Consider the following 288358-nt stretch of genomic DNA (forward strand, 5'->3'; position numbering starts at 1 on the left):
CGGGGCAGTTGGAGCAATTTTTCATTGCATGAAAGGTAGCCATTTCAACTGACCGTCTCAGCATACACGACAAAACCTCCACACATAATATAGATAAGTACGGCGATAAGGGATCACCTTGTCTTAGGCCTCTGGTTGGCATAAAAGAAGTCGACCTCATAAAATTCACCAACACAAATATCGAACCGTTCGTACACACCTCATAACCGCATCTATCCATCGTTCATTAAAACCCATCCTAACCAATACTGCCTTTAATAAATTTCACTCAACACGATCAGATGCTTTCGCCATATCGAGCTCCCCCCCCACCACCACTACTTGTATTTTTCATATGATGAAAGAGCTCATAAGCAACCAGAATATTATCACTAATAAGTCTTCCAGGGGTGAAAGCCCATTGGTTTTCTGACACATTATTACCCAGAAATCTCTTCAACCTATTAGCAAGTACTTTAGAAACCAACTTATAAATCACATTACATAAACTAATAGGTCTAAATTATAACATCTTATCATGCACGTTTTTCTTTGGGAATAATACAATATTGGTCTCATTCAAGCTGGGCGGGAACGAATCCCCATTAAGAATATTCAACACTAACCTGACCACCGATTGACAAACAATATGCCACTAAGTCTAATAAAAGAGACCATCCATACAGTCAGGTCTAGGCGCCTTTAGCGGATGCATCAGGTTTAACGCAAATACCACTTCTTCACCTGTATAGTCCTCAGCCAGCCTCTCATTCATCTCCCCGTTGACCCTTTCCTAAACCACCTCGAAATATGTCATCAAACCCAGTCGGAGAATCCGACTCAAATAGACCACCAAAGTATCCAACAGCACATTGCGATATAGCCTCAGTTCCCTCATACACACGTCCCCACTTATCCACCACTTTAGCAATGAAGTTCCTTTGTTTCCGTCTTTCAACCTGCTTATGAAAAAAATTAGAATTCCGATCACCATCACGTAACCAAATAGCTGAAGAACGTTGACGCCAAAACTACTCTTCTTGCCGTAAAAGAGACGCAATTTCGGCCACCACTTGCATCCGTTCCCGAACCCGCTCCGCACTTCTACCCCCCTTATTAAGAGCCTTCAGACGGTCCCTCTTATTCACAAGACGTTTTATAATTTTTTCAATACTTACACCTTTCCATGCTTGCAATTCCTTTGCACAACGCGTAATACTATCCGTCAGCTCTGCATCCCCACTACCCCATCCACGTCGAACTAGCTCCTCACACCCATCCTCACCCACCCATATTTGTTCAAAACGAAAACACCTTCCTCCTCGACCATCCTGCCCACCACGGCCATCCCCCACAACCTTAATGGGGCAATGGTCCGACAATTCCCTATTAAGATTATAAAGTTTAGAATACGGAAAAAGATCGAACCATGCTTCATTGGCCATGGCCCAATCAATTCGGGATTGCCTATTATTATCCCCATCATGTCCATTATCAAACGTAAATTCATATCCCTCTAATGGAAGATCTTGAAGCCCAACCGCATCCACTGCATCTCGGAAATTATTCAATTTACCACTCGATCTCGAACCCCCCTTCATCTCAGTAGAGTATAAAATTTCATTAAAATCCTCCAAGCACAACCACGCCTCCTCCCCATCTTCCGCCAACAACCTAAGTAACTGCAACGATAAATGACTATCTTGTACTGCCAGCCACCCATAGAAACCAATAAATCTCCATGTTATACCCCCACCTCAACATCAAAGTCCATATAATGGACGGAAGCAGCCCTCAAAACACACCTCACCTATTGTCTCCACAAAAAAGCAAGCCCACCAGAACGACCCACAATATCAACAGAAAGACCAGTATAACCATCTAACCTACGTATAATTGAACACATATCATGACTACTCAACTTCGTTTACAAATAAAAATCATAGTCGAGGCCTCCCGTCGGATAAGGTTCTGAAGACCGTCTATTGCATCGGGGTTGCCCAGCCCCCTGCAGTTAAGGCTCAAGCAATTCATTGGGCCTGGCGGGGTAGAATCAAGCTCCGCCTCAGATATCATCACATCCTTGTGAATAGCAGCCTTATTATGTAACAAAGAACAACCCTGGTCAACCTCACCGTGTCCCCTTTTCTGATTCTCATTAAGTAGACTAGCATCTCGAACAAGAGTATTATCCAATCCCCCCACTCCCATTCCTACTTCACGAGCTAAACGCTTCCAAGACTTATTCACACTCCTCTCCTGCCCCGCAATACTTTTCACTACCCCCCACCAACTCACTACCCTCCACACCACCAGCCACACTCCTCTGCCCGTCTTCGAAACCTCGAGAACAGCACCCCATATTTCCATCATCTCACCACCACCCACACTAACCGTCTGTTAGTTATTTAGACCATATTAATACTCATCTTATGATATTAAAATTACAAATTAATTTAAAATATTCTAAATCTACATGCATGCAACTAAAATTATAAAAGATGGTATTAAACCATCTTAAGACAAAAGTTCCTTACATTGTATGAGGCAAGTTTTGGGCACAACTCAAGGACTCCTTCCTTGATGTTGTTCTTGAGCTATGAAATTGGATGATCCTCCAAGACAACAAACCACCAAAATAGATGGTCTCCTAAGGAAGCACCCAAGAATCAACCCAAAATACTACTATAATACTAACTAGATATATGTAGTAGTAAACCTTATATTATGTAATATTATTACACTAATAATATTATATAATGAATATTATTATTTGTGAATTAAATTTGATTTTTATGATCAACAAATTGATCAAGCTATGATGAAGAAGATGAAGAAAACGGACACCTTTTTCTATTCAAAGTAAACCAACCAAAAGAGGATAATTAGAGGTTTTTATTTTTCACCAAATTTTTCATCACATGCAAATGTATAAATAAGGGGTATATATAGACCTCTCAAATGTATACAATTGAGAGGATCATCACATGTGATTTTCCACCAAATGTTGACAAAAGTGATCTCTAATGACCTCATATATTTCGGTCCAAATGGACCTTATTTAATCCATTTTGATTTTTGACATTTGTCCCACAAATTCTTATAAGTCTTATATTTAATTATCTTACATAATAAAATATTAATTTAATTATTTAACAGTAAAATAATACAAATTAACCACTAATGATTACTTAACTATAAAGTAATCATGAGACCATTTTATCAACATATATTGTGTCAATACTACCCCATTTAGCTAATTTTACAACCTCTTGTAAATTAAAATAGCTAATTATCTTTACCTCAAAACTTATACATATATCGTATAAATTTAATTAATTAACTATTAATTAATAAATTTATTAATTAATTATCAAATAACTAAATAATAAATCCCCTTGGCCCGAGTTCATAACTCGTCATCAAATAATATATTCACATGACTTGTTAAAAGTCAATTAATACAAGGATTTAGTTAATTTGTATCTCATACAAATAATTAGTTTTTCCATTTGGGCATCATCTTATAGGTGTGCCTAAAGGGATTAGCTGATCACCGCCGTCACACGACAGTAATGTCAAACTCTAGTCAGCCAATCATTACCGATTAACGATGACCAGCTGACAAATAAAAAGATAAATCCTTGATATTCCTTTTACGAGATTTATTATGTAAACACACTTATTGTGGAGGACACTACTCCAACACCGTCCCCACTGCTGATTCCCGCAATCCATCACCACCATCCAGCCTCCGCTCCACCATACTTGTCGAACCTAGCCTAACTTCTTCATTAATTCCCCGGCCTTCATCCTCCAACACACTACTAACCCCCATAGCGCCTGTCCCCTTATTTCGTTTCATTTTGCTAGATAGGGCAATTTTCTGCAATTTCTCAGTCATCTACTGCTCACTCCGCAAATACTACTCCTCAAATTATGGTTTCAAATCCGTGTCCACCCTACTCCCTTCTACCACACCCACCTTACCCCCTGCCTCGGCGAAGCTCGTAACCCATCACCATATCTAAGCTCATCTTCATCATATGGACCGTTTTCACAGTCCTTCTCCCCATGACCCAACACCCTACACCCATAAGATAACAATGGCAGCCTCTCGTACTTCACCTCAAACACATTCACCTTCCCATTCGGCATTCGAATTTCAGTAGATGGCTGAAGGGGTTTCTGAATATCATGCAAAATACGTAAACGAACCACCCTCTCCAACTCCGGAATTTGGGCCTTGTCTCTCGACACAAACTTACCCAGGTGAGCCCCTAATTTACGTAAATTATCCTCATTCGTGCGCCCGTTAAGAGGAAGGTCATAGATACGTGCCCAAATCGGAAGATAATAAGCCATAGTATCCGTCATCTTCCCCTCAGCGTTCGGCACATTAAAGCACCAAACAAACTAATCAAAGTGTCATGGCTCCCCCTCCAAGAACTTCATTGTAACACCCCCTTCTTATCCGACCAAGGTAATTGGGAGATGTTACCATCCCGGTTTTCCGAGGCGGTAAATCGGAGATACAATCAAGAAACATTTATTATAAATAACAAGTTTAGCGATTACATAAATGTAAACAAATGAATAAATGTGAACTATACAAGTTACAAGTCGACTACCATCTATGTCATCTATGCTATGCTACTCGAATCCGAGTCCAAGGCGCGGCACAAATCCTAATCACGTCAACAAGCAAAACCTGTACTTAACCTGCTCCCCATATAATCGGAAATATCATATGGATCGACACAGGCCACCCCGGAAATAGGTGACAATTACACAGACACAACAAACGTCGGTTTTAATAAATAAAGTGTGACACAACTCAAAGTGTGTGAGTATGCAACATGACTATGATATGAATGAGACACCCTCCATAACTCAAGCCATTAATGTGCACATCCCTCTTGGAGTGGGAAGCTCCAAGTGGGGACTTAAGTGTAAGACGGTCTCCCAACCGCCTTACGTCTCTATATCAACAAGTAATCCACGAAACAATCACAACCGTCATATTCTCCAATATACATGACAAATACGATAATGCAAGATACCACACAATATGCCAATTACCGACTCATCAAGTCCTCTTAACCAATATCATGTTATAATGCAATCCAACCAACATACTTATCTCCTTAATGATACTATTAACCACTAAACAAGTTATAATGTAATTACTCTAATTATGTGCCACTAATTACAGCATTAACCACAACATATGCAATAACCACATTATTTAAACTGAGTAGGATTATTTTACCTTTTAGCAGTCTTTATAAGAAATCCGAAACCACCAAGAATCCATATCATAAAGCCGTCTAATCCTACATAATTCCATAATAACTATCACAACACATTCTACAACAACTAATACTACTAATTAACCATTTATTACTGTCGTGTAATTACTCCTAACACTAACTAAAACACTAATTAACAATACCCATACAAATCCCCCACATTTTAGGGTTAGTCTTAAAACGAATTATCCAAATTAAAGGAAAAAAGGTAGTATACTACTCACCAACTGATAAGGAACAAGAATATGAGAATTAATCTTCCAAATTCTTCACCCATAGTTGTAGATCTAGGATTTAGAGAATGAGAGATTGTAGAGAGAGGTAGGAGGGTTAAATGAGAAGAAATTAGGGTTTGGAAATGGGAAAAATCATAAACAAATAGGGTATATATATGTCAAGGCCCATCAATAGAAAAGCCCACGCGTAAAAACTGAGCGGTTCCCGTAGCACTCGATCGAGTGCTCAGTTTACTCGATCGAGTGACGGCTCCACTCGGTCAAGTGAACCTCCACTCGATCGAGCGACCTACGAATCAGGGGCTTTAACAACTTTGCAGGCTCACTCAGTCCCTCACTCGGTCGAGTAAGGTTTACTCGGTCGAGTACTCGGCCACTCGACCGAGTACTAGGTTAGAATTTACGAGGTATTACATTCATTTTATCTCGTACATCCTCAAATTTAAAGACAAAAATCTTCTCCCTCGCCTCCACCATATTACCCATCACTTTGCCCTTCGAATTCCACAATTTTAGCATCATATCAATCGCAACACGTCTATTAATTTCTTTTAACGCCCAAAGCTTTCCCACTATAAGCAGTTTCGTCGTTATCCCCTGTCCCTCATCTCCCTTCATATCCCAGTCGAACACAGTACTCCCCCCATCCGGTAACTCACCCATTACCCCCTTCCCCTTACTACAGTTTGCGTACTCCATAACCCACCCACGCAAACAATCACGGAACACGCAATCCTACCGAACAATAAAAAACAACCAAACTTTAAAAGAGGCCAAACCCTACAACAAATAGGAAAGTCGACAACAACAGAGATAAATAAATAAAAGGAAAAATCACCAACCTACGCACAACCAACGTGGATATAGGCCTTGAACAGGAAGGAAGAGGCAAAGATTAAACTTAGACGAAAACTCCCATAGAAACCCTAGGGAGACTTGTAATCATCACTATATATTTGAAGTATTCTTATTAAGGTCCTTTATAAATATTTCAAGTTTCAATTGTAGTCTTTTACTTATTGCGCAATAAATTTCATCTACTAAAATAGACCTAAACTAGATGTTGAAGTCGAAAGTCACACCATGTAAATAGCATACAAGATAAGTTTGTACACATCACAGTTCTACTATCAAGCTTTCGAGCGCCTCTACAACCAATATTGATTACAAGAGCATAATTATTGATTAGATACTCTAGAATCGGAAAGTACGACAATACGAAATACCTACCACATACGCAAGTCCACATATATTTGTGCATAACGTACACATCTATTAGATAAAGTGATTTTGATTAGTCTTGAAGATGGTTGTTTGAGCCGGGTTTTGGAAGCTATGATTTATGCGAGTAAAGTGGAGGTATATATTGATCTTTGAAGCTAAGGAGAAATAAGCTAGACGCAACCTACACGCAACCAATGGGGGCCGAACGTAGGTCGAAATGAAAGAAGGAATGTTTTAGAAGCTTTACATTAGCGCAACATTCACCCTAAATTCGAGCTTAACATGCATGTACGTCATATTGTTTTTGCCGCATTCGCCCAACATTCGAGCTACACGCGAGGTCTCTAGTTACATTCGGCCTCAGTGTAGCTCACCTTATTATGTCTTGTTTTATTATTTCACTCGTTTTGTTCCGAGATTTGATATTTGACTATTATTTTTAGTTGACTTTTTAGAGAAAATATTTAAACTTAATGTTTAATTTTTAAGAAAGACTTTTTTACTTTTGCAATTCTTTCAGAAAACCTAATTACTCTAGATCTAGTATGACGAATTAATTCCTCTCTTCTTCTTGGTTCAACGTTTGAAGCTACCAATTAATTGATTGTGAGATTGTCTTTGCCTTCTATCTTTCAAGCATTGTTCTAATCTCTTGTTCTTTATTCTTTTTATTATTATTTACATTCATTATATGATCAATAGTGTTAGTATTTATTAATCTTTTGCTAGTTTAGATTATCAACTTAGTTTGCTTGGTATCTAAATTAAAGTAGCAACTTTTAGGCCCTGTTCTTTTGGACTGAAACGGATCTGATCTGAACTGAACTGAACTTATAGGATCTGAACTGAACTGAAATGAACCTATAGGATCTGAACTGAACTTATAGGATTCGAACTGAACTGAACTTATAGGATCTGAACTGAACTGAACTTATTGGATCTGAACTGAACTTATTGTTGTTGTTATTTTATTGTTATTTGTTATTGTTATTGTTAATTTGTTATTGTTATTATTATTATTATTATTGTTCTTGTTCTTGTTCTTGTTTTTGTTCTTGTTCTTGTTCTTGTTCTTGTTCTTGTTCTTGTTCTTGTTCTTGTTCTTGTTCTTGTTCTTGTTATTATTATTATTATTATTTTTTTTTTTTTTTTTTATTATAAAGTGCGCGCAGCTTTCATTATAATAAAAATAAAGGGTTTACATGAAATTGGTGGGGAGCCGAGAGACAATCTGGGCTCCCACACCCTTAGCAATAGTAAAGCTAATACGAGTATTATTATTATTATTATTATTATTATTATTATTATTATTATTATTATTATTATTATTATTATTATTATTATTATTATTATTATTATTATTATTATTATCGCAAGTTTTATTTTTATTATTATAATTATTATTATTATAAAAAACGCAATATTTTATTGAGATTAAAAAAATTTTACAAGAAATTAGTGGGCAGCCAAGAGAGAACACTGATAAAAAAATATAGTCTAAAACACAAGGTAAGATAATCACATTTTTCCGCTTTATATACATTTTTTTGTTAATACATTATACTACGGTTACATTACGATAAAAAATAATTCGAAGAGGGATAATTTTGCTTTAAAAATAATAATGTATATATGTATCGAATAATTAATAATGTCAAATATTTTTGCATCGGTTTTTAAAAATAATACTCTGTATATAACTTTTCTAAACAGAATTTATAGGATCTGAACTTATAGGATCTAAACTGAACTGAACTTATAAAATCTGAATTGAACTGAACTGAACTTATAGGATTTGAACTGAACTTAATTTATAGGATCTGAACTGAACTAAACTTATAGGATCTGATCTGAACTTAACTGAACTTATAGGATCATAAATGAACTTAAATTAAGTGACCTTAAGTCCAAAAGAACATGGCCTTATCCTTCTAATTGATTCATTTTACCATTATTTGGGTTTGGGAAGAGATTAAACATACAATTGAATTACGACTGCATAGTTGTAGTTATTGTTTCTATCTGTTCCTTTAATCACTAAATACGATAGTGATAGGGATACTTTACGGTTTTGTCGTGTTTCTAGGTTTTTGATTATTTGGTTCAGACAGCTGCCTATAATCAAACTAGAGAAAGTATCAGTGAATTTAAGTAGAAATCTAAACAGCTCAATCTAGCAAAAGTTGATGTCATTAACATCGGACCTACTGATCCTGTAGAAGCATCTTCAGTAAGTACTTAGGTCCTGTTCTTTCTGGCTTATTTTCGATTTACTTGATTCGATTCACTCTATTCGATTCGATTCACTCGATTCACCAACTTCATTCGATTCGATTCAAATCGGCTTCATTTCGATTCAGATTCACTCAACTCAACTCAGCTTCATTCAGTTCAATTCAGCCCCACTAAGTTCAGCACATTTCATTTCTACTTATCTTAAACTTATAGATTTTATTAATATTTTAATATTTATTTATTTATTATTATTATTATATTAAAATTGTTATATCAATATTATTAATATTTTTATTATTGTTATTAATTAACTCATCATCACAATTATTATTATTATAATGAATATTGTGATTACTACAATTTATAATATCGATATTAATATAAATAATATAATTACTAATACTCTTATTAATATGAATATGAATATGAATATTAATTAATTACTTCCTCCATTCAACTCCAATCTATCTATTTCCATTTTCTACACTATTCACAAGTACACATTCATTCTCGATTTTCTCTCAATACATAAGTGAAAATATATTCATGTGGGATTTTGTTTGATTCGTCTTTACGAGTACATTAAAAATATCTAACTTTTATAATTTTTTCAAATAAGTAGCTAACGATATTTACCGCATAAAACACGCGTTGGCGAACATGAAAAAGCAAAGTGGTAGAGTGGAGTTGAATGGAGGAAGTATAATATTATTAATAACATTGCTGCTATTAATTTTAATAAACTAATATTATTATTAAAAATATTACTATTATTACTTTTATTATAAATACGTTTTTTTTCAAATACGAACTTTATTTTTTCACATACATTTTTTCTTAAACATTCTATTTAGTACCCTTTTTCACTTAAAAACCAACCAAATGAACTCTTAAATCATCATTTTTCCTAAAACTTATTCTAATTGCTTAAATGACTCAAAAGATTGATTCCAATTTAACAATTAATAAAGTATTTTACTTCTTTATCAATTATTAATATTATTTGTTTATTTTTAATTAATCATTCAAAATTTATTTGTTTGTAAAAGATAAAATTAGGATTTGTTAACTTTTATTTATTTAATTAATTAAATTAGCATTGATAGTGGTTCTTGGTGGCTACCGAATCACTCAAATTAGTATAATGCTTACACGAGCTAGGTTTTGAACAACAATTTGGCAAATTGGTGCTCCATTATTCCATCTAATTAGGATGGAATGTGGTTTGTGGTGGCTACATAAACACTCAAATTAGTATAATTATTAGTATATATATTATTATTAGTAATCTTCTTCATCATCATCATCATCATCATCATCTTCTTCTTCTTCTTCTTCTTCTTCTTCTTCTTCTTCTTATAATAGTAGTAGTAGAATTCTTCTTCTTCTTCTTCTTCTTCTTCTTCTTATAATAGTAGTAGTAGAAGTAGTAGGAGTAGTAGTAGTAGTAGTAGTAGTAGTAGTAATATAAAAATAGTAATAATTATGTAATAGTATTATTATTATTATTATTATTATTATTATTATTAATAATAATAATAATAATAATAATAATAATAATAATAATAATAATAATAATAATAATAATAATAATAATAATAATAATAATAATAATAATAATAATAATAATAATAATAATAATAATAATAATAATAATAATAATAATAATAATAATAAGAATAATAATAATAATAAGAATAATAATAATAAGAATAAGAATTATAATTATAATTATAATTATAATAAGATTTTGGATCATATGAGAATCGCACGAAGCGTGAGAACAGTGAGAACGCGCGTCAGTCGTTAGATCTTGTCTGACGCGGCTAATATAAGGGCATATAATGCGCGCTCGTTTACCAAAACTTGGGGGCTTTGTCTTTCTTTTTTCCTGAAATTTACCTCGCGCTTCTTCGTTATGCTTTCAACCATGGATTCCGAACTTCTTTGTTAAGCTTTCAACTATTTCTCTCTCCTTATTCTCTGTAGAGTTGCATTTGTTGGAATATGTGTCCTCCGACAATAATGCGATCACAATTGTCGATCATGATGATCACATGTTGAAATCTCATTTTAAGAATACATGTGGGAAGTAATATTTTACTGTCAAGTGGTCCACATATATCGGTAATGATTGGCTGACTAGAGTTTGACATTACTGTCGTGCGACGGTGGTGATCAGTTGACCCCCTTAGGTCATACCTAAAGGGTAACACTCTTAATTGAATATTTAATTGATCTTATGACGATACGAGTCAATTAAATTACTTAAAATTGACGGACAATTTTGGAAGTAATATTTACGTGTCTCATTGTAATTTGATTAAATTAGATACGGTCTAAGTAATCGAATTGTTTTATTACTTGGATGAAATTATTGTTTACGGAAACAATTGAAACGGAATGAATATATTATTATAAATACAGAATGTTGTAATTTATGACTCGGGAACCCATTACGGTACAAGTAATTATGAATTACTAGGTTAACTTTATAAGTGACATATTTTATTAATATGTTGATTTTTAATTGTTAAAAATACATTTTATACACATAATGTCATGGAACATGTTACATGTGACAAATTGACAAAATAATGTGTAAAATGGACTTTCCATTTTACACAATATGTACCGAAATAATAGGGTGGGTTAGGGTATTAAGTGTGTTTTATATTTTATTTAAAAGCATAATCATTAACCTAATTGATAGCCATGCACACCTAGTTGCTCTTGTGAAGAGCATATTGGTCATGCATTAGCCCTAGCCCCTTCCCCATACCCGGTTTCCCAACCTAGCAAGCTAAGGGTTTTTACCCTTTATAATCTCTATTATGCAAATAGATCATTACTTGTGTTGGGCATTATTATTCATTCATTCATAAAATAACTTATAGAAGTTTAGAAAGAGAAATAAAAACTCCAAAATTCATCCTATCTTGGCCGAAATTTCAAGAGGACAAAATCAATATTTTCGGTCAATTTTAGTAAGATTTATATTGTTCTAGTTCAAATAATATATTTATCTTTTAAGAGGTTATCTTGGGTATACATCTTTGGGAGGGATTCTATCTTTGAATCCTTGTTCTTCCATTTGTAAGGAAAGCCCAAGAACAAGTGAGAAGGAGAACTCACTTGTGCCCTAAATCCGAAATTACTATAGTAAGAATGACGATTTCTTCTCTATATTTATTTATGTTTGCATGCATAAGATCAAGATTTAATTTATGACTAAATTAAATATCCAAGATTTAATTTATGACTAAATTAAATATCACATATATGAATATGTCAATATAATGAGATTAATAATTTCTAACAGCATTTTCGTCTTTCTGTTGGATTTTCTCTTACCTATTTCGTCATGAAGGTATATACTGTTTAGCTTCAAGCTTTTTTCGATTTCGTCCTTAATTTATTTAGTCCGTTTTATGTAACTCTACTCTAACCTAAATTAATGTTTCTTATGTTCATTTTGCCGGATTATTCATTTATTGATGAATTTTGAGTTCAGTATTGTTGTTAAAATCGAAATTTGCGTTTTCATTTGCATGCTATCGGAATTTGTATTTTTCGCATTGTTTGTTGATTTCGTAACTTGCTTATACATTTCGATTTGTTTGTTGTTTTTTAGTTTGATCTAATTTGTGCTTTTTTGGATTTTTTTTGAATTTTAAGTACTTTTAACGTAAGTAGCATCAATTTAAGACCACATGCAAAAGGTCATAATTGCGTGCACATTATTGTTGTAGATCATGCACATTTCAATAAAACTGATAGGACATTTCTTTGTGAAACGTGTACAACACAACACAACTCATTAATATTACATGCAAAACTACTTTCGGTTATTGAAGCGCAAAGGCGATCCTGGAACTGTTACACGCCGTATTTCTCCGAGGTAGAACAACCTCAGTCCTACTGTTGATGATCCTACTCCAACGTTTTTCCGTATTACCACCCGGATGTCACCTAAAAGTTATGTTGATGTCCTTCGACACCTTGATTACAATCAATGGTGTGCTCTGGAAGAGATTGGTTTTTCTTCATTGTTCTGGCTAAGGGTTACAAGGCTTCCTTTAGGCCTTGGTTATTGGTTAATTGAGAACTACAACCCGTATTCGGATTTCATCATTCTACCTGATAAACAGCGCTTTCGTGTTTCTACTTCTTGTATTCATGATGCTGTTCGCCTCCCAATTGGAGGAAAACCTATTTTACTTTCATGCTGTAGTGACGAAGATGCAGAATATGATGCATTTTATGCGCATTGGAAAGCTCAATTTCATGTTGATGGTCAATTGGATATCAAGACCCTTGCAGGACATATTATTTGTCATGATGATTACAGTGATCAATTTAAGATTAATTTTGTTGTGCTTGCTGTCTCTTTGTTAATGTGCAACAATCAGAAGCCGTTCGTCAATCACCATGTACTAAAATCGCTGAGGAATGTGTCTGCCATTGGTCAGCTTGATTGGTGTCAATTTGTCATGGAGAGTTTGCGGTATAACACAAAGTATTGGGTCAAGAAGGGGAAGAAGAATCACTTTGGTGGACCTCTCCTGTTTCTAATGGTACAAATCTTCTGAGTTACATCAATTGTTAGTTATTATGGTTTTAAAACCTGTCATTTCCAGTCATAATCCTGTTTTTACTTGCAGCTTGTTTATGTTGACCGTGTTGTCCATGCAAAATGATTCGTAGAAAGAGATTACTATACTCTTCTGAATTAGACATCTGCTGCACTTTTCTCAAGGGAAAAGCAGGAGATGGAAGCTGGTCGGTTTGGTCTTGGTCGTGTAAAAGGTCGGCCGATGGAAAGAATTAGATTTTCTCATCCATGTAGACAAGTGGTTGAAAAAGTGTGTAGATACCCAGTATCTGCTGAGACTCCAACAAACACTCGATGATTATCGGACTACAACATGTTTTGGAATCGCGGCGTTTGATCGACAGTTTGTGTACAACTTTACGTCGGAAAACATAAAACGATTTCGAAAATAAAACATTTCAAAACATTTCAAAAATACCTGGAGTGTTTAATGCACGACGACGGGATCGCAATGACACTAACTAGAGTCAAAACCGACACCGGACCAAAAACCGACTCAAAAATTCAAATCCCGACTCCAACAACGAGTCAAACCGAGTCAACCACAAAAAACCAAACATTTCAAACCTTCTATCTTAAGTTTTCCCGGATTCATGTTGTTCAAGTACCAAACATGTGACTACAAAACCTAGGATAGAACAAATCATGATTGCGTTTGTTGTGAAAGTGACAATACAACTCGAAGACCTGCGACGTGGCTCGCGCCTCTTTGAGCAGTCCAAGTGGCCACGTCACTCAAAACTCACACAGCCACTCATTCTCCTATAAATACCCCTCAAATGCCACCCATTTGAGACATACATGAGTGTCCGCCCCCTCTTTTCTCCCTTAAAAATCTTGACTCGACTTCTTAAGTCACAATCCGACGTGTATTTATAACCTACCGAACGTAAACACGAGCCTTACACATTGTTTGGTACCGTCATCGTGCATTAAACCACTTGACCGACCATTTCGACCACTACACCATCACTAAAGCTTAAAACACTCTTTTTACTTACCAAAACGGTTTTAAACCGAGTTTTTTCCGATCAAACGAGTTATTACACTTACGTCGGTCACTCGCCATAACCAAACATGTAAGTATGAGGGTGTAAAAATCCTCTTTTATTATGTTTTCATTCGTTTCATGACTATAACATGCTAAAACATGCATAACATGAACCAAAACATGAAATAAACGAGCCAAAACTGATTTTTGGTCTGAGGCAGAAGCCCCTTAGGTCGCCAACTAGCCTGCGCCTAAATGGGGTATTCAGACCAGAGATCAACCGTGTTTGTTCTCGTTATTTCCCTTGATCCATTTTTCATATTTGTAATCGGTTTTCACCATTTCAAGTATTTTCGAACCATTGTTATTTTATTTCACATGTTTTAACCATAAAGCATTTTTCACCCTTGGTTCCTCATACCATGACGGTTAAATCCGTGTTTCGGTGATAATATTTGGTTAATGACATTTAAAAGGTATTTTAAAGCCTTTTATTTCATTTCTTTACATTTTCAAACAAACATATTAGTCACCAACACAAAGTCATCCTTGGTTCTAAATACCATGCCGGATTTTAACCCGGGTACGATGATGAGTATCGACTAATAACATTCAAATGGACTTAAAACAATTAGTCCATAATCATTTTCAAAACTATTCATGTCAAGTTTGTCAAATCGAACCCGCCACCGAATATTATCAAAATAATGATGATTATTCGAGTCTAGTTCTTCAAATCAACAAATGCTGTCTAAACGACCCCTTCAAACCAAACCGGGTTCAAATACCCATTTTCAACACATTTTATAACGTTTTCTAAAAGGTCAGAACACGGCACATAAACCGTGGGCTAACCCGCGCCTAAACAGGCTCTCCATTTCTCATTTTCAAAACCAGAGGGAGGCCCCTTATACCGCCGGCTGGCTCGCGCCTCATATAGCCGTCCGGTACAGGGTCTGTTCCCTTCCAGCATTAGTCTAGGACGATCCCGACTCCGGTTAACCCGGATATAGGACGGATCAGATGACTATTTGATTATCCAAAACCATATTTGCAAAATGTCTTACTAAGACAAATGGATCATGTTATGCACCCTAAACCTAATACGGTAAATGGATGTTTAATTTCCGTCTTGCATGCAAATCAACCATTAATCTAACTCGACATCTTATACATGATACTTGGATTAAATCAACTGAGTTAGAAAGCTCTCACATGTTAGGTTTAAATTATTGGATGCGCATTCATGCATTTAAACCGTTTTATCAACTTTTCCATTCAACCAACCAAGATCGATCAGTAGAGGCCGCTAAACGCGGGCGGGATTGGGTGTCTGATTAAAGGGCTTCCCAATACGTACCTTCACCTCTTACTCAGAAACTTTGGATAGTGGACGACCTTATCCAGGGCGTACGAGAGTCATTCTAGAGATAGGATGCTAAAGAGGGGCGATTTCCTTATCTTTAGTACCTATGCCAAACGCTGCTTTGCGCTTCGATTTGACCGAGGTATAAAGTGGAATTCGAACGGGTTCCAGGCATCCCGCAAATGCTTGGTGGCGACTCTGAATATCTCTAATCGTTTCGAGACCCTTACCGAGACGAAACCGACCGATCTAAAACGATCCGGTCGAAAGCATTTTTACGCCGCCGAGCGTGGCTTTCAAAAAGTTCGCTATACGTCCACAGATTGACCTGGCGTGTAGGTGGCTATGTCCACAGCTTGGCGACTCTGCTGTGGAGAACTAGGACACTTACGTATTTGTGATCCCTAGATGGTGAGACTAGAACGAGGTCTTGGTTGGAATGCATTAATTGATATTACGGTCACGGTCGGGTTCCTTGTCCGGGTCCACAACCTAACCCTTTTCGACCAATTGGCTCGTTTCGTCGGCGTGAGTTTTCTCATCCCCGCGTTTCGAATCCCGATTGAGTCAAACATACCGTTGACGTTACACATTTCTGTTTCGTCAAAGAGCTTTCATCACTTTCGAGCACGAGGCTAGGGCACCCTCCTTACACATTTTGTTTGGATTGGTATCCCTCTCGCAAATCGAGGTTTGATTGCTTGGTGTGTAACCCACCCTTTTAAGCCAAAACCCGTGTCAGCATAATGCATAATATAATGAAACTGTGAGTGCCTATGTGCTACTTGATCATAAGTCCTTCCGTGTCATTTTCAAACTTTCAAAAACACCCTTTTCACGCCGTTATAATGGCCATTTCAAACCTCGGTCTTTCGCCGACCGTTACACGCCTTTCTAGGCCGTCGTAATGACGATTTTCAAACCCGGTTTTGTATAACCATTTCAGCACGCCTTTCTAGGCCGTCATAATGACGATTTTCAAACCCGATTTTGTATAACCATTTCAGCACGCCTTTCTAGGCCGTCGTAATGACGATTTTCAAACCCGGTTTTGTATAACCATTTCAACACGCCTTTTTAGGCCGTCGTAATGACGATTTTTTAAACCCGGTTTTGTATAACCATTTCTAATCACCTTTTCACGCCATTATAATCGCCGCGTCTAGACACGGATTATAACCCGTTTCGCATCGACAATGGCTCTTTCAAAATCCGAGAAACGCACACACCCTTTTCTCGAGACACTTTCGAGATCCCGAGGACCATACACCGTCCCCGAGACCTCTTCAAACCTTTCAAACTCGATTTTCAAAACATACAATTTTGAATTGCAAAAACCGTCTTAGGAAACAATGCACTGTTTTCCGAGCCGACTCAAACTCAAACCGTCTTTTGCAAATAAACTTAAGACAACCCTTTTCAACTGATCGACTTGCGGAGATTTCTATCTTCGGAAACCTCCCATTAAAGCGACAAATGAATCTTTTTGAAAATTTCTATTTTTGAAAACTTCGGTCCACCATTCCAATTCCGCCTCGTGTCTATCGAGTCAAATCAAACGTATTTATGGGTCTTTACTTATGAGTCGTCTCACCACGAGACCCGTCCAACGGGGTCACACCGTCATGTTGGACTCGTGTCAAAGCTTCGGTCAAACACCGTCACGTCATAAATCGTCTCAGCACCGAGGGACCACACACGGTCGCCCCCGTCTTGTTGAGTCTGATCTTTGTCTCGTCCTTTGCGTTGTCTGCGTTCAGTCTTGGAACCATGTCCGATTGAGTTATAATGTGAGCCGTTTTTCTGCCCCGGAGCCATGGCCTCGTCTTCATCTTCGTCCAACAACAATGATAACAACAGAGATGTCACAATTGATCAGCTAGCCAGCCTTCTTACTCTTAGAGTCACCCTGGATCGCGTCGAGACCCGTATCGACGCTCTGGAGAACAAAGAAATTGGGGAACATAATACCCCACCTCTGACTGAAACTCTGAGAAGAGACTGAAACACTTAGAAGAACCTGTTGGGGACCAGTTACCTAAAAACTTCACCCTGGCCGGTGTGCCTAAGTTCAAGGGAGTGGAGGACCCACTCAACCATATCCGTGCTTTCAAAGACTACATGGCCATTAAGGAGGTCAAGCAGGAGCTTTTTACCCGGTTCTTCCCATCCTCTTTAGAGCCGATTCCTCGCCAATGGTACTACTCCTTGGATCCGAAAAATCTTACTACTTGGGATAAGATCGCAGTTGAGTTTGCCAAACAGTATGCCGACAATGTCGAGATCCAGGCCAACACCCGTACTCTCGAAGTGTTAACCCAAAACGACAAGGAGGGGTTCACTGAGTTCCTAACCCGTTGGAGGAAGGAGAGTACTCAATTGGTCAGTAAGCCGAGTGAATCAACTCTGGTGGAAACGTTTGTCAACAATCTTCGCCCGGTTTATGCCAACCTACTGAGGTATCAGAATATCAAAACTTTTCAAGATCTGCAGATTCTGGGGAAGCGTATTGAGGACGACCTCCGAAAGGGTGTCTTAGCCAAGACCACTGGCAGAGGTTACCAGGGATCCACCTCAACCGGATCTCGCCCTTACGGTCAGACAAACAAGATTGATGAGGTTAACCTCGTCGAACCATCTGCTAAGAAAACTGAGCGCCCCCAAAGAGTGTTCACCAACATAGGGTCGACTTATGCAAGTGTCTTGAAAAGGCTCATGGACCAAGGGAAGCTACAACCTATCGGACCCACCCCGGATCCGACCGACGCCAAGAAGTACCGATTTTGGAACCCCAATGCCTACTGTCAATATCATCGAGGGAAAGGGCATGATACCGAAAATTGCTTCAAACTCAAGCACCTCATTCAAGACATGATTGAGAAAGGAGATTTGCCACTACCCCCACCAACTAAACCGAACAACAAGACGAATCCTTTGGGAATTCACGCCATTTCTGCTGATGAGCCGACCCTAGACCCCTCTCACCTCATCCTGCCAATTGACGACGAGGTGAATCCTTTGGAAAAGGATCCTTCAGATGGAGTGTTTGTCTTTAGTGCTGCCACTATGCTCACTATGTTCCAGGAAGTTGAAGAGGCCATAGCCAGCCTCTCTGAAAGAATCACCCGACTCGACGACGCCTACCGTCGACTCATCTTCAATCCCCCAACACCACGCCCAAGGGAGAATTCCCCAAGCATTCAAAACTACCCACCCCAGGATGGATTGCTCCCGCGACCATTCTGGCATAGACCTCACGAAAATCACCCTCAAAATAACTACCCTCAAAATAACTACCCCCGTAAAAATCGCCCTCACAAAAATATTCCCCACAAGAACTACCCACCGAGGAATACCCCTCCAAGGTATCCTCGAGACTCCGAAATTAACGGCATATGGAGAGATGATGTTGAGGATGTCTATATACTCCCAGGGAAGGAGAAGCGGGCGAAAGAAATCGGACATCTCCCGGTCCGGACGTCCCTATCAAAATCCGAACAATCCAACGGTCGTTCCAACAACGAATGACCAGATCGTCCCAGAGGTGGACACTCAACCAAAGGCCCCCGAGAACTCAATCCTGAAATAGCTCCAGAAAGCAAAAGCCGAAATCTCAATTTGGCAACTGCGCAACGTCTTTTGAGCATCGACAGGCCTTGCTGCAGGCCTTGGGAAAATTAACCGTGCTCACCACCTCTTCCCTAGAAGAAATAGTGGCGCACATGACGAGGGACACCCCTGATCTAAATAACCCGGTCGTCTTCTCCGACGAGGACATCCCTCCGTTCGGAGCCAATCATAACCTGGCCCTGTACATCACCGTACAATGCCTCCAGAAAAATATACCCATGGTCCTCGTGGATGACGGTTCCGCCGTGAATGTCATTCCTCTCAAAACTGCCCACAGGCTGGGTATCAAGGAATCTGATTTGATCCCAACAAATCAAGGAGTACGCGCCTACGACGGCACTCCTCGCAAGGTCGCTGGGCTAGTCACTTTAACTGTCGCAACCGGACCACTAGAAAGACAAACCAGTTTTCAAGTGGTCGACATCGATGCGTCCTTCAACATGCTCCTGGGGCGTCCCTGGATTCACGCCGTCAAGGCGGTCACATCAACTCTCCACCAGAAGATCAGGGTCCCCTTCAACGGGAAAACGATCACGATTCCTGCTTCCCCAATCAAAGTAGTTATGAGAAGGGGGATAGCCTCCCAAGTCATTGAGGAGGACGACAATGAAATGTGGGGTTTCCAAGCCGTAAACGCCATAATTGATGAATTGACGCCCTCTGAATGTGACCCGTTCACCAACCTCACGATCAACCGTATCATGATGCGTCAGGGTTACTTCCCGGGTTTGCCGCTCAATCCACTAAAGAACCTATTTCCTCCCTTGAAGCAGGCTAAGGTCCCCAACATTCCCTTTGGGCTGGGATACGAACCTACTGACGAAGATATCCGGGAGATGAACCTCCTAGTCCGAAAACGCAAGAAGCACGGGGTTATCCTCCGTCCCTACCACCTGACTCTCAACGTTTATTTTGTCCCCGAGGGAGAGTCCGAGCTCTACCACGGTTTTCCGGAACCAATCTATGACTCTGTGGCGAAAGCTAGGTACCCGGGAGTGGAAGTCTTCCAGGACTGCTACTTTATCCCCGACAACATCGAAGCTGCATCAACTGAGTCCAAGCCGTCACCATGCCTTGACGGACAAGCTGTCACACTCCTATTTGGGGAAGATAACGTCAAACACCTCGACTATGAGGACATCATCAACATCGCCTTGAAAGACAATCAATTTGATTCAACCGCCTTGATCGCCGATACTGACCCGAAGAAAGCCACCCAGGGCTGGAGGAAAACCATCGAGTGGATCGATCGCCAGGGCCGCATTCTCAAGATAACAACTGGAGAAGGCCCTATGTTCAAGGAGGGAAGTGAAGAAGGATCTGAGTCTGAGTCTGAGTCTGAGTCTGAGTCTGAGTCAGAGTCAGAGTCTATCATAGCTCCTAACACTCCTGATGTCCCAGTCAAGGTCCCCTTCCCACTATTTTATCACAAAGTTGTGGCTGATTCAGAGGCTGAGTCTACTAGGGTCACCCCTACTCCCATGAAAGGTGACAACCTGGAGCCTGTTCCAGGGGCCACTTCCTCTGTTGGGTCGCCTCTGACTGACCACGAGATGTCTGTCCATTCCGAGCTTTCGCTCGTGTCAACTTAATGAACGCTAAGTTTGCTTATGACTCGTCTCAATTTAACTACAATGCAATTCTGAATGACTATGAGGAATTTGACTTGAGTGACTACCCACCTCACTTAGCCAAAGAACTTGACAAACGGGAAACCAGAACCCCCATCATTGAGGAAACCGAGCCTATTAACATAGGAACCGATAACACACCTCAAGAACTTAGGATAGGGACACCCCTGGACCCCTCGGAAAGACAGCGGTTCATTGACCTCCTCCACGAATACAAGGACGCGTTCGCCTGGTCTTACAAAGACATGCCTGGGATTGACAGGGAAATTGCAGAGCACCGAATACCCATTAAACCTGGGGCTAAACCTGTGAAACAGAAGCTACGGCGGATGCGTCCTGAGTGGGCCCTAAAAATCAAGGAAGAAGTGGACAAACAGTTTAAGGCTGGGTTCATCAAGGTGTCTGAATTCTCGGATTGGGTGGCCAACATAGTGCCCGTACCAAAGAAAGAAGGAAGAATTCGGGTTTGCGTCGACTTCAGGGATCTGAACAAGGCGAGTCCTAAAGACGACTTCCCCTTGCCACATGTTGACATTCTAGTGGACAACACTGCCGAGCATGCTCTTCTATCCTCCATGGATAGGTATGTTGGGTACAACCAGATTAAAATGGCTGAGGAAGACATGCACAAGACTGTGTTCACTACACAGTGGGGTACGTATTGCTACACGGTCATGCCTTTCGGTCTCATCAATGCCGGAGCAACTTATCAGAGAACCGCTACCACTCTCCTACATGATATGATGCACAAGGAGGTAGAGGTATATGTCGATGACATGATTGTCAAATCAAAAAAACGGGACGGCCACATCAGCGCCCTCCGAAAATTCTTCGCTCGTCTGCGGAAATATAACATGAGACTAAATCCTCCGAAGTGTGCATTCGGGGTCACCTCCGGAAAACTCTTGGGATATGTCGTCAGCAAGAGAGGCATTGAGATTGATCCAACCAAAATCAAAGCCCTTCAACAAATGCCTCGGCCTAGGAACGAGAAGGAGATTCGGGGATTTCTCGGTCAGGTCCAATACATCAGCCGATTCATTGCCAAGCTCACTATGATTTGTGAACCAATATTCAAAAAGCTTCAAGCCTCCGATCACACCGATTGGGACGACGCCTGTCAGAAAGCCTTCGACAGGATAAAGGAAATCCTATCCAAATCTCTTATCCTCATGCCACCTCAACCGGGGATTCCTCTATCCATATACCTGACTGTTACCAACACAGCCATGGGAGCAATGCTAGCACAAACAGTTGGCAGCGAAGAACGGGCCATCTATTACATCAGCAAAAAGTTCATTGAGTACGAGACGAGGTATACCCAACTGGAAAAGACATGCATTGCCCTAGTATGGTCAACAAAGAAGCTGCGGCATTACATGCTCAGCTACACGGTCCACATCTACTCCAAGATGAACCCGGTAAAATACATCTTCGAGAAACCCGTACTAAACGGAAGGCTGTCTTGATGGACACTGATGCTATCCGAGTTTGATCTCAAGTTCGTACCCCTCAAGGTTATCAAGGGAAGAGCAGTCGCTGATTTCCTGGCAGAAAATCCCGTCAACGAGGACCCAACGACCGACACATGGTCACTTCCTGACGAAGACATCCTTTGTGCCGATTCCGACGCATGGGACCTATACTTTGATGGTGCATCTAATCTGAGAGGCTTCGGGATAGGAATCCTTCTAATATCACCAGAGGGAGAACATGTTCCGATCTCGGTCAAGCTAGACTTCGTCGTCACCAACAATGCCGCTGAATATGAAGCATGTCTCATCGGCCTACAAGCAGCCATCACACTTGGCATCAAGAGATTGAGGGTCCATGGCGATTCCTCGCTCATCATCAATCAGGTGTCCGGATCATGTAAAATCCGATCTGACAGCTTAGCTCCCTACCGAGCAAGGATCTATCAAGAGGCCGAGTTCTTCGACCAAGTCGACTACTTCCACTTGCCACGAGAGGAAAATCAATTTGCTGATGCCCTGGCAAAACTTGTCGCGCTCGTCAACATACCTGACGACATGATGTCAATGCCCCTATGTGTCGAAAGACGGAGCGAGCCAGCTCACATTTGTGCCATTATCAACGACGAGGAAAGCCATGATGAACCTTGGTACCAAGCCATCCTCAATTACAAAACCAAAAACGAATTTCCTCCCAACTCTGATCAAAGAGGACAAAGAGCCATCTGTTTACTTGCATCACAATTCGTGATAAACCAAAATCAACTCTACAAAAGAACACCCCAAGGAATTCTCCTCCTTTGCATCGACCATCACAAAGCCAAGAAAGTCATGGGAGAGGTTCACGACGGAGAATGTGGCCCTCACATGAGCGCAATGATGCTTACACGGAAAATCATGCGGCTAGGTTACTACTGGACCACCATGGAAACCGATTGCCGTAACTACGTCAAACATTGCCACAATTGCCAAATCTTCGCCAACATACAACACATACCACCATCCCTTTTGTACACCATGACGTCACCCTGGCCTTTCTCAACCTGGGGCATCGACATCATCTGGAAAGTCAACCCGATAGGCACCAAGGGGCATTGCTTCGTCCTTGTCGCCATCGACTACTTTACCAAATGGGTAGAAGCACAGTCATATGCAGTCTTGACCGCCAAACAAGTGGCCAAGTTTATTCAAAACAACATCATCTGCCGATATGGGGTACCCCATGAAATCATCAGCGATCAAGGCTCTCACTTTCGGGCGGAAACTCAATCTTTGCTGGACAAATAGAAGATCAAATGACATCGATCATCCCCCTACCGTCCCCAAACTAACGGAGCGGTGGAGGCAGCGAAAAAAATTCGTGTCACCATTATCAAGAAAATGCAAGACAACTACCACGATTGGCTGAGAAAAATCCCATTCGCACTCTGGGGATACCGAACCTCCATTCGAACACCGACAGGCGCCACACCCTTCTACCTCGCATACGGTATGGAGGCGGTTCAACCGGTGGAGTTAGAGGTCCCATCTCTACGCATCCTACTGGAGAGTCAAGTCCCTGAGGCGGAATGGACCCGTCTAAGGTACGAACAACTCACTCTTCTAGACGAACGGCAACTCAACGCCTTGCACAACGTCCAGTTATACCAACGACGTATACAACGGGCATTCAACAAGTAGGTTAAACCCAGAAACATCCAGGAGGGCGACTTGGTCCTCAAATCAGTTCGAGCACCATTACCCGTCGATCCGAGGGGAAAATTCAAACCCAACTGGGCCGGGCCATACCTGGTCAAGAAAATACTTTCGGGGGGCGCAGTGAGACTGAGCGACCTAGACGGGGAGGACTTTACAAACCCGACCAACCTAGACCAAATCAAGAAATACTACCCTTGAACCCTAGCAACGAATGACCTAGCCTAGTTTTACAACTAGCAACGACCTCAACCCTTTTCAAGTCAAGTTCCTTAATGCGTTCTGATTTGAAATTACATGTTTTATCGAGTCTAAGCTACGGCACCTTGCCCGTTTCGAATATCCTTTGATCCGTCAAAGGCAACGTCCATTTGCACTAAAACAAAACAAACCCCCTGAACTACGAGCATGGTTTGATTTCACCTCTTCAGGTGGATACGTAGGCAGTCCCTCTTATGCCTGAGGGATACAACCACAAAACCCAATTCAAATTCACAAAACATATTGAACTACGATCATGGTTTGATTTCACCTCTTCGGGTGAATACGTAGGCAGTCCTTTCTTTCACAAGAAGGATACAACCATTCCCACAATCAAAAAAAACATTACCCACATACAAAAAACATCCCAAAAAAGGAAGAAAGGGAAAACCATTCCCTTTCCCACCAACATACAAAAATGAGCCTTTCTCCCTTTCCACAAAGTACCACTTTCCCAAGTGCAATTGTTTAGGACGGTTCAAATCGAATTGCCTTCACCAAATGGATGGAAGAAACAAGCGTTCACAATTTGCGACATGGGCAATCCTCTTATTTAATTAATAATGGGAGGGATTACAATTTCAACAACAAATAAAGCTCGACGAGTCTACAACTTGTCAAAGCTAAGGTATCAACTAACACACCTCACATAATAAAACTAGCACAAAACACACAACAACTAGCTAGTACAACATAATAAAAACTCACAACAATAATACAACATAATAATAAAGTGGGTAATGGAGGTCTTCACTCTTCCATTCTACCCTTGCCTTTTCCTTCGGGGTACATCTTCCCCTTGCTCTTCTTGTTGGCCCGCCTAGCATGGATTTCCTCCTCGGAGCAGATCCTCAATGGATCGAAGACGGCGATGGCCTCCGGGCTAGCACAAGACCCTATATTCGACCCAAGACGAGCCAATGCACGGCCCACCATATTCTTGGGGCCGGAACTCCTCCTTTTCGGTGGTCTCATCACATCGGAAGTAACACCATCAACATACTCCTCAAAGAAGGCGCGGTTGGACTTGCCAACCGCTCGATACTTCAAATCGACAACCTCGTCCTTACGAAATTTGGATCTCTCTTCTAAGGACATAGCTTGTGACCATTTGACATAAGCGGGAGTCACCCATGTCGTGGCAACGGGGTTTGGTATCTCCCAAAGCGGCCGAGTGGCCCACCACCTTTCAAAGAACTCCACAAGCTCGGAGTTCCGGAAAACATTCTCTTGGACAAGAGTATCTTGAGCGGGCACCTTTTGTTGATGCCCCATTTGCCTCATGAGCCTTTCGTGATATATGAAGGAAACAACCTTCAAGCCCACCACCATCAAAGAGCGAGGACTAGAACCCAAAGCGGGCAACCCCGTAAAGGACCTCAAGTGCCACCACGGCACCACCCAACGGATATGAGGACCACCCTCCTCCGCCAATCTTGCGGCCCAATATGCCTCGGTGGAAGAAAAACTATCCGAGTACAACTTCTTCCTCATAGTAAGGTGACGGAAGGAGTAAGAAGAAGGATTAACCGGAGGCTCTACATAGCTTAGCCTCTCCAATAGCAACACTTGAAGGATCCTCGGGGATCCAAAAGAGGGAGCTTCTCCACAAGAGCCTTCCTTGTCCAAAGCTTGGATAATCTCCACAAGCACCAACCATGATGGATCTCTACCATGCTCCATTTGCTCAATCACATGGATAAGGGTCATGCTACCATGGCATCTCGGCCCCTCCTTCTTCAAGACATCAATAAAGAGGTACACATGGACAAGGCAAAATGCAAGAGCCCTTCTCCTAGCCACCTCCGAGACATTAACATCTAATCGGTTTGAAAAGATGTTGATAAGAGCCAATATATCTACACCATGTGGAGCAAGAAGAAAGTTGATTTTGCTTGTTGATAAGCCCAACATGGAACGGAATTTCTCCTTGTAGCACAACCGAGTCGGAGGAAGCACCGGAGCACAACCCGGCCACCCACCAATGGCTCCAACTTCTTCGGCAAGAGGACAAAGCTCACCTTTCGGGAAAACGAAAATATGGTGTTTCGAATCCTAAAACCGAGAACATGCTTCAAGAAACGAAGGTTGCACCTTAACTTGACGAAGCACCAACAATTGACCAACTCCCATGCAAGAAAGTTGATACTTTTCGGGAGGCGATAAATCCCGGCACCATTGTTGCAATGCGTTCTCAAATGCATCCATGAAATATTTTTGTGGAAGAAGAAGAGGTTTTGTAGAGATGATTTTGTGTTTCGGATGATGAAACAATGAAGTACGAACGTCCCTATTTATACAAAATGATCAGCGCATTTTTCAAAAAAAGGGGAGAGCCGGCTTCCATCGCCAGGCCGCTCGCGCCTCTTTGAGGCTTCTCCAGGATTCCCGCTGTTGACTTGTCTCTTTCAACATGTGTTTTCTCCTGACACCTCAAACCTCCCGCCAGGAAGCTCGCGCCTCTTCGGGATGATTCAGGGCATTTTGTGTTTCCTCACACTCACATTTCCTTGTTTTCGCGTTTTACGAAATCCGACACGGTTTCCATGACGCAGATTTAAACATACGGATTTTTCTTTCTTTTTTTAAGGGGGGAAGGGCTAGTCGCCCCGATCCGCGATGGATCGTTTCCATGTCAGTCGAAATTCCGGAAATTTTTCGCTTTTTTCGCAATTCAAAAATCAAGATCGAAGATTGATAACACGACATCAATTTTCCTCAAAAATTCAAGCACTCACAAATTCGAGTCTTGACCTCAAAAATCAAAAATATTGACCTCAAAAATCAAAAATCAAATATACTCGCAAAAATCCTTTTCTAAAATTCTTTCCTGGCGGTTTGAGTTTGAATTTTTCGAGTCAACTTCAATAATTTCGACGCAATTTAATTCACGACACGAGTTAATTGCTCAAATTTTCAAATCATTCCCTATGAATTCCGAACGTGACGGCTTGTCACGGAATTTCAAAATTCGTTTCAAAATTTCAATTTTAACTTCAAGTCATCTTGGTTAATTTTGGTTTTCAATCAAATGCTTCTACGTGTTTGCGTTTATGTATATATGCTATCTATTGCCTGTTTTCTACACTAACGATGCAGGAACTGGTGCAAACATCAGAAGGAGAATCGACAGCCGACAGCGCTCCTCCGAAACACAACACAAAAAAGCCAAAAATCACAAAATAAACCACAATCCAACAACACATATATACAAACCGCCTTACGCAAAATACATCGACAAACGTCTATCATAACGACACTGGCCTAAAACAAACGTCTATCATACAAACACTGGCCTAAGACAACGAACTGGGGGCTATCCACCACCTACCGAACTAAGCACTCCCTACCCTTCCAATAAGAAAAGAAAGGGAGCAACATAGGGAACAAGGGAGCAACAACGGAAGCAGAGGTGATTACCATTATGGTAATACCCCGTTCCTACTCCACGACAAAAAAGAAGACAGTGCCTTGCAGACTTTGGATGATGAGGAGGCCAAGAACCATGATGCGATGCACCACTCCGATCATCGAACCCCACTCATCGCCCACCCCCGTCTATGAGCCACAACGAAAAGGACAAGCCGGCCATATCAGCCGCCTCTCCTCCTCTACGGAAGCATCCTCCACCACCGCCTCGAATACGACAGCCTCCTCGGCCGCTACAGCCCCTCCAGGATCGACTTCCTCCTCCAAAGCCTCAATGACGGACCCCACAGGTCCCAGACGATACCCTGCGATCAAAAAATAACAGCAAACAAAAAAAGTCAGCCGGAATTTCGGCATTACGACGGCATGAAATGGATAAATACAAAAAAAACACAACCTGAAATGCAAAACAAGGGCAATCCCGCCCAAAGTCCAACCAAACAAAACAATTCACAAAAAACAAACACAAAAATGACTCGCCCCTCTTTTCAAGCAAAAGACGAGTCAAAATCACAAAAACGGCATTTCAAGACCCATAAAAGGTCCGCCTACAAACCAAAATACATTCCCGACACAATGGGGTATTTTTCTACGGTTCAAAAAGGCAATTCATACGCTAATTTGAGCCCAAACCGGTCAAAATTCAAAAACGACCGCAAAAAGGCAAACGTGATTTTATCACGCCTCAAAAAGACCTAAATTACCAATAAGGTCCATTTCAAGGCAAACTGACTCAATTCAAGCCCAAACAGGCGCTTATTTGGTCAGACGTAAGACCGTCACAAAGGGCAAAAATCCAATTTTGCCCACAAATATCCAATGAAGGTCCATAAATGGCGAATACGGGTTTTCCCCAACTACAATGCAACCTAGTGGGACCCACGACCCAAGCAAATAAACTTGGCATTGCGAAATGAGACGGTGTCTCACCTCACTCGCGTTTTTCGAGCATAGGGAGCGGGAACGGGGACCAAAATGCAAACTAAAAGCACCCCTATACTCCTAAACAGGTTTCTAACCTAATGCAAGCATCAATTGCACTCGAAATAGGCTCAATTAAAAACGCCCAATTTGATTTTTTAGGGTAAAATCCGCCCTAATTCAATCAAGCTAAAGATCAACAAATTTGAATGGATTCAAGAGGAAATACTTACCTTGAGATGACATTGTTGATGATGGCACGAGTAGAAGCTAGCAAAGGTCCTTCAAATGGCGATTTTTGCGGGTTTTTGTGTCGAAAGGAAGAAGATGAAGTGAGGTTGATATGCGGACCAACCTCGCGTCTTTTACAGAAAAATAGGGAAGCCCTTTTGGTTCGCCAGGTGGCTCGCGCCTAAACCAGGCCTCCCCTTTCCTCTTTCAGCGGATTTTGGGCTTTAGCCCAATTTCCCGTGATAAACTTCAAGTTTTCATTCGACAATATATAAGGTCGTCATTTTTATCGAAAACAAATAGTGAAAACTTAAATTCACTATTTTCGAAGGCTTTAAACGACGGCACATAAACCGTCCCTCCAATCGAATAGTGAATATTTAAATTCACTATTTTCGAAAATTTTCAAGCAAACTGCGATCAAAACCGCCAATTTCAAAAATAATGGTGAAATCAAAATTCACCATTTCCCTTCAAAATTTCAAAAAAATTAATAGCGAAAATTCAAAAACCGCTATTTCTCCAAATTGTAAGCAACGGCAATTAAAACCGTCATTTTCAAGATAATAGTTGGGCATTGAATTCCACTATTCTCATCAAATGTCAACGGCGGCACATAAACCGTCGCTTCAATTAATAGTGGAGATTCCAAATTCACTATTTCCATCAAATGTCAACGGCGGCACATAAACCGTCAATTCAATTAATAGTGAAGATTCCAAATTCACTATTTCCATCAAATGTCAACGGCGGCACAAAAACCGTCACTTTAATTAATAGTGAAGATTCCAAATTCACTATTTCCATCAAATGTCAACGGCGGCACATAAACCGTCACATCAATTAATAGTGAAGATTCCAAATTCACTATTTCTTACAAATGTCAACGGCGGCATATAAACCGTCACTTTAAAACGCAATAGCCAACTCAAATTTGCTATTTTCCTTCAAAATTAAAACAAACGGCGATCAAAACCGCCACTTCAAGTTCAAAGAAGAACGACGAATGGTGAAGATGTCAAATTCACTATTCTTTCAAATACCAGCAGGGGGCTTCCTCGCGGAACCCGCTCATTCCAAAAACAGTGATAGTGAAAATCCATACTCACTATTCCCGCAGCGGCATCACGAGTTCGCTACTTTCAAAACAAGCCCATTCGACGCGGCTACTCCCATGGTCCATTAACCGACCGTACCCATGGTTGGTGAGCCTTTGTCCGCAACCTTTCAAGGACAGATCCCAAAGATGCCTCGGGTACATTTCCTTGTCGTGGCTAGCGAGCCTTTCTCTGCAACCGTTCAAGAACAGATCCCGAAGATGCCTCGGGTACATTTCCTTACAATGGCTGGCGAGCCTTTATCCGCAACCTTTCAAGGACACATCCCGAAGATGCCTCGTGTACATTTCCTTATCATGGCTGGCGAGCCTTTATCCGCAACCTTCCAAGGACACATCCTGAAGATGCCTCGGGTACATTTCCTTGTCGTGGCTGGCGAGCCTTTGTCCGCAATCCTCCAAGGACAGATCCCGAAGATGCCTCGGGTACATTTCCTTACCTCAGCTGGCGAGCCTTTGTCCACAAACGTGCGAAGACATATCCGAAGATGATTCGGGTACATTTCCTTATAATGGCTGGCGAGCCTTTATCCGCAATCCTTCAAGGACAGATCCCGAAGATGCCTCGGGTACATTTCCTTGTCTCAGCTGGCGAGCCTTTGTCCGCAACCTTCCAAGGACACATCCCGAAGATGCCTCGGGTACATTTTCTTATCATGGGCTGGCGAGCCTTTGTCCGCAAGCATTCAAGGACACATCCCGAAGATGCCTCGGATACATTTCCTTACCATTGGCTGGCGAGCCTTTGTCCGCAACCTTCCAAGGGCAGATCCCGAAGATGCCTCGGGTACATTTCCTTGTCGTGGCTGGCGAGCCTTTGTCCGCAATCCTCCAAGGACAGATCCCGAAGATACCTCGGGTACATTTCCTTACCATCAGCTGGTGAGCCTTTGTCCGCCAACGTGCGAAGACATATCCGAAGATGCCTCAAGTATGACTCCTTCTTATGGCTGACGTGCCTTTATACGTAGTCTAACGAACTTTAAACGACCCGCACGGACAGTCGACAGACTCTAAACAGTTCCTGACGATAGGTCTTTGGCTCGTACCCTCGAGTCACCTTGGCGTCGCCCTTCCCGACGGCAGGTCCTTGGCCCGAATCCTTTCGAGCCGCCTCGACGTCGCTTGGGTCTCCAGGTTGTAATCTTCGATTGACCTGGGGGCTCTACTTTGACTTTCGCCCTGTCCAAGCCTCAGTCAAAGTGGGGGCTCAGAGATACCCGATCTGCTGAGACTCCAACAAACACCTGATGATTATCGGACTACATCATGTTTTGGAATCGCGGCGTTTGATCGACAGTTTGTGTACAACTTTACGTCGGAAAACTTAAAACAATTTCGAAAATAAAACATTTCAAAACATTTCAAAAATACCTGGAGTGTTTAATGCACGATGACGGGGTCGCAAAGAAAATAACTAGAGTCAAAACCGACACCGGACCAAAAACCGACTCAAAAATTCAAATCCCGACTCCAACAACGAGTCAAACCAAGTCAACCACAAACATTTCAAACCTTCTACCTTAAGTTTTCCCGGATTCATGTTGGTCAAGTACCAAACATGTGACTACAAAACCTAGGATAGAACAAATCATGATTGCGTTTGTTGTGAAAGTGACAACACAACTCGAAGACCCGCGACGTGGCTCGCGCCTCTTTGAGCAGCCCAAGTGGCCACGTCGCTCAAAACTAACACAACCACTCATTCTCCTATAAATACCCCTCAAATGACACCCATTTGAGACTTACGCGAGTGTCCGCCCCCTTTTTTGTCCCTTAAAATTCTCGACTCGACTTCTTAAGTCACAATCCGACGTGTATTTACGACCTACCGATCGTAAACACGAGCCTTACACATTGTTTGGTACCGTCATCGTGCATTAAACCACTTGACCGACCATTTCGACCACTACACCATCACTAAAGCTTAAAACACTCTTTTTACTTACCAAAACGGTTTGAAACCGAGTTTTTTCCGATCAAAAGAGTTATTACACTTACGTCGGTCACTCGCCATAACCAAACATGTAAGTATGAGGGTGTAAAAATCCTCTTTTATTATGTTTTCATTCGTTTCATGACTATAACATGCTAAAACATGCATAACATGAACCAAAACATGGAATAAACGAGCCAAAACTGATTTTTGGTCTGAGGCAGAAGCCCCTTAGGTCGCCAACTAGCCCGCGCCTAAATGAGGTATTCAGACCAGAGATCAACCGTGTTTGTTCTCGTTATTTCCCTTGATCCATTTTTCATATCTGTAATCGGTTTTCACCATTTCAAGTATTTTCGAACCATTGTTATTTTATTTCACATGTTTTAACCATAAAGCATTTTTCGCCCTTGGTTCCTCATACCATGACGGTTAAATCCGTGTTTCGGTGATAATATTTGGTTAATGACATTTAAAAGGTATTTTAAAGCCTTTTATTTCATTTCTTTACATTTTCAAACAAACATATTAGTCACCAACACAAAGTCATCCTTGGTTCTACATAACATACCGGATTTTAACCCGGGTACGATGACGAGTATCGACTAATAACATTCAAATGGACTTAAAACAATTAGTCCATAATCATTTTGAAAACTATTCATGTCAAGTTTGTCAAATCGAACCCGACACCGAATATTATCAAAATAATGATGATTATTCGAGTCTAGTTCTTCAAATCAACAAATGCGGTCTAAACGACTCCTTCAAATCAAACCGGGTTCAAATACCCATTTTCAACACGTTTTATAACATTTTCTCAAAGGTCAGAACACGGTACATAAACCGTGGGCTAACCTGCGCCTAAACAGGGTCTTCATTTCTCATTTTCAAAACCAGAGGGAGGCCCCTTACACCCCCGGCTGGCTCGCGCCTCATATAGCCGTCTGGTACAGGGTCTGTTCCCTTATAGCATTAGTCTAGGACAATCCCGATTCCGGTTAACCCGGATATAGGGCGGATCAGATGACTATTTGATTATCCAAAACCATATTTGCAAAATGCCTTACTAAGACAAATGGATCATGTTATGCACCCTAAACCTAATACGGTAAATGGATGTTTAATTTCCGTCTTGCATGCAAATCAACCATTAATCTAACTCGACATCTTATACTTGATACTTGGATTAAATAAACCAACTTAGAAAGCTATCACATGTTAGGTTTAAATTATTGGATGCGCATTGATGCATTTAAACCATTTTATTAACTTTTGCATTCAACCAACCAAGATCGATCAGTAGAGGCCGCTAAACGCGGGCGGGATTGGGTGTCTGATTAAAGGGCTTCCCAATATGTACCTTCACCTCTTACTCAGAAACTTTGGATAGTGGACGACCTTATCCAGGGCGTACGAGAGTCATTCTAGAGATAGGATGCTAAAGAGGGACGATTTCCTTATCTTTAGTACCTATGTCAAATGCTGCTTTGTGCTTCGATTTGACCGAGGTATAAAGTGGAATTCGAACGGGTTTCGGGCATCCCACAAATGCTTAGTGGCGACTCCGAACATCTCTAATCGTTTTGAGACCCTTGCCGAGACGAAACTGACCGATCTAAAACGATCCGGTCGAAAGCATTTTTACGCTGCCGAGCGTGGCTTTCAAAAAGACCGTTATACGTCCACAAATTGGCCTGGCGTCTAGGTGACTATGTCCACAAAGTGCGGAGAGTGTCGAGGGATGTTAGTACTGATACAAAATCTCCAATTTCGTACTCGTCTCCGGAGGTATATCCATTGATTCTGGATGTATTCACTATTCCTTTTCAAGATTCACTTTGAAATATTTTCTTTGTACCTTCATAGTACAAAAGATGTACCTTCATAGTACTAAAGATGTACCTTCATATTGTCCCTTGTCCAGGAGTTTGCAGATGACTACACTGCTTCAGCAAAGAGAGTCATGGAAGATATCGTTGTGTTAGATGAGAAATACACGGTTGGTTTGCAATGTTTCCCAGGTGAAGAGTGTGTCAAACAGGCCCATTCAGCAACTGAATTTGTATATTTGACATATGGTGGTGGTACCGAAGATGTGTCGTGTGCACCGCCGTGGGAATCCAAAGACACCTGGATGAGGATGAACAGTTTATTCTTTGTAGCAAATGCAACCGAGAAAGCGTACAAATTGAAACTTGCTCGTGCTAAACACAGAGAACAATGTGCTAAGTGGAGAAATTCATCCGTACCTGTCACTGGTGAATTTTCGTTCGATTTAGGGTTGGAGAAAGACTTTACTGAGAGTGAGGCAAGGTTAGCCGCAGCTAAAGGGGTTAAACGGGATCACCCTGTCACTGGTGAATCTTCTTCACCTACCAAAAGGGTTCATTTCATGGCAAGTCCTTCTTATATACCTCTATCCAAAGAACAAGCAAGCAACATCATCTCGTTTTGATCCGCTGTTTTTCGCAATCCAAGATAATACCAATGTGTTAACACCTCTTATCATGTGCACCTTCAAGTGGTGAATATGTTTTTCAAACCGGGGCACTAACGGTCGTCGTTCCAGGTAATCTAAAATGTGTACTTGCTAAATTACCATTTTGTGAATGTCATTTTCACTGTTTCACACCAGACAAGTAATTTGATATATTTGTTGCTCTAGTGAGCACTTATATTCGTACAAGACTTATTTTGCAACGCGAATGCATTTGTGGTCATTAAAGCGGTCTGAACATGTTTCGAGTGTTGTAATTGATTGCTGGTCATCATATTTGAATTGTAAAGAGGAAGAAAATAATCTTGGTACTCCGAAGCGGTTCTTTTTTACCACGCTTGTGCATGTAAGTACATTTACATACACTCTTAAATGTTGTGTGTAATATGTATTTTGAAATATTGTACTTCCCTCTTTCGTTACTTTCCCATGCAGTCTGTATTAGCAAAACCCAGCCCAGGTTTAAGTGATGAAGATATTTATGAATTATTCGAGGCTCGTGTAAAAATGGAGTTGCAGCTTTTCCCGGGAATAGACATAACTTCAATCGCACTCGTAAGTTGTTATTGTTTGCTTGAAATACTTTGCAATTTTCTTTGCCATTGTTGTATTGCATTTTTAAAAAATTGAGTCATACTATTATCCCATAAGTCCTTTCTTTTTTTTGTTTAATTCCAACTACTAACTCATTTGAACCTCAACTTGTATATACCCATTTTATATTAAAAAAGTTCAGATTAGGCCAAATTAGGATAAATGGCCATTTAACACAATGTTAATGCTATAATTTCTCAATGTACTTTCTAAACGTACTAAATGTACTTTTTAAACATTTACAATGTTAATGTTGTAATTTCTCAATGTGGGGAATATCTAATATGCATGAGCAGTTGCAACTATATGCACACGTCGAGAACATAGACCATGAGTCATACTATCATTCCATTCTGCATTCTGTTTTTGTTTTATTTCAACTGCTTGAGTCAAAGGGAATTTTCTTTGCGTTTGTATTAAATGAGGTCACTTTATATTGCAATGTACCGTTCTCATTTTTTACATGTGCCTCACGATTAGTTAAAATGTACCCTTCCAAGAGTTTGACTGTACTTATGGTTGTACGTCATTTATTTTGTAAGTTCAGTTTTTTTTCCCAATTGTACACGAGAAACACTTCTTCTTATACGTGGTTGACCTGGTGAGGAAGCATTTCGTCATTCTTGACAACTCACTCTCAGATGAATACGCCATCAAGAAATAGGGTGTATCTCCACTGTTAATAGTATGTTTGAATTTGACACATTCTTCTTGTTCTATTGAATTGGGACTATTAGTCGCGCTTAACACTGGTTTAAAATGTTTTGTCATAAATTTATGCTATTGGAAGGCTTTTGGGTAAGAACCCAAAAACTTCTGACTCTAGCAACGTTGTGTTGGCTATGGATCCCATTGTTGCAAAGCTTAGTTGGAGAAATAACTACAATGTTGATGACTGTGGTATATACACAATGAGACACATGGAAACATTTATGGGATTAATCTCTTGGAAATGTGGCCTGAAGAAAAATGATGTGAGTGTTGGTTCTTATTTTAAAGAAATTCATGTTCATTGTGTTTTGCCTATCTCGTTAATTATTGGCTTCTAGTTTGCAACGGAGCGTGCTTAAAGTGTTACGATACAAATATCTATGCACATTACTAATGTTCGACCACAACGGTTGCCGTGAAACTGTCGCTGATCATGTGAAGAAGGGTCATTTCTCTAAAGCTAGTGATTACATTTAATGTTCAAATATTATCTACGCAGTATGTTAGAATTTGTCTGATGACACCCCTATTCATGTAGTATGATGTTTTAAATTCTAGTGTACGTTAGTATGTGTAATGATTTGCAATTGCATAAGCAAAATGTTCAATTTGTGAACCAATGTTTAGTTGCACTTAATTAAAGTACTTCTTTGTCTATTTTTAGCTTGCTATTTACTAGAACGTTATTATCTCCTTGAATAGCGACTTATGATGTACTGAATTAGCAAAATAATATAATGTACATTTCAGGTCTGCTTTTAAATCTCTTTTGTAAAACGGTACATGCACATTATGAACATACATAATGGACATTTGAATTAAATTTAAAGCACATTTATTTATATTATACATTGAAAACAGGAAAATAGGTCTAAAATCACGTCAAAAATCCCTTCCCAAAAAAAAGGGTTCACTCGCCCCTTGTTGGGTGTCTTTTGTTTTTACGGCTATACAAACCACACATAAGGGAAAGGCTTTAGAGTTGGATTAGGCGGATTCGCGGTAGCGGTCTTCCTAATCCAACCCTAAACCCTTTCCCGTCCCGTTTTAGGATACCCGACCCCCTAGTTTTAATCCCGTCCCCAAAAAGGGTTCAGTCGCCCCCTCTAGGGTGTCTTTTGGTCTTGCGGCCGTTCATAATCCAACCATAAACCCTTTCCCATGCCGTTTTAGGATACTTGGCCCGCTAGTTTTAATCTCGTCCCCAAAAAGCGTTCACTCGCCCCCTCTAGGGTGTCTTTCGATCTTGTGGCCGTTCGTAATCCAACAACTTGAGCTAATTTGTACATTATGAATGTCGAAAAAGTACATTTAGAACTTTTAGAAAATACATTGACAAATTATAACATTACCATTGTGTTAAATGGCCATATATCCTAATTTGACCTAATCTGAAGTTTTTAAGTATAAAATAGGTATATAAAAGTAGAGGTTCAAACGGTTCTAGCAGTTGGAATAAACAAAAAAAGAAAAAAAAAGAATGGACTTATGGCATTATAGTATGACCCAATTTTTTAAAAAAATACCGCCACTTTAAACTTCTTCTCTTTAACATCTTACTACTTTTTGATAAACCTGTCAATTAAATTGTAGCGGCACGTTTTCTCATTCTCAAATCGTTCACTTACTCTTTATCGCTCTCTATCGGAATGAAGGTTATACTCTTTGCCTTTAATTATTTGCTAAAAACAACTGTGTTTACTTTTCATCTTCTTTGAATTTTACATAGTTTCCTTAGCTATTAATGTTCGAAGATGTTCATTATAAATCAGTCCTAATATTATTTCTCAGGTGCATCAATATGTCGGAATTTATACGCATTGTTTCCTAATGATTTTGATGTACTTTGCTATGGCTTAATATTTTTAAATGTTTAGGATGTATTTTCTTCATGTACTTTTTTAATGTTTAGCATTTACTTTCTGGATACGTGTCCTTCATATCAATATGTCGGAATTTATACGCATTGTTTGCTAATGATTTTGATGTAGTTTGTTAATGTTTAGCATTTACTTTCTGGATATCTGTGCTTCATATCAATATGTCGGAATTTGTACGCATTATTTCCTAATAATTTTGATGTTCTTTGCTATGGCTTAATATTTAGGATGTATTTTCTTCATGTACTTTCTTAATGTTTAGCATGTCCTTTCTGGATATCTGTATTTTTAATGGCTTTATGTTTCTGTCTTATATGTTTTTTTTTTTTAAAAAAACATTTAAAACTGAAGAACACAGATGTCACTATGGTTGTGCAAATCAGTCCTTATTCACTTACTGTTTGTCAACCTCCATCGAGATTCACCAAAGACTCTTCTTCTGCTGTGATAATTGAAGTTTCTGACAGTCCTACAATAAGAGTAGTACATCATCCTAGCATTTGTCATACTTTACATATAGTTGACAAAAATTATTCTTCTGTTGCGATAATTGAAGTTCCCGACAGCCCTACAATAGAAGAGATTGTTAATCCTCCTACAGTTCGCCGCACTTCGTGTAGCATCTTAAAAAACTCCTTTTATCCTTTGTTGATTGATGTTCCTGACAGCCCTATTGAAGATGGGATTGTTGATCCATCTTGTAACTGGCCACACATTAAACAGATTGTGAGGGACAAACATGACATTGTTCGGGCCACCTTAGGAACAAGCTATGCAGAAGTGCCACCGATAGAAATTCTTGCTCATTTAACTGAAACACCAATTCAAACGTCATATCAAACAGACCAGGTTTTCAACAAACAACCCACTTCTTCTAGCAAACACATAGCGGCTCTTCGTAAAGGGAGAAAATTGATTGCTGAGAGGAATAAGGATGCGCCTACAAACGCTGCTGTGTCATTCAGTTTAGGTGTCTTCCCGGAAGATGAGGACTCTTCTGTTTATGCAGCACCAGAGCGGGGTAAAAAAAGAAAGAAACTTTCTGCTGATTGTCCACCTTTATATCCGAAAACAGGGACTCAATATCATTTTAGTAGGAGTCCTTCCTGTGAACCTCTCCTTGATACTATTGACGACACGAATCCCTTCATACCTTTGACATCAATGCAATATCAGATTTCAAATTATGTGTTCACTGGCCAGGGCTCTGTGGATAACAGTTGGTAATTACATACAGAAGATTTAATAATTTATATTCATTTACATAGTTCATCTTTACATATTTGCTGCTAATCATAATACTATTACTGTTTTTTGTGCAGTAATACGTTATTTGAGTTCAAAAATAATGTCTTGGTTGGGATCAACTGTTGTCATTAAAACTGTATCACTATATCTCAAGCTTTGTCATATATTCTTAGTCGGCATATCTAAACTACAAATAAAAGGATGGGAATCCAACCAATCCCACACGATTCTTTTTTAGTACACTTACATATGTAAGTTTGGTCATTTTTTTCATGTATTTCAGTTTACTATTTCCAACATTTTCACATTACTAAAATTTTATCTTCGTTGTGCAGTTGTTATTAATGAAGAACACAGGTGCTTCTATTAATGATCATCGTTACAAACCCTTCAAGCGTCGCATCGAAGTAGAATTAAATGAGTTTGAGTGGATTGATCTACCATCCATTGAACTAGTCAGTCCCTCACTTAATTTAGTAATTGAAATTAAATTCAGTATTACTGTAGTAGTCTATTTGAATAGAAGTCAGTGAATGTACTGTCAAAGTTTTCAAAATGTGCTATTACTTAACATGAAATTAACCTTTACCTGTCAGTGACCTTACAATTGTTTCTTTCCCTGATGCTAGTTCTTCTTCCCTATTGCACTTGAGAATCATTTTTTGTTGTACGTTTTCGACCTGCCAAGGAAATGTCTCATGATTCTTGACAATCGCATTAGAAGGGGGAGTGTCTTAGAAGAGTATTGTAATACCCGCCCTTTTAGAGGCCCTTTGACCAGCGTTGACTGACCTTGGGAGCGGGAATAGCCTTGGAAGTGAGTGCCAAAATCATCTTAGGTTGCGTGTTAAGAGTGTTACTCGACAGAGTAGAGTCTACTCGATCGAGTAGCTAGGTTACTCGATCGAGTAGGGGGCCACTCGATCGAGTATGTTGGGTACTCGATCGAGTACCGGGTTTTCAGCGAGGGTTTTATATCGTGTTTTGTTAAATCCGCATATCACTTCCGCCACTTTCCTCCTATCCTTCAGTCGCCTCTTTCCCTTCCCTTCACCTCAAAACCTCCATGGAAGCCTTTTGAAGATCCTTGTGCCTTAGGAAAGCGTCTCTTGAGTCGGGTAGCGGTCTTTTGCTGAGTTTCTCCCTGTAGGTATGTCATAATCATCATCCGTGTCCTTGTTCTTCATAGTTAGGGTTTGCTTGTTAGTAATATAGAATTGTATTGTCGGCATGGATTGGTTGCAGTTGCTTAAAGATAGGTTCGCCTACTCAGTTTCTGTAGATGGTCTAGCGTGTCAGTTGTTGTGAGTGTTTTGTGTTTGCTTAGTGTCGTAATTGTATGGTGACGATTGTGATGGTGATTGTGGTTGTTGTCTCTGGTTCTCGAGATGCGTCTCGACTGAGTGGGGTCACTTGCGGGAGTGACTTCACGCCCTAGTTTCGCCCTCCGTGGAACCCGCCACGGGAGGGGATGTGCACATTAATGGACAGGGTTGTCGCTCATTATGAGGAGCGGGGATTTAGTGGGAACGGCTGCGGTCCCCCACTGGCAGGACTGGTCCAGTGGACAGTCAGTGACAGAGTTGGTTGAATTACCGTGATTGTGTTGAGATTGGTAGCATTGTATTGTGTTGATAATTGTAGTTGCCGTTGTCGTATCTTATCTCAGTACTGACCTTGTGTGGTTGTTTGTTTGTTATGTGTCTGCCGTGATCCCTTATGGTGAGCAGTCGGTCTTAGCAGGTGTTGATGTTGTTGATAGCTGGAGTCCGGGCAGGGCTGAGTCTTCACGAGATTCGATGGTCGTAGCTAGTGGTCTTTGATTTGTATCTTTCATATCATTTGTTGGTTTAAACCGCTTGTAAAACATTGTAATAGTTCTTTTATCGACGTTTGATTATTACTATCCTCGGGCAACCAAGTTGGTAACGCCCTTATATACTAAGGAAAGGCCTAGTTAAGGCTCCTCTGAATATGGGGGTGTTACAAAGTGGTATCAGAGCGACGATTTTGGAACTTGTAACAAAAAAAAAATAATAATGAACGTAGGGAGTCTAATAAAATGAACCTGGTGTATGTGTAATGGGGGCCCCAGCTGATGCTAGGTTTTGGGTGAGTAGGCACCCTCATTTCAAAATTTGGCCCCATGATACTTAAGCCAGTCACATGGTATGGGAATGTGGAGTCCGAGTGTCTATGCGTGATATGAATGTTAATTGTGCCGGAGCTACTTCCGGTTAAGTCTTTGTTAGAGTTAATAGGGGTGTGATAGTGGTAATTGGGCCGTGTATGGTAAATGTTGACGAGATTATTGAAGTTCTTTGAATGATTAGTGAGCTTATATGATGGTTATGAGATATGTGACGAAAGTTTACGTGATAGAGATGCGTGAAAATGTGGAATTGGGTGTCGTGACATGAAGAGTGAACATGTAGGTGTTTGCTATAAGTTAATGATGACGGAAGTCATATACGAGTTTATAAATCCTACCGTAATTACTATGATGATAGTTATAGAAATATTGAGTAATAATCCGAATCATAGCATATGGTAATGTGTATATGCTTTGTTAATTAGTTGAAACTTTTCCGCTACGTGACAATTGATTTGAGTAAAATGAACTGCTTATAATTGCATTAGAGAACATGGATAGATTGATTTGTTATGAAGAGTATATAATTATGTGTTATATGAAAGAATAAATTAATGTTAGTTACATGTTTCATGTTATGGTGGAAGCGAGTGTGACAGCAACACGTTAAGACAAGTTTTGAGTATGATAGGATGACGTGACTAAGCTTGAGAGTGACTCGGTAGCAGGTAAACCGAGTTGGGTAGTTGTGTAGCGTAAGGTGGCATACACCTTGTTAGTAAGGCGATACATTGTGCGTGAGTAATGATTGTAAAACGTGATCGAATGTGATAATTGGTGCCGAATTCCGAACTTAGTTTGGAATCGACACGCGGTGTTGTTTTGCAGGTATCTTTGATTTACTTCGTACTTTTGACCGAGTACTTAACTATACTTGACGGAGTGCGGGTGTTTACTAGACCGAGTATACCTCACTCGATCTAGTTAGGAAGCTATGATGTCGGGATGTGGGAAAAATTCCTGCAGACACTCGACGATTTAGCTCCTACTCGATCGAGTAGGGTGGTAATCGATCGAGTACCCCAGGCACTCGATCGAGTAGGTTACTGTACAGCGAATCCTACGGGTTTTCTAAAACCCCTAATCTTTCTATTTCTTATTCTTCTTCCCCTATATTTCGAAACACCTAAACCTAAGCTACTCTCAAATCCTTATTTCCTCTCAAATCTTCTCATACTCTTGGGTTAGTGGTGATTCTTGGGTTAATTTCTTTGCTTAATTTCATTTCTTTACTTTGCTACTCAATCAAGGTATGCTATTCTCCCTAATGTACATGGTTTATTGATTTGAATGTGCTAGAGAAGTGAAACAATCTGAAATTTTCGATTATTGTGATCAATTGGGTGCTTTTAATTGTTGAAATATGATTCACATGCCCTCTTTCCATGTTTGTTGGTGATTAATTGTTGTAAATTAGATTAGAAATTGCAAGGATTAAACCCGAAATTTCTAGGGTTTGCAAATTTGAAATCGATATTTGGTTGTTTTACAATGGCTAGATGGTAGAATTGAGCCTTATGTGTTGTTTATATCATGTTGAAGGATGGATTTTGATGATTTTACCCTTAAAAAGTTGCCTTAAAACTCCGTCTTGAAAATGCCTCAAATGGAAATTCGTGATTTATAATTGGAATTTGGTGTTGTGAATGACATTATAAGTATAAGTTGAACTTCAATATGATAATAGTAACGATAATTGATGAAAATATGCCAAAATTATCATAGCTGTAAAGACCGTCTGAAAATTCTAATTGAGTTGTTGTTCATGATGTTGAAGGGTGATAATGATATGTTCTAAGTTATTCTTTTCCATGAACTAGTAAGAATGCCTCACATGGGATTAAGAAGTGTGTTTGGAACAATCTTTAGAATCATGCTAGGATATTCGAATTTGTTAAGCATATGTAATCACCATGATAAATTTCTTCCACGACTATGGCCTATGAGTAGTAGTAAACTGAGCTTGTATGTCAAATTTTCGAAACTGTTGGTGAATGTGTGTACATAGCTTAATATTCAATGTTAATGGTATGACTTATGTGCTTCACATGTTAAAATTTGTGGGTGAATTGGTGTGCCTAACTGAGTGAGTTAAGTTCAAGTTACATGAAGAATATGCTTTACGTGTTTGTGCAAGTTGCTTAAGTCATATGCTGAAACAGATGCCGAGACTGAACCTAGGAACCCGCCAAAGTAAACGGGGGAGGGGTAATCCACCTGAGATGGGGGAAGGGAGTGGACCTGTGGTACTCGCAGTTCCAGAGTACCCTTCAGTGGTTTTTGTCGATTTCAAGCAGAGGGAGCGTTTTGTAGACTTAAAAAAACGCAAGATGAGACCTACGAGGTGCATAGACACTACTTTGTTAGAGGAATTGGAGATAGAGACGGATGTCCGTCACATATTTGAGACTTTGGGTCTTCTTGGGTTGTATAGGCTGAGGAAACACTCCTATCCTTTTCTCACCCTGGAGTTTATGAGCTCCTTTATCTATGACCCCGCTGGCCAGACCGTTGAGTTTCGGTTGATGAACACTAGTTTCTTGCTTTCTATGGACCAGTTTGCTTCTCACCTTGGGTTGGCCAAACCTCCTAAGGATTCCATCACCGATATCCCTGCTGAGTGCGGTGTATGCCGCCTAATGCCTTGCTTGACCGGGAAACCAGCTCCTACCTCGAGTAACATGCTGATTAATGACGTTCAGCATGTCACATTGAGGATCTTTCTCCGTTCTCTCTCGAACCTTCTTTATGACAGAAAGGATATAAGTAAGCTAAACAACCATGAGGTGTTACTTCTGATGTCCTACTTGAACCCGGAGCGGACCAGGAAAGTGGTCTTTAATGCTCCTTCCATGGTTTGTGCCGCCCTTACCTTGATGGCTACTGCCTCTTCCCGGTACTTGAGTTGTGGCGCCATCGCCACTCGGTTAGCTGAAAAGCTAACCTCTTTCGAGGCTTCTTCGGAGTACGTGCCTCTAGTTACCCCAGTTCCCACCATGGACCGTGCCTACTATCTCGACCTGAAATGGTTGAGGACTTTGGCTGACGGTAGCCTAGCATGGAGGGTGTGGGGCATGAGTTGGATGAAGATTCCAGCTCCTGAGCACCTCCCACCCACGGAGCCCTTGGAGCCGACGGTAGTGACGGTGGACTCCGATGATGAGGAGGAGGAGGAGGAGGATGATGACAGACCCCGCCACCTGCAGACCTACCTCATCGACGACACCATTCTCGAGGTGATGCTGGAGCCGATAAAGGGCGAGAATGCGTCGGTCGTGGCGGTGGAGAGACCTAGGTTGGGGAGAGGACCCCGTCGAGTGAGGGAGAGGACCTCAGAGACTAGGCCACGGCCGGAGGCACCACAGCAGCAGCAGCCTTTTCCGTGCTACCCTTATCTCGACACCCCGGAGACGCGATCCAGCTACTTGGCGGAGAGAGTGTCATCTACCTTGACACTCCGGAACATGCACGAGATGGCGTACGCTCAGGGGATAGGGACCGAGGGACCGCACCCGGTGTGGTGGAGTGGAGTTGGGGACTACTCAGGGGTTTTCCATTCCTACGGGTTGGATCAGTCGGCGTGGGGGACACCTCAGTCCTTTGCCTACGGTGGCTTGGCTCCATGGTACGTAGGCCCAGGAGCAGGAGTGGACGCGGGGATTGGGTCATCGGGAGCAGGTACTTCTGGCGGTGGTGGTGATGATGAGGTGATGTTTGAGCAGCAGGAGCAGCAGCAGCAGGAGTGATACTCCTTGTACTTATCTTTGTTGATGGTAGTTGGTTTTAGGTGTTGGTATTGTTGTTAGACTTTAGTAGTTGCTTTCATTGAGACTTAGTTGGACTTGTATGGTTGGCCATAAGGCCGGATTTGATATTCTGACTTGTTGCAGGACGTTAGAAGTCGGGGAGTCGTCCCGACTCAAATTTATATGACAAATATGGGTATCTATGTTGGCTTATGACAGGTTGTATAGGGGAACTTGGCATGTAGGTACTCGATAGAGTACCCCGTACTCTATCGAGTAGCTACAGGAAGACGGGATAAAAAGCTTTCTGATCTGTAGGCTACTCGATCGAGTAGCCAAGACACTCGATCGAGTAGCATGGCACTCGATCGAGTACCGCTACTTACTCGATCGAGTAGCACTGTACAGGAGATTTTCGAAAATTAAAAATGTTCAATTGTTTTATAATTGCAAGTTTGATGTTTAATGTGGCTATTAGTGCGTAGTAACACCTTTGAACCGTTAATTTCATATATTGGAAGTCGTGTTTGAAGTTTTATGAGCGTATTTCTCACAGTTAGTGAAGCGGTAATAGTTTCTTGTTACTTTAATGTTGCATACGCCCTGTTATGATCTGTTTGTCGGAGTTGTAACCTCTCATACACTTGTGCATGCCATATTAACATATATTGTCGACGGTGACTAGATATTCCGGAGATTTGTGTATGATTTCTAATTTAACGAGTATATAGTTAGTGAGTAATGTCCATAACAAATAATATGGTTTTATTTAATGTCACGATGCAAATAATAGGTAACATGTGTTGTAATTTTTGTGGTGAACTTCGGGGACGAAGTTCCTTTTTAGAAGGGAAGAGTAATGTCGCGAAAATTATCGCGAAATAAAAGGCTGATTTCGAAATTAGGTTTTGTTTGCCTATAATGTTTTGTTGTTTACTTGTAGGAAGCGTAATTGATTACCTTAGTTGTTGAGTAATTCATGCGTGGGAGTTTGAAAATGATAGTATGTGTGTAAAGAGTTAGTTGCGGTACAATGTGTTGTAATAGAATTGCGATGATGGTGTAGTTGTGCGGCGTGAAGCTGTTATGAGATATGTTCGGGTTGATAGTTGTTGCCATATGATGGGAGATCGTTGTTTGTGCTGGTTTGTACTGCGAGGTTGATGTCTTATAGAGGATAGTTTGTAAAAGTTGAAGTATACATATAAGGTGACAGTCGATGTTAATAATGTTTGTTTGATAATTGCAAGAGTTGATATATACGTATGAGTAGAGCGTTAGACGGATGATGATGACATGGGGGGGATGATAATTAAGGAGAGTAGTATCGAAAGAAGGGTGAAGTTGTCTTTCCGTGTCGAGTGTGTTGGAAACGGGAGTTGAACTTCGGGGACGAAGTTCTTTTTTAGGGGGGAAGACTGTAATACCCGCCATTTTAGAGGCCCTTTGACCAGCGTTGACTGGCCTTGGGAGCGGGAATAGCCTTGGAAGTGAGTGCCAAAATCATCTTAGGTTGCGTGTTAAGAGTGTTACTCGACAGAGTAGAGTCTACTCGATCGAGTAGCTAGGTTACTCGATCGAGTAGGGGGCCACTCGATCGAGTACCGGGTTTTCAGCGAGGGTTTTATATCGCGTTTTGTTAAATCCGCATATCACTTCCGCCGCTTTCCTCCTATCCTTCAGTCGCCTCTTTCCCTTCCCTTCACCTCAAAACCTCCATGGAAGCCTTTTGAAGATCCTTGTGCCTTAGGAAAGCGTCTCTTGAGTCGGGTAGCGGTCTTTTGCTGAGTTTCTCCCTGGTGGTATGTCATAATCATCATCCGTGTCCTTGTTCTTCATAGTTAGGGTTTTCTTGTTAGTAGTATAGAATTGTATTGTCGTTATAGGCTTTGCTTGGTCGCTGGACACGTTGTTTGTCGGCATGGATTGGTTGCAGTTTCTTAAAGGTAGGTTCGCCTACTCAGTTTCTGTAGATGGTCGAGCGTGTCAGTTGTTGTGAGTGTTTTGTGTTTGCTTAGTGTCGTAATTGTATGGTGACGATTGTGATGGTGATTGTGGTTGTTGTCTCTGGTTCTCGAGATGCGTCTCGGCTGAGTGGGGTCACTTGCGGGAGTGACTTCACGTCCTAGTTTCGCCCTCCGTGGAACCCGCCACGGGAGGGGATGTGCACATTAATGGACAGGGTTGTCGCTCATTATGAGGAGCGGGGATTTGGTGGGAACGGCTGCGGTCCCCCACTGGCAGGACTGGTCCAGTGGACAGTCAGTGACAGAGTTGGTTGAATTACCGTGATTGTGTTGAGATTGGTAGCATTGTATTGTGTTGATAATTGTAGTTGCCGTTGTCGTATCTTATCTCAGTACTGACCTTGTGTGGTTGTTTGTTTGTTATGTGTCTGCCGTGATCTCTTATGGTGAGCAGTCGGTCTTAGCAGGTGTTGATGTTGTTGATAGCTGGAGTCCGGGCAGGGATGAGTCTTCACGAGATTCGATGGTCGTAGCTAGTGGTCTTTGATTTGTATCTTTCATATCATTTGTTGGTTTAAACCGCTTGTAAAACATTGTAATAGTTCTTTTATCGATGTTTGATTATTACTATCCTCGGGCAACCGAGTTGGTAATGCCCTTATATACTAAGGAAGGCCTAGTTAAGGCTCCTCTGAATATGGGGGTGTTACAAGTATGGTGATAGTGTACTTGAATTGGTAAATTTACATTCTCCTCAATTATGAATTATTATCGTTCACTTGCATTGGTAAATTCATGTACATTATGGTTCATCTCGTCTAATTTTTATTATTGTCTTTTAGGGTGATGCTTTTGCTCGGTTTTTGGGTGAAAATCAATCAACTATTCAGAAAAGTAATATAGTAATGGGCATGGATCCTACAATAGCAATGCTTCCATGGAGAAATAACATAAATATTTTTGACTGTGGTATTTACACTATTAGGCACATGGAAACATTTATGGGAATAGCCACTTGGGACTGTGGACTGTCCAAAATTGATGTGAGTTTTACATTTCAATTGTAACTTATTTAGACCAAATCAATGTTATCTTGTTGGTTATTAAATTCTAATTTCATTTTTTTTTTGCATATGAGATCGTTGACAATGTTGAGATTCAAGTACCTATGCACGCTACTAACATTTGAGCACAACAAACGTCGTAACAACATTATTAGACATGAATTAGCGTGTCACGACACTCACAAATAGTTCCTGAATATGATTTATTAGTTTTCTTTTGTGTTGTCGACATATCTGGCGTTAGTTGATGTCTATTGGGTTTACTGTATTGATAATGTACTTTTGATCTTTGGCGTATGTACAGCAAAGTTGTACTGGATGTGCATTCATCCCAAGCTACTTGTTATAATGTACATTCTATAATGATCTATTGTCCATTTTAAGGAAAACAAATGTTCTCCAAAATCAATGATGTTCTTGCTTTAATACGAGAATGTTTATTTTAAGGAAAACAAATTTACATCCTGTGTAACTTTCTTACTTTAGGATCTCACAATTGATACAATTAATTTTTATCGTGCGTGGTCATTTTAATACGAGAATGTTCATTTTAAGGAAAACAAAAAAATATACTCCGTATACACTAATATTTAAACAAATCATATGAGAAGAGGGCAGAAAAGAGAAGGAAAATAGCAATATTCGAAATTGAGTAAATATGTACAATTAGTATTTTAATTTAACTATTACTTCTATATCATATGTTGCACACAAATTTCCTACTTGCCCAAATAACCCCAACAAACGTAAATTTAGGGTGGACCTAATAATACCTATTATGGAAGTATAGCCAATTTATGTTCAATTATAAAACACACAATTAGGTGTAAATCTAAAATAGATAAAAGGAATACTTCTTTCAAACAATCTTTCCAAAGAAAATACTTCTTTCAACTACGGAGTATTAGGTAACTTCTCCATAAATTTTGATTATACCCCACCTTCGTTTTCAATACTTCTTCATTGCCAGGTAATCACGTTCATTTACTAACTTGTCCTGAATTTCGTCTATTCTTTTGGTGTATTTCTTAGGTAATTATACTTGGTTGATTTAAATCATTGACATAATCACCTGAAAATCCCGCCTCTTTTGTTGGTTACATTTTCGTCGTTTTCAGTTTATGGGATGTTCATGTCAAGTTTAATGGGATGTTATTTATTGATTACAATTGTGTGAGATTTACGTGTGTTGGGGTAATTGGGGCAAGTAGGAAATTGTGTACAACATATGAAATAGGAGTAATAGGTAAATTAAAATACTAATTGTACAATTTACTCAATTTCGAATATTGCTCACAGTGTTCATCGTTCAATTAATAGTGTTTTTAAAGTTTACAGTATGATGTTCTAAATGCTATCGTTCAATGAACATTTGGGAATAACCATTCTTAATCTGTCTACAGAGGAAATCATGTCATTATTTTGCTTGGGATTGGTAACAAATTCTGAAGAGGAAGACAGAAAACAATTCATTGAACATCATCTTGACGCAAAGAAGAGAATGCTAGGATGGCTATTTAATGGAAAGGACGCCATAATTGCAGGGGTGGAGGACAACTATGGAAAAAACACAGTACTACAAGGTGAAACGTACATGCTACAAATATTTCAAAAAGTTAATCAAGGTGACAAACATAACATGGAAGCAGTATGCAAGTGTTGGGCTAAGATGTTTATCTTACACAATGAGGAAGCCCGTTTAAGAGAGGAATATGAAAGGAGATTACAGACAAGCATTTCATTTGGGGTTAGAACGACTACCAGGGATAATGTAGTGGTTTTCCGAAGGTGTCTTTGTTACTTGACATACAATCTCTTAACAAGGAGGACATTGCACCTGTTTCAATATCATTTGGCACCCGAGTTAGGAAATCTTGTTGTTGTAGACAGTGAAGAAGAAGATTGTGACTCTATCCCGACATCAATTTCCCGACCAGCGGTCGAACTTGCTTTTATTCTATTAAATCAAACCGAGTAATACTATATATAAACAGCTGAGGTACATTTGAGTATAAGTTTTATATTTACCTCATACCCCTTGTACCTACTGTTGATTTTCAATGTCCATTCAGAATATAAGAATATAAGTACATTCTCTTATTTGTTAATGATATTTCATTATATTGACGTAGTACCTTTTGTAATTTTTGGATTTTCGATATATCATGAAAAGAATTGTCCCATCGTTGTATTTACAATGTCCATTACGTGCATTAACAATGTACCATTTAAATTAAATAATATAAATTAATGCATCTAATAATTACACTCTCAGATGCAAGTTGTAAAATAATTCAGGTGAAAAGACACTACTATTCATGATTATTTGATTAAATGAGACATGTGTCAAATGGCAGTTGTAAACTAATGCATGTGAAAAGACAAATAATACTACACTCATAAATTGTAACTTCTCCTATTCTTATCCAAAGCAGTTTATATATAAAACTCACTATAAATACTTATCTAAACTAGTGTGCTAATGTGACACCCTCATTTATTGCGGAAAAGTAAACACGTAATTCTACAGAAAAACTGGTAGGATATGTTTGTAATTGGTTCAACTAGCCAAAAACCTGTAATTTCAAAAATAATTTTCTAAACCAATCACAACATTTCCAAGTCTCCCAGAAGCGGGTGCCAAAACCTGCAATGCTAATGAACTACTTTACATGTCATAGCTAAATAAGAAAATAGAATGATACAAACCAAAAATAGAAAAGGGAGACATATGTCCCTAAAATGTATGTGACATAAAAAGGGTCACAATGAAATAAAACCAGTCTAGGTCCCAAGGTTACTTTGCTCGCTAGCTCGTCCATGTACCCCATATATGCATCACCTACACTCATTCGCATTTTATACAAATACGAAAGCCACAGTCAGTGGGGAGTAACTCCGAGTTCTCCCAGCCACGAAATGTCATAATTAATATAACATGTAAACATAAGAATATGAATACGAATCACACAATGCCTTAGCATATAAATGCTAGACAATCGTGCTTATCAGGTGAACACCAATATAACAACACATAGTCCTAGCATGGGAATACTAGACCGACTCATACTACACTATCATGTGAATCACATAACATCCAGGAATCCAAACTCTATCAACCATAGCCGGCTTGCATCTCACCTTCTATGATTCATAGAATCATCAAACAAGAAAGGGCAATATATCAAAGACAGGCATAAGTTCTTAGTCCCGTCAATAGTCACTTTGTAACTCAAGTCTATACCACGAGGTAGGGAAGGTAATCGAACCGGTATCTTGGCTCAGCGGTTACTATTAAGAAAACATGGCCAAGAGACAACACAACCCTAGCCTAAAATCTGCGCAGACCTAGACATGCGGATACACACCACCGCACCCAAGACTCACAACTTTTTTTAAAACAAAGTGAAGTGAGTACCCTAAGGACACCACCGAAGGGTCGGCTAGTACTCAAGCTGACCCCATACTATCAAAATTAGTACCTGAGGTCATGCCCCAACTTGGATAAACATCCACTAGTCAGGAACACAAAGGCTATCAAGCGGTGAACATATACTCGTCAGAGACTATAAAGACCTATCTATGATGAAGGCCGAAATACTCACCTAGGACCTAGTCACAAATAGTCCCGACTTGAATATTTTAGCCCACACCACCCAAGACTCACCACATAAGTCAAGTAAGACACCCACTTAACCTTAAGAGGGCAAAAAGTCCTACTTACCAACATAAATTCTAACATTCTATCATGTGAAAGCTATATAAATGTCTATTTACAAAGATACAATCCCAACAGTTCCTCAATAAGAATTCAATACTAATTTCCAATCCTAGCAATTATAACAATATAAAAGGCTTTAGGGGAAACTAGGGTCATTACTACAAATAAGAAGCTATTTAAATTCAACTAACTAAATAAGAAACTATTTAAATTCAACTAATTAAACATGTGAAATAGAGATATAATAAATGGCCTAAAACAAGAAAAAGGCCGATTATCTAATTCATTCAACCGAATTTTTACCCGCAACCCCACCTGCGGCAGTGCGGGTCAAATTGCGGTGACCAATCACTCAATTAATCGACATCGCATCGACCAAAGGGACTAAGGCTCAGTTTTCGGCACAATCAACAAAACATTTCAATTATAGCTATAACATTCATTTTGCTATTTCCAAATTCTATCATGTGAAAAATGAAAGTAAAACATTATCAATCACCTAAACACTTAACAAACAACAAGCACCACATCTACTACTAATGTGACATTAATTCATCGAGTAACTCGGAATAGTTACCTTACGCTAGCAAAGAGACAAGCAAAAACTTGAGAAAGCTTCTAAAACCCAAAACTACTCTTCCTCTTCAACCACATATGAGCCACCTAAAATAATTAAGTGGAAGGACGATATTAACGAATTATCTTTATATAAAATATGAGACGAAAATTAATTTAATTATATTTTAAATAAACCAAACTAGCGTCAAAACAATTTATAGATACGGCCCAAACTCGCGACTTAGCCAGGCCATCGCCTTAGGCCACGGCCAGCCACGGCCAAAGCCACCACAGCCAGGCCACGGCTAGCTACGGCTAGGCTGCTGCCACAAAGCTACGAGGCCACGCCCAGTGCAGTGTAGGGCCACGGCCAGGCTACACCCTCTTCTCCCGGCCGTCCCTAGGACGGTTTCCTAGGCCAAACCACGACGGATACCACCCAAACAAAAGACCCAAACCCAACATGTATATGTACTTGAGACGTTAGCAAAGAGGTTGGTTCAATTTAACATAAAGAAGCCCGTCAAAACAACCCGTCAAAACAGCCCAACAAAACCCAGTTTTCATGGTTCAAAAAGCTCATTTGTGACCGTCTTAAGACGAAATTTTAAGCATGAAAATGATAGTATTCCTCCAAACAAATTGCCCAACATTATTCCCCACTCCACCAAGAATCCAAAGGTACCATATTGTTCGGCACCCGGATGAACCCATCTTACCACACAAACCCACTATCATACAAACTAGCTCAAAACACTCGTACTGTAAGCAGTCTATCTTGTAAACAATGTAATACTACAATCATTCAACTCCTGCCTAGTCATTTTGCCTTTCAACCAAATCCAATGTAAATTACCACGTGTGACTAACTTGATCACCATTATCTCTTGGTTTATATTAATTGTCTATAGCCCATTATGCGATGCTCACTACCAAAACACGATGGATTCATCCACGTTTTTCTTGTTGATAACCAAATGCATAAGAAATTTCATTAGCCAATGACCTAGTAATTCGTGTATACTCTCCATAATGAATTATATTATAGCCCTCTCCACTAATCACCAAATCCTTTCATAAAGTCTGTCATCTAAAAGAATACCTAATACATCTCCTTATACCAATCATCAATGTAAATAAAATCGTTTACCCCAAATAAATCAATCCTTATATAACAGTTAATACGAATATATTGAACAAACTGACTTATAAGACCGTCACATGCTACAATAATATGGAAATTTCATAAAGAATGAAACTTTAACACAAGTAAGCATCCAATATACAAACTAGCATACAAAATCGACTTAGTAACGAATAATCCTATCACCGTTACCTTAAACGCTCCTTATTCTTCGAATAAATGGTCCACAAGGCACGAGCCTCACCCCGGGTCTTCGAATCCTTCATAAAAGGGCAAGAAAACGGAATAAAGAAGCTAAAAGACGACACTTTTATAAGACGGCGAAAGACGAAACCACTACGAAAAGGAGATTTTCTTACCTTAAAAGGACGAGGAAAGGACGAGGAAGCTAATGGTACAAAAATTATCGAATTTGGTTGAGAATGGAGGCGGGATCTGAGGTTTTAAGGTCGGGATGAAAATGAATGGTGATGGAGCTGTGTTTGTTGTTGTTGCTGGTAAAACGAAAAGGGAAAGGGAAAGTGAAGGGGGTGGGACGGGTAGGTTAGATAATAATAATAATAATAATAATAATAATAATAATAATAATAATAATAATACACCAGCTAGCTTGCTAGCTTCTAATTATACGTACGTTTCTTCATCGTTAAGTAATTTCGCTCGTTTTTAAAACCGCCTCGAGTTAATAAAATCGGTTTTTAGTAAAAGTTTCAGAAATAAAACGGAATTAATAATAAATAAATTTAATGAGTGAAAATAAAATAAACTCAGCTAGTTAACGTAAATAATACAAAATTAGCTCGAATCGGAATTATTAGCAATTTTTACGAAACTAACGGATATTAATAAAAATTGCTAATTTAGTGAAATAAGCTCAAAATAGCTAATTGGACGGTTTTGTTCCCAAAATCCATCTCGGGTTTACTTAAAACAACTTTCATAAGGACTCGTAAAGAAACGGAAATTATTAAATAAATAAACTCGGACTAATTTCAATAAATTCGAACTAACTTTAAATAAACTTATTAATGATTATTAAATTTAACGTAACGAGTTATAATGAAATTAATTAATTAGCTGAGAAAATAAATATATAAATTGTTAACCAACGAAATTAAATATAAAGTAGCAATTAAAAGAATTTTATCCAACTTATTAAAATACGGGGTGTTACAATCACCTCATCTTTTAAAAAGTTTCGTCCTCGAAACTTGAAAGTATAAATGGAAGGTCAAGAAAATAAAACTGGAATTTTTTTGAAATTGGTAACCCACAATATTAAAAGGTTGCAAATAGTAAGAATTAAAATTCTTTCAAAGTTTCAAATAAAATTTTCTGTCAGAACCAGATTCTCATCAAAGGAACGGAAGTGTTCTCGTTACGTATTCAAGAACATCACATTCCAAATCAAAGATAAGGTCAAAAGGCAAATTATTTGTATAAGTCAAAATCAAAATACCTTCAAAAACATTAATGAAGAGTTTTCAAAAATATAAGCCTCATTCATGGAAAGGAAATGCTCTTGTCGTGCACACAAGAACGCTAACTTTCCAAGTCAGAGACAAATTTAAAACAAAAACTATTCGCCGACAAGCGTAGAACAAGTTATCAAACGTTTTCAATAACTAGTTCTAACATCCGATCAACGTTAAAATCAAAATATGAGAAAGGTAATCTACTCAAATTTTCTTTTGCAAAAAGCCAAAATAGAAATAAAGGTTTCACCTTTAAACTAAAAGGGGAGTTAAATTTCTGAAGTATAATATTAAACTTTGACAAAGGCATCATAATTAGATCAAAGTGAATAGAAATTGGATAAAATTTACAAAAATCTCGGGTTTAGCAACTGAAAACCATGATAAGGAAGTCTATACTCAAAGAATAATTAGAGAATCAAATCGAATTTTCATTTTTCAAATCATTACAAGTAGGGAAAATTTTGTAATGGAGATATAAATTTTTAACAACGAACCAAAAATAGTAGTTTGAAATATTTAGAAATTGTGTGAAATGAAAAGTAAGTTAGACATCATAGATACAAGTATGCTAAGAGGGTTCAAGTTTAACCAACAAAAGAGTTATGACGAACTTCCTAGGGATAAGAATTGAAGTCAAATTTACAAGGATGTCAAAGATAGAGTTTCACAGGATACGAGTGTCAAACTTAAAGGAGGAGCAAGATGAAGCGAGGAAAGGAGGTATGAACGGTAACGCTCATGATCAAGGAGAAAGGGAAATTAGACAACAAGGGAACTTAAGCAACATATCAGGGTGTGAGACTAAAAGAGTCGAATCATAAAGATAACTAGTTAACAACCAGTAAGAGATATTAGAATTAGGGAGGTATTCAAGACAAGGAAATAACGAGTAAACTTTTATACTTAAGAATCACATCCAACCAAGGTTAACATTCCTCAAAAGAAAGAGAACTATCTAAAAGGCGTTAAGGGAAGATAAGTAAGGAACAAAGGACAAGTTAGGAGTACAAGCGTAGCTTTTAAAGTAAAACAGAAGGGAGTTTAGAAGGAGGATAAGCACCAAGAGATTAAGAATAAGGCGAGATACGAAAAGAACGAGAAACATCTTCAATGAAGTAGAAGCATTATTCAAAGGTTGAACAAATCTTCAATCCTAAGCAAAAGGCGCTAAATCTTGATCTTCGTAAAATATAAGTGTCCTTTCAATGGAACGGAGATACTCTTGGCGATCACTCAAGAACATCAATATTCCAATTCAAAGACATAAAAATACATTTTTACACCAACAAATGATAAAACTAATTATCAGACGTCTCCAATAACAAGCTTTAACACTAATTGACGTTAAAACCAGTGAAAAACATTAAAATATTTTCAAAACCTTTAGTTCAAATTTTTTTTTTTTTTAAATAAAGGTAATAACCCCATTAGCTATAGATAAGTTCACGGTCATTGATCTAAGAACGCAACAATTATTAAATGACAATCAACAAACAGGTTAGTACCTAACAAAGAGCAAACACAAAGAGACTACAACATAAGGTCCTAAATCTACCCATCTTACCCATCTCTCAAGTTTATTATTTTAAGGTCAAGTTATTTATATTGGGGTGCACAAACGTGCGTCGGGAGCAAATATGCTCTGATACCAACTGTGACACCCTCATTTATTGCGGAAAAGTAAACACGTAATTCTACAGAAAAACTGGTAGGATATGTTTGTAATTGGTTCAACTAGCCAAAAACCTGTAATTTCAAAAATAATTTTCTAAACCAATCACAACATTTCCAAGTCTCCCAGAAGCGGGTGCCAAAACCTGCAATGCTAATGAACTACTTTACATGTCATAGCTAAATAAGAAAATAGAATGATACAAACCAAAAATAGAAAAGGGAGACATATGTCCCTAAAATGTATGTGACATAAAAAGGGTCACAATGAAATAAAACCAGTCTAGGTCCCAAGGTTACTTTGCTCGCTAGCTCGTCCATGTACCCCATATATGCATCACCTACCTGTCATTCGCATTTTATACAAATACGAAAGCCACAGTCAGTGGGGAGTAACTCCGAGTTCTCCCAGCCACGAAATGTCATAATTAATATAACATGTAAACATAAGAATATGAATACGAATCACACAATGCCTTAGCATATAAATGCTAGACAATCGTGCTTATCAGGTGAACACCAATATAACAACACATAGTCCTAGCATGGGAATACTAGACCGACTCATACTACACTATCATGTGAATCACATAACATCCAGGAATCCAAACTCTATCAACCATAGCCGGCTTGCATCTCACCTTCTATGATTCATAGAATCATCAAACAAGAAAGGGCAATATATCAAAGACAGGCATAAGTTCTTAGTCCCGTCAATAGTCACTTTGTAACTCAAGTCTATACCACGAGGTAGGGAAGGTAATCGAACCGGTATCTTGGCTCAGCGGTTACTATTAAGAAAACATGGCCAAGAGACAACACAACCCTAGCCTAAAATCTGCGCAGACCTAGACATGCGGATACACACCACCGCACCCAAGACTCACAACTTTTTTTAAAACAAAGTGAAGTGAGTACCCTAAGGACACCACCGAAGGGTCGGCTAGTACTCAAGCTGACCCCATACTATCAAAATTAGTACCTGAGGTCATGCCCCAACTTGGATAAACATCCACTAGTCAGGAACACAAAGGCTATCAAGCAGTGAACATATACTCGTCAGAGACTATAAAGACCTATCTATGATGAAGGCCGAAATACTCACCTAGGACCTAGTCACAGCTAGTCCCAGCTTGAATATTTTAGCCCACACCACCCAAGACTCACCACATAAGTCAAGTAAGACACCCACTTAACCTTAAGAGGGCAAAAAGTCCTACTTACCAACATAAATTCTAACATTCTATCATGTGAAAGCTATATAAATGTCTATTTACAAAGATACAATCCCAACAGTTCCTCAATAAGAATTCAATACTAATTTCCAATCCTAGCAATTATAACAATATAAAAGGCTTTAGGGGAAACTAGGGTCATTACTACAAATAAGAAGCTATTTAAATTCAACTAACTAAATAAGAAACTATTTAAATTCAACTAATTAAACATGTGAAATAGAGATATAATAAATGGCCTAAAACAAGAAAAAGGCCGATTATCTAATTCATTCAACCGAATTTTTACCCGCAACCCCACTGCGACAGTGCACGGTCAAATTGCGGTGACCAATCACTCAATTAATCGACATCGCATCGATCAAAGGGACTAAGGCTCGGTTTTGACAATCAACAAAACATTTCAATTATAGCTATAACATTCATTTTGCTATTTCCAAATTCTATCATGTGAAAAATGAAAGTAAAACATTATCAATCACCTAAACACTTAACAAACAACAAGCACCACATCTACTACTAATGTGACATTAATTCATCGAGTAACTCGGAATAGTTACCTTACGCTAGCAAAGAGACAAGCAAAAACTTGAGAAAGCTTCTAAAACCCAAAACTACTCTTCCTCTTCAACCACATATGAGCCACCTAAAATAATTAAGTGGAAGGACGATATTAACGAATTATCTTTATATAAAATATGAGACGAAAATTAATTTAATTATATTTTAAATAAACCAAACTAGCGTCAAAACAATTTATAGATACGGCCCAAACTCGCGACTTAGCCAGGCCATCGCTTAGGCCACGGCCAAAGCATCGCCTTAGGCCACGGCCAGGCCCACGGCCAGGCCACAGCCAGGCCACGGCTAGCTACGGCTAGGCTGGCTGCCAGGCTACTGACGAAAGACCCCGGTGCAAAGAGTAGGGCCACGGCCAGGCTACACCCTACTTGTCCCGGCCCCTAGGACGGTTTCCTAGGCCAAACCACGACGGATACCACCCAAACAAAAGACCCAAACCCAACATGTATATGTACTTGAGACGTTAGCAAAGAGGTTGGTTCAATTTAACATAAAGAAGCCCGTCAAAACAACCCGTCAAAACAGCCCAACAAAACCCAGTTTTCATGGTTCAAAAAGCTCATTTGTGACCGTCTTAAGACGAAATTTTAAGCATGAAAATGATAGTATTCCTCCAAACAAATTGCCCAACATTATTCCCCACTCCACCAAGAATCCAAAGGTACCATATTGTTCGGCACCCGGATGAACCCATCTTACCACACAAACCCACTATCATACAAACTAGCTCAAAACACTCGTACTGTAAGCAGTCTATCTTGTAAACAATGTAATACTACAATCATTCAACTCCTGCCTAGTCATTTTGCCTTTCAACCAAATCCAATGTAAATTACCACGTGTGACTAACTTGATCACCATTATCTCTTGGTTTATATTAATTGTCTATAGCCCATTATGCGATGCTCACCAGCCAAAACACGATGGATTCATCCACGTTTTTCTTGTTGATAACCAAATGCATAAGAAATTTCATTAGCCAACAGCCTAGTAATTCGTGTATACTCTCCATAATGAATTATATTATAGCCCTCTCCACTAATCACCAAATCCTTTCATAAAGTCTGTCATCTAAAAGAATACCTAATACATCTCCTTATACCAATCATCAATGTAAATAAAATCGTTTACCCCAAATAAATCAATCCTTATATAACAGTTAATACGAATATATTGAACAAACTGACTTATAAGACCGTCACATGCTACAATAATATGGAAATTTCATAAAGAATGAAACTTTAACACAAGTAAGCATCCAATATACAAACTAGCATACAAAATCGACTTAGTAACGAATAATCCTATCACCGTTACCTTAAACGCTCCTTATTCTTCGAATAAATGGTCCACAAGGCACGAGCCTCACCCCGGGTCTTCGAATCCTTCATAAAAGGGCAAGAAAACGGAATAAAGAAGCTAAAAGACGACACTTTTATAAGACGGCGAAAGACGAAACCACTACGAAAAGGAGATTTTCTTACCTTAAAAGGACGAGGAAAGGACGAGGAAGCTAATGGTACAAAAATTATCGAATTTGGTTGAGAATGGAGGCGGGATCTGAGGTTTTAAGGTCGGGATGAAAATGAATGGTGATGGAGCTGTGTTTGTTGTTGTTGCTGGTAAAACGAAAAGGGAAAGGGAAAGTGAAGGGGGTGGGACGGGTAGGTTAGATAATAATAATAATAATAATAATAATAATAATACACCAGCTAGCTTGCTAGCTTCTAATTATACGTACGTTTCTTCATCGTTAAGTAATTTCGCTCGTTTTTAAAACCGCCTCGAGTTAATAAAATCGGTTTTTAGTAAAAGTTTCAGAAATAAAACGGAATTAATAATAAATAAATTTAATGAGTGAAAATAAAATAAACTCAGCTAGTTAACGTAAATAATACAAAATTAGCTCGAATCGGAATTATTAGCAATTTTTACGAAACTAACGGATATTAATAAAAATTGCTAATTTAGTGAAATAAGCTCAAAATAGCTAATTGGACGGTTTTGTTCCCAAAATCCATCTCGGGTTTACTTAAAACAACTTTCATAAGGACTCGTAAAGAAACGGAAATTATTAAATAAATAAACTCGGACTAATTTCAATAAATTCGAACTAACTTTAAATAAACTTATTAATGATTATTAAATTTAACGTAACGAGTTATAATGAAATTAATTAATTAGCTGAGAAAATAAATATATAAATTGTTAACCAACGAAATTAAATATAAAGTAGCAATTAAAAGAATTTTATCCAACTTATTAAAATACGGGGTGTTACAGCTAATTACAAAATCTAAGGAATAATCATACAAACCATCTTCACTCCCTTAAAAAGGTACTCTAGTTTCTGTTTTTTTTCCTTTTGTTCTTGTTATTTTTCCCTGCAAAAGAAATGCATATCTTTATGTAAATAAGTATATTGAATATTATTGCAAGAATAATGCAGTAATGGAATTCTAATATGCTCTGGTAATTTATTTCATACAAATAAAGGTTCATATATAATGTATTCGTGCCAATGTCCATAGTCATGCCTTTAAAGGAACATTTATTTTATTGATAATGTTCATAGGAAATATTGTTATGTATTTTGATATAGCATATATAAAAAATGTATTGAAAGTTAATGATAGTAAACGACATAATACTATTTAATTAACATTAGAAATACTTACAAAAGCCATTCAAGACTGTTTCATAATCAGTTTAAATATAAAACTCACTATAAATACTTGTCTAAACTAGTGTGCTAATTACAAAATCTATGGAATAATCATATAGAAAACGTCTTCACTCCCTTGAAAAGGTGCTCTGGTTTCTGGTTTTTTTTGTTCTTATTATTTTATCCCTGCAAAAGAAATGCATATCTTTATGTAAATAGTAGCCTATATAACATTCAGATTATTTCATTTATAAGTATTATTTGATTAATCAGTATGTCTTTTTATCTTGTGAAAAGAAATATATAGTTTAGTCCCCAGACGAATTAAAAGTTGTTTCAGGTCTGAAAATCAAACTGCATTTGTGGCTGGAACGTTTTGCCAAAATTAAGTATAGTAGATATTTCAATCTGGCAACGTGCTTAATATTTGCAGGAGAAGATTATTTTACCTTTTGCTGTAATCTGTTTTCACAATAACATTGTTTGCTTTTTGCATGATTATACAATGTCAAAGCCCACGTTAATTTGTTTTACCCTATAGTATGACCTTAAATATGGTTGAAGTTGGTACTTCACATAATGCCTTAAGTTTATTGTCACTCTTTTTAAAATACGTTTATTTTTTGTCTGAACCAGAATATGAGTTCCGTTACCTTTGTGGAAATAATGTCGGATATCGAGCAAAAACTCGCTGACGTTGAGTATGATCTCGCTGAAATGAAACGCAAAAGAGATTCACTGGATCAATATCTTATTGAGGTGCTTGGTAAAAACGAAGTATTAGAAGAACATCAGGAAGGACTATACGAGAAACTGGACATAGCTGAAGTGAATACAGAGTCACTACAACAGAGGCTGGACATTGCTGAAGCGCAGATGAAGTTTATCACGGCTGAAAGAGACAGCATAGCCCGACAACTTGAAGCTAATAGACAAAAACAAGACACGAGGCCGATATGGACCGTCGTTTCTCACCGGTGTCACACAAATTGTATTTGTATCATATGCTCTTCTTGATCGTGAAAATACTATACCTTGGTCAGCAGTCGTGAAGGATATGGAATTAATAGACGGTTATAAGAAACATCTAAGGGAGGACTTGCTGGAAGGTGAGAGCAATGGTCATGCTTCTGTTTGCAGTAAACCCAGAAAGGGTTAAGAACTTTGATGTTAATTTATGTATAATTATAATCTGCGGTTAAGTTTAGAAACATATGCGTTTTCATTAAGTATTATTGTCAGAACATATTTGCAGTTTATTATGAATGTTTATTTGAATCTAAATTATTATCTTGTACCTAAGCTTTAACTGTTTAGAATTGACCCTTTCTAATTTAAAGCCAGTTACAAGAGTGATCAACTATAATGTACCTTCAATATTTTACAAATGTCCACATTATTATGTAACGATGTACCAAAGCTTTAAACCCGTATTTATTTCAAAGATTATCCTCTTAAAATAAGGGAATGGGTTTAAGTCGCGGTCTGCCTAATCCAACCATAAATCCTTCCCCGTCCCGTTTTAGGATACTCAGCCCCCTAGTTTTAATCCCGTCCCCCAAAAGGGTTCACTCGGCCCCTCTAGGGTGTCTTTTTGTCTTGCCGCCTTCGAATGAGAAGCAAGGGAAAGAGTTTAGGGTTGGATTAGGTCGATCCGAGGTAGCGGTCCCCCTAATCCAACCCTAAACCCTTTCCCGTCCCGTTTTAGGATACACGGCCCCCCAAAAAAGGGTTCACTCGGCCCCTCTAGGGTGTCTTTTTGTCTTGCCGCCTTCAAATGAGAAGCAAGGGAAAGGGTTTAGGGTTTGATTAGGGGGATCCGCGGTAGCGGTCCGCCTAATCAAACCCTAAACCCTTTCCCGTCTCGTTTTAGGATACCCGGCCCCCCAAAAAAGGGTTCACTCGGCCCCACTAGGGTGTCTTTTTGTCTTGCCGCCTTCAAATGAGAAGCAACGGAAAGGGTTTAGGGTTGGATTAGGCGGATCCGCGGTAGCGGTCCGCCTAATCAAACCTTAAACCCTTTCCCGTCCCGTTTTAGGATACCCGCCCCCCCCCCCCCTAAAAAAGGGTTCACTCAGCCTCTCTAGGGTGTCTTTTTGTCTTGCCACCTTCAAATTAGAATCAAGGGAAAGGGTTTAGGGTTGGATTAGGCAGATCCGCGGTAGCGGTCCGCCTGATCAAACCCTAAACCCTTTCCCGTCCCGTTTTAGGATACCCGGCCCCCCAAAAAAGGGTCCACTCGGCCCCTCTAGGGTGTCTTTTTGTCTTGGCGCCTTTAAATAAGAAGAAAGGGAAAGGGTTTAGGTTTGGATTAGGCGGATCCGCGGTAGCGGTCCCCCTAATCCAATCCTAAACCCTTTCCCGTCCCGTTTTAGGATACTCGGCCCCCCAAAAAAGGGTTCACTCGGCCCCTTTAGGATGTCTTTTTGTCTTGCCGCCTTCAAATGAGAAGCAAGGGAAAGGATTTACGGTTGGATTAGGGGGATCCGCGGTAGCGGTCTGCCTAATCAAACCCTAAACCCTTTCCCGTCCCGTTTTAGGATACCCGGCCCCCCAAAAAAAGGTTCACTCGGCCCCTCTAGGGTGTCTTTTTGTCTTGCCGCCATCAAATGAGATGCAAGGGAAAGGGTTTAGGGTTGGATTAGGCAGCTCCGCGGTAGCGGTCCGCCTAATCAAACCCTAAACCCTTTCCTGTCACGTTTTAGGATACCCGGCCCCCCCAAATAAGGGTTCACTCGGCCCCTCTAGGGTGTCTTTTTGTCTTGCCGCCTTCGAATGTGAAACAAGGGAAATGGTTTAGGGTTGGATTAGGCGGATCCGCGGTAGCGGTCCCCCTAATCCAATCCTAAACCCTTTCTCGTCCCGTTTTAGGATACACGGGCCCCCAAAAAAGGGTTCACTCGGCCCCTCTAGGGTGTCTTTTTGTCTTGCCGCCTTTAAATAAGAAGAAAGGGATAGGGTTTAGGTTTGGATTAGGCGGATCCGCGGTAGCGGTCCCCCTAATCACACCCTAAATCCTTTCCTGTCCCGTTTTAAGATACCCGGCCCCCCAAAAAAGGGTTCACTCGGCCCCCCTAGGGTGTCTTTTTGTCTTGCCGCCTTCGAATGTGAAGCAAGGGAAAGGGTTTAGGGTTGGATTAGGAGGATCCGCGGTAGCGGTCCCCCTAATCCAATCCTAAACCCTTTCCCGTCCCGTTTTAGGATACCCGGCCCCCCAAAAAACGGTTCACTCAGCCCCTCTAGGGTGTCTTTTTGTCTAGCCGCCTTCAAATGAGAAGCAAGGGAAATGGTTTAGGGTTTGATTAGGGGGATCCGCGGTAGCGGTCCGCCTAATCAAACCCTAAACCCTTTCTCGTCCCTTTTTAGGATACCCGGCCCCCCAAAAAAGGGTTCACTCGGCCCCTCTAGGGTGTCTTTTTGTCTTGCCGCATTTAAATAAGAAGCAAGGGAAAGGGTTTAGGTTTGGATTAGGCGGATCCGCGGTAGCGGTCCCCCTAATCCAATCCTAAACCCTTTCCCGTCCCGTTTTAGGATACTCGGCCTTCCATAAAAGGGTTCACTCGGCCCCTTTAGGATGTCTTTTTGTCTTGCCGCCTTCAAATGAGAAGCAAGGGAAAGGATTTATGGTTGGATTAGGGGGATCCGCCGTAGCGGTCCGCCTAATCAAACCCTAAACCCTTTCCCGTCCCAATTTAAGATACCCGACCCCACAAAAGAGGGTTCACTCGGCCCCTCTAGGGTGTCTTTTTGTCTTGCCGCCTTCAAATGAGATGCAAGGGAAAGGGATTAGGGTTGGATTAGGCGGCTCCGCGGTAGCGGTCCGCCTAATCAAACCCTAAACCCTTTCCTGTCCCGGTTTAGGATACCTGGCCCCCCAAATAAGGGTTCACTCGGCCCCTCTAGGGTGTCTTTTTGTCTTGCCGCCTTCGAATGTGAAGCAAGGGAAAGGGTTTAGGGTTGGATTAGGCGGATCCGCAATAGCGGTCCCCCTAATCCAATCCTAAACCCTTTCCCGTCCCGTTTTAGGATAACCGGCCCCCCAAAAAAGGGTTCACTCGGCCCCTCTAGGGTGTCTTTTTGTCTTGCCGCCTTTAAATAAGAAGCAAGGGAAAGGGTTTAGGTTTGGATTAGGCGGATCCGCGGTAGCGGTCCCCCTAATCCAATCCTAAACCCTTTCCCGTCCCGTTTTAGGATACTCGGCCCCCCAAAAAAGAGTCCACTCGGCCCCTTTAGGATGTCTTTTTGTCTTGCCGTCTTCAAATGAGATGCAAGGAAAAGGATTTATGGTTGGATTAGGGGGATCCACGGTACCGGTCTGCCTAATCAAACCCTAAACCCTTTCCCGTCCCGTTTTAGGATACCCGGCCCCCCGAAAAAGGTTTCACTCGGCCCCTCTAGGGTGTCTTTTTGTCTTGCCGCCTTCAAATGAGATGCAAGACACCGCGGTCCGCCTAGTCAAACCCTAAACCCTTTTCTGTCCCGTTTTAGGATACCCGGCCCCCCAAATAAGGGTTCACTCGGCCCCTCTAGGGTGTCTTTTTGCCTTGCCGCCTTCGAATGTGAAGCAAGGGAAAGGGTTTAGGGTTGGATTAGGCGGATCCGCGGTAGCGGTCCCCCTAATCCAATCCTAAACCCTTTCCCGTCCCATTTTAGGATACCCGTCCCCCAAAAAAAGGGTTCACTCGGCCCCTCTAGGGTGTCTTTTTGTCTTGCCGCCGTCTAATGAGAAGAAAGGGAAATGGTTTAGGGTTTGATTAGGGGGATCCGCAGTGGCGGTCCGCCTAATCAAACCCTAAACCCTTTCCCGTCCCGTTTTAGGATACCCGGCCCTCCAAAAAAGGGTTCACTCGGCCCCTCTAGGGTGTCTTTATTTCTTGCCGCCTTCAAATGAGAAGCAAGGGAAATGGTTTAGGGTTTGATTAGGGGGATCCGCAGTAGCGGTCCGCCTAATCAAACCCTAAACCCTTTCCCGTCCCATTTTAGGATACCCGGCCCCCCCAAAAAAGGGATCACTTGGCCCCTCTAGGGTGTCTTTTTGTCTTGCCGCCTTCAAATGAGAAGTAAGGGAAAGGGTTTAGGGTTTGATTAGCGGGATCAGCAGTAGCGGTCCGCCTAATAAAACCCTAAAGCCTTTCCTGTCCCGTTTTAGGATACCCGGCCCCCCAAAAAAGGGTTCACTCGGCCCACCTAGGGTGTCTTTTTGCCTTGCCGCCTTCGAATGTGAAGCAAGGGAAAGGGTTTAGGGTTGGATTAGGCGGATCCGCGGTAGCGGTCCCCCTAATCCAATCCTAAACCCTTTCCCGTCCCGTTTTAGGATACCCGGCCCCCCAAAAAACGGTTCACTCGGCCCCTCTAGGGTGTCTTTTTGTCTTGCCGACTTCAAATGAGAAGCAAGGGAAATGGTTTAGGGTTTGATTAGGGGATCCGCAGTGCGTCCGCCTAATCAAACCCTAAACCCTTTCCCGTCCCGTTTTAGGATACCCGGCCCCCAAAAAAAAGGGTTCACTCGGCCCCTCTAGGGTGTCTTTTTGTCTTGCCGCCTTCAAATGAGAAGCACGGGAAAGGGTTTAGGGTTGGATTAGGCGGATCCGCGGTAGCGGTCCGCCTAATCAAACCCTAAACCCTTTCCCGTCCCGTTTTAGGATACCCGGCCCCCCAAAAAAGGGTTCACTCAGCCCCTCTAGGATGTCTTTTTGTCTTACCGCCTTCAAATGAGATGCAAGGGAAAGGATTTATGGTTGGATTAGGGGGATCCGCGGTAGCGGTCCGCCTAATCAAACCCTAAACCCTTTCCCGTCCCATTTTAGGATACCTGGCCCCCCGAAAAAGGGTTCACTCGGCCCCTCTAGGGTGTCTTTTTGTCTTTCCGCCTTCAAATGAGATGCAAGGGACCGCGGTCCACCAAGTCAAACCCTAAACCCTTTCCTGTCCCGTTTTAGGATACCCGGCCCCCCAAATAAGGGTTCACTCGGCCCCTCTCGGGTGTCTTTTTGCCTTGCCGCCTTCGAATGTGAAGCAAGGGAAATGGTTTAGGGTTTGATTAGGGGGATCTGGAGTAGCGGTCCGCCTAATCAAACCCTAAACCCTTTCCCGTCCCGTTTTAGGATACCCGGCCCCCCAAAAAAGGGTTCACTCGGCCCCTCTAGGGTGTCTTTATTTCTTGCCGCCTTCAAATGAGAAGCAAGGGAAATGGTTTAGGGTTTGATTAGCGGGATCCGCAGTTGCGGTGCGCCTAATCAAACCCTAAATCCTTTCCTGTCCCATTTTAGGATACCCGGCCTCCCAAAAAAGGGTTCACTCGGCCCCCCTAGGGTGTCTTTTTGTCTTGCCGCCTTCGAATGTGAAGGAAGGGAAAGGGTTTAGGGTTGGATTAGGCGGATCCGCGGTAGCGGTCCCCCTAATCCAATCCTAAACCCTTTCCCGTCCCGTTTTAGGATACCCGGCCCCCCAAAAAACGGTTCACTCGGCCCCTCTAGGGTGTCTTTTTGTTTGTCCGCCTTCAAATGAGAAGCAAGGGAAATGGTTTAGGGTTTGATTAGGGGGATCCGCAGTAGCGGTCCGCCTAATCAAACCCTAAACCCTTTCCCGTCCCGTTTTAGGATACCCGGCCCCCCCAAAAAAGGGTTCACTCGGCCCCTCTAGGGTGTCTTTTTGTCTTGCAGCCTTCAAATGAGAAGTAAAGGAAAGGTTAAGGGTTGGATCAGGCGGATCCGCTGTAGCGGTCCGCCTAATCAAACCCAAAACCCTTTCCCGTCCCATTTTAGGATCCCCCCACCCCCCCCCCCCCCCCCAAAAAAAAAGGGTTCACTCGGCCCCTCTAGGGTGTCTTTTTGTCTTGCCGCCTTCAAATGCGAAGCAAGGGAAAGGGTTTAGGGTTGGATTAGGCGGATCCGCGGTAGCGGTCCGCCTAATCAAACCCTAAACCCTTTCCCGTCCCGTTTTAGGATACCCGGCCCCCCAAAAAAGGGTTCACTCAGCCCCTCTAGGGTGTCTTTTTGTCTTGCCGCCTTCAAATGAGAAGCAAGGGAAAGGGTTTAGGGTTGGATTAGGTGGATCCGCGGTAGCGGTCCCTCTAATCCAATCCTAAACTCTTTCCCGTCCCGTTTTAGGATACTCGGTCCCCCAGAAAAGGGTTCACTCGGCCCCTCTAGGGTGTCTTTTTGTCTTGCCGCCTTCAAATGAGAAGCAAGGGAAAGGGTTTATGGTTGGATTAGGAGGATCTGCGGTAGCGGTCCACCTAATAAAACCCTAAACCCTTTCCCGTCCGGTTTTAGGATACCTGGCCCCCCAAAAAAGGGTTCACTCGGCCCCTCTAGGGTGTCTTTTTGTCTTGCCGCCTTCAAATGAGAAGCAAGGGAAAGGGTTTAGGGTTGGATTAGGCAGATCCGCGGTAGCGGTCCGTCTAATCAAACCCTAAACCCTTTCTTCTCCCGTTTTAAGATACGCGGCCCCCCAAAAAAGGGTTCACTCGGTTCCTCTAGGGTGTCTTTTTGTCTTGCCGCCTTCAAATAAGAAGAAAGAGAAAGGGTTTAGGGTTGGATTAGGCAGATCCGCGGTAGCGGTCCGTCTAATCAAACCCTAAACCCTTTCCCGTCCCATTTTAGGATACCCGGCCCCCCAAAAAAGGGTTCACTCGGCCCCTCTAGGGTGTCTTTTTGTCTTGCCGCCTTCAAATAAGAAGCAAGGGAAAGGGTTTAGGGTTGGATTAGTAGGATCCGCGGTAGCGGTCCGCCTAATCAAACCCTAAACCCTTTCCCGTCCCGTTTTAGGATACCCCCCCCCCACCAAAAAAAAAAAGGTTCACTCGGCCCCTCTAGAGTGTCTTTTTGTCTTGCCGCCTTCAAATGAGAAGCAAGGGAAAGGGTTTAGGGTTTGATTAGGGGATCCGCGGTAGCGGTCCGCCTAATCAAACCCTAAACCCTTTCCCGTCCCGTTTTAGGATACCCGGCCCCCCAAAAAAGGGTTCACTCGGCCCCTCTAGGGTGTCTTTTTGTCTTGCCGCCTTCGAATGTGAAGCAAGGGAAAGGGTTTAGGGTTGGATTAGGCGGATCCGCGTGGCGGTCCCCCTAATCCAATCCTAAACCCTTTCCCGTCCCGTTTTAGGATACCCGTCCCCCAAAAAAGGGTTCACTCGGCCCCTCTAGGGTGTCTTTTTGTCTTGCCGCCTTCTAATGAGAAGAAAGGGAAAGGGTTTAGGGTTTGATTAGGGGATCCGCAGTAGCGGTCCGCCTAATCAAACCCTAAACCCTTTCCCGTCCCGTTTTAGGATACCCGCCCCCCAAAAAAGGGTTCACTCGGCCCCTCTAAGGTGTCTTTATTTCTTGCCGCATTCAAATGAGAAGCAAGGAAATGGTTTAGGGTTTAATTAGCGGGATCAGCGTGGCGGTCCGCCTAATCAAACCCTAAACCCTTTCCCGTCCCGATTTAGGATACCCGACCCCCCAAAAAAGGGTTCACTCGGCCCCCCTAGGGTGTCTTTTTGTCTTGCCGCCTTCGAATGTAAAGCAAGGGAAAGGGTTTAGGGTTGGATTAGGCGGATCCGCGGTAGCGGTCCCCCTAATCCAATCCTAAACCCTTTCCCGTCCCGTTTTAGGATACCCGGCCCCCAAAAAAACGGTTCACTCGGCCCCTCTAGGGTGTCTTTTTGTCTTGCCGCCTTCAAATGAGAAGCAAGGTAAATGGTTTAGGGTTTGATTAGGGGGATCCGCAGTAGCGGTCCGCCTAATCAAACCCTAAACCCTTTCCCGTCCCGTTTTAGGATACCCGGCCCCCCAAAAAAGGGTTCACTCGGCCCCTCTAGGGTGTCTTTATTTCTTGCCGCCTTCAAATGAGAAGCAAGGGAAATGGTTTAGGGTTTGATTAGCGGGATCCGCAGTAGCGGTGCGCCTAATCAAACCCTAAATCCTTTCCTGTCCCGTTTTAGGATACCCGGCCTCCCAAAAAAGGGTTCACTCGGCCCCCCTAGGGTGTCTTTTTGTCTTGCCGCCTTCGAATGTGAAGGAAGGGAAAGGGTTTAGGGTTGGATTAGGCGGATCCGCGGTAGCGGTCCCCCTAATCCAATCCTAAACCCTTTCCCGTCCCGTTTTAGGATACCCGGCCCCCCAAAAAACGGTTCACTCGGCCCCTCTAGGGTGTCTTTTGGTCTTGCCGCCTTCAAATGAGAAGCAAGGGAAATGGTTTAGGGTTTGATTAGGGGGATCCGCAGTAGCGGTCCGCCTAATCAAACCCTAAACCCTTTCCCGTCCCGTTTTAGGATACCCGGCCCCCCAAAAAAGGGTTCACTCGGCCCCTCTAGGGTGTCTTTTTGTCTTGCAGCCTTCAAATGAGAAGTAAGGGAGAGGTTAAGGGTTGGATCAGGCGGATCCGCTGTAGCGGTCCGCCTAATCAAACCCAAAACCCTTTCCCGTCCCATTTTAGGATCCCCCCACCCCCCCCCAAAAAAAAAAAGGGTTCACTCGGCCCCTCTAGGGTGTCTTTTTGTCTTGCCGCCTTCAAATGCGAAGCAAGGGAAAGGGTTTAGGGTTGGATTAGGCGGATCCGCGGTAGCGGTCCGCCTAATCAAACCCTAAACCCTTTCCCGTCCCGTTTTAGGATACCCGGCCCCCAAAAAGGGTTCACTCAGCCCCTCTAGGGTGTCTTTTTGTCTTGCCGCCTTCAAATGAGAAGCAAGGGAAAGGGTTTAGGGTTGGATTAGGCGGATCCGCGGTAGCGGTCCCTCTAATCCAATCCTAAACTCTTTCCCGTCCCGTTTTAGGATACTCGGTCCCCCAAAAAAGGGTTCACTCGGCCCCTCTAGGGTGTCTTTTTGTCTTGCCGCCTTCAAATGAGAAGCAAGGGAAAGGGTTTATGGTTGGATTAGGAGGATCTGCGGTAGCGGTCAGCCTAATAAAACCCTAAACCCTTTCCCGTCCGGTTTTAGGATACCTGGCCCCCCAAAAAAGGGTTCACTCGGCCCCTCTAGGGTGTCTTTTTGTCTTGCCGCCTTCAAATGAGAAGCAAGGGAAAGGGTTTAGGGTTGGATTAGGCAGATCCGCGGTAGCGGTCCGTCTAATCAAACCCTAAACCCTTTCTTCTCCCGTTTTAAGATACGAGGCCCCCCAAAAAAGGGTTCACTCGGTTCCTCTAGGGTGTCTTTTTGTCTTGCCGCCTTCAAATAAGAAGAAAGGGAAAGGGTTTAGGGTTGGATTAGGCAGATCCGCGGTAGCGGTCCGTCTAATCAAACCCTAAACCCTTTCCCGTCCCGTTTTAGGATACCCGGCCCCCCAAAAAAGGGTTCACTCGGCCCCTCTAGGGTGTCTTTTTGTCTTGCCGCCTTCAAATAAGAAGCAAGGGAAAGGGTTTAGGGTTGGATTAGTAGGATCCGCGGTAGCGGTCCGCCTAATCAAACCCTAAACCCTTTCCCGTCCCGTTTTAGGATACCCCCCCCCCCCCCCCCCCCCAAAAAAAAAGGGTTCACTCGGCCCCTCTAGAGTGTCTTTTTGTCTTGCCGCCTTCAAATGAGAAGCAAGGGAAAGGGTTTAGGGTTGGATTAGGGGGATCCGCGGTAGCGGTCCGCCTAATCAAACCCTAAACCCTTTCCCGTCCCATTTTAAGATACCCGGCCCCCCAAAAAAGGGTTCACTCGGCCCCTCTAGGGTGTCTTTTTGTCTTGCCGCCTTCGAATGTGAAGCAAGGGAAAGGGTTTAGGGTTGGATTAGGCGGATCCGCAGGCGGTCCCCTAATCCAATCCTAAACCCTTTCCCGTCCCGTTTTAGGATACCCGTCCCCCAAAAAAGGGTTCACTCGGCCCCTCTAGGGTGTCTTTTTGTCTTGCCGCCTTCTAATGAGAAGAAAGGGAAATGGTTTAGGGTTTGATTAGGGGGATCCGCAGTGGCGGTCCGCCTAATCAAACCCTAAACCCTTTCCCGTCCCGTTTTAGGATACCCGGCCCCCCAAAAAAGGGTTCACTCGGCCCCTCTAAGGTGTCTTTATTTCTTGCCGCCTTCAAATGAGAAGCAAGGGAAATGGTTTAGGGTTTAATTAGCGGGATCGCGAGAGCGGTCCGCCTAATCAAACCCTAAACCCTTTCCCGTCCCGATTTAGGATACCCGACCCCCCAAAAAAGGGTTCACTCGGCCCCCCTAGGGTGTCTTTTTGTCTTGCCGCCTTCGAATGTAAAGCAAGGGAAAGGGTTTAGGGTTGGATTAGGCGGATCCGCGGTAGCGGTCCCCCTAATCCAATCCTAAACCCTTTCCCGTCCCGTTTTAGGATACCCGGCCGCCAAAAAAACGGTTCACTCGGCCCCTCTAGGGTGTCTTTTTGTCTTGCCGACTTCAAATGAGAAGCAAGGGAAATGGTTTAGGGTTGGATTAGGGGGATCCGCAGTAGCGGTCCGCCTAATCAAACCCTAAACCCTTTCCCGTCCCGTTTTAGGATACTCGGCCCCCCAAAAAAGGGTTCACTCAGCCCCTCTAGGATGTCTTTTTGTCTTACCGCCTTCAAATGAGATGCAAGGGAAAGGATTTATGGTTGGATTAGGCGGATCCGCGGTAGCGGTCCCTCTAATCCAATCCTAAACTCTTTCCCGTCCCGTTTTAGGATACTCGGTCCCCCAAAAAAGGGTTCACTCGGCCCCTCTAGGGTGTCTTTTTGTCTTGCCGCCTTCAAATGCGAAGCAAGGGAAAGGGTTTAGGGTTGGATTAGGCGGATCCGCGGTAGCGGTCCGCCTAATCAAACCCTAAACCCTTTCCCGTCCCGTTTTAGGATACCTGGCCCCCCCAAAAAAGGGTTCACTCAGCCCCTCTAGGGTGTCTTTTTGTCTTGCCGCCTTCAAATGAGAAGCAAGGGAAAGGGTTTAGGGTTGGATTAGGCGGATCCGCGGTAGCGGTCCCTCTAATCCAATCCTAAACTCTTTCCCGTCCCGTTTTAGGATACTCGGTCCCCCAAAAAAGGGTTCACTCGGCCCCTCTAGGGTGTCTTTTTGTCTTGCCGCCTTCAAATGAGAAGCAAGGGAAAGGGTTTATGGTTGGATTAGGAGGATCTGCGGTAGCGGTCCGCCTAATAAAACCCTAAACCCTTTCCCGTCCGGTTTTAGGATACCTGGCCCCCCAAAAAAGGGTTCACTCGGCCCCTCTAGGGTGTCTTTTTGTCTTGCCGCCTTCAAATGAGAAGCAAGGGAAAGGGTTTAGGGTTGGATTAGGCAGATCCGCGGTAGCGGTCCGTCTAATCAAACCCTAAACCCTTTCTTCTCCCGTTTTAAGATACGAGGCCCCCCAAAAAAGGGTTCACTCGGTTCCTCTAGGGTGTCTTTTTGTCTTGCCACCTTCAAATAAGAAGAAAGGGAAAGGGTTTAGGGTTGGATTAGGCAGATCCGCGGTAGCGGTCCGTCTAATCAAACCCTAAACCCTTTCCCGTCCCGTTTTAGGATACCCGGCCCCCCAAAAAAGGGTTCACTCGGCCCCTCTAGGGTGTCTTTTTGTCTTGCCGCCTTCAAATAAGAAGCAAGGGAAAGGGTTTAGGGTTGGATTAGGGGGATCCGCGGTAGCGGTCCGCCTAATCAAACCCTAAACCCTTTCCCGTCCCGTTTTAGGATACCCCCCCCCCCCCCCCCAAAAAAAAAAGGGTTCACTCGGCCCCTCTAGAGTGTCTTTTTGTCTTGCCGCCTTCAAATGAGAAGCAAGGGAAAGGGTTTAGGGTTGGATTAGGGGGATCCGCGGTAGCGGTCCGCCTAATCAAACCCTAAACCCTTTCCCGTCCCATTTTAAGATACCCGGCCCCCCAAAAAAGGGTTCACTCGGCCCCTCTAGGGTGTCTTTTTGTCTTGCCGCCTTCGAATGTGAAGCAAGGGAAAGGGTTTAGGGTTGGATTAGGCGGATCCGCAGTAGCGGTCCCCCTAATCCAATCCTAAACCCTTTCCCGTCCCGTTTTAGGATACCCGTCCCCCAAAAAAAGGGTTCACTCGGCCCCTCTAGGGTGTCTTTTTGTCTTGCCGCCTTCTAATGAGAAGAAAGGGAAATGGTTTAGGGTTTGATTAGGGGGATCCGCAGTGGCGGTCCGCCTAATCAAACCCTAAACCCTTTCCCGTCCCGTTTTAGGATACCCGGCCCCCCAAAAAAGGGTTCACTCGGCCCCTCTAAGGTGTCTTTATTTCTTGCCGCCTTCAAATGAGAAGCAAGGGAAATGGTTTAGGGTTTAATTAGCGGGATCAGCAGTAGCGGTCCGCCTAATCAAACCCTAAATCCTTTCCTGTCCCGATTTAGGATACCCGACCCCCCAAAAAAGGGTTCACTCGGCCCCCCTAGGGTGTCTTTTTGTCTTGCCGCCTTCGAATGTAAAGCAAGGGAAAGGGTTTAGGGTTGGATTAGGCGGATCCGCGGTAGCGGTCCCCCTAATCCAATCCTAAACCCTTTCCCGTCCCGTTTTAGGATACCCGGCCGCCAAAAAAACGGTTCACTCGGCCCCTCTAGGGTGTCTTTTTGTCTTGCCGACTTCAAATGAGAAGCAAAGGAAATGGTTTAGGGTTGGATTAGGGGGATCCGCAGTAGCGGTCCGCCTAATCAAACCCTAAACCCTTTCCCGTCCCGTTTTAGGATACCCGGCCCCCCAAAAAAGGGTTCACTCAGCCCCTCTAGGGTGTCTTTTTGTCTTGCCGCCTTCAAATGAGAAGCAAGAGAAATGGTTTAGGGTTTGATTAGGGGGATCCGCAGTAGCGGTCCGCCTAATCAAACCCTAAACCCTTTCCCGTCCCGTTTTAGGATACCCGGCCCCCCAAAAAAGGGTTCACTTGGCCCCTCCAGGGTGTCTTTTTGTCTTGCCGCCTTCAAATGAGAAGTAAGGGAAAGGGTTTAGGGTTTGATTAGCGGGATCAGCAGTAGCGGTCCGCCTAATCAAACCCTAAATCCTTTCCTGTCCCGATTTAGGATACCCGACCCCCCAAAAAAGGGTTCACTCGGCCCCCCTAGGGTGTCTTTTTGTCTTGCCGCCTTCGAATGTAAAGCAAGGGAAAGGGTTTAGGGTTGGATTAGGCGGATCCGCGGTAGCGGTCCCCCTAATCCAATCCTAAACCCTTTCCCGTCCCGTTTTAGGATACCCGGCCGCCAAAAAAACGGTTCACTCGGCCCCTCTAGGGTGTCTTTTTGTCTTGCCGACTTCAAATGAGAAGCAAGGGAAATGGTTTAGGGTTGGATTAGGGGGATCCGCAGTAGCGGTCCGCCTAATCAAACCCTAAACCCTTTCCCGTCCCGTTTTAGGATACTCGGCCCCCCAAAAAGGGTTCACTCAAATTTCTCTAGGATGTCTTTTTGTCTTACCGCCTTCAAATGAGATGCAAGGGAAAGGATTTATGGTTGGATTCGGGGGATCCGCAGTAGCGGTCCGCCTAATCAAACCCTAAACCCTTTCCCGTCCCATTTTAGGATACCCGGCCCCCCCAAAAAAGGGATCACTTGGCCCCTCTAGGGTGTCTTTTTGTCTTGCCGCCTTCAAATGAGAAGTAAGGGAAAGGGTTTAGGGTTTGATTAGCGGGATCAGCAGTAGCGGTCCGCCTAATCAAACCCTAAAGCCTTTCCTGTCCCGTTTTAGGATACCCGGCCCCCCAAAAAAGGGTTCATTCGGCCCACCTAAGGTGTCTTTTTGCCTTGCCGCCTTCGAATGTGAAGCAAGGGAAAGGGTTTAGGGTTGGATTAGGCGGATCCGCGGTAGCGGTCCCCCTAATCCAATCCTAAACCCTTTCCCGTCCCGTTTTAGGATACCCGGCCCCCCAAAAAACGGTTCACTCGGCCCCTCTAGGGTGTCTTTTTGTCTTGCCGACTTCAAATGAGAACAAGGGAAATGGTTTAGGGTTTGATTAGGGGGATCCGCAGTAGCGGTCCGCCTAATCAAACCTTAAACCCTTTCCCGTCCCGTTTTAGGATACTCGGCCCCCCAAAAAAGGGTTCACTCAGCCCCTCTAGGATGTCTTTTTGTCTTACCGCCTTCAAATGAGATGCAAGGGAAAGGATTTATGGTTGGATTAGGGGGATCCGCGGTAGCGGTCCGCCTAATCAAACCCTAAACCCTTTCCCGTCCCATTTTAGGATACCTGGCCCCCCGAAAAAGGGTTCACTCGGCCCCTCTAGGGTGTCTTTTTGTCTTGCCGCCTTCAAATGAGATGCAAGGGACCGCGGTCCACCAAGTCAAACCCTAAACCCTTTCCTGTCCCGTTTTAGGATACCCGACCCCCCAAATAAGGGTTCACTCGGCCCCTCTCGGGTGTCTTTTTGCCTTGCCGCCTTCGAATGTGAAGCAAGGGAAATGGTTTAGGGTTTGATTAGGGGGATCCGCAGTAGCGGTCCGCCTAATCAAACCCTAAACCCTTTCCCGTCCCGTTTTAGGATACCCGGCCCCCCAAAAAAGGGTTCACTCGGCCCCTCTAGGGTGTCTTTATTTCTTGCCGCCTTCAAATGAGAAGCAAGGGAAATGGTTTAGGGTTTGATTAGCGGGATCCGCAGTAGCGGTGCGCCTAATCAAACCCTAAATCCTTTCCTGTCCCGTTTTAGGATACCCGGCCTCCCAAAAAAGGGTTCACTCGGCCCCCCTAGGGTGTCTTTTTGTCTTGCCGCCTTCGAATGTGAAGGAAGGGAAAGGGTTTAGGGTTGGATTAGGCGGATCCGCGGTAGCGGTCCCCCTAATCCAATCCTAAACCCTTTCCCGTCCCGTTTTAGGATACCCGGCCCCCCAAAAAACGGTTCACTCGGCCCCTCTAGGGTGTCTTTTGTCTTGCCGCCTTCAAATGAGAAGCAGGAAATGGTTTAGGGTTTGATTAGGGGATCCGCAGAGCGGTCCGCCTAATCAAACCCTAAACCCTTTCCCGTCCCGTTTTAGGATACCCGGCCCCCCAAAAAAGGGTTCACTCGGCCCCTCTAGGGTGTCTTTTTGTCTTGCAGCCTTCAAATGAGAAGTAAGGGAAAGGTTAAGGGTTGGATCAGGCGGATCCGCTGTAGCGGTCCGCCTAATCAAACCCAAAACCCTTTCCCGTCCCATTTTAGGATCCCCCCACCCCCCCCCCCCCCCAAAAAAAGGGTTCACTCGGCCCCTCTAGGGTGTCTTTTTGTCTTGCCGCCTTCAAATGAGAAGCAAGGGAAAGGGTTTAGGGTTGGATTAGGCGGATCCGCGGTAGCGGTCCGCCTAATCAAACCCTAAACCCTTTCCCGTCCCGTTTTAGGATACCCGGCCCCCAAAAAAGGGTTCACTCGGCCCCTCTAGGGTGTCTTTTTGTCTTGCCGCCTTCAAATGAGAAGCAAGGGAAAGGGTTTAGGGTTGGATTAGGCGGATCCGCGGTAGCGGTCCCTCTAATCCAATCCTAAACTCTTTCCCGTCCCGTTTTAGGATACTCGGTCCCCCAAAAAAGGGTTCACTCGGCCCCTCTAGGGTGTCTTTTTGTCTTGCCGCCTTCAAATGAGAAGCAAGGGAAAGGGTTTATGGTTGGATTAGGAGGATCTGCGGTAGCGGTCCGCCTAATAAAACCCTAAACCCTTTCCCGTCCCGTTTTAGGATACCCGGCCCCCAAAAAAGGGTTCACTCGGCCCCTCTAGGGTGTCTTTTTGTCTTGCCGCCTTCAAATGAGAAGCAAGGGAAAGGGTTTAGGGTTGGATTAGGCAGATCCGCGGTAGCGGTCCGTCTAATCAAACCCTAAACCCTTTCTTCTCCCGTTTTAAGATACGCGGCCCCCCAAAAAAGGGTTCACTCGGTTCCTCTAGGGTGTCTTTTTGTCTTGCCGCCTTCAAATAAGAAGAAAGGGAAAGGGTTTAGGGTTGGATTAGGCGATCCGCGGTAGCGGTCCGCCTAATCAAACCCTAAACCCTTTCCCCGTCCCGTTTTAGGATACCCGGCCCCCCAAAAAAGGGTTCACTCGGCCCCTCTAGGGTGTCTTTTTGTCTTGCCGCCTTCAAATAAGAAGCAAGGGAAAGGGTTTAGGGTTGGATTAGTAGGATCCGCGGTAGCGGTCCGCCTAATCAAACCCTAAACCCTTTCCCATCCCGTTTTAGGATACCCCCCCCCCCCCCAAAAAAAAAAAAAAGGGGTTCACTCGGCCCCTCTAGAGTGTCTTTTTGTCTTGCCGCCTTCAAATGAGAAGCAAGGGAAAGGGTTTAGGGTTGGATTAGGGGGATCCGCGGTAGCGGTCCGCCTAATCAAACCCTAAACCCTTTCCCGTCCCATTTTAAGATACCCGGCCCCCCAAAAAAGGGTTCACTCGGCCCCTCTAGGGTGTCTTTTTGTCTTGCCGCCTTCGAATGTGAAGCAAGGGAAAGGGTTTAGGGTTGGATTAGGCGGATGCGCAGTAGCGGTCCCCCTAATCCAATCCTAAACCCTTTCCCGTCCCGTTTTAGGATACCCGTCCCCTAAAAAAAAGGTTCACTCGGCCCCTCTAGGGTGTCTTTTTGTCTTGCCGCCTTCTAATGAGAAGAAAGGGAAATGGTTTAGGGTTTGATTAGGGGGATCCGCAGTGGCGGTCCGCCTAATCAAACCCAAAACCCTTTCTCGTCTCGTTTTAGGATAGCCCCCCCCCCCCCCCCCCCCCCAAAAAAAAAAAAAAAGGGTTCACTCGGCCCCTCTAGGGTGTCTTTTTGTCTTGCCGCCTTCAAATGAGAAGCAAGGGAAAGGGTTTAGGGTTGGATTAGGCGGATCCGCGGCAGCGGTCCGCCTAATCAAACCCTAAACCCTTTCCCGTCCCGTTTTAGGATACTCGGCCCCCCAAAAAAGGATTCACTCAGCCCCTCTAGGATGTCTTTTTGTCTTACCGCCTTCAAATGAGATGCAAGGGAAAGGATTTATGGTTGGATTCAGGGGATCCGCAGTAGCGGTCCGCCTAATCAAACCCTAAACCCTTTCCCGTCCCATTTTAGGATACCCGGCCCCCCCAAAAAAGGGATCACTTGGCCCCTCTAGGGTGTCTTTTTATCTTGCCGCCTTCAAATGAGAAGTAAGGGAAAGGGTTTAGGGTTTGATTAGCGGGATCGCGAGGCGGTCCGCCTAATCAAACCCTAAACCCTTTCCCGTCCCGTTTTAGGATACCCGGCCCCCCAAAAAAGGGTTCACTCGGCCCACCTAGGGTGTCTTTTTGCCTTGCCGCCTTCGAATGTGAAGCAAGGGAAAGGGTTTAGGGTTGGATTAGGCGGATCCGCGGTAGCGGTCCCCCTAATCCAATCCTAAACCCTTTCCCGTCCCGTTTTAGGATACCCATTCCCCCCAAAAAACGGTTCACTCGGCCCCTCTAGGGTGTCTTTTTGTCTTGCCGACTTCAAATGAGAAGCAAGGGAAATGGTTTAGGGTTTGATTAGGGGGATCCGCAGTAGCGGTCCGCCTAATCAAACCCTAAACCCTTTCCCGTCCCGTTTTAGGATACCCGGCCCCCAAAAAAAGGGTTCACTCGGCCCCTCTAGGGTGTCTTTTTGTCTTGCCGCCTTCAAATGAGAAGCAAGGGAAAGGGTTTAGGGTTGGATTAGGCGGATCCGCGGTAGCGGTCCGCCTAATCAAACCCTAAACCCTTTCCCGTCCCGTTTTAGGATACCCGGCCCCCCAAAAAAGGGTTCACTCAGCCCCTCTAGGATGTCTTTTTGTCTTACCGCCTTCAAATGAGATGCAAGGGAAAGGATTTATGGTTGGATTAGGGGGATCCGCGGTAGCGGTCCGCCTAATCAAACCCTAAACCCTTTCCCGTCCCATTTTAGGATACCTGGCCCCCCGAAAAAGGGTTCACTCGGCCCCTCTAGGGTGTCTTTTTGTCTTGCCGCCTTCAAATGAGATGCAAGGGACCGCGGTCCACCAAGTCAAACCCTAAACCCTTTCCTGTCCCGTTTTAGGATACCCGGCCCCCCAAATAAGGGTTCACTCGGCCCCTCTCGGGTGTCTTTTTGCCTTGCCGCCTTCGAATGTGAAGCAAGGAAATGGTTTAGGGTTTGATTAGGGGATCCGCAGAGCGGTCCGCCTAATCAAACCCTAAACCCTTTCCCGTCCCGTTTTAGGATACCCGGCCCCCCAAAAAAGGGTTCACTTGGCCCCTCTAGGGTGTCTTTATTTCTTGCCGCCTTCAAATGAGAAGCAAGGGAAATGGTTTAGGGTTTGATTAGCGGGATCCGCAGATGGCGCGCCTAATCAAACCCTAAATCCTTTCCCGTCCCGTTTTAGGATACCCGGCCCCCCAAAAAAGGGTTCACTCGGCCCCCCTAGGGTGTCTTTTTGTCTTGCCGCCTTCGAATGTGAAGGAAGGGAAAGGGTTTAGGGTTGGATTAGGCGGATCCGCGGTAGCGGTCCCCCTAATCCAATCCTAAACCCTTTCCCGTCCCGTTTTAGGATACCCGACCACCCCCAAAAACGGTTCACTCGGCCCCTCTAGGGTGTCTTTTTGTCTTGCCGCCTTCAAATGAGAAGCAAGGAAATGGTTTAGGGTTTGATTAGGGGATCCGCAGAGCGGTCCGCCTAATCAAACCCTAAACCCTTTCCCGTCCCGTTTTAGGATACCCGGCCCCCCAAAAAAGGGTTCACTCGGCCCCTCTAGGGTGTCTTTTTGTCTTGCAGCCTTCAAATGAGAAGTAAGGGAAAGGTTAAGGGTTGGATCAGGCGGATCCGCTGTAGCGGTCCGCCTAATCAAACCCAAAACCCTTTCCCGTCCCATTTTAGGATCCCCCCCCCCCCCCCCCCAAAAAAAAGGGTTCACTCGGCCCCTCTAGGGTGTCTTTTTGTCTTGCCGCCTTCAAATGAGAAGCAAGGGAAAGGGTTTAGGGTTGGATTAGGCGAATCCGCGGTAGCGGTCCCTCTAATCCAATCCTAAACTCTTTCCCGTCCCGTTTTAGGATACTCGGTCCCCCAAAAAAGGTTCACTCGGCCCCTCTAGGGTGTCTTTTTGTCTTGCCGCCTTCAAATGAGAAGCAAGGGAAAGGGTTTATGGTTGGATTAGGAGGATCTGCGGTAGCGGTCCGCCTAATAAAACCCTAAACCCTTTCCCCGTCCGGTTTAGGATACCCGGCCCCCCAAAAAAGGGTTCACTCGGCCCCTCTAGGGTGTCTTTTTGTCTTGCCGCCTTCAAATGAGAAGCAAGGGAAAGGGTTTAGGGTTGGATTAGGCAGATCCGCGGTAGCGGTCCGTCTAATCAAACCCTAAACCCTTTCTTCTCCCGTTTTAAGATACGCGGCCCCCCAAAAAAGGGTTCACTCGGCCCCTCTAGGGTGTCTTTTTGTCTTGCCGCCTTCAAATGAGAAGCAAGGGAAAGGGTTTATGGTTGGATTAGGAGGATCTGCGGTAGCGGTCCGCCTAATAAAACCCTAAACCCTTTCCCGTCCGGTTTTAGGATACCTGGCCCCCCAAAAAAGGGTTCACTCGGCCCCTCTAGGGTGTCTTTTTGTCTTGCCGCCTTCAAATGAGAAGCAAGGGAAAGGGTTTAGGGTTGGATTAGGCGGATCCGCGGTAGCGGTCCGTCTAATCAAACCCTAAACCCTTTCTTCTCCCGTTTTAAGATACGCGGCCCCCAAAAAAGGTTCACTCGGTTCCTCTAGGGTGTCTTTTTGTCTTGCCGCCTTCAAATAAGAAGCAAGGGAAAGGGTTTAGGGTTGGATTAGGCGGATCCGCGGTAGCGGTCCGTCTAATCAAACCCTAAACCCTTTCCCGTCCCGTTTTAGGATACCCGGCCCCCCAAAAAAGGGTTCACTCGGCCCCTCTAGGGTGTCTTTTTGTCTTGGCGCCTTCAAATAAGAAGCAAGGGAAAGGGTTTAGGGTTGGATTAGTAGGATCCGCGGTAGCGGTCCGCCTAATCAAACCCTAAACCCTTTCCCGTCCCGTTTTAGGATACCCCCCCCCCCAAAAAAGGGTTCACTCGGCCCCTCTAGAGTGTCTTTTTGTCTTGCCGCCTTCAAATGAGAAGCAAGGGAAAGGGTTTAGGGTTGGATTAGGGGGATCCGCGGTAGCAGTCCGCCTAATCAAACCCTAAACCCTTTCCCGTCCCATTTTAAGATACCCGGCCCCCAAAAAAGGGTTCACTCGGCCCCTCTAGGGTGTCTTTTTGTCTTGCCGCCTTCGAATGTGAAGCAAGGGAAAGGGTTTAGGGTTGGATTAGGCGGATCCGCAGTAGCGGTCCCCCTAATCCAATCCTAAACCCTTTCCCGTCCCGTTTTAGGATACCCGGCCCCCAAAAAAAAGGGTTCACTCGGCCCCTCTAGGGTGTCTTTTTGTCTTGCCGCCTTCTAAATGAGAAGAAAGGAAATGGTTTAGGGTTTGATTAGGGGATCCGCAGGTGGCGGTCCGCCTAATCAAACCCTAAACCCTTTCCCGTCCCGTTTTAGGATACCCGGCCCCCCAAAAAAGGGTTCACTCGGCCCCTCTAAGGTGTCTTTATTTCTTGCCGCCTTCAAATGAGAAGCAAGGAAATGGTTTAGGGTTTAATTAGCGGGATCGCGATAGCGTTCCGCCTAATCAAACCCTAAATCCTTTCCTGTCCCGATTTAGGATACCCGACCCCCCAAAAAAGGGTTCACTCGGCCCCCCTAGGGTGTCTTTTTGTCTTGCCGCCTTCGAATGTAAAGCAAGGGAAAGGGTTTAGGGTTGGATTAGGCGGATCCGCGGTAGCGGTCCCCCTATTCCAATCCTAAACCCTTTCCCCGTCCCGTTTAGGATACCCGCCCCCAAAAAACGGTTCACTCGGCCCCTCTAGGGTGTCTTTTTGTCTTGCCGACTTCAAATGAGAAGCAAAGGAAATGGTTTAGGGTTGGATTAGGGGGATCCGCAGTAGCGGTCCGCCTAATCAAACCCTAAACCCTTTCCCGTCCCGTTTTAGGATACCCGGCCCCCCAAAAAAGGGTTCACTCAGCCCCTCTAGGGTGTCTTTTTGTCTTGCCGCCTTCAAATGAGAAGCAAGAGAAATGGTTTAGGGTTTGATTAGGGGGATCCGCAGTAGCGGTCCGCCTAATCAAACCCTAAACCCTTTCCCGTCCCGTTTTAGGATACCCGGCCCCCCAAAAAAGGGTTCACTTGGCCCCTCTAGGGTGTCTTTTTGTCTTGCCGCCTTCAAATGAGAAGTAAGGGAAAGGGTTTAGGGTTTGATTAGCGGGATCAGCAGTAGCGGTCCGCCTAATCAAACCCTAAATCCTTTCCTGTCCCGTTTTAGGATACCCGGCCCCCCAAAAAAGGGTTCACTCGGCCCACCTAGGGTGTCTTTTTGTCTTGCCGCCTTCGAATGTGAAGCAAGGGAAAGGGTTTAGGGTTGGATTAGGCGGATCCGCGGTAGCGGTCCCCCTAATCCAATCCTAAACCCTTTCCCGTCCCGTTTTAGGATACCCGGCCCCCCAAAAAACGGTTCACTCGACCCCTCTAGGGTGTCTTTTTGTCTTGCCGACTTCAAATGAGAAGCAAGGGAAATGATTTAGGGTTTGATTAGGGGGATCCGCAGTAGCGGTCCGCCTAATCAAACCCTAAACCCTTTCCCGTCCCGTTTTAGGATACCCGGCCCCCCAAAAAAGGGGTCACTCGGCCCCTCTAAGGCGTCTTTTTGTCTTGCCGCCTTCAAATGAGAAGTATGGGAAAGGGTTTAGGGTTGGATCAGGCGGATCCGCGGTAGCGGTCCGCCTAATCAAACCCAAAACCCTTTCCCGTCCCATTTTAGGATAGCCCCCCCCCCCCCCCCCAAAAAAAAAAGGGTTCACTCGGCCCCTCTAGGGTGTCTTTTTGTCTTGCCGCCTTCAAATGAGAAGTAAGGGAAAGGGTTTAGGGTTTGATTAGCGGGATCAGCAGTAGCGGTCCGCCTAATCAAACCCAAAACCCTTTCCCGTCCCATTTTAGGATCCCCCCCCCCCCCCCCCAAAAAAAAAGGGTTCACTCGGCCCCTCTAGGGTGTCTTTTTGTCTTGCCGCCTTCAAATGAGAAGCAAGGGAAAGGGTTTAGGGTTGGATTAGGCGGATCCGCGGTAGCGGTCCGCCTAATCAAACCCTAAACCCTTTCCCGTCCCGTTTTAGGATACTCGGCCCCCCAAAAAAGGGTTCACTCAGCCCCTCTAGGATGTCTTTTTGTCTTACCGCCTTCAAATGAGATGCAAGGGAAAGGATTTATGGTTGGATTCGGGGGATCCGCGGTAGCGGTCCGCCTAATCAAACCCTAAACCCTTTCCCGTCCCATTTTAGGATACCCGGCCCCCCGAAAAAGGGTTCACTCGGCCCCTCTAGGGTGTCTTTTTGTCTTGCCGCCTTCAAATGAGATGCAAGGGACCGCGGTCCGCCAAGTCAAACCCTAAACCCTTTCCTGTCCCGTTTTAGGATACCCGGCCCCCCAAATAAGGGTTCACTCGGCCCCTCTCGGGTGTCTTTTTGCCTTGCCGCCTTCGAATGTGAAGCAAGGGAAAGGGTTTAGGGTTGGATTAGGCGGATCCGCTGTAGCGGTCCCCCTAATCCAATCCTAAACCCTTTCCCGTCCCGTTTTAGGATACCCGTCCCCCAAAAAAGGGTTCACTCAGCCCCTCTAGGATGTCTTTTTGTCTTACCGCCTTCAAATGAGATGCAAGGGAAAGGATTTATGGTTGGATTAGGGGGATCCGCGGTAGCGGTCCGCCTAATCAAACCCTAAACCCTTTCCCGTCCCATTTTAGGATACCTGGCCCCCCGAAAAAGGGTTCACTCGGCCCCTCTAGGGTGTCTTTTTGTCTTGCCGCCTTCAAATGAGATGCAAGGGACCTCGGTCCGCCAAGTCAAACCCTAAACCCTTTCCTGTCCTGTTTTAGGATACCCGGCCCCCCAAATAAGGGTTCACTCGGCCCCTCTCGGGTGTCTTTTTGCCTTGCCGCCTTCGAATGTGAAGCAAGGGAAATGGTTTAGGGTTTGATTAGGGGGATCCGCAGTAGCGGTCCGCCTAATCAAACCCTAAACCCTTTCCCGTCCCGTTTTAGGATACCCGGCCCCCCAAAAAAGGGTTCACTCGGCCCCTCTAGGGTGTCTTTATTTATTGCCGCCTTCAAATGAGAAGGGAAATGGTTTAGGGTTTGATTAGCGGGATCCGCAGTAGCGGTCCGCCTAATCAAACCCTAAATCCTTTCCTGTCCCGTTTTAGGATACCCGGCCTCCCAAATAAGGGTTCACTCGGCCCCTCTCGGGTGTCTTTTTGCCTTGCCGCCTTCGAATGTGAAGCGAGGAAAGGGTTTAGGGTTGGATTAGGCGGATCCGCCGTAGCGGTCCCCTAATCCAATCCTAAACCCTTTCCCGTCCCGTTTTAGGATACCCGTCCCCCAAAAAAGGGTTCACTCAGCCCCTCTAGGATGTCTTTTTGTCTTACCGCCTTCAAATGAGATGCAAGGGAAAGGATTTATGGTTGGATTAGGGGGATCCGCGGTAGCGGTCCGCCTAATCAAACCCCAAACCCTTTCCCGTCCCATTTTAGGATACCTGGCCCCCCGAAAAAGGGTTCACTCGGCCCCTCTAGGGTGTCTTTTTGTCTTGCCGCCTTCAAATGAGATGCAAGGGACCTCGGTCCGCCAAGTCAAACCCTAAACCCTTTCCTGTCCCGTTTTAGGATACCCGGCCCCCCAAATAAGGGTTCACTCGGCCCCTCTCGGGTGTCTTTTTGCCTTGCCGCCTTCGAATGTGAAGCAAGGGAAATGGTTTAGGGTTTGATTAGGGGGATCCGCAGTAGCGGTCCGCCTAATCAAACCCTAAACCCTTTCCCGTCCCGTTTTAGGATACCCGGCCCCCCAAAAAAGGGTTCACTCGGCCCCTCTAGGGTGTCTTTATTTATTGCCGCCTTCAAATGAGAAGCAAGGGAAATGGTTTAGGGTTTGATTAGCGGGATCCGCAGTAGCGGTCCGCCTAATCAAACCCTAAATCCTTTCCTGTCCCGTTTTAGGATACCCGGCCTCCCAAAAAAGGGTTCACTCGGCCCCCCTAGGGTGTCTTTTTGTCTTGCCGCCTTCGAATGTGAAGGAGGGAAAAGGGTTTAGGGTTGGATTAGGCGGATCCGCGGTAGCGGTCCCCCTAATCCAATCCTAAACCCTTTCCCGTCCCGTTTTAGGATACCCGGCCCCCCAAAAAACGGTTCACTCGGCCCCTCTAGGGTGTCTTTTTGTCTTGCCGCCTTCAAATGAGAAGCAAGGAAATGGTTTAGGGTTTGATTAGGGGGATCCGCAGAGGCGGTCCGCCTAATCAAACCCTAAACCCTTTCCCGTCTCGTTTAGGATACCCGGCCCCCCAAAAAAGGGTTCACTCGGCCCCTCTAGGGTGTCTTTTTGTCTTGCCGCCTTCTAATGAGAAGAAAGGGAAATGGTTTAGGGTTTGATTAGGGGTATCCGCAGTGGCGGTCCGCCTAATCAAACCCTAAACCCTTTCCCGTCCCGTTTTAGGATACCCGGCCCCCCAAAAAAGGGTTCACTCGGCCCCTCTAAGGTGTCTTTATTTCTTGCCGCCTTCAAATGAGAAGCAAGGGAAATGGTTTAGGGTTTAATTAGCGGGATCAGCAGATGGCGGTCCGCCTAATCAAACCCTAAATCCTTTCCTGTCCCGATTTAGGATACCCGACCCCCCAAAAAAGGGTTCACTCGGCCCCCCTAGGGTGTCTTTTTGTCTTGCCGCCTTCGAATGTAAAACAAGGGAAAGGGTTTAGGGTTGGATTAGGCGGATCCGCGGTAGCGGTCCCCCTAATCCAATCCTAAACACTTTCCCGTCCCGTTTAGGATACCCGCCCCCAAAAAACGGTTCACTCGGCCCCTCTACGGTGTCTTTTTGTCTTGCCGACTTCAAATGAGAAGCAAGGAAATGGTTTAGGGTTGGATTAGGGGATCCGCAGAGCGGTCCGCCTAATCAAACCCTAAACCCTTTCCCGTCCCGTTTTAGGATACCCGTCCCCCCAAAAAGGGTTCACTCGGCCCCTCTAGAGTGTCTTTTTGTCTTGCCGCCTTCAAATGAGAAGCAAGAGAAATGGTTTAGGGTTTGATTAGGGGATCCGCAGATGGCGGTCCGCCTAATCAAACCCTAAACCCTTTCCCGTCCCGTTTTAGGATACCCGTTCCCCCAAAAAGGGTTCACTTGGCCCCTCTAGGGTGTCTTTTTGTCTTGCCGCCTTCAAATGAGAAGTAAGGGAAAGGGTTTAGGGTTTGATTAGCGGGATCAGCGAGCGGTCCGCCTAATCAAACCCTAAATCCTTTCCCGTCCCGTTTTAGGATACCCGGCCCCCCAAAAAAGGGTTCACTCGGCCCACCTAGGGTGTCTTTTTGTCTTGCCGCCTTCGAATGTGAAGCAAGGGAAAGGGTTTAGGGTTGGATTAGGCGGATCCGCGGTAGCGGTCCCCCTAATCCAATCCTAAACCCTTTCCCGTCCCGTTTTAGGATACCCGGCCCCCCAAAAAACGGTTCACACGATCCCTCTAGGGTGTCTTTTTGTCTTGCCGACTTCAAATGAGAAGCAAGGGAAATGGTTTAGGGTTTGATTAGGGGGATCCGCAGTAGCAGTCCGCCTAATCAAACCCTAAACCCTTTCCCGTCCCGTTTTAGGATACCCGGCCCCCCAAAAAAGGGGTCACTCGGCCCCTCTAGGGTGTCTTTTTGTCTTGCCGCCTTCAAATGAGAAGTATGGGAAAGGGTTTAGGGTTGGATCAGGCGGATCCGCGGTAGCGGTCCGCCTAATCAAACCCAAAACCCTTTCCCGTCCCGTTTTAGATACGCCCCCCCCCCCAAAAAAAAAAGGGTTCACTCGGCCCCTCTAGGGTGTCTTTTTGTCTTGCCGCCTTCAAATGAGAAGCAAGGGAAAGGGTTTAGGGTTGGATTAGGCGGATCCGCGGCAGCGGTCCGCCTAATCAAACCCTAAACCCTTTCCCGTCCCGTTTTAGGATACTCGGCCCCCCAAAAAAGGGTTCACTCAGCCCCTCTAGGATGTCTTTTTGTCTTACCGCCTTCAAATGAGATGCAAGGGAAAGGATTTATGGTTGGATTCGGGGGATCCGCGGTAGCGGTCCGCCTAATCAAACCCTAAACCCTTTCCCGTCCCATTTTAGGATACCCGGCCCCCCGAAAAAGGGTTCACTCGGCCCCTCTAGGGTGTCTTTTTGTCTTGCCGCCTTCAAATGAGATGCAAGGGACCGCGGTCCGCCAAGTCAAACCCTAAACCCTTTCCTGTCCCGTTTTAGGATACCCGGCCCCCCAAATAAGGGTTCACTCGGCCCCTCTCGGGTGTCTTTATTTATTGCCGCCTTCAAATGAGAAGCAAGGGAAATGGTTTAGGGTTTGATTAGCGGGATCCGCAGTAGCGGTCCGCCTAATCAAACCCTAAATCCTTTCCTGTCCCGTTTTAGGATACCCGGCCTCCCAAAAAAGGGTTCACTCGGCCCCCCTAGGGTGTCTTTTTGTCTTGCCGCCTTCGAATGTGAAGGAGGGAAAAGGGTTTAGGGTTGGATTAGGCGGATCCGCGGTAGCGGTCCCCCTAATCCAATCCTAAACCCTTTCCCGTCCCGTTTTAGGATACCCGGCCCCCCAAAAAACGGTTCACTCGGCCCCTCTAGGGTGTCTTTTTGTCTTGCCGCCTTCAAATGAGAAGCAAGGGAAATGGTTTAGGGTTTGATTAGGGGGATCCGCAGTAGCGGTCCGCCTAATCAAACCCTAAACCCTTTCCCGTCTCGTTTTAGGATACCCGGCCCCCCAAAAAAGGGTTCACTCGGCCCCTCTAGGGTGTCTTTTTGTCTTGCCGCCTTCTAATGAGAAGAAAGGGAAATGGTTTAGGGTTTGATTAGGGGTATCCGCAGTGGCGGTCCGCCTAATCAAACACTAAACCCTTTCCCGTCCCGTTTTAGGATACCCGGCCCCCCAAAAAAGGGTTCACTCGGCCCCTCTAAGGTGTCTTTATTTCTTGCCGCCTTCAAATGAGAAGCAAGGGAAATGGTTTAGGGTTTAATTAGCGGGATCAGCAGTAGCGGTCCGCCTAATCAAACCCTAAATCCTTTCCTGTCCCGATTTAGGATACCCGACCCCCCAAAAAAGGGTTCACTCGGCCCCCCTAGGGTGTCTTTTTGTCTTGCCGCCTTCGAATGTAAAACAAGAGAAAGGGTTTAGGGTTGGATTAGGCGGATCCGCGGTAGCGGTCCCCCTAATCCAATCCTAAACCCTTTCCCGTCCCGTTTTAGGATACCCGGCCCCCAAAAAAACGGTTCATTCGGCTCCTCTAGGGTGTCTTTTTGTCTTGCCGACTTCAAATGAGAAGCAAGGGAAATGGTTTAGGGTTGGATTAGGGGGATCCGCAGTAGCGGTCCGCCTAATCAAACCCTAAACCCTTTCCCGTCCCGTTTTAGGATACCCGGCCCCCCAAAAAAGGGTTCACTCAGCCCCTCTAGAGTGTCTTTTTGTCTTGCCGCCTTCAAATGAGAAGCAAGAGAAATGGTTTAGGGTTTGATTAGGGGGATCCGCAGTAGCGGTCCGCCTAATCAAACCCTAAACCCTTTCCCGTCCCGTTTTAGGATACCCGGCCCCCCAAAAAAGGGTTCACTTGGCCCCTCTAGGGTGTCTTTTTGTCTTGCCGCCTTCAAATGAGAAGTAAGGTAAAGGGTTTAGGGTTTGATTAGCGGGATCAGCGAGTGAGCGGTCCGCCTAATCAAACCCTAAACCCTTTCCCGTCCCGTTTTAGGATACCCGCCCCCCAAAAAAGGGTTCACTCGGCCCACCTAGGGTGTCTTTTTGTCTTGCCGCCTTCGAATGTGAAGCAAGGGAAAGGGTTTAGGGTTGGATTAGGCGGATCCGCGGTAGCCGTCCCCCTAATCCAATCCTAAACCCTTTCCCGTCCCGTTTTAGGATACCCGGCCCCCCAAAAAACGGTTCACACGACCCCTCTAGGGTGTCTTTTTGTCTTGCCGACTTCAAATGAGAAGCAAGGGAAATGGTTTAGGGTTTGATTAGGGGGATCCGCAGTAGCGGTCCGCCTAATCAAACCCTAAACCCTTTCCCGTCCCGTTTTAGGATACCCGGCCCCCCAAAAAAGGGGTCACTCGGCCCCTCTAGGGTGTCTTTTTGTCTTGCCGCCTTCAAATGAGAAGTATGGGAAAGGGTTTAGGGTTGGATCAGGCGGATCCGCGGTAGCGGTCCGCCTAATCAAACCCAAAACCCTTTCCCCGTCCCGTTTAGGATACGCCCCAAAAAAAAAAAAGGTTCACTCGGCCCCTCTAGGGTGTCTTTTTGTCTTGCCGCCTTCAAATGAGAAGCAAGGAAAGGGTTTAGGGTTGGATTAGGCGGATCCGCAGCAGATCCGCCTAATCAAACCCTAAACCCTTTCCCGTCCCGTTTTAGGATACTCGGCCCCCAAAAAAGGGTTCACTCAGCCCCTCTAGGATGTCTTTTTGTCTTACCGCCTTCAAATGAGATGCAAGGGAAAGGATTTATGGTTGGATTCGGGGGATCCGCGGTAGCGGTCCGCCTAATCAAACCCTAAACCCTTTCCCGTCCCATTTTAGGATACCCGGTCCCCCCGAAAAGGGTTCACTCGGCCCCTCTAGGGTGTCTTTTTGTCTTGCCGCCTTCAAATGAGATGCAAGGGACCGCGGTCCGCCAAGTCAAACCCTAAACCCTTTCCTGTCCCGTTTTAGGATACCCGGCCCCCCAAATAAGGGTTCACTCGGCCCCTCTCGGGTGTCTTTTTGCCTTGCCGCCTTCGAATGTGAAGCAAGGGAAAGGGTTTAGGGTTGGATTAGGCGGATCCGCTGTAGCGGTCCCCCTAATCCAATCCTAAACCCTTTCCCGTCCCGTTTTAGGATACCCGTCCCCCAAAAAAGGGTTCACTCAGCCCCTCTAGGATGTCTTTTTGTCTTACCGCCTTCAAATGAGATGCAAGGAAAGGATTTATGGTTGGATTAGGGGATCCGCGGTAGCGGTCCGCCTAATCAAACCCTAAACCCTTTCCCGTCCCATTTTAGGATACCCGGCCCCCCAAAAGGGTTCACTCGGCCCCTCTAGGGTGTCTTTTTCTTGCCGCCTTCAAATGAGATGCAAGGGACCTCGGTCCGCCAAGTCAAACCCTAAACCCTTTCCCGTCCCGTTTTAGGATACCCGGCCCCCCAAATAAGGGTTCACTCGGCCCCTCTCGGGTGTCTTTTTGCCTTGCCGCCTTCGAATGTGAAGCAAGGAAATGGTTTAGGGTTTGATTAGGGGATCCGCAGAGCGGTCCGCCTAATCAAACCCTAAACCCTTTCCCGTCCCGTTTTAGGATACCCGGCCCCCAAAAAGGGTTCACTCGGCCCCTCTAGGGTGTCTTTATTTATTGCCGCCTTCAAATGAGAAGCAAGGAAATGGTTTAGGGTTTGATTAGCGGGATCCGCAGATGCGGTCCGCCTAATCAAACCCTAAATCCTTTCCCGTCCCGTTTTAGGATACCCGCCTCCCAAAAAGGGTTCACTCGGCCCCCCTAGGGTGTCTTTTTGTCTTGCCGCCTTCGAATGTGAAGGAGGGAAAAGGGTTTAGGGTTGGATTAGGCGGATCCGCGGTAGCAGTCCCCCTAATCCAATCCTAAACCCTTTCCCGTCCCGTTTTAGGATACCCGGCCCCCCAAAAAACGGTTCACTCGGCCCCTCTAGGGTGTCTTTTTGTCTTGCCGCCTTCAAATGAGAAGCAAGGAAATGGTTTAGGGTTTGATTAGGGGATCCGCAGATGGCGGTCCGCCTAATCAAACCCTAAACCCTTTCCCGTCTCGTTTTAGGATACCCGGCCCCCCAAAAAAGGGTTCACTCGGCCCCTCTAGGGTGTCTTTTTGTCTTGCCGCCTTCAAATGAGAAGTAAGGGAAAGGTTAAGGGTTGGATCAGGCGGTTCTGCGGTAGCGGTCCGCCTAATAAAACCCTAAACCCTTTCCCGTCCCGTTTTAGGATACCCCCCCCCCCCCCCAAAAAAAGGGTTCACTCGGCCCCTCTAGGGTGTCTTTTTGTCTTGCCGCCTTCAAATGAGAAGCAACGGAAAGGGTTTAGGGTTGTATTAGGCGGCTCCGCGGTAGCGATCCGCCTAATCAAACCCTAAACCCTTTCCTGTCCCGTTTTAGGATACCCGGCCCCCCAAAAAAGGGTTCACTCGGCCCTCTAGGGTGTCTTTTTGTCTTGCCGCCTTCAAATGAGAAGCAAGGGAAAGGGTTTAGGGTTGGATTAGGGGGATCCACGGTAGCGGTCCGCCTAATCAAACCCTAAACCCTTTGTTCTCCCGTTTTAAGATACGCGGCCCCCCAAAAAAGGGTTCACTCGGTTCCTCTAGGGTGTCTTTTTGTCTTGCCGCCTTCAAATGAGAAGACAGGGAAAGGGTTTAGGGTTGGATTAGGCAGATCCGCGGTAGCGGTCCGTCTAATCAAACCCTAAACCCTTTCCCGTCCCGTTTTAGGATACCCGACCCCCCAAAAAAGGGTTCACTCGGCCCCTCTAGGGTGTCTTTTTGTCTTGCCGCCTTCAAATAAGAAGCAAGGGAAAGGGTTTAGGGTTGGATTAGTGGGATCCGCGGTAGCGGTCCGCCTAATCAAACCCTAAACCCTTTCCCATCCCGTTTTAGGATACCCGGCCCCCCCCAAAAGGGTTCACTCGGCCCCTCTAGGGTGTCTTTTTGTCTTGCCGCCTTCAAATGAGAAGCAAGGGAAAGGGTTTAGGGTTGGATTAGGGGGATCCGCGGTAGCGGTCCGCCTAATCAAACCCCTAAACCCTTTCCCGTCCCATTTTAGGATACCCGGCCCCCCAAAAAAGGGTTCACTCGGCCCCTCTAGGGTGTCTTTTTGTCTTGCCGCCTTCAAATGAGAAGCAAGGGAAAGGGTTTAGGGTTCGATTAGGCGGATCCGCGGTAGCGGTCCACTTAATCAAACCCTAAACCCTTTCCCTTTCCGTTTTAGGATACCCGGCCCCCCAAAAAGGGTTCACTCGGCCCCTCTAGGTTGTCTTTTTTTCTTGCCGCCTTCAAATGAGAATCAAGGGAAAGGGTTTAGGGTTGGATTAGGCGGATCCACGGTAGCGGTCCGCCTAGTTAAATCCTAAACCCTTTCCCGTCCCGTTTTAGGATACCCCCCCCCCCAAAAAATGGTTTACTCGGTCCGTCGGGTTTCTTTTTTCTTGCCGACCTCCTAGTTTTAATCCCATCCCATTTTAGGATACCCGAGCTCGTACTTTTAACCCTGATTTAGCAACATATTTCATTTTATCAATATTACAAATATTTACAAAGGCATTTAAGGCTTAAAAAAGAAATAAAAACGAAAGCAAACATTAAAAAGCAAGTAACAACTAAAAGAGGAAATAAATAGTTAATATATGCATTAATTGTATTGATTTATGTGTAATTTACTCTCTAATTTCTAAACCAATGCCAAATATTTTAGGGTATTTTTTTTTTTTTGATGACGAGGGGGTTGAATCTCCCCCGGGCCCATGCATTCCCGCACCACCACATGGACCATGTAAGCCACCCCTTTCGGGGGCTGCAGTGGCCAAGTGATCATCGCCCCAGCTGGGTAGTCGAACCCGGGACCTCTCAACTCCTGCATTTTTGCAAGCTTCAAGGTAACTAACTAACTATTTTAGGGTATCAAATCAATTTATCATTTCGCTTATTTTTTAACAGTTACAGTACACTAGTAACTAACTACCTACAAGAAAGAAAAAACGGAGTTAAAAAAATAAAAGTAGTAACTAGTTTTTAGCTCAGTCGTTTTACATTACCAGTATAGACGTTGTCATAGGAGAATTGTTCAACAGCAGTATAATTTTGACGTTACGCCCAATTTCCTCCGTTATATTAAGGTATTTTCTTTTCAATTTCATTTCTTCTCTATCATAACTCTAATATAATGTTTAATTTGAATCACTTAATTGTTCAACCGCAGTATAATTTTGATGTTTTGATTTCAGATATTTATACTGCTTTACTGTTAAAAATTCATTCGGATTAATGTGCATGAATTATTTTTTTCTACATTTAGAAATACATTCGCATTGTTCTTCCCCAATTTTATATCTCTGAAGTATTCTTTCAACATTTACCTTCTAGTTTCGGTTAATTTTGGATTTTTAATTGAAGGTAATAATATATATTGTTCATACAGCTTTAAATTAATGTGCGTATTGTTTTTAATATAGAAATTGTTCTGAATCATCTAAAAGTACATTATCTTTGTGACTAATGTACATTTCCTAAAATTAGGTAACTGGTGATTATCTCTACTTGTCAATTTTGTATTTTCAATTGAACGTAATAATATAATACATTCAGCTTAAATTAATGTGCCGTTTGTTTTTAATATAGGAACTGTTCTTAAACATTTAAAGAACATTATATTTGTGATTAATGTACATTTCCTAAAATTAGGTAACTGATGATTATCTCTACTTGTTAATTTTTGGATTTTTAATTGAAGGTAATAATATAATGTACATTCAGCTTAAATTAATGTGCCGTTTGTTATTAATATAGAAATTGTTCTGAATCATCTAAAAGAACATTATATTTGTGGTTAATGTACATTTCCTAAAATTAGGTAACTGCTGATTATCTCTACTTGTTTTGTAATTTCATTTTATTATTACAGACTATGGAGTAGGAAGATAAAAAATCTCAAAAGCGGAGAAAAGTTAATTTTATTTTTCCACCAACTGAAAGTTGCACTGATGGTAAAAATGAGTGTGCTCCATTTACAAGAAAGCGTAAATCAGCTACTATTAACAGTAAATCTAAGTCTATACAATCTTTCGCAAAGAAGATAAATGAAGAAAGTGACGATGATCTTGCAGTTAAAAAAACAAATTTTTTCTGTTAATAAACAAATTGTTACTGCAAAGAAAGAAAGTCCTCAAAAGGGTAAAGTATGTAATAAGATGGTATTCGGTTCCAAGTGTAAGCAGAAGTTTGATTTCTCTTCGTTTAAAAGTGCATATACGAGAATGTCTCCTACAGGAGTAGTTGAGGTAGTTGAACGTTTGTCATATGAACAGTGGTGCACGCTAGAAGAGATTGGATTTAGTGGGCTGTTTTGGTTAAGAGTCTGTTCCATTCCTTTAAAGCTTAGGTACTGGTTAATTAAGCAGTATAACCCATACCAAAACTGTATTGATCTTCTTGATGGTGAGAAGTTGTTCTTGAAGGTTTCTGATGTAAGATCAACATTTGGATTTCCAATAGGCCCTAAAACAGTTAAATTATCCAAAACTCATACTGAATCAGAAGAGTTTCAAGAGTTTTATGGCAAATGGAAACAACAATTTGGTATAAAAGATGGACAAGTTCCACTCAAAACGCTTGAGAATTGGTTGATAAATCATGATCATGGTGGTGATGAATTCAAGGTTAACTTTGTTGTGTTTGTTGTTTCTTTGCTAATGAGAAACACCCAAAACCCTTTGGTTAATCATCATGTTTTGAAATCGTTGATGAATGTTGATGAAATCAAAGATTACAATTGGTGTTCCTTTTTGTTAAAAAGTCTCCAAGAAAGCAAGATTGAGTGGGTGGAAAAGGAGACTCACTTCGGCGGGCCACTGTTGATTTTGGAGGTAAGAAGTCTCAAAAAAAAAAATTTGAAGTTCATAAATTAATTTAACATTGCAAGGTACGTTTTCATTCTCTTCTAAATAATTTTTTTTATTATTTATTTTTTTTTTTTTTGCAGCTCATCTATGTTGATCGCGTTGTTCATGTGGAACGAAAAGTTGAAAGAGATTATTATACGTTGGTAGGTTGAACTAGTAGTTTGTTATCATCCAGAGAGAAGGATGAGATGAAAAGCGGTATGTTTGGAAATGGTAAGTTGGAAGCACCAATGGAGGAGGTGGTTGACAATACAGGTGTCGAATCTGTCTATGAAACAAAGGACTACACCGAGGAGTATATTTTTGATCTTGCTAAATGTATAACTAGTTTAGCTCAGAACATATCATCTGTTAAGGCTAAGTTAGAAAAAGGAGCATCAATAATTAAGGAGAACAAGACTGCTAAGAAGCTCTGTGATCATGCATTTAGTTTACTCAATTTGTCAAATGAGCACAGCTCCGCTGATAGTGAAAGTTCTTTTGGTACTAATATTGCTGATATTCCAGATGCTGTTCCTGCTGCTGAGAATGATGTTAGTAATCATCCTTTGGTTCTTGAAGCTTTGAATAATGTAAACATAACTTTAAAAAATAGTATTCAGGTTGAAAGCATGTCATTTAAGGGGCCGATTTTTTTATACATACAAAAAGGTAAATATGTTGATCATATTTTTTGTTATATTATGTTAACTTGGTGCTTAAGTTCATTGTTCTTTAAATTGATACATTTCAACTACTCCAGAAGCCTTGTGCATTAAGAAAAGAAGGTGAATTAGTTGACAATGTGAATGAACATAACAAGGAAGAGGTGTCAAAAGGAGAGTCAGAGGAAAACAAAGTTGAAGCAGTTGAAAATGGAAATGAACACAAGAAGGAAGAGATGTCAAAAGGGGAGTTAGAGGAAGACAAAGTTGAATCAGTGGAAAATGGGAATGAAGATAACAAGGAAGACGTGTCGGAAGGGGAGTTTGAGGAAAACAAAGTTGAAACAGTTGAAAATAGAAATGAAGACAACAAGGAAGAGGTGTCAAAAGGGGAGTGTGACAAAAAAAAACGTCTGATGATGACAAGAATGTACGAAATGATTCGAACCATCTTTATGTTGATAGTGACGGGGAGAATGAGGAAGAAGCCAATACGGATAATCTTATAAATACCCTTGTATGTAGCATGTTATCTGAAGATTATAGTGAAGAACCCAAGGCAACCAATCCCAAACCAAGTTTAGATATTAGTACTGAACTTGATTTACTAAGAGGAGACACTAACCCATATACAGAGCCATCTGAGTTTCAGCACTGTATTGTTGACTACGTCTACTAAACTAAGGGAAAAGGCACTGTTCTTACTAGGTATATTTTATTCTACTCATTATATTTCTTTTATTTAATCATTCTGTACATTTCGTTTGGGTATTATGTGCATTATTAATAAAGATAATGTACATATGTGTAATTAACTGACTTAATTTGTGCAACGTCTGAACCAGTGAAAAGCTCTTTGAGTTTAAGAATGTCGTGGGTACCCGATATCTTTTTGCATCTCTAAAACCACCTCGGTATATAGCAGATGCTGTGGTTGATTGTTGGTCAGCTTACTTGAATTTCAATGAACTTGAAAGAGAATCTTCAGCACCACGTCGATTCTTTGCTTCAACCCTCGTATTTGTAAGTAAAATTTTATTTCATTCTATATTACAATAATTTTATGTTATACAAGTGTATATTAATAGAATAATATTATGTTTTGTGTGTGCAGCAAGCATTTTAAGGGCAAAGAAAAGAATTCAAATTTGAAAGACAATTGGAAGTATTCAAGAAGCATCTTAGAAATGAGTTAAATCATGCTGGGATTATTGATGTGATAAAAGTTTATATGGTTAGCTCAAACAATATATATAGTCAATACATAGTGTTTTCTGCTGCTAATTTACTATCGTAACAAATTTTATGTCTGCTGTATCTTCTAATCTTTTCTTATATAAAACAGTTTTTTTCCCAATAATATCCGACAAGCATTTTTACGTGTTCGTATTCAATATGGAGAAGAACAAGTTTGTCATTCTTGATAATCAACAGCATGATGAAACCCCAAAAACTCGTTATGGAAACAAACCTTGGAATATGGTAATTGTTCAGTTGCCTTTCATTGGTTATTTTTTCTTTTACAATGTCATATTTTTTGCACGGTCTCTCTAGACAGTTTGATCTGAATTTTTCCATGCAGCGTAATGCTTTGGCAGAATATTTCAATGACATTGTTGATTTGAAGGAAAGAGTAAGAGCAATGGAGCCTGCTGTATTGAAAATGCCTTGGAGAAACCATCAAAATGTTGTTGACTGTGGTATTTACACAATGAAACACATGGAAACGTACAAGGGGGGTCAGTATTGGATTGTGAGTTGACAAAAAACTACGTAAGTTTCTAAACAATTTATATCCAATAATTGTAAATGTACTTTTGGTTTAATTAAATGATCTTTCTTAAAGTATTAAAAGCACATTCTTGTTTATAAGTTACCTATCCTCAAGATACTCTAACTTTTGTAGATGGATGAACTTCGAATATTGAGAATCAAATATCTTTGCACTTTGGTTTCATCCAACTGCAACATTGTTTGTGATGACGTTTTAACAAAGGTGAAGCAGTATTAAGAGAAGCCCTTCCCAAAGAAACTGGATTCGTCTGATGAAAAATTCTACGAGGTTGATGAGACTGTTGGGGATGAGAAGATAGGAGAGGAGGTAGTTGGAAAGAAATAGAATAGTACCGATGATATTGGTGTCCCTGACAACAATGAGACTGTTAGGGTTAAGAAGAGAACAATAGAGGTGGGTTTTACAGAAGGGAATATACCAGATGGTAATGATGCTGGTGAGAACAATGACAGCATGACAGATGTGAGTAATACAAACAACATAGCTAGGATAAAAGACAAGAGTACAAATGAGCATAATCTGCTTGACAAAGGTCTTTTGACACGACCAAGGGCAAAGTCATCAACAATGAAAATGTTCATGAACATGAAACAAGTCAACCAGAGTCTCTGAGCATCCTTGCAAATCGTAATTTACTAAGCATAGATACATGCATTATTACTCCTCTTACTGACTTTCAGAATTGCATTGCTGATTATGTGTCATATAGTAGAGGAAAACATACCAATTTAGCCAGGTGTATATATATATATATATATATATATATATATATATATACAATATTTAAATTTAAAATGTTCTGTATCCTGTTTTGAGTTAACATTGGTAGTCCTGAACCAGGGAACTTCTTGTGCATGTGGGTGACATTTCTCTTCGGCGTATTGAAATGGCAACGCTACGACAATCTAAGTATTTAACGAGTGATGTGATCGATTGTTGGGCAAAACTTTTGAATGCCAAGGAATCTAGAAGAAACTCTTCAGAGCCATATCGATTTTTTTTCACCACAGCTGTGTGTGTAAGTCAAATATTTATATAAATTTATTTCAACAAGTAAATTTTATAATGCTTTTTCCCTTGATTAACATCAGAAACTTTACTTGTCTTGCATACAGATGATGCTTCAAGGAGAAATGGACACTGTTGAAAATTTTATGGTGATTAAGGATATAATTAAAGAAGAGTTTACCCAATTCTCGGTTAACCCAGATAGAATTGATTTGGTTAGCATCGACAATATACACTCTTTCTACATGTTATATTTAATTTGCTTGTTGCCTAATTAAATCTTTTAAAATCTACAGTTCTTCTTCCGAGTTATATATAAAAGGCATTACCATTTACTAGTCATTAACATCAACAAGTATAAGTTCATCATCATTGATAATGTGCATCGTGACGGAAAACCAGAAGAATTTTTCCACGATAGACCACTATCTTTTGTAAGATTTTATGCTCTCTTTTGCTTAACAGCACTATATGTTGTTCCTATTCATTATTGTGAATGTATAATGACTTTACATAGAGTGTACCTTCCCCAAAAATATGGTCTGTCTTAATTTTCTTATTTTTGTGATATTGTAGCTCATAATTATTAGTTTCCTAATGTTTTTCCCCCCTTCTCCGCCAGCGTGATGTTCTAGCAGAATACTTGAAAGACATCGGTGTTTCAAAGGTAAAAGTTGATCGCATCAAAAAAACTGCATCCTATTCTTGCAAAGATGGAGTGGAGGAACAACACTAACAAGACTGATTGTGGTGTTTACGTTATGAGACATATGGAGACATTTAAGGGTAATCTAAATTGGACCTGTGGGCTTAAAAAAGGCGATGTGAGTTTCAGAAGTAATACAATTATTTTTAATACATAATTCAGTATACATTTGTACATGTTCTAACCCTTTGTTTTCTTTACTTTCTTAGGATGCCGCCCTACTGATTCTGCGGAAGAAATACATTTCATATATGATTTCAACAGAAGGCAATGTATGTTTTGATGTTGTACTAAAGAAGGCAATGGATTTCCGTTCAAATCCACTGCCATGGGAAGAATACGACGATGAAGATGAGGAAGATGATGAATTCAAGCCGTAAAAACTTTTTTAGTTTCGTTTGTCACATGTGTGTGAGTAATGTAACATATATTGAGGAAGCTACGAGTCGAACAACCTGAAGTTTGAAAAAAATTTAATTCAAGAGAGTGTTATATTCCGGAAACAAATTTCAATAAAGTTTATTATGTTCTTGCAGAACAACAATAATGTTTATTGTGCAAAACGCCTTAAAATTATTGTACTCTGGGGAAACAATTCCAATCAAGTTGATAATGTCCCTGCAGAACAACAATAATGATCCGTTAATACAAATGTAATATACTTTGGCTATAAGAGTAATGTACTTTGGCAGTGAAATCGAATTGTACATACAAGCCTTTAAGAATGTTCCTTGCAGAACAACAATAATGATCCTTTAATACAAATGTAATATACTTTGGCTATAAGAGTAATGTACTTTGGCAGTAAAATCGAATTGTACATACAAGCCTTTAAGAATGTTCCTTGCAGAACAACAATAATGATTCTTTAATACAAATATAATATACTTTCCCTATAAGAGTAATGTACTTTGACAGTAAAATCGAATTGTACATACAAGCCTTTAAGAATGTTCTCGTAGTGTATATTATGGATGTCTATCCTTCAATCAAAAATTTGCACCTTCCACTTCGTTATCAGATTCATCTTCTTCATCGTAGTACTCCACATCATCAGATTCATCTCCTTCATCGCCGTCATCTTCATAGTAGTATTTGGTGAATATGCAACAAAATGTAAATTAAATATTAGATTTTATAAGGAGAAAATGGCCAAAATGAACAACTAAATTGATATACATTTAATGTTAACCAAATATACATTGCTGAAATTCTCATCTGTACCTTCAGAACAACCATAATGTTCATTGCACAAAGAGCTTATGTGCCTCCATATAAGAGTGATGATTTTGGAAGGTAAACACTATGTGCTATACTTGTATAATTTAATAATTATTTAACATTAATGTAATATGCTTTAACAAGAAACCAAATTATACATACCTGTCAGATGGTTTGTTTCTTTGCAAGTCCTAGAGTTGTGTCCTTGGCGGCCATATGTTTTGCATTACCTCTTCTCTTTTCCTCTCTTCTTTAGAGCTTTTAACATTTGTGATTCAATTCTCTTGCCCTTGGTCCTACCCTTTTTTTTAGATTTTTTAGGAACATGAATCACCAACTTCTGAGGTATTTTGCAACCCACGTACTTTTCTATTTCTTTCATCTTGTCTTTCTTCTTTGCTGGAACACTTCTGTTACTAATCATATCCAATCTAATATCTCTCAGTTTTTCTATCAAAAGCTTCATGTTGTTATCATCACACTCAGCTACGCTGACACAAGAATAAACCTCTTGCCACAGCTCAGTACTCAAAATTTTCCGGTCAGAAAACTTTTAATGTACATCTATCAGTTTGCCATCTTTATCAAAGACAGGCTTACTCATTGTAGCTTTTGTCCATCTTTGCATTATATACTGTTCTGGTATTTTCTGAAAATCTTGGTTGTGTAGAATCCAAAGGCAGTGCCTGCACAACAAGCCCATTCTCTGAAACATAGAACAGGAACAAGTAATCTCCATGTTATCTGGTGAATATGCTACGTTCCATGACTTATTTGGCATCTGCAAGTCTGTTAGAATATATATTTGTGTCTCATCAATCTTCTCCACATCTTTAAAACGGCAATCAGACAAAAATGCAACCAATTCTGTTTGGAAGTCTTTGAAAATGTTGTGCGAGTATATTTCAGAAGCATGGACTTCAAGGTTTGACTTTGTTTTCCGTGGGATTTCAGAGTGTTTGTTGTCACTGTTCAACTTGGACTGCTTGTGTCTTTATGCTTCCAAGACACTCTCATAGCACACCCAAAACTCAACAAGGGTCAAATGAGGTGTGAGGAACCTGTCAAAGAAACTGTTTTCACTCTCAGACCTAGAAGTAACCCTCATTAAGCCAGACATTGAAACATCTTTAAAATAGGCAGGGATCCATTGTTCCCTGAGATCGTACAAATCTGAAAACCACTCGTATTCTACAAGTTGATAATCAGTCATTATCTTCCCCCATTGTTCTTCGAATTCATCAGGCTCAAGTAGGTTGTTCCAAACACACCTATTGAGCCCGGTCTTAAAATCCTCATCTTGAAATAGTTGATAACTGACTTTTTCTCTTATTTTCTTCATTATGTGCCACATGCACAGTCTGTGTGTTGACTCCTTAAACACTTCCGGGACTACCGACTTCATTGATTTTTCCTTATCAGTAATTATAATTCTCGGCTGGCACCCGCCCATTGCTTCCAAAAATGTCTTGAACAGCCATGTGTAACACTCAATACTTTCATCACCTATCAACCCAGCTCCAAATGTTATGCACCTTTTGTGGTGATCAACTACTGTGAAAGGCACAAACACCTGATACCGTCGTTCAGTACCAAAAATAAAATACCTAGATACTACTAACAGAAGTCAGCGGTAAGTAGGGTCGATCTCCACAGGGAGGCGGTCACTATCTACTTGTCTACTCGGTCTGTCTAAGGTCACAGTGGGGGATTTTTAATTGTTTCGACTAAACTAAATAAGATAAAGGCAAGAGAAAAGGGATAAGAGAAATTAACAGGAAAAAGAGGGAACTAGGATGTTGGGTCATCAATGAACGTCAGTCAATCGCAGTTAAGGTCACAGATTGGTCGCATGTGTCGGTCTAAGGGGCAACGAATATCTCCTTCCGGTCTCAATTTACCCTAAAACACAAATAGCTTAGCTTCCGCCTTCACTACAGTGTCCTAATGTTCGCTACGAGTCTCACCCTTTCCAACCTTCCGGTCCAGGTCAAGGTTTACTACGCTAAAATGACTAATTGCGTCGACTCAATTAGACAGAAACAATTAATTGTAGCGATTAACAACATAGACATAACCACAATATACGATCTGTAAACCTAATTAACAATTAACATTAATTCATCGACTCCCCTAAATCCTAACAGAGGAATTAGCTAGACATAAATAAAGAAAGAACAAGAACAAAGGAAAGAATAATAATAATAAGCATTAAATAAAGAGAGTAAAAGGGAAAGAGAAAATTACAGAATATTGTCCGGAAAATAGAGAGGAAACAGTGTCTAATAGAGAAAAGAAGAAAAAGTAATGTATTGTATAATAAGAGATGATAAGTGACGTCTCCTCCTTTCCTATTTATAAGAAACTAGTTTTGTGACCCGTGAAATTCACGGGATCTTTTGTTTTTTACTATGATATTTTTAGTGAATCAAATCATAACATTCTACAATATGATTTCATGTTTTAAGACTTCTATAAAATCAAGAGAAATTAGTTTTTTTGTACAATAGTTTTATGTAAAATCAGAAACTAAAGTGTTATATAGTAAATACTTTTATCAAAACCATGTCATTATTTGACGTTCTTTTATGAGGGTTTTAAATGGTAAGTGGTGTTACTCAAATCCTTTTACGTGCTTTGTGATATGTCAAATATGCGCAAATAGAAGCTGATTAAAATCAATTAATAATACAGGTATTCGCATAATCGAAAACTGAAGTAACTCAATGGAAGCTGATTAAAATCAATTCATAATACAGGTATTCGCATAATCACATTACATGAAACCATAATATTATCAAACAAAGATCGCCAAACATGCAACACCCTCACTAATTAGATATTAAAATTTTATCAACAAATCCGAAATTAATATAAAACACACGATTAGAATTGTTGTGACAAAAACTAACATTTCACAAAGACCCATAATATTGCAAAAATAGTACTATAAAAAATTGCGGAACTAAGAATTTGAAAGGAGCAACTCGTAATAATTGGATCATTAAATCCCTATACTTAATCCATTAAACAATATTAAGCAAAAATGTGCTTTGACATTTCTCCAAATTTTTCACCTTGGGGATTCAACCGTATACTTCAAAATAGATAAACTAAGCATTCCACTCAATCATGTTTTCTATCAAAAGCCATTTTGAATAGGCATGTGTCTCATGTGTATAATTAAAGAAAATGAAAATTAAATTTAAGGTGTACAAAAGAATAATGTAGATGTAAATAAACTTTTTAGATTTCTCTCATCTTTATAGTTATTAATAATTGATAATTAATTCACCTCACTAATTTAACATCTAACTCCTTTCTTAAATGATAATTTTTGGGCTTTTCACTCCATTATTTATGCTACCTATTATCCATGTCAATAAGATTGAGATCCTCGCAAATTCAATTTCATTCTATGAGTGTTATTTTTCTAAGGAAAAATGATGATTAAAAAACAACACATATCAAAATAAAGCATACATTTGAAAGTTTTTGAAATACTAATTTTTTTATGAACCTAAAAACAATTAGTCATTTACATTCATGTTGTCAATCTTATAGTTAGTTTATAATATAGTATTGAGTCGAATGAATAGAGTATTTGTTTAAGTAATTCTAATATTTCTCTTCTTATTCTTCTTTCTTCAATAAACCATCCCTACATAAAAAAAAATCACTTAGTCATTAATTTTTGTTATTAATTTAAGTTTCTCTTAAATAATGGAAGAAAGATGACATTGAGTCTAAAGATGTAAGTATATTTACCTTTGAATAGCACAACACCACAAATCTCAATATCCCTAAATAAGAAATAAACAACAAATATGCGAGGTTAAAAATGTGATGTACTTCATAACCAATGGAAAATAAAATAAATAAATGAATTCTTAATTTAAAACCTTAATACATTTACCTTGATGTTGATACAATGATAAAAAAAAAGCTAGTGACATATACAATTCTTTTCGCGATAGCGGTACGAAAATATTTACTTAAATGTTGTCTCACAAATATTGTCTTCCGTCAAAAACTTATAGTCAATCTTGTAGTTAGTTTATAATATAGTATTGAGTGGAATGAAGGGAGTAGTTGTTTAAGCAATTCTAATATTTTCTTTCTCCATATAGTATTTTTTCTCCAATGAACCATCTATAGGGAAAAAAAAGACAAAATCCATCGAGTAATTAATAAGAAATAAAATGGTGAAATTTGATTTACGTGATATTAATCTTATCGTTATTAATTTAAGTTTTTATTTAAATAATAATAGAAAAAGGGCATTGAGCCATAAAGATGTAAGTATATTTATTTACCTTCGAATAGCACAATACCACTAATCTTGATAGTTCCTACATAAGAAAGTGTTAAAAAGTGATGAGCAACCAATTGAACTTAAAAACAAATAAATGAATTATTATTTTAAAACCTTAATACATTTACCAAACCTTAATACATTTACCTACCACAAATCTTGATAGTTCCTACATAAGAAAGTTTTAAAACTTAATGAGCATTTCATAACCAATGGAACTTAAAAATAAATTATTAAATTATTAATTTAAAACCTTAATACATTTACCTTACCTTAATACACTTACCTTGATGTTGATATACTGATAAGATTTAAAAAAGACTATTTACATATACAACTACGATTTTATTGGCGATGAGGGCAAAAAAATATTGGCGTGAAATTTGGCTCACAAATGTTGTCTTACATCGAACATTTATATCCAATTGAGGATGCATGTTATGACTTTTGGGTATCTTTTTATTATTATCATCAAATTTAATATATATATATATATATATATATATATATATATATATATATATATATATATATATATATATATATATATATAATTATGTATGTAGTAAGGTTTTAGGACTTTTGAGCATTCTTTTTCATTATTAGCAAATTTAATATAAACATAAATATGGAGCAAGGAGAAATGAAATGTTAAAGGTTTGCTTTAATTTTTATTTTATTTTTTATTTTTTTGTTGACAAAAACCACCTTGTTTAATGTTAAATATGTTATTATTTACTCTTAATATCAACAAAATATTTATTTTTTTAATAAACGGAGTAAATTAGAATTATGTGATATTTATTTGTTGCTTAAAATATTCTAACAATAAACGTCGAAATTTAAAATTTAATATGAATTTTGATTTTAATTGTTGTTTAATTTATCTACAAGCTTAAAAGTCCAAAGTATAATATTTGTAATGCTATTTGCATTTAATATTTCTTTCTTTTTTTCTTTTTTACTTTTAAAATTAGAAATAATGATGTAAACTTTGGTGTAAATTTTAATTATAAATTATAAAATTTTGATGTAAATTTGAAAGGGATATATAAATTTTGGAAAAAAAATATATTTAAATTAATGTCATATAATAATAAGTTGATGATTTATACCACATTAACTCGCCATGTCATATTAAAATTTGACATGTCATGTGTAGTAAGTGACGTGGCTTTTTGGTAGTATAAGGTGGCATTTATGACGTGGCATTTTAAGTTCCCCTTTTAATAGTATTATATAGATAGGATTTTATTTGACCTAATAGCGAAATAAGACTAAAAAGCCCGAGCCCAATAGCAAACCACTCGATCGAGCAAAATTAAGCTAAAACCACTTGATCGAGTGAAATAAATACTCGATCGAGTAAACCATAAAATGCAACTACTCGATTGAGTAGAAAAAGGAGTCGATCGAGCATAATTGTACTCGATCGAGTACTTTCCAGCGCACAATTCCTGCTTCGCGCACTGAACTTCAAACGGCTGCCATTTCTTCGTTACTTGGGAAAACAGAGCGATTCTGGTGGCTTTGGAAAGCTAAAAGGACAAGCTTTCATCTCCAATTGGAATCACCTGAATATCAGTTGTATATCTCGAGATATATCTCTTCAAAGTAGGCACTAGCAATTTGAAGTTCATCCTTTGCTCGCCTAGCTATCTTACTTCTTTGCGCATCTCAAGACAGCTACATTCCCGCTCCAAATTCACTCTTCCTCCAAATGCATGCTAAACGGACGATAAAAGGCTCGATTTCACTACTTTCTGGTCCATTCCTGCAAATAGAACAAAACAAACCAAAGTAGCATATTCAGGGCATTTCGTAGCATAAAACTACGATAATAGCATAGAAATATGTGCATAAAAAGGCAAAAAAGGACAATATAAAATGCACGTATCAAATCTTCCCAAACCAAACCTTTAGTCGTCCTCGGGTAAACTAAATGCAAACTAATGGAATGGAAAAGATAACTCAGAGCTAGCTACAAATGCCCACTTAAACCAATTTAATGCAAGCGAACTAACACTTATAGCAAAACAGTCAAATGCAAACGAATTATAGGATGTTTATAATAAAGTTGAACCGTCGACCTTGCAAGACCTTTAATAATGGACTCTCACGGGTCACTCTTCTCTCATGAAGCAAAGGATAAGCATATATATATGTAAGAGAGAAAGAAATATAGTCGCTCACCTAAACTACGACCCACATAAACATGCATGCAGCTGATATGATAGACAATTCTAACTACCTTACATACATTCCAACCAAACAAGGTCCGTCACAGCCGAGGGCTTACAAAAATTATGGTAAAGTGAGGCAATGGGTAAGAAAAGGCAAAACATTTATGGGAATGTGGAGGTATAGGCGGCCAAGCTAGTACCTAAACAAAACCATATAACAACATCCATTTCCAACTCATTTATGAATTAAGCACATATGCCTTTCATTTGGCACAAAACTCACCAAACCGAACTGAAAATACTCCTTAATAAATGTAAATAAAGCATAGGAGTGAAACCGATTTTTTTCAATCAAACATCTTTTTCATCATTTTTTTTTCATTCTTTTTTTTTCTTCTTTTCTTTCGGTTTTCTTTTCTTTTCTTTTCCTGCCTTTTTTCGAATTCTTTTTTTTTTTTCATTTTTCATTTCTTTTTTTTTTCTTCTTTTTCATGTCTTTTTTCATCATTCTCCCTTTCTTCATAAATTACCAACTCCGAATCAATACAAAACAAGCCAAACTTGGCACGATAATTTATATACCGCAAAAACATACACTAAACTAGCTTGGCAAGGCAGTCTAAATTTGGAATGTAGCTAAGGGTCAACAGGAAAATTTGGCTAATGTGGAGTTAAATGGGTAAAAATGAAAGAAAGGGAAATTGTAAGCACCTCCCTGCATGTGACACCAACCACTAACCCGAATGTATGTAGGCAAAAAGCAATTGAATTTCATATACGTGCAAATTAATGAACGTGTTATGCAAGGAGTAACTACTCACAATCCTACATGAAACTGGTCATAAATGACACCAGTTTATAAGGCTCTAAATCTTAGAAATTATAAGTAGCTTGCCAAAATTTTCAGATCAAGTCTATTCGTTCAGCTAAATTTTAACATTAACTCGTAGATATGCAAAAGACAAAGCTAAAAGATATATAGTTCAATGCAAGGCTTAAGCAAAAAGACAGTCGTAGTGCAATTTCATCATCGAAATCGACCGTTCCGACTCAACCTATATGCAAAAATAAACGTGATTTTTTTTTTGATTTTTCGTTTTTTTTTTTATAATTTTTTTTTAAGAGCAATGCACATGAAATATGAAAATTAAACGTGATAACAGGAATGCAATAAAAGCTGAATGCAAACACAGATATAGATGCATAACCTCCCCAAACCAAACCGTACAATGCCCTCATTGTACTCAAAAATAAGGGAGGAAAATGAAAACTAAAAAGGAGAGAGTGAAGAAGCGGAAAACTCAAAAGAATGCGCGAAGTAGGGACCTCCCCAAACCATCCGGCAACATGGGAGGTCACAAACAGCTTCATAGTGGCGTCATAGGAAGCGAATCAAAGCAAGAAAATTCGATCGAGAGAACCGATTATTAAACAAAATAAAAACTGAAATGTTCGAAAAACAACTAAAAAATTTAAACTCCGGGTTGCCTCCCGGACAGCGTTAGTTTCAGACAGGTCCCAGCTCGATCTTTTTTTCTTCGAGCCTCTCTAATTAAACCTGGTCAAAACAGCTCAAAGCGCGCAACAACCGATCAAACAGCTGCGCATGTGCTACACAAAACTGTAAGTAGCACCACAGTAGAATAGTAGCATAGGAAAATAAAATGTGTAAACGTTTGAGTCTAACAAATTTTCTATGACAGCTCCTAAATTTATCAACAAAATAAAGGAGCTCGGGAGCAATTATCAATAAATTAGAGTATCGTTTCAGATTAACAAAATTAAGATGGCAAGAACGGTGAAAAACTGGTAAATTAATTGACCAACTGGGAGGGGGTATAGCATTAAAAGAAAAGACACAAGTCATATGAGGTAGCGTACTATTAATATTAACATTAATAAAATTATCGCTAACTACCTCAGGTGGGTTGCTCTCAATGTCGGAATCATTGACAAAAGAATATATTACCTCATCCGTGCTAGGAGCAATTACTGACTCAACTACCTTCTCGTCACCCTCCTCTGTGGAATCCGTCCCGTAAATCGCAGCCTCAAGCGCATCCAGCTCAGCTTTGAAAAGGGGAGATTCACCGTAACCGTTATCATCATCAAAATTGTCGTCTAAAACTAACCCAAGTAACAAATCATTGCTCTCTCTGGCCCAATCAGTCGATCGAGTGGAAATAATACTCGATCGATAGTTTTCCTCATGATAATTACTCGATCGAGTATATAAATCAACTCGATCGAGTACTTCCTCTAAGCAACTGTTCGATCGAGTGGAATTTTCTACTCGATCGAACCTTTCTTCAGGTGTTTCACTCGATCGACCAATATATTTCACTCGATCGAGTGATTCTTGCTGTACAGTGCTGGATTCCTCGTGTAAGGCATCGTTATTTGATAGAACTTCGCAATCCGAGTTATAAAAACCATCATCAGCATTAGGTAACACGGGTTCTTCAGGGGAAAAACCGCTCTCTGCGTAGGTAACGCAGGCTTCCTCTAGTGTCCTAATTTTCGACTCAGCAGCTAGCTGAGCTATGTCAGACTAGAGCTCATCAATTTGCGTGCAAACCTGTCTATCATATTCTTACCTTTTGAGTGCAAGTGCCTTCATCAAAGATTTCAGCTCCGCAATCTCTTCTTTCTGTTTATCAGGAGGAGTAGCTTGTTGTTGCGGTGGCCAGATAAATGGAGGCTGTTGGTAGCCTCGTTGATAGGGTGGATGTGGGGGCACAACTACAGAAGGTTGACTAGCTCGTCTACGCTGCTTGAATGCATAGACCTCGTCATTTTCACCTAAGCAAAAAACTGCATTGTGCTCAGCAGCACCACATCTCTCATAGTAAATCACCTGCTGCGCCATATAATGGAACATAGATGACGGGTCAAAGGTACTCAAGCCTTCCCTTTGACGGTCTTTTACCTAGAACTGTCTAGGTAGGACCTGTAGGGCCTATCAAAACAGCACTAAATCAAAAGATTAGAACGACCTCAAGGGAAAAATCCATTGAGGCTAAAAACAGACAGAATTAAACAAATAAATAAAGTAGTTGCCTCCCCGGCAACGGCGCCAAAATTTGATACCGTCGTTCAGTACCAAAAATAAAATACCTAGATACTACTAACAGAAGTCAGCGGTAAGTAGGGTCGATCTCCACAGGGAGGCGGTCACTATCTACTTGTCTACTCAGTCTGTCTAAGGCCACAGTGGGGGATTTTTAATTGTTTTGACTTAACTAAATAAGATAAAGGCAAGAGAAAAGGGATAAGAGAAATTAACAAGAAAAAGAGGGAAATAGGATGTTGGGTCATAAATGAACGTCAGTCAATCGTAGTTAAGGTCACAGATTGGTCGCATGTGTCGGTCTAAGGGGCAACGAATATCTCCTTCCGGTCTCAATTCGCCCTAAAACACAAATAGCTTAGCTTCCGCCCTCACTACAGTATCCTAATGTTCGCTACGAGTCTCACCCTTTCCAACCTTCCGGTCCAGATCAAGGTTTACTACGATAAAATGACTAATTGCGTCGACTCAATTAGACAGAAACAATTAATTGTAGCGATTAACAACATAGACATAACCACAATAGACGATCTGTAAACCTAATTAACAATTAACATTAATACATCGACTCCCCTAAATCCTAGCAGAGGAATTAGCTAGACATAAATAAAGAAAGAACAAGAACAAAGGAAAGAATAATAATAAGCATTAAATAAAGAGAGTAAAAGGGAAAGAGAAAGTTACAGAATATTGTCCGGAAAATAGAGAGGAAACGGTGTCTAACAGAGAAAAGAAGAAAAAGTAATGTATTGTATGATAAGAGATGATAAGTGACGTCTCCTCCTTTCCTATTTATAAGAAATAGGATTTTATTTGACCTAATAGCGAAATAAGACTAAAAAGCCCGAGCCCAATAGCAAACCACTTGATCGAGTGATTTTAAACCACTCGATCGAGCAAAATTAAGCTAAAACCACTCGATCGAGTGAAATAAATACTCGATCGAGTAAACCATAAAATTCAAATACTCGATCGAGTAGAAAAAGGAGTCGATCGAGCATAATTGTACTCGATCGAGTGCTTTCCAGCGCACAATTCCTGCTTCACGCACTGAACGTCAAACGGCTGCCATTTCTTCGTTACTTGGGAAAACGGGGCGATTCCGGTGGATTTGGAAAGCTAAAAGGACAAGCTTTCATCTGCAATTGGAATCACCTGAATATCAGTTGTATAACTCGAGATATGGCTCTTCAAAGTAGGCACTAGCAATTGGAAGTTCTTCCTTTGCTCGCCTAGCTATCTTACTTCTTTGCGCATCTCAAGACAGCTACATTCCCACTCCAAATTCACTCTTCCTCCAAATGCATGCTAAACGGACGATAAAATGCTCGATTTCACTACTTTCTTGTCCATTCCTGCAAATAGAACAAAACAAACCAAAGTAGCATATTCGGGGCATTTCGTAGCATAAAACTACGATAATAGCATAGAAATACGTGCATAAAAAGGCCAAAAAGGACTATATAAAATGCACGTATCAACACCATATCGTACTTGTTTGTTCCATATGTAGCATATGCTGATAACACCTCACCGAACAGCATGTAGTTTTTTATGCAGATCGGATCTGCCCAAAACACTCCAGCCAGGCACTTGTTTTCATCTACTATAAAATCAAATTAAAATGAACTGCATGTGTCTTTTTTCCTAATAAGATTCTCAACAAACATTTGCGCATCAAAATTACCAATGTAGGTTTTTATGTCCCTGACAAAGTTTTTGAAATCAAACTCAGTAGCACCAATGTTGTTGTAACCTCCACACAGCTCCTTCCAACCTTTATAGGCTTTCAGTAGCAAGTGGATGGTTATGGGCTTCATCGAATCTGGTAACAATATAAGTTCCATTTTCTTGGCATTTGAACTGCACTAATGCACGACAGTCAATTCTTGTAATCGGCCTCACACGGCTTATGTCATCACATCGATTGTGCATCATTGTCGGCAGATATGATGTCGATGTCGAGTCCTCTTCCTTTTCCTACTTTCCTTTACACCTTGCCTATTGCAGACAACATTCCTTAATGCAAAACTGTTTGGTAACTCATTGCCTTTAATCCTTTTTGTTGTTGCAAGTCTTGGCATAAACCCACAGATTGTACAATATTCTTTGTAGAATAACTCTGTTTATTCTAGTGTTTCGAATACTTGTCCTACTTTAGGTTTCTTTTTCTCTGGACAGAATGGAATGTACTGGAGTGCATTTAATGTTTCAATTCTTGTTCTTGGTGTTTTAAAGTTGTTATTTGTAGAAGAAGATGTAGTTGCATCACTTGTACTCATTGTCTACTTCAACAGTAGTTAAGTAAGTAAGTATATTGAATATTATTGCATCAATAATACAGTAATCGAATTCTAATATGCTCTACAAAGATTGGTAATTTATTTCGTACAAATAAAGGTTCATATATAATGTATTCTTGTGAATGTCCATTATCATGCCTTTAAAGGAACATTTATTTTACTGCTAATGTTCATAGGAAATATTGTTGTACATTTTGATATAGCATATATAAAATGTATTGAATGCTAATGATAGTAAACAAACAAATAGACATAATACTATTTCATTAATATTAGAAAAATATTTACAAAAGCCATTTAAGGGTTTCAAAAGCATAAAGCCTACTGAGGCTTATACTGAAAAAAAAAAACACAAGATAATACAAAATAACAATAAACTAGAAAACTAACTTAATATATTTCTAAACTAATCTAACGGTCGGAGTCATAATAACCCTCATCACCAGACTGCTCCTCAATATCATATTCTTGTCTGTGTTCTTTATATTGTCGTGCTTGTTGTTTATGATGTCTAATTATTTCTTCACGACTAGACATAATCCTGCAAAGGCAATATCTTTCAAGGACCCGATCATTCTTTGTGACAGTGATTATACCATTTTCATTTCCCCGAACCACGTTTCGGTAATAATCCCTATCAATTACCTTTGGGTCGGTCCCTATAAGGAACCACCTTGACCAGGCCTTGCACACCTCGGACATGTTTTTGTTTTCTTCCCTCCCAAGTCGCTCAAAAAAAATCCGGAGCAATGACGGAGTAGTAAGGAAATGATGTAAAAGACGACTGTGTGATGGTACATCCATCTCCACAGGAATCTCTCTTCCATCAAACCAGTTTGAAGAAAACTGGCTTACTTTCCATTGCCAATAATTTTGCACGAAATTTTGTTTTTAAGCATCATTCTTGTAGTGGACTATTGTGCACTTTGAGTAAGACATTGTTTTTTTTTTTCTAAGAAAATTAAGTAGTTTTCTGGAGAGATTAAAAGTTTTGGTTATTGGAAAATGTTTTAGAAATGAAGGTAGGATGGAAAAGTGGTTGTGTACTCTTGGGTTTTATAGTGGATTAATTGAGTATAAGAGATTAAATTTTGTGAACAGTTGTGTCTTTTCAACTGCCACAAACATAATCATGATAATTAATAAATTGGGTGAAGTTATCTATGTTACTTAAACGACTATATGTATTACGGGTTCAATTTAATTGATATTTCAAATACCTGTCTAAATAATAAAATGTACCTTAAAAAATAATATAATATACATTTAAGGTCTGCTTTTAAATCTCTTGCATAAAACAGTATATGCACATTATGAATATACGTAATGGACATTTGAATTAAACTGAAAGCACGTTTATTTTCCAAATAATGTTCCATGTTCTTTTTTAAATAATTTAATGTATCTTTAAATATAATATAATGTACATTTTCCAAACAGTGCTTAATGATATTTTAGTTGCACCTAATTATTAGAAATACAAATTATGAATATAGATAGTGGACAATTTATTTGATGGAACATGTTTTTTATAATTAATATAATGTACATTTAGAAGTAATATTCAAATTAATGTGAATACTTGTGTCTTTTCACCATATAAGCAAGTTACAAACCGTCATTTGACTTATTGTGACTTATTGTGAACATTTGCAAGACCACTTGCAAAAGGTAATAATTACTTGCACATCTTTATTATATATAATGCACATTTCACTAAGACGGATTGGACATTTCCTTATGAAACGTGTACAACACAACACAACACATTATTATTACATGCAAAATTACTTTTCAGTTACTTCAAATTGCACACTTTTTCTTTCTCATTATTTTTACATTTTTTTCTCACCACAAAGTATATTTGCATTTATCATCCTCCTAAAATCAAACAAACAAACTATAAACCCTAATTTAACACTTTTCATTATAAAATTAATGTTTTTGTGGTTCTGGACATTAAATCTAGTTAACTATATTTAATCAAATCCGAAATTAAGTTGAATTTGCTTAAATTCAACTTTAACATCATCATAAAATCAAGTCAACAACGATTCAGAAAGGAATTAAATAACATTGAATGAACATACCTCAATATTGACTGTAGAAAACAATAATTCCAGATGAATGACGAAATCAATTCCGATTTTCCTTACAAAGTTTTGATGTTGAAATAACTGAATAGCTGATGGATGCAAAAGTTTGAACAAATTGAATCTGATTTGCGCTTCGAACACAACAATTGATGATGAATAACCGATTTTAGATCACTAAATTTGATGTCGAAAAACAAAAATTTACAAATTAAGGAAGGATTAATGATGAAATCGATTGATTTTGTTTCGTGTGGTTTGATTTTGTTACGTAGGTTTGATATTGCTCACATGTACAGTCTTATTTTTTGTTTTCCGCGAAACTCTACTTTTCAAAGAAGCGCGCGTCTAATCTCAGCCGTCGATAATTTGATGGACGGTTGAGAGCTGTTCTCACGGTTCTCACGATAAGCCTCGTTGTCACCGGAACTCTAGCATTATTATTATTATTATTATTATTATTATTATTATTATTATTATTATTTTGGTTCAGTTTAGCTCCAATCAGCTTTAATTTAGTTGAGCTCCATTCAGTTCAGTTGAGTTCAGCTTCATTCATTCAATTCAGTCAGTTTAGCTCTATTCAGTTCAGCTCTATAAAAAATCAGAAAGAAAATGGTTTTAGTATTTAGTAATTAGTATTGTTTGTTCGTTTTAGATGAATTGTATGTCCTTTTTGAATGTGAAACAGTTACTTTCTGCATTTCTCAAGGCTCCTCGGCCTCCTCAGGTTGAGAATACCAATGCCCTTAAGTAATGCAATCTATTTTCCTGGTTTGCTGACGATATATATTGGTGTTTTGGGTATTATTTTTCTACTTGCTTTTAGGTTTGCATCTTGGAATGCTCTCTCCGTTTTTCTCTCCTTTTTTTTTAGGGAATCATCTTGGTAGGCTCTGACATTTCTTGCTCAATTGTAATGGCCAAAATTAACGGCGTTTCTTTTTTTTTTTTTTTTTTTTTTTTTTATTGAAGAGCCTATTCCTAGCTTATATACTCCCTCTATTGAAGCCAATGTCATACATTCGTTTAATATGTAACAGACGGAAATAAAACACATTGACCACAAGCTCAAATATGGCTGAAAAACTGAAACCTACAAAGAGAAGCATCTTTTTAATCAGTGTTATCTACATGAATGTCTCAACTTTATTGCATGTTGCAAATGATCGTTCCTAATAGAATATAATCCTAGAGAGCAATCTTAGAGAAACGACATTACAATTACTACTACAAGCTGCTCTTTAAAAACGATGGCTTGCTCACCCAACTGTTCAGAAGTACAAAAATCCACACTAGCTATACTATCATACAGACATACAGAACAATATGGTGCAACGCATTTAGCTCGGCAAGGTTCTTCAAGGGATCAAGGTTCTTCAAGGGCTGAGATTATGATGTCGCCATGTCGGGAACATCCCCAAAATACTTCAAAGACACCATTTATATCAAATCATTTATGGATACCCCTTCTAGCGATGATTTATAGCAAGATTTCTAGTCTTTTCTCAAATCTTGTGAACACTAAAACCCTCATCTTCTGTTGTCAGGTTCTCCTTCCAATTCTTGAATTCTGATCCACCGAACACGACTTGTTTTATGCCAACAAAGCTGTTAAGAATGAGATCATGCCTATGAAGTCGTATTCTGAGCCCTTGATAAAGGGAGTGCATTCAAGCGACTAGGATGGTATACTGGTTCAAATGTATCATAGCATGTAATAGCACCGATTTATTAAATGAACAGAAAATAGATAGACTTACTCTGAACTTATTTGCGTCAATCCATTTAATAGGACATCCAGGAGAAGAGGTTCACTTGTTCCGATATCAACCCTAGGCGCGTTATCAAATAGTATAAGGCTCACTTGCATTTCAGTTTGACAGGATAAACATCATACAAAAAGATGCTTTAATATTTGGACTTCATACCATATCCGTGCTAAATTGTCTTGGATCTCAAGATCTCCTATGTTATAAAAGGTGGCTGGTTCAACATTTGCTCCCTGAATAGCATCATAACTCGGTCTTTTGTCCGAAGAAGATTGAGATAACTACATTTAAGTCCGCAAAGTTTCAGCTTCCAAGAATAATCAACCATACAGGTAAAAGTTAACCATGAAACACATGAATCAATTACCAAAACAAAAACAAGAGAACATTCAAGAAACACAAGCAAAAATAAGACATTGTCATGAGCTAATCGTTGTACTCAGCTTGAAAATGGATAGCTGTTCATACACCCATTGAACATAGAAGTCTTCATAAATTAATTACTTAATTTCAAAAAGAGATGTTTAGCATTCTTCATAACAAAAATCCAAACTACCCACTTTCAAGTTTGGGTAAATCCAAATCAAACTACCATTTTATTTTTAGTGAAGAAAATGTCAACCTATGCTAATAAAATACCTATATATACTTATATAGTATACTAATACAACAACAACAACAACAACAACATTACCCTAGTGCCTCAATGGCTCCCGCAAATTGCGGGGTAAGGGGGGTCGGATGCACGCAGCCTTACCCTTGTGTTAGCAATACAAAGAGACTGTTTCCGAATGACCCAAGATGAAAATTGAGTCGAGAACTGCATTGAAGGACCGCTACTTCACAAAAGAAAGAATTGATTTATTCCATTATAATCCATAACCAAAGAGTAATGAGTCTTTGGCTCTATTGAAAATATGGAAAATTATAGTATACTAATAAAAAAAAAAAAAAAAAGTAATCCAAACAACACCTAATTTTGCTTGGTACTTTATCTATTTTGTAAATTAGTCACTATAAATGTCACCTTTTGTAATAGAATATTATTGTAAGTGATCAACACTGCTGATCGAGGGAGTGGAGATGACCAACACTGCTGGTCGACCACATCTCACACGCGGCTGTAAATGTTATGAGCCGGCTTGTAGAACCCTCGGGATCAGCTCGGTCAAAGTTTAGCTCGAGTTCGGTCAAATCTGATCCCAAGCCGGAGCCAATGACGTTAACACATAAAGGGATAGCTACATGGCATGCAAAAAAAAAAAAAAGATCCGTCTTTCCTAAATGCCTAACATTTCTGAAATCCGTGGTTTTCCCCCTTGGTTTTTCAGAATCCCAAATTAAAGGTCAATAGTATTCCCTGGAGAGATGGATTTGTAGATTTTGAATAGAAGTATTACCTGCATATTCAGTGAATTGCAGCCACCAAGACGTCCAATTATGTGCCATGATCGAATCATCTGGTTGGCAGCAAAAGAAACACCATTTTCAGGTTTAGGGACCATTCATCTAGCATCAGGTTATTCGTCTAGCATCATGCATTCTAGAGAAAGATTACTTACATCACAAATAAGGGAGACATCCTTCTGTAGAAGAGGGTTGTAAAATTCGAACCATATAAATGAGTTTGAGTAATCAAATCTGTCAACCAACAAAAATAGAAAAGATATAAAGAGTGTACAGTTGAAGACTAAGGATTCGGGCACGAAATGTAGGAAGGAAGAGAAAGAGAGATTTTCAAGTACGAAGTGAGATATACATAGTGCTAACTGCTAAAGGCCTCAAGAGATGTCAAGTTTCACAAGGAATACATTATCCAGTCCAGCAAAGCAAGGTTAACCCACTGCGGTTATAATTATGCAGTTTGATTAAGGAACCAGCGAGACAGAAAGAAGTACTGTCTAATATGTCTGAAGTCTCAACCATTAACTAGGCATTGCTTCAAGCAGTCAAAAAGCATTCTCGTATACAAAAATTGAATACACTAGAAATTCCTAGGAGCAGTTGTAAGCAGATAGAAGCATTATTAGCGATTGCAGAAAGACCAACTTACTTATTGAATGTAACTGTGATGGGCACTCCTGAACCTGTTTTGGTTTGCAGTATTCTGTTTCTTTTCTTCCTCAGCCTTTCTTCCATCTGAAAGTAACAGTTGATTTAGTAAGACAAAACAGAATATATATCATTCACATGAAGAGATAGATTAGATAACAAGGGAAAAAATGTGTTGATTTGAAGTCATGTTGATACAACACATAGGTCATAGTTAAGGGTGAGTAAGCGATATTGTTGTAGTCGTGATAATATCGAATCCATTGAATATAGACTTACTTTGGAGCGAGCTTTATCCGGGTCATCAAGACAAGTTCCAAGAATTTCAGCAATTTCGGGATCTTTATCATACTCTTTCTCTTCTCCTTTTTCCCTAAATCTCTTACGAGGTCCGTCGAGCTCATCGTCAAATTCAAACTCCTCGTCTTTTGCTTCAACTTCCTTATCCAAATTTTGAACCCTTGGATGTTGCTTACACCTTTGATTTAGGACTCTGCCACCCAAATCTTTGACCATGAAACTTGCAGGTTTCCAGAGTGGTCTCCGATTTGCATATGTTATTTTTGTCAACAGGGTGAAATTATAGGGCTCAAGAGAGGCTGAGCACGCCGCAGCCTTGGGTGGTTGTCCAATGCATCCGCCGTGGCATATAGTGAGCATCTCAACTAAGGGTATAATGCAGAATGCAAGCTATCAGAACTTTAGTGGTTACAAAACAAGAGGATTTTCTAAAATTGGGGGTATCAACCAAATTAATGGCAAATTTCTAAATTGGAGATATGAGTTGAGCTAATAAATAAGTAACATAAACAGAATTGATGAAAGGTAAAAGGAATTAGTGTGACAAATTGAGGAGAGCCGGACGAGCTGGTTGAACCAAATCAATGCTGCACTCAGATAGCTCACCGGAAGGGGAAGAGAAAAATGATACTACATCATATTTAATGACTTTTTGAGTTTTTGTGTATTTTTTTCCGAGTATTATAAAGTTTATAAATTATATTTTAGTTTTATGATGTCAAAAATTAAATCTTTTTGAGTTTATATGTAATTTTTTTGAGTTATAATGTAACGTTTTGATATTAAAGTTTAAGTAAATAAACTCAAAAACTTTAAAATAAAACTCAAAAATTTTAGATTAAAACTCAAAAACTTTATATTAATGCTCAAAAACTATAACATCTGATTTACTACATCAGATGTATAATCCACTTACTGGAAGGGGAAGCTTAAGTTTTTTTTTTTTTTTTTTTTTTTTTTTTTTTTTTTGATGAAGATAGTAAACTAGGTCAATAGAAGTTGACCCATAATATACTCACGGATAGGAGTGATAAACGAAAAACAAAATCTTCCAAATTACCCAGAGTAACGTAAGAAAACAAGGGAAACAAAGCCCCAAAAAGAAGGCTCTCTATTGTAATATAGGAGTTAGTTATAGGTATTCTGTTATGATTAACTAACCCCAAATTAACCACAATTAGTTAGCTAATTAAGCTATGGTTAGGAAGTGAATGTCGGTTAAGAGTTGTTATAAATATCAAACAAACTCAATCATTGTAATAGCATCTGATATTTGAATAATTCTATAATCAATAACAAATATACAAAGTTTCTCATTCAACTATAATATACAAACATCATATTACGATTGTTACATATCCATTATACATTCAATCTATATTCATATCTTCATCTTTCCTCTTCGTATCTTCATCCTTGATTTCACATCTTCATCAGCAATCTTACAACTTCCTTGATCATCATGTTCACAGTCACCTGATTCAATATGGTATCAGTTTATAGTCTTATTATGATTCTGGGATTTCTGGGTCTGTTTCTTGCTTGAATATATCAGGAAATAGAGGTATATCTTCAAAAACGCTTCCGCACTTATTTTACAGTTCTTTCATTCCTACAGTTATTGATATCATCATTTTTTCTCATCTGTTATAAACATGCCTGAGATAACTTCTTCTGAAACCAATTTTGACTATTATGATGACCCCTTATATTTGTCTTCCTCTGTTCAACCAAATACTACTTTATCTTCCTTTCTTTCTGAGGGTCATGATTTCATGGGCTGGAAACGTGAGGTTCTTATATCCTTAGTTGCTAAGAACAAGGATGGTCTGTTAGATGGTACATGTCCCATTCCCCCCTCCACTGACAAACGTCATAGATAGTGGAAGAGGTGTGATTTTATGGTCATGAGGTGGATATCAAATTCGTTGGATAAGAAAATTAGGGAGAATTTTAAATATGTGAGTACATCAAGAGAATTTTGGTCTGAGTTGGTTGAAAGATTTGGTCAATGTAATGCCTTAGAAGTTTACCAGTTAACTAAAGATTTAGGAGATGTTGCACAAACAAATCTTTCCCTTGTTGAGTATTATAGTAAGATGAAGAATTTATTGGAAACCCTGGATTCTCTTGATCCATTACCTACATGCTCCTATGGCAAAATTGATTTGTGCTCATGTGCTTTGGTCAAGAAGATGATTGACAGGGAAAACAATGCCAAGATCATATAATTTCTCTTGAATTTGAACAGCAGTTATGATGGGGTTCGTACTCAGATCCTATCTTTAGAATCATTGCCTTCTATCAACAAGGTCTTAGCCTTGTTGCAGAATATAGAAAGGCAGAAACAGATCACTGAGACTGTGTCTACCTTAACATACCCCAGTGCCTATGCCAGTTTTACGCAGTCTGATCAGAAGAAGGTTTTTCAGAATACCAGAAATGTTGCATCTGGGCCTGACAGTGATAAACATTGTGACCATTGCAACAGGTTTGGGCATACCAGAGAGACATGTTTTGGTCTAACTAAATGCCCACACTGTAACAAGACAGGTCACAATCCTGCAAATTGTTTTCTGATTAGAGGTTTTCTTGGTGATAGGCAAAGGGTAAGGATAAGGTACCTTATAAGTGTTAGGTTCTTTAACCCTCTTATTAGACATTTCTAATGTAGATCTAAGTTACTAATTAATTTAGATGTGAAGAATCTAGTTGCATGCAAACAAAATAAGAGTAAAAAGAGAAAACGATTTTTCCTTACATTTATATGAGACGGAAATATGGGCACATCGATGGACTCCTTCCAACCTTGTTCTTGAGCTATGAATATAAGGATGATCCTCCAAGTTTCAAAGTAGAAACTCTCCTTTTAATTGCACCCATTAGATTTAATGAACAAATTTTGAACATAAAAACTATTTGTATGGAAGGCGGAGAGTAAGGTTTTTGAGCATGAGCATTAGATTAAATAAGAGAACTTATTCTCTTCTTTTATGGGAGGGTGGCCGGTTTGTAGAGCATAGGGAAGGCAATTCCCTTTTACTTTTTGTCTTACCCAAATAATAGGCTAGCTTATGTGTGTTTAGGTAATCATGGTGTCTTTTTTATGAAAAAGAACAACCATCATCACCATAAAACACCTACCCAAAACCGGCCCCCATAAGATAAAATGGACTTTCATTTTATTTTTGTAGTTTGTCAAATGTAATAGGTAGGTCATGTGACATGTAACATGTCATTAGACATTTTAATGCATATTTAACAAATTAAATATCATTCTAAATTAAATAAATTACATTTAACAAATTAATAAGTAATTCATAATTACATGTATATAAAATGGGTCACATTAAGTCTAGTTAATATAATCTACAACATTTTGCAATTATGATTAACAAATTGTTCTTATCTCCAATGTTTCATAAACATTAATCAATTTTAGTAATATAACATATTAATTACTAAATTGAATCTTATTTAATCACATTACAATAAGATATATAACTCTCACTCATTGATAAAAAATTTGTTCAATTTAAGGATTTAATTAATCTGTATTGACATACAATCAATTAACTTATCAGTTAAGGGAATTGTCCTATAGGTGTGACCTTCAGGGATCAACTGATCACCATCGTCAAACGACAGTAACGTCAAACTCTAGTCAGCCAATCGTTACCGATTAATGTTGATCAGTTGACAATATATTGAATCATCCCTTGTGTATTCTTAATATGAGATTTAAATATGTGATCGCACTATTGTTGAGGACACATATTCCAACAATCTCCCACTTGTCCGAGACAAATGTGCGTCACCAATTCTCTTGTCCTATTACATCTCCCACTCAATGCAAGGTGTCTTGCAGGTCGTACTTGCATGTGATCATATCTAGAGTGGTTTCCTCGATCTGGAGAGTAACTGTTTGACCAGAATTATCTGCCGTAGATACCTTCCTAGCGTGCCCACGCATTTCCAGTTCACTACTCCTCGAGTGGCCCTGAGATTTAGATAACCTTGACAAGGGGTTGGACAATTCCTATCACAATGCTCCCTTTGTTCAGCCACAGTTCATGATGACCCAAAAGATGCCCATTTGCACTCCATTTTCGGAAGTCGTGGAGCAAAAATCAAAGCCAACCGGAAACTATGCCAACTTCGGCGAACAGGCTCTAGTCAAAGAATCGACTAAAAAAAATACTATAATAGCTCTCGCCACGACCAGGCTATATAAAAATTACCAGAACTCTATAAGCGGTCACTGCCCGACAGAGGGTCCCATACAGTCTGCCTATGTGATCGACTAGTCATCTCTTATGACCCTATGTCACTTGAACTTGCCATCAATCGACTCACATTCTAGTCACTAGGAGACGTCACCTCATATAAGTGACTAGGGGCCAATACTATGTTAATCCAGTTCACTTGAATAGGGTTCAACGTTGTCCTTACAACCTATTTGGATATAACAAAGTAATATAAAAGAGTTTTAAAATAAAACTCAAACGATAAATGCGATTATCACATATGAACAATCAATACAATATTAATGCTTCATATCTCATAATCTTAAGAATATAAAATCCATGTTACTTCATGGTGGTTTGGTCAAACTTGCAATAAAAGCTTGGTTAGAGGATATATAATATAATCCACTCATCCCAACTTCATTAAATTGCAATTTCCTTCCTTCGATGTAATCTTTTAATTACATGTATTTTCTAAGGACATATCTAGACTTGAATCTAGGCTTGGGCTCTTTTACTTGAAAGATGCTCCCACTGTTATCATATAACTTGTGATAAGATCCATGGTTTAAAGGATTTACTTTTAGACCCTTTATAATCCATCTTATCCCTACCACAAAGTACTCAGACTCTATTTGTAGAATTCACAATGACTGACTTTTCAAGGTTGTTCTCACTATTCGTACTCCTGACAATTGACTACAAGATCGGCCTAAGAAACTTGAGCTTACCCTTAACACAAAACTCCATGTTTCTATAAAAGATAAGTACGAATCCTTATTTCTTCTCAAGAACTCAAGGATGTATCTAGTGTCTATCCATTGACCCTCACATGGATTGACTTGTCTTGCTTAAAGTATACAATTTATCAGTGCTTGCGCATATCTTAGCACATTAGGTCGATCGGATGGCGGAAACATTGGGAATCGATTTCATGCGTTCAACAATTCAAGATTCAGTGGATAACTGTGATTCGGATCAAAGTAATCCCACAATCCATTGGAATAAAATCCCTCTTAGATTTATCCATGCTGAAATCATGAAGAATCTTATTAAAATAGGACTTTGACTTAATGCCAATATCCTTTTCGATATATCTCCATAGATCCGGATATCTAATATGCGATGTGCCTCACCTGAATCTTTCATCTGGAAATGATTTTCCAACCACCCCTTTACAGAGGCAAGCATCAGTACATCATTCCCAATGAGTATTATGTGAAGACAATTTTTGCTCCCACTAAACCTTATGTGTAAACATGGTTCTTCGACACATCGAGTGAAACCATCTCTATTATCACATGAACTAAAAATAAGCTCCCACTAAACTTCATGTATAATTATGGTTCTTTGAAAAATCAAATGCAACCATTCTCTATTATCACATGACTAGGAAAAATGATTTTTACAATCTTTTAATGCTTTGCTTAAAACCACATATGGATCCCTTAAGCTTACTTAGCATGTTAGAATTCTCAGACTTAAACCTAAGATTAGTGTCACACACACATCCTCTTCTAAATACCTATTTAGAAAAGCGGTTTAACATCACTTGCCATGTTTCATCAAAATGAAATGCGTCAATTACTAACATGATTTGGTTGGATTAACACCACCATGTTCATCTACACTATTCTGTACTTGAAAGCTTTACTTCAAAGAGACCAATATCTTAAAGTAATTACTCTTAGCTTTGCGTATAAAATCTATCACGGATTGTAAAACCAAGATTTCTTTGCAATAAATTCCGATTTGGATCACTAGCAACAATTCACTCAACAGATAATAGTTCTATTACTTTATAAAAGCAACTCTATTTATAACATGTGGATGACTTTCTAGAACATTTTCTCCTGTCATTATTCTACAAAATAAGTTTGTAGCGAATTTTCTCCCACTCTATCTTTTTAGAAATACACCTATTTTCCAAGTAGATAGCTTTAGGAGCGATGATGCGTGTATTTTATATAAGGTTTTTACCTCATTTTTTACACGCATTTCTATATTATTTATGTAGCATCTAGCTAAAAATACCCCCGAATGTTCTACTTTGGTTGGTCTTGTGTAAATTGCAGGTACGGACCAGAAAGGAGCAAAACCGAGCCTAAACTTGTCTCATTTGCATGCATTTGTTGAGAATAAGGAATCGGAGCTCGGAAACCATCACTTGAAAACGCATGAGCTGACTTCGGAAGGCGCCAAGGGGTCCTATGTGCTAATATAGCTCGATCGGCTAACTATTTAGTCGATCGAATGCTTTATCCATCGTAGATTCACTCGATCGAGCTGTTATTGTAACACCCCCATATTCAGAGGAGCCTTAACTAGGCCTTCCTTAGCATATAAGGGCGTTACCATCTCGGTTTCCCGAGGATAGTAATAATCAAATGTCGATAAAAGAACTATTATATTGTATTACAAGCGATTTAAACCAACAAACGTTATGAAAGATACAACTCAAAGACTACTCGCTATGACTAGCGAATCTCGTGAAGACTCATCCCTGCCCGGACACCAGCTATCAACAACATCAACACCTGCTAAGACCGACTGCTCACCATAAGGGATCACGGCAGACACATAACAAACAAAACAACCACACAAGGTCAGTACTGAGACAAGATACAACAAGAGCAACTACAATTATCAACACAATACAAGCTATAAATCTCAGACACAATCACAACAACCCAACCAACTCCATCACTGACTGTCCACTGGACCAGCCCTGCCAGTGGGGGACCGCAACCGTTCCCACCTAAGCCCCGCTCATCATATCGAGCGACAACCCTGCTCATTAATGTGCACATCCCCTTCCGTGGCGGGTTCCACGAAGGGCGAAACTAGGGCGTGAAGCCACTCCCGCAAGTGACTCCACTCAGCCGAGAACGCATCTCGAGAACTAAAGACCACAACACAATCACCATCACTATCAACACCATGCCATTACGATACTAAGCAATCCCAAAACAATCACAACGACCGACACGCTAGACCATCTACAGAAACTGAGTAGGCGAACCTACCTTTAAGCAACTGCAACCAATCCATGCCCACATATAACATATCCAAAGAATCAAGCAAAGCCTATAAGCACAACACAATTATCTATTACTAACAAGCAAACCCTAACAAGAAAGAACAAGGACACGGATGATGATTATGACATACCTATAGGAGAAAACTCAAAAAAAAGACCGCTACCCGACACAAATGACGCTCTCCTAAGGCACAAGGATCGTCAAAAGGCTTCCATGGAGGTTTTGAGGTGAAGGGAAGGGAAAGGGGCGACTGAAGGATAGGAGGAAAGTGGCGGAAGTGATTTGCGGATTTAACAAAACGCGATATAAAACCCTCGCTGAAAACTCGGTACTCGATCGAGTACCCAACATACTCGATCGAGTGGCCCCCTACTCGATCGAGTAACCTAGCTACTCGATCGAGCAGCCTCTACTCTATCGAGTACCACTCTTAACACGCAACTCAAGATGGTTTGGCACGCCTTTCTAAGGCTACTCCCGTTCCCAAGGTCAGTCAACGCTGGTCAAAGGGTCCCTAAAAGGGCGGGTATTACAGTCTTCCCCCCTTAAAAGAACTTCGTCCCCGAAGTTCAACTCACCTATCTCACGCACAAGACACGCAAAAACACGACATTACCAACTCCCTACTAAAACCACTGCTCCCTGGAAATACCATTCCCCCCGCATGTCATCATCATCACCGTCTACGCTCTATACCTATCGACTCTTACAACTATCATGCAAGCATTATCACCGCTAATTGTCACCCTACATGTATGCATCAATTCTTACTAATTATTATATATCAAACATCGACCTTGCCATACGGGCCAACACAAACGACCATCACTCATCATATGATAACGACTATCAACCCGAATCGTATCTTATATCAACCTCATACTGCACAATTAACACCACTGTGTTACTCAATTCATTCTATTACGACGCATCGCGCCGAGATAAAACTCTTTATGACGGTCCTTTGCAACGTACTATCATTTTCACTTCAACGCATGAATTACTCAATAAACTAAGGTAACCAATTACACTTCATACAAGTAAAGTAACCAAGGTACTAGAAAATTTTGCAATTAAGCAACAAAACATTATAGGCAAACAAAACATAATTTCAAAATCAGCCTTTTTATTTCGCGACATTACTCTTCCCCTCTAAAAAGGAACTTCGTCCCCGAAGTTCACCAGCGAGATTACAACACACATTACGTATTACTTGATTCCTAACATGTAATGGAAACACATTATTTACCATGGACATTACTCGCTAAGCATACACTCATTAAATTATGAATCCTATACATACATTGGGACAACTCGCCGCTGTCTCTAAAGTACATTAATATCATATGCACAAACGTAGGAAGAAATGTAATTTCAATGAATGAATGGTAATATGGCATATGTAATATTAAAACAATCAAGAAACCGTCACCACGTCACTAATTGTGACAAATGTGCACATAAGACCGGAACTTGACTTCCAATATATAAAATTAACGGTTCATAGGTGTTACTACGTACTAATAACCACATTAAACATCAAACTTGCGATTATAAAACAATTGAACATTTTTAATTTTCGAAAACCTCCTGTAACAGTGCTACTCGATCGAGTATGTAGCGGTACTCGATCGAGTGCCATGCTACTCGATCGAGTGTCTTGGCTACTCGATCGAGTAGCCTACAGGTCAGAATGCTTTTTATCCCACTTTCCTGCAGCTACTCGATAGAGTACGAGGTACTCTGTCGAGTACCTACAGGCCAAGGTGCCTTATAAAACTTGTCGTAACCTCACATACGTAAACATAGTTGTCATATAACTTGAGTCGGGATGATTTCCCGACACCCAAAACAGTCCTGCAACATAGTTAAGTGACAAATCCGGCCTTATGGCCAACAATACAAGTTCAAAATCAAAGTCTCAACGAAAACAACTACGAAAGTCTAACCACACAACTAATCACTAAAATCAACTACCATCAACAAAGATAAAACAAGGAGTATCACTCCTGCTGCTGCTGCTGCTGCTCCACCATCACCTCGTCATCACCACCACCTCCGGAAGTACCCGCTCCTGATGACCCAATCCCCGCATCCACTCCTGCTCCTGCTCCTGGGCCCACGTACCATGGAGTCAAGCCGCCGTAGGCAAAGGACTGAGGTGTCCCCCACGTCGATTGATCCTCCCCGTAGGAATGGAAAACCCCTGTGTAGTCCCCAACTCCACTCCACCACACCGGATGCGGTCCCTCGGTCCCTATTCCCCGAGCGTACGCCATCTCGTGCATGTTCCGGAGTGTCAAGGTGGATGACACTCTCTCCGCCAAGTAGCTAGATCGCGTCTCCGGGGTGTCGAGGTAAGGGTAGCACGGAAAAGGCTGCTGCTGTGGTGCCACCGGTCGTGGCCTAGTCTCCGAGGTCCTCTCCCTCACTCGACGGGGTCCTCTCCCCAACCTAGGTCTCTCCACCGCCACGACCGACGCATTCTCGCCCTTCTTCGGCTCTGACATCACCTCGAGAATCGTGTCGTCGATGAGGTAGGTCTGCAAATGGCGGGGTCTATCATCCTCCTCCTCCTCCTCCTCATCATCGGAGTCCACCGTCACTACCGCCGGCTCTAAGGGCTCCGTGGGTGGGAGGTGCTCGGGAGCTGGAATCTTCATCCAACTCACGCCCCACACCCTCCAAGCTAGGCTACCGTCAGCCAAAGTCCTCAACCATTTCAGTCGAGATAGTAGTCACGATCCACGGTGGGCACCGGGTAACTAGAGGCACGTACTCGAAGAAGCCTCGAAAGAGGTTAGCTTTTCGATTAACCGAGTGGCGATGGCGCCACAACTCAAGTATCGGGAAGAGGCAGTGGCCATCAAGGCAAGGGCAGCGCAAACCATCGAAGGAGCATTAAAGACCACTTTCCCGGTCCGCTCCGGTTCAAGTAAGACATCGAAGTAACACCTCATGGTTGTTCACCATCGATATTCGGTCGATCATAAAGGAGGTTCGAGAGAGAACGGAGAAAGATCCTCAATGTGACATGCTTTGAACGTCATTAATCAAAGATGTTACTCGAGGTAGGAGCCGGTTTCCCGGTCGGACACGGCATTAGGCGGCATACACCGCACTCAAAGCGGGGATATCGGTGATGGAGTCCTTGGGAGGCTTGGCCAACCCAAGGTGAGAAGGAAATTGGTCCATAGAAAGCAAGAAACTAGTGTTCATCAATCGAAACTCAACGGTCCGCCAGCCGGGGTCATAGATAAAAGAGCTCATAAACTCCAAGGTAAGAAAAGGATAAGAGTGTTTCCTCAGCCTATACAAACCCATAAGGCCCAAGGTCTCAAAAATGTGACGGACATCCGTCTCTATCTCCAAATCCTCAAACAAAGTAGTGTCTATACACCTTGTAGGTCTCATTTTGCGTTTTTGTAAGGCTACAAAACGCTCTCTCTCGCTTGAAATCAACAAAAACAACGAAGGGTACTGAACTGCGGGTACCACAGTCCACTCCCTTCCCCCATCTCAGTGGGTTACCCCTCCCCGTTTACTTTGGCGGGTTCCTATGTTCGATCTCGGATCTGTTTTGGCATATGTTCAAACAAACTTGTATAAACATGCAAACATTTACTTCACGTAATTCGGACTTTACCCATTCAGCTAGGCATACAAATTTCACCCACAAATTTGACATGTGAAGCACATAATTCACGCTATTAACCTTGAATATTAAGCTATGTACACACATTCACCAACAGTTTTCCAAATTTGACATACAAGCTCAGTTTACCACTACTCATAAGCCACGGTTGTGAAAGATTTATCATGGTGATTACACATGCTCAACAAATTCTAATACTCTAGCATGATTCTAAAGGTTGTTCCAAACACACTTCTAATCACATGTGAGGCATTCTTACTAGTTCATGGAAAAAAAAATAACTTAGAACATATCATTATCACCCTTCAATATTATGAACAACAACTCAATTAAAATTTTCAGACGGTCTTTACGGCTGTGATAATTTTGGCTTATTTTTCATCAATTATCGTCTCTATTATCATATTGAAGTTCAATCTTCACTTAAACAGTCATATACCATACCAAATTCCAATTATAAATCACGAATTTCCACTTGGGGCACTTTTAAGATGGAGTTTTTAAGGCAACTTTCTAAGATGAAAATCATCAAAATTCATTCTCCAATGTGATATAAACAAGGTATAGTACTCAATTTCATCATCCAATCCGTGTAAAATACCTAAAAATCGATTTTGATTTCGTAAACCCTAGAAATCACGATTTCAATTTTGCAATTTCTAATCTTATTTACAACAATTAATCACCAACAAACATGGAAAGAAGTCATGTGAATCATATTTCAACTATTAAAAGCAACAACCTACCCATGTGAATCGAAAATTTCAGATTATTTCACTATCCTAACACATTCAAAACAATAAATCATGTAAATTAGGAAGAAAAGCATACCTTAATTGAGTAACAAAGTAAAGAAACGAAATTATACAAAGAAATTAACCCCAAGAATCACCACTAACCCAAGAGTAAGAGAGATTTTGAGAGGATTTTGAGAGGAAACAAGCTTTAGGGCTCGAAATATAGAGGATGAATGGGAAGAAATAGAAAGAATAAGGGTTTTATGAAACCCGTAAGTCTTACTGTACAGTAACCTACTCGATCGAGTGCCTAGGGTACTCGATCGAGTACCACCATACTCGATCGAGTAGGAGCTAATTCGTCGAGTATCTGCAGGAATTTTTCCCACATCCCGACGTCATAGCTTCCTAACTAGATCGAGTGAGGTCTACTCGGTCTAGTAAGCACTCGCACTCGGTCAAGTATAGTTAAGTACTCGGTTAGAAATACTAAGTAACTTGAAGATTCCTGCAAAACAACATTGCGTGTCGATTCCAAACTAAGTTCGGAATGCGGCACGAATTATCACATTCCAGAACGGATTACAATCACTATCACGCAAAATGCAATTCTCAACGAATAAGATGCACGTCACATTACGCTATACAAGTTACCCAACTCGGTTTACCTGCCACCGAATTATTTATAAACATAATCATGCCATCATATTACACTTAAACTTACTTTACATGTTACTACTAAACTCGTATCCACTTCAATTTGAAGCGTATAATTAACTTCAATTCCTTCTTTCACACATCACATTAATGCATACTCTTCATAACAAATTAATCTATCATGTTCTACATTCAATCATACTCAAATCATCTTGTACAAATCAATTATTACACAGCGGAAATTTCGGCCAACAATAAGGCATAAACGTATCACTATATGCTATGCTTCAAATTACAACTCGACTATTCTATAACTACCATCATAGCAATTACGGTAGGATTATAAACTCGTATATGACTACCGTCATCATCAACTTACAGCAATCACCAACATGTTCATCCTTCTATTATAGCGTACACATTCACATTCCCACGCATTTCTATCGAATAGACCTTTGTCACGTATCTCAAAATCATCTTAGAAGCTCACTAATCATGCCCACACTTCACTAAACATGGCCCATATACAGCTATCACATCCCTATTAACGCTAACTAAGGCTCAACTACAGGTAGTTCCGACACAATTAGCATACACGTCACACATATACAAACGGACTCCACATTCCCGTATCCTGTGACTGGCTTAAGCATCATGGGGCCAAGATTTTGAAATGAGGGCGCCTACTCACCCAAAACCTAGCATCAGCTGGGGCTCCCATTACACATACACCAGGTTCATTTTATTAGACTCACTACGTTCATTATGTTCATTTGTTACAGGTTCCAAAATCGTCGCTCTGATACCACTTTGTAACACCCCCCATATTCAGAGGAGCCTTAACTAGGCCTTCCTTAGCATATAAGGGCGTTACCATCCCGGTTGCCCGAGGATAGTAATAATCAAATGTCGATAAAAGAACTATTATATTGTATTACAAGCGATTTAAACCAACAAACGTTATGAAAGATACAACTCAAAGACTACTCGCTATGACTAGCGAATCTCGTGAAGACTCATCCCTGCCCGGACACCAGCTATCAACAACATCAACACCTGCTAAGACCGACTGCTCACCATAAGGGATCACGGCAGACACATAACAAACAAAACAACCACACAAGGTCAGTACTGAGACAAGATACAACAAGAGCAACTACAATTATCAACACAATACAAGCTATAAATCTCAGACACAATCACAACAACCCAACCAACTCCATCACTGACTGTCCACTGGACCAGCCCTGCCAGTGGGGGACCGCAGCCGTTCCCACCTAAGCCCCGCTCATCATATCGAGCGATAACCCTACTCATTAATGTGCACATCACCTTCCGTGGCGGGTTCCACGAAGGGCGAAACTAGGGCGTGAAGCAACTCCTGCAAGTGACCCCACTCAGCCGAGAACGCATCTCGAGAACCAAAGACCACAACACAATCACCATCACTATCAACACCATGCCATTACGATACTAAGCAATCCCAAAACAATCACAACGACCGACACGCTAGACCATCTACAGAAACTGAGTAGGCGAACCTACCTTTAAGCAACTGCAACCAATCCATGCCCACATATAACATATCCAGCAATCAAGCAAAGCCTATAAGCACAACACAATTATCTATTACTAACAAGCAAACCCTAACAGTAAAGAACAAGGACACGGATGATGATTATGACATACCTATAGGGAGAAAACTCAGCAAAAGACCGCTACCCGACACAAGTGACGCTCTCCTAAGGCACAAGGATCTTCAAAAGGCTTCCATGGAGGTTTTGAGGTGAAGGGAAGGGAAAGGGGCGACTGAAGGATAGGAGGAAAGTGGCGGAAGTGATTTGCGGATTTAACAAAACGCGATATAAAACCCTCGCTGAAAACTCGGTACTCGATCGAGTACCCAATATACTCGATGGAGTGGCCCCCTACTCGATCGAGTAACCTAGCTACTCGATCGAGTAGCCTCTACTCTATCGAGTACCACTCTTAACACGCAACTCAAGATGGTTTGGCACGCCTTTCTAAGGCTACTCCCGTTCCCAAGGTCAGTCAACGCTGGTCAAAGGGTCCCTAAAAGGGCGGGTATTACAGTTATGATGCTCAATCGGTAGGGCTGATACAAGAAGTACTCAATCGAACTCCATTTCTGTTCGATCGAGAGGAATTGCTGGATATGTCCTCGATCGAGTGGTTTCATTCTACTCGATCGAGAGGTTTTACCTTGTATGTGTGTTTTTATCTTATTTCGAGTTGGGCTTTGTAATTAGGATTTAAGCTAGGTTAAGTAGTACGTGATACGGCTTCTTCATCATCGCTCATACCTCGACATTATTTTCTCTCTCTCGATTCTCTACTCTCTCATACTCTTGCTCTAGAAATTTTGCTTGGATCTAAAACTTGTAATCGGTAACATCCTTCTTTCTTTATTCTTAGTTATTCATTGCTCTTTATTTATTTATTTCTTTACCTTCACTTGTTATTATCAATCTTTCATTGCTTTGTTATTATGTTGAATTTCTCTTGCTTATGTGTGATTGTTGCTACCCCGATAATTATGCATAGCTAAATTCCCTTGCTAAGACATAGAGGAGCCATGATTCTAAGGGAATGGTAAATTGAATTATTAGGTTTATTGCTAGTTTAATCTATGTTGTTAATCGCTGCTATTAATTGTTCTTGTCTAATTGAGTCGATGCAATTAGTTAATAAATCTTACTAAGCTTTGACCTAGATCGGAAGATTGGAAAGGGTGAGACTCGTAGCGAACATTAAGGCACATTAGTGAGGGCGGAAGCTAAGCTGATTGTGTTCTAGGGCGAATTGAGACCGGAAGGAGATATTCACTGCTCCATAGATTATACTTGCATTGACCTGAGACTTAGATTGCATGACTAAAGAATCATGGTGAACCGATTGTCTTAGCTATTTTCTCTCTACTTGTTTAATTTCTACTCCCTTGCTTTCTTCCTCTTTCTTGATCTCGTTAGATTAGAATAAACTATTCAAACCCCCCAGAACTGGTTACCTAGACGGACTTAATTCAGGCTGACATTTTCCCATCTCCATGTGGAGATAAACCCTACTTACTACTAGCTTCTGTTAGTGTATCTAGGTTTTATTTTTGGTACCTGACGACGGTATCAAATTTTGGCGCCGTTGCCGGGGAGGTGGCGTAAGTTTGTAGCTTTTATTAAGTTTATCTCTCGTCCCAAGGAATTTATTCCTTGAGACTGATCTCATATTTTTGCAAGTTCTTGATTAGTTTTGCAGGGTATCTGTTCCAGAAGAGAACATTGTCGTACCCGCTTCACTGTAAATTCTATCTGCTAGGATGCCGAATATAGCCAGTCATTCAGAGCCTACGGTGGATTCGCTTCCAAAAGGTTTCATTCTACCCACTACCGACTCGGGGACCTTTGGAATCCACCCCTCTTACATACAGCTGGTCGAGAGAAATCTCTTCAGGAGGATACCTGGAGAGGATCCGTGCAAGCATATAGAACTATTTACAGAGTACTGCTCCACCATTCCTCTAGCTGCTGTGGTAACGCAAGACAGAGTTAATGGGGTTCTTTTCCCTTTTTCCTTGACTGATGATGCCCGGGAATGGTTGATAGATTTAGACAGGGAAGCCGCCGGTGTCACTGACGGGAATTCCCTCGCCTTAGCCTTTTACATGCGATATTTCCCACCACAGCACACTAATGCGTTGAGAGCTCAAATTACTGCATTTGAGCAACTACCTACTGAAGACTTGAACGGGGCTTGGATTAAGTTCAAGAATCTCATCCGTTATGTGCCACATCATGGTTTCAAGTGCTGGTTCTTATGTACCGAATTCTACAATGGGTTGTATCCGGACCAGAGGGCTGTCCTTGATAACGCGGCCAAGGAGAGATTTTAGAAGAATGTGGAGGATGATAAAGGATGGCATCTTATCGAAGAAATGGCCATTCATGTTGCCGAATATGGAAATCCCTGAGGAGGTAAGCATGTGAACGAGTTGTTAGTAGCTGAGGTGGAGTGTCCTAGCGGAAGGCTAGGTAGTCCAGAGATTATACAGACTATGGGTGAGCACGAACAAGTTTGTGCTAATACCGAGCATGTAATAGTGTGTGGTAGATGCGATATGGAGGGGCATGACCCTATTGGTTGTATGGCGGATGTGGAGCATGTTATTGCTTATCTAAAATACAAGCAAGGGGTACCATTCTCCAAGCTATATGAGGATTTGATAACAAAAAGTGTCTCTAGCCCTTCTACTCCGATGCCGCAACCATATTGGCTCCCTACAAATGGGGAGTTAGCCGAACTAAAATCCTTGGTATTTAACTTAACGCAACAACTTTGGAAGAAATGCAACAAGGATAATACCGCCATATCTGAGCTAAGAGAGCAAGTTGCGCGTCGAACACTTGCGCAAAACCAAGCAATTCAACCACCTCCATGTGACCCAATCAACGCCATTAATCTCCAAAGCGGTCTTGCTTATGATGGACCGAGAATGCCAGAAGATGGGGTTGTGACAGCTGATAATACCCCGGATGACGTGTTGGAAGAGCTAATTGACGATATCCCTGCTGAATATCGCCCTGCAGCTCGATGGAATGAAATGCCTGTTCGATCGAGTGATTTAGCCCCTCCCATTACTCGATCGAGTATAATTCCAACTCGATCGAGAGGTGCCCATTTCACAGACTTCGATCGAGGAATTGATTCTTCTTGATAGAGTAATTCGGCAGAAAAAGCTGTTCGATCGAGTGATTTTGGGACTCGATCGACAGAACCAGAAATTCAAGAACTCGATCGAGAGGTTCAAATGCCTCGATCGAGTGATTCTCCTGACAAAACCATTCGATCGAGCGAAGAAACTGTTCGATCGAATGCCAGAACCAGCGGAGCTTCAAATATAATATCTAATTCTGCTACCGTGTCATCTTCCCCTACCGTGAAGGCGTCACGTGCTGATAAAGGTAAAGAGAAAGTCCCGGGTCCACTCATTGCTACCAGAGTATATCTAGGACGTCTGAAGGATGCTAAGGTTGAGCGACAGTCCGGTAAGTTTGTGGACGTGGTCAAGAACCTCCAGGTAACTGTCCGTTTCACCGAACTTATTACCCAGGTACCTACTTATGCTAAATTTATAAAAGATATTGTGACGCGTAAGAGAGAGCTAAGTGAATTTGAGACTGTTGCTTTCATGGAAGAGTCTAATAATTTACTTTTAAATAAAGCTCCGCCTAAAATGAAAGACCCGGGTAGTTTCTCTATTACCTGTACTATAGGCAATGAAGTAATAGATAAGGCTCTTTGTGATTTAGGAGCCAGCATCAGTGTCATGCCCTTCTCTATCTGCAAAAAGCTTAATATGAGTCACCTTAAAATGACTAATATCACATTACATATGGCTGATAGATTTGTAAGACGACCCTTGGGTGTCTTGGAGGATGTGCCTGTGAAAGTAGGCAAATTCTTTATACTAGTGTACTTTATTGTTTTAGACATAGATGAGGATACCCGGACTCCAATTATACTAGGAAGACCATTCTTATGTACAGCTGGGGCCATTATTGATGTCAAGCAAGGGCATTTGACTCTTGCAGTAGGGGACGACACAATTACTTTTAGCCTGCCTAGTACTTTGGCTCAGCCAATGATAGAGGATACATGTTATTCTGTTGATGTTATTGACGAGTCTGTTTATGACTTCTGGTCGGGTTCTTTTATAAAGGACCCACTAGAAGCTATAATGCTTTTGGATGAGTGTGCAGATAACCCAGATAATAATGACGCTGTGTTGGATTTGATTGAAGCTGCTTTAGATGAGCGTGAACTAACCGACGCTGAAGGGGAGAGAGTGGAACAAATGATTAGTACTCTATGCGCCATAGAGGTAAAGGTACCTGAGCGTAAGCCTCTCCCTTCTCATCTTAAATATGCTTTCTTAGATGATACATAGCAATATCCAGTTATTGTTAGTGCTAAGCTTGATGATGATCAGCTGACTGCTTTGTTAGCTATGCTTAAGAAAAACAGGAAAGCTATGGGTTATTCTTTGGATGACATCAAGGGGATTAGTCCCTATATTTGTATGCACAGGATCGAGCTTGAGGAGAATCACAAGCCTTGCAGACAGGGTCAGCGCCGACTGAACCAGAAAATGCAGGATATTATGATGGCTGAGGTAATGAAGCTGCTTGACGTAGGTATTATCTATTCTGTTGGTCATTCTAAGTGGGTGAGTCCAGTTCAAGTAGTTCCTAAGAAAGGAGGGACTAACGTGGTCAAGAATGACAAAAACGAGTTAATACCTACTAGAGTAGTAACTGGCTGGCGGATGTGTACAGATTACAGACAACTAAACGCCGCCACGAAGAAAGATCACTTTCCCCTTCCTTTCATTGATCAGATGGTAGAAAGGTTAGCTTCTCATAAGTTTTTTTGTTATCTAGATGGGTACACAGGGTTCTTTCAGATCCCTATCCATCCAGATGATCAGGAAAAGACTACTTTTACTTGTCCTCAGGGCGTTTTTGCTTATCGCAGGATGCCTTTTGGTTTGTGTAATGCCCCTGCCACCTTTCAAAGGTGCATGATGGGGATATTTTCTAAGTATATTGAGTCTATTATGGAAGTCTTTATGGACGATTTCAGTGTCTATGGAAGTGATTTTGCTAACTGTCTGTCTAACCATGATAAAGTGTTGCAGCGCTGCATTGAGGTTAACCTTGTGCTTAACTGGGAGAAGTGCCACTTTATGGTCAACGAGGGAGTTGTCTTAGGGCACTTAGTTTATGATAGGGGTATTAAGGTTGACAAAGCAAAAGTGCAAGTGATTCAGCAATTACCTCCTCCTGTTAATGTCAAGGGAGTGAGGAGTTTCCTTGGTCATGCTGGCTTTTATCGCCGGTTTATCAAGGAATTTTAAAAAATTGCTAAACCACTTCACAGCTGCTTCTTAAGGATGCCCCCTTTGTATTCACTGATGAGTGTCTTTCTACTTTTAACAGGTTAAAGTAGGCCTTGATTTCGGCGCCGATTATACAGCCTCCCGACTGGGATTTGTCGTTTGAGATTATGTGTGATGCTAGTGACTATGCACTAGGAGCGGTGCTGGGCCAAAGGAAAGACAGCTTTGAATGTAATCTATTATGCGAGCCAAACTCTGGATGAGGCTCAAGTGAAGTACACCACTACTGAGAAAGAGCTGCTGGCTGTGGTATATGCGCTAGAAAAACTTCGTTCTTATTTGATAGGGTCGAAGTTCTTTTTTTTCACGACCATGCAAATACTGAGACACCTTCTTGCTAAGAAGGAAGCTAAACCACGACTGTTGAGATGGATACTCCTCCTTCAGGAGTTTGATTTGCAAATAAAAGATAAGAAAGGTGCTGAGAATGTAGTAGCTGATCATCTGTCGCGACTGTCACAACAAGCGGGAGAAGATTCTTTACCTATTGATGATTCTTTTCCTGATGATTCTTTGTTTGTTGTTTTGTCTTCTATTACTAACCAAGATCCTTCGTATGCAGATTTAGCTAATTACGTTGTTAGTGGCACGCTGCCGCCTGACCTTTCTTATCAGCAGAGGAAGCATTTTCTTTATAATGCTAAGCAGTACTTCTGGGATGACCCTTATTTATTTAAGGAGTGTGCAGACGGTCTCTATAGACGGTGTATTCCGTAGTGAAAGACCCAAGCAACTTGGAGGGCTATCACTCTTCTCCTTATGGTGGTCACCACGGTCCATCGCGCACCGTGACTAAGGTACTTCAGTCTGGTTTTTACTGGCCTTCTTTGTTTGCTGATGCTAAGGCTTTTGTTTCAGCTTGTGATGCTTGCCAACGCTCTGGGAACATTTCAAAGAGACATGAGATGCCACAAAATGGTATCTTAGAGGTCGAGGTTTTCGATGTCTGGGGCATTGATTTCCAAGGACCCTTCCCATCTAGCAGAGGTAACAGGTATATCTTGGTAGCTGTAGATTATGTGTCTAAGTGGGTGGAGGCAATTGCTTCACCTAATTGTGATGCCAAGACCGTGATTAAGATGTTTAAAAAGATTATATTTCCCCGATTTGGTGTCCCTAGGGTCGTCATTAGTGATGGGGGAATGCATTTTAAAGAAAAGAAACTAACTTCTATTTTGTCTAAGGTTGGTGTTCAACACCGACGTGGTTTGGCGTATCATCCCCAAACTAGTGGGCAAGTTGAAGTCTCTAATCGTTAGATTAAAGAGATTTTATCTAAGGTAGTTTCTAAATCACGGAAAGACTGGAGCCTTAAACTAGAAGACACATTATGGGCTTATAGGACTGCCTTTAAAACACCGATTGGTGCATCACCATATCGGCTGGTTTATGGGAAGTCCTGCCCTTTACCTGTTGAGTTAGAATGCAAGGCATGGTGGGAAATTCATGAACTTAACTTTGATCCTAAGTTGTGTGGTCAGAATCGTTTATTGCAGCTAGATGAATTGGAGGAGTTTAGGCTCAATGCCTATGATAGCTCACACATCTACAAAGAGAAGACGAAGAGATGGCACGACAAACGGATCCTACCTCGAGAATTTCATGTCGGGAAAAAGGTGTTGTTGTTTAATGCCCGACTACGATTATTTCCCCGCAAGCTGAAGTCCAGGTGGAGTGGCCCTTATACAATGACAGCTGTCACTAAGTTTGGGACTGTTGAGCTAGAAGGTTCCGAGGGAAATAGGTTCAAGGTAAATGGCCAGTATGTGAAACATTACCAGGAGGAAAATGATGCAGACAACCGTGTTGAAGTCCTGTACTTCGACAATCTTAATGAGCCAGCTAATTGAAGCCAGAAAGGTCGTGCGAGACCTCTTAAACCTGCGCTATCTGGGAGGCAACTAGGCCCGTTTTATTGTACTTTTGTTTAGACTTATTCTTCTTTTCATGTTGTGTGCTTGAGACTCCTTTTACGCTGAACTATCACGCATCTTTTAGCCTTGTACGTCCCTTTTATATGGTTTGCAGGTGTTTTAGTTCGATCGAGTGGTTTCTCTACTCAATCGAACCCTTTTTGCTGGAATTTTGCTCGATCAAGCATCTATTGCTCTCGATCGAAATACTGCAAAACTACTTCTCTCGATCGAGTATCCCATCTTCTCGATCGAGCTCGTTTGGCACCAATTCCACTCGATCGACCCATCCTGATCTGTTCGATCGAGTCATTGTGCAGACCAGCTTCTCTTGTTCGCTCCAAGTGATGCTGCGTGGCTACCTATGACCTCCCATGTTCATGGCCGGTTTGGGGAGGTCTCTCATTCCGTTGTCTTGTAAGCTTTCCGACTCCCGTTATCCTTTTCTCTTCAGTTTGCATTTCTTTCCCTATTTTTGGTACAATGAGGGCATTGTACGGTTTGGTTTGGGGAGACTGTAATACTACGGTTTTATGAGTCTCTGGAGTGGGCCTTACTCTGTCGAGTAAGGGTGTTTTACGATTTAAAATCGTTTCTGACCTGTTGGGTACTCGATCGAGTAGCCTTGGTACTCGATCGAGTAGGCGACACTCGATCGAGTATGTTAGTTACTCGATCGAGTAGCCGGTTTACGGGGGGATGATTTGTCGGGTTTTGTTAATAATGCGAATTAATATATAAACACTTCCGTCACTTTCATAATACGCTTTTACAAACCTAATCACTTTCAAAAGAGAAATCAATTTACGTACTTCGCATTCATCACATTATTGACAAATCCCGGTGCTTGGAAGGTCGGAATTCATCTTTCTTTACATCTTTGTGATCCTTGCATCGAGGGTAAGATCTACGTACTGTTTTTATAGTATTTTGTTTAAGTTGGTTAAACCCTAATTTGGGGATTTGGGGGTTTTGTTGTCTTTCTTGATTGGTAGTAATTGTATGATCATATGTTAGGAGGAGGATTCGTAGAAGAGGCCTTTTGATAACAAATTTTTGAGATCGTCCCATCAGACATTGCATTCCGGTAGGGTTTCCCTACTCAGTATTAGTCCCATAATGTGTTGGTGGTGATTTGTGATTGTTGATTGTTGTCATACGAGTATTGTGACGGTTGTTGGTTTTGATTGCTGATTAGTAGTTGTGATTGTTTGTATCTGTCTGTGTTCTTTGGGGCGCGTCCCTGGGCCGAGTGGAGTCACTTGGGGTGGCTTCACGCCCATTATTCGCCTTATGTGGAACCCGCCACAGAAGGGATGTGCACATTAATGGATTTGGGTTTATCGCTCAACGGAGATGAGCGGGGATTAGGTGGGAACGGCTGCGGTCCCCCACTGGCGGTGTGGAGTGACCTGTTGCAATGGGCACTCTGGCAGGGCTACACACTTTAGTGTGTAGTCAGTATTGTGGAGTTGGTGATGGAGTTCGGAGTATATCTGTGACGATTGAGCTGTGTTGTTTGTCGTGTTGTTGGATTATATAAATTGTGTGATTAGTACTGACCCCGTTTAAATGTTTTAAAAACTGTGGTGATCCATTCGGGGGTAGTGAGCAGTTATTGAGCAGGTATGATTGATGCGCATGGGATAGCCGATGAGTCATCACGTGGCGTTAGAAGTCTTCCATTGTCGACGATGTCTAGTAGCTTTGATAGTTTTATCAGTGGACTGCTTGAGTACTTTGTATTTCATTTAACAGTTTTGTTTGAGACATGTAATCAATTAAATTATATTTACTTTTAAAGTACGTTTCTTTATTGTCTTATGATTATCATTGCCTCGGGTAACCAAGATGGTAGCACTTACATGCCTTAAGTGGTCCTGGTAAGGCACTTGGAGTATGGGGGTGTTACAAAATGGTATCAGAGAAACGATCCTGAAACCTGTAACCAATGAATCTAATGAACCTAGGGAGTCTAATTAAAATGAACCAGGGGGAGAAGTTGTAGGAGCTAATGCAAAGACTTGGGGGACGTCCTAAAGTCGCGAACTTGCCCTAAAATTTTGAACCGGTCACCATGGGATATGAGTCGGGATCGCTATGTGTTTATCTTGTGAATTGTGTACCTATATGGTGATGTGTGGCATGAATCAGTGGATGTATGTATGTGGAGAATGGGGAATGTGTAGAAAAGATGGTGATGATGTGATTTCGTAAGTTATTGATTGAAAGCATGATAGTTATTTTAAGATATGGCATTATAGAAATGCGGATTGAAAATTTGTTTGATTTGAGTTATACATAGAGTTATGTATACATATATGTTGTTGGTAGTGTTGTACGAGTTTATATAGCTGAAAGTTTGAGTAAGAGCATGAATAATGGGTGGAAAAAGATAATAATTGTTGCATGATAATATGATTTCTGATAAAGCATGTTGTATGATGGAAGAGATTTTATTATGTTGTTATGCTTGTAACATGTGAATAGGAGACTTGATGTTATATATTTGTTATTTTGTTTACGTAAAGTTATAGAATAAAAACATGTAGGTAATACATGCTTGGTAAGTTGAATGGTGTATGTGCATAATGGATGTTGTTGCTTGGCTTTTGAAGATAGTAACATGTGGTTAGGGATACTAGTTTTATGAGCATCGAGTTGTTTTTGTTTACCTTGTTGTTGTTTAAGTTGTTTGGAAGTAAAATCAAGTAGTTGTGTTTTCGATTATAGAGAGGTTGTCTTTAAACTATTATACCTTTAGATTCATAAATGATTTTAATGTTATTCCAATTGGAGGTGATAGCTTGTTCTTTTACGATTCTAACGATATATCACACGCCTAAAATGACCAAGAAATGAGTGAGTTATGACCGTTTTACGAAAACCGGACAATGCTGAGAAAAACGTAGGGTACTTGATCGAGTGGCTCTTACTCGATCGAGTGCACCTTGGTACTCGATCGAGTACCCCTTACTTGATCGAGTAGCCCTGATAATTTTTATGTACGTGTCTATGACTTTCACCTACTCGATCGAGTAAGTCATTTACTCGATCGAGTGGCCTGTACTCGATCTAGTGACCCCTGTTTTGAGTCATATGCTTACCTTTTGACTTCGTTGCATATTATGTTTCATTCAAAGGTGTTATATTGTTTCTTTATGCATTGTTTTATGTCATCCTGATACGTAAGTTACCCAATCCTATGATGTAAGGAGTGGCACCTGTGGTGAGTATGAGTTCGGTGGGAGGACATGAGTTATATGTGGTTGTGATAGATAGTGGAAAAAGAAAAGGAAGATCGTTATGGCTTAATTGAGACATAGAGCATGTTTTCTGAGATGAGATGAGTGATATGATTGTGTGTTAAGTAACGTAAAAGCAAGTGAATATGGGCAAGGGATGATGTGAGTCTAAGGAACATGAGAATGAAAAGATTGAAAGTAAGGATGTGGATAGTGGCAGCTTGAGATGTGTAAAGAATTATGGAGGGAGATGGTTAGGAGTCGTGTGGGTTAAGGATATATGTAGTGGAAGTTCGTTTTAAAGGGGTTGAGAAGAGTGGTATATAGTGAACTTAATGGAGATATGGAGCGACGTGGATTTGCAGATAGTGAGTGAGTTTGGGAATTTGTGTTATCAAGAGGTGAAACTAATGTGTGATTTCCTTGGGCAATTAACGGTATAAAATGAATTTTGATTTCTACAGATGTAAAAAGGGAGATGCAATTGTTTGAACTTTAAACATTGATTCTATGGACAGATTAGTGGCAAGGGTGAGTGATAGCATAATAAGAGAATATCTATGGTAAAAAAAATGAGATGATATCGATATAAAATAATGGGATGTGAGTTTTGGAGCGATAAGAAGGTAATTGGAGCACTAAAGGGTTAGGTAGAAGTACTAAGGAGTTGAGCTATTAAATGGTATTGTTGAGTATAAAGAGAAAAGAAGGATAAAAGTAAGCTGAGAAAAATATTCACCGGAGTTATGTGACATAAAAGTAAGGAATCGTCGAGATGTATGATACTATCAAGAGTAAGTAAGTTAATGGTTATACAGAAGTTTCACGACAACATGATTAATCACGAGTTTCGAGGAATTAAGGGAGTATGAAGTTGGTGGAGTATTTGCACGATACGAGATTTTTGGTGGAGAGTTAGATGACGATACAAGTAAGGATAGTATTGGGAATTATGTTGAGGTAATTTTGGTTGATGGATCTGATGTTCGTTATTTTGGATGTTAACCAATGATAGGAAAGAAACCGTGATGTTTAGAGATGAGTGTAAGAGGCTTGATGTCCGAACAATGGTGGTGTTGAGGTGTTGTCACTAGTGGTTTGGTCGGGACTATTTCGGATGCTATATTCTATTTTCGGAACAATTGTCGTTGGAAGCACCTAGACCAAAACACAATTTATAACTTCACAAACAACTCTACAATTAGTAAAGAGGCAAGTAAAGGTCGGATCCCAAGGGACGGGAATTGAAATGAGATTTCTATTGCAACTAGTGGTGTCTTAGGGGTGTCACAATTTGGGTTGATGTAGAAGGTCACTAAACTAAATAGCAATGAAAGTAAATAAGCAAGATGAATTGAAAGGGTTGTAAACAATTGATAAAAAGCACTAGGGTGTCATGGGGTCATAGGGTATTCATGGGAATTGATCATACAAACATGTTCTCAAATTATAAGCAAGCAATTATTGTTGTGATGGATTGAGTTGGGTTATATCTTACAATCCTAGGAAAGTTTGGGTCCCGGGCAATCGATTAGATTGTACAACACCTACAAGTCGACTTAGTCTTCCCTACTCAACAACATGCATGGTCTAATGAGACTCGAGTTGGTTTATGTCTTACAAGTCTCATTGAAAAGATAGGTGATGGGTAAAAAATGCAAGGATTCATAGGCTCACATTTCATCAAACATAACATGTGCATGAGTTGAGATCAAAACAAGCAAGCAAATAAACCATGAAAGCATATTAATTTAAGCATGAATCATTCCCCATGTTGGTTTCCCCTAATTATCCATTAACCCTAGCTATGGAACTACTCACTCATTATCATGTTGAACATGCTAGCAAGGTTGACAATCATACCAACAAAGTAAAATATGATGAACAAATGAAAGTAATTAGCAATAATTAAAAAGGGATTAAGAGAATTATACCTACTAATGATTCCAATAATAAAGTAAAGAATAATAGAAGTACTTGATGCTTGATTGAGAGGTTGTCAATCTCCCAATAATAACCCAAATAATCTTCAATTACCCAAAATAAAGGATGAACAAAAGAGAGATTAAGGAAATAAAACTTGTATTAAAACTTGATTAATTGTTGATTACAAAACTAAAGAGAGATTTGATTGATATTAACTACCCTAAGAATTGATAAGAAGAACATGCTCTTCTAATTAGACTAATGGGTTATTTATAGTGGAAATTAGGTGGATGCATTAAGGTTAACTAAGGGCATAAATGACGATTAAGTCCCTACTTAGGGAAACGCCGGTATTTTCTGAAGGAAGGGCATCTTTCTTGAAGCTTGAAGAAACGGATTTGCGCTGTCTTGGAATCAGTGCGTCTTAGGCACGGGACGGCCGGATTCAGGAGTCTCTGCCCGGGCGTCTTTGAGAGAAGACGGGCGTCTTCTAGGTCTTTGTTGCCCGGCGTCTTTGGTAGAAGACGCACGGATTGTGGTCCTGGGGGACGGGCGTCTTCAGGGGAGGCCGGGTGGATGCTTGGCTCACCGTGTTTCTTCTTCTTTTCTTCCCTTTTCTTCATAAAATCCTTGGGGATTTCCTTGGGGATGCAAGGATCTTTCCTCATCATTGCCCAACTACTATAATATGTACAAAGGCCTTCTAATCTTGTCTCTCCTTGATGCTTGGTCATTGGATTCAATCAATTTATTCTCATTTTGCCATGAAAATGCAAGGTTTGCACTCCTTTCCTACCAAGGACACAAAACCTCAAAGAATATGCAAAACAAAGAGCTAAAGACAATAAATGACCCAAATATGCACTAAATTATTCTAAATTGGATTTTAATTAAACTAAATTATTCTAATAATCCTAAATATAATTAAACTAAGCATCCTAAATTTTTCTAAGCATCCTAAACTAACCATAATTAATTAAAACAATAACCATAAAATAACCCTAATTAATCAAAATAATAAAATAAAATAAACAAACTTTGTAATAATTAAGTGAGGCAAGGAAGTAAGAGGAGGGAGGACGGCAGCGGCAGGGGCGGCGGCGGCAGATTGGAGGGAGAAAAGGGAGAAGGGAAAAGGGAAAGGGGAAAGGGGAAAGGGGAAAGGGGAAAGAAGAAAGGAGAGAGGAGAGAGATGACTATGACATGGTGGTGGTCAGAGTGATGGTGGTATGAGTGGTCGTGGTCGGCGAAATTTTGGGGGTTTTTGAAAAATAATTGACTTGAAATAATTTAGGAGAGATAAGAGGGAGACGGGTGTAAAACCCGTGTATAAAAAAAAGCTGCGACGGAATTTCCGTCGCAAGATTAAAATAATATTTTATCTTGTGATCTGTAAAGCCTGGCATTTAAAAAAAGCCTGGGACGGAATTTCGGAAGCAAAAAAAATAATATTATTATAGCGACGAAATTTCCGTTGCAACCGATATTATTATTGCGACGGAATTTCCGTCGTAGGCCTTCCCGCCATGTCAGAAAAATGCGCGGTTTTGGGAGATTTGGCTGCTATGGAAATTCCGTCACAGATTGAGGAAATCGTCGCAAGGCACGTCGCAGCATTTTATTTGCTACGGCCTATGTGTCCGTCGCAATGTCTCCGTCGCTATAGAACCTTTTTTTTTGTAGTGTTCACAATCATACATAGAAAATGGAAGAACTACATTAAGCATATGACCAATTCATGAATTCCATCCCACATGTTATGAACAACAACCCTTCCAATACCCACATGACATACTAACCAATTCATGAATACATATAACAAGGAAAGACACATAAACATGCTTATAAAACGTTGAAACCGAGTAGGATAACCTACCTTTGAGCATAACCCTCAAGCTAATCGAAATCACCAAGTATCCATCTCTTAAAATTGTCTCAACCTACATAAATCATGTAATAACCATCACAATCCACTCTATACTAGATTATAACATAAACTCTTTCATTATAAGTCACTAATTACTCACTTAACATAACTAATTACTAATTAGTCTCTCTTGGTAAACCCTAACTCGAATTTACTTAAAAGACAAAGGGGAAAGGTGACATTTCTACTTACAAAGGTAGATCGGGGCATAAGAGGCATGCTCCACCATTAATCTAAGCTTGAAGATTGAGGAAAAGGCATTGGAAGCATTTTAGAGAGATGGGAGGGATTTTGGAGAGATAAGGAAGGAGGTGGGAAATTATTTTAGGGTTAGGGAAGAAAGGGATTAAATCCCGTATTCTGAAAACAGCGGCACTCGACCGAGTGCCGAGTCCACTCGGTCGAGTGAACTCACTCGGCCGAGTAGGACTCCACTCGATCGAGTGGACGCACTCGCGCGAGTGTACTATTGAAGAGTCTATCACACCCGAAATACTCGAGAGGGGGAGGGGGGTGAATTGAGTATTTTAAAACTTATGCCTACTTTTTATTTTATATAAATGATTAATTACTTAAAGTTTATTAATTAAACTATAACAAATTAACTAAGTGATTATGAACGTAATGAAATGAACGAAAACAAAAACTGCAAGGACACGCGATATTTGAAGTGGTTCAGCTTCACACGTTGAAGCCTACGTCCACTATTCTCGATTAATAATTTTAGTACCTTTATCCGGATTACAAAATTATCAACCCACTCGTATAGCTAACTCTAACTATAACTCAATTTGAATATCACTAGATATTCGGTTTTGACTATCTTAAGTTACTAAGAAAGCACTTGATTGTTCTTCTAAGTGTTCACACAATTGAACGAGTAAGAAACAATATGAAGTACTATTATCTTATGACGTAACCTTAAGAAAGATAAACAAATTAAAGAACACGACTTTTCGCAAGATTTTCCAAACGAAAAACAATAAGAATAGCCAATTAAAAATTAAACTCAATTTTGTTTGCAAGAGATTTTAATATTTCGAAAAGCTTTTTTTTTTCAGAATAAAGAATGATCATATGTATTTATAGTAGAGGAAAGAACTAGGGTTTGCATGAAACCCTAGGATGCCGTGAGATAGGAGGTTTGTCTCAAGAGATAAATCTCTATCTCTTTCCTAATTCAATCCAAGATATATTTAGTTTAGGTAAATAAGATAAAAGTTAATCTTATTTTCCTATAACTATATCTTTAAGATTTTTAGATAAGTAAACAAATTATTTTTTTTTTGTAAAAGATTTATCATTTCATTTCTTAAGAAGAAAAGAAATTACATTTTGCAAAATTATCCAATATAGAACAACTCAAACTAATCAAAAGGGAAAATCTTAACCAGGCTGAAGACTAGCTAGAAAAAGCTCAGAATGTCGCATGAACATTCTAACGGCAATCTTGAACTTGAGTTTGTCAAGCAGAACATATAGGGAGAGCTGCCCTTGTGAAAAAATCCTGTGATTTCGTTCAGTCCACAGAGAATGCACTACAACAGCAATAGAAACTTGGAACCAATGCTTTCTCCATTTAACCATATGAGAAGTAGCCAGAAGAGAGAATTCTTGCTGCATATTTAAAGCAGGCCTGACAACTTTCATCCACTGAAGAATAGAAGACCAAACATGATGAGAAAAGGAACAAGAAAAGAAGAGATGATCATGGGTTTCTTCCTGAGTCTCACACTGGCAGCATCTTTTAGCAAGAGAGAACCCTCTTCTATAAAGATTATCCACAGTTGCAAGCTGCCCTGGGACTGCCATAGAAGAGATAATCTTATGACTAGGCAGAATCCCTGAGTAAGTTAGACTAGTAACCCAATTCTCAACAGGAGTAGGCTGCCTGAAGAGCAAGTAGAGAAGATTAGTAGAGATATGAGAACCAGAACACCAAGCATATAGCTGGTGTTGAGCATGCTGAACAGACCATGAGAGGGAGACAAAGATGTCCCTAGTTTTGAGAATATCCTTGAAACAGGAAGGGACCTGATCTTTACTGATAACTGTCCAAATGGATTCCTGTTTCAGGACATAAGTCTTGATCCAGTTAGCCCACAAACCAGCAGCAGGGACAAAAAGCTTCCAAACCCATTTCATCAGTAAAGCTTGATTCCAAGAGAGGAGATCCTTAATATTGAAGCCACCATAGGTCCAAGGAACACAAATGTTAGTCCAGCTTTTGAACACCAGACTTCTATTACCTACTGTAATATTCCAAAAGAAATCCTTCTAAGTTTATTTATGTGATGAATGACTTCCTTTGGAAGAAGGAGATTGGAACACTAGAAATTGTCCAAACCAAAAATCACAGAGTTCTGAAGCTCGGCTCGGCCAGCATAGGAAAGAACATGAGAAGACCAGTGATGTATACTTTTCTGGATTTTTGTAACTAATGAGTCAAACATAGAAATTTTGAGCTTAGAGGTAGCAAGAGGGAGCCCTAGGTATCTGAAAGGGAATTGACCCAATGAGAACCCAGTAGCAGCTAATATCTCCAGCATGATAGATTGAGAAACCCCTCCAAAGTAGATATTAGTTTTCTCAATGTTGGCATGTAAACAAGATATCAGAACAAACTGAGAGAGAGTTGTTTTAACAGCAGTGACTGAGTGCACATCTCCTCTTACAAAAATCATTAAGTCATCAACAAAGATCAAATGAGTGAGATTAAGTCTACTAAACTTAGGATGGTAGGAAACCTGAGGTTGAGAGAAATGTCTTCTGAGATATCTAGAAAGAATTTTCATGCTGAGGACAAAAAGGTAAGGAGAAAGGGGGTCTCCTTGCCTAATGCCACTTTTACCAGGAAACCCCTGAAATAGCTCCATTAATCTTAAAAGAATACTAGGTGTTAGAAATGCAACCCATGATCCATTTAGAGAATAAAGGAGGAAACCCCAGAACCTTAAGCATTTGTGAGACAAAATCCCAATGGAGAGAATCAAATGCTTTTCTAATGTCCACTTTTACTAAACATCTGGGAGAGATATTCCTTCTGTTATAGCCTTTAACAAGAGCCTGAGAAAGAATAATATTTTCAAAAATACATCTCTCTTTCACAAAAGCAGCCTGTTCATTGCCAACAATAGAGGGTAGGACATGCTGGAGTCTATTAGCCAAGATTTTACTAATGGTTTTGTAAAAAACAGTGCAGCAAGATGTGGACAGCAGGGGAACCACGGGGGCGCTTGAGAGAGAAGAGAAACAAGCGTTTGCTTTTTTGTTGGAGTCGCCACCAATTTTTATGGGAAATTGGAATCGTTCGAATACCTCGTGTCATGTCAAGACACAAAGTAGAGACATGAACACTAAGCAATCGTTATCCTTAGCATTCTATGTCTAGAATGACTCTCGTGGATGCCAATGAACACGGGTGTTCATGGAGATCTGGAGTAAGGGGTGAGGGTACGTATTAGGAAGCTCTTTTGATCGAACATGTAACACCCCCTCATACCAAGGTGCCTTACCAGGACCACCCTACCATGAAAGTGCGTTACCATCTCGGTTACCCGAGGTTAGTACATATCAAAAGCGTCTGAACTGAGCACATTTATTAAAGTAATGTAAAATGCAAGGTTTACAATATCCGAAACCAAATACTGTCTAATGAAATACAACTTCAAAGTCTTACTAATAAAAGAAACTCGCTAAGACTCAGACAGTGATGCTATGACTCGTGGTGGCAATTCTCCCAATGAAATCCCCAAGCTCTCACTAGCAAAACTCATCAAAGCCCGCTCACCATCCCCGAATGGATCACCGCAGATTACACAAACAACAACGGGGTCAGTGTTATGCAACAACAAGACAAACAAATGCAATACTCGTCCGATCATCGTCAACTCCCAATCACCCTGTCTCACATAGTAACCGCTACACACTAAAGTGTGTAGCCACCGCCAGATTACCCATCGCAACAGGTAATCCTCGCCGCCAATGGGTGACCGCAGCCGATCCCACCTAGTCCAGCTCCTCAACGAGCGACAATAACCCCTGTCCCTTAATGTGCACATCCCCTCCCGTGGCGGGTTCCACGGAGGGCGAACTAGGGTGTGAAGCCACTCCCGCAAGTGACTCCACCACAATCACAATCACATGACATTACTGTCATCTCAATCCCCTCACACCAACACTGTCACAACAATCTCCATATTACGATGATCAATAGACAACGATAAATACAACAATATGTCATGTAAAGCACAAAGAATCGAGTAGGGAAACCCTACCTTAGCAATCACAAATGATAAGCAACACGGACAATCAAAAAGGCTCCTCTACGAAGTCTTCTCCTATCCAAAGATCATACAACACAATTACACTTTGAACAATTCCCAACATCCCCTTCCATATAAATGTATAGCAACCCGAAACGATGCAATAATTACAAAGATGTACTTACCAACAAGTCTGCAACAAGAACCTTTACGCAAGAATCACCGCAAATTATCGCCACAAAGATGCTACGAAATGCTCAAAGGGATGATTAGGGAATGATTTGGGTAGGATTAGGGTACGTAGAAATGTTAACGCTTTGTGAAAAGTGATATTAGAAACGACGCGAATTATAAAATACCCTAATCATTCCTTAATCAAACCGTCGAAATAAAACTTCGCCAAACCGGACACTCGGTCGAGTGCGGCAACACTCGGCCGAGTGTCCAATACTCGGTCGAGTATTCGCTATACTCGGCCGAGTATTCCTCAACGACCGAAATAACACGCACTAAGAGCACTACTCGGCCGAGTAGGCTCTACTCGGTCGAGTAGGCTCCAAAGAAGATCCGTATTGTTACAATCTTTCCCCCTAAAAAGAACTTCGTCCCGAAGTTCACACTCTGCTATACACAAGCACAACACCACGACACAAGACTCACAACACCACGACACAAGACTCTAACACTCACATGAGACAACTCCGAGGAACTACACAAAACGCACCTCCCGACACGAATCAAACAAAGCAAAGAAAACACAAAACACTATCGCGACCATCTCCTACCCCCCTAAAAAGAGAACGGTTACGTCCCCGTAACCAAACATACCTGCTCAAAAAGGTTAGGAAAGCGGTCTCGCATAGCTTCCTCGGGTTCCCATGTTGCTTCCTCCACATTATGATTAGACCAAAGGACCTTGAGTAAGACCGTCTCACCATTTCGGGTCTTACGAACCTTGCGATCAAGAATCTCCTTAGGAATCTCGGCATAAGACAAGGATTCATCAAGTTCGATGTTCTCCATCTCGAGGATGTGCGACGGGTCACTCACATATTTCCGGAGTTGAGACACATGAAAAACATTGTGAACTCTATCCAAAGCTGGTGGTAAAGCTAACCTGTAGGCTACCTCGCCAACACGGTCCAGAATTTCATAAGGACCTATGAACTTTTGGCTTAGCTTACCCTTTTTCCCAAACCTCATAACACCTCGCATAGGTGACACTTTCAAAAGCACCTTGTCACCTACCGCGAACTCAATGTCCCTGCGGTGTAAGTCGGCGTAGCTCTTTTGACGATCTTGAGCTGCTCTCATCTTTTGGCGAATCAACTGGATTTGCTCAACCATATCCTGAACCAACTGTGGCCCTAGAACCACTGTCTCGGAACTATCATCCCAACAAACTGGACTTCGGCATTTCCGGCCATACAAAGCTTCAAATGGTGCCATCCCAATACTTGTATGATAACTATTATTGTATGAAAACTCGATCAAATCAAGTCTGTCTTCGCAACTGCCTCCAAAGTCCATAACACATGCCCTTAGCATGTCTTCTAAGGTTTTGATGGTCCGTTACTGTCGACCATCGGTTGCTTGGATGAAAAGTCAGTACTCATCTTCGATGTTGTACCCATCAACTCTTGCAGTTCTTGCCAAAACTTTGATATGAACCTCGCATCACGATCGGAAACAATATCTTTCGGAATACCATGTAACCGAACCACATGCTTTCTGTAACCCAAAGCCAGCTGCATCTTAGACCAAGTATCTTTCATTGGAACAAAATGGGCTGACTTGGTTAGCCGATCAACAATCACCCAAATCATGTTGTTACCTTGTTGTGACCTAGGTAACCCCACAATGAAGTCCCTAGAGATCGACTCCCATTTCCACTCGGGCACTGTCAGGGACTGAATCTTACCTTGAGGTCTCCTTTGTTCACCTTTGACCCTTTGGCAAGTCAAACATCTAGCCACAAACTCAGCTACCTCCCTCTTCATGTTCGGCCACCAAAAAGTCTTCTTAAGGTCTCTGTAAAGCTTGTCACCACCCGGGTGAACTGAATAAGGAGTGCAATGAGCCTCAGACAAGATCATTCTCCTTAACTCTGCATCGTCAGGAACACACCATCTCCCATCAAAACGAACACTCCCATCTGGATGTATAGAGAACCTAGATGCTGCTCCGCTCTCTACCGTTGACTTCCACTCCTTGATTTTAGGATCAAATTACCTTTGATGTTTTCATACAACTCTGGCTCGATCGTCAAATCCCCTATGGTATTCCCCTCTCGAATCATAAAGATCCCCAATCTAGACATCTCATCTCTCAACTTCAAAGAAGGACATAGGTGCATAGCGAATGAACGCTCTTCCTACTCAAAGCATCTGCGACAACATTAGCTTTACCCTCGTGATAGATGATCTCCATATCATAATCTCCAATCAGCTCCATCCACCGCCTCTGTCGCATGTTAAGCTCCTTCTGAGTGTAGATATACTTTAAACTCTTATGATCAGAGAACACCTTAAAAGTTGCGCCGTAAAGGTAGTGCCTCCAAATCTTAAGTGCGAAAACAACTGCACCCATCTCCAAATCATGAGTAGGGTAGTTTTCCTCATATTGCTTCAGCTGCCTCGAAGCATAGGCTATCACTCTTCCTCCCTGCATCAAGACACAACCCAAACCGTTCTTTGAAGCGTCGGTATAAACCTCAAAGTTCTCACAACCCTCTGGCAAGGCTAGGATAGGAGCTGTGGTCAAGCGTTCTTTTAAGGTCTGAAACGCCGTTTCACAACTCTCATCCCAAACAAATCTGACTTCTTTCCTCATCAAGGATGTCATAGGCCGTGCTATGGTAGAGAAATCCTTCACAAATCTCCGTAGTAGCCGTGAAAGGCCTAAAACTCCGAATCTCAGCAACATTCTTCGGCGATTCCCACTTGGTAACGGCCTCAATCTTACTAGGATCCACAGATACCCCCTTCTTGGATATTACATGGCCTAGAAAAGCCACTTCCTCTAACCAGAACTCACACTTGGATAACTTGGCATAGAGCTGATTTTCCCTCAAAGTCTGCAAAACTATCCTCAAGTGCTCTTCGTGCTCTTCTTTAGTCTTGGAATATACTAGGATATCGTCGATGAAAACAACCACAAACTTATCCAAAAACGGTGTGAAGATCCGGTTCATCAAATCCATAAAAGCTGCTGGCGCATTGGTCAACCCAAAAGGCATCACTACATACTCGTAGTGACCATAGCGAGATCGGAACGCTGTTTTAGGAATATCTTCGTCTGCTATCCTCAGCTGATGATACCCCGACCTCAGATCAATCTTAGAGAACACACCAGCTCCACTAAGCTGATCGAACAAATCATCAATCCTCGGCAACGGATACTTGTTCTTCACTGTAACCCGATTGAGCTCTCTGTAGTCAATGCACAATCTCATACTCCCATCTTTCTTCTTTACAAAAAGAACTGGAGCTCCCCACGGTGACACGCTAGGCCTGATATAACCCTTGTCTAACAACTCATGTAACTGCTTCTTCAACTCAGCCAACTCTTTAGGTGCCATACGATAAGGTGCTTTAGATATAGGACCCGTTCCCGGTTTAAGCTCCACGCTGAAATCGACATCCCTCTTGGGAGGCAAACTTGGTATCTCCTCCGGAAATACATCTTCAAATTCTTTCACCACAGAAATCTTAGAAGTTGTCGGCGGCTCTACACGGTGATCTCTCACATGACAAAGGATTAAGGGACACTTTTTCCTTAAACATGACTTTAAAGTCATAACCGCTATAAACCTACACTTAGGCTTTACCACAAACCCTCTATAGGACACCTTAACACCCTTGGGACTCTTTAAAGACACTCTCTTCTGTCTACAATCTATCCTGGCATCATACCTACCTAGCCAATCCATCCCAACGATCACCTCAAACTCATCCTTAGGAAACTCTAACAAGTTTACTGGTAAATCTACCCCTCCAATCACCATGGATATACCCTTATATAACTTGAGACACGACACAGACTCCCCCGAAGGTATGAACACATCATATTTTACAACCTCAAACTTACCCAAACCCATAGACACAGCATGACTTTTAGACACAAAAGAATGTGTAGCCCCGGAATCAAACAAAACAAAGGACGGTACATTATTAACAAGAAAGGTACCGGTAACTACATGAGCATCATCCTGTGCTTCCTGCTTATCCATCATGAAGAGCTTTCCACTATTTTTCTGTCCTCCACCCCGAATCAAGCATTGAAGGTACTAGGCTTAGCCGCCGAATCTGGGTGACACCGTTATTCTCGACGCCGATAAGATCCACCACCACCGCGGTTGTAACCGCCCGGCTACCCCGTCCACCTCTGTTGCCCCATGAACCTCCCGGTCGGCTACTAGCAAAACTCGAGTCGGCCCCCGAGAGAAATTTCCGATCGAGCTCCCGAACCATTGCGGGCTTGTAGCTCGTGCATTCCCGCCTTTTGTGGCCTATACCACCACAGTTGAAGCACGTAAGGTTGGTGTTGTCACTTACAGCCCGACCTCCATTCTTTCCCCAGCCACGAGAACCTCCAGAGAAACCAGCTCCACTAGAGAAAGCTTTAGCATGGTTGAAATTCCCTTTCTTGTTGGTTGGCTGATTGTTGTTCCCACTATCAGCCTTCCTCTTTTCGGTAGCAGTCCTCTCCTCAATCTCCCTTGAGAGATCCACCATTCTCTCAGCTTGACCCGCTCTCAGATACACTTCCTTGAGGTCAGTAGCAACCCCAGCCGGCATACGACTCACGATCTTAGCAGACAAACCCCTCTCAAATCGGAGAGCCAAACCTCTCTGTCCAAGCTGCAAATCTTCCACATAACGAGAAAGCTCCATAAACCGATGATAGTAATCAGTGACCGTCATCTCCTCAGACATAGTGAAAGATTCAAAGTCAGATCTCATCTTGTGTCGGATATGCTCCGCACAAACTGTTCCCTCATAGCACTCTTCAACCTGGACCACGGGATAGCCCCTTTCTCCCCGGTAGTAAGCTCTAGCATCATCCTTGACGTTCTGCCACCAAACTGCAGCTTCTCCTCTTAGGTAGTATACAACCTGTTCAACAATCATATCCTCGGGGCACTTAACCATTTCCATGAGAGCTTCAATCTCACGGTGCCACTTCTCGAGCAGCTTTGGTTCGCCTACCCCGTCATATGTGGGAGGGTGGAAACGAGCGATGTTGATGCTAAGCTGGGTTGCATCCACATTTCTCTCGTTTCCTTTTCCCACATTTTTGAGAGCTTCAAGGAGAGCCTCTTGTTGCTCAATCATGCGAGCAACCTCATCAACAGACATCTCCGAAGCTTGGATCTGCGCGGGAGTTCTTTTGGGCGGCATTTTGAGCTGGTAAGAATGAAAGAAACGTAAACACATGCTCAAAATATAACATCCCTCCGCCATAAGAACACTCGGCCGAGTATAAATCATACTCGGTCGAGTAAAGATCACTCGGTCGAGTATCCTCTCAGATACTCGGTCGAGTATCGACTCCAGAGACAAACATCAAAGCACAAAAAGAAGCACTCGGTCGAGTATAGCAACACTCGGCCGAGTGGACCATACTCGGTCGAGTGTACCCCCATGCTCGGTCGAGTTACTATAAACAGTAGCGATTGCTACTTTCCTTCAAACAACACTCGGTCGAGTTCCCGTATGCTCGGCCGAGTACTCAATACTCGGTCGAGTGCCTATCATGCTCGGCCGAGTAACACTATTTACAGGTTAACACTTTACGATCCCTTTATCATGCTCAGTATTCTCATAACAATACGTAAGAAAGCAAAAGCCATGTTATAAACATATCAACATGCAGTGCATATATCAAAATTTTAATGCCACATTGTAAACATATCAGCATACTATTCATGCTTATTCGATTTCTAACATAACAATCATTTACAATCCATTTCTTCCATCATTTCTCCCTTCATCACCTTCACAACTTTAACACACATATATATTCAACTATCAACTTTTACTAGCCTTCATCATCACATACATGTACATGCAAAACCTACTCTCACCACTTTTCCCCATGTTACCGGTTTGAGTTAGTGAGGGCCAAGTTGCGACTCCGGGACGTCTCCCGAGTCTTTGCGGTAGCTCCAGACAACTCTCCCCGGGTTCATTTTATTTAGACTCCCTAGGTTCATTAATTCATTTTGTTTAGGTGCCGGAATCTTCGGCTCTGATACCACTTTGTAACACCCCCTCATACCAAGGTGCCTTACCAGGACCACCCTACCATGAAAGTGCGTTACCATCTCGGTTACCCGAGGTTAGTACATATCAAAAGCGTTTGAACTGAGCACATTTATTAAAGTAATGTAAAATGCAAGGTTTACAATATCCGAAACCAAATACTGTCTAATGAAATACAACTTCAAAGTCTTACTAATAAAAGAAACTCGCTAAGACTCAGACAGTGATGCTATGACTCGTGGTGGCAATTCTCCCAATGAAATCCCCAAGCTCTCACTAGCAAAACCTGTCAAGCCTGCTCACCATCCCCGAATGGATCACCGCAGATTACACAAACAACAACGGGGTCAGTGTTATGCAACAACAAGACAAACAAATGCAATACTCGTCTGATCATCGTCAACTCCCAATCACCCTGTCTCACATAGTAACCGACTACACACTAAAGTGTGTAGCCCTGCCAGATTACCCATCGCAACAGGTAATCCTCGCCGCCAGTGGGTGACCGCAGCCGAACCCACCTAGTCCAGCTCCTCAACGAGCGACAATAACCCCTGTCCCTTAATGTGCACATCCCCTCCCGTGGCGGGTTCCACGGAGGGCGAACTAGGGTGTGAAGCCACTCCCGCAAGTGACTCCACCACAATCACAATCACATGACATTACCGTCATCTCAATCCCCTCACACCAACACATCACAAACAATCTCCATATTACGATGATCAATAGACAACGATAAATACAAAAATATGTCATGTAAAGCACAAAGAATCGAGTAGGAAACCCTACCTTAGCAATCACAAATGATAAGCAACACGGACAATAAAAAAGGCTCCTCTACGAAGTCTTCTCCTATCCAAAGATCATACAACACAATTACACTTTGAACAATTCCCAACATCCCCTTCCATATAAATGTATAGCAACCCGAAACGATGCAATAATTACAAAGATGTACTTACCAACAGTGCAACAAGAACCTTTACGCAAGAATCACCGCAAATTATCGCCACAAAGATGCTACGAAATGCTCAAAGGGATGATTAGGGAATGATTTGGGTAGGATTAGGGTACGTAGAAATGTTAACGCTGTGAAAAGTGATATTAGAAACTGACGCGGAATTATAAAATACCCTAATCATTCCTTAATCAAACCGTCGAAATATAACTTCGCCAGACCGGACACTCGGTCGAGTGCAGCAACACTCGGCCGAGTGTCCAATACTCGGTCGAGTATTCGCTATACTCGGCCGAGTATTCCTCGGCAGAACCGAAATAACACGCACTAAGAGCACTACTCGGCCGAGTAGGCTCTACTCGGTCGAGTAGGCTCCAAAGAAGATCCGTATTGTTACAGAACACCTAATCTCGCCCGCCTCGATAGCGGCCTCTACTAATGATTAGGGAAGTTATTCGTACTCGATATATCGTTGATTGTATGCATGCAATGCAACATCTAAGTTTTAATCCTAGCATGTGAGAATTAATACTAAGTCGGTGAACAATCAATTTAGCATACAATTAAGGTCGAAGTAGGATTTAATGCTCAATTACATGTGAGAACATTCAAATGATACAAGAAATAATGATAAATACAATAAAAGAAAATCACAATAAAAGAATTACAATAATTACATTGGATTAGGTGATTTATGTCGAAAATACCTTTAAAACGGATAATTTGGAAAAAACGAATAAAGGAATAAAATTACGAACAGATCAGAAGGTGATAATACGATTAATAGTTAATTATACGCGAGCTAATTAAACTATGTCAAGGCAAAAACGGAGTTCGGGACATAATTCAACCGGAACAAGCGCAGCGAGTGCGTCCTTTGAATAAGCGCGCAATGAGCAGACGTGCGTCTTTCTGACAATTCTTCTTTGTGAAGCGGAATTGCGTGTTGTTAATACTCATTGGTGAATTTGACGATGGATTAATTTATTTACTCAGATGGAAGTGATTAATAGGTTATTTACATGTGATTAATGGATCATAAACAATAAAACATGGATGAAACGGAGATAAGGCGGGTTAATTACATGATTAATGATTGATTAGTGACATGGGTGAACAAAATAGATTGAATATGACAAATTAATAACGAATTAATGATGAACATGCGATGAATGTGACAAAAGACAGATTAAAATATATCAAAAACGAATTCCAGAAACTCAATATGAACAAATCGAACTTCTACAACCCGGATTGAATTTAATGACGAAAACCCGCAAATATTGGATTATAAGGGATTTAAGTCGGATTTAATGACGAATTAAACATGTGAATGAATGATAAATAATATACATGTGAGGTTTTTATGATTGTACCAAAGAATCAAACAAAAACAAACAAAGTTAACGAATCACAGAGGACGAAGGAAGAAGAAAGGAAGCAGGAACTGCGGCAGCCTCACGAAGAGGCGCAGCAGGTACTGCGCTCCTTCGAAGAGAGGTTTTAAAGCACGGTTTAGAAATCGATTTTAAGAGGTATTTTCGACATAAACCTTACATTAATGATGATACAAAAGTAAAATACAATAAATAAAAGAGAGATTATACACCCTCAGACTTACATGTTTGACGAAACGAGAAGGACTAAGATATCGATTAGTGATGCTCGACGCGAATGCAAAGAAAGTGCCCTCGTAAGAGGAAAACGATTAGATTAATTAAGTTGATTGATGTGTAGTTGGTCAAGTTGGTCAGTCATGCAAACGAGGCTGGTACTCAGAAGGATCCGAGCTTACGTGGTTGAAAGATCAAGCACGTAGGCGCCAAAAAGTAAGAACAAAAGTCTAGAATGCAAAAGGAGAAGAGAAGGGCGGACACTCGCGTGAGGAATATGAGGAGCGAAGGCTCCTATTTATACTAATCACGTGGAGGAATAGGGTTTCGGAGACTCTTTGGAAGTGAATCTCGGAAAGATATGAAAAAGATACGAAAATTACGCAAATAGGACACAGGGAAGAGGCGCAGGCGATCCATCTGCGTGTCTTGGAAGAGGCGCGACTGCGCGCGTCTGTTCCCAAGTGGTTTCCTCCTGCGGAAGAAAGATTTACGTGTTTTAGTTATGGTAGGACGGAATAATTTGGTTTTCCTTAATACTTTATATGAATATTACGGGAAATTGTTTGCCAAAAGATTAAGATTGTGAAATATTTATAAAATATTGAATAGAAATATCCGGAACATTCCAGAACATTCTGACTCGGGATTGAACGATTATCAGAAAATGGAGACGGTTTTAGGGTCGGACTCCAAATGTACTCTAATTACTGTCAAAATGACCGTATCGGCACGTAGATGACAACTAAGAGGTAGACATTAATATTTGAGCAATCACTTGACGATAAACTTATGAATTGTCATAAATCATTCCGCGTACCAAACATGCGGCCCAATCATCACCGGGTGGTTTGCGAGAGGTGCAGAAATTAGGTATCTACAGAGCCCCCACTTTGACTGAGGCTTGAACAAGGCGAAAGTCAAAGTATAGCCATCAGGTCAACCGAAGATTACAACCTGACGACTATGGCGACGCGAGGTGGCTCAAGGGGTTTGAGCCAAGGACCTGTTGTCGGGAACATTTTAGAGTCTTTCGACTATCGGGGAGGGTCGTTTAAAGTCCATTAGACTACGTAAGGAGGCTCGCCAGCCATAAGAAGAGACCATACCTGAGACTTTTTCTCGAAATGCTTCCGGAGGTGCATGGGAGCTAAGGGGCGAAGATCAGGTGTGAAGGTTAAAATAAAGTGAGTAGCAGGACACAGACGGGAACTGCTGAAAGAAGACTGCTTGGGTAGTCTTTGAGAAAAAGAGTAAAGAGCAGGACACAGGCGGGAACTGCTGAGGAGAAATCTGCTTGGGTAGACGTTAATCTCCATATCGTGAGAGGGAAAGTATATCCGCTTACTCTCGTGAAGGTGTGTCGAAACACCTGTGAAGGAATAAATTCTTGTTGTGACGAGCAAAGGTCTTGGAAGAAATAAATGACGTGTAACAGTCTGTTGCTGGCTTGGTAAATGCGAGCCGGAACGAAAGATAATCGTCAAACGGACCAAAAGGATAAAATAGCATCGGCGAAGAGGCGCACCAAATATGGGCCCACAAATAACGAACTCATAACGAATTTTTGAAAATTCGTATGGAGGGAACACAAGGAAGAGGCGCAGCGCCTGCTGCGTCTGTTCCCCAAAGTGTCTATTCTGCGTAAAAACGCGATAATCAGAAGGTTCATTTCATTATTTCGAAACACAATTCCTTCAATTTCTCTCTCAAAAATCAAACATTTACGCCAAGGTTTGATCCAAAAGCTTGCATTAATCATGACTAATCGAGGTATGTGTCTCATTCTTGCATTAATCTTCTGTATTTGTCGAATTTTGGATCGAAAAATTAGGGTTCATGACCAAATTGATCGAAAATTTGGGGCTTTTCCCCCAAATTCATTTGCTTTGTCAAATTGACATTAGAAATGGATAATTGGTAGTATAAGGAACACAACCATGTATTTATCTCGAATTTTCGTTGAGTTTTTGAGCCTTTGAGTGAAATTTGAGACGGTTTCACAGCTGAACCGTAAATTGCTTCGAAAATAGTCTTAGGATTGCCCATTTGCGATGAAACTTGATATTTGGGACCCTTGGATGATGGGTAAACTTTCTATCATCTCGGAATTTTGGTTTGTAACAGCTTTTTCAGGACACTTTCTAAGGCATACTCGCCATTATAACGAAATGCTGTCGAAATTTCGACTCGAACACGTAACTAGGCTTCAAATTAGGCTTGACTTGACCCATATTACCACATGGGTGATCGGGTTGGTGAGAGTCTGGCCAAAAACGGCGAGAAAAGAGTGGTTTCAGGGCTTCCAAAGGCTCGAAAATCCCTTAACCAAGGCTTGTCGTCATGCGACGCGGCCTAAATTTGCTTTAATGTCACAGGTGATGTGTCTTCTACTTCTGGGAGAGCTCCCATGGAGATAGACACTGCTGCTGTCGAGGAGGCTCTAGAGCAGGCCTTCACCGCCGCGGTGATGGCTGCTAGAGACGAGGTCCACGAGGAGGAGGCTGCTGAGGAGGAGGAGACCCGAGACGGACCAACGTTGGACGAGGAGGTCGTCAGCTGAGAGGAGCTCCTGCGTGTGCTGAGACTTGGGAGAGTAGGCACCTGCTGTAGGCTGCCGAGGGTCACCTGTCCTACAGGACGGTGAAGAGTTTGGTAAATAGGAATTCACTACTCATCACTCATCTTCTCTCGTTTCAATTGCTCATATCTTTTCCAATTTTCATTCAAAACTAAAGATAGCTTTTGTTTCAAATCACAATAGGAGGCCGGGAACATCAGGTCATTCTCGGGCTATACGACAGTGATGGAGTGCTACGAGCGGCTGTCGGCAGATGAGCGCGCCATGATCGAGCACGGAGCGTTTGGTTCTTTGGTGCAGGCCTGGAGGGATATCGCGAAGAGGAAGCTGCGGGCTAACCTTAGCCTGGTCCGCGCTTTCTTGGACCGATTCTGGGATACGACTTCCACGTTTCACATGCCTTTCGGTGAGGTGGGAGTCACTCTGGAGGACTACGGCATTATTTCTGGTCTGCCGTGTGGGACCGAGGAGGTGGAGTGGCCAGAGACTGCCATGAGGGAGGACTCGGCCGAGGCGAGGAGACTGATCGGCTGGAACTTGTCGCCGAAGGCCGTCACAATGCCGGGCTTGGTGCCCATCTCCTACGTTCGAGACTACTTTGTGGGAAAGATCCCGGCACTGGTGACGATTGATGGGAGGGAGACGGCTCGTCCTCCCATCAGGTGACCGAGAGGGCTCGTTTGTGGCTCTGGTGGTTTCTGTCTTCGATTTACCTCGGAGACAAGGGAGAGAGGCTGTCGACAAAGCTTCTTCCCTTCCTTTCTGACCTGAGCTCCCTAGGGCGTTGGGACTGGGTCACTACTGGCTTTGCGGTCCTCATTCGCTTCATGAGGGCCATGGTTCGTCTAGAGTTGATGGAGAAGAGGACTTCTCCTGGTGCTGTCGGACCTGGACTACTGCTGGAGGTATGAACCTTCATTGAGGCTTGAAATGAATTCCCTTCTTTATCAAATCACGAATGATCGTTATTGACTATCTTGTTTCACAGGCGTGGGTGTACTCCTACTTCCCGGGCCTCGCGCCCAAGAGGACGGAGCCGCTGGAGAGGGCGTATCCCGTTGTGAGGGATTAGGTGATGTGTAGGACGAGGAGCAAGTGTTCCTCTCACGGCGTTTACCGGCGGGACGTGAACGCTCTTCAGCTGGATAGCGTAAGCATCTCACTTATATTCATTCGCTTCTTCATTGTTTTTTAATTGATCATAGGAATGATCCTTGTTTGTCTTATCACAGTGGGTGCCCAGACCTTGGGCGGAGTGTGCCGGAGCGCCTCCTTTTGTGGCTGAGGTCCTTCGACCCAGGAGCTCGAGTCGGCTGCTGCTGAGGACGTCGATGGGTCCTGTGTGGTACTTGGGCGAGCGCTTGGCTCGTCAGTGCTCTCGGGACGTGTTGACGGTTCCCATCGATCCTCCTAGACGATGTTCGAAAGCCTTCGAGGCGAGAGAGGGGGCGACTTGGGCGGCGTCGGCGGTGACGCCCTCCTTCTTTCTTGCAAGGACTACTCGGCGTTCCTCTACGGGAGGTTGGCGTACTGGCCGGTAGTGGTGAGCATCTTTACTCTTTTTCTTTACTTGATTTTTGAGAACTTATGATGAAAGATCATCGATTAATGAGAAATATTTGGCTTCACAGGAGGTTGAGGCGGCGGGCATCGAGCCCCCAGAGTACCCCGAGACCCTCGAGTACAGTGACGCGACCGGGAGGACGACGATCTCCGAGATGCGTGACTTTGACGTGGCTGTGACGGATGCTGGCCTAGACGACTGGCAGCATCTGATTCGGAGGGTGAGCCTCTGACTTGTATAATTTTTGTGTAAGAACACGTTTGATTGAACTTTATTAAATTTATTGAGAACTTCCTTTTGAAAATGCAGGTTGCGCCGCCTCGGTTCGTGGCGCTATGGAGGGTGGCCAACCGGCTGAGAGCTACTGCCGTCGAGGCACTTTTCGGCGGTCGAGGTCGTCAGGTATGAACCTTATGCTTATTTCATTTTTGATTTTTAATTCCTTTGTAATTGCTTGGACTGATTTGACACGATTGACATGAGCCAATTTTGTTGTTGTTTACAGGGGGACCGCGAGCTGGAGCGAGAGTTGACCCAGTCTCGGGAGGAGACAACTCGCTTGTTGAGGGAGCTCGAGGTTCGGGACGCCGAGATTTCCGCTCTTGCGGCAAGAGTTGCGGAGCTGGAGGGCGACCAGCAGTAGCTTTGCTTTGTTTTTGTAGACTTGCACACTTGTACATTTTGGACCTTAATTTTGGACATTTTTTGGGCTTTTGTTTGGGGCGAGAGCCCCCAGTTTGCTGTACATTTCCTTGTTTGGTGTATATAAGATGGCCTGAGAGCCTTTGCTGCTGGGTTGTGTTGCTTGTATCTGCAGGTTAGCTATGAACAGGTTTGGTAGATGACGGTTTACGCCGTCATGCTGCCGAAATTTACATAGAAATCACACAAAACATTCATTTGTATATACATAATGCCTTAATTAGCGCGAAATGAAAGACTCGAAAGAAATGCAAAAAATGCAAAAATTTTGCTGGAAATGACCGGATGGTAGGGAGGGTTACCCCTAAAAAAAGAAAAAAATAGAAATCTATTAGTTAGAAATGTAGACATGGAATTAAGAAATTGAAATTAATATATAAATGTTTGAAATTCGGTAAATTGAAAATTATTTTCTAAAGTAAATGAATTAAATGAGAAATGTAAATGAATTAAAATGAATTAAAACAAAAAATATTTCCTAAAATGAAAATGAAAATTATTTCCTAAAATGAAAATGTGCACGTGTGGTAAAATGGCGAAAATGTCGATGTCGCTTCGAAATTCGTGCCATGAATTAGGAAACCCGAAACATGGTAATTTTCACGTATTTACCAAAATAATAACCCGTAGGAATAGGAAATTATTCGTCATGGAATTAGGAAAGATCCAATGCGGAAAATCACAGAAGTGAAGCTGAGGAAGAGGCGCAGCAGGTGTTGCGCCTGTTCCCAAGCTGTCCTGTTCTGACGGATTTTTGGAAACAGAAATTAGTATAAATAGAAACGCGGATGGAGCTTTTATTCACATAATTCTTCCGTCTCGTCTTCGTCTTATTATATAAAATTCTCAAAAGAAACTTTTCATCATGAATACTTTGGAGATTCGCTTGAAGGAATGGACTAACGAATTTCCTAACATGTAAAAATATGATATGGGTGCCTATAACCTTGGATCATTGTTGAGTTTGAGGCTAATCAAGGTTGTTAAACCGTTCTTGGATGCTTGTCTTGATTATTGGGACCCGAATTATCACGTTTTTGCGTTCCCTGGAGGCGACATTTGCCCATTTCCTGAAGAAATTGCTGCTGTTGGTGGGTGGGATCCCGAACATTTGACTGCCATTCCTTCTACTTCGCAAGGGTACAAGAGCAAATTTAGAGATTTGCTTGGGTTGACTAGACTTGAGGTAGACCGACTAGTTACCTCGAACGGAGTGAGAATGCTGGACTTCATAGACCGATTCATAAATAGGGCCGACCCCACCGTTTCTCATGTTGCTAGGCGGAGGGCATTTGAGTTTTGCCTTTTGTATGCGTATGTCTTCCAAGTGCATGTTGATGAAGATTTGAGAGGTGATCCCCGTCTTCTGGTCCTTGTTGAGCAAATGGAGCTGCGCAGGAGCCCAGCTTGTTTATGCTTAGGAGAGATCTTGTTGGGCTTGGATAATAGGAAATCCAACCGCGATCTACCATATTTGGGGAGTCCCGTCATTTTGCAGGTAAAACAACACTTTCTTTTTGTTCTCTTTTTTTTTTTCGTTTTTTTTTCGTTTTTTTTTGTTTTTTTTGTTTTTTTGTTTTTTTTTGTTTTTTTTTCCGTGTTTTTTGTGTTATGTCTAATACATGCTTTTGTTAGGTTTGGCTTATGGAACGGCTTCGATTGATCGAGCCCCCAGTCCATGTTCCTTCTTACCATGCCCACTCGATTGCGATGAGGACGAGGTTGTACATGGTGGTCTTCACTCGGGTCTGTGATTATTGGAAGAATAAGCTGAAAAGTGAGGATGGTCCTTTGATTAGGTGGGTCGTACCGTGGTGGCACCTCAAATCCGTCACCGGAGTGTCTTCTTTGGATCCTACTAGGTCCGTGCGCATTTCTGGTCTAGAATTCATGGTGTGTATCTTCCCGGAAAGATTGATGAGACAAATCGGAATGAAGCAGATGATCCCGAAGCTGGATACCGTTATGCGCGACCATTTGTGGCACTTACCACTGATAGCCGGAGGGAATGGGCCATTAAATGGGCCCAAAGAAACATGTGGTTTTTGAATTTCTCCGCTAATGCCTTATGGGTGTCGGATTCTTATCTGCGATGGAGGAGGGCTACGACTCCTGAAGAACGCGAGAGATTGGGGAAGCGCGAGCCTGCGGACTACAAGGTGCGCGAGGTAGAGAAAGAGAAAGAGAAGCATCTGACAGAAGGAGAAGAAGAAGCCGGGCTTCGAGTTATTCATCCTTCGAAGAAACCGAAGATCTTTCCTGTCGCGGAAATGGTGGTTGGCAAGAATGGGAAGTCGAGGCCTCGAGAAAGACCATTGGTGATTAGGTCTGAAGTGGCGCAAGAGCGTCCGGCTCGAGGTCGTGACAAGAAGTGTGACAAGAATGACAAGGGCAAGGGGAAGATGGAAGAATAGCCCAAGTCCTTTTATTATTATTATTTATTATTATTATTATTGTTGTAGTAAAAAAAGGTGGGGTTTTATGGAATCCTAGCCTCTTCTATTTTTATTATGTAGCGTACTATTATTATTAGAAAATGAATAAAAAAAAAAAGGTTAAATGGTTATGAAACCGTTGTGATTTTCTATTTATTATTCTTGTCGAATTCCAAATGCAATGCAGATGTCCTTCTATTTACATTTTTGAAAATGATGGGTTGTATCCTATGAAGGAGTGCCTACGTATTCACTTAGAAAATGAAATCAAACCCTTGCGCGTAGTTCGAGTAAATGTAAAAGAATAATTGTTCTAGGCAAGAGCTTGTAATGAACTTAGAAAATTAGCACGAGCTTTTGCTTACTATGAAGGTGCAAATTTAGTTTATTTGATGACATGAGGATGACCAATTTGTTAAAATGCAAGAGCACAGTGACATTAGCTTATTTCAGCTTGGCCAGGGGCCGATTTATTTAGTGCCACAAGAGCGACACGTGGGGTTACGCGAGGCGCGTTTTTGTTCTTATTCTAGGCATAGTACCGTTTCAATTGGTCAAGGTTTGTCGGGTTGGAGAACTCATTCCCATCTAGGTCTATGATTCTAACTGCACCCCCCGTAAGTATGGATTTGACTAGAAAAGGTCCGGCCCAATTAGGTTTGAATTTTCCCCGTGGATCGACAGGTAAAAGAGCTCTAACCGATTTGAGCACTAAGTCTCCTTCCTTGATGTTTCTGGGCTTAACCCTTTTGTTGAAAGCTCGTTTGATACGGGCTTGGTATGTTTGGACATTATGCAAGGCGCGTAGCCTGCGTTCATCTTGGAGGATGAGTTCTTCATATCTATCCCTTTTCCAATCAGCTTCTGGGATTTGACTCTCGAGTAAGATACGCAAGGATGGTATCTCTAGCTCAACTGGTTGTACAGCCTCCATGCCGTAGATCAAATAGAAAGGAGTAGCCCCAGTGGGCGTCCTAACATATGTACAATATCCCCACAGAGCAAAGGGTATCTTGCTTGGCCAATCTCGATAGTTGTCAATCATTTTCTTGAGAATTGTGATAACGTTCTTATTTGCTGCCTCTACCGCACCATTAGTCTGTGGTCTATAGGGCGAAGAGTGGTGATGCCTAATTTTGTACTTGGCTAGCAATTGCTCAGTCTCAGCTTGGAAATGGGATCCATTATCACTAATGATCTCATGCGGGCAACCGTATTGACAGATGATGTTGTATTGTATGAACTTTGCCACATTTTTGGCCGTGAGACTGGTGTAGGAAGCCGCTTCCACCCACTTGGTAAAATAGTCAATTGCCACTAGGATGAAACAGTGACCTCCTGTTTCGGCTGGGGTTATCTTCCCGATTATGTCAATTCCCCAGGCAGAAAATGGCCAAGGAGATGTCATCGTATAGAGCAATGAAGGAGGGACATGTTGTACATTCCCGAAGATTTGGCAATTGTGGCAATGTCTTACATATTTGATGCAATCGGATTCCATTGGGGTCCAATAATATCCCAAACGTGTGATTTTATTTGCCATCATGGGCCCACTCATGTGAGGACCGCATTCTCCGTCGTGGACTTCTTCCATCACCTTTCGCGCCTGTGAATGATCAAGGCAACGTAAGATTACACCAAGAGGTGTTCTTTTGTATAACTCTCCTTGCATGAGAACGTATTGGGAAGCGAGTAGGCGTATAGCACGTTGTCCCCTCTTGTCCATATCCAGTGGATAGGTACCATTGAGTTTGAAATTCAGGATTGCTTGGAACCAGGGTTCCTGCGCGATCTCCTCTTCATCGGTGATTTGATGCACATAAGCGGCCCGACCGTCGTGCGATGCATAAAGGCATTTCCATCATGTTATCTGGCATATTAATCAAAGATGCGAGTTTTGCAAGAGCATCTGCAAATTGATTTTCTTCTCGAGGTAGGTGTAGATAGTTTACGTGACCAAAGAATTGAGCAACTTGGTCTATTCTAGCCTGATAAGGTGCGAGGCTTTCGCTTCGGATTTTCCAAGATCCTGTAATTTGGTTGATGATTAGGGATGAATCCCCATGCACGCGAAGATTTTTAATGCCTAAGCTCACTGCCGCTTGCAGTCCAATGAGACAAGCTTCGTATTCTGCGGCGTTATTTGTCACCTCGAAGTCGAGTTTGACAGAGATTGGTGTATGCTCGCCTTCAGGAGAAATGAGCAACACTCCTATTCCAAATCCTCTTAAGTTTGACGCTCCATCAAAGTAAAGGTCCCAGGAGTCTACATTAGTTTGGAGTATGTCCTCGTCTGGAAATGACCAAGTATCTATTGTTTGTGCATCGTCGATGGGATTCTCTGCAAAGAATTCGGCAACGGCGCGACCTTTTATTACTTTCAGGGGCACGTATTTGAGGTCGAATTCTGAGAGCATCAAAGTCCATCTTGCTAGGCGTCCGTTGAGGACGGGTTTTTCGAAGAGGTATTTGACTGGATCCATTTTGGAGTATATTTTGACGGAGTAGCTAAGCATGTAATGGCGTAGCTTCTTCGTTGCCCACACAAGAGCAAGGCATGTCTTTTCGAGTTGTGAATATTTACACTCGTACTCCAAGAACGTCTTACTAAGGTAGTAGATAGCCCTTTCTTCATTTCCTATAGTTTGAGCTAGCATGGTGATGCGTGTCTTTTATATAAGGTTTTCACCTCATTTTTACACGCATTTCTGTGCTTTTTATGTAGCATCTGGCTACAAATACCCCCGAATATTCTACTTTGGTCCGTTATTTGTATTTTACAGGAATTGACCGAAGGGGAGCTAAATCGAGCCTTAATTGTCCCAATTGTATGCATTCATGGAAAATAAGGAGCCGGAGCTTGGAAATCTAACACTTGGAAGACGCGTGAGCTGAGTTCGGGAAGCAATTCAAGTCCTAACGTGCCTATATAGCTCGATCGAGTGGTTCACTATTCGATCGAATGCTTTATGTACTCAAGACTGGTCGATCGACCAGTTTAAGGAGCTAATCGAGGAGTTTATGCAAGGGATGCTCGATCGAGTGGCTTATTACCCCTCGATCGAGTGGTTTGGTGATGATCTGCTCGATCGAGTAGATTACTTCTACTCGATCGAATGATTTCTTGTGCTTTAGTCAATTTCCGCCTAAATTACTTATGGGCTTTTGTAATTAGTCCATAGATTAGGTTTTAGAATGAATTCTAGTATAAGACTGAAAGAGTAACTACGTTACTCATCGCTTCGGCTCTCACGTTGTTTTTTACTCTAGTTCTTGCCACTGTTCTTGGGATTTTTGCTCCTTTTACTCGGATTTGAGATACGATCGGTACTATCACTCTTTTTGATCTCTTAATTCTTAATCATTGCTGGAATTCTTCCTTCCCTTTATTGTTATCGTAATCGGTTTATTTAATCCTTTAGTTCTATCATTATGTCTAGTTTTGATTATCAATTTGTTGCTATTGTTGATTCGATGATTATGAGTAACTAATTCCCTATGATAAGACTATAGGGGATCTATAATGTGAAGGGAGAGTAATCGATTTACTAGGTTAATGCTGGTACTGTCTTTGTTGGTTAAATGCTACAATTAATTGTAATTGCCTAATTGAGTCGACGCAATTAGACCCTTAATTCTTAGTGATCCTTGACCTGGACCGAAAGGTTGGAAAAGGTAGACTAGTAGCGAACAATAGAGTATTGCAGTGAGGACGAAAGTTAAGCTGTTTACACTTTAGGGTGAATTAAGGACCGAAAGGTGACGTTCGCTACCCCTTAGACCGTCTTTGCATTGACCTGGGACCTAGATTACTTGACCGGGATGATTATGGTGAACCGATTGTCTTAGTCAATTGTTCTTCTTTATCTCTTTTAATTCCTTCCTTTATTTCTCTTCCCCTTGTTCTCTTTAGTTTAGAAATCACATTTTATAAACCCCCAATTTGGTTACTTGACGAACTTAGATTTAGCTGACATTTTCCTACCTCTCTGTGGATTCGACCTGACTTCCCTAGTTATATTAGTTAGAGCCAGTTGGTTATTTTTGACAGGTACGCCATAGCCGTGTCAAATTTTGGCGCCGTTGCCGGGGAGGTGGCGCAAACTTGTTGCTTTAATTAAGTTTGTCCCTCGTCTCAAGGAATTCATTCCTTGAGACTGATCTCATTTCTGCAAAGCTTTGATTAGTTTGCAGGTTAGTTGTTGGTTTGAAAGTTTATTTGCCAAGATGCCTACTATTACGGAGCATAAAGAGCCATGTGGTAGATGTGGCACGGAAGGGCATGACCCTATCTTATGCATGGAAAGTGTTGAGCGCGTTCTTGCCTATCGAAATACAAGCGGGAGTTCCTTTCTCCCAACTGTATGAAGAAATCAAGAATGATTCTACCCCTTCTACGCCAAACCACAACCGGTCTCTCCTTCCGCAAGAGAAGAAATTGCCGAATTAAAATCCATCATGTTGAGTATGTCAAAGATGTCACGGCAATCAAACGGTTATATCGAATTGAAAGAACAACTCGCGCAGCTTAACACTCGCGATGCACCAAGCCAAGCTTCTTCCAATTTGCGATCCAACGGTCAATGAATTTTCAAAATGACCTTACTTATGAAGAAGACGAGGTTTTGATAGCTGACGATAACTCGGATGATGATTTAGACGAGTTTTTGCAGGAAATACTTGCTGCGTGTGCTGTAACCACTCGATCGAGTGACTTTTCTACTCGATCGAGCAGTTTATACCATCCTATCACTCGATCGAGTGAAAATGGTGGTCGATCGAGAAGCGCAGAATTCCAAGTTGGTCGATCGAGTGACAGTCTTACTCGATCGAGTGACTATGCTGAAGAAATCACTCGATCGAGTGATAAACATGGTCGATCGAGTGAAACAGGAAAAGCAATTGGTCGATCGACTGATAAAAGTACTCGATCCAGTACTTTAAGTGGCAGGGATCCTAATTTACTATCTAATACCGCCACCGTGTCATCTTCCCCTGCTGTGGAGACGTCACGCATTCATAAGGGTAAAGAAAAAGTTGCGAGGCCACTCATCGCTACCAGGGTACCCTTCCCAAGTCGTCTGAAGGACGCAAAAATCGAGCAGCAGTACGGTAAGTTTATGGACGTCGTGAAGAACCTCCAGGTAACTGTCCCTTTTTCCGAACTTGTTACTCAGGTACCCACTTACGCCAAGTTTATGAAGGATATTGTGACGCGTAAGAGAAATTTGAGTGAATTTGAGACGATTTCATTTATGGAAGAGTCTAGTAAATTGCTGTTGAATAAGGCCCCTCCAAAAATGAAAAACCCGGGCAGCTTTTCTATTACCTGTGTCATAGGCAATATGGTTATTGATAAGGCCCTTTGCGATTTAGGTGCCAGTGTTAGTGTCATGCCCCTTCCTGTCTGCAAGAAACTGAAGATGAGTCATTTCAAAGTGACTAACATTACCCTACAGATGGCTGATAGATCTGTTAGGAGGCCCTTAGGTGTCATAGAGGACGTGCTGTGAAAATAGGCAAGCTCTACATCCCAAGAGATTTCATTGTTTTGGATATAGCTGAGGACACTCGGACCCAAATTATCTTAGGAAGACCATTCCTTTGTACAAATTTGTCGTTATTGATGTCGACAAGGGCGTCGACTCTTGCGATGAGGGGATGACGCTATCACATTCATTTGCCCAAGATTTAGCCCACCCAATGATAAAGGACACTTGCTATTCGGTCGATATCATTGACGAGTCTATTTATTACTTCTGGTCGGGTTCTTTTATGAAGGACCCACTAGAAGCTCTTATGCTTTTTGATGAGTGTGCGAGATAGCCCGGCACGACGATGACGCTGCGTTGGATTTGCTTGTTGATGATTTAGATGAGCATGAGGGAGAACAGGTGGAACAAATGATTAGCACTCTTTGCTCCATTGAGGTAAAGGTACCAGAACGTAAGCCTCTCCCTTCTCATCTTAAATATGCTTTCTTAGACGACACGAGCAATATCCAGGTCATTGTTAGTGCCAAGCTTAGTGATGATCAAATGACCTCTTTGTTAGTCAGATTAAGAAAAACAGAAGGCAATGGGCTATTCACTGGACGATATCACGGGGATTAGTCCCGATATTTGTATGCACAGGATAGAGTCGGAGGAGAATCACAAACCTTGCGAGACGGGGTTAGCGCAGTGAACCGAGAAGATGCGGGATGTTGTGATGGCCGAGGTAATGAAGGCTGCTGGATGCAGGTATTATTTATTCTGTCGGTAATTCTAGATGGGTGAGTCCAAAGATGTGGTCTCGAAGAAAGGAGGGACAAATCGTAGTTAAGAATGAGAAGAATGAATTAATACCTACTCGAGTAGTGACTGTCAATGTGATAGATTACGATAACCGAATGCCGCCACTAAGAAAGATCACTTTCCCCTTCCTTTTATTGATCAAATGGTAGAAAGGTTAGCTTCTCATAAATTTTTCTGTTATTTAGACGGGTATTCAGGGTTCTTCCAGATCCCTATCCACCCAGATGATCAGGCTAAGACTACTTTTACCTGTCCTAAGGGCGTTTTCGCGTATCGCAGAATGCCTTTTGGTTTGTGCAATTCCCCTTCCACCTTCCAAAGGTGTATGATGGGGATATTTTCAGAGTATATTGAGTCTATCATGGAAGTTTTTATGGACGATTTCAGTGTATATGGAAGTGATTTTTCCGATTTGTCTGTCTAACCTTGAGAAGGTGTGTTGCAGTATTTGTATTGAGGTTAATCTCGTGGCTTTGAATCGGGAGAAGTGCCACTTTATAGTCAACGAGGGAGTTGTCTTAGGGCACTTAGTTTCTGATAGGGAATAGAAGTTGATAAAGCAAAGGTGGAAGTGATTCAAAGAATTACCACCTCCTGTTAATGTTAAGGGGGTGAGGAGCTTCCTTGGTCACGCCGGCTTTTATCGCCGGTTTATCAAGGATTTCTCCAAAATTGCTAAACTACTTACACTGTTGCTGCTTAAGGATGCCCCTTTTGTGTTTATCGATGCTTGTCTTTCTCGCTTTTAACGGTTAAAGCGGCTTTAGTCTCTCGCGCCGATCATACAACCTCCCAACCGGGACTTGCCGTTTGAGATCATGTGTGATGCGAGTGACTATGCACTAGGAGCGGTGCTTGGTCAGAGGAAAGACAAAGCCTTGAATGCTATCTACTATGCGAGCCGAACTCGGATGAGGCTCAAGTGAAGTACACTACCACGAGAAGGAGCCGTTAGCCGTAGTTTATGCCTTAGAGAAGTTTCGTACTTATTTAGTTGGGTCGAAGTCACCGTTTTTTCCGACCATGCAGCTTTGAGGCATCTCCTTGCTAAAAGGAGGCCAAACCACGGCTACTGAGATGGATACTCCTTCTTCAGGAGTTTGATTTGCAGATCAAGGATAAGAAAGGAGCCGAGAACGTTGTAGAAGCGATCACTTGTCGCGATCGATGCGACAAGATGGGGAAGATTCTCTACCCATTGATGATTCTTTTCCTGACGATACTTTGATTGCTGTTATATCGTCTATTGTTAACCAAGAACCTTGGTATGCAGATATAGCTAACCGTTGTCGGTGGCAAGCTGCCGCGACCTTTCTCATCGCCAGAAGAAGCGTTTTACGTATAACGCTAAGCAAGATATCAGGATGATCCTTACTTGTTTAAGGAATGTGCGAGACGGTCTCTGCACAGACGGTGTATTCCGCAGTGGGAGACCAAAATAGTCCTGGAAGGCTGTCACTCCTCTTCATATGGTGGTCACCACGGTCCATCGCGTCACCGTGGCTAAGGTACTTCATGTCCTGGTTTTTGGCCTTCTTTGTTTGTTGACGCTAAGTCTTTTGTTTCACTTACGACGCTTGCCAACGATCAGGGAACATTTCAAAGAGACATGAGATGCCACAAAACGGCATCCTAGAGGTTGAGGTTTTCGATGTCTGGGGCATTGATTTCCAAGGACCGTTCCCATCCAGTAAAGGTAATAGGTACATCTTAGTAGCTGTAGACTATGTGTCAAAATGGGTTGAGGCAATTGCTTCACCCTATTGTGATGCTAAGACCGTGATAAAGATGTTTAAAAAGATCATATTCCCCCGTTTTGGTGTCCCTAGGGTCGTCATTAGTGATGGGGGGATGCATTTCAAAGAAAAGAAACTAACTTCCATACTGTCTAGAGTTGGTGTCCAACACCGGCGTGGTTTGGGGTATCATCCCCAAACTAGTGGTTAGGTAGAGGTCTCTAATCGCGAGTTGAAAGAGATCTTGTCTAAGGTAGTTTCTAAATCACGGAAGGACTGGAGTCTTAAGCTAGATGACACATTATGGGCTTATAGAACTGCCTTTAAGACACCAATTGGTGCATCACCTTATAGGCTAGTTTATGGGAAATCGTGTCACTTACCTGTTGAATTGGAATGTAAGGCCTGGTGGGCAATTCGTGAGCTTAATTATGATCCTAAGTTGTGTGGTCAGAATCGTCTTTTGCAGCTAGATGAATTGGAAGAGTTTAGGCTTAATGCCTATGACAGCTCGCGGATTTACAAATAAAAGACGAAGAGATGGCATGACAAGAGAATCCTACCTCGGGAATTCCATGTTGGGCAAAAGGTGCTGCTGTTTAATGCCCGGTTGAGACTATTTCCTGGCAAGCTGAAGTCCAGATGGAGTGGTCCTTATACGGTGACAGCTGTTACCAAATTTGGATCCGTGGAGCTTCAAGATTCCGAGGGGCGTAGATTCAAGGTGAATGGCCAATATGTGAAGCATTACCACGAGGCGACTGAAGCAGACAATCGCGTTGAAGTCTTGCGCTTCGACGAGCTCGACGCACCAGTTAATTGATGCCAGAAAGGTCGTGCGGGACCTCTTAAACCAGCGCTCTCCGGGAGGCAGCCCGGATTGTTTTATTGTACTTTTGTTGGACTATTTATTTTTCTTTAGCTTTACGTTGAACTTTAGACGCTGTTTTATGAACTTCCTATGCATTTCCTTGCTTTTATTGCGTGTGCTGCAGGTCAAAGTACTCGATCGAATGATATTGTGCTCGATCGAGCACTTTCTGAGGCAGCTTTCACTCGATCGAGTGATAATGTCCTCGATCGACTAGATCCAAACTCATGCCTACTCGATCGAGTGGTTTTTCACTCGATCGAACCCTTCCTGTGCACTGGTTCACTCGATCGAGCTGTTCCAAGAGCTCGGTCGAGTGGTTTTGACTCCCAGCTGTTGATTTACGTCTATGGAGCTACTGCTTGACTTTCATTGACCTCCCATGTTCATGGTCGGTTTGGGGAGGTCCCTCCTTACGACGTTTTGTAAGTTTTCCGACTCCACTTCCCCTTTTTCCTTTCAGTTTGCATTTCTTTCCCTATTTTTGGTACAATGAGGGCATTGTACGGTTTGGTTTGGGGATGTATGCATCCATATCTGTGTCTGCATGTTTTCTTGCATTTCTGCTTCCATATTTATTATTTCCGCATGCATTGTTGTTTGTTTTACTTCAAAAAAAAAAAATCATATAAAATTCAAAAATTTTCAAATTTCAGGTTTAATTTTGGGTCGGAACGTTTGAACATTGACGCTACTTTGAACCCTTACTTGAGCCCTGCATTTTCTTGACATTTAGTTGGCGTGATTATGTGCATAATCTACGAGTTTTTGTTTCTCTCTTATCTGAACGAATAGACTTGATTTATTATGTCGGCAAGCTACATTACATTCTGAGGTTAGAGCTTATTAAACTGGTGACATTCATGACCGGTTTCATTTAGGATGTGAGTAGTACTCTCTTTAAGACATGTAACATCAATTTGCATAAGCATGAGTCTAGTCTTCTTAATACCTGTATGTATTCGGTCTGTGGATGGTGACGCGTGTTAGGAGAGACAGTCCCCTTTATTTCATTCTACCCATGAGCCTCACATAGCCAAATTGCCCTTTTTGTCATATCAACTACTTTCTATAATACTTCCTACCCTAGCTGAGCTAGTAATGAGTAGTTCTTGGAATGTTTTATTGCAATATGGTTATTTCATCTGATTTCAGAAGATGGTGGAAGAATTGAAGGGAAAGAAAGAAAGAAGGAAAATGTCGAATTGTTGAGAAAAATGATGAAGAAAAAAAAAAAGAAAAAAAAAAGAATGAAAAGCGAGAAACGCGAAAAAGAAAAGAAGAAGAAAAAGAAGGAAAAATCTATAAATACTATTAAAAGGCTACCCTAAAATGTTCAATTAAGTCCACGTAGACAATGCCACGTAGGATAAAAAAAGCCACGCAGACATTTGAAGTCCACCTCAGCCCCATAACCCAAATGCCACATACACATTCATACCCAATTACCCCGTCTCTTATCATCACTGTTCCTACCGACAACGACAATCCCCCTTTTTCCGCTCATTTTGTTAACCGACATTAATTTATTATTACATGACATTAATTTAATTCATTTATCTATAAATTAATTTAGTTCACTTATCTATAATATTAAAAGATATTATCTATATTCTTAAATGATTTTTGTATATTAAATATATTGTTTTCCCAAATTTATGTAAACCTTAGAAATTACATCAAAATTTCATAATTTATAGTTAATATTGACATTTTAATTGAAATTTTGTGATAAAACATTAAAACATGTTAATAAAATTTATAATTTATAATTAAAATTGAAATTTTTATAATAAAATATGTTAATAAATTAATTAAAACTTATTAATTAAAACTCTTCATATTACTTACCACCCACCATTTTTATTAACATTTTTTCCTATTTAATTCATTTTTTTTAATTAAACACGGAAATAAATTGATTAAAACTCTTCATAATATTTAACACCCACCAAATTAATTAAAATTTTTTTCTATTTAATCAATTTTTATAATATAATATGTTAATAAATTGATTAAAACTCTTTATATTACTTAACAGTTAACACCAATAATTTTCATTAACATTCTTTCCTATTTAATTCACCTCTTGAGTTTCTCGGCAATCAATTATTTAATTAAATAATACCACAAAATAAATTAAAAATAAAATTAAAATATTGGATTTTATGGTTGTATAATGGCTATAAAACCTATAAAACCTATAATAGTTTCTATCTATAAAATCTTATTAAAAGGCTAACAAAAAAATGTGACATTGCAAGTTTAATTGTGATGTGACAACTTTTAATGTGACATGGTAAAAAAAAGTGATATGGATTACTAATTTAAGAAAATTAAAAAATATAAGGTAAAAAAAGTTAAAAAAATATAAGGGATAAACACAAAAAAAAAAAAAATATTGTAAACCATTGATCTCCTCTCATAATTTTTTTTATTTATTTACCTTATTTATTTAATAACCATTATTTCCTTTATTTAATGAAATGACCTTTTAACTTTCCCTTTATCATTACTATATATACTCCGTATTTATGTACCATATTTTTTTTTATTTTTCTTTCATTCATAAAATTTTGAGAGAATTTGTAATAGAATTTTTCATATATATAACTATTATATTCACCCTAATTTTCAATTTTATTCAAAAAATAGCACCTAAAGTATACATAGAAAAGTAAACTAATTGTTTCATTTTTCATTTTTCTTATGTTTTGTATTAATTTGTTATTATTTTTTTGTGTTTGTATTAATATTGCAGGAGAATGAATTTCCAACTTTATTCAAAAAATTGGTAGGTAAGGTATAGCTAAAGAACTAAATTAATTATTTCGCTTTTTATTTTTATTATGTTTTGAATTAATTAGAATCTTATTAGTTACTTTTTTGTGTTTATATTAATATTGCAGGAGAATGAATTTCCAACTTTATTCAAAAAATTGGTAGGTAAGGTCCCCCAGTCGTGTTTATTTATTTACTTTTTTTTAAATTATTTGTGAGTGGTTTTTTAATTAAAATTAAACAAATGATTGAGAGGGGGACTACTCCATATAAGTTATTCACAAATTAAACACTTAAACACAATCAATTATTAATGATCCCGTGATTTTCACGGGCTCCAAAACTAGTTACATATGAAAAAGAATGAGAATTGTATAATGATTCACACTCCCATGCCTTATCTATATTTTATGGGGAGTTGACGATTTTTGGTGTTTTGTGAGTTTAGTGCATAATTTTGCACCGTTTTATCTTGATGTTATGAGTACGAAGTTGGGATGCAGTTTATATTTGGATCCGTTGTTGCTAGCCTGGCTATTAACCCCACATATCCAAGTTCATTTTAGCCCCTTCTTACCCATTACCTCACTGACCCAAATGTAAGTCCTCGGCACGTGTCTTGGTCATTAGTATGGTTGGAATGCATATGTACGGTTGTAGAGACTTTATTCATGTTAACTGCATGCATGTTCTTATAGGTCGAGTTAGGTGAGTGTCTGATTTCTTCCTATCTTTCACATATATACTCACCTTGTGCCTGATTTTGAGTGACGAGCGACCCGTGTGAGTCCGATATCTTTTGAGTCTTGCAAGGTCGACGGTTCAGTAAGTTTGAAACATTAATTTAACTCGTTTGCACTTTTCACTGCCACTTTGTCATGTTATCGCATTAAATTGGTTCTAGTGGATGATTTGTAGCTGATGCGTTGGTCCCGTTCCATTGTTCACCCTTAGTTGCATTCATATTTGCTTGGGGAAAAGCAAATGTTTGGTTTGGGGAGATTTGATGCGTGTCTTTTATATAAGGTTTTCACCTCATTTTTACACGCATTTCTGTGCTTTTTATGTAGCATCTGGCTACAAATACCCCCGAATATTCTACTTTGGTCCGTTATTTGTATTTTACAGGAATTGACCGAAGGGGAGCTAAATCGAGCCTTAATTGTCCCAATTGTATGCATTCATGGAAAATAAGGAGCCGGAGCTTGGAAATCTAACACTTGGAAGACGCGTGAGCTGAGTTCGGGAAGCAATTCAAGTCCTAACGTGCCTATATAGCTCGATCGAGTGGTTCACTATTCGATCGAATGCTTTATGTACTCAAGACTGGTCGATCGACCAGTTTAAGGAGCTAATCGAGGAGTTTATGCAAGGGATGCTCGATCGAGTGGCTTATTACCCCTCGATCGAGTGGTTTGGTGATGATCTGCTCGATCGAGTAGATTACTTCTACTCGATCGAATGATTTCTTGTGCTTTAGTCAATTTCCGCCTAAATTACTTATGGGCTTTTGTAATTAGTCCATAGATTAGGTTTTAGAATGAATTCTAGTATAAGACTGAAAGAGTAACTACGTTACTCATCGCTTCGGCTCTCACGTTGTTTTTTACTCTAGTTCTTGCCACTGTTCTTGGGATTTTTGCTTCTTTTACTCGGATTTGAGATACGATCGGTACTATCACTCTTTTTGATCTCTTAATTCTTAATCATTGCTGGAATTCTTCCTTCCCTTTATTGTTATCGTAATCGCTTTATTTAATCCTTTAGTTCTATCATTATGTCTAGTTTTGATTATCAATTTGTTGCTATTGTTGATTCGATGATTATGAGTAACTAATTCCCTATGATAAGACTATAGGGGATCTATAATGTGAAGGGAGAGTAATCGATTTACTAGGTTAATGCTGGTACTGTCTTTGTTGGTTAAATGCTACAATTAATTGTAATTGCCTAATTGAGTCGACGCAATTAGACCCTTAATTCTTAGTGATCCTTGACCTGGACCGAAAGGTTGGAAAAGGTAGACTAGTAGCGAACAATAGAGTATTGCAGTGAGGACGAAAGTTAAGCTGTTTACACTTTAGGGTGAATTAAGGACCGAAAGGTGACGTTCGCTACCCCTTAGACCGTACTGCATTGACCTGGGACCTAGATTACTTGACCGGATGATTATGGTGAACCGATCGTCTTAGCTGTTCTTCTTTATCTGTTTAATTCCTTCCTTTATTTCTCTTCCCCTTGTTCTCTTTAGTTTAGAAATCACATTTTATAAACCCCCAATTTGGTTACTTGACGAACTTAGATTTAGCTGACATTTTCCTAACTCTCTGTGGATTCGACCCGACTTCCCTAGCTATATTAGTTAGAGCCAGTTGGTTATTTTTGACAGGTACGCGATAGCCGTGTCACATGGCACCCATGGCAGTTTCGGTTACCGTGAGATATAAACCAAGAGGTTGATCTTGTTGAGGTGGCATGAGCACTGGAGGTTTGACCAATATCTCCTTTATTTTGTCAAATGCCTTTTGACAATCATCATCCCACATGGTGTGGTCTGTCTTCTTGAGCTTTCTGAAGATAGGCTCACAAATCATTATAAGTTTCGATATGAATCGACTTATATATTGCACTTTTCCCAGGAATCCTCTGACTTCTTTTTCTGTTTGTGGTTGCGGCATTTCGATCAGAGCCTTGATCTTGGAAGGGTCTATTTCTATACCTCTTTGACTAACGACGTATCCCAGGAGTTTGCCAGACGTTACCCCGAATGTGCACTTCTGAGGATTGAGCCTCATGTTGTACTTTCGTAGTCTTGCGAAAAATTTGCGAAGGTTCGCAATATGCCCCTATCTATCCTTGGATTTGACGATCATGTCGTCTACGTATACCTCAACTTCTTTGTCCATCATATCATGTAAGAGTGTAGTTGCGGTGCGTTGATATGTAGCTCCGGCGTTGATCAATCCAAACGGCATCACTGTATAGCAGTAGGTTCCCCATTGAGTGACAAAGGCGGTCTTATGCATATCTTCCATGGCCATTTTGATTTGATTATAACCCGCGTATCCATCCATGAAGGACTGTAATGCGTGGTCTGCAGTATTGTCCACCAGTATGTCGATGTGTGGTAGAGGGAAATCATCTTTAGGACTTGCTTTGTTTAGATCCCTAAAATCAACACAAACACGGATTCTCCAATCCTTTTTGGGTACAGGTAGTATGTTGGCTACCCAGTCAGAATATTCGTAAACTTTGATGAACCCGGCCTTGAATTGCTTATCAACTTCTTCCTTAATCTTGAGAGCCCATTCCGTTCTCATTCGGCGAAGCTTCTGTTTCACAGGTTTGAAACGTGGCTTTATCGGAATCCTATGCTCGGCGATATCCCTGTTGATTCCTGACATGTCTTTGTAGGACCAAGCGAAAACATCTTTGAACTCGTTTAGAAGGTCTATGAAGTCGGCCCTTTCGGTAGAGCTCAAGGTAGTACCTATCCTAAGTTCTTGGGGTTCTAGTTCGGTTCCTACATTGATGGGTTCGGTTTCCTCTATTACTGGTCCCCCTTCCTCTTCCTGTAGTATTTATTTGGCTACGTAGGGAGGTATTTCGATCGAGTCTGGGTCTTGGTCATCCTCAGTATCATCGTAAAAAGAATTGCACTCAAGATAACACAAAGAGTAAGCAGAACCTGATTTATTCATATTAAAGTTTGAGTAAAGTTGAAACAAAGAAGCCAACTGATCCATGGTCAATGGCGGCAAAGGGACAGTGGTTGAGGCATTTCCCGAACTACTGTGACTACTCGAGGCTAAACTAGGAGAAACGAAGGGGACGGGGATGACGACAGGAGGAGATTTTCTAGTGACTTCTAGACTCCGACTCTGACTCCGACTCCGACTCGAACTCATCGTCTTCTGGTTCTCCTTTGAACATCTCTCCTTCTCCAATGGTGAGCTTGAAGAGTCTTCCTTGATTGTTGGTCAACTTGATCGATTTTCTCCATCCTTTCTGCTGATTTGTGCTTGTTTCTGTGATTAACGTGGTAGGGTTGAAGTGGTCATCTTGAAGTATCATGGTAATGATCTCATCCTGTGCGGCTTTAATAAATCGATCTTCTCCGAACAACAAGCTAACAGCTTGTTCGTCTAAGCAAGGTGCTTGACGGGTTTTGACGGTAGGAACCGTTTCTGGAGGAATGAAGTAGCAATCGTGAAAGATCTCGATTCCGGCTAGCTTCCTCTCGAGATAATGCCAAGGCTCAGGAAATCCGTGAAAGAGTTCCAGGCTTCCCTCCTTAACAAAGTACCCATTTAAGGTGGGGAGATAGGGTCGCATTTGGACTCCTGTGTACTTACGGTTCTGAACTTGAGCAAGCATCTTGAGAACCTCCTCTTTAGTGGGTTTGTACCCTAGCCCAAGTGGTATTCTTTTTGAGTTGCCTTCCTTATATGGTGCGAAGGTATTTCTGCGGATAGGGTTCAAAGGCATTCCAGGGAAGTATCCCTGGGTTTTGAGTATGTGGTTGACCACCAAGTTCGAGTAGGGGTCGTAGTACAAGGGTGCCAGTTCACTTTCTATGACGCTTATGCTTTGGAAGCCCCCAAGCTCATATACTGGATCTGCGAGGACTTGATTATTTGACTTCTTTTCGATTATTGCTTTGATGGGTGACGAAGTGATCATCACTACTTTGCCATTTAGTGGAATCTTGATCTTTTGATGAAGGGTGGATGTCACTGCTTTGGAAGCGTGAATCCAAGGTCTTCCTAGAAGTATGTTGAAGGAAGCTTCGATGTCCACTATTTGGAAGTTAACCTTTCGCTCAATTGGTCCTGTGGCTATGGTTAGATTAATGAGTCCTGCAACCTTTCGTCATGTACCATCATATGCGCGAACACCTTGATTGGTAGGGGTCCAATCCGACTCTTTCATGCCTAGTTTCTATGCTGTTTTGAGGGGTATGACGTTGACCGCAGAGCCATCATCTACCAAGGTCATTGGCACATTTTTCTTTAGACAAATGACAGTGATGTAGAGAGCCAAGTTGTGACTAGCGCCGAAAGGCGGTAGATCTTCGTCTGAGAAAGTAATAGGATTACTTAGCTTCGGTGATTCTTGGAAGACCAAGATGACTACATATTCGGGTGTCGAGTTATGTGCTACATTTAGCTTGGCCAAGGCTTGCAGTAAAGCTTGGCAATGTGGGAACGAGCTTGCTACTAATTGCCGTGACCGAAGATCGACCTTTGTCTTCTGTAATTGCTTGAGCAAATGATCAGTGGAGTCATCTTCGTTATCATTTGGTGTGACAACGTTGGTTGGACCATTTTGAGTAGTGCTTTGATATGGGCGACCCGAACGAGTTAGGTGGTCCACATCTTGATCTTCGCCATTTTGGACTATTTCTTTGACTAGGGAGTTCTCAATGAGATACTCGTCCTCATCATCGTCGGCCCAAACTCCATTGATTGTAGCTAGTCTTCTCATTCTCATGATTTCATTTTCTAGTCGTATGATTTGGTCGACTAATTTATCTACCACAGCGACTATTTTTTGCATAGTAGCATTTTGAGAGAAGACTAGTGGCACATGCTCTTTAGGTGTCGCGTTGGGATCACGAGCAGTTGTCGCCACATTTTCTAATTCCCAAACTTGCTTATCCACCCTCCTTGCCCATGTGATGAAGTCGGAAATAGTAGAGGAGATGGTAGAGTAGAAACCTTCATTTTCGATTGCATAGATTTCATTTTCGATTGGAGAAATGAGGTATGAACAATCTAAGGTAGATTCATCACTTGTGATCACTAGAACTCCAAGAGGATTTTGAGTGTTGTTGGGTGTACCTCCCGGCGGTATTGGCAATCGACCATCTTCAATCATGTCTTGAAGCACATTTTTCAACTTGTAGCACTTTTCTGTGTCATGTCTCTTGCCCCTATGGTATTCACAGTATGAGTTCTCATCCCAGAACTTGGATTTCCTTTCGGGTTCGGGAGTAGGTCCAATGGGTTGGAGTTTGCCTTGCTTCATTAGCCTTTTTAGAGCGTTGGCGTAAGTGTCCCCAAGATTTGTGAATTTCCTTGGTGAGGTAGTTTTCTTGGATGGCTCGAGAAGGTTAACTTCATCTGTCTTGCTAGTAGAGCCGTATGAACGGCTTGTTGAGCCTTGATATCCTCGACCTACTGTTTTGGACGAGAGTCCTTTACGGATGTCATCTTCGATCCTTGTCCCTAGTACGGTTAAGTCCTTGAAACTTTTGATGTTTTGGTATCTCAAATGGTTGGCATAAATGGGTTTGAGATTATCCACGAACTTCTCCACAAGGGTAGCCTCATCCGGCCGTTCAACTAGTTGGGTACTAGTCTTCCTCCATCTACTTAGGAAGTCGGTGAATCCTTCTTTGTCATTTTGGGTAAGAACCTCTAGAGTGCGCATGTTAACTTGGACCTCGGCATTATCCGCATATTGTTTAGAAAACTCGATTGCAGCATCTTCCCAAGTAGCGACCTTCTTATGATCTAGAGAGTAGAACCATTGCTTTGGGATAGTGTCAAGAGCTGAAGGAAAGATCCTTAAGAACATCTCGGGTTTGATGCCTTTGATAGACATGTAATCCTTGAAAGCAAGGATGTGGTTCAAAGGGTTCTCATGACCCTTGAATTTAGGGATATCCGTCATATTGAAGTTGGTTGGTAATTTGGCATCGACGGCTTCGTACTTGCGGTTATTCTCTCTATAAATGTCATCCCCCTTAAGGTACATCAATTGCTCCTCTAAGTATTGGAGTCTTTTCTCAGCTACAGTCATCCCCATGAGAGGATTTTCATCCCGGGATTCATTCTCGGAGTCACCTATTACTTCACTTTCATGGGGAGGCAACCTTCCCTCTACGGCATAGATCCGGCCCTCGATGATCTCAAGGCGATCATGGACTTGGTATTGGGTATCTTGGATACGGGCTAGCGCGGCTAGGATTCGATCATTACCATCTTGAAGTTGGTTGAGGTTTGTTTCGCTGGATCCAGGCATCTTGAAAACTGGATAAGAGATCGATGACGAGTCAAAACACGATCGACCATTCTAACACGCTTGCTAAAAGAAGAAATGTTTTGACTCGTGAAGTGGGTGTGTGCCACTTGTGTTGAGTGAGTTTTGAAGAAAGACAAAGATTTTGAAAATGTGTATCCTAGTCAACTATAGTGTAGTTGTAGGAGTGGACTCGAAGTGAGGTTTTGAAATGGGCTTGTGGCCCGAATTTTGACTTGACAAACGGACAGAGTTTCGACTTGATTTTGCGCTAATCAAATGGCCTATTTCGAAATTTTGATTAAGAAAAGGGGTTTTAATTTTTGAAAAATCGTCATGGTTTTGTTTAGGAAATGGTGATCATATAATGTACAAGCATTTATACAAGCATTATAACGGGATGCTGAGTGCATTTAAGAGGGTTTTGGTTTAAAGGGTGGGTTGCCATACCGAACCATCAAACCCGAAGTCTGTGGAGAGGCTCGTACCAAACAAGAGTAAGGCCGATTCCTAGTCCATTTCCTCAAGTAGTGAAGGCCCTTGACACAAACAAGAGTAAGCATCATGGTATGGATGACGTCAATCGCTATCCATCCTTAGGCCCAAATAGGAATTAGGACCGTTTAGACGGGACGATTGGTCGAATAGGTTGGGTTGGGCCTAGGAAGGCCGAATAAAACGGTCTAGGAAGACCGAGTTATGAGAACCGACAATTGTCTTGTACAAACTATTCCCTAACCTTGTTCAAGTTTCACCCTTAGCTACACGTAAGTGTATTATCCCCAGCAGAGTCGCCAAACTGTGGACAGCGGGGGGCCCACGGGGAATGAACACGGGTGTTCACGGAGATCCGGAGTAAGGGGTGAGGGTACGTATTAGGAAGCTCTTTTGATCGAACACCTAATCCCGCCCGCCTCGATAGCGGCCTCTACTAATGATTAGGGAAGTTATTCGTACTCGATATATCGTCGATTGTATGCATGCAATGCAACATCTAAGTTTTAATCCTAGCATGTGAGAATTAATACTAAGTCGGTGAACAATCAATTTAGCATATAATTAAGGTCGAAGTAGGATTTAATGCTCAATTACATGTGAGAACATTCAAATGATACAAGAAATAATGATAAATACAATAAAAGAAAATCACAATAAAAGAATTACAATAATTACATTGGATTAGGTGATTTATGTCGAAAATACCTTTAAAACGGATAATTTGGAAAAAAACGAATAAAGGAATAAAATTACGAAAAGATCAGAAGGTGATAATACGATTAATACTTAATTATACGCGAGCTAATTAAACTAAGTCAAGGCAAAAACGGAGTTCAGGGACAGAATTCAACCCGGAACAGGCGCAGCAGAGCTGCATCCTTTGGAATAGGCGCAGCAGACGCTGCGTCTGTTCCTGACTTGAATTCTTGATGTGAAGCCGGAATTGCGTGTTGTTAATACTCATTGGTGAATTTGACGATGGATTAATTTATTTACTCGGATGGAAGTGATTATAGGTTATTTACATGTGATTAATGGATCATAAACAATAAAACATGGATGAAACGGAGATAAGGCGGGTTAATTACATGATTAATGATTGATTAGTGACATGGGTGAACAAAATAGATTGAATATGACAAATTAATAACGAATTAATGATGAACATGCGATGAATGTGACAAAAGACAGATTAAAATATATCAAAGACGAATTCCACAAACTCAATATGAACAAATCGAACTTCTACAACCCGGATTGAATTTAATGACGAAAACCCGCAAATATTGGATTATAAGGGATTTAAGTCGGATTTAATGACGAATTAAACATGTGAATGAATGATAAATAATATACATGTGAGGTTATTATGATTGTACCAAAGAATCAAACAAAAAACAAACAAAGTTAACGAATCACAGAGGACGAAGGAAGAAGAAAGGAAGCAGGAACTGCGGCAGCCTCACGAATAGGCGCAGCAGGTACTGCGCTCCTTCGAAGAGGCGCAGCAGTTGCTGCGTCCTTTCTCGACGGTTAGTCTTCTGGAAATCCGTAAAAAGAGGTTTTAAAGCACGGTTTAGAAATCGGTTTTAAGAGGTATTTTCGATATAAACCTTACATTAATGATGATACAAAAGTAAAATACAATAAATAAAAGAGAGATTATACACCCTCAGACTTACATGTTTGACGAAACGAGAAGGACTAAGATATCGATTAGTGATGCTCGACGCGAATGCAAAGAAAGTGCCCTCGTAAGAGGAAAACGATTAGATTAATTAAGTTGATTGATGTGTAGTTGGTCAAGTTGGTCGGTCATGCAAACGAGGCTGGTACTCAGAAGGATCCGAGCTTACGTGGTTGAAAGATCAAGCACGTAGGCGCCAAAAAGTAAGAACAAAAGTCTAGAATGCAAAGGGAGAAGAGAAGGGCGGACCCTCGCGTGAGGAATATGAGGAGCGAAGGCTCCTATTTATACTAATCACGTGGAGGAATAGGGTTTCGGAGACTCTTTGGAAGTGAATCTCGGAAATATATGAAAAAGATACGAAAATTACGCAGCATAGGACCTGGGAAGAGGCGCAACAGTCACTGCGTCTCTTGGAAGAGGCGCAACACCTGCTGCGTCTGTTCCCAAGTGGTTTCCTCCTGCGGAAGAAAGATTTCCGTGTTTTAGTTATGGTAGGACGAAATAATTTGGTTTTCCTTAATACTTTATATGAATATTACGGGAAATTGTTTGCCAAAAGATTAAGATTGTGAAATATTTATAAAATATGGAATAGAAATATCCTAACATTCCAACATTCCGACTCGGGATTGAACGATTATCAGAAAATGGAGACGGTTTTAGGGTCGGACTCCAAATGTACTCTAATTACTGTCAAAACGACCGTATCGGCACGTAGATGACAACTAAGAGGTAGACATTAATACTTGAGCAATCACTTGACGATAAACTTATGAATTGTCACAAATCGTTCCGCGTACCAAACATGCGGCCCAATCATCACCGGGTGGTTTGCGAGAGGTGCAGAAATGAGGTATCTACACAAGAATAGGCCTGTAGTCCAACACTAAATCAGGGATCTGTTTCTTAGGTATTAAAGAGAGAAGAGTAGCATTAGCTTGCTTAGCCATATGGCCAGTTCAAACTAAGCACAACAGCACAAAAATCCTTTTCAATAATTGACCAGGCAGATTTAAAAAAGCTTGAGGAAAACCCATCAATCCCTGGACTGCTGTTAGAATGAATACTGAACACTGCTTCTTTTATTTCCAGATGGGTAACATTCTTGATAAGACTGTGGTGGCCTGTAGGCAAAACACAACCATCTTTACTTAACAAATCAGCATCCAATATTGAGACAGGCTGGTTGGAACCAAGTAGATCAGAATAATAGTCTTGAAAAGCATGAGTAACTCCATCCTGACCAAAATGAAGGATTCCACTATTATCCTTGATTGAACCAATAAATTGAAGATGTTTTCTTTCAGCAATCTTAGCAAAGAAAAACTTGGAATTGGTATCAGTTTGTTGTAGGTGAGTAATCTTAGCTCTTTCTTGTAAGATGGAGAGTTCAATAGTTTTGATACGAGTGAACTCTTTGATAGCCAGTTTCTCCTCATGAATGAATTTAGGGGAGAGTGGGTCATTGAGCAAATTAGCCTGAACCTCCTTGAGCTGCACTCGAGCAATTTTAACTTTATCAGAGATATTGCTGAAGTGAGACTGATGCTATTGTTTAAGAGCAGCTTTAACACTCTTAAGCTTTTCAAAGAAACTAAATATAGGACTACCAGCTTTAGAAGTCTTCCAGGCATTTTTGACAGTCCTCATAGTCAGGATGCCCAATCCAATTATTGAGGAAACTAAGCCTTTTATGAAGTTTCCTATCATTGAACACAGTGACCACTACTGGAGAATAATCAGAGAGCCCAGATTCATGAAAGTGAGCACTAGACGATGAAAAAGAAGTAGTCCAGCTGGGATTCACAAGGACCCTGTCCAACTTTGACCAAACCCTAGTTAGCTGGTCCTGTTTGTTAGTCCAAGTTAAATCAGTGCCAGTACTAGACATATCATCAAGAGAATAGGAAGCCAAACAAGAATTAAATGCCAGCATATCTTGCAAAATAGGAGGATTAGGACTCAGTTTCTCTTCAGGACTTCTAATAACATTGAAGTCACCCAGGACAATCCAAGGCTTAGAAGTGCAAATAGATCTGAGGCTATTCCAAAGAAGTAACCTCTCTGTAGTATCATTGGTACCATAAACAACACTTAACTGGAAGTCAGTGCTGGAGAGATGGTGATGAGTTTGACAACTGATCCACTGAGCATCAATCAAGATATTACTAATAGAAACAGAAATGGGATTATAGATCAACCAGATCCTGCCATTATGATGAGTACTGTAATTACAAATAACCTTCCAAGTACTAAAAAGCTGTCTTATAATTTTCCTGGCCTTATTTTCTTTGACCCTTGTTTCCAATATGGCTAGAACATCAAGCTGATTATGCACCAAGAAATCCTTAACATCACACCGCTTAACAGGACAATTGAAACCCCTAATATTCCACGAGGCAACTTTCATTTAAAGAGAAATATCAGGAGGATTAGGCCCTTGAGGAATTTCCACTAAACCTTGAGCTGAACATTCTTGATACATCTCATCCATAGCAACAAGAGAGGAAGGATCTAAAGAAGAGGATTTATGGCCTACCTCAAAGCATCCTGAGCCTACATTCCTCCCCATTTGAACCACCCCCTCTGCAGCTAGAGATGAAGTACCACCTAGTTCAGTAACCTGTTCTTCCTCTTCTAGAATTTGAAAGGAACTAGTAGTAATCAAACCATCATTTATACCAGCAGAACTGGACATAGAGCATTCTGAGTGCATTACAGAAACATCATGGGAAGAAGAACTATAAGGTGGAAGAGATCTCTGACCTAGCAAAGAGCATCCTGAGTCTACATTCTCCTCCACACAGCTAGTCATCTGCCCAGAAGAACCTGAGGTACCACCTTGCTCCACAACTTTAGAAGTGTTAGAAGAGTTCAGTTTGGACTCCTGTTTTTCAGTAACATGTTCTTCTTCTTCTAGAACATGGAAGGAATTAGTAGTAACCAAACCATCATTTATGTCAGTAGAACCATAAATTTAGGGACTGGCACCTTCTTTGGTAACTGAGCCAGCACCCTTTTGCAAGTAGATGAAGTGTGACCAAGTTTGCCACATTCTCTACAATAATAAGGCAACCATTCATAGACCACTTTTTGAGTGATTTGACATATATGGGGGACATTGAGCACCACATGGCTACGGAGGTCCTTTGAAACATCAAATTCCACCATTATCCTAGCAAAGGAAATTTTGGACTTCTCAGTAGTAGCAGGGTCAGCAAAGAGTGGTTTCCCTATTTTGCTGGCCATTTTACTAAGAACCTTATCAAACCAGAGGTAAGGATCCAATCCAAGGAAGAGTATCCAAACTGGAACTCTGGCCACCCTCTCCATTTCAAGAGAAAAGGAAGGGGACCAATGTTTAAGAATAAGAGAGTTAGAACTCACTTTCCATGGTCCATTCCTAAGAACATTAGACATTTCTTCCTCAAAAGTGAAACGAAAAGAAAACCAACCACTTCTAAAATATTGAACAATAGGAGAACCAATATTGCCCCAATGAGCTGTAACATAATCCTGGATAGTTTTAAGAGATGGCTTAGAACCTAGGACATGACCCATTAAAGTATTTTCCAAAATCTTGAGTTCAGCAGCAAAATCAGATTCCTCAAGATCAATTTCAGTAGAATGCACACTTTGCTCACAATAAAAGAGGTTCATACCTAACTTCTGAGGCTTTTTAACCACATCACTCCATTTTCCCCCAATTTTAGGTGGAGACGAGTTAGGAAGCGCCTTAGATATAGAATTTTCAGTAATGTCCTTAACAGTATTCTTTCCAGTGTTATCAACAGACAAAACAGCAGTATCATCAATCAAGTATCAGTATGAACATGATTAACAGTATTATCCACAGAAGAATCCGAGACAGAGACGGAATTAATCGGACAATTAATAGTTTGAATTGGAGACGTAGCAGAGAGAGAAGGAACCTTTGATGCAAATGTAGGACCAGAAGACCGAATTAAAGAAGAAGATTGAGAAATACCAGCTGGTTTACTGGCGGAATCGATCAAAACATTCACTGTATTCAAGGGATTCGAAGACAAAGAGAGCTCCCCCAAATCACCACCATTTTCATCAATATGAGAATCAGAAGAAAGCACCGCCATAGATGGAGCTATGGTGGCCTTAGAACGAGAAATGTGACCCCTAGTTCGCGCCATGAGAGAGAATGAGAAGAATTTCTATAAGGAAGCCATGAAAAAGTTTGTTAGAAAAGTTTGTTAGAGAAGGAAAAACGGTTCTCAGAAAATCCGTTTTTGTTTTTTTTAGAGAGAAAAATTTTTAGAGTGAAAAATAAACAAATTAAATCATGTATATATTTAAGATAAGAAAATATCTTATAAATATATAAGCTAGATTTAATTAGATAGGTTACTTGTACTAGAGGACTTGTAAAACCTAAAGGTTCAACGCCAGCGGCTGAAACCCTAGGCCCGTGTCCATCTAGACGAAAATCCCTCTTCTTGGATTAGGGTTAGGTTAAAATAAACTAGCAAACCCTAGGTAGCATGACGACCCATAAGTCGTTTCACTAACCAATAGATATATGCAACTTATTTATTATAACAACCCATATATCAACTCCACTATAGATACATATGATTTCGAAATATGTTTAAAGAATTTTATCCTTTGAAAAATGATTTAATAATTATTAAAATCGTGCTATTAAAATGTAACCCAAAGTTATAGTAGAAACAAATATAACTTTAAGTTTGGTAAGTAAAGTTATAGGTGAAATAGATATAACTTTACCTTCCCCATATTCTTTTCTTAAGATGCTGTCATTAGATGAAGACCTATACTACCTAATCTTCCTGGAGATCTTCAGTGATAGAATCTTCTCTTTATCTTGACCAAAAGCTCTTCATCTTGAGCTTGTTAAAGACTTGATCTAGCCTTTTGCTTGAGTGATCATCATACTTGAAACTTGTTACAGTTACCATGATGCTTTAAGAATCTTCAATGTTATAGCTCAAGCTGCTATAACGTTACTTGAATGATGCCTCACAAATCTTCAATGTTATAACTATGAATGCAATAACTTTACTTGTTAAACTTGTAAACCTAAGTCAATCTAACAAAGACTAAACAAACAATTACGAGCAAGAGTATATATAAAACGAAGCACACACTTGTCATTATCAAAACTTAATCATATATCTATATGGTCCAACAAATTCCCCCTTTTTGATGATGACAAGTCTCTTATGATCTGTGACTAAGTGAACGTTCCCCCTCAACAAAATACTATAAAAGTTCTAGTCAGTCAAACGCAAGAACAATCTACTAATTGACAAAGTATAGCATCTAAGGACCTTAAGAGATTAAAGGTTCTGACAAGGAGCAAGCTTAGGCAAATACTTAAGTCACAATAATTTTCTTCCCCCGCTTGGCATCATCGAAAAGACGAGAAAAGACATAAAACAACTAGAATGATATAGATTGAGACACGTATTAAGCATGCAAAGAAAGATTATAAAACGATAAAATAATCTACATAAAGCATGCCAAATATAAAATAAGAGTACTACAAACCAAAGTAGTCTAATTGCCAATGGGCCGAATAAGGAGACAAGTGATAAAGCCAAATGCGCCGAATGGAAGAGCAAGCCAAAATGGGCCGAATTAGACAATTATTCAAAATTGAAAGTCTAAGAAAAAGAAAGGGAAGGTAAGAATGAATACGGGTTAAGGGTAGTCGCGTTTCACGACATTCGGGTTCACATAACCGGGACGGGTCCTAAACTCAAGAGACTCAAGACAATCAAAGTATGAGCGGACATGGTTAGCTTGTGCCGTGAGACACCTCTCGAAATTGAGCACTTTCAATGACAAGGCTTTAGTAGCCTCGTAAACAACCCGCATATCCTCATGCATAGCCTTCCCTTCACGCCATATTGCCCCTCCTTGACTAGCTAAGTTAGCCAAGGACCGGGATGTTGGAGTGTCCCCGACAATAATTCGATCACATTGTCAATGACATAATTAAATCTCATAATAAGAATACACAAGGGATGGTTCAATTATATAGTCAACTGACCAACATAAATCGGTAATGATTAGCTAACTAGAGTTTGACATTACTGTCGTTTGTCGGTGGTGGTCAGTTGATCCCTTGAGGTCACACCTAAAGGACGATTCCCTTAATAGAAAAGATTAATTAATTGTATGACGATACGAGTTAATTAATTCCTTAAAATTGACTAAAAGGTAGTCGAACAAATTATTTAGAGAGATTTCAAGTTTTGAACTCGAGGCGCGGTAATTATTATTTAATTATGCGATAATTGAATAATAAATTATTTGAGATGGAAATTAATAATTAAGCGGTTAATTATTTAAATTTGTACTAATTGACTAATATGATTAATATTGGTACGTAAATTACATGTGTAGATGTACACTTATATTTACGGAGTGTTGTTAGACGAAATTAATCGGGAAGCATTTAACCATGAGACGATGTTTAAATATAAAATACACGTATTTGTGCGACAAATATAAGAACCAAAATGGACCCATAAAAGGGCACCTTAGACCGTGTAAAAGCTAGTAATATTGTGTCTTTAGACACAATTATTACAAAAAGCATGCTTGCTTTATTTATCTTCCATATTCTCTTTTGTTCTACCCTAAGTCATTTTCTATTGGGTGCTTAAAAAGAGAAAAGAAAAACACTCCACTTACCATTTAATGGACCGTCCCCCTCCTTCACTAGAGTAGTGTTGTTCACTTCATTTTTACACATCTTTTGCATGTGAAATGAAAACATAGTTTTTTCTTCTTTTCTCTCTAAAATATAAAATGGTTTATGATAAATTTGTTCGTAAAAATCTAATAATATCATAACATTACTAGTGTAGTAATAATAAACATATTAGATTTAATTTTAAGGTAACAAGTATATTTTACCTAGTTAGTATTTATACTTGTATTAAGGGTATGTCTTGGGTGCAACTTATTGGAGGCATTATATTTTGAATGCTTGGAGTTCCTAATATATTTATGTTCAAGAACAAGTGAAGGAAGGAGTTCTTCACTTGTGCCCAAATATTTCGGCCAAAATACTATGTAAGGAGACGATTTCTTCTTACTTCCTTTTATTGTTTTGCATGCATTAGATCCTTAAGTTTTTATGACTAAAACTTTAAAATAAAATATTTGATATGTAAAATATGATTTTCTACAATTGGTATCAGAGCAACATGGTTGTTGCATGCAAAATTGGGTTAGTTTTTCCGAGTTAATTTGTTAACAAATAAAACTTGTTATTTAGGATTTATGAAGATAAATCATGAAATAATTTTACATGTTAAAACTTTCTGGTCTTAAATAGATTTTAGGTCATATGGGACGATTTATGAATTTTTATTGTTCATTTTATATATTATTGGCATTAAAATGTGATTTTTATGGGAAAAATGTCATTTTTGGACGAAAAACAGCTAAACTTTGAATTTTTCAGTGGTTTTTGGATATGTTTTCACATATGTTATCTACTTATGGCATGTTAAATCTCATGAATAACTAAGTTATTTTGCATGAAATATGGATTTTATAAGCTTAAATCGAATTTAAAGGGTTTATTAGGTTAATATGTGTTATATTTCGAATCTGGTCATGGAAATTTAATATGTTATCACATGCATTTTTACTCATTATTTTTAAAAATCTTAGAGGTATTGGACTCCTTTAGCATGGTTTATGAATTTTTGAGTAAAAATTCAATAAATGGTGACTTTATTTAGTATATAATGCTAAAACATATTTCATGACTTAAGAAAAACATCATATGTTGCATTTTATCCCACATTTCAGATCTAAAAGTGAAAAGTTGGTTAAAATTAATTTCCTCATATTTTTATTGTCATAATTGATGAAAGCGATAAATCGCAACGATGTTTTTCCTTGAGAAATTTTTGAAATTTTTAACCTAAGTTTTGAACATTATGAGTGTCATAGTATTTTTCCAGAATGTTCATAAGTTTAAATTTCAAAATTTTAAATTATTTGAAATTTTTATAATTTAATTTGAAGTTTACAGCATATTTTTGTAATTTTTGGTCCATTATGAACAATATTAAGAAAACAAGTTGAGTTATTGTCAAAATATTAGTGAAGACTAAGTTTTGAGTCCTAAGATGGTTAGGGTAATTAACTTGAACATAAATATGAATTTATGAGACATTTTTTTTATTTTAACAAGTTTATAATCACGCAAATCCGTAAAAAACGATATAATATACGATATTGGCTCTTAAAGGCGATTTAGCATAAAATTGAGCATGTTCATACATATTATAATGTTGCATTTTATTTATGATTGTCATATTTTTAATTTATATAATTTTTGAATTATGTAATTTTACTTAGTATGGCCTTAGTTTTAATTGATATTACCCGAAATGCATGGGAATATCGATTCGGTTGTAATGTTTGTGATCTCGTATCACCGTTTTGTAATTTAATAGATTTATTTTATTATACATGTATAATAGGATATTATATAATTTTATTTATTAGTTTATAATTTCCCGGAGTTTCCATGAAGACGGTGTTACCTCGAGATGCGTGCTAAGACCGAAGTTCAAGGGACCAAAAGAGTTGGTTTCCGAATTTGTAATAGTTTATAAGATTTAATATTTTAGGAAGGCCATACTAGGACTTTATATTTATGCTCTACATTTCCTTATATGTTTGCATGCATCGCTAAATCGCCATAACTAAACATGCATTCTTTTTAATCGAGTCTTCGATCGTGTCAATTATAATTATCGTAGTTCACCGCTTTAGTTCACTTAAAACGTGATAGATAATAAACTGGCATGAACTCTCACTAAATTAATAATTGAGATATAGCCTTACCAAATAGTAGAACCCATGAAGTACCAATTTCATAAGGGAGTTAAGCCGGCTTCACCGTAATACAAACCTTGTTACGTTGGCGAAGTGGGGTAGTAAAATGTTATTACATTGAAATTTGGATTGAGCTCAACCGAAGTATTCGTGACTGTAGTCGCATGTGTTCCGGGCTAAAGATAAATATTAGTGTAATTTTATCGACTGAGAGTTCTAAAAGTAGAATCGATTAAAGAGTTAATCCACCGAGTTATATTGATAAGGGATGAATCGGCTACACCGTGCCCGAGTTAATATTAATTTGGATTTTGGGATCATTTATCATAGTTGGGTAGAGGTCATTATGTAAATGCTTTACTTGTTAAATTATTTACAAGTATTATTATAACGATAAATGTTTTAGTTTTCATTATTCCGTTATCATATTGTTCTATTTCTTTACCTCAATTTATAGATATCATTTCGATTTTAATTCAAATATCCATTAAAACATTGTAACTAAAGACAAATATGAATTTTCTTTTAAAACCTCGTGTTAACCATTGGAAGGATCTCTTGTGAAGAGTATAGATGAAAGTTATTCATGATCAAAAGGGTTTTTGATTCTTGACTAACATATCTACTTACAATGGATTATTTTTCATGTGCTTAATCGAATTAAGTACTTTGAAACGTTAAATCATTTGGTAATTAGATTTGTTAGAAGTCATAATTGACCAAAATAAAGTAACCACTTCAATGAAAGTTTTAAGACTAAACGAACGAATGAAGAGTAGTCTTCATGAAATTCAATTTTGCTTCTCTAAGCAAAGACTAATTGAATTGAGTGGGAGCATTCTCTTAACCGTTAAGAAAAGGACGAGGTTCTAAGAAATAAAATTAGAATGGAATTGATACAAGGTAATGGTAAAAGTAAAGTTATTGAGAATAACGATACTAAACTTATCAATCCCGACCGATAAAGTTTCCTTTGTCTTAATTATTGGACGCTAGAAAGGAAACTACCCCAAATTATTGAAGAATCAGCGAGTTAGTTGTGGGACATCTAATGGGACCTTCTTCTTCTTTAAATGTTTATTTTATTGACATAAATTTTGCTAGTACTACTTCGTCAATATTAGAAACCGGTAGAGTTTTTCATCATTGTATTTGATACATAGGATGATTAGAATATGATGACTAGCAACAAATGATGTTGAGAGATAGAGTCATTGTCTACTCAATCTAGTTTTTGGGTTTACAGTTGTACTTAATTATGACTATTAAGTGCATAAACTCTGAATAAGAATATAATCTTGTTAAGATACAAAAGAGGTTTCGCTTTTATGACCCTCTACGCCACGATTTGATGTATGGCTAACCCATTATCAAAGTGATTATATTCTAAACCAAACTAGAATGATATATCATGTAGGTGATGCAAGACTCAAATTGGTAACCCAAGATTAAACTTTAAATTTTGGAATGATGAACGCAAAGAGTTAGCGAGTACTCTTAGAACCATTAGATTTTTAATCTTATGGTATATGCATATCTTGTATTCAAAGCCAGATGTCTCGTGCCTTTTGGTTGAAAAGGAAATCGAGGATGTAAATTATTGATCCAGAATAGGTTGATCATTTTCTTTTACCAACGATTTAAGTTGACACAAATGTGTTCACTTAATAAGGTAAAAAGAGAAATCTTTGAAGAAGTTCAAAGAGTTCCAGGAATCACGATTTAGTCGTGATAGGATTATCTAAGTGAAGACTTTGATATAAGCCAGATGAAATGTGATATAGTATCACAAGTTAATCTCTCTTAGCACACATTATGGGATAATGTATGGTTGGATAAAGAAATCAAACCCTATTCGATATGGTTTGAACTTTAATCAAGTTACTTTGAGTTACTTGATCCTTTTGGGGATTTTATCATTTTGTCTAAATTATTTTTTTCACTAAATCTAAAATGATTCATATGAGATATGAAATGGTAGGGTACCATGCTTGTATGTTTTTCACAAGAAACAAATGCTCATTTTTTCCCTTACAATAATCACGAGTACAACGGGTTTGTGGCTCGTGAAGCCGTCTTTCTAGAATACAAATTTATTTCTAAAAGACAGAATGAGAGAAAATATTCAAGAGCCACAAAAGAATTGTGTCAAAAAATTGTATGTCGCAAGAAACTGTATTTTCTTGGCTACATGACGTTGTTTCTTCGAAACCTAGGAGGTTGAACTCATCACTTGTTGAAGATGATGAATTCATGTTACTTTTAAGAAAGAAATGAGCTTACAACTTACAAGAAATTGCTTGATTCAAGTTACTTCTGGAAAGTAATTAACATATGACTTACATGAGAGTGTTTAAGTCACAACTCAATACAAGGCTTAAAACAATGAAAGTCCGAAATAAATTCCAAGTGAATTTGTTAATTAAAGCTTGATTGGTGGCAAAGGGTTTTTGCACTAGCTGAAATGCTTAAGTCTATTCGGATGTTCTTAGGGATTGTATTTCATTATGATGAGATATATATAGCGAGTGAATCTAAAACCCACTTCTTCAAAGAAGGAATGTATTCGATACATGTTATGAGTTTTGTAGATTCTTACAATCCTAAGACAATGTGAAACTGAAGAGATAGTCTTAAGTAAGACATCAATGAGTTGGAGTCAATGTTTTGATCATGTTATAAAACTTTTCTCGATGGGTCGAGAATATGTGTTTATACATGAAGTTTAGTGGGAGTTACGGAAATTTTGATTAATCTTATATATGGTTGACCTATTGATCATTGGGAATGATTTGACACTTTTGGAGTATTATAATACATCTTTAATATCTGGATTTATGGAGATCAATCCACATGATATTAGCGTCAAATAAGAAGTCTTATGTTGATAAGATTCATGACTAGTTCAATCATGTTGAACATATTTGATTGATTCCATTTGCTTTCGCTACCGGATCAATTAAATGAGTAATGATGTATAACACTTCATATACTTTGAGTATGATGAATTGTTTCAAAATCGAATTTAAGTAATAGTTACCAAGTAGCCATATAGATTATTCTTAAGTGCTTAAGGAAGCATTAAGGATGGAAAGTTAAGTGTTTTTTGAAGCAATTAACTAATTTGTGTAAGGGTGTTACACAAATGACAATTGAGATTGCGAAAGGTTTCAGACAAAACCATATTCAAAACACGTGAAGATGGTTATGGAACCATTGTGGCTAAGTTATTTAAGAAATAGATTTGCTAGAATCGTTCTAGGCAATAAAGAACAATGAGAGATATTTTAAAACGGAAATTGAGTACACTTGCAATCATGAGATGTGCAAGAAGGATGAGTCCCGGACACTGTGAAAACAGTGGGAGCTATTCTAAGGCTAGAGAGCCTATGTCTAGATTGGATCTAGACACGTACTCAGAAAGTTTTGTAATGCAAATGTATACATTACAAAGGAAAACGAGTATGTAGTAAGGTTAAGTAAGGTACAAGAAGTTGATAAAACCTACTAACCAAAGACTTCTCATAGGCTTAACATGAAGAGTCATGTCATTTCAATTGGATTGAGATGAATAACTACATCCAAGATCAAATAGGATTGTAAGAATATGAAATAGTAATCAGGTATTGACTATTCATATGTGATAATCACATTTCTCGTTCGAGTTTTTAATCTAAAAACTCCTTTTATACTTTGTTACATTCAAACTGGTTGTAGAGATAATATTGAACCCCGTTAAAGTGAACCCGGATTAACATGGTATTTGCCCATAGTCACTTGTATGAGGTGACGTCTCGAAGTGACTAGAGTGTGATGCGATTGATGGCAAGTTCAAGTACCATAGAGTCATATGAGATGACTAGTCGATCTCATAGGCAGACTGTTAGGAACACTTTGTCGAGCCTAATGACCGCTTATAGAGTTCTGGCAAATTTATATAGCCTGGTTGTGGCAAGAACTACTATAGTATTCTAATGAGTCGATTCTTTTGACTAAAGACTATTCGCCCAAGGTGGCACAATTTCAGAGTAACTTTGATTTATGATCCTACGACCTTCGTATATGGGGTTAAAGGGCTTATTTTGGGTTACGATGAGCTGTGGCTAGTCGAAGGGAATAGTGCGATAGGAATTGTCCACCCCTTTGTCAGGGTTAAAACAGTATCTCAGGGCCACTCGAGGAGTAATTAACTGAAAATGCGTGGTCACGCTCGGAAGGTACTATGGTAGATAATTCCGGTCAATCAGTTATTCTCCAGATCGAGGAAACCACTCTCGATATGATCACTTACAAGTACGACCTGAAAGACACCTTGCACTGAGTGGGAGATAGTAATAGGACAATAGAATTGGTGACGCACACTTGTCGAGGACAAGTGAGAGATTGTTGGAGTGTCCCCGACAATAATGCGATCACATTGTCATGACATAATTAAATCTCATAATAAGAATACAGAAGGGATGATTCAATTATATAATCAACTGACCAAGATAAATCGGTAATGATTGGCTAACTAGAGTTTAACATTACTGTCGTTTGACTGTGGTGGTCAGTTGATCCCTTGAGGTCACACCTAAAGGACGATTCCCTTAATAGAAAAGATTAATTAATTGTATGACGATACGAGTTAATTAATTCCTTAAAATTGACTAAAAGGTAGTCGAACAAATATTTAGAGAGCTTTCGAGTTTTGAACTCGAGGCGCAGTAATTATTATTTAATTATGCGATAATTGAATAATAAATTATTTGAGATGGAAATTAATAATTAAGCGGTTAATTATTAAAATTTGTACTAATTGACTAATGTGATTAATATTGGTACGTAAATTACATGTGTAGATGTACACTTATATTTACGGAGTGTTATTAGACGAAGTTAATCGGGAAGCATTTAAACATGAGACGATGTTTAAATATAAAATACACGTATTTGTGCGACAAATATAAGAACTAAAATGGACCCATAAAGGGCACCTTGGACCGTGTAAAGCTAGTAATATTGTGTCTTTAGACACAATTATTACAAAAAGCATGCTTGCTTTATTTATCTTCCCTATTCTCTTTTGTTCTACCCGAAGTCATTTTCTATTGGGTGCTTAAAAAGAGAAAAGAAAAACACTCCACTTACCATTTAATGGACCGTCCCCCTCCTTCACTAGAGTATTGTTGTTCACTTCATTTTTACACAACTTTTGCATGTGAAATGAAAACATAGTTTTTCCTTCTCTTCTCTCTTAAATATAAAATGGTTTTATGATAAATTTTTTCTTAAAAATCTAATAATATCATAACATTACTAGTGTAGTAATAATCAACATATTAGATTTAATTTTAAGGTAACAAATATATTTTACCTAGTTAGTATTTATACTTGTATTAAGGGTATGTCTTGGGTGCAACTTATTGGAGGCATTGTATTTTGAATGCTTGGAGGATCATCCTAATATATTTATGCTCAAGACCAAGTGAAGGAAGGAGTTCTTCACTTGTGCCCAAATATTTCGGCCAAAATACTATGTTAGGAGACGATTTCTTCTTACTTCCTTTTATTGTTTTGCATGCATAAGATCCTTAAGTTTTTATGACTAAAACTTTAAACTAAAATATGTGATATGTAAAATATGATTTCCTACACCGGAATGACGGACACACTCCTTAGCCGCCCTAGCCGCATCCTGAGCCATAGCATCAACCCGAGCTTCCAACCCATGCAAATAAGACAGACCTCGGCAAGATCCGAACCCTTCGAACACGAAGCCCCATTCCTGTCTCGACACAAACCCGAGACCAATTCCGCAACCGTCTTATTTTGTGCATCCAATTTATCACAAATACTCGCCATAAACGAGTCCAACTTTTGTTCAACAACCGAGACCACATCCGACGATTTCTCCACTACATTCCCTTTAGCCAAAAACACCAAATCGGGTCCAATTGCACCAATCTTCAAGAATTTAAGATGAGTGTCACACATCTCATCTTTGATAATTACACCATAGCTAGAAGATGAAATTACCCCTTTTTGTTCCAAAAGCCGAGAGACCCACATACCATACGGCAAATCCAAAGTAGTATAAAATTTTTCCTCGGTGACGGAAATACTTGTTTGGACGATTTTATGAAACACGAGACGAGGAAGACTAACTTTGGATCCTTCAAGCCACTTAGACATAAATACCATCTCATAACTCGACAATTTATCACGACCACCCCTCCTCGGGATAACCGTGTTCCAAAGAAAATTGAGAAAGAATTTCAATTTTGGAGTGAACGACCCCGCAAGCATATTACTCGACCCCATAGCATCAGCATCAAAAGATTTCTTAATTTTAATCTTTTCTTCCTCTGTCACATCTCCCCATTCCGCACTCGGATTTATTTCGATCCCATCATCAGGGACCGAAAACAGAGTACAAAAATCGGCAAGGGAGATTTTGACTTCGGTTTCATTCACCATAGCATGCAACACGTTATTTTTTACGGAGACAAAAGAATAAAACTGGATTACCTCAATAGGATAAACCAGACCAACAAAGGAACTAACTTTCTTCCATTCTTAAAAATTCAAGAAATCCTTAAAAAATTGTAAAGCTTCAATTTTCCCATACCATCTTTCGGAGTAAGAACAACCACCATGAATACCATACCGCATAACATTGTTGACTCGGGTTCTTTCTGAAGGAAAAGTAGATCTATAAACTTACATATTCATATATGTTATAATTTAATTTGTCATAAAATTAACTAATGATCTTATGCATGCAAACAAATAAATAAAATAAGGAAGAAACATCCATTCTTACATTGGATTTTCGGTTCAAATGGGCATAAGAGAGATCACCTTTCTCTCTTGTTCTTGAGCTTTCCTTTTGGATGAACAAAGGCCCAAGTGTAGGATCTCTTCCAAGGATTTATACCCAAAGCTTACTCTTAATAAAATTAATACTATGAATACTAGATAATATTAATTTTTGTAGAAAAATGACCCAAAATAATATTAACTTGCAGTCTAAATGGATATTTGTAGCTCGCTTCTTCGCCTTCAAATATTGTTAAATCATGCAAACGGGCCCGTGTCATACCCAAATTGAGTAAAGAGAGTCCGCTTCACAGTTCATAGTTCATCCTCTATGCTGTATTGCTGTGAGCAGACCGAACTTCCAAAAAAAAAAATAGATGATGGCGTCGCCCGGGTTTGAACCGGAGACCTTCAGTGTGTTAGACTGACGTGATAACCAACTACACCATAACACCTTTGTGTTAAATATTTGGATTGAGTTATCTCTATACCTACTTAACATAAAATTTAGCTACGAGGACTCCATCAAGCGTTGATGATGCTCCCTTCCTCACAATCATTTGTCTACCTTTATTTAAAATACCCGTCACAATGAATATAAAATGTAAACAAATAATAAAGACGGTAAGTACACTTCATAACAACAATTTGATTAATCTAAGTAAATACAAAGCCACGAATCTTGATGTAGTGAGCTTTAAGGTTTTAGATGAGTATTCAACTTGATTTTTTAGCTCCTTGGGTCGAACCGAGTCCTCATTCAACCTACCATAAGTCTGTAACCCTCTTACCGAATTCGTTGTCTTTCCATACATCCAAAAATTCCAAACAGTAACAGTTTAAGTAACTCACCGAATCCAAAACCGACAAATCCGGAGAAATGCAAGAAATAAAAGACGCGCATCTTTTTCTTTGCAAGTTTCAGGATGACTAATGTAAATCACCAGACAAAGGGCAATGATATTTTGAGGGTGTTGATTGTTGAATCATCACGATAAAGTCGACGAGAAACAGATTCAAAAGATGTCTTTTGACATCCAAAGGTGCATCACAAACACTAACGCGATAACAGAAAAACTAAAAAGTTACATATAGCCTGACATAACTACCAAATCTGTGCTTTTTTTTTTACTGCAATGAAACTAGAACAAAATTGGTTTGGTAAATCTTAGAAGAAAGTAACTGGCAGTAGAATTACTGATTTACTGCTAGGCCTTCACTTTTGCGGTAACACTCCTCTTATTATGCCAGACACCAATTCGATCACCATTGATAGGACTCTTTTTCGGTGCCACTGAACATTTGTGACAAAATGATAAAATCCCCAAAAGGATCAAGTAACTCAAAGTAACTTGATTGAAGTCCAAACCATATCGAATAGCGTTTGATTTCTTTATCCAACCACACATTATCCCATAATGCGTGCTAAGAGAGATTAACTTGTGATACTATATCATATTTCATTTGGCTTATATCAAAGTCTTCACTTTGATAATCCCATCACGACTAGATCGTGATTCTTTGAGCTCTTTGAACTTCATCAAAGATTTCTCTATTTACCTTATTAAGTGAACACATTAGCGTCAACTTAAATCGTTGGTAAAAGAAAATGATCAACCTATTTTGGATCAATGATTTACAACCTCGATCTCCTTTTCAACCAAAAGGCACGAGACATCTTGTTTTGAATACAAGATACGCATATACCATAAGATCTAATGGTTTCAAGAGTACTCGATAACTCTTTGCGTTCATCATTCCAGAATCTAAGGTTTAATCATGGGATACCAATTTGAGTCTTGCATCATCTACATGATGTATCATTCTAGTTTGGTTTAGAATATATTCACCTTGATAATGGGCTAGCCATACATCAAATCATGGTGTATAGGGTCACAAAAGTGAACCTCTTATGTGTCTTAACAAAATTATATTCTTATTTAGAGTTTATTCACTTAATAGTCATAATTAAGGTATAAAAATAAACCCAAACCTATATTGAGTACACAATGACTCTATCTCTCGACATCATTGTTGATAGTCGTCATATTCTAATCATCCTATGTATCAAATACAATGATGAAAACCACCACCGGTTTCTAATATTGACGAAGTAGTACTAGCAAAATTTATGTTAATCGAATAAACAATTAAAGAAGAAGGTCCCATTAGATGTCCCACATCTAACTTGTTGATTCTTCAATAATTTGGGGTAGTTTCCTTTCTAGTGTCCAACAATTAAGACAATGCAAACTTTATCGGTCGGGATTGATATGTTTAGTATCGTTATTCTCAATAACATTACTTTTAACATTACCATGTATCAATTCCATTCTAATTTTACTTCTTTAAAACCTTATCCTTTTCTTAACGGTTTAAGAGAATGCTCCCACTCAATTCAATGAGTCTTTGCTAAGAGAAGCAAAATTGAAATTCATGAAAACTACTCTTCATTCGTTTGTTTAGTCTTAAAACTTTCATTGAAGTGGTTGCGGTATTTTGGTCAATTTTGATTTCAAACAAATCTATTTACCAAAATGATATAACGTTTCAAAGTACTTAACTCAATTAAGCATATGAGAAATAATTCATTGTAAGTAGACATGTTAGTCAAGGATCAAAAACCCTATGATCACGAATAACTTTTATATATACTCTTCACAAGAGATCCTTACAATGGATAATACGAGGTTTTTAGAAGAAAAATTCAAATTTTGTCTTTAGTTACGATATTTTAATGGAGATTTGAACTAAAATCGAAATGATATCATATATGAATTGTGGTAAAGAAATAGAACAATATGATAACGGAATAGTGGAAAACTTAACATTTATCGTTTTATTAATACTTGTAAATAACAAGTAAAGCATTTACATAGTGACCTCTACCCAACTATGATAAATGATTCCAAGATCCAAATTCATATTAACTTGGGGCACGGTGTGCCGAAATACTCTTTATTAATATAACTCGGTGGATTAACTTTTTAATCGATTCTACTTTTAGAACTCTTGGTCGATAAAATTACATTAATATTTATCTTTAGCCCGAAACACATCCGGAAATCGTCGTGAATACTTTCGTTGAGTTCAACCCAAATTTCGAATAAATGTGTCCATGATCCAAACTCATATCAACTTAGGGCACGGTGTGCCGAAATACCCTTCATTAACATAAATTCGGTGGATAGACATTTATCACCCACTTCCCCTACGTAACAAGGTTTGTACCCCGGTGTGGCCGAGTGCACTCCCTCACGAAATAGGTTTTCATGGTTTCTACTTTTTGGTAAGGCTAAGTCTCAATTGTTTATTTTTAGCGAGAGGTCATGTCAATTTATTATCTATCACGTTTTAAGTGAACTAAAGCGGTGAACTACGATAATTGTAATTGACACGGTCGATAAACTCGATTAAAATGATAATGCATGTTTTTAGTTATGGCGATTTAGCGATGCATGCAACATATAAAATAAAATGCAAAGCATAAATAAAATCCTAGTATGGCCTTCCTAGAATAGTAAATCTAATAAACTATTACAAATTCGGAAACCAACTCCTTTGGTCCCTTGAACTTCGGTCTTGGCACACATCTCGAGGTAACACCGTCTTCATGGAAACTCCGGGAAATTACAAAGCAATAAATAAAATTGTAGATGAATTACATAATTACCTATTATACATTTGTAATTAAAATAAAATAAAACTATTAAATTACAAAACGGTGATACGAGATCACAAAAAAAAAAAAATTACAACCGAATCGATATTCCCATACATTTCGGGTAATATCAATTAAAACTAAGGCCATACTAAGTAAAATTACATAATTCAAAAAGTACATAAATTTAAAATTATGACAATCATAAATAAAATACAGCATTATAATATGTATGAACATGCCTAATTTATGCTAAATCGCCTTAAGGAGCCAATATCGATATTAATCGGTTTTTACGGATTTGCGTGATTTAACCTTTTAAAAATCACAATAATTACATAAAATCATATTTATGTACTAGTTAATTACCCTAACCATCTTAGAACTCAAAATTAGTCTTCACTAACAGTTGACAATAATTAACTTATATTTCTTAATATTATTCATAAATGGACTGAAAATACAATTTTTTTGCCATAAACATCAAATTAAATCATAAAAAATTTAAATAAATTTGAAATTTGAAATTTTAAACTCATGAGCATTCTGGAAAAATACCATGACACTCATAATGTTCAAAACTTAGGTTAAAAATTTTGAAAATTTATCGAGAAAAACAATGTTGCGGTTTATCGATTTTAACAATTATCACCATAAAAATATGAGAAAAATTATTTTTATTAAATTTTCACCTTTAGATCTGAAATATATGATAAAATGCAACATGTGACGTATTTCCTTAGTCATGAAGTATGTTTTAGCAATTTTACTAATTAAAGTCACTATTTATGTGATCTTTCATCAAAAATTCATAAATCATGTATAATGACTTCATTATAGCCAATTAGTTTACACACATCTTGTAAAATTGCATGTGACAACATACTAAAGTTTTATGACCAGATTCGAAATATAACTCATATTAACCTATTTTCTCATTTAAATACGATTTTATCTTGAAAAATCCATACTTCGAGCATAACAACTCATATTATTATGAAAATTTACAGGCCATTAGTAGATAATATATGTGAAAACATATCCAAAAACCACTGGAAAAATCAAAGTTTAGCTATTTTTAGTCCAAAAATGACATTTTTATCAAAAAAACACATTTTAATGCCATTATTATATAAAATGAACAATAAAATCCATAAATAAACCAAAATGTCCTAAAAATCACTTAGGACTAGAAACTTTTAACATAAAAAATTATTTTAAGGTTTATCTTCATAAAACCAATTTAATTAGTTTTGTATGTTAATCATATAACTCGGAAAAACTATAAACCGATTTGTATGCAAACAACCTAAGGCTCATGATACCGCTTGTTAGAAATTATTAATCTCATTAATTTACATATTCATTAATGAAACAATTTATTTAGTCATAAAATAAATTTTAGATCTTATGCATGCAAACATAAATAAGATAAGAGAAGAAATCATTGTTCTTACTATATGATTTCGGTTTTATGGGCACCCACAAGATCTCCTTCTTGTTAGTTCTTGAGCTTTCTAATAATGGATGAACATCCATTACTTCAAAATAGAAGCCCTCCAATAAGTAGCACCCAAGACTATCCCAAAATCCCACAAACTAACATGTACTAGATATTTGTAATGTGGTTTTCCTTAAAATCGATTACTAATACTCATATACTACTACTAGTATTATTAGTGATTGATTTGTACAAATTAGATTCATAAAATTGATTTTTGTGAAGAACAAGAGAGAGAATGTATTGTTTTTCATAAAATATAAGAAGAATGAAAAAAAATTGAGAAAATCCCTCAATTTTCCATGTAAAAACCGGTGGGTTAGAGGGCTTTAGGACCCTTTTCCTTTTTCCTTTTTTTCTTCACAAGACAAATTGTGTAAGCCTTTGTCCATAGTCATGTCACTATCAACTGTCATAGACAAATGAATAAGACAAATGAATAAGACAAAACTTCTAAAATTTGCCCACCAATTTCGGTTTTGATGTGTAATATGGAGTCCATTTTATTTTTGTCAATTGTACAATTGTATGTCATGTGACATGTGACATGTCTTATGTCATGTTTTAATTTAAAATGCATATTTAACAAATTAAATATCATTTACAAATTAAATAAATCACATTTAACAAATTGACTAGTAATTCAAAATTACTTTTTCATAAAATGGTCATTTAAATACTAGTTAGTATAATTCACTACATCTTGTAATTATTACTAACTTATCATTCTCATCTCGCGTGTTTCGCAAACACCGATTAATTTTAGTATTATAACTTCTTATATTACTAAATAAAATCTTATTTAATCACATTATAATTATATGTCATTTTCTCTCTTATGATAATAATTTGTTCAATTTTAAGGAATTAATTAATCTGTATCGACAAACAATTGATTAACCTTTTTTTTTTCAATTAAGGGAATCGTCCTTTAGGTGTGACCTCAAGGGATCAACTGATCACCACCGTCGCACGACAGTAATGTCAAACTCTAGCCAGCCAATCATTACTGATATGTGTGGACCAGTTGACTATATATGTTATGTATCATCCCTTTCGTATTCTTGATATGAGATTTAAATATGTGATCAATATGATCGACAAATGTGATCGCATTATTGTCGGGGACACACTTACTCCAACATTTACAAGTAGTCAAGCCACCACCATCAACCTACAGTAACACGCCCAAACTCCCTCTCTTACCCAACATCAACAACAATACAAACAACCCTCACAACCCTTTAACCACCACCACCCAAAACCAGTGACTCACTAATACTAGGTCCTTTGCTACACCTCCCATAAACCTCATTACCACCGTATGTCAATGATAACCCACTATAACCTTAAGACCTACAACCATTCTTATATCCAGGACTCTCTTTCTCTAACAGTTCTCGTGCCTCCAATTATTCTGTACTCCCATAACATATATCATAAAATCCTCAGTATAACCACTACTTCATCTCTTCTACATTACCAAAAATTGACATACTTCTATATACATATACACTCATCTCCACAATCTTATCTCATAATCCTCAAGTGTTACACATACTCCCATTAGCTTTTCAAGTTCATCTCTTCTATTACCACAAAACTCACCCTTGACTTGACATGATACTAAGTCCATAAACTTTGTACTCATTGTCCCACGAAAAGTTGCTAAACCACATGTAGTTTCAAGTTCAATGCCACACATATTCCACAATTTCTTTCCACAACTATGTCCACCAATGCCTCATCTAACACAATATCAAATGTACTCCAACAACCTCTCACAACTGTGTCCCATTAACAGAATATTACTTTACCATGACAACAACAGAACCATACCCAACTCTCTTTCATATCATACTCTATAAAAACAGATAGGGCCATACCCATACCGACACTGGTAAGAAACATCGGAAAACAACACAACGGTCTATATGCCCCGACTGACACTGACAAGAATAGCAATAAACAAACAACAATCTACGACAACACGAAAATTCTCGTATCACAACACGAATTACCGTTAACAATGCACAACAACCACATCGACAGCTATCACGACTTTCACAATCTCATAACACTGACTCAACACAACTTCCTTGACCACAATACTTTCTTAAAACTGCTCTACCAGATCACGACGCTGCATATTATACGGGATCACAAATACCAACCTTATGAATATTATCCATACCATGAATCTTGAGGTCGGAACCTCACACCATTACTTACAGTTATCCTACATACACATATAAATATAACATATGACTCGGAACACACATATAACGACTCGTAACTATCACGCCACACCATTACTCATGAGGCCAGGACCTCACACAAAGTTTTACACACCTCATGGACCCATAATCGAATCTAACTAGGCAATCCTGATCACATAAGTTACCAGTTGACAATGAATACCTCTCATCCGGACTTAACTCGGGTGCCCATCATAACATATTATCTCATACACATAACTATCACCTCCCCCCCCACCCCCGCAAACGTAGCCATAACAACAGTACCCAACTTCTAGCGAACACCTCATATATCCACCTCTCGTACTCCCTCACAACCATACATACCAATCAATCTCCACAGAACCAACCCCATTAGGACAACTAACTTTCTTGATGTAACATCATCTTCAACCACTAGTGACAACAATATGACACCACCATCCTTCATGTGACCGCTCTCTCACTATCACTTCTTTATATAACAGTTTATTTCCTCTTTTGGTTGTCATCCCATACGACGAGCATCAGATCCATCAACAAAATTTTCCTCAACATTATTCCCAATTCTATCCTTTATCGTATCGTCACCTAACTCTCCACAAAAATCCCAGATCGCGCAAACACTCTACAAGATTCTTATTCCCTTAATACCTCGAAACTCACGGCTAACACGTCGTCCTGTTATCCTATATAACCATTAACTCACACCCTCAAATGAGGCTATCGTATATTCCCGTAATTTCCTACTTACTTCCACCTCTCTTTCCCCCTTTTCACGCAATAATACCAATTAATAATTCATCTTCTTCCTCTTTATACCTAACTCTTTAGTAATTTGTTTATTTTCTTGTAGCTCCACAACTCTAATTCCATTAATTCACATCAATATCTTATCATTCTTTCTTATCATCTATCCTCTCTCATCTTGCTTCTCACTCACCCTTGTCACCATCCAGTCTACACACTAATGGTTACTCTTCAATTAGTCGTATCTCCCTTTCATATCTCTGGAAAACCAAAAATTTACCTCATACCGATAATTTCCCAAGGAATTACATACTATGCTCACCTCTAGATATTCCAAATTCCCAAACTCGACCACTATCTACCCATCGCGGCATAACTCGATCTCACTATACACCATTCATTTCCATCTCTCTATAGCGATCTTTTATCACATACATCCTTAGCCAACTCAATCCTAACCGTCTCCCTCCATAAATCCTTACACATACCACTATGTCACTATTCATATCCCTCATCTCAATCTTTCATTCTCACGTTTCTTTACACTTACATCATCCTTGCCCATATATACTTACTTTTATATTACTTAACACACGACTATATCACTCACCATATCTCACAAAACATGCTCTTTACCTCAATTAGCTCACATTCTTCCCTTTTCTTTTTCCACTATCTCTCAGAACCACGTTAACACATGTCTTCCTTATCTAACATGTGTCCCTCATAAGCCGGCATTCTCTATATTATAACACCCGGTAACTTACGTATCAAGACCGTCACATATATAAAAGAATGCGTTAAGACTCAAAACATACGTTTGCACATACCCCACGACTCAAAACAATTGTAAGAATATAGACACCGACTCAAAATTAAGGTAAAAACAAAGCCACTGACTCAAAATGGCCGCCCACTGAGGTACTCGGTTGAGTACATGGCGTACTCGATCGAGTATGGGATACTCGGTCGAGTAATGAGACTACTCGGCCGAGTTCAGGACTCTAGAAGCTGAACACGCTTATCACAGAGAGATTACTGGGCCGAATATGGAATACTCGGTCGAGTATGAAAGATACTCGGTCGAGTAGGGACTACTTGGTCGAGTATCGGCGCAGTTCTCAGCACCGTCCAGTTTTTGTAAAACAGTCATATCTCACTCGTTACTTGGTCGTTTTGGGCGTGTGACCTATCGTTAGAATCTTAAGAAGACAAGATATCACCTCAACTTGGAATCACAGCAATATAATTTCTAGAACTCGAGTTATGACAGTTTTAAGACAGCCCTTCCATAATCGGTCTTCATACAAATCAACTTTTCTAAACCAACACAATTTGAACATGCATAATGCAACAATAACAACCCAACACTTTTAAAAACCAGTACATAGCTGAACTTTTTACATACCCACATGAAAATTAAACACGACATTCATATATATGGACGCATGCCCTTAATCACATGCTACTACCAACAGACCAAGCATTAACATCATCGTGATCATATACACATGAACCACTACTATTTTGAAAGCCATGTACTAAACAAGTAACATGCTCGACATATATCATGCTCAAGATCTATCGTATACAAATCCAAAATTCACCCTTCATATATTACCACTTTCCAACACTTTTACCATTCTTCCAACAACTTCACAAGATTCACGTTATAGGTATCAAACATACATGACTCAAACACACAACAGTTTGCCCCCATGTGACCGGCTTGAGATCGTAAGGCCCTTAATGCGACTTCGGGACGTCTCCCAAGTCTTTGTGGTAGCTCCAAACAACTCTCACGGGGTTCATTTTATTAGACTCCCTAAGTTCATTGGATTGATTAGTTTTAGGTGCCAAAATCTTCGGCTCTGATACCACTTTGTAACACCCCCTCATACCAAGGTACCTTACCAAGGACTACCCTAGCATGAAAGGCTGTTTCCATCTCGGTTTCCCGAGGTTAGTATATCAAAGGTACCAATTCTAAACAACCTTTATTAAAGTATAAAGAGTTAGTGATTACATGTTTCCAACACCAAACCAAAGTATAACTGTGAAAGGTCTAACAACTACAAAGAATGCAAGCTAAGTCTCTTGACGGCGGAAGCTAGACTCGAGTGATGACTCCCCATGACTGTCTCATAGCTAAACATATGCATTACATGTAACAATCTACTCACCATCCCCGAATGGATCACCGCAGGTTTTATAAAACAACAACAACGGGGTCAGTACCGTTCAATCAAGATAAGACAGACCAATAATGTAACCGGCTGATCATCCTCCACAGTAACTAACCACACACCGAAGTGTGCAGCCCTGTCGGATAACCCATCGCAATAGGTAATCCACTCCATCGGTAGGAGACCGCAGCCCATCCCCACTTAATTCCCGCTCATCAACGAGCGACAACCCTGTCCCTTAATGTGCACATCTCCTCCCGTGACGGGTTCCACGGAGGGCGAACTAGGGTGTGAAGCCACTCCTGCAAGTGACTCCACCACAATCAACACACACATCACAGTACAACAAAATCACAGCTGTCACAACACCACCACCGTTATAGCACAACCACATCACCACCGTCACCACACATCCATACTCCGATGATCAGCAGATAACAACAATTACAATACAAATACAATCTTAAATCAATTAACAGTAACTGAGTAGGGAAACCCTACCTTAGCAACAACAGCAATATGTAGAATCAGGCAACTAGAATGGCTCCTCTACGAAGTCTTCTCCTATACAATAATCACATAACACAATTACACATTGCACAATCCCCTTTTTCCCCAATTCATACATAAAGTAAACCCTTAGAATAAATCATCAATGACATGGGAATAAGGACTTACTGACGGTGGAATGAACGATTGAATGCAAAAGCTACGATAATTACACACACAGTGGAAGATTTGGGAGTGATTAGGATATCATAAACGTGATTAGGGTTGTGAAAATGATGTTTTGAAACTGCTTTGGCAATTAAATCATCCGTAAACACTCCCGCATTAAATCGCTGAATAAATACACGCCAGACCGGATACTCGGCCGAGTATCCTCTACTCGGTCGAGTATTCATCATACTCGGCCGAGTATTCCTCGGCAGAAGCTCAACAGAACACACACATAACAGTACTCGACCAAGTAGGCTCTACTCGGTTGAGTACTTAGCTTAATAAAATCCGTAGTATTACAGCTTGAGTCGGGTAGCGGTCATGACGCCGGATTGCTTTGTTTAGGTATGTTGTCATCATCATCATCGTCTCCTCTGATTTCAGTTATGGTTACGATGGTAGTAATAGATGGTTATGATGGTTGTTATTGGTGGTTTCGATGGTTGATTATTATCTTGTCATCGGGCGCGGAATCGCTGTTGTTTGCTAAAGGTAGGTTCACCTACTCAGTGTTGTTGGTTGTCTAGAGTGTCTATTGTTGTTTTATAGTTGGTTTAGTGTCTTTGTTTATTATTGGTTGATTAACATTGTATTGGAATAGGAGATGGTGTTTGTTGATTGTTCAGTTGGTTGTGATTGTTTATCTGTGGTTCTCGAGGTGCGTCCTCGGCTGAGTGAAGTCACTTGCGGGAGTGGCTTCACGCCCTTGATTCGCCCTCTGTGGACCCGGCCACAGAAGGGATGTGCACATTAAGGAACATGGGTTTATTGCTCAGATTAGATGAGCGGGGCTTAGGTGGGAATGGCTGCGGTCCCCCACTAGCAGGACTGGACCTTCGGACAGTCAGAGATGTGCGGATGGTTGGAGGAGGCAAGGTGTGTGTGTGTGTGTTACTGTAATTGTGTTGTGTCTGCTTTTTTACTTGTTACCTAGGTAACTAACCTTGTGTGGTTTTGGTTGTGTTGACTTCTCGTGTGTCTGCCGTGATCTACTATGGTGAGCAATCAGTCTTAGCAGGTTGATGTATGGAGCTCAGATGGGTTCTTGGAGGGACGTCTATTACGCATCGTGACAGAGATAGTTTCACCTAGTTGGTAGTTATCACGAGTTGTATCTTTTGTATCGTTTGTTTGGTTTAAATCACTTATAATATAATATAAACGTTCTGTTATCGACATTTGATTATTACTGTCCTCGGGCAACCGAGATGGTAACGCCCTAATCTGCTAGGGAAGGTCTGGTTAAGGCTCCTTGGTAGATGGGGGTGTTACAAAGTGGTATTAGAGCGACGATTTTGGAACCTGTAACTAATGAGCCTAATGAACGTAGTGAGTTTAATAAAATGATCCAGGTGTATGTATGTTGGGAGCCCCAGCTGATGCTTGATTTTGGGTGAGTGTGCGCCCTCATTTCAAAATCTTGTCCCCAATATGCTTAAGCCAGCCACTGAGTAAGGGGATATCGAGTCAGGAATTGTGTGCATAGATGTATATGATGCATAAGTTAGCGGTAGTTGTAATGTAATCTATGGTAATGTCGAGTGCGTGAATATAGTGATGATGAGCTGCAAAAGTGTGTGTGAATCGTTGGAAATGTGTGTGAATGTAGTAGAGATGGTGAAAGTACTGATAGTTGCATGTTAATGTTGGATAATTTGATGCTAATAACGAGTTGCAAGTCGAGTTTCCATATGCGTTTTAATTAGTATACGTTGGCAAGTAATGTTTGGGAATAGAATGGATGAATTTGTTGAGTACTTTTGTGATATGGCATAATTAAGTTGGATATTTGGTTGATTAATTATCGTGACATGTTTGAAATTTGTAGCGAACTTGGGTAATATATGATGGTTTATTGATAGGTGGATGCTTAGTGTAGGGTATACATAAGTTGGATTGTTGAATTTGCAAATACGTAAGCAAATGAGAAGTAATGTGTAGATTGTTTATATGTATGAGCTGATATCATAACGAATTATCATGCATAATGTTTGTTATCGGATGGAGTGATATACGTAATGTTCGGATGAACTAGTTGTGTACACTTGAGTAGTAATAATGTGTCGTGATTGGATGAAATAATTTGTGACGATTCCAAACATAATTTGAAATAGACGCGAGTTGTTGTTTTGCAGGAATCGATAACTAAACTCGTAACTTTTGACCGTGTACCTAACCTTACTTGACCAAGTACAAGTGCCTACTCGACCGAGTAGACCGTACTCGATCTAGTTGAGGAGTTATAAGATCGAAAAAGTTGGAACTGCCAGCGAAAACTCGACCGAGTAGCTCCAACTGGATCGAAAAAGTTCTTTGTTCATTCATACATAAAATCCTAATTTCTTGCAATCTCTCTCTTTCTCTCAAAACTTGGTGATTATTGTGCTTGAGTTCCTTGTTTTTTCTTGTTTAATTCGTCCTTCGCATTTGCTAATCATTCAAGGTAAGAATGTTCATCATATTCTTTGTTTTTAATCAATTAGAACAACATAAAGTTTTGGATTTTTCTAAAAATTCGGTTTATATACATGTATTATTGCTTGTAATTGTTGTAACATGGTATAATTGTTATGGATTGTTGATTTTTGATGCTAGAAGTAGAATAATCGAATTAATATGGGGGTATGTATGGACCAAAATTTTTAGGGTTTGGGATTCAAATTGAAAATTTGTTTGTCTTTTGGGTATAGAATGGGGAAAATTGTGTAATGTATGTTGTGAATATCATGTTTGGTTTTGCCCAAAATTTGGTCTTAAAACTCCGTCTTAAAAGTGCCCCAAACTGAAATTCGCCCCAATTCCTTTTGACGGTTACCTATTTATGAAGCTATTTTGAAAATATTGATACCCTAATTTGTAGTTGGTTTGTTAATTGATGTCGCGAGTTTTCATATTTTGATAGTTATAAAGACCGTTTGATATGAATTTTGGAAGTAGTATGTTTGAACCTTTTGATTGTTTTGGTGAAAGTGTGTACCTAGTTGTTTCTTCATCCATGAGTATGCATGAAAGTATATGCATCTTCAAGTAAGTGTTCGTTTGTGTGCCTAAAATGTGTGTTGAAACGGATGCCGAGACCTGCAGTTGGTATCCATCAAAGTAAGAGGGGGAGGGCTACTGAGCCTGAGGTTGGTGAGGGGAGTCATGGACCCACGGTCCCACCTGTACCTGACTACCCAACCATCGTCTTTGCTGATTTCAAACAAACAGATGCTTTTGTCGAGTTACCAAAACGTCGCATGAAACCAACCCGTTGTATCGACACAACTATCTTGGAGGACCTTAGGGTAGAGACGGATGTGAGGCATATCTTTGAGACTTTGGGGTTAACCGGTTTATATCGTCTCAGGAAACATTCCTATGCCTTCTTGACCTTGGAGTTTATGAGCTCTTTTCTCTATGATGTGGCGGTTCAGACCGTTCAATTTCGTCTCATGAACACTAGTTTCATCTTGACCATGGACTTGTTTTCTAGCCACCTTGGCCTTGCCCGACCGGAGAAATGAGCCCTTAGAGATATCTCGACTGAGTGTGGAGCCAGTAGTTACATGCCTTGCTTTACCGGTAAGAACGACCCCACCTCTAGCAACATGTTGACAAATGATGTAAAACACATCGCTTTGAAGATCTTTCTTCGTGCCTTGACTTTTCTACTCTATGACCGGAAGGATGTGAGTAAGCTTAACTCACATGAGGTAAATTTTCTTGTTGCCTACCTTAACCCCACCCGAGCCTCGAGAGTTTCCTACAGTGCCCCGACTATAGTTTGTGCTAGCTTATCTTTGATGGCCACTTCTGAGACCCGTTTCTTGAGCTGCGGTGCCATTGCCACATGGTTGGCGGAGAGGTTGACCACCTTTGAGGCCTCCTCGGCCCTTACACCCATGGCCCCGTTTGTGCCTACGGTAGACCAAGTCTACTTCCTCGACCAGAAATGGTTGAGAACTTTGGAGCATGGTGGTTTGGCTTGGAGAGTATGGGGGATGTGTTGGATGAGGATACCTGACCCCGAGCACCTTCCTGTGACTGAGCCCTTGATGGTGGCGGTAGTGGAAGCGGACTCCGATGATGAGGAGGAGGCTCCTGCGCGGCAGTATTACCTCATTGGTGATGATCTTTTGGAGGTGATGCAAGAGCCGACTAAGAAGGAGCATGCTAGACCCGAGGATAGGCAGCCTAAAGTGGGGAGAGGACCAAGACAGGTGAGGGAGAGGGTTGCTGAGACCCAGCCAGAGCAGCACGTGCCTCCAAAGCATCTGTTCCCAGCTACCCTGTGTTCTTTAGTCCTGAGATGAGGGTGAGTGAGCTCACGGAGAGAGTGCCTGCCACTTTGACACTCCGGAACCTCCACGAGATGGCATATGTGCTGGGCATTAGGACTACCTCGGCCCAACCAGTGTGGTTGAGAGGTGTTGGTGATGACAGTGGGGCCTTTCACTCATTTGGCGTAGATCGGACTACTTGGGGAGAGCCTCAGAGTTATTCTTACGGTTGCTTGGCACCTTGGCGCGTGGGAGCGGATTCAGAAGTTGGAGCAACTATGGGCGACGAGACTGGAGAAGCTGGCATATCTGGTGAAGGTGGTGGAGATGAGATGATGGACGAGCCGGCCATGCAATGATGGTGTTTGTTTGTTTTATTTTGTTTTCATGGATTTGTAGTATTTGGTACTTGTTTTGGTTGGTACTTTCGTTAGACTTTGGTTTGTATTTCGGCCATATTTGGATGATTTTCGGACTTACTATGCAGGTTGATAGTGTGCATGTTTCCTTGGCCTCACGAGGTAGTAATTTGGGGAATATCGACCTGTGACTACTTGATTGAGTGCCCCTCACTCGATCGAGTAACTGCATGAGTGACTTTGGAATGCATTCTAATCTCGACGTACTCGATCGAATAGCTGATGAACTCGATCGAGTAACGTCAACTTGATCGAGTACCTCTCAAGGTCGATCGAGTGCCCCTGTAGGGTGTTTATTTCGTTTCAATTTTTGTTTGTATCTTCAAGTTTGTGGTTCTTGTGATGAATGTCCCTTGTTTTGGGGGAGTGACAACATTTTCGTGTGTCAAGTATATTTTATGATGTTATATATAGATGTGGTTTATACAATTTAGGTTTGATTCATACACTTTTGCATGCTAGATCAATTTGCCTCAAGTGAAATGATGAATAATGGTTATAATTCTTGTTGCATAATTTGTATGGTAGCATAAGAAATTAAATGACGTCATGGATGATACTGGATGACAGGATGTCTCGTTGTATTGTTCACTTTTCCGATGGTTTTCATATAAATGAATCATATTTATGTAATGTCAAGGACGTATCAAGGTCGTTTTGAGTCCCAATGTCTGATATGATTTGTACATAATATCAATGTGGAATACAAATTTATCGCCTTGTGTAACAGTTCAAGTTGTTTTGATGGTGAACTTCGGTGAACGAAGTTCCTTTTAAGAGGGGAAGAGTAATGTCGCATGGGAAAATGACTTAATTATGACAATCTTATAGTATTTCAAGTAGTTGTTTGAGTAGTTAGTAGTGGTAATTGTATAATTGTTGGAATTTGTTGATTAAATTATCATGTTGTTATATGGTTAAATGGCAGTTTTTAAATAATTGAATCGCTGTTGCATGATTGAGTAATAGAAATAATTTAAAGGAATTAATGTAAAGGAATGGTATGTTGTTGTGTGTAAGTAATCTACTTCTGGGTATTTGATAACAAACGATTGTTGACAAGTAATTGATTTGAATATGTAGCTGAGTGTTGACAAGTAGTTGATGGAGGAATAAATAGATAGTCATGTTGGCTTAATCTGGGTAATGACATGAGATAAGTGCTAGTGATAGTCGAGTTGGTTGTCCTTTTAAGTAATGTAAGTTTGGTGATTTGATAGGAAGTCGTGTTGTGTAATATGTGCTAAGGTAGACGACGATCATGGTTGATGAACATTCATATCGGGGTGGTATTCATGAACGGTTGTGTTGGCCCGTGTCGGGATGGATAGAGGTAGCTTGCCTTGGTTCCTTGTGCTTTGTGTCATGGGGGGGAGGATGAGTTGAACTTCGGGGACGAAGTTCTTTTTAGGGGGGGGGGGGGGGAAGAATGTAATACTCGTCCGTTCAGAGACCCGTTGACCGACGTTGACTGACCAGGGACGCCTATCTAGACCTTCAGAAACCTTACGAGTCAAACCTTGTAACGTTGTGAGTATTTTAGTTCGTGTTACTCGATCTAGCAGAGACTACCCGATCGAGTAGATTGGGAACTCGATCGAGTAGAGGCCACTCGATTGAGTAAGTGAGGTACTCGATCGAGTACCGGGTTTTCAGCGGGAAATTCTAAATCGTATAGTCGTGAAACCCAAATCATTTATCCTTTCTTTGTAAACCTAAATGCCGTCATTCCACTTCTCCTTCACCATAGTTCCTCTCCTAGAGGCCTTTAAGAGTGGTTACACCATAGGGGTGGGATGCTTGACTCGGGTAGCGGTCTTGACACCGGATTGCTTTGTATAGCTATGTTGTCAATATCATCATCATCGTCTCCTCTAATTTCAGTTATGGTTACGGTGGTAGTAATAGATGGTTATGATGGTTGTTATAGGTGGTTTCGATGGTTGATTGTTATCTTGTCATCAGGCGCGGAATTGCTGCGGTTTGTTAAAGGTAGGTTCGCCTACTTAGTGTTGTTGGTTGTCTAGAGTGTCTATTGTTGTTGTATAGTTGGTTTTGTGTCTTTGTTGATGATTGGTTGATTAACATTGTATTGGAATAGGAGTTGGTGATTGTTGATTGTTCAGTTGGTTGTGATTGTTTGTCTGTGGTTCTCGAGGTGCATCCTCGGCTGAGTGGAGTCACTTGCGGGAGTGGCTTCACGCCCTTAATTTGCCCTCTGTGGAACCAGCCACAGAGGGGATGTGCACATTAAGGAACACTACAAAAAGAAATAAAACAGGCGACCGATTTTGGCGACTGAAGTCAGTCGCTGATGTGACCAATATTTGAGCATATTTAGTCCCCGAATTAGCCTCGTTCCTATGCTTTTTAGTGCATATTTGGGTCATTTACTATCTTTAGTCCTTTGTTTTGCATATTCTTTGAGGGTTTGTTCCCTTGGTAGGAGAGGAGTGCAAACCTTGCATTTTCATGGCAAAATAGAGCTAAATTAATCAAATCTAATGACCAAGCATCAAAGTAAAGACAACGACTAGAAGGCCTTTGTAAATAATGTAATATATGGGCAATGATGAAGAAGATTCTTGCATCTCCGACAAGATCCCGGAGGATTGTTGGAAGAAGAAAAGAAGGAAAGAAGAAAAAGCTCACTGGACTGGAATCCGCTCGTCCCAACATCGGGTCGCTCGTCCAAGAGCCATAATCTGAGCGTCCCAGCACCAGGCCGCTCGTCCAAGAGCTACAGAATCCGCTCATCCCACACACCAAGCCGCTCGTCCACCACCTCCAGAATCCGCTCGTCCCGACCCATTGGTCGCTCAGATTGTTCTCCAGTGCAGGCCGGCTTCTTCTTGTTCTATTTGGGATGCGCATATTTTCGAAAGACTAGCAAAATAGAGACTCGCATCTTTTTTCGAGAGGAGCATTTCCTCAACTTTTCTTAAGAACTTAATCGTTATTTAAGCCCTTAGTAACCCTAATTTGTGCACCTAATCCCCATTATAAATACCCCATTATTCTAATTAGATTATCATGCTCTTCTTATCAATCTTTTGTGTAGTTTATATTATTCTAATCTCTCTTTAATCTTGTAATCAACTTTTAATCAAGTATTAATACAAATCTCATTTCCTTAATTTCTCTATTATTCATCCTTTATTTTGGGTAATTCAAGATTATTTGGGTTTATTTGGATGATTAACAACCTTCCAATCATTCATCAAGTACTTCTATTATTCATTGCTTATTATTTTGGAATCAACATTAGGTATAATTATCTTAATCCCTTTTTAATTAATGTTGATCATCTTTACTTATTCATCATGTTTTGCTTTGTTGATATGATTGACAACCTTATTAACATGTTAAACTTGACAATGAGTGAGTAGTCTCCTTAACTAGGGTTAATGGGGAATTCGGGGAAACCAACATGGGGAATGATTCATGCTTAATCTAATATGTTCACATAATTTATTTGCTTGCTTGTTGTGATCTCAACTTATGCACATGTTATGTTTGATGAAATGCGAGCCTATGAATCCTTGCATTTTTTACCCATCACTTACCTTTTCAATGAGACTTGTAAGACATAAACCAACTCGAGTCTCATTAGACCATGCATATAATTGAGTATGGAGGATTAAGTCAACTTGTAGGTGTTGTACAATCTAATCGATTCGGCTCCGGGACCCAAACCTTTCTAGGATTGTAAGATATAAACCAACTCGATCCTATCACAACAATAATTGCTTGCTGATAATTTGAGAATAAGTTTGTATGATCAATTCCCATGAATCCCCTATGAACCCATGACACCCTAGTGCTTTTAATCAATTGTTTACATCTCATTTTAGTCATCTTGCTTGTTTACTTTTATTGTTATTTAGTTTAGTGATCTTTTTATCTCAACCCAAATTGTGACACCTCTAGACACCACTACTTGTAATCGAAAATCCTATATCAATACCCGTCCCTTGGGATCTGACCTTTAATTGCCTCTTTACTAATAGTAGAGTTGTTTTTGAAGTTATAAATATTGTTTTGGTCTAGGTGCTCCTAACGACAAGTAACCGAAATCTAAGCTCAAAGCGGACCGACCAAAAATGGCGCCGTTGCCGGGGACTGTGTTAACTTGATTTTATTTTCTTTGATTGTTATTAGTTGTGTCATTCATTGGCTTGGGGAAGTAAAACTCCTCAAGGTTTGTTCTTATTGTTTTCGAGTTGTTTGATATTTTGCATGTCTAGAAGATCACAAGGTAACTTGTTACCCATTGATCACGAAATTGAAAGGACTTTGACAACCAATAGAAGACTTGCTAGAAATATTTTGAGAGGTATTGGTGAGGTTGTAGATATTCAACCAAATACTCTTGAGTTCATCAACCCTTTTGCAAGAGAAGGTGAGGAGAACCCAACACAAAATCAACGACACAATCAACCCATAATGCCGAAGTTTTCATCACATTCCGTACCAACCGAGGAGAACCTACCCAATGGTACTCCCACACCACAACATTTAACCGGAACTTTTATTGCAAAATCCGTATTTATTCAATTAGTCGAAAGAAGCCAATTTGGGGGGATGCCTAGTGAAGACCCTCATTCTCACATGAAGACTTTTTGTGACTATTGTGATGCGATTTGACAAACCGGAGTGACTCAAGACCAAATACGATGGGTCTTATTTCCTTTTTCTCTAATTGGTACCACGAAACAATGGTTAAAGAGCCTTGATATGGCTACTCTTGGAATTGACTCTTGGAAGAAGTTGGATCTAGCTTTCTACAAAAAGTTCTACCCTCCGGAAAAGACTAACATGCTAAGAGCCCAAATCATGGGTTTTAAGCAAAAGGGGCGAAGAATCTTTGTATGAAGCTTGGGAGCGATTCAATGGAACTTGCCGCTCATGTCCTCATCATGGATTTAGCGAGTGGTTCTTGGTACAACAATTTTGGAATGGTCTTTATGAAGACTCCCGAAACATTCTCAACATGGGATCAAATGGTATGTTCACCGAAGTTGACGATAATCAAACTTGGAACAAGATTGAGGAAATGGCGGTCCATAATTCACAATATAGTAGACCTCGCAAGGCTACTAGAGTAGGAAAGCATGAAGTGGAATCTATTACTCAATTGGGTGCCCAAATTAGTGCTCATATTGATACCATCAACTTGAAGTTTGAAAAGGCTATGGCTAAGCTTGAAGAAGCCTCAAAATCACCAAAGCAACATGTTAATGCCATGGTAGCATCTTCATCGATTCCAAGTGGAATATGTGAGAATTGTGGAACTTTGGGGCATGACCAAAGTGAATGTAGGGGAACAAATGAGCAAGTGAATCCTTTTCAAGCATACAAAAGTGGTACCCCTTATTCCAACTATTACAATGAAAACACCAAATTCCATCCAAATCTCTCATACAAAAGCCAAAATGTTAAAAACCCTCAACCGACATACACCCCACCTCCAATGAGAAACCAAAATCAAAGACCCTTTTACAACCAAAACCAAGGTTACCAAAATCGAACTCCATACAATCAACAAAATTACCAAGGTTTTGATGTTCGAAAAGCGATCCACCAAATGCAAAAGAATCAACAAGAATTTTTCACTCAAATGCAAAAAGATAGCCAAGCAAAAGACATCACCATCAACAACATCCTAGCCCACACAAAAATGTTGGAAACTCAAATGACCCAACTAGCATCTTCAAGCTCTCAAAGACAAAAGGGGAAATTACCACCTCAAAATAATCCCCCAAGACATGAAACGGTTAGTGCCATCCACTTGAGGAGTGGTACAAGATATGAAGGGCCAAAGAAGCAAGTTGAGGATAAAGTTGTAGAGGCTAGTGACAAAGAAAGAGTTGTGCAAAACTCTAGGGAAGAAGAACCCACCAATCAAGAAGTTTCAAAGAAAAATGAAGAAAAGGCCAAAGAGAAGGAGCCCATTGTGATTAGACTTCCATTCCCGAGTCGTCAAGCTAAGCCTAAGTTTGATGACCAACTTGGAAAATTCATGGAAATTGTGAAGAATTTAGAAGTCTCGATCCCTTTCACGGAATTGATCAATCACGTTCCGGCCTATGCAAAATACATGAAGGACATACTTACAAAGAAGAAATCAATCCGGAAGCTTGAGACTATTGCCTTCACTAAGGTGAGTAGTTCCATCCTTCAAAGGAGTTCGCCTACAAAGCTCAAGGATCCGGGAACTTTCTCCATTCCATGCACTATTGGTGACACTATAATCAACAAAGCTTTATGTGACCTTGGGGCAAGTGTTAGTGTCATGGCATATTCAGATAGCAAGAGGCTAGGAATGGGAGAACTCAATTGCACCAACATCACGCTTCAAATGGCGGATAGATCAACAAAGACACCTTTAGGGGTACGGGAAGATGTTCCCGTGAGAATTGGAAAATTCTTCATCCCGGAGGATTTCGTTATTGTTGACATGGAAGAAGACTCCAACATCTCTATTATCTTAGGAAGACCTTTCTTGCACACCACGGGAGCGGTGATCGATGTGAAGCATGGAGAGCTCACCCTTGAAGTGGGAGATGAAACCATCACTTTCAATCTTGACAAGACCATGAGAGCTCCCCGATTGCATGAGCCATGTTTTATGGTTGATCACTATAGATGGAAGGATGATAGGAAGAAGTTGGAATTTCAATGGAGAAAGAAAGAGGATGATACCCCATCAAAAGAGCAAGGAAATTGCAACAATGATTGCTTGAAAAGCTCACCCATGACAAGTGAAGAGAAAGGCCTCATTGTCCAAGACAAGAAAGAAGGAGAGTTGTCTTTATCAACTCAAGACTTTTTTAATGAGCAAGTAGACGAAGTATGCAGTCTTTGGGATGATGAGTTTGAAGGGATATTCAATCCCTATATTGGTAATGCTATAACCCAAGACCATCATGGAGAACAACAAGTGCAAAGATTTATTGAGGATCTTTATCATGATAATGAGCAAGCTTTCGACTACTTCTTCAAGGTGTTGAGTAACATCAACAATACCTTGAACATGCCCCCTTGACATCTCACATTGGATGAGAGTTTGGTGGAGTCCTCCCTAAACCACCTTTTGTAGATATTCTAACTCCCTAACTTGCATTTTAATTATTCTATTACATTTTTGTCATTTTTGGATTTACATTTTTGTGCCTTGATCAAGATATTCATCATTTTGAGAGAAGTGAGGGAGGGACTTACGAATTTTTTGTTGTGTAGTGCTTAGACTTAGGGTGGGGATAGCAATTGCCTAGGCTATTCATGCCTTTGTAGTGCCCCTACAATGAAGAACACAAGAATGGAAGAATGAAATGACACGGGTTATGAAGCACCCACGGATGGAACTGAATCTGTGTGGTCAAGGAAGAATACGAGCGTCTGAGGGATAATCCGCTCGTCCTGAAGAAATCCGAGCGTCCAAGCTATCAGACGTTCGTCATTTCATCAAGATTATTTGGGTTTATTTGGAGGATTGACAACCTTCCAACCATTCATCAAGTACTTATATTATTCTTTGCTTATTATTTTGGAATCATCATTAGGTATAATTTTCTTAAACCCTTTTTAATTATTGTTAATCATCTTTACTTATTCATCATATTTTGCTTTGTTGATATGATTCACAACCTTATTAACATGTTAAACTTGATAATGAGTGAGTAGTTTCCTTAACTAGGGTTAATGGGGAATTAGGGGAAACCAACATGGGGAATGATTCATGCTTAATCTAATATGTTCACATAATTTATTTGCTTGCTTGTTGTGATCTCAACTTATGCACATGTTATGTTTGATGAAATGTGGGCCTATGAATCCTTGCATTTTTTACCCATCACTTACCTATTCAATGTGACTTGTAAGACATAGTCACATTAGACAATGCATATAGTTGATTAGGGAGGATTAAGTTGACTTGTAGGTGTTGTACAATCTAATCGATTGGGCTCCGGGACCCAAACCTTCCTAGGATTGTAAGATATAAACCAACTCGATCCTATCACAACAATAATTGCTTGCTTATAATTTGAGAATATGTTTGTATGATCAATTCCCATGAATACCCTATGAACCCATGACACCCTAGTGCTTTTAATCAATTGGTTACATCTCATTTTAGTCATCTTACTTGTTTACTTTTATTGTTATTTAGTTTAGTGATCTTCTTATCTCAACCCAAAATGTGACACCCCTAGACACCACTACTTGCAATCAAAAATCCTACATCAATACCCGTCCCTTGGGATCCGACCTTTACTTGCCTCTTTACTAATAGTAGAGTTGTTTGTGAAGTTATAAATATTGTTTTGGTCTAGGTGCTCCTAACGACAAGTAATCGAAATCTAAGCTCAAAGCGGACCGACCAGTCGCTAAACTCAATTTAGCGTCTGACTTCAGTCGCCAAACACCAGTCGCAGACCTTGGTTGCTTTTTCTGATTTTAGCGATCAAAGTCAGTCGCTAAATTTAGCAACTGCAATTTCAGTCGCTAAATGAGGAAAATAGCGACCGAAATGGTAGTCGCCAATGTGGCGACCGACATGGGGTAGTCGCCAAATTAGCGACGGACTTTCGTTCGTTAATTTGCTTTTCAGTCTCTAATTTGGGTGACCCAGCCAAAATCAGGGATGCTCTTTAGCGACTGATTTGTGGTTGCAAAACTGCAAATCAGTCGCTAAAGCTACTGACTATTTTTGTGGCTTTTTTCGTTTTCATTGCTAGCCAAATATTTACAACCTGCATACAAACCGATGTTCAACAACGCCATACATCCCAAACTTCAACACACACAACACCATACATTTCAAATTTCAACCCAACACCACACATTTGAAACATACATTTTCCCAAACTTCATTTCATATATTGAAAATGAAAGGTTTACAAGCTAACATATTCTAAAGTTCAAGTCTTACATGCTAAATTAAACTTACTTAACTATTGAGAAGCCAACACCGGCTCCACTCCCTTCATGTGGACCATGCGGATCCATAGGATCGTAGTCGGGTCTAGGTCCGGGGTTACAACTTTGCCACCACGTCTCAAACATTGCTATTTTTTCTTTATTTCGCGGAGTTATTCATCACGTTTTTTGTCACAATTCATCACTCTCTCTTAGTTGAGTTTGAAATTGACTAATAACTCCCGGTTGATATGTGTTGCTGGGAATTGTTGAATTCGATCTCCTACGCGTGTTGTCATAGAAAGCCTGTGTTGAACTTCCGGTACCATACACGTTTCCTTTCTTGAAGCCTTTCACCAACTCAAACCAGATGTCATTATCCTCCTTTTCTGGTTTGGCGGCTTTTGTATGTTCAAATGCATCCTACAATATTAAACAAAACATTATAAGTTAATATGGTAACCAAAATAAGACATTAAAAAAGAGTAAATTAACAAAAATTAAGTTTTACGGAAAACTTACATATAATTCCTTGTCTTTTGGCTTAGTCCAAATCCTTCTCCTTTGTGGTCAACCCTGGAATGCGTGTCAAGAAACAGTCCCGATGCCGTCGTAACCGGTTTTGACTTCTTCTTTCCTTTCTGAATGAACAAAAAACATACATGTTAGAAAATCAACAAAAAATCTAACATACAACATGTTGAAAACCAAAAAAAGTGTGAAATAATAGACAAACTTACACCCAATACACGATCCCCGAACGATCGGGATCCCCCGTAATGAGTAGGCTCGACCACAGCAACTTTCCGTCCTCCTTTTTTGTTGAGGGATGCTTGTTTAGACCTTTTCTGAAAAGCTTCGGTTTTAGTATGCTTTATTAGGCCTTCACACTTCTCACCTGCAATTACAAATATGAAATCATAACTAATAAGTTACTGATATTATTTATAATATAATAGAGTATATGCTAATTAATACAAATAACAAAACAAGTTAATTAAATACCTTTCATATTCTCTGGCTCCTTTGGGCGCCTGACCGTCTTCCAGATCAAGTCCCGATATCGTCGAGTACCGACTTCATTGTACCTTTCACGGACATTCAGTTCTTGAGACTCATCCCAAGCAAATGATTGCTACAAAAAAAAGGCGACAAAAAAACATATCAGTATAAAATAAAAGTCAAACTTGGTTCTTAAAAAATTTATCAGAAATATTTGGTTTCTAAAACAAAGAACTACGGAAAATATATACCCGAAAGTTATTGAACCACACCTCTTTTTGTGCATCAGAAGCAAAAGTCCACGCTGTAGGAACTGGACCCATGAAATTAGTCTTCGTGCTTTTCGTTACACCTCGTATCACGCAATCGTCCCTAAACCTGCATTTATTTCGAACATGTAGAATCAGAAACAATTATTATTTTACAAAAAAAAGATAATAATAACCTTAGACTAACAAAGAATAAGACTTACCATAATCCCGCCGGCTCAAGTATCATCCGACGATCCGCAGTGTACCGTATCTGCACCTGTGGTACTGCCTCGTCGGTTGCATCAGGCTGATCCTCGTCACTATCACCGTCACCGTCTGTCTGCATCGGATCCTCACGCACAATCTCCTCCTCCTCCTCCTCCTCACGCATACTCTGTCGACAAACTAAGCCGCCTCCTCGCTTCCAACCTCGACCTCCTCCAGCCATCTGCAATAATACAAATAAAAATTAACACAAATAATGATAAATGAAAATTATACGGACTTCTAAGTTTTAATTTACTCTTGAGGAATACAAAATTATACCAATTTAATCATAATCATCATCGTTTTCTTCTCCATCACCATCATCGTCGTCGTCGTTGTTCTCATCCTCATCATCACCATCATCATCATCATCATCATAAACGTAATCATAATCATCTTCATCTCCAAACCCCTCATCCCTCCTCCTCCTTTTTTCCTCCTCCCTTCTCCTCCTCACCTCCTCTTCCCCCCTCCTCTCCTCCTCCTCCTCCTCCTCCTCCTCCTCCTTCGGCAATCTCTATTCCACCTCATAATCTACTTCCTCTTCCATGTATTCACCATCTTTATTCTCATTCTCATAGTTGATTTCATCGGGTGGAGACAAAAGTGTTTCACATGAAACGTTTTCTGCTTGAAAAAACATTGTATCAATTAGTGACTGTGCCTTTGTCTTAAAGATTGCACACCACCCCTTTTGATTTCTATCATTTGTTGTGCTTGGATAAGTAGCAAAATACACTTGATGAGCCCGATGTGCAAGTATAAATGAATCATACTTAGAGTATGTTCTAGTACGATTAACTTCTACAAGCTTGTATTGTTCATGTACTCTCATTCCAGCCACAGAATTATCCTTCCAGTTAACCTTGAATAAGATAGTTTTATAAGCTCGGTCACGTCCATTATAACTAATTTCGAAGATGTCTTCAACTATACCATAGTATTCGTTGTCATCAAGAGAAGAAATAGTAACACCCCAATTGCACCTAGCCTTACCTTTACCATGGTTGAATGTTTGAAAATTAAACCCATTAACCGAATATCGATTCCACGTTCTTACCATTCTTGAAGGACGAAACGCCAAACTTCTTAGCAAATCATCTTGAATATTCAACTCAATTACATGTTTCTGAAACCATGTTGGAAATTGGTCCTCATGTTTGTCCCAAACATCATCCTTACTTATATTAGGATTCCTCTCAAAGAAATCATTAACAAACTGTGTTTCGTATGACTCCAAGAGGTCACAATTAGATAGAACGTAAAGGTGGGCACGATTAACGCCCATATCTCATCCCCAGGCGCTCGTTTCGGAGGGGCATCAAGCACCTCTTTAGCTTTTCTGAAAGCTTTCTTGTTCCTCCTATGTGTATTTCCCTCTCGTAAGAAACATCTATGACAATCATACCAGCTTATTTTCTTGCTATTGGGAAGCCAAAATGCTTTACTCTCGCCCATGCAACAAGGACATGCTTTTTGTCCTTGTGTAGACCATCCAGATAGCATACCATAGGCGGGAAAATCATTTATTGTCCACAAAAGGGAAGCTTTAAGTTGAAAATTTTGTTTTTTAGATACATCATACGTTCCAACCCCAACTTCCCACAAATGTTTCAACTCCTCCACCAATGGTTGAAAATAAACATCCAAATTACGTTTCGGGCTTTTTGGTCCGGGAACAATAAGTGACAAGAAGATAAATGGTCTTTTCATACATAACCAAGGTGGTAAGTTGTATGGTGTGACCGTAAAAGGCCAACAAGAGTACTTCCTCCCAAAATTACCGAAAGGATAAATCCATCCGTACACAAGCCAAGTCGTACATTGCGGGGTTCCTTGGCAAATTCAGGATACATCTGATCAAATCGTTTCCATTCTTCCCCATCACTAGGATGACACATCTTCCCCGGAGCACGTGGGTTTTATTTGTGCCATCTCATTTGTTCGGCAATGTTTTTGATGGCATAGATTCTTTGAAGTCTTGGAGCGAGAGGAAAGTAAAACAATTGGTTACATGCTATTGGTTTATTACTCTTTTTGGCCCTCTTACTACCCTTGCCTTTTTTCAACACCAAAACTGTATCTCCCTCACTTGTCTCATATCTATTCTCCCCACAATCTTTGCACTTGTCAAGCAAAGCATCATCTTTCCAAAATAGCATACATCTTTCAGGACATGCATCAATCTTTTCATGCGGTAACTGAAGACCTTTAGCTGCTTTATTGGTAGTGTAGAAACTTCGGGTCATGATACTATTATTGGGGAAAGATTCCTCAAGGAACTAGGCAATGCCATCAACAGCAAGAAATGGCATATTAAACTCATATTTCAAGGTAACTAGCCTAGAAGCGGCTTGTAATAATGTCATTCTGCTTCCTTCATACAAGGGTTTTTATGAGGCTTTTAACATGTCAAGAAAGGCATTTGCTGGTGGGTGTGGCGGTTGTTCTTCACAAATGGTTATATGGTCATCACTATTAAAAATAGTGGAATCCATAGCATCAACATTCATCTCTCTATATGGGTTCTCATCAATTTGTATTTGTTGGGTGTGACCTTGTTCATGAATTGGAGAATATGCTTCTCCATGTGAAATCCAATTGTAATAATTTGGCTTAAACCCGTTTATAATGAGATGTTCTTCTACTTTAATGTCAGGCAGGTATTTCAGGTTTTTGCATTTAGCACAAGGACACCTAAGTTTTTTGTCTATCAAGTCATATTCATCTTGTTGCTTAGCCAATTCAATAAACTCGCCAACACCTTTTATAAATCTAGCGGTAGGACGTCTTTTCTTATTGGAATTGTCTAATCTTCCTTCATACATCCATGAACGTTCCAATCTCTTCATTTTAATCTAAAGAAGAACCCACAATAATTTAAACGTTTTTTAAAAATAACAATGATATTACATACAAAATTTTCACATTATACTCCACATTATACAATAAACATATGAAAAGAATATATAAATATTGTCAATAAGTAATCCATCTTCGAATGGGGTCCTTAACACTCCAACCTAAACCCGTTAATGTACGTTTCAAGTCACTAGCAAACACACTTGTAATTTAATAATGAGGAAAAAATTCGGCAGCAATTCCCTTCAGTTCTCCAAATACACATCAATTTAGAATAAAAATTACTCCACATATACATCTATTCGGAGAACATTAAAGGGATCGCCACCAAACTCATTCCTCATTAATAAATCATAAGTACGTGTTTACTACCTAAATGACTTGAAATGTACAAATACAGTCCCAAAATGGAGACTATTCAAGAATTACTCCTAATGACTAATTCTTGAACGGGTACTAAGTCAACATCAAATCAAACTAACAATAATTTAAAGTTTAAGATAAACAACACTTGGTACTAAATTAATTAAGTCAATCAATAGCACAATATCAATAACATAATAAAGGTTTCTATCCTAGAGTCCGTAGCATATTTTGAACTAAAATTAGTGAATTTAAAAGGTAACTGGTAAGAGGAGGTTACCTAATCAAGTCAAAGCAGAAATGACAAGAAAACGAGAAGCAACAGCTACGGCGGATGGGGGTGCTCAGCAGCGCGTGACAACCCTCGATGGAGAAAAGAAAAACAAAAAAATAGGGTTATTCAACAATAACATGCATTATCAAACTAAATTTATCAAAATCAAGTCCTAAAGAAGGTTTCACTTAGCTAATAGCTAGTTTCTCTTAATCCAAAAGACGGTTCCATTTAGATAATTCAATTAATGCAAAATACGGTTCCACTTAGCTTAATACTAATAATAATAAGACGGTTTCACTTAACTTAGTAATAATAATAATATTAAGACGGTTCCACTTAGCTTAATACTAATAATAATAAGACGGTTTCACTTAGCTACCCAACACCAAACACCACCCACGACCAACCACTGCCACGACCCACCAAGGCCCACCCACGGCCGACCCACCGCCACCCATGGTCCACCCACCGCGACCCACGGCCGACCAAACCCCCACCCATAACCCTAAACCTAAACACAAACCCCCTTAATCATTCCCTTTTAATTCAAACACAAATTATACTAAAATCTAACTACAAATTAATCTAACCTACTTACTACAAATGAATCTAACAAACTAACCACAAATTAATCCAACTAACTACAAATTATTCTAACAAATTAAACCAATTAAACTGAAATTAAACAAAAAAAAAAACTAACCTAATTAAATAGGAGTGGTGGAGGCGGTGAGGACGGTGGCCACGGCTAGAATATTAGGTGGTGGCATCGTTCTTGGTGGTGTCGTCGTTCTTGTCGATCGCCTTTCCTTTTTTTTGTTCGAAAGAGTAAAGCAGGAGAGAGGGAAGAAAAAAGCTGCGGGATTTCTATAAAGCAATTTAGCGACCGACTTCAGTCGCTAAATCTGAAAGTCGGTCGCTAAATAAGTTTCCTTTTTTAAAAAAAGCAGTCGCCAAATTAGCGACTAATTTCAGTCGCTAATTCTGATATCAGTCGCCAATTTGGCGACTACCATGTTCAGTCGCTAAAAATCTGTCGCCTATTTTAGTTTTTCTTGTAGTGCGAACATAGGTTTATCGCTCGGATTAAACGAGCGGGGCTTAGGTGGGAACGGCTGCGGTCCCCCACTGGTAGGACTGTACCTTCGGGCAATCAGAGATGTGTGGATGGTTGGAGGAGGCAAGGTGTGTGTGTGTTACGGTACTTGTGTTGTGTCTGCTTTTGTACTTGTTACCTCGGTTACTGACCTTGTGTGGTTTTGGTTGTGTTGTCTTCTTGTGTGTCTGCCGTGATCCACTATGGTGAGCAATCAGCCTTAGTAGGTTGATGTATGGAGCTTAGCTGGGTTCTTGGAGGGACGAGTCTATCATGCGTCTTGACAGAGATAGTTTCACCTAGTTGGTAGTTATCATGAGTTGTATCTTTTGTATCATTTGTTTGGTTTAAATAACTTGTAATATAATATAAAAGTTCTATTATCGACATTTGATTATTACTGTCCTCGGGCAACCATGATGGTAACATCCTTATCTGCTAGGGAAGGTCTGATTAAGGCTCCTTGGTAGATGGGGGTGTTACAGCCAATCCCCAGGTCATGCCATGGTCTTGCACGACAGCGCCACACCCGGTTTTAATACAAACACCACACAACACCAATAATATATACAATTCCCGACAACCACCACACAAACCACCACCTAAAACCACCCTATCGCCACCCTTAGCGTCGCCCAACCACCACGAGTCCAACCAACCCGGTCCCAAGTCAAGTCGAGTCACAACAGGGGTCATAAACCAGTCTAAAATCAACACGGCTACCTCGTTTAAGACGCCCCAAATACCAACCACGGTGGTCAACGGCGGTGAAGGATGGTCCCACTAAGGTCACGGTGGTTCACGGCAGGTCCTAAGGTCAACCGTATCTTATACGGTGTTATTACAATTATTTAATTAAATAAGACGAGATAAATATATTATAAGACAGTCTTACCTTGAAACGATAACTTTTATGAAATTCCTCTACTTTTCTCCCTTTAGATCTTTCTTCCTTTGCCTTCAATGAATTATTTGTTTTTTATGATTGTATATGTCTTATCAGGTAGGCAGGACTTGCTTATATAGTTGTAGGAATGAAAGAGGGAGGAAACTACCTAATTTCCAATTCCCTTTATTATTATTGTTTTACCATTATTATTACGTATTATTAGTAGTATTGTATTATTGTATTCACGGATTACACGAGCCACACGTGTGCCAATGTGAGCTTCAACAATTCCCGACTTATGATTATTTAATTATTTTATTTCCGTCTGACAATATAATCATCTAATTAATATAATTATTAAATACCTTTTAAAATCCATTTTAATATAATTCCACCATCTAACTAACCATTAACCTTGTCCTAAATACGGGGTATTACAACCTATCCTTTAGAATTGATGGCGATATTGTCGATTTTAACATGCCTAATCTTGTGAAGAAACAAATGTTGGATCAAGCTTGCACAATTGAAATCGTTGATAAAGTTGTTAAAGAAGTGGCTAGAGAAGAAGCCGAGAAGGAAGAGGCCTTCCAATTTGGCATCCATGATGAGAAGATGGATGAATTTCATGAAGTTGATGATAAAGTGCTCAAGAAAGTTGAAGGCATACTACCTCCTAAGGTATAACTCAATACTTTGCATCCCACACTCAAGTATGTGCACTTCTTGGTGAGGGGGAGAGTTACCCGGTTATCATCAATGCTAACCTAGATGCTACTCAAGAAGAAAAACTTTTGAAACTTCTCAAAAATCATAGAAAAGCCTTGGGTTATAGCATTGATTACATAAAAGGGTTAAGTCTGAGTCTTTGCATGCATAGGATTGTCTCATAGGACGGAAGTCAACCTAGTGTAGAAGGTCTAAGAAGATTGGACACGAAAATGGTAGAGGTTGTTAAAAATGAGGTCTTGAAATTGTTGGAGGCAAGGATTATTTACCAAACTACGGATAGTAAGTAGGTAAGTCCCGTCCACGTGGTCCCCAAGAAAGGTGGGATAACCATGGTTGAGCACGAGGATGGAACTTCCCTACCTACCCGTCCGGTTACCGGGTGGCGCATGTGCATTGATTACCTGAAACTAAATGCCGCCACCCGCAAAGACTACTTCACGTGCCCCTTCATAGACCAACTGCTTGAACGATTGGCGGGGCATTCCTATTATTATATCCTTGATGGTTATTCCGGGTTCTTTCAAATCCCAATTCACCCGGAAGGCCAAGAGAAAACGACATTCACATGCCCCATTGGAGTCTATGCTTACCGGAGAATGCCATTTGGGTTGTGTAATGCACTCGACCCCTTTCAAAGGTGTATGATGGCCATATTTGCCGATTTCTTAGATAAGAGTATGTAGGTCATCATGGACGACTTTACTGTCCATGGGGATTCTTTTGATCCTGGTCTTGTCAATTTGTCTATTGTCTTAAGTTGATGTGAGGAGCACAACTTAGTCCTTAATTGTGAAAAATGGCATTTTATGGTAGAGGACGGAGTTCTGCTTGGCCACATCATATCCAAGAGGGGAATAGAAGTTGACAGAGCCAAGGTTGCGGTAAATAGAAAACTTATCACCCCCTACAAATGTGAAATGGGTGGGAAGCTTTCTTGGTCATGCCGGCTTTTATAGACGGTTTATCAAAGACTTTTCAGAGATTGCAAAACCGTTAACTTTACTTCTCCTCAAGGATGCTCCTTTTCTATTTGATCAAGTTTGCCTTGAGTCTTTTAATAGGCTGAGGCTTGCATTAGTGACGACCGCCATCATCCGAGCACCGGATTGGAGTCTCCCTTTCGAGATTATGTGTGATACTTCCGACTATGCCGTAGGAGCGGTTTTGGGGCAAGTTGTAGATGAGACACCATGTCATTTACTACACAAGAAAGACACTCGGTCAAGTTCAATGCAATTACTCAACCACCAAGAAAGAAATGCTTGCAATTGTCCATGCTATTGATAAATTTCGACCGTATATAGTGGGCTCCAAGGTGGTGGTTTACACGAACCACACCGCCTTGACGCAATTGATGGTGAAGAGAGATGCTATGCCGCGACTCTTGTGGTGTGTTTTTTTACTAATCTTGAAATTATGGACAAATTCGGGGCTGAAAAAGTCGTGGCCAACCACATGTCAAGACTCATGGTTGATGATCATGGAATCAAAGATGAAAGTGGATCCATAATTTAATGTCTAAGGGAGGATAGACTAATGGTGATAACCAAAAAGGTGTCATGGTTTGCAGACTTGGCAAATTATTTGGTAAGCGGATTTCTTCCGGATGAGCTTGATGCTAGAGAAAGGAGGAAGCTAAAACGTGATACTAGGAGATATTTTTGGGATGAGCCTTAATTGTGTCGAATATGTGGTGATGGTATGTATAGAAGATGTGTTTCAAGAGAGGAGGGCATGGAAATAGTGGATAGGCTCCATAACTCGGCCTATGGTGGGCACTTGACTACTTCAAGAATAGTTGCCACGGTGCTACAAGGTGGGTATATTGGCCCTCAATGTTGAAAGACATACACTTTTTAGTGAAATCTTGTGATTCTTGCCAATGAACCGGCAATATTGGGACAAGGAATGAGATGGCGCTCAATAATATCCTTGAAATTGAGTTATTTGATTGCCGGGAATCGACTTTATGGGCCCATTTGTTAACACATTTTGGAATTAATACACTTGGTGGTCGTCGATTATGTTTTCAAGTGGATTGAAGCGGTAGCATCCCCTACTAATGATTCAAATGTAGTGATGAAGTTGTTTAAGAGCACGATCTTCCCAAGGTTCAGAACCCCCAAGAGTTGTCATAAGCGATGGCGGTTCTCATTTTCGACAAAGTACCTTTAAGGCTTTGTTGGAATCTCATGGAGTGCGATATAAGACCGCCCTTGCCTATCACCCTCAAACAAATGGGCAAGTGGAGGTCTCTAATCGTCAAATCAAAGCTATATTGGAGAAGGTGGCCAACAAGAGCCAGAAAGATTGGTCACAAAGGTTCCCCGATGTCTTGTAGGCACTAAGAACAGCGTATAAGACGCCAATTAGGACAACTCCATATAAGCTTGTTTATGACAAGGCTTGTCTGTTACCCGTTGAACATGAGCACAAAGCATGGTGGGCTTTGAAAGAGATGAATTTCGACATTGACATAACCGGTGAGAAAAGATTACTCCAAATAAGTGAACTCGAAGAATTGAGGTTGGAAGAATATGAGAGCTCAAGGATCTAAAAAGATCAAACAAAGAAGTGACATGATGCCAAAGTTGTTGACAAGAAGATCCATTTTAGGTGACCAGGGCCTTTTAAAGTGATGGACATCTCTCCCTAAGGTGCATTTGAGCTTTGGAGCGAAGAAGGTGGAAGCTTCAAACTCAACGGTCAAAGGGTGAAGCGGTATTACCAAGGAGATGAAAGAGGTACCGTAGAAGTATTCTACCTCGAGGACCCCCTCCCCGAGAAGGAGTCGGATGAATGCTTTTCCAAAATGATAGGTTTGGTGGAGGTCCTCAATAACCACCATTTTTTGTAAATATTACACGCATTAAGGTAGGATATGAGAGCATTTGGATCAATTTTCACCTTGTGCGAATTTGGATTTGGTGATGGGATATCACGACAATGTCGTTTGGGTAAATGAGGAACATAAGAGCATTACCTTTGCTTAGCCGATATCCCGACGAGGCAAGTCAGTGTAAAAGTGGAAAATACGCAAATCGAGGCTAAGTGAAGGAGTTGGGATTTGAACTCAGGAAAGAAGAATAATACACGAAGAGAAGGTTAGGACACAACCACCCGTGCCACGCGGACCCGCGTGTTGGTTTCGAGACGGCGACACTTCTCCCACGGGACTGCGGCGCGAGGCCGAGGGACGTTTTGGGTCGTTACCGATTTGAAAGGCATTGAAACCGGTGAAAGGTTTGACAAGCATGCATTTGTGGAGTCGCCACCAATTTTGTTGGAAAATTAGAACCGTTTGAATACTTCATGCCATGTCAAGACACAAAGTAGTGACATGAATAATAAGAAATTCGTTACCCTTGGCATTCTATGTCCAGAATGACTCTCGTGATGCCAATAAATACGGATGTTCACAAAGATCTTGAGTAAGGGGTGAGGGTACGTATTAGGAAGCTCGTTTATTTGAACACCTAATCCCGCCCGCCTCGATAGCAGCCTCTACTAAAGACCAGGGATGTTATTTATATTCGATATTTTGGCAGTTGTATGCATGAGATGCAACATTAACAGGTTAACCTAGCATGTGGGAATTAACTATGTCGGTCTTACAAACAATTTAGGAATTATTGGTCGAAGTAGGAGGTTAGATTAATTACATATGATTTCCATGTAAATAAATCATACATAATATGAAAAAAAATAAATAAATTACAAAAAGAAATAAATTGGAATTGAATTACAATGGGATAACTAGAATTTACATCACAAATACGCTCGAAAAAAAAGGGGTTTGAAAAGAAATAGAAAAGTTGAAACTTAAAATATGCAAATATGTCGGATTATTAGTGATAATATGAGATAATAGCCAATTAAAGCCCTAAATCTAAAGCTACATCTGAAAGAGATAAGTTCAGAGGCAGAATCCACTTCAGAACAGGCGCATCATCTGTTGTGTCCCTTAGAAGAAGCGCATCAGACTGTGCGTCTATTCTTGAGTCTGGTCTGACTGTGAAAGTCAGACTCGTTAAATTGTTATAGTTCTTTGGTTAATTAACGTTGATTATTGTTATACAACTCGAGTAAATGTGATTTAGTTATATTACGTGCATATGAAACCGTCACAAAGCGATAAAAGGATAAATTAACATGAAATAAAACAAGTTAGTTATTCTGCGATGTCGAAATTGATTTATAAACAAAGCTTAAAACTTGAAAAACGAAGAATTGACGAAGAAACAAATCAAAATTGTATATTAAAGACGAATTAAAGGGACTTGATATGAACTAATCGGCCCTCTTAAACCCTGGTTTGAATTTAATGACGAAAACCCGCGAATATTGGTTATAAGGGATTTAGGTCGGAAATTATTAAAAAGTATTAATGAGAACCGAATTACAAACAGGAAATAAGAACTTTGAAAGAAAGAAGAAGAGAAAACGAAAGAAAATAAAGAAAACATGTACTCAAGGAAGAAGAAGAAAGGAAGTGGCATTGAAGCAACCTCTGGAATAGGCGCAACAAATACTGCGATCCTTCCAAAAGGCGCATCTGCTGATGCGTTTCTTCTAGGACGTCTTTCGCTGCTGTTTTGAAAAATAGGTTTGAAAGAATGGTTTTGAGCATACTTGTGATATAAATTCGTACATTAGTTAATACAAAATAAAACACAATGAATAAAATTGAGATTTACACCCTCAGACTTACATGTTTGACAAAGATCGATTAACTAAGTTATCGTATTAGTGATTGCTCGACTCGGTGTTATATGAAAGTGCCCTCTTAAGAGGGTTTAGAACAAATTGATTGAGTTAATTAAAGTGTAGTGGTCAAATTGTTCGGTCATACCTCTGAAAACTGGAGAAAAAGCAGCCCAGGAAGAGGCACAGCAGGAAGTGCGACCTTTCGAAGAGGCGCAGTACCTGCTGCGTTCTCTCTTCGGCAGTTTTCTCCTTAACAAGAAAGATTTCCGCGGTTGATTTTGGAAAGGGAAGATATAGGCTTCCTTATTTCAAGAAGTAGATATTTTCGTGGTAAAAGATATAATTTAGGAATTTTACTAAGGAAAATTCCAGAATATTCTAACTCGGGTTTAAGACGGTATAGAAAATGGAAGCGGCTTTTGACCCGAACTCCGAATGAACTCTAATTACTGTTAAAATGACCGTAATGGCGCGTAGATGACGACTATGAGGTTGACTCGATTATTTAAGTTGTCACGTGTCGATGAACTTACGAAATGTCATAAATCGCTCCGCGTAATTAAACATGTGGCCCAATCATCACTGGGTGGTTGGCGGGCGGTGTAAAAATCAGGTGTCCACAGAGCACCCACTTTGACTAAGGCTTGGACAAGGCAAAACTCAAAGAATAGTCTCCAGGTCAATCGAAGATTACAACCTGAAGACTATGGCGACGCGAGGCGACTCAAGGGGTCTGAGCCAAGGACCTGTCGTCGAGAACATTTTAGAGTCCGTCGACTATCGGGGAATGTTGTCTAAAGTCTATTAGAATACATAAGGAGGCTCGCCATCCATAAGAAGAAATCATACCTGAGATATAGGCGAACTGAGACTTTCTGAGAACCAACAATGAAGAGCACGACTTTCCAAGAACCGCTGAGCAAACTTGACGTTAGAAGAGCGAGACTTTCTGAGAATGCTTGAAGCAACGAAAATTTCTGAGGGCCGCTAATTAATACATATTTTGGTTGAAGGCACAACTTTCCGAGAAATGCGGAAGCTCGATTGACTTGAGTAGGAGGCGAGACGTTTCGAGAAACACTGACGAAATTTGACTTCGTAATAGGCGAGACTTTCCGAGAAACGCTGAGAAAAGGCAGGACTTTCCGAGAGCTGCTAACAATAATTAACTTTGGCAGAGGGTGCGACTTTCCGAGAAATGCTAAAGAATAATTGACTTGAAGGAGGTGGATCTTTCTGAGAACTGCTGGATAACAATTATCTTGAAAACGGGACTTTCCGAGAACCAAATGCTTGAGATTTATTTAAAAGAGGATGAGACTTTCCGAGAACCGTGGATAATTAATTTGCACTGAACTCGTATTTAAAGAAATACACGGGATATATAGCGGTAATGAACTCTAGCTGGGGAACAAAAAATTGCAACCGCTGGGGAGAATGTAGACCAAATGGGTGAAAAATATACCCGTAGAAAATATACGAAGTAAAAATACTCGTAGCACAAAAGGAAATATCCAAGTGTGGAAGAATATAGGGCTTGGGCCCGCAAATAACGAACTTGTAACGAATAAACAGGAAAAACTACTGCAACACCCGCTAGAGAAGAGGCGCAGCAGAGAACAGGCCTGGGGAAGAGGCGCAACAAACACTGTGTTTTCTCCCGAAGTTATTCATGCCTGAGTAAAATAGAACTCAGCGCGAGTTCTTATTCAGTTAAAAAACTTTTTGTCTTCTTCTTCCTCTCGACAAAACCCGTATAATCAACAAAATTTCACAAAAATTTGATCAAAATCCGCCACAAATCACGACAAATCCAGCTATGTGTCTCGTCTTTTCTCTAGATTGCATTTGTAGCTTGAATTGGATAGAAAAATTAGGGTTTTTTTATACCCAAAGACTCGAAAATTTGGGGGTTACGTACCAAATGAATTTGTCCCTCGAAATTGACATTAGAAATTCGTAATTGAACATGCTAGGTGCATAACCATTGATTCATTTTGAATTTTCGTTGAGTTTTGATGAAATGAGAACAAAATAAGACGATCTTTGCTAAACCGCTTCAAATGGCTCGAAAATGGCTTTAAACTTGTCGATTTTTAATGAAACTTGATGTTTTGGAATCCTTGGAAGATGGATAAACTTCTTATCATGTCAAAATTTTGATTTGTGACAGGTCTTCCGGGACACTTTTTGAATTGGTTTGTGCTTATACTAGTGAAATGCTGCCGAATTTTCTGCTCGTGACCATGACTAAGCTTAGTTTAGATACGTAGGAACATAATTTTATCCCTTTTATTAACTTGCTAGATGGTAGGGCTCGAGAAATGGTTTCGGAACGGCTCAGAAGGGCCTCTAAATGCTTTGATTTTGCTTTTTTTTTTTTTGCAGAGGTCGTACCCTTTACGTCGGGGCGACACGCTATGGAGGTGGATGCCGATCCCCTCACGACCATGGTGGTTCACATGGAAGAAATGGATGAGGAGGAAGAGGCGGCCCGAAGGGTCAAGGTGGGGAGGAGAGGGCGCCAACTTGTGCTTGCGCCTTAGTGGGCAGATAATGGGATGACCGACATCTAATTTAGGCGGTGGAGAGTAACTTGTTGTATCGCGTAGCAAGGAGCATGGTAATATTTTGATCTTGTCTTGTGTCCTAAAAAGTCTTTTTATATTACCTGCTTTACTTAGCTAAGAAGCTAATAAAATTTTGAAAGTGCAGAAGGCCTGAAACATGAGCTCCTTTTCTGGGTACACGACCATGATGGAGGCCTATGAGAAGCTGTCGTCGGAGGAGAAGGTGATCATTTAGCGTGGGGCCTTCGGATCCTTAGTGAGGGGATGGCGAAAGATCAAGGGAAGAAGATTCAGACCAACATGTGCCTGATTCGAGCTTTCCTAGATCGGTTATGAGATACGACCTCGGTTTTCCATATGACTTTTGGAGAGATCGGGGTCACTTTGGAGGACTACGACATGATCTCCGGCTTGCATTGTGGAGAGGAGCCGATAGTGTGGCCTGCGATGGCCGTGAGAGCAGATTCAGCCGAGGCTACAGGTTTGATCGGCTATAACTTGGCCAAGGTTACGGCTAGGGTACCCACCCTAGTTCCGAGTTCTTACGTCAAGGATTGCTTTGACGGCAAGACTCCAGCGAGGGTACAGATGACTGCAGGTGGTGGGATCATGCCTCCTCCACCGTGTACATCTTAGCAGCGAGCCCGATTGTGGCTCTTGTGATTTCTATCTTCGATTTACTTCGGAGATAAGGGGGAGAGGTTGTCGATGAAGCTTCTTCCTTTCCTTACTGACTTGAGCACCCTAGGTCATTTGGACTGGGTTACTTCTAGTTTTGCGGTCCTCATAGGGTACATGAGGGCCATGGTTCATCCTGAGCTGATAGAGAAGGGGACTTCTCCTGCTACTGTTGGTCCAGGTCTCACTTTGCAGGTATGAACCTTCCTTTACTTTTCTTTTGATTTTAGAAATGATAGAACTGCTTATAAACGAAAGATCATATAGAAATATGAAATAGAAGGCCGCTTTGAGTTAAAATTAGAAAATATTATGAATTGAATTAGGAATGGGAGAGATTATTTTGAATTGATTTGAAATGGGAACTTTGATTTTGAATTAAATTGAAATGGGAATTTTTTATTTGAATTGTGTTTGAATTGAAATGGGAATTTTGATTTGAATTTGAATTGGTAATTTGAATTGGGAATTTGCTTTGAATTTTGGTTAGAATCGAATAGGGAATTTTAAGGAGATTTGAATTTGGAATTTGAGTTGAATTTGGAATTTTTGATTTGAATTTGGAGTTTTTTTATTTAAATTTTAATTGAATTTGGAATTTTTGATTTGAATTTGGAATTTTGATTTGAATTTGAATTGAAAGATCGAATAGATATAGTAATGATGGATCATTTTGATTTTATAGATGTTTTGAATTGTTTTAAAATGGAAGAGAATGAATAGAAATAGAAATAGGAATTTGGAAAAATGAAAGATCATTTTGTAAAAGATGAAACTTTGAAATTGAATAAAGGATTTTTGTATATGATCATTTCTGTTTTTCAGACATGTGTATACTCGTACTTCCCCGGCTTTGCTCCCAACAGGGTTGCAGATGTGGCGAGAGAGTATCCCAAAGTTAGAGGCTAGATCGTTTGTCGGCAGAAGAGCCTGCGGTCTTCTTACGACACCTGTAGAAGTGTAGGTTAATATCCGTATACTACCCTTAAATTGCAGGACTATAACGTAAATTTAAACATGCAATTTATAGTCATAAAACGATAAATACAATAGAAACGATAAGTGTATAGAAATCAACCTCGGGTCCTTTAAATTGCGGCGTAAAGAACAGAAATCTAAGCAGATTTCCTCCTAATCGTTGCACCCAAGACTTTGTCCGAGATATGCCCTTGTGCTAGAACAGTGTTCTCCGATTGCCTTGCAATATAGGGAGAACTGATGTGTGTTTTGCTTGAGATGTGAGATCTCGGTTTCTACAGAGAAAAATTGCTCTCTCGAAACCCTAGTTTTTTTTTTACAAATGTTTTGATTAGGTTAGAAGGGAGGAGAAACCCTCCCTTTTGTTCCCTCTCACTCGGCCGGCCATGGGCTACCTAGGGAAGTGGGCTTCCACTTCCTTTTAGTCTTGGCTCATGGTCTGGTTCGCAAAATCGCTAAAATGTATATGACGGGTTTATATTATAAACTCGTTATCGATTATCGGAAATTAAGGCATCACTAATAATACGAGTTAATCAATTATTAATACGTGTCCGACAAAACAAAACATTGTATAATTTATTTTAATATACATTTAATTAAATATAAATCACGTATATTTAATTTTACGAATTAACTGGTTAATTCGCCTTAGCCCATGATATTTAATCCGTATTAAATATAATATCTCAACATCACATATTTGACTAATTACTAGTCAAATAACTCGGACTAACCGGTTAGTCAATTTTGGCATCTATATGACAAGTATTTTCATACCGTCACATCTCTCGAACGTATCCTATAGGTGTGACTTTTAGGGACCAGTTGATCACCGCCATCTGTATGACAATAACGTCAAACTTATCTAGCAAGCCAACCGTTATTGATAAACGTGGATCAACTGATAATAATACCAAAGTATGCCCTTTGATCCTTTTAGAGGTTTATAAGTCCTTGCACTAACTGTTAAGGACACCAACCCCAACAAGCTCCCACTTGTCCGTACAAGTGTATGTGTAATGACGTTATCCGCACTAACTGGAGGACACAAGCTCCAACAAACTCCCACTTGTCCGAACAAGTGTAGGTGCGATAACCGATTCTCATATTCATTTTAAAATTTCTCCCACTCAATGTAAAACAATTTGCAGATCTGGATCCACAAAGGTCGTATTTTACAATCGATCTGTATCTAGAGTGGTTTCCCCGACTAGAGAGTAACTTAACTGATAAAACGAATCCGTATCCGAGCATGGCCATGCATTTCAGTTACAGCTCCTCGAGTGGCCCTGAGAAATATCGAGTACCTGATAAAGGCTGAATATTTCCTTCAACTCGACTCCTTCCGATCTAAGCACAAAGATGAAATGACCCGAGAAAAAATCTACTTGGCCCCCTGTTACGGATGACCGTGAGAAAGAAACCAAAGTCACCCAAAATCTGCCGTAGTCTCAAGAGACAATCGATAGTCAAAAGAATCGACTCTTAGGATCACCATGGAAGTCCTATCCACGACCGGGCAACGAATGTTATAAAACATTTAGGACTCCACGTCGATGTCACAATTGTGTCCTACGAAATATCCGTATAAATCGCCTCTGTGATTGGTCAGTCAACCTGTTGACTTATGGTTCGTTGAACCCACCATCAACCAACGTCACGAAATAATTGCCGAGTTATCACTCATGTGGGCAATTAAGGACTAACAAGATATGATGTTTGTTCAGTTCACTTTGTGGTGTTCAAAATTGTCGTACAATTCCACATGAAAAACAAAATATATATATATAAAATATCAAAACGATGATGTCGTATAGAGTACAAAGGAGAATGAATCTGATCCATAAAAGAGTACTACAACTCAGGAACACGTTTGATTCCCATGGAATTTACGTGCCCTTCATGCTTATCTTGTCGTAATGCTTTAGTGAGAGGATCTGCTATGTTATCATCAGTAGCAATCTTTTCTATCACTACTTCCTTTTGCTCCACGTAATCCCGGATTAGATGAGCTTTCCGTTGTACATGTCTAGATTTGTTGCTAGACTTTGGCTCCTTAGCTTGGAAGATGGCACCACTATTGTCGCAATAGATGGTGATCGGGTCATTCGAACTAGGCACTACAGAGAGCCCATGCAAGAATTGACGCATCCATATCGCTTCCTTTGTTGCTTCGAGACGCGGCATAGTACTCGGACTCGATCGTAGAATCTGCTGTGATTTGTTTCGAACTCTTCCAGGTGATCAGCGCCATTAAGAGTAAAAACGAATCCGACCGAGATTTCGAGTCATCACGATCCGTTTGGAAGCTAGCATCTGCGTAAAGGTTCATGCGCATAGCTTTTGTTCGCCTCCATAAGTCAAAGCCCAATCTTTAGTCCTCCGTAGGTACTTAAGAATGTTCTTGACAGCCAACCAATGTGGTTCACCTGGTTCTTTGTTGGAATCGACTTGTCATACTCAATGCATATGCCACGTCTGGGCGTGTGCATATCATGGCATACATGATTGATCCTATTGCCGAAGCATAAGGAATCCGTGTCATGCGCTCTTTCTCTTCCGGTGTCTCTGGTGCCCGAGACTTGCTCAAATGCACCCCTGGAGCCATAGGAAGGAACCCCTTCTTGGAGTTAGTCATACTTGAATCTCTCTAGGACTTTGTCTATGTAAGACTCCCGATCGAGAGATAACATCCGTCGTGGTCTATCTCGATAGATACGGATGCCTAGAATTCTCTGTGCCTCTCCCAGATCTTTCATCCGGAAATGGTTCTTCAACCATACTTTCACCGAAGTTAAGAGAGGTATGTCATTCCCAATCAAGAGTATGTCGTCAACATACAATATTAGGAAGACAATCTTGCTCCCACTCGACTTGATATATAGGCATGGTTCCTCGACCGATCGAGTAAATCCATTGTCTTTTATCACTTGGTCGAAGCGATGATTCCAACTCCTTGATGCTTGCTTAAGTCCATAAATGGAACGCTTAAGCTTGCACACTTTCTTAGGATGTTCGGGATCGATGAAACCTTCGGGTTGTACCATGTACAACTCTTCCTCCAAAAAGCCGTTTAAGAAGGCGGTTTTCACATCCATTTGCCAAATTTCATAGTCATGAAAAGCGGCGATCGCTAAGATAATCCGAATGGAACGCAAAGTAACTACGGGTGCAAAAATCTCATCGTAGTGCAAACCTGGCACTTGGGTGAAACCTTTAGCAACTAGTCGTGCTTTGTAGATATCTTGTTGACCTTCCACAGAATGCTTTATCTTGTAAAGCCATTTGCATTGAAGGGGACGAACCTTAGCCGGTAAGTCAACAAGATCCCACACGTTGTTCTCATACATGGAGTCCATCTCGGATTGCATGGCCTCAAGCCATAGCTTTGAGTCGGAACTTGTTATGGCACCTTTATAGGTTGCGGGTTCACTACTCGTTAAGAGTAGAACGTCATCTATGTCATGTTCCTCGACCATACCGATGTATCTGTCCGGAGGAATAGAGACTCTACCCGACCTCCTAGGTTCCTCGGGATATACACCGCAGCCGGGATTGAAGGAATAGGTTCCTCCAATGGTTGCTCGGTGTTTGGTTCTGGAATCTCCGACAAGTCGAAGGTTCTATCACTCTTTGCATTCTCGAGAAATTCCTTCTCTAAGAATGTCGCACTAGCCGCAACAAAAACACGTTGTTCGGTTGACGAATAAAAGTAATGACCACGTGATCCTTTAGGATAACCTATAAAGTATGTCTTGACCGATCGCGGGCCGAGCTTATCTTCAAGTCTCCACTTGACATAAGCCTCGCAGCCCCAAACCCGTATAAAGGACAAGTTAGGGACCGTTCCCTTCCATAGTTCATATGGAGTCTTGTCAACACTTTAGACGGACTTGATTAAGTATTAGAGCGGCGACATAAGAGCATAACCCCATAATGAATCGGGTAAAACCGTGTGACTCATCATGGATCGAACCATATCAAGTAGTGTTCGATTTCTCCGTTCGGACACACCATTCAACCGAGGTGTTCCAGTGGAGTTAACGTAGGGCAATCCCACATCCTTCGGTGTTGATCAAACTCGTGAGAAAGATACTCGCCACCACGATCCGAACGCAGTGTTATTATCTTTCTACCCAACAGGTTCTGCACCCTATTTTGGTATTCCTTGAATTTCTCAAAGGATTCACTTTTGTGCTTCATTAAGTAGACATAGCCATATCTACTCAAATCGTCCGTGAAAGTGATGAAATACCTATAGCCTTCTCGTGCGGTGATTGACATAGGACCACATACATCCGTGTGTATGAGCCCTAATAGGTCCGCAGCGCGCATTCCAACACCTTTGAAGGAAATCCGAGTCATCTTACCGATGAGACATGATTCACACGTGCCAAATGATTGAAAATCAAAAGCCGAGATAGCTCCATGTTTGATGAGCTGTTTTACGCGTTTCTCATTAATGTGTCCCATACGGCATTGCCATAGATACGTTTGATCTTTGTCACCAACCTTTAACTTTTTATTCATTACGTGTAATATTTCGTTGGTCTGATCTAAAACATAAATTCCATTCATGGAGACCGCCTTGCCATAAATCATATTGTGTAATGAGAAAATGCAAGAATTATTCTCTATTACAAATGAAAAACCAAGTTTATCAAGCGCAAAAACAGAAATAATGTTTTTAGAAAGACTGGGTACATAATAGCAATCATATAATGATAACTCAAATCCGCTAGGAAGCTGGATCACATATGTCCCCTTGGAGATGGCGGCTACTCTTGCTCCATTCCCGACACGCAGTCCACCTCACCCTTTACGAGGGGTTCGATGTTTCGGAGCCCCCGCACATGATTACACAGATGAGAACCACAACCAGTATCAAGTACCCAAGTTCCGTAACTTGCGTGGTTAATCTCAATCATATGAATAAAAGTAGAAGAGAGAGAAGACATACCAACGGGTTTAACACGACCTGCCTTTAAGTCCTCATGATAAACAGGACATGTGCGTCTCCAATGCCCAGTCTTGTGGCAATGATGGCATTCCATGTTTTCACTCTTGCTCTTTGTCATGCCGATGAGTTACTCGCCTCACCAGGACCACTCTTCCCCGAACCCGACTTCTTAAACTTCGCCTTACCTCTTTGTTAGGTTTCCGAGCTTTGCCCTTACCTTTCCCTTTGTTTGACACAACGAGAACATCCTGTTTCGAGCTCCCACTACACTTCATGTCCTTCTCGGTGCATGTACGAGGAGGGAGTGCCATTCATGGGGAGTTTTCTTCAAATCATTCATATAGTAATTCGCTCTGAATTGCGAATAACCATCGTGGAGTGAGTGAAGAATACGGTCGATAACAATATTCTCGCTGATGTTACGATTAAAGGTCTCCGTTTCTCGACATTCTCAATCATGCCGAGAATGTGTGGGCTAACCGGTTGGCCCTTACGAGTCTCGCATCAAAGAAGCGAGTGGTATGCTCATAGGTCACGATTCTCGGTGCTTTCGAGAATTCCTTAGTGAGCGTGGTGAAAATCTTGTTTGCACCTTGGGCTATGAAGCGTTTATGCAAATTGGGTTCCATTGCAAAAATGAGCACGTTTTTAATCGCACCCGCTTCCATGACGAAATCGTTATAAGTAGCGATCTCGTTAGCTCCCGCCGTGGGAACTGGGTGTGGCGGCATGGGCTCAAGTAGATATTTGAGCTTTCCGTCGGCGGCGGCGGCATTCCGTAATCTTGCCTCCCGATCCGCGAGTTGGATCCGTCATTCTTGATCGAGTGGACCGATTCATCGACTCATGAAGATCCTAAGCCAGGACTCACGGTCCAATGTGGCACTTGGCATTGGGTTATCACTTGAACCAGCCATTTGATGTTTAGCAGTTTAAAACGTGATCTACACTGAAAAAGAAAGGAAAAACAAGACGAAATAAGCAACTCATCGAGGTGATTTAAGTCTATTTTAAAATTCATTTTAAACATGTAGACTCTCACACTTGCATAATTGATCTCCCTCAAGAATGATACAAGTGATCCCAAGACTCAATTTCTTTAAATTGATAAGCCAACTGTTTAGCTAATTCTTCCTTAAGAACTCTTGGTCGATAGATTTCCGTAAATCCTATCTATAGTCCACCATGATCACAGGATCGTACGAGTGACCATAGTGTTGAGATAAAATAGGTCAATCAGTTCCAACTTACCCGACGTAGAAGGGGTCATAGTATGCCTACCGACGAAGAAGGGACTCATTGGAGTTTGACCTATAAAGACCGTTCTCAATTTTGGTTTATACGAGGAAGATCCCATCAAACAAAATTATAATTCATTTTAAGTGAACGAATAACTAGCGTCTGTCGTGAATGAATTTATTTGGATGATGGCTTAAAACGTGTGACATGAGAATGTCAATGAAAACTAACTCGTGACCTCTATATGTGTCAGTTTTCATGCAATAAATTATAGGTGGTTTGGTTTTTAGGCGGAATATGATGCAAATTATCGTTGCGGAAAAAATAAATAAAGGAATGCAAAAACGTAAATAAAATTCCTAGTGTGGCCTATCCTAGTAAAAGAACATAATACAACTTTGGAATCCACCGTTGGACCCGAAAAGCTTGTCTTGATGTTCCATCTTGATCCAAGTAGCGGGAGTGAGCATCCGGTCTCCATCTTTGGTCTTCTCAAAAATTACAATTTAAAATTACAAATATAAACCTATTTACATTCTAATTAAAACTGTAATTACAAGTGAAAAATCCAAAACGGAGATACAAGATCTCAAAATACAACCAAGACCGTGTTCCATCATTACGGTAACACGTTCTACTAAGGCCACACTAAGTTACAATCGCTTGTAAAATTAAATACGTAAAAAAAAAAAAAGAGCATTCACGGCATTCAACAAAACGATAAATAAAAATGCATCAACTAAAAACAAATTCATTCGTGACATAATTCCGTAATTATGTTAAATTTATCCAAACCACCTTTTAATGATTAAAATTCGAGTGATAAAACCGCTTCTATCATTTAATTTTAATCTATTATAATCCGTTACTTTAAATACAATTTAAAATAACTTAATGGTACGTGTGTGAACCGTTTCACAATCATAGCGAGTGTACTATATCCGGATAAAGTACATATTGAAGCCAAAAGAAAATTTAAATCAAAAGAAACAAATTTTCAATCTTTGTAAAGATTTAAATCCCTCGATCCAGGGACATAAGTGCTCGATCGAGGGACAGGAGGGCTCGATCGACTGAACTGCAAGTCGATCGAGAGGTATGCTAATCAGGAGGTGCTCGATCGACAACACTGGTGGTCGATCGAGTACCTATATCAGCAAAACTACTCGATCGAGTACGAGGACAACTCGATCGAGCAGAGGGGTTTTGAAAGCAGGTCGATCGAGTACAGCAAGGACTCGATCGAGCAAAAAGGTTTTGAGACAGGGTCGATCGAGTACAATAGGGACTCGATCGATCAAAAACAAGACAGAAACAGCACTCGATCGAGTAGAAATACGCTCGATCGAATGCTAAAGTGGCTGAAAACTTCAAAACCCTCGTGAAAACATATTTCGAGACAAAATCAATTGCAAATATGATCAAAAACGCATTAAAACAAATTTGACAATTGACAAAAAACTTGACATGTTGCTATAATCTCTGTATAAAATAACAACATGTAAAAACAACATGAAATTTGAAGCAAAACAGCCGTGTAAAACATGACACGGTTTGGTTTTCGAGACAAAACAGCAACAAGAGCAACCGTGTAAACAAGACACGGTTCCCAAAGCAACCAAAAACGCAGCAAATTAAAAAAAAATATCTGCCGAGTTAAAAAGATGGCTGCCGAGACAAAATTTTAACCAAAAATCATCGTTTCAACAATCGTTTGATGAAAAACACATATAAAAATTTACGTGGCCTCGCTCTGATACCACTTGTAGGTTAATATCCGTATACTACCCTTAAATTGCAGGACTATAACGTAAATTTAAACATGCAATTTATAGTCATAAAACGATAAATACAATAGAAACGATAAGTGTATAGAAATCAACCTCGGGTCCTTTAAATTGCGGCGTAAAGAACAAAATCTAAGCGATTTCCTCCTAATCGTTGCACCCAAGACTTTGTCCGAGATATGCCCTTGTGCTAGAACAGTGTTCTCCGATTGCCTTGCAATATAGGGAGAACTGATGTGTGTTTTGCTTGAGATGTGAGATCTCGGTTTCTACAGAGAAAAATTGCTCTCTCGAAACCCTAGTTTTTTTTTTTACAAATGTTTTGATTAGGTTAGAAGGGAGGAGAAACCCTCCCTTTTGTTCCCTCTCACTCGGCCGGCCATGGGCTACCTAGGGAAGTGGGCTTCCACTTCCTTTTAGTCTTGGCTCATGGTCTGGTTCGCAAAATCGCTAAAATGTATATGTCGGGTTTATATTATAAACTGTTATCGATTATCGGAAATTAAGGCATCAGCTAATAATACGAGTTAACTGAATTATTAATACGTGTCCGACAAAACAGTATTGTATAATTTATTTTAATATACATTTAATTAAATATAAATCACGTATATTTAATTTTACGAATTAACTGGTTAATTCGCCTTAGCCCATGATATTTAATCCGTATTAAATATAATATCTCAACATCACATATTTGACTAATTACTAGTCAAATAACTCGGACTAACTGGTTAGTCAATTTTGGCATCTATATGACAGTATTTTCATACCGTCACATCTCTCGAACGTATCCTATAGGTGTGACTTTTAGGGACCAGTTGATCACCGCCATCTGTATGACAATAACGTCAAACTTATCTAGCAAGCCAACCGTTATTGATAAACGTGGATCAACTGATAATAATACCAAAGTATGCCCTTTGATCCTTTTAGAGGTTTATAAGTCCTTGCACTAACTGTTAAGGACACCAACCCCAACAAGAAGGGGTGTCAATGCTGTGCCGCTTGACGGTGTAAGTATTTCCCCTACTCTCGATCTTTATTTACCTTTCTTTGAATAGTAGTTATCATAGGAATGACCCCCTGGTATTGGTGGGTGCTGAGACCTTGAGAGCACTATACTGGCGCTCCAGCTTTCGTAGCCGACGTTCTCCGACCTAGGAGTTCGTGTAAGCTGCTTCTGACGATGCCTATGGGAGTTGTTTGGTACCAGGGTTAGCGGTTGGCCCAACAGTGCCTCTGTAACGCTTTTGTGGTTCCCATCGATCCTCCATGGACGATGATTAGGGAGCCTTTAGAGGCTGAGAGGACGACTGACATTGAAGGAGTGAGCACCGACGCTCTTTTCCTTCCCGAGCTCGAGTACTCGGAGTTTGTGTAGAGGAGCATGGCGTACGGGCCGATCATGGTAAGTATACCTTCTTCTTGGCTTTTTGAAATGACGTATTCGAATACAGCTTGGAAATGATAATTTTGACTTGGTAGGTGATCGAGGTGGCGGGAATCGAGCGCCCAGCTTTTCCTGAGACACTAGAGTATCCTAGGCCCGTTGGTACGACGGTGCTGATGGAGATTCTGTCTTGTACTGAGGCGATGACAGAGGTTGGACTCGAGGATTGGTAGCACGTCGTGAGGAGAGTAAGCCCCCAGTTTAGGCTGTCTTTTCCCCTTTTGAAATGATCGTGTAAGAACTTGGTTATAATCCTGGTTTTATTATTGAAATAGAGGTGGCACCGTCGAGGCACGCGAAGCTGTGGCGGATGGCTAAGCGGTGCGAGCGACGGTTGTGGAGGCTCTTTCGGGTGGCCTGAGTCGGCATGTATGAACCTCCCTTTCTTGATATGGATGTATGAACATATGTAGTACTTTCATAGTTCTTGCATTTATCGGCTTTCTTTTCCTTTCAGAGGGAGTGTCAGCTGGAGCATGAGTTGGATGAGTCACGAGAGGAGATGGCCCAGCTGTCGAGAAAGATGAAGGTTTGAGATGCTGACATCGCCATTCTTGAGGCGATGGTGACAGAGTTGAGGGGTCGTCTGGCTGACCGTCACAGCTAGACTTGTATTTTTGTACATTTTGTTTTGCTTTTGGGTATGAGCTCGAAATTTTTTGTACATCTGAATGCCTTGTTGTATATTTATGATGGTCTGCGAGCCATTTGCTGCTGTTGGGTGTGAAATATGTCGGTACCTGAAGGTTCGCTCGGAAACAGGTTTGGCATTTTGACAGTTTACGCCGTCATGATGACGAAATTCACATAGAAAAACAAAATAGAGCACATATAGTATAAAAATTGGCTTTATATAGCGCAAAATGCAACTTGATTAAGCTGGCAAAAAAAAAGTGGCCTATTAGCGAGCAAAAATGACTCGACAAAACGTCTCGACGCGCGGCGGATTGTGGGAGCACTTCCCCCTTAAAAAAAAAAGAAATAAAAGAGAGTAAGTTTAGAAAATTTTGAAACGAGTGAGTGATCGAAATGACTCCCCAAAAAATAAAATAAAATAAAATGGGCAAGTGTACTTGTGACGAAACGCGAAGTGCCTATGTCATATTGAAAAGCAAACCCGTGTCGAACTAGGATTCCGCAATGAATTTGGAATAAAAAAAACTTGGTAAGGAAATAGAAAATTTCCGTATGTCAGGAAACATATTCCTATAGGAATGGGAAAGTCAAGCCAAAATCGAATTAGGAAATATCCTCGCGGAATTCGTAGGAAACCGACATGGGGAAGGGGTCGAGCAAGAGTTGCGTTGCTTACAAAGGGCGCAGAATTTGCTGCATTATTTCCCTAGCTGGTCTCTTCTTGAGCAATTTTAGGAAAGGCCGAATAGTATAAATAGAAGCCTTAGTTTAGCTACTATTCTCACAACTCTTCCCTCTATTACTCCGTAGCTCATCAAATATAATATTTCTCTCAAAATAAATATTTCCAAGAAAAATGGTTGCTTTTGAATCCCGACTCAAAGAATGGACTAATGAGTTTTCGAACGCGGAGAAGCATGACATGGGTATTTTTGGACCAATCATCAGTTTTAAACAAGTGAAAGTGGTAAGACCATTTCTTGATGCTTGTCTTGAATATTGGAACCCGGATTATCATGTTTTCGCCTTACCTGGAGTTTAAATTTGTCCTTTCCCTGAAGAATTTGCAGCGATTGGAGGGTGGGTTATATAAAGTCATCCGGCCTTACCATCTAGTTCCCAAGGATATAAGAATAAATTTAGGGACCTTCTAGGATTAACCAAAGGTGAGGTAGATCGTCTTGTAACTTTCAAAGGTGTATGGATTTTCGACTTTGTGGACCTTTTTACAGACAAGGAGGACCCTTCTATTTCCTATGCTACGAGGCGCAAAGCATTCGGATTTTGCCTTCTTCATTATTTTGTTTTAAAGGGCCATGTTGACGTGGAAATGAGAGGTGACCCGCGATTTTTGGGTATTATCGAGTAAATGGAACTGCGTAAAAGCCCAACTTGCTTGGTATTAGGAGAGACTATCCTAGGGTTTGATAACCGAAAGACATATCGTGAGCGCCCGTATCTTGGAAATTCTATCATCCTACAGGTAAATATGCTCCCGTCTTTTCTTTCGTTTGTTTTTTTTTTTGGTTTTTTTTTTCGAGAGATAGGGACATTAGTACTTGTCTCCTTTTGCATATTTGGCTGATGGAAAGGCTACGATTGATCGAGCCCCTAGTTGATGTGCCTGGATATCGATCACGATCTGTGCGATGCATAAGTTGGTAATTACTCTTGAGGATTTAAAGAATGTTTACCACTTGAAAATCAAAACCACTAGGCGCTTCAATCTTCGAGTCAGGGTAAAAATGGCTCATCTAATTACAAATTTCGATTCAGGCGACGAGAAGGGTTGGGCTAAAACCTATATGTTCATCAGCGCAGATTCTGTTGCCCCTGACTTGGATTATCTCAGCTATCCTGCTGTTGAGGGAGGTAAATTCTTTTCCCTGTATTCAATTTTGGTTAGAATAGTTTGTAAATTAATATTTGAAAATAGGCTTACTTGAATTGTATTTGTAGTTGCTGATTGGGCTAATAATCCTAATGTTGAGGGGTCAGATGACCGGATTGCTGCTTTCATGGCTCTACCTGATGAGGTGAGGGCGTGGCCTGCCTGCCTTGGGCAGGCGCCTATGGCTCGTTTTAAGAAGGCTAAATTGAGTAACTATAAGGCTGTTTGGGGTGCCAAAGCTTCAGGGACTTCTTCGTCAGGCAGTAAGTTCTTTTTTATTTCTTCTTTGTGAGTTTCTTTCCTTGAACATATGTTAGTATTACTGATATAGGGTTTCGTCGTGTAGCCACCAGGGCTTCTGCCAGGATTACTAGCTTTTGCCTATCTTTAGTGAAGGCTGGCGTTTCTCAGATCACGGAGGAGTGAGGCTACGGGGAGTGATAGCACATTGCAATTTTAGGTGCCAATCCAATAGGCTCAACTGGTGTCTCTCCTAAAGGTTGTGGTTGATGAGCCTGAACGTGTTGACAAGAGGAAAAGGTCGGATGAGACTTCAGGGGGAGTTGGTGAGGTTAGGGGAGTAAGGGCCAGGCTTGATGAAGTTCAATTTGCTAACAGATCTAGGCTCATTCTTTCTTGGTTGACGACCCCTTCTACAAATATCAGGCTGATGAGGCGTCTACTCGGGCATTGGCTGCTATGTATCGTTCCAGGGACTGTGCTGCTAACCAGGTTACTATGCTGCAGGAGGTAATGACTCTTTTCTCCTTAGTTTTATTTTGGTGGTGTTTTTTTTTGTTTTGTCTTTCCTGATTTGTGGTCTTTTTGTAGAATGTAAATGATATGTTCAGGGGTGCCTATCAGCCGGACTCTTCAAATGCTGTCAAAGATACTTTGAATTGGGAGGTGCAATGCCTGAAGAACGATGCTGAGCCCCTGAAGGCGGATTTAGAGGTGCTGAAAACCGAGAATGGGTCTTTAAAAAAGGAAAATGAGGCAGGGAAAGCACGACTAGTTGTGGAGACATCAAAGCTGTGTTCTGCTCATAATGTTATGAAGTCTATCCAGGCCAAGCTTAACACCGTCCAGGAAGAATTGAAGGCTGAGAAGCAGGCTATGCAGGATCAACTGAGGGTGAATGAGGAGCTAGCTGCTGAATCGGACTTGGTGCAGGGTAGATACAAGGATGCTGCCATGTATTTCTTTGGCAAGCGTCATGTAGATGCCATGAAGGTGCCCGTTGAAGTCAGGCCATACTAGAATCCTGATAAAGAGATGGCTGATCTTAATGCCACCTATCCTGACCTCTGCAAGTTACATGCTGATGACGAGGTTGATTCTCCCACATCCAAGGAAAAAAGTGGTGAGCCTGATGATCAAAAGGATGATAAAGAGGAGGAGGAGCCAGCTGATGAGGGCATCAGTTCTGCTACTGCTTCCAAGGCAGGTTAATAGCTTAGTTTTTAGAGTAATGGTTTGTTGGCCCATCCGAGGGGGGGAGATGTTCCGTGGACAAACTACTTTTAGATTTTGCGGGTATTTTTTCCTACCCAGAGGGATGTTCCTTGGGTAACTTTGGATCTGTTGTTTTTGTCTTGATGAAATTTGAAGACGTTTTCTTGTTGCTTTGTGTGTCTTGGTTTAATTGATTGGTATCTGTAATAATGTAATTTGAAGCATTTTGTTAGGGTAATGCCTGTAAGGAGGGCTTATGGCCCTCAAACCTTTCTTAGAAAATCATGGCTTTTTGCCTGTCACGAGGGCTTTTCTGGTTAAGAGGGGTGGTTGCCATTCAGGAGGGCTTATGGCCCTTAGCATGTGAGTAGGGCTCTAAGATAACTGGTCTGGTCTATTCCACCATCATACTTGTCTTTTTATACTGAGCTCAGTTTCTTGTATGTATTTTTTGGATGTGGCATATGACAAGTTTTGTGAAGCATTTCTGAGATGTTGTTCGGGTTGGGTGTAGTGGCCCTCAATCCTGAATATTTGTTTAAGCCTGTGACTATAATGATCTTAAATAAATTATAAAAAGGCGTAAAACAAGTTTTTAGGATTTAACATTATATGGTAGAATTTGTACTTTAAATAAGAATTTAGCATGCGGGTTTTCAAGCAAAATGGCAGTTAGCAGGAAAGCATGTATTGATAGCATAAAGAGGTCATATGATTTTATTCATGCGTTTTCGCGTATGACTTAGCCAAGTAAGAGATAAGGTTAAATGATCTTACCTGATTTGGATCATGGGATACTAAGTTTATGCATGGAATAGTTTTAGGTGGGAAATGTTCTAAGATCTAGGGATCATTTCTCCGTCCAGGGTTTGTAGCCTGTAGGCTCCCTATCCTACTATTGAGTCAATCAGGTAAGGTCCTTCCCATGCAGGAGCTAGTTTTCCAACATTTTTATTATTGGTATTTGGGATGACTTTTCGCAGGACAAGGTCTCCTTCCTTAAATACCCTGATGTTTACGTTTTTGTTGTAGCTTCTGGCTACTGTTTACTGGTAAGAGGCTATTCCGATCTTGGCTGCATCCCTCAATTCTTCTGCCAGGGTTAAGCTATCCTGTAGTAAAAGCTTGTTCTCCTCTATGTTGTTCAGGCTACTTCTGGTAGTGGGCATATAGATTTCCGCTGGGATTACTGCTTCAGAACCATAGACCAGAGAGTAAGGATTCTGGCATGTGGCTGTTTTAGATGTAGTTCTGTCAGCCCAGAGGACTAGGGGGGAGCTCTTCAGCCCATCTGCCTTTTCTTATTTTTAGTTTTTTCTTCAGGCACCTGATTACCACTTTGTTTCTGGATTCAGCCTGACCTTTGGCTTTTAGATAGCCTGGTGTAGAAGTGACAAGATTGAAATTCCATTGTGCACAGAAAGCCATTGCCCTTTTTTCCCACGAATTGAGTACCATTCTTGTTGGACCATATAGAAATATGATTAAGTTTTGATAATAACAAGTGTGTGCTTTATATACTCTTGCTCGTAATCGTTTGTTTAGTCCTTGTTAAGATTGACTTAGGTTTATAAGATTATGCAAGTAATGTTATAGCATCCTTGGCTATAACATTGAAGATTTGTGATGCATCGTTCAAGTAATGTTATAGCGGCTTGAGCTATAACATTGAAGATTCTTAAAGCGTCGTAGTAACTGTAACAAGTTTCATGTATGATGATCACTCAAGCAAAAGGCTCGATCAAGTCTACAACAAGCTCAAGATGAAGAGCTTGTGATCAAGATAAAGAGATGATCCTACATTGAAGATCTCCAGGAAGATTAGATAGCGTCATCATCTTATAGCGGTATTTAAAGAAATGATTTTGGTAAGTAAAGTTATAGCTGTTATGGTTATAACATTACCTACCAGACTCAATGTTATAAGTGATATAGCTATAACATTGAGCTGCAATATTAAAAATGCACGACTTATTTTTTAAATTGTTTTGAAAATAGTTTTTCAAATCTTATCTTTATATTATTTAAATGAAAAACCTATTTTATAGTAGATTGAAGTTTGCACTTGAATTGGGTTATGAATAGATAATCACCCTTTAGTTAGGCCGACTTTGTGTGACAACTTATGAGTTGTTACTTGGTGGCTAACTAGGGTTTTATACTAACTCATATCTAAACCCTAATTTGTTTAACCTAATATCTTACTAGGGTTTCACGTTGGATGTAGTAGGCTTATGGGCCGTCTCCTACACGTGTAAAACTCCATGTGCATGTAAAGATTAGGGTAAATCTAAATAAGATTATTATTAAAGATAGTTTATATCTTTGTGGTTATTTAGATTTAATCCATATCTTCTACTAAGATATTGTTAGGTTAAAAAATAAGATTGGATCGCCTACTTACTATATACTTCACACGTGATCTATATAGTATCTAGGGTTTATGGTAAAAATCTTAACTAAATATTTGTTAGAGATATTTTATCTCCATATGTTTATTTTATATCTTTTACCTAAAATGTTGTTGGGTTAAAATAAGAAAAAGATATATATTATTCCTTCCTTAACCTACACGAGATCCTCTTCATATCTAGGGTTTAGGTAAAGATCTTAGATAAAATATTTGTTAAAGATATTTTATTTAATTATATTTATTCCATATCTTTAACTAAGATATTATTAGAATAAATAAATGGATTAAGATCTTTTTCTTGCTTGGATAAGATTCATGGTAAATCAATATAATATTTGTTAGAGATTTTTTATCTTCATATATTATTTTTATTTTATTCTTTCCTATCTTCCAAGATTTTATGAGTTGTAAATGATTAAATAAGATTGAACCTAATTTCTTCCTTGTGCATCAATCCACACGGCATCTAGGGTTTCTTAGATGAAAACCTAGATCTCTCCTCTACTATAAATACTACACATGATAATTCATTTAAAGTACTTTTCAATATTCGAACAAAACATCCTTTGCAAACGTTTTTAATTTTATTATTCTTTTTGCAAGTTAAAATTGTTTTTGAAAAGTCGTGTGTTATCTTATATTGCAATTATTCCTAAGTATCGTCATAAGATAATAGCGCTTAAATATTGTTTCTTACTCGTTCATATTGTGAACACTAGAAGAACAATCAAGCACTTTCTTAGTAACTTAAGATAGTCAAAATCGAATACCGAGTGATATTCAAATTGAGTTATAGCTAGAGTTAGCTATACGAGTTGGGTTGATAATTTTGTAATCCGGAGAAAGGTACTAAAATTATTAATCGAGAATAGCGGACGTAGGCTTCGACGTGTGAAGCTGAACCACTTCAAAACCGTGTGTCTTTGCATTTTCGTTTTTGTTCATTTCATTACGTTAATAATCACCTAGTTAATTAGTTAAAGTTTAATCAATAAACTTTAAGTAATTAATTACTTTGATATAAAATAAAAAGTAGGCATAAATTTTTAAATACTCAATTCACCCCCCTCTTGAGTATTTCGGGTGTGATATACTCTTCAATTGGTATCAATTGGTATTAGAGCCTCGTGTGAAATTTTTAAATACTCAATTCTTTCTATCTTTTTATTTTATTTTTATTCCGCTGGCTTACACGTGTGAAATGGATTCCAAGTATCTTAAGTGTCCCGTCTTTGATGGGAAGAATTATGGGCTTTGGAAAAACATGATGACACACTACATAAAAGGACATGATTGGGAGTGCTGGACGATTATAAAGAACGGGCCACATAAAATTTTGGTCGCATCTTCGGAAGGCACTACCTGTGAGAAAAAGGAAGAAGACTATGTTGAGGCTGATTACAAGAAGGCTGAGAAAAACTCAAAAGCGATAAGCCTGTTACAAAACGGCATGACATCGACTGAATTCGATCGTTTTTCTTCTTGCACTTCGGCCAAGGAAATATGGGATGGTCTTGAATTGGCCTATGAAGGAACGTCGGCTGTAAGGAAATATCGTATTGACTTGCTGATTCAAAAATATGAACTTTTTAGAATGGAAAGAAATGAATCACTTGATAGCATGTCAGCACGATTTTCTACTATAGTCAATGAGCTAAAAAATCTTGGTCAAACTTTTAACTCCGAGGATATTGCTAGAAAAGTACTTAGGAGTCTAATCAAGAAATGGCGTCCCAAGGTCACGGTCATGGAAGAAGTCAGAGATCTTACTTCTCTTCCTTATGCAGAACTTATTGGTGCTCTTATGGCGCATGAACTCGTCGTGGAAGACAATGAGGCCGAGGCCAGTAACACTAAAAGCATGGCTTTACAAGCTTCTGCTAAGGAAGAAGAAGATGCTGAAATAGAGGATGAAACGGTCGTGTTTGCTAAACGATTTAACAAACGCATCTTCAGAAATAAGCAAGCAAAATCGTTCAACAACAAGTTATCTAATAAGAAAACGTCTAAGTCAAAGAGCTTCTTGAGACCAAGGCTACGGCTAGAGAGGCCGTGATCTTAGATCAAAAGAAGGAGATTGAATCTCTAACTCAGCAATTAAAGGAATCTAAGACTGTTCTTTCGAATACTAAAAGAATGCATACCGAGCCGGTACAAGTTCTTAATGTTAGATTCCAGAACTTTCGTGACAACTGTGAAGAGAATCATCCTCCCAAAGTCGTAGAGTCAGACCATTCCAAATGCAACAAAGAAATAGAGTCCCTAAAGGAATTACTTTTGCATGCTAGAAAAGTTCGTGAAAAATGGGAAAGTAGCACACGTGTCCTAAATTTCCTAACTGAGCAATCAGATAATAACATGAAAATGGGATTAGGACATGAGTGCTATGGTCGTAGAGATCACTCTAAATGAAAATCAACCCCTTCCGAACGAGATTTCAGGAGGAGAAAATATACAAATTTACCAGAATATTTGATTTGCAATTACTGTGGTCATACTGGACATATCCAAGAAAATTGTGTCAAATATGCTCAGGATTTAAGAAAAGGAATCAACTTTATTAAAGCATCCGACACTATTATCGAGGATAATGATTGTACCCCATCAGAACCAAGTACAAGTGGAGAACGCAACAATGATCATCGTTGGTTCTACGGTATGAGTTTTGATCTAAAAAAGGCTACAAAATCAAAACAAGCACCTAAACCTAAAGAGCCCTTCAAAACTAAAGCTCCTCCAAAACAACCTGAAAGACCACGACATAAGGAACCCACAACTAAACCTAAGACGGCTCCTAAACAAACCCATTCGCCTCCAAAAGGAAAAGTTATAAAAAGGGTTTGGGTTAGAAAAGATCTAGTTTTTAGAGTGACTAACGTCAAAGGACCCAACCTAGCTTGGGTACCTAAAAACTGTATCTAACTATTTTGTAGGTTATGATGAAAGTAAATAACTTATGGTACCTTGATAGTGGATGCTCAAGGCACATGACTGGAGATGTAAATTTATTTCTTTCACTTGAACCTTTCGATGGAGGTAAGGTCATATTTGATGATAACAAGAAGGGTAAGATCATCGGTGTTGGTAAAGTTGGAATATCCTCTTCTCATGCTATTCGTGTTGTTTATATTGTTAGTGGTATCAAACAAAATTTACTAAGTATCTCTCAATTATGCGACAAAGGAAATAAAGTTGTCTTTCATTCAGACTCTTGTCGAATAATAATTGAAGGAACAAGTAGTGTTGTGCTTGAAGGACACCGTAGAAGGAATGTTTATATAATTGACCTAAATAATAATCCTACTAATTCATTCAGATGCATGAAAGTAACGACAGATGATCCATGCCTTTGGCACAAAAGATCGGCTCACATAAATTCAAGAACGATGAATAAACTAAAGAAATGGGATTTGTTTGAAGGACTTCCTTCAATCAAGTTTGATCAAGAAACTTTATGTGATTCTTGTGCTCGTTGCAAACATGTGAGATCATCGTTCGAACCCAAGAGAATGGTAAGTACCAAGGAACCACTAGAACTCGTGCATATGGATCTTTGTGGCCCAATGAAGGTAAGAATTAGAGGTGGATCCAGGTATGTCTTCGTCCTAGTTGATGATTACTCTAGATATGTTTGGCCTATATTTCTAAATTCAAAAGATGAAACTTTTGAAGAGTTTGCAGTTCTAATGAAGCTTGCCCAAAATAAGTATAAATCAAAGTTAATTTCCATTCGTACGGATCATGGCACCGAATTTGATAACCAAGCTTTTATAGAATATTGTAGGGAGAATGGTGTTGGGCATAACTTCTCGGCACCACGAACCCCACAACAAAACGGTGTTGTTGAACATATGAATAGAACATTGGAGGATATGGCACCCACAATGTTATTGTGTAGTGGCCTACCTCGAAATTTCTGGGCTGAAGCTATTAGTACTGCATGCTATGTTCATAATCGAGCTTTGATTAGACCCATTCTCAAGAAGACTCCTCATGAGCTTCTTAGGGGACGTAAACCTAACATATCACATCTACGTTGCTTCGGGAGTAAATGTTTTGTCCATAATAGTGGCAAAAATAGATTAAGCAAATTCGATCCCAGAAGTGGTGTTTGTCGGTTATTCTAATCATAGTAAAGCATATAAGGTTTTCAATAAAAGAACCTTATGCATCGAAGAAAGTGTTCATGTTGTTTTTGATAAGAATAATATGTTTGACAAAGCTGAACAGGATGAGGAAGAACATTTGAACGAACTTGATTTCCGACTATCCAGGGATGAACTTCCAGAATTGGATGAGGAAGATAAAGAAATTGAGGGCACAAATGATGAACAAAGAAGCCCTTTAAATGATAAAGGAAAAGAGAACTGAGAGTTTACTTGATGATACTAAACCTCTTCTCAATCTAAGAATTTAGAGAATAAAGTTATAACTGATGAAGCTATAACTTCAACTCCAAATCAACGAACTAAGTCCAATGTTATAACTGATTCTGTTATAACCCCAGGCTTGGATTCAGGGGGAACAAGGCCTGAACCCCGATCATTCGAAGATGATGAAACTAGTTCAGATGAAGATGTTCCTCCTGTTTCAAAGAAATGGAAATATAAGGATTCCCATCCAATGGAAACCATCCTAGGAAGTTTGAATGAAGGCGTTCTTACTCATAGAAGACTTAACAACTTCTGCTCATTCTACTCCTTTTTTTCAGCCATTGAGCAATTGCCGAACCAGATTGGATCGTTGCTATGCAAGAAGAGCTTCAACAGTTCGAACGGAACAAAGTGTGGCATTTGGTTCCAAGATCTAAAGACCGAACAGTTATTGGTACGAGATGGGTTTTTAGGAACAAGCTGGACGATACAGAAGTTATTGTACGAAATAAAGCTAGATTGGTTGTACAAGGCTATAATCAACAAGAAGGAATTGACTATGATGAGACCTTTGCTCCTGTAGCCAGACTTGAGGCTATTAGATTATTAATAGCATTTGCTGCTCATAAAGGAATTAAACTTTTTAAAATGGACGTTAAGACAGCTTTTCTTGACGGTTATTTGAATGAGGAGGTTTTTGTTGAACAACCCCCGGGAACTCTCGATAGCAAGTTTTAAGACCATGTTTTCAAATTAGATAAAGCCCTGTATGGTTTGAAACAAGCTCCGAGATCGTGGTACGACAGATTGTCAAAATATCTTCTTGAAAGTGGTTTTAAAAGAGGATCTGTCGATAAAACCCTATTCCTGAAAACTGAGGATTCCGATCTATTAGTTGTACAAATATACGTTGACGATATTATTTTTGGTTCAACTAATAATCGTTTATCTAAGTACTTTTCAGATTTAATGACCTCAGAATTCGAGATGAGCATGATAGGAGAACTCAAGTTCTTCCTTGGACTCCAAATCCAACAAACTCCTGAAGGGATTATGATACACTAACAAAAATACATCAAGGAGCTAATCAAGAAATTCGGTATGGAAAATTCTAATTCTAAGCCAACTCCTATGGGTACTGAGAAGAATTTGACTTTGGATGGAAACGGTAAGTCTGTCGATGAGACGACTTATCGAGGTATGATTGGCTCACTTCTTTATTTAACTGCAAGTCGTACGGATATTATGTTTAGTCAATGGTTATGTGCTCGATTCCAATCGTGCCCTAAAGAATCGCATATGATTGCAGTTAAAAGAATCTTGAAGTATTTAATCGGTACATCTAAATTATATTTGTGGTATCCTCTTGAGTGTAATTTTGATCTTATAGGGTATTCAGATGCAGATTATGCAGGTTGTTCACTTGACAGAAAAAGTACTTCCGGCATAGCAACGTTTGTTGGACCGTGTATTATCACGTGGGGGTCAAAGAAGCAAAATTCCGTTGCGTTATCTACAGCTGAAGCCGGATACATTGCTGCTGGATTGGTATGTTCTCAACTTTTATGGCTTAAGCAACAATTATGTGATTACGGTGTTGATGTTGGGTGTATACCTATTTTATGTGATAACACGAGTGCCATAATTATATCTAAGAACCCTGCACAGCACTCACAAACTAAGCATATAGACATTAGACACCATTTTCTACGTGATCATGTAGATAAGAGCAACATAAGACTGGAATTTTGTAGTACAGAAAAACAATGGGCTGACATTTTTACCAAAGCATTGGCTAGAGAACGTTTTGAGATTTTACGGTTGGAAATTGGTTTAATTGGTGGCAACTAAACTTGTCACAAATATTTTATTTTCCATATGATTGACTAGTTAAGATGAGATTGTATGTCTATGTTCGTATTTTCCGTTGCAAGTACATTCTTATATAGTATTTTATTATTTTATGAGAATATTCCGTTTTCTAATCTATTATATTTTGTGTTGTATACAAACCATAATTCTTATTCATAACTTATACATTCTATGATTTAGAGCTTCATAAACCAATGACATTCATGATTTGTTTCATTTAGGATGTGAGTAGTACTCCTTACATGGCATGTAACATCAAATTGCATAAGCATGAAATTTGTCTCTTATTGCCTATATGTGGAGAGGCGACCCTTCCTTTACGTTTTACCTACTAACCTCACATTAGCCAAATTTGCCTTGTTTTGACCTATTTATTCTACTACATTCCATATGGCCTACCCTTGTCAAGCTAGTCTTGTTGGTAAATTTGGAAGTCTTGTTGTGGTCAATTTTGTTGCTTTTGTGATGGATATTGGAAGGAAGAAGAAAAAGATGAAGTGAAACAAAATATGAAAGAAAATTAAAAAAAAAACGAAAAAAAATGATACAAAAGATGGAAAAGCAAGAATCTCTTATTACTCCTATTCTTATCATTTCCATATTACTTGAGGAGAAGTACTTGTTGATATGAGTGAGTTTATGCCGTACTTGGCATGGTTCATCATCTTTCATGTTGGGTTGGAAAGTGGAATATGACTACTTTTGATTGTGATCGGTTCTAGGTTGGCTTTTACCTCCACATATCCAAATTATTTTGCGCCTTCTTACCCAATTACCTCACCTCAAATTACTTTGTAAGTCCTCGACATGCGTTTTGGACCTCGATTGGTTGGAGTGTGTATGTACGGTTACGAGTGAAGGTTAATATCCGTATACTACCCTTAAATTGCAGGACTATAACGTAAATTTAAACATGCAATTTATAGTCATAAAACGATAAAAACAATAGAAACGATAAGTGTATAGAAATCAACCTCGGGTCCTTTAAATTGTGGCGTAAAGAACAGAAATCTAAGCAGATTTCCTCCTAACCGTTGCACCCAAGACTTTGTCCGAGATATGCCCTTGTGCTAGAACAGTGTTCTCCGATTGCCTTGCAATATAGGGAGAACTGATGTGAGTTTGCTTGAGATGTGAGATCTCGGTTTCTACAGAGAAAAAAACTCTCTCGAAACCCTAGTTTTTTTTACAAAATGTTTTGATTAGGTTAGAAGGGAGGAGAAACCCTCCCTTTTGTTCCCTCTCACTCGGCCGGCCATGGGCTACCTAGGGAAGTGGGCTTCCACTTCCTTTTAGTCTTGGCTCATGGTCTGGTTCGCAAAATCGCTAAAATGTATACGACGGGTTTATATTATAAACTGTTATCGGTTATCGGAAATTAAGGCATCGGCTAATAATACGGGTTAGCTGAATTATTAATTCGTGTCCGACAAAAACAGTATTGTATAATTATTTTAATATACATTTAATTAAATATAAATCACGTATATTTAATTTCACGAATTAACTCAAGTTAATTCGCCTTTAGCCCATGATATTTAATCCGTATTAAATATAATATCTCAACATCACGTATTTGACTAATTACTAGTCAAATAACTCGGACTAACTGGTTAGTCAATTTTGGCATCTACATGACAGTATTTACATACCGTCACATCTCTCGAACGTATCCTATAGGTGTGACTTTTAGGGACCAGTTGATCACCGCCATCTGTATGACAATAACGTCAAACTTATCTAGCAAGCCAACCGTTATTGATAAACGTGGATCAACTGATAATAATACCAAAGTATGCCCTTTGATCCTTTTAGAGGTTTATAAGTCCTTGCACTAACTGTTAAGGACACCAACCCCAACAAGCTCCCACTTGTCCGTACAAGTGTATGTGCAATGACGTTATCCGCACTAACTGGAGGACACAAGCTCCAACAAACTCCCACTTGTCCGAACAAGTGTATGTGCGATAACCGATTCTCATATTCATTTAAAATCTCTCCCACTCAATGTAAAACAATTTGCAGATCTGGATCCACAAAGGTCGTATTTTACAATCGATCTATATCTAGAGTGGTTTCCCCGACTAGAGAGTAACTTAACTGATAAAACGAATCCGTATCCGAGCATGGCCATGCATTTCGATTCTGACTCCTCGAGTGGCCCTGAGAAATATCGAGTACCTGATAAAGGCTGAATATTTCCTTCAACTCGACTCCTTCCGATCTAAGCACAGCATGAAATGACCCAGAAAAAATCTACTTGGCCCCCTGTTACGGATGACCGTGAGATAGAAACCAAAGTCACCCAAAATCTGCCGTAGTCTCAAGAGACAGTCGATAGTCAAAGAATCGACTCTTAGGATCACCATGGAAGTCCTATCCACGACCGGGCAACGAATGTTATAAAACATTTAGGACTCCACGTCGATGTCACAATTGTGTCCTACGAAATATCCGTATAAATCGCCTCGTGATTGGTCACCAACTGTTGACTTATGGCTCGTTGAACCCACCATCAACCAACGTCACGAGAATAATTGCCGAGTTATCACTCATGTGGGCAATTAAGGACTGAAAAATATAATGTTTGTTCAATTCACTTTGTGGTGTTCAAAATTTGTCGTACAAATCCACATGAAAAACAAAATATATGTATAAAATATCAAAACGATGATGTCGTATAGAGTACAAAGGAGAATGAATCTGATCCATAAAAGAGTACTACAACTCAGGAACACGTTTGATTCCCATGGAATTTACGTGCCCTTCATGCTTATCTTGTCGTAATGCTTTAGTGAGAGGATCTGCTATGTTATCATCTGTAGCAATCTTTTCTATCACTACTGTCTTTTGCTCCACGTAATCCCGGATTAGATGAGCTTTCCGTTGTACATGTCTAGACTTGTTGCTAGACTTTGGCTCCTTAGCTTGGAAGATGGCACCACTATTGTCGCAATAGATGGTGATCGGGTCATTCGAACTAGGCACTACAGAGAGCCCATGTAAGAATTGACGCATCCATATCGCTTCCTTTGTTGCTTCAGACGCGGCATAGTACTCGGACTCGGTCGTAGAATCTGTCTGTAATAGCTTTGTTTCGAACTCTTCCAAATTGATCGCAGCGCCATTAAGAGTAAAAACGAATCCTGACTGAGATTTCGAGTCATCACGATCCGTTTGGAAGCTAGCATCTGCGTAATCGGTTGCGCATAGCTTTTGTTCGCCTCCATAAGTCAAAGCCCAATCTTTAGTCCTCCGTAGGTACTTAAGAATGTTCTTGACAACCAACCAATGTGGTCCACCTGGTTGCTGTTGGAATCGACTTGTCATACTCAATGCATATGCCACGTCCGGACGTGTGCATATCATGGCATACATGATTGATCCTATTGCCGAAGCATAAGGAATCCGTGTCATGCGCTCTTTCTCTTCCGGTGTCTCTGGTGCCCGAGACTTGCTCAAATGCACCCACAGGGACATGGGAAGGAACCCCTTCTTGGAGTTAGTCATGCTGAATCTCTCTAGGACTTTTTCTATGTAAGACTCCCCGATCGAGAGATAACATCCGTCGTGATCTATCTCGATAGATACGGATGCCTAGAATTCTTTGTGCCTCTCCCAGATCTTTCATCTGGAAATGGTTTTTCAACCATACTTTCACCGAAGTTAAGAGAGGTATGTCATTCCCAATCAGGAGTATGTCGTCAACATACAATATTAGGAAGACAATCTTGCTCCCACTCGACTTGATATATAGACATGGTTCCTCGACAGATCGAGTAAATCCATTTTCTTTTATCACTTGGTCGAAGCGATGATTCCAACTCCTTGATGCTTGCTTAAGTCCATAAATGGAACGCTTAAGCTTGCACACTTTCTTAGGATGTGCTGGATCGATGAAACCTTCGGGTTGTACCATGTACAACTCTTCCTCCAAAAAGCCGTTTAAGAAGGCGGTTTTCACATCCATTTGCCAAATTTCATAGTCATGAAAAGCGGCGATCGCTAAGATAATCCGAATGGAACGCAGCATGACTACGGGTGCAAAAATCTCATCGTAGTGCAAACCTGGCACTTGGGTGAAACCTTTAGCAACTAGTCGTGCTTTGTAGATATCTTGTTGACCTTCCACAGAATGCTTTATCTTGTAAAGCCATTTGCATTGAAGGGGACGAACCTTAGCAGGTAAGTCAACAAGATCCCACACGTTGTTCTCATACATGGAGTCCATCTCGGATTGCATGGCCTCAAGCCATAGCTTTGAGTCAGAACTGGTCATGGCACCTTTATAGGTTGCGGGTTCACTACTCGTTAAGAGTAGAACGTCATCTATGTCATGTTCCTCGACCATACCGATGTATCTGTCCGGAGGAATAGAGACTCTTCCCGACCTCCTAGGTTCCTCAGGAATATTCACCGCAGCCGGGATTGAAGGAATTGGTTCCTCCAATGGTTGCTCGGTGTTTGGTTCTGGAATCTCCGACAGGTCGAAGGTTCTATCACTCTTTGCATTCTCGAGAAATTCCTTCTCTAAGAATGTCGCACTAGCCGCAACAAAAACACGTTGTTCGGTTGGCGAATAAAAGTAATGACCACGTGATCCTTTAGGATAACCTATAAAGTATGTCTTGACCGATCGCGGGCCGAGCTTATCTTCAGGTCTACACTTGACATAAGCCTCGCAGCCCCAAACCCGTATAAAGGACAAGTTAGGGACCGTTCCCTTCCATAGTTCATATGGAGTCTTGTCAACAGCTTTAGACGGACTTCGGTTAAGTATTAGAGCGGCTGACATAAGAGCATAACCCCATAATGAATCAGGTAAAACCGTGTGACTCATCATGGATCGAACCATATCAAGTAGTGTTCGATTTCTCCGTTCGGACACACCATTCAACCGTGGTGTTCCAGTGGAGTTAACTCGTAGGGCAATCCCACAGTCCTTCAGGTGTTGATCAAACTCGTGAGAAAGATACTCGCCACCACGATCCGAACGCAGTGTTTTAATCTTTCTACCTAATAGGTTCTGCACCCTATTTTGGTATTCCTTGAATTTCTCAAAGGATTCACTTTTGTGCTTCATTAAGTAGACATAGCCATATCTACTCAAATCGTCCGTGAAAGTGATGAAATACCTATAGCCTTCTCGTGCGGTGATTGACATAGGACCACATACATCCGTGTGTATGAGCCCTAATAGGTCAGCAGCGCGCATTCCAACACCTTTGAAGGAAATCCGAGTCATCTTACCGATGAGACATGATTCACACGTGCCAAATGATTGAAAATCAAAGGCCGAGATAGCTCCATGTTTGATGAGCTGTTTTACGCGTTTCTCATTAATGTGTCCCATACGGCAGTGCCATAGATACGTTTGATCTTTGTCACCAACCTTTAACTTTTTATTCATTACGTGTAATATTTCATTGGTCTGATCTAAAACATAAATTCCATTCATGGAAACTGCCTTGCCGTAAATCATATCGTGTAATGAGAAAATGCAAGCATTGTTTTCTATTACAAATGAAAAACCAAGTTTATCAAGCGCAGAAACAGAAATAATGTTTTTAGAAAGATTGGTACATAATAGCAATCATATAATGATAACTCAAATCCGCTAGGAAGCTGGATCACATATGTCCCCTTGGAGATGGCGGCTACTCTTGCTCCATTCCCAACACGCAGTCCACCTCACCCTTTACGAGGGGTTCGATGTTTCGGAGCCCCTGCACATGATTACACAGATGAGAACCACAACCAGTATCAAGTACCCAAGTTCCGTAACTTGCGTGGTTAATCTCAATCATATGAATAAAAGTAGAAGAGAGAGAAGACATACCAACAGGTTTAACACGACCTGCCTTTAAGTCCTCATGATAAACAGGACATGTGCGTCTCCAATGCCCAGTCTTGTGGCAATGATGGCATTCCATGTTTTCACTCTTGCTCTTTGTCATGCCTGATGAGTTACTCGCCTCACCAGGACCACTCTTCCCTGAACCCGACTTTTTGAACTTCGCCTTACCTCTTTGTTAGGTTTTGCCGAGCTTTGCCCTTACCTTTCCCTTTGTTTGACACAACGAGGACATCCTGTTTCGAGCTCCCACCGCACTTCATGTCCTTCTCGGTCTGTACGAGAAGGGAGTGCAGTTCATGGGGAGTTTTCTTCAAATCATTCATATAGTAATTCGCTCTGAATTGCGAATAACCATCGTGGAGTGAATGAAGAATACGGTCGATAACAATATTCTCGCTGATGTTACAGTTAAAGGTCTCCAGTTTTTCGACATTCTCAATCATGCTGAGAATGTGTGGGCTAACCGGTTGGCCCTTCTGGAGTCTCGCATCAAAGAAGCGAGTGGTATGCTCATAGGTCACGATTCTCGGTGCTTTCGAGAATTCCTTAGTGAGCGTGGTGAAAATCTTGTTTGCACCTTGGGCTATGAAGCGTTTCTGCAAATTGGGTTCCATTGCAAAAATGAGCACGTTTTTAATCGCACCCGCTTCCATGACGAAATCGTTATAAGTAGCGATCTCGTTAGCTCCAGCCGTGGGAACTGGGTGTGGCGGCATGGGCTCAAGTAGATATTTGAGCTTTCCGTCGCCACGGCAAGATTCCGTAATGCCGCCTCCCGATCCCGCGGTTGGATCCGTCATTCTTCGATCCGAGTGGACTGATTCATCTGACTCATGAAGATCCTAAGCCAGGACTCACGGTCCAATGTGGCACTTGGCATTGGGTTATCACTTGAACCAGCCATTTGATGTTTAGCAGTTTAAAACGTGATCTACACTGAAAAAGAAAGAAAAACAAGACGAAATAAGCAACTCATCGAGGTGATTTAAGTCTATTTTAAAATTCATTTTAAACATGTAGACTCTCACACTTGCATAATTGATCTCCCTCAAGAATGATACAAGTGATCCCAAGACTCAATTTCAAAAATTGATAAGCCAACTGTTTAGCTAATTCTTCCGGAAGAACTCTTGGTCGATAGATTTCCGTAAATCCTATCTGTAGTCCACCATGATCACAGGATCGTACGAGTGACCATAGTGTTGAGATAAAATAGGTCAATCGGTTCCAACTTACCCGACGTAGAAGGGGTCATAGTATGCCTACCGACGAAGAAGGGACTCATTGGAGTTTGACCTATAAAGACCGTTCTCAATTTTGGTTTATACGAGGAAGATCCCATCAACAAAATTATAATTCATTTTAAGTGAACGAATAACTAGCGTCTGTCGTGAATGAATTTATTTGGATGATGGCTTAAAACGTGTGACATGAGAATGTCAATGAAAACTAACTCGTGACCTCTATATGTGTCAGTTTTCATGCAATAATTAGGTGGTTTGGTTTTTAGGCGGAATATGATGCAAATTATCGTTGCGAAAAAAAATAAAGGAATGCAAAAACGTAAATAAAATTTTCCTAGTGTGGCCTATCCTAGTATAAGAACATAATACAACTTTGGAATCCACCGTTGGACCCGAAAAGCTTGTCTTGATGTTCCATCTTGATCCAAGTAGCGGGAGTGAGCATCCGGTCTCCATCTTTAGTCTTCTCAAAAATTACAATTAAAATTACAAAATATAAACCTATTTACATTCTAATTAAAACTGTAATTACAAGTGAAAAAACAAAAACGGAGATACAAGATCTCAAAATACAACCAAGACCGTGTTCCATCATTACGGTAACACGTTCTACTAAGGCCACACTAAGTTACAATCGCTTGTAAAATTAAATACGTAATTAAAAGGCATTCACGGCATTCAACAAAACGATAAATAAAAATGCATCAACTAAAACAAATTCATTCGTGACATAATTCTGTAATTATGTTAAATTTATCCAAACCACCTTTTAATGATTAAAATACGTGTGATAAAACCGCTTCTATCATTTAATTTTAATCTATTATAATCCGTCATTTTAAAGACACTTTAAAACAACTATATGGTACGTGAGTGAACCGATTCACTATTAAGCGAGTGTACTATATCCGGATAAAGTACATATTAAAGCCAAAGGAAAATTTAAATCAAAAGAAACAAATTTTCAAAGCTCCTAAAGACAAAATCCCTCGATCCAGGGACATAAGTGCTCGATCGAGGGACAGGGGAGCTCGATCGACTGAACTGCAAGTTGATCGAGAGGTATGCTAATCAGGAGGTGCTCGATCGACAACACTGGTGGTCGATCGAGTACCTATATCAGCAAATCTACTCGATCGAGTACGAGGACAACTCGATCGAGCAGAGGGGTTTTGAAAGCAAGTCGATCGAGTACAGCAGGGACTCGATCGAGCAAAAGGTTTTTAAACGGGGTCGATCGAGTACAACAGGGACTCGATCGAGCAAAACAAGCTGTAAAAACTACTCGATCGATTAAAATCTTGTTCGATCGAGTACAAAACTTTCTGAAAAACTCTAAACCCTCGTGAAAACAGATTTTCGAGACAAAATCAATTGTAAATTCGATTAAAACGCATCAAAACAAATTTGACAATTGACAAAAACTTGACATGTTGCTATAATCTCTGTATAAAATAACAACATGTAAAAACAACATGAAATTTGTAGCAAAACAGCCGTGTATAACATGGCACGGTTTGGTTTTCGAGACAAAACAACAACAAGAGCAACCGTGTAAACAAGACACGGTTCCCAAAACAACCAAAAACGCAGCAAATTAAAAAAAATATCTGCCGAGTTAAAAAGATGGCTGCCGAGACAAAATTTTAACCAAAAATCATCGTTTCAACAATCGTTTGATGAAAAACACATATAAAAATTTACGTGGCCTCGCTCTGATACCACTTGAAGGTTAATATCCGTATACTACCCTTAAATTGCAGGACTATAACGTAAATTTAAACATGCAATTTATAGTCATAAAACGATAAAAACAATAGAAACGATAAGTGTATAGAAATCAACCTCGGGTCCTTTAAATTGTGGCGTAAAGAACAGAAATCTAAGCAGATTTCCTCCTAACCGTTGCACCCAAGACTTTGTCCGAGATATGCCCTTGTGCTAGAACAGTGTTCTCCGATTGCCTTGCAATATAGGGAGAACTGATGTGAGTTTGCTTGAGATGTGAGATCTCGGTTTCTACAGAGAAAAAAACTCTCTCGAAACCCTAGTTTTTTTTACAAAATGTTTTGATTAGGTTAGAAGGGAGGAGAAACCCTCCCTTTTGTTCCCTCTCACTCGGCCGGCCATGGGCTACCTAGGGAAGTGGGCTTCCACTTCCTTTTAGTCTTGGCTCATGGTCTGGTTCGCAAAATCGCTAAAATGTATACGACGGGTTTATATTATAAACTGTTATCGGTTATCGGAAATTAAGGCATCGGCTAATAATACGGGTTAGCTGAATTATTAATTCGTGTCCGACAAAAACAGTATTGTATAATTATTTTAATATACATTTAATTAAATATAAATCACGTATATTTAATTTCACGAATTAACTGGTTAATTCGCCTTAGCCCATGATATTTAATCCGTATTAAATATAATATCTCAACATCACGTATTTGACTAATTACTAGTCAAATAACTCGGACTAACTGGTTAGTCAATTTTGGCATCTACATGACAGTATTTACATACCGTCACATCTCTCGAACGTATCCTATAGGTGTGACTTTTAGGGACCAGTTGATCACCGCCATCTGTATGACAATAACGTCAAACTTATCTAGCAAGCCAACCGTTATTGATAAACGTGGATCAACTGATAATAATACCAAAGTATGCCCTTTGATCCTTTTAGAGGTTTATAAGTCCTTGCACTAACTGTTAAGGACACCAACCCCAACAACGAGAGATATCTATCATATTAGATTGCATGCATGCTTTTGTAGGTCGTAGTTAGGTGAGTGACTACTTTCATTCTCTCTTACAAAATCTATACTCATCTTAGTTTGTATTACACACTTTATATGTAGAGCTTGCTTATGTTGAAGTCGTTCTTATGCTATAATATATTCTTTGATTAATTTATATTTCTTGCCTCGGTTGATATCATTCTAGTCGTTTTATGTCTGTTCTCGTCTTTTCGATGATGTCAAGAGGGTGAAGAAAATGAAAGTGACTTAAGTATTTGCCTAAGCTTGCTCCTTGTCAGAACCTCTAATCTCTTAAGGTCCTTAGATTCTATACTTTATAAGTGGTTTGTTCTTGCGTTCAACTGACTATGACTTTTATGGTATTATGTTGGGGGGGAACTTACACTTAGTCACAAATCGTAAGAGACTTGTCATCATCAAAAAGGGGGAATTTGTTGGACCATATAGATATATGATTAAGTTTTGATAATGACAAGTGTGTGCTTTATATTATATATACTCTTGCTCGTAATCGTTTGTTTAGTCCTTGTTAAGATTGACTTAGGTTTACAAGATTAAGCAAGTAATGTTATAGCATCCTTAGCTATAACATTGAAGATTTGTGAAGCATCGTTCAAATAATGTTATAGTGGCTTGAGCTATAACATTGAAGATTCTTAAAGCGTCATAGTAACTGTAACAAGTTTCAAGTATGATGATCACTCAAGCAAAAAGCTCGATCAAGTCTACAACAAGCTCAAGATGAAGAGCTTATGATCAAGATAAACAGATGATCCTACATTGAAGATCTCCAGGAAGATTAGATAGCGTAGGTCATCATCTTATAACGGTATTTAAAGAAATGATTTTGGTAAGTAAAGTTATAGCTGTTATGGTTATAACATTACCTACCAGACTCAATGTTATAAGTGATTTAGCTATAACATTGAGCTGCAATATTAAAAACGCACGACTTGTTTTTTAAATAGTTTTGAAAATAGTTTTTCAAATCTAGGGTTTATGGTAAAAATCTTAAATAAATACTTGTTAGAGATATTTTATCTCCATATGTTTATTTTATATCTTTTACCTAAAATATTGTTGGGTTAAAATAGGAAAAAGATATATATTATTCCTTCCTTAACCTACACGAGATCCTCTTCATATCTAGGGTTTAGGTAAAGATCTTAGATAAAATATTTGTTAAAGATATTTTATCTCAATATATTTATTCCATATCTTTTACTAAGATATTATTAGAATAAATAAATGGATTAAGATCTTTTTCTTGTTTGGATAAGATTCATGGTAAATCAAAATAATATTTGTTAGAGATTTCTTATCTCCATATATTATTTTTACTTTATTCTTTCCTATCTTCCAAGATTTTATGAGTTGTAAATGATTAAATAAGATTTAACCTAATTTCCTCCCTGTGCATAAATCTACACGGCATCTAGGGTTTCTTAGATGAAAACCTAGATCTCCTCTCTACTATAAATACTACACATGATAATTCATTTAAAGTACTTTTCAATATTCGAACAAAACATCCTTTGCAAACGTTTTTAATTTTATTATTCTTTTGCAAGTTAAAATTGTTTTTGAAAAGTCGTGTGTTATCTTATATTGCGATTATTTCTAAGTATCGTCATAAGATAATAGCGCTTAAATATTGTTTCTTACTCGTTCATATTGTGAACACTAGAAGAACAATCAAGCACTTTCTTAGTAACTTAAGATAGTCAAAATCGAATATCGAGTGATATTCAAATTGAGTTATAGCTAGAGTTAGCTATACGAGTTGGGTTGATAATTTTGTAATGCGGAGAAAGGTACTAAAATTATTAATCGAGAATAATGGACATAAGCTTCGACGTGTGAAGCTGAACCACTTCAAAACCGTGTGTCTTTGCATTATTCGAGTCTAGTTCTTCAAATCAACAAATGCGGTCTAAACGACCCCTTCAAATCAAACCTGGTTCAAATAACCATTTTCAACACGTTTTCTAAAATGTCAGAACACGGCATATAAACCGTGGGCTAACCCGCGCCTAAACAGGCCCTCCATTTCTCATTTTCAAAACCAGGGAGAGGCCCTTTATACCGCCGGCTGGCTCGCACCTCATATAGCCATCTGGTACAGGGCCTCTTCCCTTCCACCGTTAGTCTAGGACGATCCCGACTCCGGTTAGCCCGGATACAAAACGGATCAAATGACTATTACTTCTTCATAATGATGTTTGCAAAATACTAAGAGAAATGGATCACGTTATGCACCCTAAACCTAATACGGTAAATGGATGTTTAATTCCCGTCTTGCATGTAAATCAATCATTAATCCAACTCGACATCTTATACTTGATACTTGGATTAAATCAACTGACTTAGAAAGCTCTCACATGTTAGGTTTAAATTATTGGATCCGCATTCATGCATTTAAACCGTTTTATAAACTTTTACATTCAACCAACCAAGATCGATCAGTAGAGGCCGCTACCGCGGGCGGGATTGGGTGTCTGATTAAAGGGTTTCCCAATACGTACCTTCACCTCTTACTCAGAAACATTGGATAGTGGACGACCATATCCAGGGCGTACGAGAGTCATTCTAGAGATAGGATGCTAAAGAGGGACGATTTCCTTATCTTTAGTACCTATGTCAAACGCTGCTTTGTGCTTCGATTTGACCGAGGTATAAAGTGAATTTTGAACGCGTTCCAGGCATCCCACAAATGCTTGGTGGCGATTTTGAACATCTCTAATCGTTTCGAGACGCTTACCGAGACGAAACCGACCGATCTAAAATGATCCGGTCGAAAGCATTTTTACGCCGTCCAACGTGGCTTTCAAAAGACCGCTGCATGTCCACCAGATCGACCTGGCATGCAGGTGGCCCGTGACTACGGACGGTAGCTGGACCCCCAAATTCACGGACCGAGACGTGGCCCATGTCCACATATTGGTGACTCCGCTGGGGAATAACTAGGATACTTACATCTTTGTGATCTCTAGATGGTGAGACTCGAACGAGGTCTTGGTTGGAATGCATTAATTGATATTACGGTCACGGTCGGGTTCCTTGTCCGGGCCCACAACCTAACCCTTTTCGACCAATTGGCTCGTCTCGTCGGCGTGAGTTTTTCTCATCCCCGCGTTTCGAATCCCGATTGAGTCAAGCATACCGTTGACGTTACACATTTTTGTTTCGTCAAAGAGCTTTCATCACTTTCGAGCACGAGGCTAGGGCACCCTCCTTACACATTTTGTTTGCATTGGTATCCCTCTCGCAAATCGGGGTTTGATTGCTTGGTGTGTAACCCACACTTTTAAGCCAAAACCCGTGTCAGCATAATGCATAATATAATGAACTGTGAGTTCTTATGTGCTACTTGATCATATGTCCTTCCGTGTCATTTTCAAACTTCCAAAAATCATCTTTTGCGCCGTTATTATGGCCGTTTCAAACCTCGGTCTTTCGCCGACTGTTGCACGCCTTTCTAGGTCGTCATAATGACGATTTTCAAACCCAGTTTTTATAACCATTTCAACACGCCTTTCTAGGCCGTAGTAATGACGATTTTCAAACCCGGTTTTTATAACCATTTCAACACGCCTTTCTAGGCCGTCGTAATGACGATTTTCAAACCCGGTTTTTATAACCATTTCAACACGCCTTTCTAGGCCGTCGTAATGACGATTTTCAAACCCAGTTTTCTACAACCATTTAAAATAACATTTCCACGCCGTTATAATCGTCGCGTCTAGACATGGATTTTAACCCGTTTCGCGACGACAATGGCTCTTTCAAAACCCGAGAAAAGCACACACCCTTATCTCGAGACACTTTCGGGATCCCGAGGACCACGCACCGTCCACGAGACCTCTTCAAACATTTCAAACCCGATTTTCAAAACATACAATTTTGAATTTCAAAACCGTCTTGGGAAACAATGCACTGTTTTCCGAGCCGAGTCAAACTCAAAACTGTCTTTTGCAAATAAACTTAAAACAACCCTTTTCAACTGACCGACTTGCGGAGATATCTATCTTCGGAAGCCGTCCACAAAGCGGCAAATGAATCTTTTTAAAAATTTCTATTTTCGAAAACTTCAGTCCACCATTCCAATTCCGCCTCGTGTCTATCGAGTCAAAGAAAACGTACTTATGGGTCTTTACTTATGAGTCGTCTCACCACGAGACCCATCCATTGGCGTCGCGCCATTATGTTGGACTCGTGTCAAAGGTTCGGTCAAACACTGTCACGTCATAAATCGAGTCAGCACCGAGGAGCCATACACGGCCACCCTCGTCTTGTTGAGTCTAATATTTGTCTCGTCCTTTGTGTTGTCTGCGTTCAGTCTTGGAACCGTGTCGGATTGAGTTGTAATGTGAGCCGTTTTTCTGCCTCAGAGCCATGGCCCCGTCTTCAACTTCGTCTGTCAACCACAACAACAATGATAACAATAGAGATGTCACGACTGATTAGCTGGCTAGCCTGCTTACCGCTCTTAAGGTCACCCTGGATTGCATCGAGACCCGTATCGATGCCCTGGAGAACAAGGAAGCTGGAGAACATAATACTCCACCTCTGACTGAAACTGAGAAGAGGCTAAAACTCATGGAAGAACAGCTCCTAGCCCGGGGCAACAATATTCATCTTGAGAAAAACCGAAGGTTCGAACCTGTTGGGGATCAATTACCTGACAACTTCACCCTAACTGATGTGCCTATGTTCAAAGGAGTGGAGGACCCGCTCAATCATATCCATGCCTTCAAAGACTACATGGCCATTAAAGGGTCAAACATGAGCTTTTTACCCGGATCTTCCCATCCTCTTTGGAATCGATCCCTCGTCAATGGTACTACTCCCTTCATCTGAAAAACCTTACCACTTAGGACGAGGTCGCAGTTGAGTTCGCTAAACAATATGCCGACAATGTTGAAATCCAAGCCAATACCCGTACTCTTGAGGTTCTAACCCAAAACGATAAGGAAGGGTTCACCGAGTTCTTAACCCGTTGGAGGAGGGTGAGTACTCAACTGGTCAGTAAGCCGAGTGAATCAACTTTGGTGGAAAAGTTCGTCAACAATCTCCGCCCAGTGTATGCCAACTTACTAAGGTATCAGAATATAAAGACCTTCCAAGATCTGCAAATTCTGGGGACACGTATTGAAGATGACCTCCGGAAGGGTGTCTTGGCCAAGACTACTGGCAGAGGCTACCAGGGATCCACATCAACCGGATCTCGCCCTTAAGGCCAAACAAACAAGATCGATGAGGTTAACCTCGTTGAACCATTTGCTAAGAGAGCTGAGCGCCCCCGGAGAGTGTTCACTAATATAGGGTCAACGTATGAAAGCGCTCTGAAATGGTTTATGGACCAAGGGAAATTACAACCGATCGGACCCACCCCAGATCCGGTCGATGCTAAGAAATCCCGCTTCTGGAACCCCAATGCTTATTGTCAGTACCATCAAGGGAAGGGGCATGATACTGAAACTTGCTTTAAACTCAAACACATCATCCAAGACATTATTGAAAAAGGGGATTTGCCTCTACCCCCGCCAACTAAGCCAAACAACAAAACGAATCCTCTGGGAATCCACGCCATCTTCGACGATGAACCAACTCTGGACTGCTCTCAACTCATCCTGCCAGTTGATGACGAGGTGAATGCCTTGGAGAAAGATCCGTCAGACGGGGTGTTCGTGTCTAGCGCTGCCACTATACTCACCATGTTCCAGCAGGTCGAGGAAGCCATAGCCAGTCTCTCCGAGAGGATCACCCGACCTGACGATGCCTACCGTCGACTTATCTTCAATCCTCCACCACCGCGCCCAAGGGAGAATTCCCCAAGCGTTCAAAACTACCCACATCAGGACGGATTTCTCCTGTGACCATTCTAGCATGCACCTCACGAAAATCACCCTCACAATAACTACCCTAACAATAACTACCCTCATAAAAATCACCCCCACAAAAATATTCCTCACAAAAATTACCCACCAAAGAATACCCCTCCAAGGTGCCTTCGAGATCCTGAAATTAATGGCATCTGGAGAGATGATGTTGAGGATGTCTATATCATCCCAGGGAAAGAGAAACGGGCAAAAGAAATCAGACATCTTACCCGGTCCGGACGCCCCTATCAGAACCCGAACAATCTAATGGTCGTTCCAACAACAAATGACCAAGTCGTTCCGGAGGTAGACACTCAACCAAGGGATCCTGAAAATTTGATCCTCAAACAACTTCAGAAGGCAAAAGCCGAGATTTCGATCTGGCAACTGATCGCAACATCCTTTGAACATCGACAGGCTTTACTTCAGGCCTTGGGAAAGCTAACCGTGCCCTCCACCTCTTCCCCCGAAGAAATAGTGGCACACATGACGCGGGACGCCCCGGATCTGAACAACCCAGTCGTCTTCTCTGACGAGGATATCCCTCCGTTCAGAGCCAATCATAACCTGGCCCTGTATATCACCGTACAATGCCTCAAGAAAAATGTACCCATGGTCCTTGTAGATGACGGATCCGCAGTGAATGTAATCCCTCTCAAGACTGCTCACAAGCTGGGTATTAAGGAAGCTGATTTGGTCCCGACAAATCAAGGAGTACGCGCCTACAACGGCACTCGTCGCAAGGTCGCGGGGCTCATCACTCTGACTGTTGCAACCGGACCACTGGAAAGGCAAACTAGTTTTCAGGTGGTCGATCGATGCCTCTTTCAATATGCTCTTAGGACGTCCGTGGATTCACGCCGTCAAGGCGGTTACCTCGACTCTCCACCAGAAAATCAGGGTCCCCTTTAACGGGAAAAGAATCACAATTCCTGCTTCCCCGATCAAAGGTGTCAGGAGAAAGGGAATAGCCTCCCAAGCCATTGAGGAGGATGATAATGAAATGTGGGGATTCTAAGTTGTGAATGCCATAACTGATGAATCAACACCCTCTGATTGTGACCCGTTTGCCAACCTCACAGTCAACCGTATCATGACGCGTCAGGGTTACTTCCCGTGTTTGCCGCTCAATCCACTGAAAGATACCTTGCCTCCCTTGAAACAGGATAAGGTCCCCAACATCCCGTTTGGACTGGGATATGAACCTACCGATGAGGATATCCAGGAGATGAACCTCCTAGTTCGAAAACGCAAGAAGCACAGAGTTATCCTCCGTCCCTATCATCTGACCTTCAATGGATACTTTGTCCCCGAGAGAGAATCCGAGCTCTACCATGGCTTTCCGGAGCCAATCTATGACTCTGCGGCCAGGTCTAGGTACCCGGGAGTGGAAGTCTTCTAGGACTGCTATTTCATCCCCGACAACATCGAAGCTGCATCAACTGAGTCTAAGCCGTCACCATGCCTCAACGGACAAGCTGTCACACTCCTCTTTCGGGAAGATAACATCAAGCGCCTCGACTATGGGGACATCATCAACATCGCCCTGAAGGACAACCAATTTGATCCAACCGTCTTGATCTCCGACACTGACCCAGAGAAAGCTACCCAAGGTTGGAGGAAGACCGTCAAGTGGACCGATCGCCAAGGCCGCATTCTGAAGATCACAACTGGAGAAGGCCCTATATTCAAGGAGTGAAGTGAAGAAGAATCTGAGTCTGATTCGAAGCTAGAGTCTATCGTAGCTCCTAACACTTCTGATGTCCCAGTCAAGGTCCCCTTCCCACTGTTTTATCACAAAGTCGTGGCTGATTCAGAGGCTGAGTCTACTGGGGTCACCCCCACTCCCATGAAAGGTGACAACCTGGAGCCTGTTCCAGGGGCCGAATCCTCTGCTGTGTCGCCTCTGACTAACCATGAAATGTCTGTCCTTTCCGAGCTTTTCGCTCGTGTCAACTTAATGAACGTTCAGTTTGCTTATGACTCGTCTCAATTTAACTACAATGCAATTCTGAATGACTACGAGGAACTTGACTCGAGTGACTACCCACCTCACCTAGCCAAAGAACTTGACAAACGGGAAACCAGGACCCCCATCATTGAGGACACCGAACCTATTCACGTAGGAACCGACAACACACCTCAAGAACTTAGGATAGGGACAACCCTGGACCCCTCGGAAAGACAACATTTCATTGACCTCCTCCACGAATACAAGGGCGTGTTCGCCAGGTCTTACAGAGATATGCCTGGGATTGACAGAGAAATTGTAGAGCACCGGATATCCATTAAACCCGGAGCTAAACCTATGAAACAGAAGCTACGCCGGATGCGTCCTGAATGGGCCCTAAAAATCAAGGAAGAAGTGGATAAACAGTTCAAGGCCGGTTTCATCAAAGTGTCTGAATACTCTGATTGGGTGGCCAACATTATGCCCATACCAAAGAAAGACGGAACAATTCGGGTTTTCGTCAACTTCAGGGATCTGAACAAGGCAAGTCCAAAGGACGACTTCCCTTTGCCACATGTTGACATTCTTGTAGACAACACTGCCGAACATGCTCTCCTATCATTCATGGACGGGTATACTGGGTACAACCAGATTAAAATGGCTGAGGAAGACATACACAAGACAACATTCACTACATAGTGGGGTACATATTGCTACACGGTCATGCCCTTCGGTCTCATCAATTCTGGAGCAACCTACCAAAGAACCGCTACCACTCTCCTACATGATATGATGCACAAGGAGGTAGAGGTGTATGTCGACGATATGATTGTCAAATCCAGAGAACGGGATGGCCACATCAGCGCCCTTCGGAAATTCTTCGCTCGTCTGCGGAAATATAACATGAGACTAAATCCTCAGAAGTGTGCATTTGGGACATGTCGTCAGCAAAAGAGGCATTGAGATTGACCCAACCAAAAACAAAGCCCTTCGACAAATGCTTCGGCCTAGAAACGAGAAGGAGATTCGAGGATTTCTCGGTCAGGTTCAATACATTAGCCGATTCATTGCCAAGCTCACCATGATTTGTGAACCGATATTCAAGAAGCTTCGCGCCTCCGATCACACCGATTGGGATAATGACTGTCAAAAGGCCTTCGACGGGATAAAGGAAATCCTATCCAAATCTCTTGTACTCATGCCACCTCAGCCAGAAATTTCTTTATCCCTATACCTAACTTTTACCAACACAGCCACGGGAGCAATGCTAGCACAGACAGTCGGCGGTGAAGAACGAGCCATCTAGTACATCAGCAAAAAGTTCATTGAGTACGAGACGAGGTACACCCAATTGGAGAAGACATGCCTTGCCCTAGTATGGTCAACCAAGAAGCTGCGGCATTACATGCTCAGCTACACGGTCCACATCTACTCAAAGATGGACCTGGTTAAATACAACTTCGAAAAAACCGTACTAAACGGAAGGCTGTCTAGGTGGACACTCATGCTGTCCGAGTTTGATCTCAAGTTTGTGCCCTTCAAGGTTATCAAGGGAAGAGCATTCGCTGATTTCCTAGCAGAGAATCTCGTCAATGAGGATCCAACGACCGACACCTGGTCACTGCCTGACGAAGACATCCTTTTTGCCGATTCCGACGCATGGGACCTATACTTCGACGGTGCATCTAATCTGAGAGGCTTCGGGGTAGGAATCCTTCTAATATCACCGGAGGGAGAACACGTTCCGATCTCGGTCACGCTAGACTTTGCCGTCACCAACAATGCCGGTGAGTATGAAGCATGCCTCATCGGCCTACAAGTAGCCATAACACTTGGCATCAAGAGACTGAGGGTCCACGGCGATTCCCCGCTCATCATCAACCAGGTGTCCGGATCATGGAAAATGCGATCTGACAGCTTAGCTCCCTACCGAGCAAAGATCAATCAAGAGGCCGAGTTCTTCGACCAAGTTAACTACTTCCACTTGCCACGAGAAGAAAACCAATTTGCTGATGCCCTGGCGAAACTTGCCGCACTCGTCAACATACCTGACGACATGACATTAATGCCCCTATGTGTCGAGAGAAGGAGCAAGCCAGCTCACGTTTGTGCCATTATCGACGACGAGGAAAGCCATGATGAACCTTGGTACCAACCCATCCTCAATTACAAAACCAAAAACGAATTCCCTCCCAACTCTGATCAAAGGGGACAAAGAGCCATCCGTTTACTTGCGTCACAATTCGTGATAAACCAAAATCAACTATACAAAAGAACACCCCAAGGAATTCTCCTCCTTTGCATTGACCATCACAAAGCCAAAAAAGTCATGGGAGAAGTCCACGACGGAGAATGTGGCCCTCACATGAGCGCAATGATGCTTACACGGAAAATCACGCGGCTAGGTTACTATTGGACCACCATGGAAGCTGATTGCCGTAACTACGTCAAACATTGCCACAATTGCCAGATCTTCGCCAACATACAACACATACCACCATCCCTTCTATACACCATGACATCACCCTGGCCTTTCTCGACCTGGGGCATCGACATCATCGGGAAAGTCAACCCGGTAGGGACCAAAGGGCATTGCTTCGTCCTCGTCGCCATCGACTCCTTCACCACATGGGTGGAAGCACAGTCATATGCAGTCTTGAGCGCCAAACAAGTGGCCAAGTTAATTCAAAACAACATCATCTGCCGATATGGGGTACCCCATGAAATCATCAGCGATCAAGGCTCTCACTTCCAGGCGGAAACTCAAGCTTTGCTTGACAAATACAAGATCAAGCGACATCGATCATCCCACTACCGTCCTCTAACTAACGGAATG

The 288358-nt window shown here is 40.5% G+C and overlaps 1 protein-coding gene, 2 long non-coding RNA genes, 2 other non-coding genes and 1 pseudogene across 5 annotated transcripts; 1 reads left to right on the forward strand and 5 right to left on the reverse strand.

The window, feature by feature from the left end:
* Positions 1-13165: 13165 nt before the first annotated feature.
* Positions 13166-238324, forward strand: LOC141641132 (uncharacterized; annotated as a pseudogene).
* LOC141629989 (uncharacterized) lies at positions 52276-54087 on the reverse strand. Its single transcript, XR_012537398.1, has 3 exons — positions 53926-54087; positions 53759-53826; positions 52276-52527 (listed from the first exon to the last, which is right to left on the reverse strand). It is a non-coding gene; the product is annotated as an uncharacterized LOC141629989 (long non-coding RNA).
* Positions 56508-60178, reverse strand: LOC141629994 (uncharacterized). The gene is made up of 4 exons (XR_012537399.1): positions 60017-60178; positions 59850-59917; positions 58511-58596; positions 56508-57060 (listed from the first exon to the last, which is right to left on the reverse strand). It is a non-coding gene; the product is annotated as an uncharacterized LOC141629994 (long non-coding RNA).
* Positions 116103-119782, reverse strand: LOC141642866 (uncharacterized). Its single transcript, XM_074451834.1, has 7 exons — positions 119128-119782; positions 118850-118935; positions 118359-118437; positions 118197-118256; positions 116956-117077; positions 116788-116859; positions 116103-116635 (listed from the first exon to the last, which is right to left on the reverse strand). The coding sequence occupies exons 1-7, from the start codon at positions 119506-119508 to the stop codon at positions 116533-116535; spliced, it is 903 nt and encodes a 300-aa protein (XP_074307935.1). The 5' UTR covers positions 119509-119782; the 3' UTR covers positions 116103-116532.
* On the reverse strand, positions 204799-204872 carry TRNAV-AAC (transfer RNA valine (anticodon AAC)). The gene has a single exon. It is a non-coding gene; the product is annotated as a tRNA-Val (tRNA).
* On the reverse strand, positions 224972-225079 carry LOC141644752 (small nucleolar RNA R71). The gene has a single exon (XR_012544361.1). It is a non-coding gene; the product is annotated as a small nucleolar RNA R71 (small nucleolar RNA).
* Positions 238325-288358: the final 50034 nt, after the last annotated feature.

Source organism: Silene latifolia, chromosome 2, assembly GCF_048544455.1.
Source record: "Silene latifolia isolate original U9 population chromosome 2, ASM4854445v1, whole genome shotgun sequence".
Classification (NCBI taxonomy): Eukaryota; Viridiplantae; Streptophyta; class Magnoliopsida; order Caryophyllales; family Caryophyllaceae; genus Silene; species Silene latifolia.

Excerpts from the sequence above, each read along its gene's own strand:
- LOC141642866 (XM_074451834.1), bottom strand. The coding sequence starts at position 119,508 with ATGCTCACTATATGCCACGGCGGATGCATTGGACAACCACCCAAGGCT. Across the intron at positions 118,438-118,849 it reads ATCACAGTTACATTCAATAA|ATTTGATTACTCAAACTCAT; the intron begins GTAAGTTGGTCT and ends GTTGGTTGACAG. Across the intron at positions 116,636-116,787 it reads TTGACGCAAATAAGTTCAGA|CTTTGTTGGCATAAAACAAG; the intron begins GTAAGTCTATCT and ends CATTCTTAACAG.